Below are 243,504 nucleotides of genomic sequence, written 5' to 3'. Positions count from 1 at the left end.
TCTTTTTAAAATCGCCTGTTTGGTATTTGGTCATTTTCTCCAAAACCACCGGCCCGATTTCAACCAAACCTTCTGCGTTGGACTCCCCTCGGACCCCCAGATGATATATCCGAGTTTGGAGAAATTTTAATTTTTGGTCAAAAAAAAAAAAAAAAAATGTCAAAAGAAGACGACAGGTACGCGCCTGTCGTCTTTTTAAAATCGCCTGTTTGGTTTTTGGTCATTTTCTCCAAAACCACCGGCCCGATTTCAACCAAACCTTCTGCGTTGGACTCCCCTCGGACCCCCAGATGATATATCCGAGTTTGGAGAAATTTTAATTTTTGGTCAAAAAAAAAAAAAAAATTGGTCAAAAAAAGACGACAGGCGCGTACCTGTCGTCTTTTTAAAATCGCCTGTTTGGTTTTTGGTCATTTTCTCCAAAACCACCGGCCCGATTTCAACCAAACCTTCTGCGTTGGACTCCCCTCGGACCCCCAGATGATATATCCGAGTTTGGAGAAATTTTAATTTTTGGTCAAAAAAAAAAAAAAAAATTGTCAAAAAAAGACGACAGGTACGCGCCTGTCGTCTTTTTAAAATCGCCTGTTTGGTTTTTGGTCATTTTCTCCAAAACCACCGGCCCGATTTCAACCAAACCTTCTGCGTTGGACTCCCCTCGGACCCCCAGATGATATACAGTGGGTACTAGTTTCATTTGGACGGTTTCACGCGAGATTCACGCGTGAGTCACGGGAGGCTCACGCGGATTTTTTGTGGAGGAGTAATTGTGTTTTCACCAGAAGCTGCAATGTGCCCAAACAACCGCCAGGTGGCATCTGTGAGCAGCAGAGCGCCTCTATAAGAGAGCAGCACGGAGAAGTGAACACGAATGGGGAATGCAATATAATAATAATACAGTAGCCTATAGTTTTTCCATGAGAAAAATGTAACGACGGCAGCTATACGTCTCACTCTCTTTTATCGATCCTCTTGTCAGCTCCAAACACACCCATCTGCACCGCGATTACGGACCACAGCGTGGTTTTCTACACAGCAGTTAATTAACTCAGTGGGTGATGCTGCCGGTGTGTTTTTAAAATGAGCCAACTACTGTAGGCTACAGTAGTGTTCATTCCCCACCTTGTTTGACTGAGAGTGTAGCTGGATGATTTCTCATGAATGAACGGGCAATAGCCTACCGTAAAACACCAAATAAAGGCCCGGGCGTTTATTTGCTTAAATCGCTCAAATCAACAGGCGTTTATTAGGGACCTGCGTTTATTTGGGACCTGCGTTTATTAATTGTGTTCAACCTGGACCTCCTTCTGGGGAAAGAGGCTTCACTCTGTGGCGGCATGCGGCGGTGCCTACGTGCGTTCCTCAAGGCACTACAGCCGGGGCGGACTTGTTCTCTGTCTCGCTGACCTCCGCGGTCCTGGCCCGCACATGTATCAGGAGACTGAGACCCCCCGTCATGTCGGTCCTCCGCCCTTACTGATCCGCAAGTTGCAAAAACCCTGCGGACGCCCAGTCTCTCCACTCCTCTCCCCACTTCAGCAGCTGTGTTGGCTCGCTCCACCGTCCTTTTTTTTTTTTGATTGAATGAAGTAGGCCTATAACTAATAATAATGCAACGTATAGCCTAACTAAATATGCGTATGAGTAATCAGAGAACAGTAGGCTGTTTACGCTACTTTTAAAAGTCATTTAAAACGAGGAGCGAGCCGAGCCGACACTGTGCAGCCCAGGACAGGTGCTGAAGTGAGGATGAGAGGAGTGTACAGACCGGGCAGGAGCAACCAGCCCAGAGGCGATCACTGATATAGCCTATATGTGCGGCTATATATACCGTAGGCCTATGTGTGTGTTTGTGTAATGCAGGGGTGCTTTAAAAAAAACACAGTTGTCTGGACAGCAGGCATTTTTCTTACAACCAACCTCAAAAGCGAGGGCAGGTCCGCCGAAGCATCATTCCGCCCGTTGTCTTTGTTGTCACTTTGTTGTCGCTCCACAGAGAGCACATGGCTACTTAATTATGCACGTGCTGACCATATATGGTTGTGAGGCATTCTGGGGGTGGAATATGAGGTGTGTTCATGTCCGCACCATTCTTGGGTCCGGTGTGATGTATGGAATATTGCGGAGAGTTGTGCGTACGCACAGCTTGATCAGTGTTTCCCACAGAAAAAATAAATAAATAAATAAATAAATAAATAAATAAATAAATGTGTCCACGGCACGTGTGTTTACGTGCGGGCACCGCACGCGAGAGAGCAGGTTGAGAGGCTGACTGGCGGAGATGAGAGATGGTGCATGCAAAAAAAAACACCATCTCTGATCTCTGCCTGCACATAGACAGACACAGGTTCACATACAGACAGGGGCGCACGGCAAATGCAGCTGCAGCGCTATTAAACTAGAGCAACAGCAACTCTCATATTTAAATTGTGTTTTATATTGATTTCATATATTTCACTGATTGCAATTAGGCTATAGAATGCTGTGTGTTTTATTGAAAGCGAGGCTAGGTGAAAATCGCTACAGTGGGGTTTATATGCAGCGGTCTGTAGGACCATAGACACATCAGCGACACATTAGCACCTTCATTTATCTCTGATCAATAGGTGTGCTTGTGGATACTTCACTCAAGTAGGCTACAGCCCTTCCCCCCACAGAACTTCACACAGCTGTTCAGTCAGCTTAGAAAAACCGGTTCTTACAATAGCTACCTCTCCTCACACTTTTCATAAGCCGGAGGACAAAACTGTAGGCTTCATTGTTTCGTTTCATTTCGTTAAGTGAAAATCATCTCTGAATTATGGAACTAAAAATAAAATAGGCCTATCTTTAAAAAAAAGATCCTATGATATTTAGCCTAATTGCATTATTTTTATTCAAATGTGACTGAGACCTTTATCTACCTAAACAGAGGGTAACATGAATAAATATCCTGTTTTGTATTTTTCTGGAAACTGTTACATTATGTAACGTGACCGCGGCACTCTCTCCCCCCTCTCTCCCTCCCGAATTGGGCATATTATGATAAATATAACTGTAGATGAAAACAATAATTGAAGAAAAAAATAAGCTATTGTCGGCCCGAGGTATAAATGCCCAGAAATCGAATGTTTCATTTGTGTAAGTTGTAAGCTTCAGAAACCATCACACATGGAAAAGTCACGGACTGAGAGACCTGTAGTTTTAATGTATAAACAAAGTCATTTACGTAGCCTAAGAAAAACACAAACGTCTGTGTGAGACCATCTGGGTGGTTCTAGTGTTAACATTAGCCTAATGAAGAATGAAGAAAACACGTTACAAATGAACTATGACCGAATTGACAGCAGAAACAGTGTGCACTTATCTCAAGGAAATTTAAATCGAATGCAACTGTAACTTGTAATCCAAGATGCTTCAGCCTCTTGGATGAGAGGTGAAACCTAGACAAATAACCAAGTCCAGTTGCATTCGATTTAAATTTCCTTGAGATAACTATGACCGGGAGTCCGGGACAAATGAGAATATTCACAGGCTTAGTGCATGTGCACACGCCGGCCGGAGTCACTCGCAACAATGTAGCTTTCCCTCTATTAAAGTAGTTCTGTCATCTCCCACTTTGTACCGGATAAGAGACAGCACCCGACAGATGCTAAATGTTTGGATGCAACAAAGTCACTGTTAACAAAATCAGCATCTAATCTGTCCCTTCAAGAGAAGCTGCTGACAGATGTGCATTATTGCTCCGCTCGTGAGTCCAGCAGCATCGGGTCCAGGCTGCTGGCACTGACGTAGCGGTCGTGGGCTGTGAGTGGATTGTTACATTCACCAGAACTTGCAGAACTCAAACTACTCAAACTTGGAGCCACACAGCCAGGCTACAGGAGAGATCAAAAATATGCAGGGGACCCCCAAAAGGCTGAGAACCATTGATCCTGTTGAACGTAGGCTACTGTAACCACTGTGAAACAATAAAACAACAACATTGATCTGATTGACCGGCGTAGCGGTCCCTCTCTCCATCCACTCTCTAGCTCTCTCGACCACAGCTGCAAATTAGGTACCTATGGCATATGAACAGCGCCACTCTCCATTGCAGCTACGTTGTGGTCAAACGTGGAATTACCCCCAAATCTTTTGAGCTGCATCTCAGTACGATGCTTCCACCTAGTGGCTACAGTGTGACCTACAATTTCACGCAACGCGTGAATCACGCTTTCCGTGAGGGAAACGTCCAAATGAAACTAGTACCCACTGTATCCGAGTTTGGAGAAATTTTAATTTTTGGTCAAAAAAAAAAAAAAAATTGGTCAAAAAAAGACGACAGGCGCGTACCTGTCGTCTTTTTAAAATCGCCTGTTTGGTTTTTGGTCATTTTCTCCAAAACCACCGGCCCGATTTCAACCAAACCTTCTGCGTTGGACTCCCCTCGGACCCCCAGATGATATATCCGAGTTTGGAGAAATTTGAAGAAATTTTAATTTTTGGTCAAAAAAAAAAAATGTGGTCAAAAAAAGACGACAGGCGCGTACCTGTCGTCTTTTTAAAATCGCCTGTTTGGTTTTTGGTCATTTTCTCCAAAACCACCGGCCCGATTTCAACCAAACCTTCTGCGTTGGACTCCCCTCGGACCCCCAGATGATATATCCGAGTTTGGAGAAATTTTAATTTTAGGACAAAAAAAAAAAAAAAAATTGGTCAAAAAAAGACGACAGGTACGCGCCTGTCGTCTTTTTAAAATCGCCTGTTTGGTTTTTGGTCATTTTCTCCAAAACCACCGGCCCGATTTCAACCAAACCTTCTGCGTTGGACTCCCCTCGGACCCCCAGATGATATATCCGAGTTTGGAGAAATTTTAATTTTTGGTCAAAAAAAAAAAAAATTTGGTCAAAAAAAGACGACAGGCGCGTACCTGTCGTCTTTTTAAAATCGCCTGTTTGGTTTTTGGTCATTTTCTCCAAAACCACCGGCCCGATTTCAACCAAACCTTCTGCGTTGGACTCCCCTCGGACCCCCAGATGATATATCCGAGTTTGGAGAAATTTGGAGAAATTTTAATTTTTGGTCAAAAAAAAAAAATGTGGTCAAAAAAAGACGACAGGCGCGTACCTGTCGTCTTTTTAAAATCGCCTGTTTGGTTTTTGGTCATTTTCTCCAAAACCACCGGCCCGATTTCAACCAAACCTTCTGCGTTGGACTCCCCTCGGACCCCCAGATGATATATCCGAGTTTGGAGAAATTTTAATTTTAGGACAAAAAAAAAAAAAAAAATTGGTCATAAAAAGACGACAGGTACGCGCCTGTCGTCTTTTTAAAATCGCCTGTTTGGTTTTTGGTCATTTTCTCCAAAACCACCGGCCCGATTTCAACCAAACCTTCTGCGTTGGACTCCCCTCGGACCCCCAGATGATATATCCGAGTTTGGAGAAATTTTAATTTTTGGTCAAAAAAAAAAAAAATTTGGTCAAAAAAAGACGACAGGCGCGTACCTGTCGTCTTTTTAAAATCGCCTGTTTGGTTTTTGGTCATTTTCTCCAAAACCACCGGCCCGATTTCAACCAAACCTTCTGCGTTGGACTCCCCTCGGACCCCCAGATGATATATCCGAGTTTGGAGAAATTTTAATTTTTGGTCAAAAAAAAAAAAAAAAAATGTCAAAAAAAGACGACAGGTACGCGCCTGTCGTCTTTTTAAAATCGCCTGTTTGGTTTTTGGTCATTTTCTCCAAAACCACCGGCCCGATTTCAACCAAACCTTCTGCGTTGGACTCCCCTCGGACCCCCAGATGATATATCCGAGTTTGGAGAAATTTTAATTTTTGGTCAAAAAAAAATAAATAAAATTGTCAAAAAAAGACGACAGGTACGCGCCTGTCGTCTTTTTAAAATCGCCTGTTTGGTTTTTGGTCATTTTCTCCAAAACCACCGGCCCGATTTCAACCAAACCTTCTGCGTTGGACTCCCCTCGGACCCCCAGATGATATATCCGAGTTTGGAGAAATTTTAATTTTTGGTCAAAAAAAAAAAAAAAATTGGTCAAAAAAAGACGACAGGCGCGTACCTGTCGTCTTTTTAAAATCGCCTGTTTGGTTTTTGGTCATTTTCTCCAAAACCACCGGCCCGATTTCAACCAAACCTTCTGCGTTGGACTCCCCTCGGACCCCCAGATGATATATCCGAGTTTGGAGAAATTTTAATTTTTGGTCAAAAAAAAAAAAAAAAATTGTCAAAAAAAGACGACAGGTACGCGCCTGTCGTCTTTTTAAAATCGCCTGTTTGGTTTTTGGTCATTTTCTCCAAAACCACCGGCCCGATTTCAACCAAACCTTCTGCGTTGGACTCCCCTCGGACCCCCAGATGATATACAGTGGGTACTAGTTTCATTTGGACGGTTTCACGCGAGATTCACGCGTGAGTCACGGGAGGCTCACGCGGATTTTTTGTGGAGGAGTAATTGTGTTTTCACCAGAAGCTGCAATGTGCCCAAACAACCGCCAGGTGGCATCTGTGAGCAGCAGAGCGCCTCTATAAGAGAGCAGCACGGAGAAGTGAACACGAATGGGGAATGCAATATAATAATAATACAGTAGCCTATAGTTTTTCCATGAGAAAAATGTAACGACGGCAGCTATACGTCTCACTCTCTTTTATCGATCCTCTTGTCAGCTCCAAACACACCCATCTGCACCGCGATTACGGACCACAGCGTGGTTTTCTACACAGCAGTTAATTAACTCAGTGGGTGATGCTGCCGGTGTGTTTTTAAAATGAGCCAACTACTGTAGGCTACAGTAGTGTTCATTCCCCACCTTGTTTGACTGAGAGTGTAGCTGGATGATTTCTCATGAATGAACGGGCAATAGCCTACCGTAAAACACCAAATAAAGGCCCGGGCGTTTATTTGCTTAAATCGCTCAAATCAACAGGCGTTTATTAGGGACCTGCGTTTATTTGGGACCTGCGTTTATTAATTGTGTTCAACCTGGACCTCCTTCTGGGGAAAGAGGCTTCACTCTGTGGCGGCATGCGGCGGTGCCTACGTGCGTTCCTCAAGGCACTACAGCCGGGGCGGACTTGTTCTCTGTCTCGCTGACCTCCGCGGTCCTGGCCCGCACATGTATCAGGAGACTGAGACCCCCCGTCATGTCGGTCCTCCGCCCTTACTGATCCGCAAGTTGCAAAAACCCTGCGGACGCCCAGTCTCTCCACTCCTCTCCCCACTTCAGCAGCTGTGTTGGCTCGCTCCACCGTCCTTTTTTTTTTTTGATTGAATGAAGTAGGCCTATAACTAATAATAATGCAACGTATAGCCTAACTAAATATGCGTATGAGTAATCAGAGAACAGTAGGCTGTTTACGCTACTTTTAAAAGTCATTTAAAACGAGGAGCGAGCCGAGCCGACACTGTGCAGCCCAGGACAGGTGCTGAAGTGAGGATGAGAGGAGTGTACAGACCGGGCAGGAGCAACCAGCCCAGAGGCGATCACTGATATAGCCTATATGTGCGGCTATATATACCGTAGGCCTATGTGTGTGTTTGTGTAATGCAGGGGTGCTTTAAAAAAAACACAGTTGTCTGGACAGCAGGCATTTTTCTTACAACCAACCTCAAAAGCGAGGGCAGGTCCGCCGAAGCATCATTCCGCCCGTTGTCTTTGTTGTCACTTTGTTGTCGCTCCACAGAGAGCACATGGCTACTTAATTATGCACGTGCTGACCATATATGGTTGTGAGGCATTCTGGGGGTGGAATATGAGGTGTGTTCATGTCCGCACCATTCTTGGGTCCGGTGTGATGTATGGAATATTGCGGAGAGTTGTGCGTACGCACAGCTTGATCAGTGTTTCCCACAGAAAAAATAAATAAATAAATAAATAAATAAATAAATAAATAAATGTGTCCACGGCACGTGTGTTTACGTGCGGGCACCGCACGCGAGAGAGCAGGTTGAGAGGCTGACTGGCGGAGATGAGAGATGGTGCATGCAAAAAAAAACACCATCTCTGATCTCTGCCTGCACATAGACAGACACAGGTTCACATACAGACAGGGGCGCACGGCAAATGCAGCTGCAGCGCTATTAAACTAGAGCAACAGCAACTCTCATATTTAAATTGTGTTTTATATTGATTTCATATATTTCACTGATTGCAATTAGGCTATAGAATGCTGTGTGTTTTATTGAAAGCGAGGCTAGGTGAAAATCGCTACAGTGGGGTTTATATGCAGCGGTCTGTAGGACCATAGACACATCAGCGACACATTAGCACCTTCATTTATCTCTGATCAATAGGTGTGCTTGTGGATACTTCACTCAAGTAGGCTACAGCCCTTCCCCCCACAGAACTTCACACAGCTGTTCAGTCAGCTTAGAAAAACCGGTTCTTACAATAGCTACCTCTCCTCACACTTTTCATAAGCCGGAGGACAAAACTGTAGGCTTCATTGTTTCGTTTCATTTCGTTAAGTGAAAATCATCTCTGAATTATGGAACTAAAAATAAAATAGGCCTATCTTTAAAAAAAAGATCCTATGATATTTAGCCTAATTGCATTATTTTTATTCAAATGTGACTGAGACCTTTATCTACCTAAACAGAGGGTAACATGAATAAATATCCTGTTTTGTATTTTTCTGGAAACTGTTACATTATGTAACGTGACCGCGGCACTCTCTCCCCCCTCTCTCCCTCCCGAATTGGGCATATTATGATAAATATAACTGTAGATGAAAACAATAATTGAAGAAAAAAATAAGCTATTGTCGGCCCGAGGTATAAATGCCCAGAAATCGAATGTTTCATTTGTGTAAGTTGTAAGCTTCAGAAACCATCACACATGGAAAAGTCACGGACTGAGAGACCTGTAGTTTTAATGTATAAACAAAGTCATTTACGTAGCCTAAGAAAAACACAAACGTCTGTGTGAGACCATCTGGGTGGTTCTAGTGTTAACATTAGCCTAATGAAGAATGAAGAAAACACGTTACAAATGAACTATGACCGAATTGACAGCAGAAACAGTGTGCACTTATCTCAAGGAAATTTAAATCGAATGCAACTGTAACTTGTAATCCAAGATGCTTCAGCCTCTTGGATGAGAGGTGAAACCTAGACAAATAACCAAGTCCAGTTGCATTCGATTTAAATTTCCTTGAGATAACTATGACCGGGAGTCCGGGACAAATGAGAATATTCACAGGCTTAGTGCATGTGCACACGCCGGCCGGAGTCACTCGCAACAATGTAGCTTTCCCTCTATTAAAGTAGTTCTGTCATCTCCCACTTTGTACCGGATAAGAGACAGCACCCGACAGATGCTAAATGTTTGGATGCAACAAAGTCACTGTTAACAAAATCAGCATCTAATCTGTCCCTTCAAGAGAAGCTGCTGACAGATGTGCATTATTGCTCCGCTCGTGAGTCCAGCAGCATCGGGTCCAGGCTGCTGGCACTGACGTAGCGGTCGTGGGCTGTGAGTGGATTGTTACATTCACCAGAACTTGCAGAACTCAAACTACTCAAACTTGGAGCCACACAGCCAGGCTACAGGAGAGATCAAAAATATGCAGGGGACCCCCAAAAGGCTGAGAACCATTGATCCTGTTGAACGTAGGCTACTGTAACCACTGTGAAACAATAAAACAACAACATTGATCTGATTGACCGGCGTAGCGGTCCCTCTCTCCATCCACTCTCTAGCTCTCTCGACCACAGCTGCAAATTAGGTACCTATGGCATATGAACAGCGCCACTCTCCATTGCAGCTACGTTGTGGTCAAACGTGGAATTACCCCCAAATCTTTTGAGCTGCATCTCAGTACGATGCTTCCACCTAGTGGCTACAGTGTGACCTACAATTTCACGCAACGCGTGAATCACGCTTTCCGTGAGGGAAACGTCCAAATGAAACTAGTACCCACTGTATCCGAGTTTGGAGAAATTTTAATTTTTGGTCAAAAAAAAAAAAAAAATTGGTCAAAAAAAGACGACAGGCGCGTACCTGTCGTCTTTTTAAAATCGCCTGTTTGGTTTTTGGTCATTTTCTCCAAAACCACCGGCCCGATTTCAACCAAACCTTCTGCGTTGGACTCCCCTCGGACCCCCAGATGATATATCCGAGTTTGGAGAAATTTGAAGAAATTTTAATTTTTGGTCAAAAAAAAAAAATGTGGTCAAAAAAAGACGACAGGCGCGTACCTGTCGTCTTTTTAAAATCGCCTGTTTGGTTTTTGGTCATTTTCTCCAAAACCACCGGCCCGATTTCAACCAAACCTTCTGCGTTGGACTCCCCTCGGACCCCCAGATTATATATCCGAGTTTGGAGAAATTTTAATTTTTGGAAAAAAAAAAAAAAAAAAATTGGTCAAAAAAAGACGACAGGTACGCGCCTGTCGTCTTTTTAAAATCGCCTGTTTGGTTTTTGGTCATTTTCTCCAAAACCACCGGCCCGATTTCAACCAAACCTTCTGCGTTGGACTCCCCTCGGACCCCCAGATGATATATCCGAGTTTGGAGAAATTTTAATTTTTGGTCAAAAAAAAAAAAAATTTGGTCAAAAAAAGACGACAGGCGCGTACCTGTCGTCTTTTTAAAATCGCCTGTTTGGTTTTTGGTCATTTTCTCCAAAACCACCGGCCCGATTTCAACCAAACCTTCTGCGTTGGACTCCCCTCGGACCCCCAGATGATATATCCGAGTTTGGAGAAATTTGGAGAAATTTTAATTTTTGGTCAAAAAAAAAAAATGTGGTCAAAAAAAGACGACAGGCGCGTACCTGTCGTCTTTTTAAAATCGCCTGTTTGGTTTTTGGTCATTTTCTCCAAAACCACCGGCCCGATTTCAACCAAACCTTCTGCGTTGGACTCCCCTCGGACCCCCAGATGATATATCCGAGTTTGGAGAAATTTTAATTTTGATACAAAAAAAAAAAAAAAAATTGGTCAAAAAAAGACGACAGGTACGCGCCTGTCGTCTTTTTAAAATCGCCTGTTTGGTTTTTGGTCATTTTCTCCAAAACCACCGGCCCGATTTCAACCAAACCTTCTGCGTTGGACTCCCCTCGGACCCCCAGATGATATATCCGAGTTTGGAGAAATTTTAATTTTTGGTCAAAAAAAAAAAAAATTTGGTCAAAAAAAGACGACAGGCGCGTACCTGTCGTCTTTTTAAAATCGCCTGTTTGGTTTTTGGTCATTTTCTCCAAAACCACCGGCCCGATTTCAACCAAACCTTCTGCGTTGGACTCCCCTCGGACCCCCAGATGATATATCCGAGTTTGGAGAAATTTTAATTTTTGGTCAAAAAAAAAAAAAAAAAATGTCAAAAAAAGACGACAGGTACGCGCCTGTCGTCTTTTTAAAATCGCCTGTTTGGTTTTTGGTCATTTTCTCCAAAACCACCGGCCCGATTTCAACCAAACCTTCTGCGTTGGACTCCCCTCGGACCCCCAGATGATATATCCGAGTTTGGAGAAATTTTAATTTTTGGTCAAAAAAAAAAAAAAAATTGGTCAAAAAAAGACGACAGGCGCGTACCTGTCGTCTTTTTAAAATCGCCTGTTTGGTTTTTGGTCATTTTCTCCAAAACCACCGGCCCGATTTCAACCAAACCTTCTGCGTTGGACTCCCCTCGGACCCCCAGATGATATATCCGAGTTTGGAGAAATTTTAATTTTAGGACAAAAAAAAAAAAAAAAATTGGTCAAAAAAAGACGACAGGCGCGTACCTGTCGTCTTTTTAAAATCGCCTGTTTGGTTTTTGGTCATTTTCTCCAAAACCACCGGCCCGATTTCAACCAAACCTTCTGCGTTGGACTCCCCTCGGACCCCCAGATGATATATCCGAGTTTGGAGAAATTTTAATTTTTGGTCAAAAAAAAAAAAAAAAATTGTCAAAAAAAGACGACAGGTACGCGCCTGTCGTCTTTTTAAAATCGCCTGTTTGGTTTTTGGTCATTTTCTCCAAAACCACCGGCCCGATTTCAACCAAACCTTCTGCGTTGGACTCCCCTCGGACCCCCAGATGATATATCCGAGTTTGGAGAAATTTTAATTTTTGGTCAAAAAAAAAAAAAAAATTGGTCAAAAAAAGACGACAGGCGCGTACCTGTCGTCTTTTTAAAATCGTCTGTTTGGTTTTTGGTCATTTTCTCCAAAACCACCGGCCCGATTTCAACCAAACCTTCTGCGTTGGACTCCCCTCGGACCCCCAGATGATATATCCGAGTTTGGAGAAATTTTAATTTTTGGTCAAAAAAAAAAAAAAAAATTGTCAAAAGAAGACGACAGGTACGCGCATGTCGTCTTTTTAAAATCGCCTGTTTGGTATTTGGTCATTTTCTCCAAAACCACCGGCCCGATTTCAACCAAACCTTCTGCGTTGGACTCCCCTCGGACCCCCAGATGATATATCCGAGTTTGGAGAAATTTGGAGAAATTTGTATTTTTGGTAAAAAAAAAAAAAAAATTGGTCAAAAAAAGACCTCCTGTAGAGACACAGAGCTTTCATATAATTTGTTTCTAATTAATTTATTGATTAATGGTGGACATCTGCAAGTAACTGGCTCATAGGGATGGGTATCATTAGGATTTTATCAATATTACTTATCTATATAGCCCACTCTTTGCCAGTTTATTTGTCAATCAATACTCTCATCATTTGTTTTTCATTACTATATAATTGCTTTTAAAAATGTTTTTTCAAGAGAACAAGAGGATGAGATTTTTTAAATTTGGAATAAATGTTTATAGAGCAGCAACAGTAATATTACAGCAAAGGCATTATATAAACTCAATCCCTCACTGGAAACATTAAAAATGTCAATAAAATATCCTGACATCAAAATATTGGGTGAAGTTTAGAAAAAATGAGGAACACTGACATCAGTCTGTCCTCTGTTCCCCTGCTGTTACTGATTTGATTCACTGCCTGTTGGTGCCGCTACTAGCTAGGAGGCGGAGTGTCTGTGAGCGCTCGCAGCCCGACAGAGAGGAGGAGGAAGCTGACGCGGAAACCTCGGAAACTACCGGCAAAAGGACTCGTTACGTCGGAAATCAATACAGTCTTTAATGATTAATATCCCATCCCTAGGCCTACTCCTGGTTAGAAATGACGTAGGCTAATGTTGAAAACATACCTCACTCGTCTTCTGTGTAATAAATACGCAGAAAACATATCATAGGCACCCATAAGGGCCCGCCTCCTCCTTCGGTAACGTGTCCTCAGGATCATGTCATGGCCCACATATCTCCATCTATCCTGGTTGCAGCAGCATATCAATATAGCTATCAAAGCCAATGCTATACGCTGCTGCTGCTCCATTGTTGTTGTTGACCGAAAGTGATTTTCCCTGGCAAATCTTCTGACCAATAGCTGAACGACCTGTAGACCGCATGTCATTTGTTTACAAAAAAAGGTACGTTTTGACAAAGGACAGTGTGAACACAGACCGGACCAAAACTTAATTGCAACAATGTATCATTTCTTCCATCTGGTCCGGACCGTGGTCCGGACTTTCAGGTGTGAAAGCGACCTAACTCTGCTAAACACTTATAACGACATACTGGTTAGTATTAATGTAGGAAGAATGCTCTATGAATGATGAATAATTACATAGTTGTTTTAAAGCCTTGCTATTTTCCACCTCTCCCCAAAGACAGATCAAAATAAAAATTCACCAACAGTTTTCTAGTGGCTGCGGAAATAAAATTCAACAGATGTGAAAGTGAACTACACATTATACATTTGCATACATGTTCTTGAATTCAGCAACATCTACACACCACTAGAGGGCAGCATCAGGAAACGGCAGACAATGTGTTGAACACATACAATTGCGTTTATGCTCCCATAACCAGTCAGACCTGACAGAACAGTTCCCCCTACAAGCAAACTGAAAATGCCCCAGGTTGTTTTCTTGTCACAAAACATCGAAGTAATGTCATGATACCGACCCTGTGGGCCACTCATGGGTCACAATATGATGACTGATCATCAAGACAAATTGTTTTAGATGCAAAAGGCATACGTTTCTGAAAATTATAATAATTAACAGCTATGAGTTTGTAAGTTGACTTGCTTTACATTAAGTACAGCTGAAGTCCAAGTCTAAAATTGAAAGCCTATTGCCATACTTCTGTCTGGAGGTCGGTATCAACCAATCAGAAGAGAGGAGACTCTGAGCTTCTCCTCTGATTGGGTTACTGTTTTCTGAATGATAACCAATAAAAATAGAGCAGATTTCAGCTGGCCTGCTCTCCCTGCCTTTCCTGCCCACCAGAAGCTGCATTCATAAGCTTTTGTTAACAATGTCCATGTTTTTTCCATATTATGTGCTGCAAACTGTTTTCTTGTCTGTATGTTTTCCCTGTTAAATGTTTTTTTTGCTTTTCTTTAGCAACTGGTGTAATTCCCAGTATCTGGACGTCAGCTCATGTAATTCCTTTGTACAAGAGAGGAGAAAACAGTGATCTCAATAATTGACGGACAATAGATATCTAAACTTTCTTGTCAGAGAAAAATCCTGGAATCACTGGTGAATGACCAACTGAAATTATTTATATTCTGTTCTGAGCCCTTACCGATGCAAGCATGTCCAAACCATTCCTCAAAGGGCTGTTTGCCTAGTCTATGGGCAGAGGATGTTGTCATGATGCTGCGTAAAGCCCTTTAAGACAAACTGCCCAAAAATGGGCTATGCAAATAAAATTGCCTTGCCTTGCCTTGCCATTTCAGGTAAAATCCTGACTGCTTTGTTGTGACATCACAAAGTGACAGGAAGTCCTGACTATTTATAATTATTAAGTATTTTGTAAAAACTAAAACAAAGATCACATGAAAATACTGTAGTGTGCCAACAGAAAGTTAATTGTTGCATTTAGAGGTAAAAATGACTCAACACAGAAACTGATTTACTTTGGTTTATTAGATTTTTTTCTCAATCATTCTAAATAAGTATAAATAAAGTTAATAATCTAAGACATTTAAGAAACTATACTTTAATATTCATCATCATTACAAGCATTTGGTAGTGAGGGAACATCGTTTTACTCGAGGTCATCAGTTCATCAAGTCCGATTTAATTTTTTTTAAATTCCCAGATTTAAGACTTTAACCGATTTGCTTGATTAAAACATAGATCTACCAAATATAAAACTACCCCAACTTCATTTGTTCCTCCTCACTTCAGTGCATTAAATATGGAAGCAGCAATTCTGACAGTGTGACACGACACAGCAGATCATTAAAGTCCAGTGTGTAATAATTGGCAATGACCTGGACAAATGAGAATATGCACCGGCTTAATAATTGGCAAGGTTTATTGGCAAAATCTGAATATACTACCCATGAATGTATTTGCATTATTGTATAATCGCTATTAAATAAAATTTGTTTGGTTTTCGTAGACTTATAATTATTCTTTTAGTACATATAGCAAGGGTCTTGCTTTAGAGAGTGTCGGCATCTTGCTCCACCATGTTTGTACAGCAGCCCGAACGGAAGCCAGCCAGAGAGCACATTTTGTGAGTTTTGCGTTCATAAATAAACCAACAAAGAAGGCGGAAGGAAAGAAGAAGGAGTAGGAAACAGCAGACATATAGTAAAATGATTTAGATCTTCACCTCATCCCTCCATGCTCCTGAAATACTCCCAGTCGTCCCAGCCACCGTCACTTTGCCAATTGACCATATTCACAGTGTCGCCATCTTTCCTTACTTCATCACTTGGGGTGGTAAAGAACCATGTAACTGCTGCGTCCCTGGCTGTTGAATCTTCCCACCGCGAGTGACGACGTAAGCAAAGATGGCGACGCTGTGAATATGGCTAATGAGTGCGAGCAGGTGAGCGAGCGCTGCAATCTAGAATCTGAACGCTGGATGTCATGGTTTTCCCCCAATTTTACACACTGGACCTTTAAATAAATAACATTCACAATATAACGTTCATCCACATGATGTTGTTGGTCCTTTCACTTGCACACAACACACACATGCATATGTATAACAATTGTTTTTCTCTTGTTCTGTCTCTAAATTGTTTTAAATTTCTCTTGAAAGATGTTAAACAAGTAATACACACAATAAAAAGAGAGTATGTATGACAACCCACCCCCATTGTCTTGGAGGTTGTCCCTGCACAATTTTGGCAGCAAATTGATTCATATTTGAGGGTCATCAGCTGATGCTAATGCTTTCGCATTATAAAAGTTAGGCGACATTTGCTCTCTCTCCCTTCCACTTGGTGACATCCTATGGACTTTGCTTTTGGACATCCAGCCCCTCCACTGCACATATGCCACTCATCCATGCACCACATCAATGACTGAAATTGTTCTTAGTTTAACTTTGCGTGGTCTCCCTCCTTGTCACATTCACTGAGCCAGTTTGTGATAATGTGTGTTTACACCATCGTCCCTCCATGTGGATTCATGTTGGAATATATGAAGTCATACTCATCATCGCTGTCAGACATAGAGCTCAACTGGGACAAGGACATGGAGCTGGAGTCGGAGATAGAGTCAGAGTTGGAGTCGGAGTTGCCCTGAGGGGAGTCAACATGACCATCAGTGCACATTAAGCCACCACATCTGGAACACTTAAAGGACAATTGTATTGTAAATACCTTTTTGCCTGGCAGATATAAGTCTTGCTGATTGGATTTTTTCTCCTGAGGCACAGTGTCCAAAAAGGCTATATAATGGATGAGGGTGTAGATTCTGGATAAACACAAGATGTTTTGGTCAGAATAAGTGAACACCATGAGCTTCAGAAAACTGGGGAGAAAAACATCAAGGTATAAGTCAAGATGTTACCTGTGGTAGAACATGGCAAAGAACTGGATCCCCACCGACACCGCAAACCCCAGGATGAACATGAAGGCAATGGGATCAATCTCTGCATCTTCTCCAGTAGTTTCAAAGTTAAAGTCAACCTTTGGTATCCTGATCGAAAATGTGGCATTGTATATCTGAAGGGTGAAGGTCGCCACCAACCACATAGCATTCACCATGAAGAAGGCAAAGTTGATCTGTTTAACATGATAACAATATGATTAGTTTAAGATCAATGGCACAGCAGGTTTCTGTTAGACGTGAAGCACAATTCAAGTTCCTCATGGCTACCTTGTTTCTCAGCTCCTTCAGATCGTTGGTGATCTTTTTCTGTTTCTCTTTGTCATTGGGTAGAGGTTTCAGGTACTTCTCCTGAAGATCGTTCCAGAACTCTGTCTCCTCCTGCAGAGAAACACAGAAAACCCTCTAAGTTTTTATTGTCTCTGGTGCAGGACACTAGGACAGCCCTCTGCTCCTTATTCTTAAAGGGATAGTTCAACATTTTTGCAAATTGACCCATTGCCATAATCCCTATAGTTTTAGGAGTAGGTTCGATGCAAGCTATTTTTAGAACGACGGAGCAGAGCCACGAGCTGCTCAGAGCTACGGTACAGAGGCTCGTGGAATTTCTTGGTTTCCCTCATCAAACTCATCAAATACACAATCCAATTATACGTATGTAGATCCAGTAACTAATTCTACTACAAACTCCTAACATGTCATGTGAATTTCATATTCTGACTGGGAGCAATAAACACCTGGTCAAGTGAGGCTTCTTGCAGTTGCATGTCATTGGACAAATCCTGTAGCTCTGTGACCCAACCTGGAAAAGAGAGCAGGAGTAAGGAACATCAATTGTGCTGTGGAATTTTTACAGATAAAAAACTTTTTTAGTTTAATTTAATTTAATTTATTTTTGGTAAATTGTTAGTACTTACTTTGAGCGTCAAAAACAGGGGACACGTGACTGAAAGACAGACAGAAAAAATTTAAATATCATCATTCACTCTATTGTGACAGATGTATTTAAGTCAGTGTTCAGCCTTTAGAGCTTACCCCTGCTCTTCTGCTGTGATCCTGTCATCCTCTACAATTGTGTTTTGAGGTTCAGGCTGTTCGGGATCTGGAATCATGTTCTCCTGGCCAACACTGGGACTCTGAGGACTGGATCTTTTACATTTACAGCACGCAAAGTACCGCTGGAAGACGTTTCTGGCTGCAAAAGTGATAAAAAAATTAACTTTGGTGCTACACAGACAGTGCTAGTGTTTCACTGTAAGCTATACCAAGAGTTTGCCACCTACCTTTCTGCACTGTTGTCTGTGGGGTGGTCACTGGCGCTGCACGTGGCCCACCAGCAGGTTTGGTCTCCCGAGTGCCCCAGGACACGTTGTTCATATTGACCATTGAGTAAATGGTGAGGAGGAGATAGGCGCTGGGGATGCAGATGATGTAGAGAAAGCCATAGAACACAAGGGACAATTCCTGAGGATGCATTATAGCAGTGATGATATAAATTGAGGCCATGACGATGACAAACATGCTGCTCGGTGTCAGGATGGTTTTGTCTCTCACCATTGAACCTGAAAGAGAGTCAGATTTTAGGATCAGAGCAGTATTAAGCAGGATGTGATGAAGTTGGACCTGTTTGAATATTACTCACCAATAATGGACAATGACACTATCAACATGAGGAATGCATATATGATGCTCATGACTCCTGCAATAGTGATCTGAGTGTCCGACTTGAGTTTAAAGCAAAGGATAAGGTAGATGAACGGGGGTATCACTGCTAAAACCAGAGCTCCAGCAGCATGAATGTCCAAGACAAAGTTCAAACTACCTGGAGGACACAACAGAAGAGGAAAACACACACGGCTGAGCTTCACATGTTGTTCTTGACTTTAATATTCATTTTACATGCATTCTATACTTTCAGTAAACATTTAAAACAATTACAGGGTCAGGGAACACTTTTATAGATTAATTCTCAACAGTGACACCAACCTGCAATCAAAAGGCAGATAGTAGCCGGTCCCAGAATGCCTGAGAACAAAGCAAAGAGCTGGTAGAACATGAAAGCTTTGGACATGGATGGGTTCCTCTTGGAAATCATTGTTGTGGAGCCCAGTAAATCCACAATATTGGCCATCGTTGATGGTCCCCATCGACGACGCTATGAATGGCAGATAGCCGTTAGCATGCCTAAATGGCTACATGACAACTTATGAGAGCAGCATGTAGATTTCATTTTGTCAAATCTTAGTGGGTTTTTAATTGACTTCTGATCGACCACTACTCTCACCTGGTTGTAGAGTTCTTTGAAGTCTTCAGGTGCATTGGTGTAGGCATCAGATGCAGCATTGTATTCCACTCTCCATCCTTGCTTTAGTAGTAGAGTGCAGAGCCAGCGATCCTCACCTGAGCAAATGGGTTTAAAAGTTAATGGGGAAAGTTTTCCCAAACGGATCAGAGTGTGGTACATGAAGTTCTACCAACATCTGCTACCTTGGTCGTATTGGATGTAGTGGCTTGCCTCCATGGATTTGGTGGAGTATCTCTTCATCACGTTGTTGTCCATCAGCGCCTCTGCTCTGAACAGACTGAAGCAGCCAGGACTGCAAAGCACGGAGCCAATCACATGCTCCGCTGTCTTCTGCAGCCAGTGGCCGATGGCATACTCAAACTTCTGGAACCACACTACAGGACCTGCGGAGGAAACACAGAGGTACTCTACTCCCTGCATTTTCTATTTTGTCAAATGTTTGTTGCCTGTTTTTGTACTTGGTGCCAACCTGATCCAGTGGGGTGAATCCTTCCACATGCTGCTCCAACACGTGGGTACATTTTCAGCCGATCAATGAGTAGCATCACAGCAGCTGGCTGGAAGTCTGTGTCACCATCTAAAGCCAAGAGGTAGGTGTTGTGCTTCTCTTTCTGAAGGAAGACAAACAACTGGTTCAGTTTTGAGAAACTGGATGATTGCACATTCAAGATCATCATAATATTTTTCTCTTATCTCACCTGGATCTCTGCTCTCAGAGCCTTCTCATCCTCTTTTCCCTGCCAGCGTTTGTAATATTTGGTCATGAGTTTCCAGCCCAGAAGATAGTAAAGGTACATGATCTGCAAAATGAGAATCACCAAAATGTATATCTCTCACAATGCATATGTCCAAATGCTCCTTTGAACTAAGAATGGACTATACATGTGAGTTGAGATTTTCTTACTTGAGACCATCTTTTTTTGTGGCGGATGAGCTCTTTGTCCTTGAAGTGAACTGTGATGGAGTTCCCATAAGGCATTTTGATGATGAGGCGACCTCCGTACGGTGTCCTGATGACTGTCTGTTCTGGGATCTGCTCCTTCTTTGCGAAAAACTTCTCATCCATGTTTTTGAAGATCCTGATGACATAAAGCAACATTTTAATAGAAATTCATTTTCTTATGACTCTAGACTCTCTCTTAGTTGAAGTTCTTACCCATAAGCTTTTGTGATGACCTCCACAAGGTCCTTTGCGTAACTGTTGAGGATACGCTTCCGACTCCCACATGTATCTTCAAACGCGTCATCAAAGTAGATATGAGCTTCAAAGGAGAAATCTTGGTTCTGTGAGTCGTCCTTGACTTCCTTTGGTCTGAACCTGTCCATTCTGCAGAGAGCATGAAAACATAAAGAAGGGTAATTAGTATGGTCAAGGAAGAATAAACTTCTGGTTGGGCTGAGGAAACCACCTTAGTTTTAATGGTATCATGGGTTTGATACACCTTCTACTATTGTCTGATAGCCACAAGATTTGTGCATGTGTGCATCAGAACTGTTCCTGTCTAGTGTCAATGTGGTAAGTATGTTTGCTGTATTTATTTCACTATTGAGTCAGAGGCCGAAAGATTATATATTTAAGGATGTTCTTAGAAAACTCACCTGAATATTGACAGAATGATGCTCATCATCTCATCATACGTCTCGTGCCACATTGTTGCACAAAGATACACCATGGACGTATCCAATACTCTGAAGGTTTACATGAGAATGATTTGTAAATTTGAGAAACAGACTTGTTTAGAGCTTAGATAGATATCCACACCCAATCTCAACCCTAAGTTTCAAGTCCAAACAGACCATGACAAACTGATAGAACAGAATGGCAGACTCACACCAGTATTAAACACACTTACTTCTTTGTCTTCTTTCTTGTCTGGATGTCGAAGCGGATGTTAAGTAGCAGGGACTGTTCGATAAAGGCTCCTTCATACAGCCTCCTGGCAAACAGGTCTTGTGTTCTCTGGATACGATATAAATTGAAGGACCAGATGTAGAGAGTGGCCAACACAAGCCCGAGACACCAGGCCACTGCTAAACCTGAGGGAAGATTAGCAGATGAAGTTCATGAAAAGCTTTAGACACTGCAAAGTACTTTTGTCTAAAATAGATTTTTCTTCAGCACACAACACAGCACTGTGACAGGTATAAAAGTCAGCATGTGGTGCTTTTTAGTAGTTTGCCTATGTCCATATGTAAAATTAGCTTATGCCTTGCTACATTTCATTACCTGTCAGCATTCCAATGTCTGCTATGTTGGACATGTCCAGAAAGCAAAGAGTCCGTGTAACATCCATAACCAGTTGTAGGAACACGCTGTCATTCACACTATGGTTTCTTCCATCCACAACCACACCGCAGTAACCTTTGAAGTTGGTGCTTTCAGTCCCGGTCACACTGTTTTTGTAGTCCTGATAGTAAACAATGACAGGGACGACCAGCAGAGCCATGACACCCAGATAGGCCAGGTACAGAGGCAGGATGAAGCAGCGTCGCATGGCGTGCATCTTGCAGGCTGCAACAACGAACCAGTGGCAGAGAGCTGAGGAGATTAGCTGCACCCCAACAGTGATGGCTATAATCCTTGTCTCACGACTGGGGATGGATTTCACCACCTCCCAGTCCATTTCTGACAGAGGGACGTAGGCTCCCAGCACACAGGCGGTCACCCCGATCCTGAGCAGGCTGGAGAGGATGTGCAGGATGTTCTGGCCTCTCCTCATGTCTATTGAAAGGTTTTTGAGGAAGATGGAGCTGCTGTTCTCACCTATCAATCTGAAGTAGTTCTCCCACCAGTTGAAGGACACCAAGAAGGACCCACCAACAGCCAGACCCACCCAAATGTTCATCTTGATATCAGTGGGATCTTTCATGATGTATAAGGCGAGGAATATGCAATGACCGATCAAAAGGAGGATGAAGGCGGTGATGGATGGAATGAGGAAGCGGTTCATCTCCTTGGCACTGCACTGAGAGATCACCTGTAGCAGGGAAGAGAGGATGGCTACGCTGCTCAGGATTGACACGTTGGTCACAATGTCGAAGTGTGGCATTGCTACAATGATGAGGATTGCTGCACCCGCAGACGCCACAAACTCAAAGAACAGAACCTGAGGGAGAAGCAGAGGAAATCATTTTTGAATAAAAATGGGGCATATTACCTGTCAGGATCACATTTGCATCACTCAAAGATGAGATGAGCGCTTTGGTTTTCAGGTATCGATCGAAAAAAGTGCTATGCAAACCATTATTATTATTAAAGGTCAGAGATGTTGACATGTCTTACAAGAGCAACTGTCGTTATCCTCGGCAGCTTTGATGTTTTGTGACATGACTTCCAAATGCTTTTCAAAAACAGCAGGGCACTGGAGGCGATAAGAGAGCAGCCGATACAAAGCAGAACCACGGGTTTTTGCTCTACTGGGATGGTCGTTGTTCCTTCATTGGCCATTGTGATGAGGATGAGGAAAGATGTCTGTGACAAAAAAATGCGATAATTGGTTAATGCAGCTGCAACACAGACATCAAGTGAGCCTCAGACATAAGCTGTTACACCAAAAGTATTGAGGATTGTTAGCAGGGATTTACCAAAAAGGACAAGAGATTTTACATGTCAAGAAGCAGAAACTGTTCAAAATGACATCCTGAGTGTAAGGGTCTTTCTGCAGTGTCCATCTTCAGTAATATTTCTAATATTAATATAATTTACAAGATGTATAAAAATAACCAACCTTGCTACAGAGAGCCAAACCAAACACAATGATAGCAACTATAATGAGAGAGACGATCCTCAGTAGTTTGATCATTTTCCATGGTGTTTGTTCATCCTCGATGAGCGGGACCTCTCGGCCGGCGTCCCACGGCCTTGTATAGAAAGACCACAAAAGTAATTCACTGACACCGATAATAACACTAACAAGTTAGAAAGGTGACTGCTAAAAGTATCAAATTCAGATGTAGTTATTAATAATGATACATGGTAGGGTAGAGATCTGATTTGATAAAATAAAAAGAACAATTAAATTTAGCTAATAATTATTTGTTTTGCTAATAAAGATTGTAGAAGCTGCAAAGAGTAACAGATGTAGAATAAATGTTACCGTAATTTTCAGTGACATTAAATGAATTTGGAGTTTACTTTCATAACATACTGAAGAACATACTATAAAGGTTAAACTAATACTGTTAATAAAGTAAATAATCATTGTACTTACACAACATGTCTTTAACTTTCAATAATTTGTACACAAAAAAATGTGTAACGTGTTCAGCATAATTATCCGAAACCATTTTTAGGTCACTCATTTAAATACTTAAAAAAAAAAATTCAACCTCAAACCGTCATTAGATATTAGAAGAGTGTTTTTCATTCATTTATTTATTTTAATTCTTTCAAAATGTGTAATTTTTTTCACTGCAAATCAAGGTCAATGAAGTTGCCATGTATGGCTCTTCACTCCTTAAAGTTTTTTTAAACGTATGAAAATATTTTTAAAAAATAAGAGAAAAACATAAAATTGCAGGAACAGTTATAAATACATAAACATGTGTGGAAAAAAACAAAATTCTAAACTGAAGTACCGTAGCTTACACTTAAATAACTTATTTTATTTGTCAAACATAAGTTTGCTGATGTGGTTACTTGCCCAATAAAGGGTTACATTTATTTCTAACCGATTCATAATGTGGTATGAAATTATAAGGTATTCACTTATAGACTCATAATTATAGAAATAATACATTGGAATTCATTGGAGAAACTGATTTTTCAACAGAAACAAATTACAAACAAAACAAATAACTTAGACACTAGTTCTACTATCATGAATATATTTCTGAAATCACTGACAATTAATTTGTATTACGCTACTAGAAAATAAAAATCTAATGTCATATGCGTATATATGATATCAGTTAACTTACTTAATTGTGTCTTTGTCTTCATCCATGGTGATGATTGAGGAAGTGACTCCTGTGATACTGAAAGACTGATCGAGCATCTATAGTACTTATGTGACTGAGGTGTGTCGTTGGGCAGTACCCGAGGTGTGTGCAGCACCAATCAATTCAAGGAAGTCAGATCACACAGTCAAGATCAATAAAACTTCATTGCAATTGCACTAATGTAGTTTATATATACAGTAGCTGTAAGTACAATATGAAATTGGCAGAGGAATAAACAAAATAAAGGTGTTAAATGTGTTAATTCTGTATTTGTATTGCTTTTTGTTGCTGATGAGATGCAAATAACTGGAGGTGAGTATCGCTGATGACAACTTTAGAAGTGTGTGGTTGTAGTAAGTGAGAGTATTGGCTGAATATTGACATTCACAACTACAGCCATGAACAGGCATGAGTAGAAATACATGTAACAGTAAACCACTGTAATGTGAAAACATTCAGTGTCTCGAGTTGGCCATCCAGCGTTTTTTGCCTGTTAAAACAACTGTGACCATTACAGGCTTCCTGCTAAAGATCTCTGGGGTAGTGTTATGGAAAGCATGCTGGCAAACTGATGAGGGCATTTAGGTCAAGTGCAGCCTCACATAACTACTGTATTTGCCAGTGGTTGTCCAGAGGACAAAGGGTCAGGAGGTCATCAGCATTAAAATCTGATTGAATATCCATAGAAACAACAGTTAATAGTTACTGAAGGGAAAGGACGTCATCAGGAATTATCCCATGCAAACCATGAATATCAACATCGACATCAACAGCAGGAGTATGGATAACACTTTTTCAGCATCATTTCAGCAACATTGAGGTAGAAAGATGACACAATGTTACACATCCTAATACCAAACTTTCATTTTCATTTGCAATCGTCACGCTCACCTGAGTGAACAAGTAAACATGTTTAATAAGTAGAGGTAACATTCCTTTGGCTGGTTTCCCATAAGAGGAAATTATGGGCCTCTGACAAGGAACTTTTTTTCAATGTAATAATTAATACATTTCTCTGACCTAAATAAAACAGCACGTGAGAGATGGTAGTACACGTGCTCAGTTTAAAGCTCAGTCGATGTGAGGGTCTAAGCGCAGAGGATGTTGTTATGATGCCATGCAAAGCCCTTTGAGACAAACTGTTTGTAAAAAAAACGGGCTGTACAAATAAAATTGCCTTGCCTTGCCTTGCCTAATATAATACACAAATCCAAAATCTAGATAGATGTAGTTGAATAGCTTTCTGGAGATGCAGTACTTATTTGTTTGTGCCCCTTTAAGGTTTCAATCTGCAATACACGGATATGTTTGATAGGGCTAATTAACTTATTAAAGCGACCGCCTGGCTCAAGGAGGAAAGTATTAGAGTCATAAGAATGTGTCACACCTTATTCACATGCTCTTTGGAAGTTAGGTCTTTGTATCACGCCCTTGAAATGGGAAAAACCCTTTTTCTGTGTTTCTTCCTCCTTCCTATTTATATTTCTTCAAATTATTTAGGTCATTGAGGGAAACTTCAATGTTCAATATTGATACTTTATACTGATCTGTTTAGACAAACATTTGGTTAATGTCCACTACCCTTCCATGGTCCCCCCTTTTTTTTTTCTTCCTGTGATTGTGTCCTTGTATGAACTGTTGAATTGTGAAAAGTGCTATATAAATAAACTGTAGTATTATTATTATTATACACTATTTTTTTTTTAAACAATTTATTTATTGACATTTTTTTCATACAGTTTACAGCATCAGTAACAGCAGTATAACTTCAAATGCCACCCAAACCCACCCCCCTCCCAAATCAGGCCCATGGGCCAACTCTTGCCTTAATCCCTAATAATAAAAATAATGAAAAATAAATAAATAAAATAATAACAGTAATAATAAAGTAGATGATAGATAAATATAGTACTTAAGTAAATAATAGAAAAATAAATTAAAACCATAAAAAATATAAAGAAAGTACAAAGCACAGTAAATTACATTCAACAAAGGTCATGATATTGGCTTGGACTTACAGGTGTGATAACAACCAACAGCAGCCAACAACTACCACTACACCATTGACAGTACTCAACTAGTTAACTGTGAGAAGTTATCCAGATATGTTTTAAAGTCACTCCAGCTTTTTTCAAAAAGATGGGGTTTCTTTTTCACATTGAACATAATTTTTTCAGAGGCCATGTATGATGCAACTTCCTTAAGCCACATTGAGACAGTGGGTGGGTTTTCACTTTTCCACAGTATGGCAATACATTTATTTCCAGCAATTAGGGATAGCCTAATAAAACGTGTTTTCCTTACCCTGTTAGCAGGTAAAACAGATAAATCCCCTAGCAAAATCAATCTTGGTGAGTGAGGAATCTCAATCCCTGTGATGCCCTTGAGTGCATCCAGAATATGATCCCAAAATTGTTTCAAATTTACACAGTCCCAGAACATATGAATAAGACTTCCTGTTGCGACCTTACACCTAGGACAAAGTTCAGAAATAGTACCGTACATTTTATGGAGTCTCTCTGGTGTGAAATAAATTCTATGAATGAGATTAATCTGTAGAAGCCTATGGCGGCTATTATACGAAAACTTCTGAGCTGAGCTACACAGCGCTTCCCAATCACAGTCTTTAAAGGTGAAACCAAGATCTTGCTCCCATTTAGCCCTAGATTTCAGAGTTTTATTTGTCAGGAGATCTAGTATTCTGCTGTATATCACGGACACCATGCCCTTAGAGTGTTGAATGCCCTTCAGAATGTTATCAGTTACAGGAGATTCTAGAGGGGTTGGATGCCCACCCTGTTGAGAGCAAATAAAGTGCCTGACCTGCAGATATTTAAAGAAATGCGCAGCAGGAAGATTGAAGGATTCTTTTAATTGTACAAAGGATTTGAGTATATTATTATCATAGAGGTCGCCAAATGTTTTAATCCCCATGCTGTGCCATCTCTTAGTGAGACCATCTCTTAGTACAGGTGGGAGTGCTGGGTTATTATGAAAGGGGGTGTTACTATGCAGTAGTTTCACACTACGGGTACGTAATTGTATAATTGACCATAATTTTGACGTATGGTTGATAAATGGATTAGCTGTGCCATCCTTCAAAGTATAATAGGATTTAATAAAGGGGATACCAGCCAGTGGCACATCCGCTGCATGGAATTGCTCTATTTGCCTCCAAGCTGGAGGGTTGGGCATCTCTGTCTGCCAGAACCAGATAGCTCTTAGCTGAGCAGCCCAGTAAAAAAAATCAAAATTGGGGAGTTTCAAACCACCGTAATGGGAGGTGTTATACAGCGTTTTGATTTTAATTCTGGGTACTTTCCCCCTCCATATAAACCTGGATATCGCACCTTCTAGTTTCTTGAAAAATTTTGTTGGGATTAATATGGGAAGGGTTTGAAACAGGTAGAGAAATCGCGGCAGCAGGTTCATCTTTATACAATTCACACGCCCTATCAGAGAGATTGGTAGTTGCATCCATCTGTCCAGGTCCTTCTCCACCTTCCTTAACAGTGTGTCATAGTTAAGTGAGAAAGCCTTATCTAACTGGGTAGGAATCTCTAAGCCCAGATATGTGACACTCTGAGTATTCCATTGAAAAGGGAAATTTTCCCGTGGAATTTGTTCAGCTGGCAGGTTAAGGGGTAAGGCCACACTTTTTTGCATATTCACTTTATATCCTGATATTCCACTATATGTATCGAGCAGATCTATAAGGGCCGGCAGGGTGGTGGATAAATTCGTTAAAAATAGGATTATATCGTCTGCATATAAAGAGATTACATGGTTTGTATCGGCAACCGTGACCCCTGAGATCGAGGGGTGGGTCCTTATTGCAATGGCTAAGGGCTCCACTGCTAGCGCGAAAAGCAGGGGTGATAGTGGGCACCCCTGCCGGGTACCTCTTGAGAGAGAAAATGGAGGCGACACGTCTGAGTTTGTCTGTATCATGGCTGTGGGGTTAAGGTATAACAATTGAATCATACTTAACATATTTGGGCCAAGGTTCATTTTATGTAAAACCGCAAAGAGAAAATGCCACTCGACGCGGTCGAAAGCTTTCTCCGCGTCGAGTGAGATTGCCAGAACTGGGTCATTCAGGGACTTGGCACAGTGCACTATGTTAAGGAACCTCCTGACATTGTCTATTGATGATCGATTTTGAATAAATCCAGTCTGGTCCATATTAACCAGCTGGGGAACTATTTTTTCAAGTCGAGTGGCTATAACTTTAGTAAGCAGTTTATATTCAGTTGACAAAAGAGAAATTGGTCTGTATGATCCGCACAGCCTAGGATCTTTACCTGGTTTTAACAGAACAATGATAAGGGCTCGTTCCAGTGTTTGAGGCAATTGGTTATTTTCGATTGCATGGTTAAACATCTCTAATAGGGGATCAATTAATTTTTCTGCAAATTTTTTAAAAAAGTCAATAGTAAAGCCATCGGGGCCAGGTGCCTTCCCCCCTGGTAATCTGGTCAGAGCATCCAGCAATTCTTGTTTGGATATTTTTTTCTCAAGGTTAATCTGAGCTCCTTCCGGTACCTTCGGAATATCCAAAAAGTCCAGAAAGCTGTGCATGTCACGGCTGTTCTCACCCTGTGAAGTGTACAGTGTTTTATAGAATTCTGTGAAGGCCTGGTTAATGTGTTGTGGATTACGGACCACGTCATCTCCACTTGGCGATTTAATAGCTGAGATGTATCTGGCGGCCTCCTCTCTTCTAATCTGCCAGGCCAGTAACTTCCCTGATTTGTCGCCTTGTTCGTAATACCTCTGTTTCAGCCTAGCCATGGCATTTTCTACCTCACGTGTTGTAAGCACGTCATATTCCGCTCTTTTGGCGATTAGTTTGTCTAATATTGCCTGTGTTTTAGAGTGGGAGTGTTCATTTTCAAGGGTTTTAATATCAGTTTCCAGGGACAAAATTTGGGCTCGATATTGTTTCTTTTTCCATGAGGAGTAGCTAATTGTGGAACCCCTGATGAAAGCCATCATGGACTCCCAGATTATGGATGGGGAGGCCGAGCCTTTATTTACAGTGAGAAAAAAATCTATCTGCTCATTAATTAGTTTGACAAAATTCTCGTCATTAACCAAATGCGCAGGGAACCTCCAGCGTTTAGGTCTATTGCTTTGGTCTTGGTTATTCAGGTCAAGTAGGAGAGGGGCGTGGTCTGAGTGTGTCTTAGCTAAGTATTCACAGGACGTAACAAGGTGCTCCATCCCTGCATGGATGAAAAAGATGTCAATTCGGGAATAGCTGTTATGTACGTGTGAATAAAAAGAGTACTCGCGAAGGTGAATGTGTTTCGCCCTCCATACATCAATCATATTGAGATCCGTCAACTCTTTTTTAAGGACCTTGGCTGCTGATGATAAAGGTTTAGAAGATAATGAGGACCTATCCATGTTTGGGTCCAATACCAAGTTAAAGTCACCGCCGATGATTAGTTCGGTGGGGGAGCAAGTTATTTTGAAAAAGAGATTCACAAAGAAATCAGCGTCATCTTGATTTGGCCCATAAACGTTGAGCATGGTGACTGGTGTATTGGCTAAAAAGCCTCTAACCAAGACATATCGGCCCATTTTATCCTTCTCTAAGTATTCCAGTTGGAAGGGTACCCCTTTTCTAAGCAGAATAGCTACTCCCCGTGCTTGAGAAGTAAATGAGGAGTAGTAAATTTGGCCTTGCCATTGTTTACCCAGTTTACAGTGTTCTGCATCAGTTAAATGAGATTCCTGCAGAAATGCAATGTCAACCTTGTGCTTTCTGATGAAGTTGAGGACTTTTCGGCGTTTGGTAGGTTGATTAATGCCATTGGTATTCCAGCTCAAAAATCTATATATCATATCTGGCCATGTATGTTAAACTGGTAGAGAGTAAACACAGATATGGTGGTGCAGCAGTCATAACAGTATAGTAAGCCAAGCAATTAGTGTCATTGGTTAATGTAAAAAACAAAATAATATCCTGTGCCTTAAAAAACAAATGGTCTAGAGAGGTCAAAGCTGAAACTAAAATAATCAGAGAAGCTACTACACCCATAGCCCCTCCGCCCACCCTCAAAAACCTCCCACCCCCCCAAAAAAAGAGTTGGCATATACTTCTTCCTGTCGACAAGCGTATTAGCATACTCAACCCTGACAGGTAAAACCAGGCTACCTAATCTAAAGTAAAGTGCCAAGGATTCAAATAGAAACAACCCCATTGCAAGATGCCACCCAAATAGCCCAGATAGTGGCGGGCAAGGAACTAATGAACATATTATTCAAAAAACTCAGAGCCGAAAAAGCTCTATAATTAACATCTGAGGAGGCTAAATATCGTAGCCAAGTTAGAGGTAACGAGTTTAATAGTTAGATCCAACCAAGGGGCGGACTTTAAGTACCACACGCACTGGGCGTTGAGAGACCAGAGTATCCTGCCAAGATTCATCCCACACAAAAAAAATGAGAAAGAGGGGAAAAAAAAAAAAAAAAAAAAATAATAATAATAATAATAATAAAGTGTTGGGAGAAAAGATCTAAGGTAGATAAACAAGGGCGGAAATCTACTGGATTTACAAAAGATAAAATCATACATTTTTTTAGGCAGTACTCTTATTGCTATGGGCCCCCCAGATAGGTTGCCCACATGATCAGTCCGGCCCTGCCAGTGCGCTCAGCTAGTTTGTACAAAAGATAGTCCAAAAAAAAACAAAAACAAAAAACATCCACTTTACTTGGATTTCCATGCAGTCTTATTTCGCACAAGAAGCCTCGGTGTGGTGCGTTACCTCAGATGATTAGAGTCACGGGCTCAAGTCAGCACGTCAGGGTGATGCTTCCCCAGGTAGTTCTCAGCTGACACCGGGGAGGTGAAGGTGCGTCTGCCCTCCGGAAGATCCATCACCAAGTTAGTAGGGTGGAGGAGCCTGAAGGATATATTGCGGTCGTGTAGCTTCTTCTTCAGTGGTGCGAAGGCTTTCCTCTTTCTGTAGAGAGTTGTGGACATGTCCCGGAAAATCATTATATTGGAGTTGCCGTACAGGAGCGATCTTTTCTTCCGTGCCGCGTCCAGGATCCTCGTCACATCTGTGAAGCGGAGCAGCCTGATCACCATGGCCCGGGGGCGGCCACCCTCATCAGGTCGGCGCTGGAGCGTACGGTGAGCCCGCTCGATCTCGATAGGGGTCCCGGACTCAAGTGCTAGTATTTTCGGGAGCCACTCTTCTAAGAAAGTGATGGCGTTGCTCCCCTCTACACCCTCTGGGAAGCCAACCAGTCGCAGATTCTGCCTTCTGGCTCTGTTTTCCAGGTCATCGAGTTTATCTTTAAGGTCGCTAATTTCTTCCTCCGTCTTCTTTTTGTGATCTCCGAGGTCATTGTGTAGGAAGTCGAGACTTTCAGTGTGGTCGGCCTGCTTGCCTTCAATCTCTTTAACACGGAGACCTAGTGCGCGGTTGTCGCTGATGAGTGTTTCCACTGAGGTGGCCAGAGAGTTCAGCTTTCGGTCCAGCAGGCTTTGAATTTTGTCGAACCCCTTTGCAAATTCTTCATGAAACCATGTCGGCGGCTTTTCAGCGTTGGTTTTGTTCGGGCTAACGCTAGCAGGCTTAGCTGCGTTAGCTACGAATGTTGTTGCTGAGGTGGGCTTTCCACCTTTGTCTTCCTTCGCCCCTACATCAGCTTTTTTCGGCGGCATCCTGGGTTGTTAGTTTAGTTATAAGAGGGTAATGTAGTCGTTTCTATGGCAAATTAGTGCGGGTCAATAGCGAAAAGTAGGATTAAGTACAGGAGCTGGTTTTACTGCGTCCGTCCTCTACGCCGCCATCTTGGAACCTATTATACACTATTTACACGCTGTGATAGTTTCCAAAGGGGGGCTACTAGGTACTAATATGCAGGGGGCCCAAACCTATATCTATTGTATGTTTTTTTTTCTTTAGATATTTTCATCTTCCACTTGCTTAACTGTTCGCATTAACAGAAATTTTGGCCAGGGTTGCCCAAACTTTTGCATGTCACTGTACTGTGTCCATTAGAAATCTGAAGTTGGGGTCGTTGTTTAGCTCAGTTGGTGCAGAGATTGTAGTCGTCGCTGCAGCCGGCCCTGTATCAAATCCTGACTCAGGTAGCCTTTTGCTGCATGTCATATACTATCGGCTAAAGGTGAAAAAGCCCCAAAATATACTATTATGTATATAGTATTGGGCTGTATTTATAGTATTATATACTGTATATATACTATATACTGTATATATCCTACTATATAGCCTATACAGTCAGCTCCATCATCAGACACACAACTTGGAAACTCAGAGGCACTTCAGTAACCCTGAGGTCACAATCTAAGATGGCTTATCATCACACTGCCTATCCACCATTTAGTCTAGATGTTGTGACATTAAAGCAGTTCTAACAGTATTGTGTTGTGCTTCTTAACTGCAAACATGTTGCTTTTAATGCACAAACTATCACATGGTGTGTTGTTATCAGCTGCTATTAGCTAATAATGCTAATTACAGTAATGGCTAACAAAAGGGTAACATGGACATTGATCCTGAAAATGAACTGGAACCTGGTCAACAACATGTGACGTCATTCCCCACTTCATTCAAATTTTCAGGGAAAGAGATTTATTTTCAATTGTTGTATTTGTTGTTGTTGTTAGTTTCATTCATTTGCTTCAAAAGATTTAATGAAAATATTCCGTCTAGTTTTTGGTGCATTTGACCATTGTGTAAAATATAGCGACTGCATCTTTTGGTTGTAAATCTATGATTCAGAAAAGCAGCAAGTGAGGTGACGAACATCACACAAACATGACTGGAATGGTATGATGAATGATGGCGGCCGAAACATACTGGTTCCTCATGTTTTCTTTATAGCGTACCGTAAGGACTACAACAACAAAATAATTAAGGAGGAAAGAAAATAAAACAGATAAGTAATGAAGCAAAATGAAATAGAAACAGAAAGACAAAATTTGTAAAAAAAAAAACAACAATAAGAAATCCAACAGAGACTTCCTTGAAAGATGAGAGGGTTTTTTTTAAAAGATGCAGTTTGCATTATGTCACATTTCAAAGGTCCGTCACACCTGAAAAACGTCCCTTGGTTTAAGTGAAACAAGGAAATTGACCTCACTAAGAGGAGAGCATGAAGTCAAACAAACAACATAATCTGGAGACAATCTCCACAGAGAAGTCATGTCAATTTTTATATCCAACAAGGCACACAAAGAAAGAAGATGAAGACTCGCTGGAGGTTGCATGAAAATAAGCAAAGCCTGAACTTCAGAAACACGTGCTGCGTTCATAACAACTCGGAGGTCGGGATTCCCAACTCGGAAATTTCCGACTTCCGACATCATTGCGTTCACGCTGCAGGAACTCGGGAGAAAAAAAACATGGATACCTGAAGGAAGTTTGGCATATTGTGGCTCATAGCTGAATACGAAAAATAAATGCAGCAGTAAATTATGTTTATTTTGGAGGAGAGGAGAGGAGACGCCGCAGATGAGTGCACATATAACGTTATAGCCTTGATAACAGTTAAACGTTATTTCCGTCACATACGAGGACCACAATTTCACACCATACAACAATCACAGCTTAATATAAACGTATTTCATATAGGCTACTGCAATAATACACAAAAATATGCATTAAAACCTCAACAAATAACTTAAAATTTCTAAATTCTAACTGTTTAAGACGAGGGCTGCCATGTTTTCATGTTGTCGTGACGTCAAGTCGGAAAGTCGGAGCTCTGATATGATACCCGAGTTCCCGACCTGTAATTTCCGAGTTCGACGCCGTTCAATTCATTTTTTACAACTCGGAGCTCGTTTTTTTCCAACTTCCGAGTTGTCTTGAACGCAGCATAAGTGCCACAGGGATATCCCTTTGGTCGAATGGTCAGCGCACATGACTCTTACCCGAGAGACTGGGGTTCAAACCTGCCCATGGACCTCCTTCGTCCCTGCCACATTTGCTACATACATAAATAAGTGCCTGAGGTGATGTGTACATTGTGCAATAGAGGAAAAGAAGAGCTCTGATCGGAAGCTCAGGGTGAGCTGGTTCAGTAATTAGCAGCTGCAGTTCGTTGGAGTTATGGAAAATGTCACTTATGGAACGCAGCACGAGAGTGACGTTAACTGTTAATCATCTCAAAGAGGAAGAAGTTTCAGTAGGCACGTTTCCACGGCACGTTTCCACGGCACGTTTCCACTGCAGGATAATTTTACGGGGCCAGCCCCGATGGTGTGTGTCTCCACTGCAGGAACCTCCCCCACAGGGCCGCTTACAGGAACCTTTACGGGGCCGAACGTCCCTGTTTGGGGGTAGGTACCCAGATCGGCCCTGAAAAAGTCCTGGTGGGGCTGGAAATTTACTCTGTGCTGATTGGTCAGACTCAAAGCAGGATGTGATGCTAAGACAAAGCCCCAAAATAAACCCCATCTTTTTTTTTTTGAAAGCGTCTATACTGCCATAAAAAAACGACCTCACGATGATCAAAACTGTCGCACAGCACCATACGTAAGAGCCCGGTGGGTCTTGTCTGCAGTGGAGACACGGCCACCGAGAGGGCCGAGTGAGAGGACGGTTCAGTTCCCTCTCCTTTTACCAGAAACTCCTGCAGTGGAAACGCGGCTATTGAGAAACTGTGAAGTCCCCTCAGGTGAATGTGACATGTTTTAGTCAAAAAAAAAACAACATAAAAACCCAGCAGCTTCTTCTTGCCACAAACTAATGAACACAGCCTGAGCATCTACACACACACCTATACACACTCACTGACCATCACACAAATCCACTTACACATATATTGACTCATAATGACTCACATCCACACACATGCATATTCACACACACTCACACACATCCACTCACACAGACACTCACGCAAACTCACACACTCACACACCCTCTCTCTGCTGACAGACTGTAAATAAGTAATAAGTAAGTAATAAGTAATAAAAAAAACCCATGAGCCTTAGAACTGATTTGTTTACATTTGGCCGAATGTCACACAGTTTTGCTGCTTTTTCTTACATTTTATTGCCTTCATTGATTACTCTTGTGTTTCATTTTCTTAAATGATGTTATTACCTCTTTTATATCTATGCAGATATTATTATCTGGCCTCTCATTTTTTATTGTTATAATGGCTGCTAACTTTGTACACTACCTTTGTTACCACTGTGGTTATTACTATTATTATTATTATTATTTTTTTCTTTCTCTGCAAGTGGCAATGCGTCGCCTAGCATTGTCCCCTGCACTATTATTATTATTTATTTTCTTCTTCTTCTTTTTTTTCTCTCTCTATTATTATTATTGTTTCTTGTTCATTATTTATTTTTCTTTCTCTGCAAGTGGCAATGCATTGCCTAGCATTGTCACCTGCTGAGTAATTTGCAACATTGTAATTGTAATTGCTGCTAAACACCCTATGGAGGTTATTGTCTATCGTTTTAAATGTCTGAGTGTAATTGTATTTATTTGTGTACCATGGGACCGCGGATGGAAATTAGCTTTCCAGCTAAATCCGACATATTTACAGCAATTAATTGTTTTTTTTTGTATGTTCATGAATATGTGAGGTCCCATTCCAAATAAACCAATAAAATAAAAAAAATAAAATAAAATGCCTCTAGATTGTGACACATTAAACTCTGACCCCAATACTATGTTCAAGGAGCTGGTTGGATTAAAAATAATACCTGTAGTTTCCTGGTGAAACTCCATCGTGTGGGACTTTCGCTCAGTTTGATTCCAGAAAAGTGACATGTTTCTGTTGTTACCTATTATTACTCATCGTCGTTACCTATTATTACCCTTCACACCCTCATGCTTCATTTATTAACTTTTTTAATTTCCTCCCAGGCCCTGCGCAAGGCATCCTCTGATGGGTTTTTTTTATAATCTACCTGCTCTCAGCCTGTTACTGTAACAGAAACTATTGGTACAGACAGTCCTAAAGTAAAGTGGGTAAGAAGAGAAATTTAGTTTCCTAAGAATCAAAAAAGTGTTTTTTTGTGACTGCAGTACAACTGTGGCCAAAAGTTTTGAGAATGACACAAATATTAATTTCCTGCTGCCTCAGTTTTTATGATGGCAATTTGCATAACTTGCAAATTACTCAAGAATGTTATGAATGCATGACCTGGATGTAATTGCACAGTCCCTCCTTGTCAAAAAAATGAACTCAAAAAAGAGAGAGGCTCAATTGTTGTGAAGAAGAAAGTCCTGCAAGCACTAGCGGTCTCATTTATAACCACTGCGTAGGCTACTTGCAAAACGGGGCCTGAAAGTGGCGCACGTCACTTTACACGCAAAGGTTGTGATCTATAAAAAAATTTAAAAAAAACTTGACGGGAGAATGTGCGCACTCCGAAGCAAACTCTGACCCATACACATAGTTTGGAGGAAAAGGGGAATTGGCGACAGACGGTGTGGTGGTGAACTGAAGTCAGATTGAAGAAATGTGGAGTGAGATTTAATTTAATTTCACACACACATTTAATTTCAACCTCTATCATGTGTTAGATTCATGTTATGCTATGGTGATTTAATTCAAGAGTGTTATTTTGCATTGGACAGATGTTTCAGAAACATCTTCTTAGAATCTAATTGAAAATTTAAAATCAAAATTCCTTCTCTATATTTAATCACCACCGTCTCTCCGCCATAGTGTCCACTCCCGGAGCGCATGAGGAGTAGAGGACGGCGCGGCTGCATGGGATAAAGCATCCAGTCCTAACATGGTGTGAATAACTAGATATTTTCCTATGATCAGTGTGCGAGCCTTTTCCTACTGTGAACATGATTAAGAGTCAATTACATCTCAAAGCCTGGAAATAAGCCAGTAATCGTTCGCACAGACGATGTTCTGTTTTCTTGTTATCAGTCCTACTTATAACAAAAAACGGGATAAAGAAATGTTTGTTCATTCATCAGAATTTAACTGATTCTGCTAATTATTCAACGTTTCATCGATCAGTCTAATTACTGTAAATATATAAATACAGCGGCGAGCCCCGTGCGTAATGCATCATGACGCTGCTGGAGGAGAATGAGGATGATCTTCAGGGAGCGGCGACTTTTTGGCCCATGATGATGACGACTGGTTAATAACTTGTTTCAGATCCCCTAGAGCTGTTGTCATTGTTGTAACTATGTGCCAAGGCGGGTTCAGCATTTGAGAGGGCAGTGACCCAAACCACAGCACGACGCGCTCTGAGCCACTGGCGCCGCTGGCAGCCGCCGGCAGCAACATGTCACGTTGCTACTTTAACATCTGCCGCCAATTCACAACAAAAACAGAACAATAGCATGTCAGGCTCATTTGTGTGGTGGTTTGCATTGACCGTAAAAAAAAAGGGCGTGTACAGGGTGGGTCGTGAAGCCGAATCACTTGTTGGCACTCTGTGATTTATAAAGGGAAGTTTGCTTAAAAGTGTGCGTACACAGGGTTTTATAAATCTTAATATTTTTTGCGTACGTCCAAAAGCCAAAGTTTGTGTGCACCAAAAAATATTCAGATTTATAAAACCATGCGTATGCACACTTCTAGTAATGATCCTACGCACAATTTTAATAAATAAGACCCTAGGACTGTCTCCTAAAGGGGATTCAGCTGCAGGATCCGGACACCACCAGAGCAGAGTTTAAGGGCATATTTCCACCAGGCTTGTTTAGTTCACTTGAAATTGACTTTTTCCTTGGTGCAGACCATTTGGGGAGGTGTGAATACAAACTACCGGACTCTGGTGCGGACCAAACAAGTGAACCAAGACCACCTCTGCAGCTGGGACTCGGTTCACTTGTTTGGTCCGCACCAGAGTCTGAAAAGAACCCTGATGCGATTCGTGTATGTTGTGAATGCAAACCGAACCTTTTACGAAACCAAATGCAAAATCCAAGCGCCTTTTTGGATTCAACAGGCTTCTGTTGTTGTCAGAAAATGTGGAAATGATCAACAATGAGCCGTGGGTCAACATGGAGCACAGATAGACACGCTGCCTCCTTGATATTTGGTCAGAGGAAAACATTTATCAGATGCTGGAGAGGACGCACCCGTAGCCGTTATGGATGCACATTCGTAATTGTTTTTTTTAACTGATAACAGAAGCTCGTTATCCCATTAATAACCGTTAACTGATAGGAAATAAATGTGACTAGGCTTATGCTGATCGGCAACGCGATCATCCATCCTGAGAGATTGGTTAACAATGTTTTTTTTGGCTGCTATAATAGGCCCTACAGGCAAGCTGCTAAAGCTGTGCCGTCCTCTTTTTTGTTTGTTTGTTTAGCGCACCATCCTTCAGACGTCTGTGTGTTTGCTGTCTGACTTTCCTTCACGGGGACTGCTGCATAACGGGCACATGGCCTACTGTAGGCTAAGTAGCCTAATCCCATGTCAATTTTTGCTGCGAAATATGACTGAAGGCAAAGTTCTCCTGCAGTGGAAAATGCGGCTTTTGTATAAAAAAAAAAAACATCCTGCAAGAGCAACATTTCCCAACCATCCAAGAAACTTGATACACTTGATTAAACTGTCAATAAAAGCCTTTGACACTTATGAAATGCTTGTAATCGTGTTTCAGTAACATCTGACAAAAAGATCTAAAAACACTTAAAAAAAAAAGTGAGGCAGCAAACTTTGTGAAACCCAATACGTGTCATTCTCAAAACCTTTGGCCACAGCTGTAGAAAGTTGCACTTGTTCAGCTGCTGCAGCAACGAGAACCAGCACATCAGCGCTCATTATCTTCATGCCATCGATGTGACACGTGATTAACTGTACGTCAGGTCAGATAGTCTCATACTTGCTGCCTGTCTGAGCAAAACACCCATCTCTGCAGTGCTTTAAAAGAAAAGTCACATTTACCAATTGTGGCCCTCTTACTCCCTCTTGTGGTCAATGTCATGTTTGGTTAAATTCAACTTTCAAATTGAAAGCAGCAGTTATGTGTGTCTGTATGTTGAAAAGTAATAATCACTTTGAAGATTATCAACCTTTATTGGGAATGTTCATCACAGCCGTCTGCGTTTTTATCATCCAACAGGTGGGGAAAAGTGTGTTGTAGGTTAAAGGTCCCATATTTTACACTTATTCTCCTGGGTTTTATTTTAAAGTGTTGATACATAACATGAATCATGATATACATTTGTTGTGTCAAAAACCAAAAAAAGCATGTCACGTGTGGTTTTACATCTGGAGCTCTGGCTGGTTTCAACCAATCAGAGGAGAGGAGGCTCTGAGCCTGTCTTCTGATTGGCTGGTTTCTGAGCGATCAAATGAAAACAAAGCAGATCGAAGGTTAAAAAAAAGAAAAAAGAAAGCCTGGCCGTGGTGACTGCTTTGTTGCGACATCATAAAGTTACAGAAAACCTTATGGGTCATTTTATTATGACACTGTGTAATTAATTTCTCTACAATATGGGACCTCTAAGTTTTCCTGTTATGAACATGATGCCATATTGAGCACATCTAGAAGCCTCAAGATTTTATTTTATTTTGCGGAATGTAAAAATATTAACATTCATTCAGTTCCCATTATCCAACATCGGATCCAGACCCACAGAGCTGGTTCTGCTGCTCCTCTGACCCGACTCTGAAATGTGTGATTGAAAGGACCGGCCACCAGAGGACCACCCGCCGCTCTGACGACACAAACATGGATGGCGACGAATCTGATTTACTTGAAGCCACTTTTGGAGGGAAGCAACTGTCAGTTAATTAAAGCTGCAGTCATTCAAAGTGCAGGTGGTGATCCGTGTAGTGGAGGTGGTCGAGGGAATTACTGGGACCTGACGAAAGGCCTTCGGTCCTCAGAGACGCCATCTCCATCTCTTTTGTTTCCCTCTCTCTCTGTCCCGAGTCTCCGCCGCTCCACCGAGCCGACACTTCGCCTCTCAACAACAAAATAGTAACACAAATCAGGGATGTGACCGTGAACTGCTAAAACACACAAGACAACAAAAAAAAAAAACATCCATTGGCCATAAGTGGGTGCTGTTTGTCCCAAAATAGAACACAATAAAAAACAAGAGGACACACCCCTGATAAAGAAAAAATCCACTTGAACTCTACTTAAAAACCTCCTTTTTTAACCTTTAGTTGACCTTTGCCCTCTCTTGTCTCTCTCTGTCTGACCGCGGCGTCTCACTCGTACTCGGCGATCAGCACCATCATGCCGACTCCGAACAGCAGCGCCAGGATCTCCATCAGGGACTGGCCGAAGCTGGAGCGGCCCGCCAGCAGCTCCGGGAGCACCGTCACCGTGGCGATGTAAACGAACCCGCCGGCGGTGAAGGGCAGGATCCAGGCGGTCGCCGCGGCGCCCACGCCCTCCGCCAACAGGGAGCACGCCGTGCCGGCCAGAGCGCCCAACGCCGTCAGCAGCTGCAGACACATGGCCTGATGGGAGAGGAGCGACAGCGTCAACACACCGGACACAGACTTAGATGGTTCAGGTGTCGTCAACATCAGCAGCATCGCTCTGTCTTTTAAAAGTCCTGCTAAACATTATCTATTATTTTAATAAACTCTGCTGCTTCAGAGCAGGGTTATTCTAGTTCATTAAAACTAAAACAAGCAGTGAAAATATAATTTAGTTACCGTATAATAATAATAATAACAATAATAATAATAATAATAAGAAGAAGAAGCAGAATTTTTATAATTTAAAAAATTTAAAAAAAGCTAAAATCTTCTATTATTTGGCAGGTGCGTCGGAGGGTGACAATTAAGTCCAAATGAGAAAAGAAGAGTTCCCACACACATGGCCAACTTGCAAAATTTATTGCATTGCAACGTTTCGGTGCTAGACCTTTTTCTAATAAGGAGAAGAAGCAGCTCTGGGAGCACCGTCACCGTTGCTTGAAAAAGGTCTTGCACCGAAACGTTGCAATGCAATAAATTCTGCAAGTTGGCCATGTGTGCGGGAACTCTTCTTTTCTATAATTTCTGAATAAAAGCTGAATAAAAACTACAAGGAACAATGCAAAACTAACTAAAACTATGGTGAATGTCAGATAACATCAGCTTAGTTTTAGTTTTCTTAGAGATCCTGAAGTTTCAGGAAGAAAACGCCACAGCTCAAATATGGGACGACTTGGAGCACGACCCACAGGTAGATAAGGACTGATGGGAACATTATGGGTGCAACTAAAAGGGAAAAATACCACAAACGTGGAAGTTCATCTTCAGAGGCTTTCTCCTAAAACCTGAAAAATTAAAACTAAGATAGATAGATACATTTTATTACAGAGTCTAAGTCCAGTTAAGAACAAATACAAAAAGATAGAGAAGGAAAAAAAACAAAACAATACAAACAGCGACAACAACAACATCATACGGGGTTGTCTAGCAACCCCTTATTAAAAAACACTTGTACCAGTGTTTCCAGAGCAGTGACGTGTAACGTGAGGCACTAAATAAAAACTAGGCAATTCCTCAAATATAAAAACTAAACTAAATCTGCTTAATGACTTGTTGAACTAATTTAAACAAAACTGAAATAAAAAAGCACTGAAAAACTAAAAACTAATCAAAATTTGAAAACTATACAGGGTATAGTTAGTTATATACATTTAGTTGTGGTGATCCGCCACTCCAATTATCGGGTCAAGACAGATGCACAATAATAATCTACCAGTTACTGTTACTTTGAAAACTTCCTCAAGTGTCTTGATCCACTGGACGGCGCTCGGTTTGTCAATGAACAACGCCAACGAGGTTATTATAGCCCAAACAGTTTCTGTTTATAATCTTGCCACATCTTAAAAAACCCTAGAGGAAACAGTTCTATAATAACCTTGAGAGCTTCAGAGCTCATGTACCTTTTTCTTGGTGCAGCCCGACTGGACCAGGATGGCGAAGTCTCCAATCTCGTGCGGGACCTCGTGCAGCAAGATGGTGAGGGTGGTGATGGCGCCCACCGCCGGACCCACCAGAAAGGAGGCGCCGATCGCCAAACCGTCGGTGAAGTTGTGCGTGAAGTCGGCCGCCAGGTTCAGGTAACCCGACACTTTGATGTCTGCACCAGTAGAGACAGAGAGAGAGAGGGAGAGGGTGGAGAAGTGTCAGAAACAGACCAGCAGGGGGCGGCGTTCATCTGTGAAAAGAAAACCCACTCCTTTGTTCACCTGTGACCTGCGTCTCCTCTTTCTTTGGTGCTTTGCCTCCTTTCTCCTCTTTCTTCTTGTTTTCCTTCTCCTCCTCTCCATCGCTGTCTTTTTCCTTGGCAGCACCTGAAAATGTTGCATCAGATTAGCCACAACCTCCAGATCAAGCACTCACATCTGCACCTACAACGCCTAAAACGATAACCACAACACCAACAAACATTATGAAACCTTCCCAGTTATTTCCTGAGACGATGCGAGGCAGAGGGGAGTGTAGTCGCCAAAATGTAGTATGGACTAATAAATAAGCACCGCAAATGACTGAAGAAAAAAAAAGTTTTCTCCTCCGAAGCAGCATAAATGCGGCATAAAGATGCACATACTGTATACTATATGTGTGTCATCTTAAAGGTTCATGAGGCAAGAAATGCACATGCGTTTTAAGTTTTTTACTGCTAATGGGCGATGAAGCGTTTCAAAACCAAAAAGAATGAGCCCACTCGCGTATCTCTCCGTTGCCTTGAACAGGCTGTGTGCTGCATAATGCGCTGCAATTCTGGGTCCGAATTTCCCGCGCTGTCCGCGGATGTGACGTCAAATGACGCTGCATGCGCGTCCTCGACAGCTTCGGCTTTCCTCCGCTTGCGCCCAGCGGTCGGCGGATGTCTTGCAGCCTGAACAGTTATGTGAGCAGCGAGTAGAGAAATAACGTCACTTTCTTACATTCTTTCTTCTTCTTACGTCACTTTATTATTTTATTGCATGCGGTGTGTGCGGTGTGTGTGTGTCGTGAGAGAGACAGCAGGTAGAGGGGCTGACTGGCAGAGATGAGATAGTGAAAGCTGTTCTTTTTTTCTGTGAGAGACTGCTGCGGCGGACCCAAACCAAACTGTGGCGGCTGATTAATAGAAAACACTGGTATAGTAACGTTACGCCGTTTCCAATTCAGCCACAGTGTCACTGTCACAGCATCAGCTGCTGCTGTGGAGAGTTGATGCGCGCTCCCGCACCAGCTTGGCTGATGGCTGCAGTAACCCCGACGGCCGCTACGGCCGTTGTATCGCTAATGAGTTTTATTCCTTGATCTTGCCTCAAGCTCCTTTAAACTCCAGTCTCTACTCTTATTATCCACCTGATATTATATTGACACTCTGTGTCAGTGATGCGGACTGTCTGACGGACAGAGTGCATTTATGCCCCGGCTGCGCTCTGTCCTTCAGACATGACGTCATTTTATTTTTATTAAAGTAATCGGTTACCCGGGTAACACCAGGTTAGGTTACTCGGTTTGAAAATTACTCAAAATGCCCATCCCTAGTTTTAGACAGAAGAAATATAAATTGTACAAATAAAGATTATTTGTGAGAGTATTTGTGTTAGTTTGACGCACCGTGTGAGTGGCCGTGGGAATGTCCATGTCCGTGTCCTCCCTTCAGCAGACGCACAAATTTCTCTACGACCAGGAAGGCGATGATCCCACCGAGCACCCACAGACCCACGGACATCATGTGACCGTGGGCAGCACCTGTGCAGGAGGAAGAGGAGGAGGAGGAGGAAGAGGAGGAGGGACACAGGTTAATGTCAACAAAGAAAAGTAGATGCAAGAGATTTTTAGACATTGCTGCTGAATGAAAACTGTAACTGCTGCTGCTTCGTACCGTGGGAGTGGCCGTGGTCGTTTGACTCTTCACTTGCATGCGAGTGTCCGTGATCCTCCTCCTCCTCCTCTCCATGATGAGAGTGCGGCTCTGTGAGGAAGAACACATGAAACAAAACAGACGTTAAACTGACGAAGCCGAGTCTGTGTTTACGAGTCTGTGTCTGACTCAACATGTTGTGTTTGTATTTACTGATGTTAAAAGGAGTCACACACGCTGAGGTTTTCATTTATATGTTTTAACAAATGTTGATGTGGCAGCTGTGATTAACTGAGGCCATGGACACACAGCTGGATATTTATAAAGATGAATATTTTTCCCTCTCAGTTTTCAATAATAAGATCGTACACTGATAGTTCTCATAAACATCTTTATATACACAAACCAGGTTAAATAAATACACTGTCGAGTGTGTTTATTTTTCTCTGTTTAGAGTGAAAGTTGGAGTTAAACAAGTGAACAAGAGCTCTTCCTCCTCCTCGTCGCTCCTCAGTGTAATGGAGAAAAAGTAAAAAGTCACTTTGAGACTAAAAATGGAAGAAAATTTGTGCAAAGAAGCAAAAAGTGTTTGGATGAACGGTGATCAGAGCTCTGCTTTCACAGCATCACGATCTCACTGTGGATGGAAGGAACCTAAAACTCCTGTTGTCCCACATCTCCACTCTAAGTTTTCAGCAATAATCATTTTCAATGACCTAAAACAGAGTTGTGTGTGTATGAAACACATTTAATGATATCGTTTTTTTTAAAAGGGATAGTTCAACATTTTGGCAAATTGGCCCATTGCCATAATCCCTATAGTCATAGCAGTAAGTTTGTTACCTTTATTTGTCCGAGCAAGCTATTTTTAGAACGGCGGAGCAAAGTTGTGAGCTGCTCAGAGCTACGCTACGGAGGCTCATGGGATTTCTTGGTTTCCCTCATCAAACTAATCAGATACACACCTGCACATTCACCACGCTATGAGTTAATAACACAACGTTACCAGACAAGAGTTGTTTTAGAGGGAAATACAGAGACTGCCTGCAGAAAAACTGTCCCTGAAGGCAACGCGCATCAGTGGTTTTGCATGAATTTGTCTCTAAAACAACTCTGTCTGGTAACGTTGTGTTATTATCTCATAGCGTGGTGAATGTGCAGGTCACAACTTGTCCACCAGAGCGTTGTGGAGTTGTTGGATTGTGTATTTGATGAGTTTGATGAGGGAAACCAAGAAATCCCATTAGCCTCCGTAGCGTAGCTCTGAGCAGCTCGCGGCTCTGCTCCGCCGTTCTAAAAACAGCTTGCACCGACAATTAAAGGTAACGAATCTACTGTAGTATGACTATAGGGATTATGGCAATGGGCCAATTCGCCAAAATGTTGAACTATCCCTTTAAGATAGCCAGCTAAAATAAAAAAAATAAAAGAGTAAAATCAGAGTAATGGGGATGGACTTTCTACCGAGAGCGTGGGGGATGAGGTGGAGGAAGGCGTCGCCTAGGAGACCTCCAGAGGCGAAGCTGAGCAGAACCTTGAGCAGGTTCTGGTGCTGGTCGCTGTTGGACTGAACCGGGATCAGAAACAGGATGAGGAACGGAGCCGCGCTGATCAACAGCGTCGCTCCGATGGCCTGCACAGAGAGACAGAGAGAAAGAGAGGTTGACTTTTCATTAACATCCTCAAAATGCAACATCATCATCATCATAAAGAGGAAACAAAGACGACTGATGACTAATGAAAAGTGACACAGGAAAAAGGAAAAAGTCACTTTGAGACTAAAAATGGAAGAAAATCTGTTTTCTGTGGAGCTGAAAAAAAAACTGCATCCACATGTTGTCAAATAGAAAACAACAAACTAACATCTGGATAGTGATCACAGCTCCAGATGTGTGCGTCGTTTGTTCAGTGGCTTGACCAGCTATGAAACAAAACTCTTTTTAGATTTACAAGAATAAGTGAAACAAGCTTCTTCTTTTTCTTCTCGGTGCCAAGTTGACATTTTTCTCACAGAGTCTGTTCTGTCTCCACAGTTTCTCACGGTCGTCACCGGTTCACCCTGTTTCTTGGCCGGATGCAGCGGCAGCAAAGGAAATAAGTGGGGTTTTTTTTTCCCGGAGACTTATTAGGTCCCTGAACGCATCAGGACTTCCTGGGTGAAGTGTCTTATCGAGCAGCTTGAGGCCGATTCAATACGTTCTTACTTGGAAATGTGAAGCTGGAACACAGACAGGGGTTCCTACACACTTTTTCCAGACCATAATTTCCAGACTTCTCGGTACAAAAAATTAAAATAATTTGTGACATTTGAGTAATTAGATGTGTATCATGTAAATAAATCATTTGTTTTCATTATTGTAAATCTGTATGCCATTATGTCACCTAATAATTCCCAGGAGATTGTAGCTAAATAACACATTATCTGCCGCGAAACTCCTTCATTTCACCAATATTTAGTTCTGATAGGCTAGTGCTATTCCCCTCTGAGTCCGGGGTTAGCTGTTATCAACATCCGGGGTCTGTAGGTTGACCTACTGACCTCTGACCTGGATGATGTCATCTCCGACCGCCGCACGGTGCGGCTTGTTGCTACCGCTAATGCTACGGTTCGTTTCTGCGTGTTTCCGACTTGTCAGAACAAAATGAGCAGCTGGATGAAGTTCAGCTTCCACAGGCTTCCTCTCCTCAACCTGGACTCACTAAAGCTCCGGCTAGTTGAGATAAAAATGGATCTGAATGCCGAAGCGGAATGATTATTATCAGAATGAGCCGCGCGGCGCTCAGAGATGACATCATCCAGGTCAGAGGTCAGTAGGTCAACCTACAGACCCTGGATGTTGATAACAGCTAACCCCGGACTCAGAGGGGAATAGCACTAGCGTATCATAACTAAATATTGGTGAAATTAACGAGTTTTGCGGCAGATAATGTGTTATTTAGAGGCTGCATTGCGCTGCCCCGTGTACTCGCATTATACAGATACGCGGCTCTCGGCTGGATCTAATTGCGTCGGAACGACTTGTAATGACACCAAAGTTATCTGGGTGAGTAAATGACGTATTTTATGCTAGAAATAAGGTCCAGATTGTAAAAAAACTGCAATTGCCCTTTAAGATAAGATAAGATTTTCATACAATAGTTTCCATTTTCCAGACCTGGAAATGTATAAAATTCCGTACAAATTCCATACTTTTCGTACTTGCGTAGGAACCCTGCACAGAGTTTTACACCAAGAGCTGCTGTGCACTGTATTCCCACATTTCAAAAGGTTAACACATGGATCCCATTACAACCCATGACTCTACACACACACACACACACACACACCTGCATCCAGAGCTCCAACGTGTCCCTCTTCTCTCCGTTCACCTCCCTCTTCACTCTCTCTCCTCCGTGACCGCTCTCCTCCTTGTGCACGCGAACTATATCCTCATGATGGTCGTGAGCGTGCCCGTGGCCGTGATCATGAGCGTGCCCGTGCCCGTGGTCATGAGCGTGCCCGTGGCCGTGATCGTGAGCATGCCCGTGGCCGTGATCATGAGCGTGCCCGTGCCCGTGGTCATGAGCGTGCCCGTGCCCGTGGTCATGAGCGTGCCCGTGGTCATGAGCGTGCCCGTGGCCGTGATCATGAGCGTGCCCGTGGCCGTGGTCATGAGCGTGCCCGTGCCCGTGGTCATGGAGCTCCTCCTCCTCCGTCGGGAGGTTGGCCTCTGCGCTCCACTTGCTCGCCCCGTGGAACATCTTCACCTGAGAGCCGTCGTCCTCCCCGTGAGAGTGGCCGTGGTGATCGTGGCCGTGGTGATCGTGGCCATGGTGATGGTGGCCGTGGCCGTGGCCGTGCCCGTGGTCGCCGTGCGAGTGGCTGTGAGCGAAGGCTGAACGGGAGGCGAACAGCAGCAGAGCAGAGGAGGCCAGAGTCAGCGCCAGCAGACGTCCACAGCCCATATTCACCCTCTGGCGGAGAGAAACAGACACAGGCTCATCGTTACTCATGAACATTAAAGCAGAAGTAAGCAGAATATTTGTGTTAATATAAGTCTTAAATAGTTGTATCTTCCGACAGCAATCACTTCTATAGAGTGTTTGGTGTGAAACACGGGTCTGTCAGTCACTCTGCTCTGCTGTAAGCCGAGGAGAAAACTTTCCTTGTATCCTACAACCTTTATCCAATGAGGAGAGAGAACGGCATAAAGGGGCGGTCCTCTCTGTGTGTGCAGCCAAGGGATGCACGTGAATGTGGTGACGTAGGGACGAGGGCGGGGACTGCTAACTCCATCGGCTGACAGGAAGTTAGCCAAAACGACCGGCGACCGGATTGCTTACTTCTGCTTTAATAACTTTCAGTTTAACACACTTCATGTCTCTGTTTGCGTTATGGGCGTATTGATGCCAGATAACAGAAGAATAATTATTTAATTTATGCGTCTCTGCATCATAAAGATTTCAGCCCTGCAAACAAACCTGTCTGCATGCTGCTACTTTTTCAAAAACTGTCATGTTCAACAGTCTTGTGTCTAATTTTCCTTTTAAGGAATGTATTTTCCCCAATTTACTTCTTTATTTTACCAGTTCTTTTAGGACACTTTATTTAATTAATTCTTGCATCAATCTGAATTGCAACCACATTCAGCAGCTCTAACCACATATTTCAGTCTATTCTATTTCTCTGATGGTTTTTAAAATTACTAAATGTGCAATGTGGTTGAAATAAAAGCTACATTTATATTAAACCCTTCTATGCTCACACCTGGAAACAGAAGACACCAAATCTATTTCATGACATATGTTAGGCTAACTGTTGTCAAACATGATCAGTATTGGGAGAGACGCCGATTTAGAGGAATGTTTTTAAGGAATCAAACAGAAACACAACAACTTATTGGAGCATTTATCTCAGTCATGATCAGAGCAATTAACTGAGTTTTATTGCAAATGGGAAACAGAAGCAGCTGAGAGACAGAGACAAATAAAGCCATAAAGCAGCCCAGTAGAGAGCAGTAGATTTCTTTTATGTGTGCTATCCTGTGTGAACACAGTGAAACTTGCTTTAACATCTTCAGTATCAGATTTTGTTGTGTTTGTTGTTATTTTTTTCCATTCATATTGCATTGCAGCCAGTGAGTAGTAGCCAGATGTGTTCTAGATTACCAACACATCTGGTTTAAGCACCAGGACGATGGTTGCAGCTTCAGTGACACAGCCTCCGTCAGATCAGATCAGTTGCTGCAGGTCATCAACCTGCACTGATTTGCACTGGACTTTTTAAAATATATATTACCTATTATTCCTCTCTGTATAGCACAGTTAGCATCTGAGTTAGCACTGGGTTTAACTTCTGCTGCTGCTACTACTTCTCACTGGCTGCTATGTCCTCATTTAGCCCAGTAACGTTATCAAGTATTTAATATATGTGCAACAACAGATGATCCCTGCTGATGTGTGCACACACTCTTTTATAACAATAACTCCGGATTTTTTGTTGTGCTAACTCGATTAGCATCCTGACTCAGTCTGAGTTAGCTTTGTCCTGTGATTGTTTGTTTGCTAACCACTTGTAAAGCGGATAATCTCTGCATGTCGCAAACAGAAGTGTCTCTTTTAATCCCACAGTAAACACAAGACGCCGGGTCATCAAATAACAACAACAACGACCACCACTACTGTCTCCATTAGTTGTGAATGGAGCCTGCTAACTAGCTAGCTGCTAGCCGCCGGCTTGCTAACATGTTGCTGCAGCAGGAGAAACGTCACTAAGAGGGAAACGCAGTAAACAAAACAAACAAAAACAAAACAAACGGCGGACTCTCACCGATTGTTTCTCCGGTCTCGGTGCCGGTCGGATAAGTCCGTGTCCTGCCCACAGTGTGTGTGCGATAAAGTGCTGATAGTGGGACGAGGCTGATGCTGCTGGTATCTTGTGTGTGTGAATAAGACGTGGCATTTACTCAACTCAACTCATTGAAATCTCGCGAGAACTCGTCTCATTCCAAATGCCGCGCTCCCGGCGTTTAGACTTTATGATCCAACTAAAAACATGTCCTTTTTTCCATGAGACTGTTTTAAGTGTTACAAAAATGTGTTTTACAACGTATGATACATTTTGCCCATTCATTAATGACACCGGTCATTTATCTGTGATGATGCAAAGGAGACTGGAGAGGGATACACATTACACAAGGCTCAACGGAAATATCGCGAGATTCATTAGAAAGTATTGCAGGAGAGCAGGATGCAGGTCCGTATGACTTGTCTGCAACTTCTGCAGCTGTTTGCAGCCCGGTTTGCACAGGCGTGTCTATCCGTGCGTGTATGCGTGCGCTGCTTGTGTCACACCTGAGAGGACACGCCTCACATTTGACTCCACCTCCTGATTGTTAGGGTGTGCTTATGAAAACAAAATGAAGGAAGTATTTATTTTGCTCCTGTTGAGCAATGTTGCAACTCCAGGTAAGAGGATGTTGTAATCCATAGACGAGACTTAACCGTTATGTTCTGTTACTGTGGTGCAGTGAAGGATGTTTGAGTTGTTATTTGTAGATTTGTTGTTGGGGAACTACAGTTTTACTTTCACTTTTAAACTACGATGAAGTTGATTTAGTGTCACCACCTTACATGACATAAATTAAGATGATCGACATTATTACTCTTATTGTGTACACACATTAGACCTTTATAAAAATGAGATAGACTATGTTTATATAGCCTATATAATACATTTTAATACTACAATACATTGGAGATGTGCCACGTGATTGTGATTGCAAATATAACAGTTTAAAAAAGGTCTATAACATTATTTTGTAGCTACTATAATTATCTGTTCTGAATATCTTGGCAACCAATTTATCATTTTCCCTGAAAAAAAGCCATTCAAACCTTTTTTTTAAAAAATATATCCAACAGTAAGACACTCCCTGAAGTATCTCCTTACTGCAACCTCTGGAATACCAAACGTTCCTGAGTTCATTGGTGCTGCAGTGGTTAATGAAGTTCAGATGGGTTACTGTGACAGCAACACCAAGGCAGCAGAACCAAAACAGGAGTGGATGAAAAAGATCATAAAGGACGACCCGCAGCACCTGGACTGGTACGCACAGAAGTGTTTTGGAAATCAGCAAGTCTTCAGAGCCAACATCCACAGTTTGAAACAGCGATTAAACCAAACTGAAGGTACAGTAGTCTATGTTTGTGTTCAGTTATTAATGCTGATCAGTCACTCAGATATATTGACCAACCATGGTGCATAATAATATGTGAATTTCCTATCAGATAGCTTGGTGGTGGTGCTAGGTCTGCTGTTTGATAGAAGCAAATTGATTAATAAAATCAGTCTATGATAAAAACTTGTAGCTGGTCACCAGATCTGATCTGATGTTCTTACTCTTGTTGCTCTTAGGTGTCCACATTTTACAGAGGATGAATGGATGTGAATGGGACGACGAGACTGGAGAGGTTACTGGCTTTAATCAGTATGGATATGACGGAGAAGACTTCATAGCACTGGACCTGCACACACTGACATGGGTCGCTCCAAAACCACAGTCTGTTATCACCAAACTGAGTTGGGACGCTGACAAAGCGAGATTAGAGCACAATAAAAACTACTACATCCACAAGTGTCCGGACTGGCTGAAGAAGTATGTGAAGTATGGGCAGAGTTTTCTTCAGAGAACAGGTAGAATAACCAGAAACACCCATCTTTACTTTACTTAACTTTATTGGTTTATTTGGGTGGGACAATGCACATTAATGGACATATAAAAACCTGTAAATGTGCCGGATTGTAGCAACATCCGGAGTCCCAAAACATAAAAACGGTACAGTGTCAGAACAACATAGTATTATAAAAGACGTAATGCAGACAACAACAAACGACTTTAACGAAATAAAACATTGACATTTTAACAACACTTCCATTGGTAGGGGGACCAAAAGAGTCTGCCTGGACCAATGGATAAACACAGTCTACCACCACATCGTCAAATATTATACCTCAATATAAACTCATCTGTTTGTCCTCCAGTCCGTCCCTCAGTGTGTCTCCTCCAGAAGACTCCCTCCTCTCCAGTCAGCTGCCACGCTACAGGTTTCTACCCTCACAGAGCCCTGATGTTCTGGACCAAAGATGGAGAGGAGCTTCATGAGGACGTGGACCAAGGAGAGATCCTCCCCAACCATGATGGATCCTTCCAGATGAGTGTTGACCTGGACGTCTCATCAGTCAAAGCTGAAGACTGGAGGAGGTACGACTGTGTGTTTCAGCTCTCTGGAGTGAAGGACGACATCGTCACCAAACTGGACAAAGCTCACATCAGGACCAACATGGGTAAGAGAGACATCAGCCGATCTTCCTTTCTTCTGAGCCTTTTTTCCCATAGGTTCCTTAGTTTCTTTATGCCAAATTTTAAGACAAGTCTCTTCAGATATCACTTAGACAACTTGGTTTTGTTAAGCTGCAACAATGTGAATATTATTGTTCTGGCTCCAGTTCCTCCCTCAGAGTTTCCTGTCGGTCCTGTCAGTGGAGCTGCTGTTGTTGTGTTGCTGCTGCTGATTCTCTGCATCTGTGGACTGATGTGCAGAGAGAACATACAAGGTCAGCAACATCCTCCAGTGATGAAGTTAGGATAAACCTGTAATAGTCTTGTCCTTCATATTATGGGCTGTACTCTGTGAAAGTCACTTACTTTATTTGACATCATATCTCTTATTTGTATTTCAGGGTTTCAGCTTGTTAACAGTAAGTATTCTGCCTGCTGTCTTTTCTCTCAGTGTATATAATAAGTAAGGGTTTCATCTTCACCCTTTATTTCCTGTTTGTCTTTGACTGAAGGACGGTGAGGAAGAGAAGAGGATGCTGCACTGACATCATGTAGCTACCTGAAGCAGCTCCAGGATCAGCTCTCTGGACAGTGATCAGGAGATTCTGCCATTTTGAAACTCCTCTGCTGTCTTTAAGGAGAAAGAACTGTGACACTATGTTATGACCATTATTAATGTAAAAGATGTTGTTGCACTGTGATTGGATGATGAAGGATGAAAGAGTGACAGTGTCTAAAATTGTGATATTTTCAGCAATATTCAATATGTTTCGTGACACTGAGAAAAAAATATAATGTAATGTAGATATAATGTAGTTTTTATGTTTGACCACTAGATGGGGCAGTAGGACAGGAAACGAGCTGCAGGCGCAAGATGGGAAGCAAACAGTTTCTGACTGTGTGGCAGCTTTTAAAGACGTTGAATGTAAACTTACCTGTAAGGAACTGTGTTTTAGATAGATAGATAGATAGATAGATAGATAGATAGATAGATAGATAGATAGATAGATAGATAGATAGATAGATAGATAGATAGATAGATAGATAGATAGATAGATAGATAGATAGATAGATAGATAGATAGATAGATAGATAGATAGATAGATAAATAGATAGAACTTTATTCATCCCAAAGAAAATTATTCGGCCAGGCCGCTCCAGAGGAAAATAACTTAGTTAAAGAAAATAAATAGGATACAAAGAGGAAAATATATGATAAAAATATATCCTGCAATGTCTAGACAATATACACAACAAAGGAGCAACCTAGATATAAGTTAAAAGTTAAAATACAGTGCAACATTCATTTAAAAAGTGCTGTAATACAAAAGTCCGAAAAACACAATCTAAGAATTAGATATGTTATGTTACCTGCACTAAGATGAGTGGCGGCCTTGATCCAGCTCAGTCAGTTGGAGTTTGGCTGCAGAGGAGGAACCATGTTGTTGTTGTTGTTGTCTGTTGGTGGCTTTAGCACCTTGTGAGACAATAAATCACAACAAAAATATGTTACTATCTTCCCGCCTACACCACTGACTTCTTTATTTCTCACACTTTGGAGCTGAAACATATTTTAAAGACCCTGTGAGCTGCACAGGTGTGAATTTTGTGGGCACTGGTGTTGTTCCTTTCGTGCAGCCACATTCAGACCTCTCTCCTCCCCTCGGCTGTCACTGTTTCCTTTCTCTGTCGACATGTGAGCAGCTGTGTCAGTGTGAGGTTTGAACAAGTAGCTCCCATACAACATGATGGAAACGATATTTGTGTTGCTCCTCTGCTGTCACGCAGCATCTCCAGGTAAGATCACATTTTATTGTAACTTTTTTTGTTTTAACATCTCAGGAACTTTTACACTGAGGTTGATGCCTCTTTGGACTTTTTATCAAAACTACAACTCAAGGCTGTGCTGCTGAATCTGTGACATCTCTGATGTACAGTACAGACCACCAAGCAGCAGCAACAATGCGCAAGTGTGGAGGAAAATTTTAAATAATAAAGAGAAAAGTGATAAGTGTAACATTTAAGAAAAAGGTGCATGCTCCAAATAAAACCAGATTATTGATCTTATAGTATCCACTTCTACAAATTAACTTTTATCACATGCGGTTGCAAATATTTATCATTTTATTGTATCTGTTTAATCATGTGACTCTGCTTTAGAGCAGCTTGTGCTTTAATTTCTGTAACATGGGGCATCGTTTCTGGTAATCTGAGGTGGGGTGCACAAGAAAATGGATGAATGATAATTTGTTCAAAAATTCATCTTATTTTGTTAATTTTATGTATTTATTATTTATTTGTCAAAATTTGCTGCAGTGACCTACTCCCTGAAGTTTTTATTCACTGGAGTTTCTGGAATCCAAACCTGGCTGGAGTTTGTTGCTGTGACGACGGTTGATGATGTTGAGGTGATTTACTGTGACAGTAACAGCAGAAGAGCTGAACCCAAACAGGACTGGATGACAAAACTACTGGAACAGGATCCAACACACATGGACACACTCACTGAGGAGTGTCGTGTTGGTCAAAGTTCCTTCAACTCCAGCATGAAGGAGTGGATGCAGCTCTTCAACCACACTGAAGGTAAATTCATGTCTCACTATATTTATGCAAAGAAATCTAGAGTTCAAACATGATCATTGTGATTGTCAATTTGTGTTTTGTCAGTTCATTCAGTTTGTAGTTGACAGTTGTCTCTGTCTCTGTCTCAGGCATCCACATTTACCAGAGGATGTTTGGATGTGAATTGGACGATGAGACTGGAGAGGTTCTTGGCTATAATCACTATGGTTACGATGGAGAAGACTTCATAGCATTTGATTTAAAGACAGAGACATGGATCGCTCCAACACCACAGGCCTTATTCATTAAACAGAGGTGGGACAATGACAGAGCTTCATTATTTCAATTGAAGAACTTCCTCACCCAGCAGTGTCCTCAGAGGCTGAAGAACTATGTGAACTATGGAAGGAGCTCTCTGATGAGAACAGGTAGAGTCACATGACCTGATGTAGATTTAAACAAATCATTTAACATCATAGTGAATATGGAGTAAAACACATTTTTCTTTCTCCAGTCCCCCCCTCAGTGTCTCTCCTCCAGAAGAACTCCTCCTCTCCAGTCAGCTGCCACGCTACAGGTTTCTACCCAAACAAAGCTGTGATGTTCTGGACCAAAGATGGAGAGGAGCTTCATGAGGACGTGGACCAAGGAGAGATCCTCCCCAACCATGATGGATCCTTCCAGATGAGTGTTGACCTGGACGTCTCATCAGTCAAAGCTGAAGACTGGAGGAGGTACGACTGTGTGTTTCAGCTCTCTGGAGTGAAGGACGACATCGTCACCAAACTGGACAAAGCTCACATCAGGACCAACTCAGGTAAACCTGCAATCAGACACATTGGTTGTTTTACTGGTTTATTTTATGAGATATTCTGCAGGTGATTTTTTGTTGTGCTGATTTTGATTGTCTTCAATATGGATCATAAACCATCAGCAACACTGCAGCATGTGTTCATATCATTCTTTATAATGGGCTTTAATGTTAAATCAACTCAGTGAAGTGACATGTGAATACGCTATAGTTTCCCTGATCAACCAACCAACATGACTCTGAGTGATGTGTTTACTGCTGGTGCGATTTCCTGTGAACTGTGGTTAACAGATTGGTTGTTTGATACGTGGGAAGATCTGTTCCTCTGTAGCAACAACGTGGTAACAAGTCGAGCACAGTTTCACCACGTACAGACAGAAAAACACCAAAACTTAATAAGTCTCTAAGGACACAGTTACCACGATTAAACCCCTTAACACGCACTTGCCTATGGGCCATGTTATAGGAAGGAAATTCAGAAAAAAGAGAAAAAAAGATATTAGAGTAAATGCACAACCAAACATTTAATTTACAATTTACCAATTAATGCTGCTTTAAAAAACAACCAGTGAGTCAATTGGTGTTTGCAGAGGAGGAACCATGTTGTTGTCGGCTTTGTTTCTTTTCTCAATCTTGTATATATTTTTAGCACCTTAGTACAATTAATCTCAACAAAAAGATTTTACCACCTACACCACTGACTTCTTTATTCCTCACAGTTTGGAAATTAAACATAATTTTAAGACCCAAGCTGCACAGGTGTGAATTGTGCAAACACTCATGGTGTTCCTGTCATGCATTATGATGAATGGAAATCATTAATTAAAAAATCTGCATATTTATTTATTTATCTATTTATTTAATTGGTGAAAATGTGCTGCAGAGATTCACTCCCTGAAGTTTTTCTTCACTGGAACGTCTGGAATCCAAACCTGGCCGGAGTTTGTTGCTGTGACGATGGTTGATGATGTTGAGGTGATTTACTGTGACAGTAACAGAAGAGGAGCTGAACTCAAACAGGACTGGATGACAAAACTACTGGAAGAGGATCCAACACACATGGACACACTCACTGAGGAGTGTCATGTTGGTCAAAGCTCCTTTAACTCCAGCATGAGGGAGTGGATGCAGCTCTTCAACCACACTGAAGGTAAATCCATGTCTGATCACGTACATGAACACTGTGTTCATCAATTGGTGATTTGTCATTTCATTCTAGTATTTGTTCAAATAAATAGTTTTTGTGAGTGTTTGTCTGTTTCATGTCGTATGAAAGTGAATGTTTCCAACCTCTACGCTGTAGAACGAGTGATTGAAATCATGAACTGGTTAACAAAATTTGAGTAACAATATGCTATTTTTCCTAAAACAGTTTCAGTTCGTAGTTGACAGTTGTCTCTGTCTCTGTCTCTGTCTCAGATGTCCACGTTTACCAGAGGATGTTTGGATGTGAATGGAACAATGACACTGGGGAAGTTCTTGGCTTTAATCATTATGGTTACGATGGAGAAGACTTCTTAGCATTTGATTTGAAGACAGAGACACGGATCACTTCCAAACAACAGGGTGTTATCATTAAACAGAGGTGGGACAATGACAGAGCTTCATCAATTCAATTGCAGAACTTCCTCACCCAGCAGTGTCCTGAGAGGCTGAAGAACTATGTGAACTATGGAAGGAGCTCTCTGATGAGAACAGGTAGAGTCACATGACCTGATGTAGATTTAAACTTTACTTTACTTTACTTTATTTGTTTATTTGGTCGGGAAAATGCATATTAATGGACAGTGAGTGCTAGAGTACCCACAGTAAATACACCGGATTTAGCACATGTGCTAATTTACATCCGTAGTCCCCAAAACAATACAACAAATTAACATAAAAAGTCCAAAAGGACAGAGGACCATTAGATAACAGGAAAAGTACATTTACATGGTTACAGGGTTAGACATGAATGAACATGATTCATTGAAATATAAAAATATATGTCTATACAGTTGTGCTTGACATGGTTCATTTTAAATATAAAAATATGAATCTATACAGTTGAGCTTGACATGATTCATTTTTAATAAAATTAAAAATATATATATCTATACAGATGTGTATACATGGTTCGTTGAATTATAAAAAATATATATTACTTACTTACTTTACTTTATTTGTTTATTTGGGTGGGACAGTGCACATCAATCTACATATAAAAACATGTAAATGTGCCGGATTATAGCAGCAATGCTAAGTTCCATCCGGATCTATGTAGTTGTGACTGACATGATTAATTGAAAAAACATAATTACACATGCTCGGGCTAGATTTACTTTCACCAGACCGAGCATGCTTACATGATTGCACCCTGACTGATTATTGCACATGAACCGGCCATAAACATTCACACATAGTAACTATACCTCCATTATTGCACACATACCGGTCATAAACATTCGCACATAATTACATATGCTTGACTATTGCACACGCACTGGCCATAGCCATACAACTGCAATCATGTTTAACCCGGGTTAAACATGATTAGAGGTGCTCACAAGTTTGTTTGTCTAATATCCAGTCTGTAAGTTGTGCTTTAAAGGTCTTAAAAGTCGGAACCTCTCTAATATTGATGGGTAACTTGTTCCATTCTAAACATCCTTGGACTGATAACACATTTTGAGAAAATGTTGTGCGTCTAAATTGTACCTCACAGTCCCCACTTGTGGTGGCTCTGGTCCCTATACTCCTTTCTGGTTGTTTTTTTAAAAACAAAAAACAAATAATTTAACATCACAGTGAATATGACGTATAACACATTTCTCCGTCTTAAGTTCCTCCCTCAGTGTCTCTCCTCCAGAACACTCCCTTATCTCCAGTCAGCTGCCACGCTACAGGTTTCTACCCTCACAGAGCCCTGATGTTCTGGACCAAAGATGGAGAGGAGCTTCATGAGGACGTGGACCAAGGAGAGATCCTCCCCAACCATGATGGATCCTTCCAGATGAGTGTTGACCTGGACGTCTCATCAGTCAAAGCTGAAGACTGGAGGAGGTACGACTGTGTGTTTCAGCTCTCTGGACTGAAGGACGACATTGTCACCAAACTGGACAAAGCTCACATCAGGACCAATTCACCCAACTCAGGTAAAGCTGGAATCAGACACATTGGTTGTTTTATTGGTTTATTTTGTCAGATTTCATGCACATACATTTTTATTTGTGAGTGTCAGTGGCGTGCACAGGGGGGGGGCAGGGGGGGCGACCGCCCCCCCCTCGTGGCCCAATTGTTGAAAAACGCGTGCTAAAGTGCCCCCTGGGAGCCAAAACGCGCGTTAAAGTGCCCTCTTGGAAGCCAAAACACGTGCTAAAGTGTCCTCATGGGGGCCAAAACGTGTGCTAAAGTGCCCTCTAGGAGCTAAAACGTGTGCTCAAGTGCCCTCATGGGGGCCAAAACGTGTGCTAAAGTGCCCTCTAGGAGCCAAAACGTGTGCTCAAGTGCCCTCATGGGGGCCAAAACGTGTGCTAAAGTGCCCTCATGGGGGCCAAAACGTGTGCTAAAGTGCCCTCATGGGGGCCAAAACGTGTGCTAAAGGGCCCTCTAGGAGCCAAAACGTGTGCTAAAGTGCCCTCTAGGAGCCACAACGTGTGCTTAAGTGCCCTCTAGGAGCTGCACGCGTGCTTAAGTGCCCTCTAGGAGCCAAAACGTGTGCTAAAGTGCCCTCATGGTAGCCAAAACGTGTACTAAAGTGCCCTCTAGGAGCCAAAACACATGTTAAAGTGCCCTCTTGGAAGCCAAAACACATGTTGAAGTGCCCTCTTGGGAGCCAAAACACGTGTTAAAACAGGCCACATCGACGTTTTTTTAGTCTTAAGGTATCGATATTAAAGCAGAAGTGAGTGATATATTTGTGTTAATATAAGTCTTAAATAGTTATATCTTCCGACAGCAATCACTTACATAGAGTGTTTGGACCGAAACACGGGTCTCTCAGTCCCTCTGCTCTGCTCTGAGCCGAGGAGAAAACATTTATCGTATCCTACAGTTTTTATCCAATGAGGAGAGAGAACGGCATGCAGGGCTGTGTGTGCAGCCAAGGCACGCCGTGAATGTGGCGACGTAGCGACGAGGACTGTTACGGTGCGTTCATGAAACTCATATTTTTCCGACCGTGAAGTCGTACCAGTTCGATCTGGTACGAGTTCACCGGTCGGAAGTTACGAGTGGCCATTATAGTGACTTTCACCAGTAAAACAGGTCGGAAAAACACGAGTGGGTTGCCTGAAACGCTACAAAGTCGTAAGTTGTGACTTGAAGCTGTAATTTACGATTTCAAAAGCCTGCCTGGAACGCAGCATTAGCGAAAACAACGGACCACTCACTTCTGCTTTAAAACAGGCCAAATCGATGTTAAAAAAGGCCAAAAAATTTTCGCCGCCGACCTATGGTCGCCACCCAAACGCACCATGTCGCTACAGTCTCACTCTTGTCATTTTCTGAAACTTGGCAGCCCTGAAAGTGCCCTCTAGGAGCCACATCTAGGAGCCAAAACGTGTGCTAAAGTGGCCTCTTGGGAGCTAAAACACATGTTAAAGTGCCCCCTTGGAAGCCAAAATGCATGCTAAAGTGCTCTCTAGGAGCCAAAACGTGTGCTAAAGTGACCTCTTGGGGGCCAAAACACGTGTTAAAACAGGCCAAATCTGCGTTTTTTTAGTCTTATGGTATCGATATTAAAACAGGCCAAATCGATGTTAAAAAAGGTCGCTCTTGCTCTTGTCATTTTCCAATCTCCCCTTCCTGTCAAAAATCCTGGAACGTGCTGTCGCCTCACAACTCACAACCCACCTCTGCTGCAATAACCTGTTTGAATCATTCCAATCTGGTTTCCGTACAAAACACAGCACCGAGACAGCCCTCCTGAAAGTCACCAAAGACCTCCTCCTCTCCTCAGACTCCGGACACCTCACCATCCTCATCCTCCTCGACCTCACAGCAGCCTTCGACACCATCAAAACGTGTGCTAAAGTGACCTCTTGGGGGCCAAAACACCAAGGCCAAATCGATGTTAAAATTTTTTGCTACAGTCGCTACAGTCTCACTCTTGTCATTTTCTGAAACTTGGCAGCCCTGAAAGTGCCCTCTAGGAGCCACATCTAGGAGCCAAAACATGTGCTAAAGTGGCCTCTTGGGAGCTAAAACACGTGTTAAAGTGCCCTCAGGGAAGCCAAGACGCGTGCTAAAGTGCCCTCTTCAGTGGCGAGGACACGCTATTATGTGCCCTTTTTTTTCCTTTTCGCCCCTGCCCTTCAAAAAGTCTGTGCACACCACTGGTGAGTGTTTTATATTTTCGACATTCATTCATTGACTCTAATATCAGTGAGGTAAACCATTAGCAACACTGCAGCAGTGTGTGTTGATATGATGCTTTATAATGGGCTGTAATGTTAAATCCACTCAGTGAAGTGACATGTGAATGCTGTAGTTTCCCTGATCAACCAACCAACATGACTCTGACTGATGTGTTTACTGCTGGTGTGATTTCCTGTTAACTGTGGTTAACAACACTGTCTTCTGTCAAATCTCTTCCTGTTCCTGTTCGGCAGAAGGTCTGTTTGCGAAGAAAGAGACAAACGGTAGCGGTGGGGAAGGGAGGGGCGGGTTACACCGGGCCATATGCCATGAGGTGCCGGCCGTATCGTTGTAGTAACCCAGAAATCCTCTCGGGGGCGATAGAAGTTACGCACTATAGCTTTAAAGACTTAAAGACTTAAAGCAGAAGTAAGTGGTCCGGTCGTTTTCGCTAATGCTGTGTTCCAGGCAGGCTTTTGAAACCGTAAATTACAGCTTCAAGTCACAACTTACGACTTTGTAGCGTTCCAGGCAACCCACTCGTGTTTTTCCGACCTGTTTTACCGGTGAAAGTCACTATAACGGCCACTCGTAACTTCCGACCGGTGAACTCGTACCAGATTGAACTGGTACCACTTCACGGTCGGAAAAATACGAGTTTCCTTGAACGCACCATAACAGTTCTCGTCCCTACGTCGCCACATTCACGGCGTCCCTTGGCTGCACACACAGCCCTGCATGCCGTTCTCTCTCCTCATTGGATAAAAACTGTAGGATACGATAAATGTTTTCTCCTCGGCTCAGAGCAGAGCAGAGGGACTGACAGACCCGTGTTTCAGTCCAAACACTCTATGTAAGTGATTGCTGTCGGAAGATATAACTATTTAAGACTTATATTAACACAAATATATCACTTACTTCTGCTTTAAAGACTAAAGACAAATAAAAGCCGAGCAGCAGCAGCAATGTGAGCAAGTGAGGGGGAAAATTGAAGTAATAAGAAGAAAAGTGATGAGTGTAACATTTAGGAATTACTGGGAAAAAGGTGCATTCTCAAAATATAACCAGATTATTGATGTTATAGTAACTACTTCTACAAATGAACCTTTATCACATGCAGTTGCAAGTATATTTATCATTTTATTGTATCTGTTTAATCACGTGACTCTGCTTTAGAGCAGCTTGTGCTTTAATTTCTGTAACATGGGCCATTGTTTATTTAATCTGAGGTAGGGTGCACAAGAAAATGGATGAATGATAATAATTTGTTCAAAAATTCATCTTATTTTATTATTTATGTTTATGTATTTATTATTTATTTGTGAAAATGTGCTGCAGTGATCCACTCCCTGAAGTTTTTCTTCACTGGAGTTTCTGGAATCCAAACCTGGCCGGAGTTTGTTGCCGTGACGACAGTTGATGATGTTGAGGTGATTTACTGTGACAGTAACAGCAGAGGAGTTGAACCCAAACAGGACTGGATGGAACAGGATCCAACACACATGGACACACTCACTGAGGAGTGTCGTGTTGGTCAAAGCTCCTTCAACTCCAACATGAAGGAGTGGATGCAGCTCTTCAACCACACTGAAGGTAAATTCATGTCTCACTACTAAAATATTGTAATTCTAGTGTGTTGTGCAAACACATTTAGAGATCGCACATATGAACATTGTGTTTGTCAATTTGTGATTTGTCATATCATTCTAGTATTTGTTCAAATAAATAGTTTTTGTTTCTGTTTTATGTTGTATAAAAGTGAATGTTTCTAACCTATACTGCAGAGCAAGTAATTGAATTGAAATACTGTTTGACTAAATGTTATTGAATGAATGAATGAATGAATGAATGAATGAATGAATGAATGAATGAATGAATGAATGAATGAATGAAGGAATGAAGGAATGAATGAATGAATGAAGGAATGAATGAATGAGTGTTTATTTCGATCACAGCATCAAAATTTCAACAAATTCAAGGTAGTAACAAATACTATACAGCTGGTCGAAAAGGGTTGCGGCTGAAGCAAAGCTTATAGCTGCCGCACCCTCTAATTTCTAATTATTGTTAAACTAAACTGACTAAATGTTATTTCACAGAAAACAGTTTCAGTTTGTAGTTGACAGTAGTTTCTGTCTCTGTCTCTGTCTCAGGCGTCCACATTTACCAGAGGATGTTTGGATGTGAATGGGATAATGAGACTCAAGAGGTTTCTGCCTATAACCAGTATGGTTACGATGGAGAAGACTTCTTAGCATTTAATTTAAAGACACAGACATGGATCGCTCCCAAATGGCAGAGTGTTGTCATTAACCAGAGATGGGACGAGGACAGAGCTTCATCAATTCAATTGCAGAACTTCCTCACCCAGCAGTGTCTTGAGAGGCTGAAGAACTATGTGAACTATGGAAGGAGCTCTCTGATGAGAACAGGTAGAGTCACATGACCTGATGTAGATTTAAACAAGTCATTTAACATCACAGTGAATATGGAGTAAAACACATTTCTCCGTCTTAAGTTCCTCCCTCAGTGTCTCTCCTCCAGAAGACTCCCTCCTCTCCAGTCAGCTGCCACGCTACAGGTTTCTACCCAAACAAAGCTGTGATGTTCTGGAGGAAAAATGGAGAGGAGCTTCATGAGGACGTGGACCAAGGAGAGATCCTCCCCAACCACGATGGATCCTTCCAGAAGAGCATTTACCTCTCATCTGTCAAAGCTGAAGACTGGGGGAACTGTGAGTGTGTGTTTCAGCTCGATGGAGTGAAGGACGACATCGTCACCAAACTGAACAAAGCTCAGATCAGGACCAACTCAGGTAAACCTGGAATCAGACACATTGGTTGTTTTATTGATTCATTTCATCAGATTTTCTGCATGTGATTTTTTGTTGTGCTGATTTGTGGGTGTTTTATATTTTTGACATTGATTCATTGCCTCTTCTATCACTGAGGTAAACCATCACCACCAGCAACACTACAGCAGTGTGTGTTCACTGCAAGCATCGATAATGGGCTGTAATGTTAAATCAACTCAATGAAGTGACATGTAACAATATGATCGAGTTTCCCCGATCAACCTACCAACATGACTCTGAGTGATGTGTTTACTGGTGGTGTGGTGTTCTGTAAACTGTGGTGAACACACTGGTTGTTTGATATGTGTTTGTCTGTACAGTGGGTAACAAATGTAGCACAGACAGTTTCACCACGTACAGACAGGAAAACAACAAAGCTTCAACAGTCTCAATCTAAATTTAATCCATTAGCATGGACTGAGCTGCTGGGGCCTGGATAGACCAGTGGGCAGAAAATGCATTTCAGGCCCTTTTAAAAGACGCTGGCTGCAGCTGACACAGTCCATTGTCCAATTGAATGTTCACTTCATGTAGAATATTTTCAGCACTTCATCTTCAACCAGTCTGAATAATTATTCTGTTGTTTCAGTTGATCTTTCAGTTCTCTACATCGGTATCCTGAGAGCCGTTGGGATAGTTCTCCTGCTGGCCGGGTGTGTTACCGGAATGATCCTCTGTGCGAGAAAACGGAAGTGAGAATCAACTCTTTTCAGTGACCCACAGATGTTGGCGTTTTGAAAATTTGATACACATAAGGACTAATTTCTGTATTACATTTTTTCATCTTGGACCATCGCCAGGTCCAAACTTTAATGAGAGAAACTTTAGTTCATAAACAAACACAAAACAAATGCTGCAGCCACAATTGCTAATTATCATGCAACACATTGAATTAATATGGATAAATATGCTAATATTGCTAAATATAAATATTAGCATATGAGCACTGTACTTAGCCAGGAAAGAAAAACTTTCTAACTCCTCTTGTCCTGTACATAGTGTGTTTCTTTTTCTTGTCAATTGATGTAATTTGTGTGTTTAATAAAAACAAAAGGCATTTTAGACCAATTAGATTTAAGGGTGTGCTTCAGTACATCACCACTAGATGGCAGCACCACTTTCTCACCATGTTTTGATCTTCAGCTGTAATTTATTCAGTGTGGCTGTGAAGACTTTTATAATGAAAAAAAGTTGTATTTTTTTGTGTGTTTTTTAATAAGATGTTATCTGTTCTTAACTTTCCATTTTGTTGCATTAAATCTGTAGTTATGGAGGAAGAGAACCACAGACGTTGTGACTTGTGTTTTAATGAACTGAGTGAAGGAGTGAGTTGATAACGATCACAAAGAAGAAAAGTGAAATCAAACTTGAGCCTCATACTCAACATTGTTGACATTGACCCTGTTGATGTGGATTAAAAACAGAAAGTCAGTCAGTTCTTTTTGAGGAAACAGTCACAGTTTGAACCCACTGGCCTGTCCAGGACCCAGCAGTAATTAGAAGCAACACGACCTACAGGCCAATCCAGTCAAGTAGGCTACACAAAAACAAAATGTTTTGATTATTGAACGAGTTCTTCTGCGCAACTGTAGCTACAGATATTATCATCACTTGTGTCAGGAAAACTATTCTACTGCTGCAAACTTCATTATCATCAGCATTTGATGAGTGCAAAGTTGATCATTTTTGAGGCGAGGACGGATCATATTCACCGAAACAAGCTGAGACAGAGAGTGACTTGAACTTTGCACAAAGTGGGATGTTCCATCCTTGATCACCTGCAGTGAATCACTCACAGGTGAGCGCGTCTAAAATATACACTGACTTATTTATCAAAACCAGTAGCCTGTTGTTCGAAACCTATAGGATTAAGCCGGGATATGTTGGTTATTCTGGCTGAATTTAGTCGGTTGTTCAAAAACAAGTTAAATTTATCCTGGTCAAGTTACTATGGTGATTTATTCTCAGCAGCCAGGCTTAGTTGATTCTGTTGTCTTATTTGTGAAGTCAGCAGACACTCTGATCAGAAATAATTGTGTTTCATACAATTATTCCATGTTCTTATGTACACATTGGCCTGATTTTTAAACAAACTAAATACTGTACATTCACAATAATCAAAAAACATGAAACATTATTTTTTCATAATTAGGCCTATTCATGTGCTTCTTGATTTCCAGTTCCAGTTTTCTGAAGGTTTTTTTTTTTTTTGTAATTCTCTATCAAGCTCCATATCCTGCAACTTTCTCTTCTCACACTGAATCTTTGCATCTGCCAGCGCTGCCTGCTTCTTCAGATTCAGGGCATACAGATGTCTGACGGTTTGTGAATTCTGTAAAACACATATTAGCACAGTATTGTGGACACTGCAGATGTCAGGCAATCCTCACAATTAGCAGGCAGGCTGTCAGGGTGTTCAGCATCTGTGTCCATATGATATTTTCTATGACCACTGGCTTCTCATAAAAAGCAATAGAGCAAAAAGAGCTACAGATTTATTTTTATTCTTTTACAAAATATATAGGCCTCAGAAAATAAGAATAAAGTTAAATGTGTGAGCAGACACCTTCCAAATAATTTATACACCTCATTTGAACATTGTTATCAGCAATTTATTGAAGCACCAGACTGCATAATGTTCTTATATTTAATTAATTTTCACCAGTTGCACTTTTGGCCGCTTGTAGTATTTGTGCTGTATGAACTTTACTTTAGATTATAAGAAATTTGTGCAATGAATCAACTTCCACTGCTCATCATTAAGGGAAAGTGCACACTTGTTTGTGAAAGGAGTTTAGTTATGACGGATTATAGTTTTGGATTACTTTCACATTCAATCAGTCAGCAGTTCTCTCTGCTCAGCGGTGGTGTTTCCTTTTTTCTTTTTCTTTTTAAAAAAAGGGGTGTGTCACTTTACGTCAGGATTAAGATCCGCTGTTCATTGGAGGAAAGTACGCCAGACCTTATCGGTGAATCTGTGGTCAATCTCTGTGGTCGACTGAAGAAAACTGTGGCCGCGCACTGACTGGAAGTGACAAAGCCGCCCCTCCTCAGCCAGTTTCGGAGTGCAAACAACCATGAGACTGTCTAACCGGCCTTTCCTGGATTTCTTTATTCTACTTTCGAACAACAGGCCCCGGGAATCATCTGTGATATAAACAAGGAAAACCAACTGGTTCTTGTCGGTACTTCAGGCGAGCTCAGTCTGTCAGAGCAACATGGAGAAGCTCCTGATACTGCTGCTCTTCTGCCACGTAGCACCCGCAGGTAACATCATCATATACATAATGTATATTGTTTGTTGGTAAGGATGTAATAAGATCCATAATCTGTTATCTTTTTTAAACACAAGCTAGACGTTCACATGTGCCAGCCCTCAGATGAACTGAATAAACATGCAAACTCCACCCAGAAAGGCTCCAGGCCAAGGAACCAAGGGGCTGACCACTGTCTCACTGTGCAGTGCAGTGTTACAGTAATTCATTTATTGGTTATTTAGCTCGTTAACAAACTAATCTGACAAGCCATGTATGGTGAACACAGGCCACACACCATCATATTATTCCTTAAAATAAACTCATTGTCCAAAAATAAATTATATAAATTATATGTAACCCCAGACCTTAACAACATTTAAACAGGTCAAGACAAAACAAAGTTTATTAATGTGCACACCAGTTAAGGGAATATTAAAGGTGCAAATAAAAACCTTGTCTGTTCTACAGTGAAACACACCCTGACATTTTTCTGCACTGTATCTTCTGGACTCACAAACTTTCCTGAGGCTGTGGCTGTCGCGTTGATTAATGACATTGAGTTTGGCCACTGTGACGACAACTCAAACACAGTGGAACCAAAACAGGCCTGGGCAAAAAGAGCACTGGATGAGCACCCTGAGCACCTGCAGCGCTACAATAGAGACTGTCTCGAGATTCTGCCTCATTTCAGATTCACGATTCACCAGGTCAAGCAACGTTTCAACAACAGTGGAGGTAGGTACAGTCTCTGTTTAACAGCAACAACATTTTCTGGAGTGATAGTAGAGGGTACCAATGTCACCCTTTGCACTCCTGAGTTACTAGGCAGTCACTTTCTGGCAAAGCCTTGCCAAAAAGTGACTGCCCCTGTAATAATAATATTTGTTTTCAGCAGAAAAAAGTGGTTTAGGGGTTTAGTTACTATTCTTTAAGTCATCCACTCACCATCTACATTAATATGACCCAACTTTCTACTGTCATCACTGTGACTGTTCAATAATAATGACATTCATAAATGGTCACAACATATACAATTGTGACAAATACAAATAACAATATATAGACCATAACCAACCAAAATATAAATCATTCATGGCTCCAACAGATATAGCCTATAAAAATGACTAATTATCTGCTTTTGAATCCTGAGCAGCAGAGGACTGTGAGAATGAGAAAGGTCTAAAACTGATCATCTGACAAGAGGTAACGTCATCTGTCCTTTAACTGTCTCTGTCTCAGGTGTCCACGTCTTACAGAGGTTGAGTGGATGTGAATGGGACGATGAGACTGGAGAAGTTACTGGTTTTCATCAGTATGGTTATGATGGAGAAGACTTCATATCATTTGACATGAAGACACAGACATGGATCGCTGCCAAACCACAGGCTGTCGTCATCAAACTGAGATGGGATGCTGAGAAAGTAAGAATGAAACGCAACGAGTACTTCTACACTCAGATTTGTCCTGAGTGGCTGAAGACGTACTTGAACTATGGGAAGGACTTTCTGCTGAGAACAGGTAGAGTCACATGACCTGATGTAGTTTGATGATCACAACAATATTGATATCGACCAATCAGACTGAATCACCACTGTATCATAACTCTCCAGTCGGTCCCTCAGTGTCTCTCCTCCAGAAGACTCCCTCCTCTCCAGTCAGCTGCCACGCTACAGGTTTCTACCCTCACAGAGCCCTGATGTTCTGGACCAAAGATGGAGAGGAGCTTCATGAGGACGTGGACCAAGGAGAGATCCTCCCCAACCATGACGGATCCTTCCAGATGAGTGTTGACCTGGACGTCTCATCAGTCAAAGCTGAAGACTGGAGGAGGTACGACTGTGTGTTTCAGCTCTCTGGAGTGAAGGACGACATCGTCACCAAACTGGACAAAGCTCAGATCAGGACCAACATGGGTAAGAGAGACATCAGCTGGTCTTCTTGTCTCCTGAGCCTCTTTTCCCCCAGGTTCCTTAGTTTCTTTAAGCCAAAGACAAGTATCTTTAGATAGCACTTAGGCAACAGGAAATGAGCAACAGAGAAACTGAAAACTGAAGCTGTCGTTGTGCACTTACTGGAACAAACGATTGCAACAGTTGCCAACGTCTCCTTCTTTTTTTGGACTGCTACAGTCGCCCTTGAACACATCTACCGGCTTGTTTGGTTTGTTATTTAAATTGCCAATAATTAAGGCCTTACTCATAGACTTTTTGTTTTTGCTTGTGTGGGACAACTGTTTAATATGAGTTGGAGATTATGCCACCGCCGCCGCGTCAGCCGACTCCTCTTACTGGCGGAAAACATTGGCCTGCTAGTATGTTGATTTACATAGGCCTATGTTATGTTCTGCTATGAAGCCAAGACGGCGATCATTGAGGGTGGTGAGTGTCCATCTTTCCACACTCAACTTTTTGACCGTTATGAGTGCAGAATCCGGGTACTTACATCACACTGCATTTTGCCATACTAGTCAATGTGAACGCACTTACTTACTCCAAATAGTTAGTGTGAGTATGGAAGTATTCAAATTGAGACACAACAATGAACGCTTGGTTTTGTTAAGCTGCAACAATGTTGATATAAAGTGTAAATATTATTGTTCTGGCTCCAGTTCCTCCCTCAGAGTTTCCTGTCGGTCCTGTCAGTGGAGCTGTTGTTGTTGTGTTGCTGCTGATTCTCTGCATCTGTGGACTGATGTGGAGAAAGAAGATACAAGGTCAGCAACAATGTTGTTATCCTCCAGTGATGAAGTCAGGATGAACCTGTGACAGTCCTGTCCTTCATATTATGGGCTGTTCTCTGTGAAAGTCACTTACTTTCTTTGACATCATATCTCTTATTTGTATTTCAGGGTTTCAGCTTGTTAACAGTAAGTATTCTACCTGCTGTTGTTACTCTCAGTGTATATAATAAGTAAGGGTTTCATCTTCACCCTTTATTTCCTGTTTGTCTTTGACTGAAGGACGGTGAGGAGGAGAAGAGGATGCTGCACCGACATCATGTAGCTGAAGCAGCTCCAGGATCAGCACTCTGGACAGTGATCAGGAGATTCTGCCATTTTGAAACTCATCTAAAGAACTGTGACACTATGTTATGAACATTATTAATGTAAAAGATGTTGTTGCACTGTGATTGGATGATGAAGGATGAAAGAGTGACAGTGTCTAAAATTGTGATATTTTCAGCAATATTCAATATGTTTCATAACACTGAGAAAATAAATGTAGTTATAATGTTACTGTAAAATGTAGATATAATGTAGTTTTTATGTTTGACCACTAGATGGGGCAGTAGGACAGGAAACGAGCTGCAGGTGCAGATGGGAAGCAAACAGTTTCTGACCATGTGGCAGCTTTTAAAGACATTGGGTCTCATTCATGAAACGTGAGTAAATCTGTGTGTAGATTTGCACATAAAAGCTCACTCTACTAAAACTCTACTCCGGATTCATGAACGGTGCGGGAAACTCAGATTTGGTCGTAAACACGTGTGTAAGATGATGAATGCCAACCCATCGTAAACTAACAACACGCCCCCGGTGATCAGCAATTAGCATAGATCTCCATACATGAATAGCCATATAAGGAGATCCTGACCACCATATTAGGAGGTAGGTGCATCCTGCTCACCTACACCTGTGGCCATGACGCAAACGAGGAAAGAGGGAGAGAGAGAGAGATAAAAGAGAGATCACGGATCAAAGTCATTTTGGGTGAAGTGGAGTCCAGAAAAAATATTTAATTCTCTTCTGTTAGTAGTGGTGTGACTGGGACAGGTCAAAGGCTGGAGGGAAGAAACAGATGTAGTGAAATAAGTGTCCTTGGTTTGTTAAAGAACCGTTTTTAAGAAGTAAAGCCAGAATAGTTCGATATGAAACATAAAAAAAAAAAAAAAAAAAAAACACAACTACAGAGCTACAGCAGCGACGGGAGGAGGAGGCTCTTCACAGCCTCAGCTGTAGAGGAACATGGTTGTATCAACACATGAAGTTATATAGGCAGGTTATATTGTTACAGAAGCACCAGCCGTCTGTCACAGCTCCATCCAAACCGGTGCCGACTGCGCTGCTGCGCAGGGTAATGTGTGCGCCCGCCCACCAAGCGTGTTGCAACACAGAAAAAGTTTTTTCCGGTTTTATATTAGATTATTATCATCATAAGATGGAGCCTTGACGTGTTTGTGCGTGTCCGATCCCTAAAACGCCTCTCTCTCCAAATATTTCTAATTGTTTGTCATGTTTAAATTACGTGTTTCAAAGGCATCGGCGTATTTTAACCATGAGAGAGAGTAATACGGATTAAAATTGTAATTTTCAACAGTAACAAGCAGTATTTATTTGCATTCCTACATTTACACAAGCGCTACACACAGTCCGGAGCAGGTGTAGATTTTGTGAGTAGCTACGAAAAAATCAGCACTACTAAAAGATTGATGAATGCGGAAATCCACGTAAATTTGCGCTGCTCAGGGTTTACACGCAAATCCGTGCTGCTCACGTTTCATGAATGAGACCCATTGAATGTAAACTTACCTGTAAGGAACTGTGTTTTACCTGCACTAAGGTGAGTGGCGGCCTTGGTCCAGCTCAGTCAGTTGGAGTTTGGCTGCAGAGGAGGAGCCATGTTGTTGTTGTTGTTGTTGTTGTTGTCTGTTGGTGGCTTTAGCACCTTGTGAGACAATAAATCACAACAAAAAGATGTTACTATTTTCCCGCCTACACCACTGTCCTCTTTATTTCTCACACTTTGGAGCTGAAACATATTTTAAAGACCCTGTGAGCTGCACAGGTGTGAATTTCGTGGGCACTGGTGTTGTTCCTTCTGTGCAGCCACATTCAGACCTCTCTGCTCCCCTCGGCTGTCACTGTTTCCTTTCTCTGTCGACATGTGAGCAGCTGTGTGAGTGTGAGGTTTGAACAAGTAGCTCCCATACAACATGATGGAAACGATATTTGTGTTGCTCCTCTGCTGTCACGCAGCATCTCCAGGTAAAATCACATTTTCTTAGAACTTTTTTTGTTTTAACATCTCAGGAACTTTTACACTGAAGTCGATGCCTCTCTAGACCTTTGTCAAAATTACAACTCAAAGGCTGTGCTGCTTGGGGCGTCGCGTGGCGTAGTGGTTAGAGCGGGCGCCCCCATGTATAGAGGCACAGTCCTCGCTGCAGTCGGCCCTGGTTCGAGTCCCGCGTCGGGCGCCATTTACTGCATGTCATTCCCCCTCTCTCTGCCTCCCCATTTCCTGTCTGTCTCAACTGTACTATCTATAAAGGCATAAATGCCCAAAAATATACTTTAAAAAAAAAAGGCTGTGCTGCTGAATCTGTGACATCCCTGATGTACAGACCAGAAACGGCAAATAAAAACCGAGCAGCAGCAGCAGCAATGTGAGCAAGTGAGGGGGAAATTATTAAATAATAAGGAGAAAAGTGATGAGTGTAACATTTAGGAATTACTGGGAATAAGGTGCATGCTCCAAATAAAACCAGATTATTGATCTTATAGTATCCACTTCTACAAATGAACTTTTATCACCTGCGGTTGCAAGTATATTTATCATTTTATTGTGTCTGTTTAATCATGTGACTCTGCTTTAGTGCCTGTGCTTTAATTGTTGTTTTTTGGTGTGTCTTTTTGGACGAAGAAAGTTGGTATCCATTGACAACCATTATATGGACAAATTCTGCTGCGCGGATCCCCCCGTAACTCAGAGAAGCCACGGAGGACTCTGAAAATTCTCACAGCTCTTAGTCGACATGAGGGTGAACTATCCCTTTAAGTGAAACAGATACGGTTGATGTGACTGTGGGTGTGTATCCTTCTGTCAGAGTAAGAAAAGTAAAATCACCTAGAACCTGTTCAACCTGCAGCAACATGAACATTTAGGGGAGGTATATCAACATAAACTAGAAAAAGCATTTCCAAGAATGGAAATGGTGTGAATGCTGAAAGCAGCTGAACGCTGTTGCAGAATTAGCAAATAGTGCAAGCAGTGATCACCATACAAATGTTTGACTGAGGTAGGAATCGAACCCACAACCTCATGGTCAGTAGACTTTCACTCTGCCTCGAAGCCACAGTGTACACACAGTTACAGAGACTGTTGTCTGTTGATGAGCTGCACTCTGTCTCACTCTGAAGTTAACGAGCCCAAAGCTGCACCTGTTGGAAACACACTGTGTCAACACCAAGAAAGCTTGAGAGTCAAGCTTGAATGACTTAGAATGAAAATTTCTGTGAATTTCAGGCTGAGAGCAGCAGTTTCAACATGAAGCAAGTTATCAGAAGTCAACAGAGGACGACTGGGAAAATAATTCACTATAATTGTTGTTGAGGCAAGATTTGAACTGGGAATCGAACCCACAACCTCATGATCACTAATCTTTACTCTGCCGCTTCGCCACAGAGAGCACAGACATAAGCCTGTTGCCATTGTAATGTGATGATGTGCTGCAAACGGTGGCAGTAGCAATTAATGCGTCTCTTAACGAACACCTGTAACCAATTGAGGGTGGGGGAGGGGAGCAGAATTCAACATCACATAACAAGATTGCTCAGCCTGGATTCGAACTAGTGACCTTGGGGTTGGCAAGCTGCCACCTTACCAACTGGACTACAGACAGAGTTGTGGAGAAGAGAGGTTGAGACTTTGATGAATGTGAGATTTTTCAATGATGCTTAAAAAAAAAGAAGAAAATAGTATAAATGAGCCACAACAAGTAAGTAGAGGACTTTTTTGTGACCTGTGACTATTTTTTGGTGAATTAAAATGAATTAAAAAGCACTTAACAGCAAGTTACAAAGTTGAGCTCCTTCTCCTGCTGCTGTGAAAAAAATGCATTGGGCTGAATGAGAGCAGAGAGCTCCCTGGCTGCATTTAAAAATTATTTTAAATTATTATCTAAGTCTCTTTGCATTTTTTACCAGAATTTTAGCCAGAAGACAAGTGTGGCTACAAAACTGGAGAAAATAATTTGTCTAGAGTTTAATTTGTGGCCGTGCTGACAGTTAGCCAGAAAAACTCTAGAATGTTTTTTTGCCTCTCTCCACTCTGGCACCACTCTAGCTCTGCTCGTTAGACGCAACACACACCCATTATAAAGCTGAAAAAAATCAGAAAAAGTTAAATATTTGAAAAAGTATAAAAAGTATGAAAAATTTGAATACATCCGATAAAGTCCAGAAAAAGCTGCACGTTTTGATATGAATTGTTGAAATAGCACAAAGTATGAAGGACTAGAAGAAGACCGTAAAAAGGCGGAAGAAAATGGCCGAATAGGATAACATGGAGCTGCTGCTTTATCATATTACAGAGAAGCAAGTGTAGCCGATGTCATATCTGGCCCTCTGCGTTGTGTTTCTCACGGCCTGCCCTAGGTGGAGTTCGATCCCACGACCCCCCGCACTGGAAGCGACAATGCTAACCTCTTCGCCAAGAGGTTGACAACCACTTGGCAGGTTGGTTAGCAGGTCTTTTATGGGTGGAGTGAGTGCACATCCGTTACACAAGGTCAGCCTAAATTGAAATAAATAAAAAGACTACAGCCTTATCTACTTAAATTGTATCTTTATTTATATGTATTATATACTATATACATATATATATATATTCTACAACCACTTAAGTGTAGGCTACACACTTATCAGTGGTTGTAGAGCCAGTTGTAGGATGCTGCCAGTTCGAGGAGCATCCTGACTGAATCAGTTGGTCAAACAGGTTGAACAAAATCTAATACATATAAATAAATAAAGATACAATGTAGTCTTTTTTATTTATGTCAATTTATAGTAGACTGGCCCTGCTTCTCTGCAGCTCCATGTCTGTTATCATATAGGCTACCTCCCCTAAATGTTCATGTTGCTGCAGATTGAACCGGTTCTAGGGGATTTTACTTCTCTTACTCTGACAGAAGGATACACACTCACAGTCACGTCAACTCGGTATCTGTTTCACTTCAGTGCTCAGACGTGACAGCAACCACATATGAGTCTTAGTAGGCTACGTGTTCTTCACTCCACAACTTTTCAGAAACTTACATATCAGCAACTTGTCTTGAACATTTTTTGACACACATTCAACAGGAAGGATTAATTTCGTGAACCGCTCCACCCCTCATGATCTCCACCACTTTAGTAGCCATCGACTCATGTCCTTCCTCTTTTCTCTTTCACTTTATGTTTCTTCCTTTGGCTGTGTGCAATTCAAACCACTCATCAGTGAGTGAGCATATACAGTACATGCAGCCAGAGAGGGCAGACTGGCAAGATGTTGTAGAACTTATCATCAGTGTAGCTACATGTACAAGCCTATCTCATATAAAGTTGACCTCAGACTTATTGATCTCGAAAGTTTGAATGCGTGAATATCTTTCCAACTTTACTGAAGTATAGGACTTTTGGAAAACCTACAGTCTGATCATCAGTCCTTTGTTCGTCTGGAAAAACAAAATGAAGACTTTACTGTTGTTTCTTCTTCTCTGTCACAGTTCATCAGCAGGTAGGATCACATTTAAATATTTAACTCTTCTCTTTACTTTACTTTCTACTCAGCTCTGGATTTTGCTCCTGTGTTACACTGCTGCATGGTTTGTTTTCACTTTTTTTCTAAAGGATTTTCAGCTGAATCTGACTGAATATATCACATTTATGATGAGTGTAGGTTTATATTATAATAATAAATGTGTCTGTTCTACAGTGAAACACACCATAGCGTTTTTCTCCACTGTATCTTCTGGAGTCACAAACCTCCCTGAGTTTGTTGGTGTTGCACTGGTTGACGACACTGAGGCTGCTCAGTGCAACAGCAACACAAACACAGTTGAACCAAAGCACACCTTGGCGAAACGAGCGCTGGATGAGAACCCTGAACACCTGCATTGGTACAAAAGAGAGTGTTTTGAAGAGCTGCCTTTCTCTAGAGCCACGATGGACCAAATCAAGCAGCGTCTTAACCACAGCGGAGGTAGGTACAGTCTGTATTATGTCATTAATATTTTTTGCTGTTAAACAATGGTCAATCTACAGATTATCAACATAATCATCAGTAAACATTAAGTAGGGTGAAGTTCACCTGAAACTTCTCATAACCAACTGAATCAGTGACAGACTCTTTAAAGTAAAACAGCTTTGTGTTGTTTGTTCCCTGTGTCACTTTGTTGATGTTACAAACTAAACACACCAGAGCTCTTCTTATGTTATGTCACCCCGTTCACTCCGTTCCCCATCTGCCGCACTGCTTTCCACCCCCTCCTTCTCACTTACCACACTTGGTGCTCGGGCTTTTAGCTGTTCTGCACCTAGACTCTGGAATTCACTCCCACTACACATATGCACTCTGGACTCCATCGACACCTTCAAATCCCACCTCAAGACACACCTTTTTAAGTTATCCTACTCCCTATAACACTCTGTCCCCTAACCATTTTATCCACCTTATCTATGTTTCTAGCCACACTGTATTTTTTTTGTATGTATTCATGTATGTGCTATTGTATTTATACCTGTTTTGTTTCTTCTTACATGTAAGGTGACCTTGGGTTTTTGAAAGGCGCCAACAAATACTGTAAAATGTATTATTATTATTATTATTATTATTATTATTATTATTATTATTATTATTATTATTATTATTATTATTATGTGTGTGTTTGTGCTGTTATGTGTTTGTGCTATGAGCATGTGGTGTGCGAGCCACCAAATGGAATTGCCCTTTAAGGGATTAATAAAGTAGTCTTGAGTCTTGAAAATGAAACCTTTTATTATTTTATGATGCAAACACTGAATAGAAGTGAAAAAAGCACGCACATCCCCGTAGCCCAATGTTGGGGGGGTTGCTGGACCAAAAAAATGAACTGAAGGTGAAAAAAAACACTGACCAACATAATAACCACAGTGATCAAATATAAAGTGTTAGTCAAAAAAGAAAGAAAAGAAAAAATGGCCCACTCTCCGCCTCCCCACACAGATGAACAGGGGTTAAACTAAGACATTACCCACATTAATATGACCCAATTCTCTATAATCACTGTGGCTGTTGAAAAATAATGATATTCTTTAATTATATCACAAATACTAAAAACAAAACCATAACCAACCAAAATATAAATAACAAATCCACTCCCCAAATAATTTAGGGATCCTATGGATATAAGGTCTAACAATGATCATCTGACCAGAGGTGACATCATCTGTCCTTTAACTGTCTCTGTCTCAGGTGTCCACATCTTACAGAGGTTGAATGGATGTGAATGGGACGATGAGACTGGAGAAGTTGATGGATTTAGCCAGTTTGGTTATGATGGAGAAGACTTCCTGTCACTGGACCTGAAGACAGAGACATGGGTCGCTCCAAAACCACAGGCTGTCGTCACCAAACTGAGATGGGATGCTGAGAAATGGAGAACCCACTACACTGTGGACTTCATAACTCAGATTTGTCCTGAGTGGCTGAAGATGTACATGAACTATGGGAAGGACTTTCTGTTGAGAAAAGGTAGAGTCACATGACCTGATGTAGTTTGGGTCCATGGCACTGGTCCAACCTCCCATTAGTCCGACCTCCCATTGGTTCGAACTCCCATTGGTCCGACAATCGGAGTAATGAGAGTTCGAACTAATGGGAGGTCCTCATTAGTTCGAACTGGGCTAGTTAACATTAGTCCAACTCTCCATTCTTACCGTTCACTATGCATTTATATAATTATTCATATAGGCTCCACCTGTCAATAAGACACACGTGGAAGAAGACGTGCAGTTTATTGTGTTTTACCAACGAGGAGCTGTCATTACGCACGACTTTTACGCACTGCTGCGCGCTCATTAGTGTCCATAATTAAACCTTGACATTCATATCAAATCAAACTTACATTACAGACAGGTATACAGACAGGTGGATTGGGTTCTCTCTCTCTCTCCCACTCCGAACAGACAGGCGGACGCAATCAGAAAGGAAACGGAGGCTGCACATTGATCCTTTTTTCCTTTCTGGGATCAAACGGATCATGTGCAAAACAAGCACTTCATATTAATAACATATAACGCTCATTATGCTTCCAGCCTGTCTAGCCTCTACCTGGTGTTTTTACTAAACTTAACCAACTCCTTTCTCCATTGCCTGAACCTAACCAAAGCGAAATTTACCTTTTTTCCTAACTCAGTCTGCTGTCAGCAGGAGCGGCGGCTGCAGCAGGCTCGCGCCCGTGAAGTGAGCTTGTCACAAAGTAGCGATGACAGTTCGAACTAACGGGACCACCCATTGGTTCGACCTCCTATTGGTCCGACTTGGTTGATTTTGTCGGAGTAACGGGAGGTCGAACCAATGGGAGGTCGGACCAGTGGGTATTTTGTCGGAGTAATGGGAGGTCGAATCAATGGGAGGTCGGACCAATGGGCAGTTCCCATGTAGTTTGATGATCACAACAATATTGATATCGACCAGTCAGAATGAATCACCACTGTATCATCACTCCTCAGTCTGACATCACCTTGTTTTAAGACCTGAGTTGGTCCTGACCAATCAGGAGAGACTGACCTGTTTGGTGTTCTGACATCACTCTCAGTCGACTGGTGATAGTCAGTGAACAGTTAGTTTGAGTGAAGTCACTTTCACTTCTTCACTGTTAGAAGAGAGAGATGCTGTTGTTGTTATGTGGAGCTGTCAGAAGATGAATGTGTGAGTCTGAACATGTAGTGGAGACCAACGACCACCAGTCTAACTTACCTGTTGTCTCTCTCTCTCTCCAGTCCCCCCCTCAGTGTCTCTCCTCCAGAAGACTCCCTCCTCTCCAGTCAGCTGCCACGCTACAGGTTTCTACCCTCACAGAGCCCTGATGTTCTGGACCAAAGATGGAGAAGATCTTTATGAGGACGTGGACCAAGGAGAGATCCTCCCCAACCATGATGGATCCTTCCAGATGAGTGTTGACCTGGACGTCTCATCAGTCAAAGCTGAAGACTGGAGGAGGTACGACTGTGTGTTTCATCTCTCTGGAGTGAAGGACGACATCGTCACCAAACTGGACAAAGCTCACATCAGGACCAACATGGGTAAGAGTGACATCAGCAGCTCCTGGATGTGATGTCATCATGCCTGTGGTTTGTTGGGTATTTTAGTCTTTGTTCTACAGTTGAGTTGTGAATTCATCTTCAACAACAGTTGTGAACATAGATACAGTGGTTTAAAAGCTGAGCAGCTCATCTCTTGGTTAATAAACCTCATCAACTAAGTGCAGCAGGGCAGCACTGTGCACAAACTAGAGATGGTTGACAAGTTTCCAGAGACAATAACCTGCTGCCTCCACAAGGGGGCAGTAAATTACCAGATTAATGTAAACAGACATCAGCTCCTACACTCTTGTGTTCTGACCTGTTTATCTGTTCTGGTCTTAAAATGTGATATTTTATATTGACCAGAGAAGCCCAGTAACACCACCGTCCCTATCATCTCTGCACTGGTTCCTCTGGCTCTCATCCTCATCGCTGTCACTGGATTCATGGTTTATAAACAGAAGAAAGGTGAGAGAGAAAAATAGACAAATGATTTTAGTCTTTGAGTTTAGATCAATCAACCACATCCTGTTATTTACAACTAATTTGTCTTTTCTCTCATTTTCAGCCAAAGACCGTCCATCCTGTACGTAAAAATATATATTTCAAATTACCTTGTACAGTAACTTAGATTTTTGGATAATTGTGTTGATTTTCTACATTTAAGACTGTTGTATCTAAAAGTTGAGTGCTGGTTAAATGGACTTCCCACAGTTTGACACAACCAGTGTGTTTCTGATCTTACAGCTCCTGAAAACAGCTCTGAACTCTCTGAGCGTCTGAATCCAGAAACCTGACTGACAAACACTCAATAAGTGACCTCACATGGGATGGAAGAAGTCAACACTTTAACATTAACTAACCCTGTCATATTATCCAGCTAAAAGAGTCTCAGTGTTCAGCAGCTTTATTGATTCCTTTTAACATAAGTAGGATGTTTTTATTCTGTTTTTTAATCATGGTTCTTGTTTTATCATTAATCTTGTGTTGATTATACTCTAGTGTTTTACAATGACTCATGAATCACATGTGCACATAAACACTGAATACAGTGTTGAAATCTTCTTTCTTGATGTTTTATTATGAAGACGAAGATCATTGGAGAACATTCATGACATTTTTAGTAAAATTGGTGGAAACCAGATAATCAGTGATGCTGGTTGGACTGATAAGTGGGACATGAAGTTTTATATCAAACCAGTTGGACCAGTCCATGTGGTTTAGTCTAACCAGATAATAAGGCCGAGGAAGCGGCTGCAGAGTGGCTGCTCTTTGACTGAGTGAGAGGAAGAATTAAAAGCTGCTTGTAGCAACATTAACTGAGGGTCAGTGAAGGCATCGTCTGTCTGTCAGAGGCTCAGTAGATTCATGACGACACAAGCTGACACCCACTGCAGGTCTGATGACAGGCCCAAAGCCATCTGACTGGAGAACTGGTCGTTACAGGATCATCAGAGATCACATGTATTGTTCTGTCTTTTCTCTCTGATGTTTCACTTTTCAATAAAAACCTCCAACAGTCAAAGTCCTCATGTTGTGTCTGTTGTTCCAGGGACATGGATGTTAGCTGAGCAGTCAGTCTCCTCACAGATCAGTGTCCACTGAGTTCAACAGGGTCTTGATTCATGTTTCTGCAGGCCCGTGCAGAGACCTTTGGAGGGCCAGGTGCTCAAAAGAAAAAAAAGGCATAAAAACTATATAGGAGCCATTTTTTATGTTGTGTAGGTATTTACTTTTCCACAAGGGTGCAGTATTGTTTCTGTTGCTTTCTTTTACCCCAGCATCTGCCCCAGCTGTTTGAGACCAGAAGAGCTGATTAGTTTGAGTTGAGTGGTGGTGGGAGAAACACAGTTTTTACACGACAGCCAGAGAATCAATAGAAAACTTTTTGTTTGTCAACTTACCTTATCTTTTTTGTTGAAATAAACGGGAACCTCACCCAAAGAGATCACCTTTGCAACCTTTCTTTTTTATTCACTCTGGCATCGAGTCAAGAACCATCCCAAACCACCAGGTGACAGATTTTGTTTTTTTTTAAATAGTCACCACATATATATATATATATATATATATATATATATATATATATATATATATATATATATATATATATATATATATATATAGCAGTGATCATAATAATGATGAAAAAAGAAAGTACATTAAAGTATATAATATATATATATATAGAGCAATAATGCTCAGAACACCACCAAACATCATCAACAGTACAAACACGGTCCCAGCCCATAATACGAGGCACCAAACATCTTGTCACCGGCCAGCCCTGTCCCTTTAAGACCGTGGCCGGTGTGTGTGTGTGACGTAGTGGTGCAGGAAGGTAAACAGAAACGAAAAAGACATCTACAGTGATAGAGGCACAAAAAGAGAGCTAGGTGCTGTTAATGCTATAGTGTTTAGTCTGCAACAGTGTCCAGAGTTTGACCAGGCCCAGTATTGTGTTCTGCTCTTGATACACTGAGGAATTAAATGTGCGGTTCTGCACGAACGGTTCGACTTCGTCCTCCTTCCTTCCTACACTTTGGCCCGGACTCCAAGACGCCAGTTACCAGCAACGAGCCAAATATAATAACCAGCTCCCAACTACGGTTCGGACAGAGAGAGAGGGTTAAAAAGGTAACACTGGGGGCTCGCCCGGGGTACAAAGTTTGCCCAAGAAAGAGGAGAAAAGATAAGAAGAAATAAAAAGAGCCGCGAATGCGAGAAAATGGCGGCGGTACGCGCTAATGTTGATGTTGTGAGACACGGGAAGCTAACGTTAAGCAGCCCAAACGTTAGCACCAATCCGTTTTTAACGGACATAAGAGACATTGTTCGAGCTGATGTGGACTCGGTTGACCCAACGGGTGGCAGATGTGTCGGCGGCGGGGAGAGCTGCAACCCATTTTGCGTTAGCATGGAGCTAACCACCGGAGCAGCGGAGCTAACCACCGGAGCAACGGAGCTAACCACGGGCGGAGCGGCGGTGCGTCCAGGGACAGCGCTGCTCGGCGGTGCATGGTTACCGACCCCCCCGCCTTCAGTACTGACTAATCCTTTCCGTACGCCGGCAAAGCAGGAGACCGCAGCGGACAGTGAGTCTATGTTTCCCCCTCAATATTGTTATGATGGCCCCCGAAATATGGTTGCTACCCCAGCCGCGGCCGTACATTATGGCACAAACAATGACTTTTATCAGACTTTTGACAGCCGGCCGGCAAACCCCTTTCCCCCCGTGAACAATGTTGACAGCCGGCCGGCAAACCCCTTTTCCCCCGTGAACAATGTGTATGCCGCGGAAAACGCCCCATCCGCTCTGGCCCGTCCACCCGCTCCCCAGCCTGCTGTGTCCCCCTTCACGCCATGTATGTCCCAGTCTGTGAGACGCGGTTATGCAGAACGGACTCATGATTATTACTCTCCCCCCCACTGTGATGCACCACTCCACCACTCCACCCCCTGGGGTAGAGAGCCTGACTCCAGTGGACAGCCCAGCTGGAGAAGAGCCAAGTCCGCACCACAACGTCTTTCCTCCCGCATGGTGCGTGGCGGTGATTGTGTGGACAGTAGCGATGAGGAACAGTATGAGAGAAGAGAGAGAATCCCCACTTTACAACCGGGTCGTTTTGATGGATCAGGCTCATGGAAAGACTTTCTTTACCTGTTTGAAAGCTGTGCCCAGGCTAACCACTGGTCGGAGAAGACCATGGCTGTCCAGCTCAGATTCAGCCTGACCGGTGCTGCTGGTGCTATTGTCCATAAGAACCCCAGATCTACTCGATGGAGTTACCAGCGGATTGTGGATGAAGTGGACGCTGCCTACGGGCCATGTTCAGAGCATGCAGCAGCCATAGGCATTGAACTGAGACAGAGAGTGAGAGGGCCGAGTGAAGCTCTGCACAGTCTGAGGGATGATATCTACGAGAAAGTTTCCATCGTGTATGCTGATCGTACAGAGCGGGAACAGGACGCCATCAGCGTGGAGGTCTTCACCAACGCCTTGGCTGATGCTGAGGTGGTTCAAAGGTTGCTGGAGGAGCAGCCTCGCACCCTGGCCAGAGCATACGAAGTAGCACACAGGTACGAGACAACCAGAAGGGCTGCCAGAGCGGTTACCCAGCTGATGCAGCCAGGTCAACGGAGTTTGGCAGAGCGGAGAGCCAGGGCGGCGACGGTAAGAGAAGAGACAAGTGTGATGCTGTGTGATGAGCCAGTAGGGGTAGCTGCTGGGTCCACCAACCCACCAGACAGAAAAGCAAGATTTCACCAGCGGTGGCCGCCAAAGAGACACAGAAATGTTGAACTTACCTCAGCGGAGATCATCTGCCACAACTGCTCTGGTGTAGGGCATCTGCAGAGGAACTGCCCTTCTCCTCGTCGACCCAAACAGCTCACCTCGAGTGTCAACCTGACCCCAGCTCCCCACCCAGGCACAGTGGTTACCTGCACCAGCGGCCTGGAAGGTGAGATGAGTGTTAAAATACTGGTGCATGGACTGGAAATGTGTGCTCTGCTAGACTCCGCTGCTCAGAGAAATGTGCTACCTCTCCGCCACTTTGACTCTATTCCTGTCGAGTTCAGACCTCAGATCCAGCCCTCCACCGCAGAGGTCTTGCAGGGCATCGGACCCAAGGGTTTGACAGTCATGGGGGAAGTCAATCTGCCAGTGCACGCGGGGAGCAGGATAACCAATGTGAATTTCATCATCGCCGACACCGCTGAGGGCACCGAGATTATCCTGGGGCACCCTTTTCTGCGGCAGGCACGTGCGCACCTGGACTATGGGCGCAGAGAGATAACCCTCTTCGGCGAAAAGGTTCCCCGCTTCAACCCAAACCACCAGCCCGAGGTACATATCGTCCGAGTGGCCCGCACAACCGTGCTGGCGTCGGGTTGTGAATATGTAGTGCCCGGCACTGCCCGCCTCCGCCACGCTGCTGAGGGAGACATGATGTTGAGCCCCACCAAAGGTTTCATCGAAAAGCACCATGTGTTAGTGGCCCGCATTGTTGTTCAGATGCAGCAATCTACCAACGTCCCCATCAGAGTCTTCAACCCTGGCACTGCACCTGTCACCCTAAGGAAGGGGGCCGTGGCCGGGCTCCTTCAGCCAGCGAAAGTTATGGGAGAGGTAGAGCTCCAGCCAATGGAGGCCTCAACAGTGTCTGAGCCTGTTAATTCTGTCTCTGCTTCTGTCCCCAGTCACCTGCAGTCTCTGTACGCCGAGAGTTGTGCCAGCCTGTCGGAGGATGACCGCAGTAGGGTGGCCCGCCTGCTGCAATCGTACAGCAACGTCTTCTCCACGGGGCCCACAGACCTCGGCCGCACTAACCTCGTACAGCATGATATCCTGACCATCCCTGGGCCACCTGTAAAACACCCCCCACGCAGGATGGCCAGCGACAAACAGCTTGCAGCCGACCAACAGGTGCAGCAGAGCCTGGAGAGCGGTGTAGCACAACCCAGCAACAGCAGCTGGGCTGCACCGATCGTGATGGTAAGAAAAAAAGATCAGAGCCTACGGTTATGTGTGGATTACCGACCCTTAAACGAACGGACCATCAAGGACGCCTATCCCCTGCCACGCATCCAGGATACTCTGGATACACTCTCCACTGCCAAGTACTTCAGCACCTTGGACTTAACATCCGGCTACTGGCAGGTGGAAATGACGCCAAGGGCCCGCAAAGCTGCAGCTTTCTGCACACGGAAAGGACTCTTTGAATGGAACGTGATGCCGTTCGGGCTTTGTAACGCGCCGGCCACGTTTCAACGCCTCATGGATCGTGTCCTGGCTGGGCTGCAGTGGGAGACGTGCTTGGTGTACCTCGATGATATTATTGTTCTGGGGCGGGATGCTACTGAAATGCTGGAGCGCCTCAGCCAAGTGTTCACCAGGCTACGGGAAGCCAACCTCAAGCTGAAGCCTTCCAAGTGCTGCCTGTTCCGGGAGGAAGTGTCCTATCTGGGGCACATCGTCTCTGCCAGAGGTGTCGCCACTGACCCCCAAAAGATCCAGAAAGTGGTTGAGTGGCCGACGCCCCGAAACATCTCAGAGGTACGTCAGTTCGTCGGCTTGGCTTCTTATTACAGACGTTTCGTGCAGGATTTTGCCACGCTTGCCAAGCCGCTCCATGAACTCACCAAAAAGTATGCCCGCTTCGACTGGACAACGGAATGCCAGGAAGCATTCGAGGCGCTGAAAAGCCAGCTGACATCTGCGCCTGTGCTAGGCTACCCCCTCGACGACGGTGAGTTGTTTCTCGACACCGACGCCAGTGATTGGGGAATCGGGGCAGTCCTCTCCCAAACACAAAGGGGTGAGGAGAGGGTCCTAGCCTATGGGAGCAGGCGGCTGTCGGCTACGGAGCAAAATTACTGCACCACCAGACGCGAGCTCCTGGCAGCGGTGGAGTTCGCCTCCCATTTCAGGCAATACCTGCTAGGACGGCCGTTTACCCTCCGGACAGACCACAGCAGCCTGCGCTGGTTGACGAGACTGAGAGAGCCAGAGGGCCAGCTTGCCCGCTGGTTAGAGAAACTGGCAGAGTACGATTTCCAGGTGATCCATCGCCCCGGGAGACACCACCAAAATGCGGACGCACTCTCCAGGAGGCCGTGCCGTGAGTCATGTCCATGTACGGTGCCAGAGCCTAATCTAAGTGCCCAGCGTCAGCATAAGGCGGTGCAGTGCAGCCTAGATGACTTTTCGGCTGAGGAAGTTGCCACGGAAACATTCACAGAGCAACCGCCAGTGGGGGTAGTGGAGCTTGACTACTGTGGGGGCCGTTTAACATCTAAGCCAGAGTTTCCGCCAGTGGGGGTAGAGGTCACCTCCAGCGACGACAGCTATGGCAGTGCTCCCACCCGTCCAAGCATCCACAAGGTGAGTGAGCCAGCTCACACTAACCTGTTCTGCGGCTGGACCCAGGAACAGTTGAACCACGCCCAACTAACTGACCCGGATATATCGCCAGTAAGGGAGTGGATGGACGCAGGAGACCGACCATCGTGGACTGACGTGGCCCCCTGCAGTCCAGCTGCCAAAGCCTACTGGGCGCAATGGAAACGACTCTATCGGAAGGATGGAGTCTTGCTGAGGAAATTCTACTGCACAGAAGGTCAAGTGTTCTACCCCCAGATCCTGTTGCCCCGCCTGTACCGTGCCTCCGTGTTGGAACAGATGCATGATGGGCCAGTGGGCGGTCACTTCGGGGTGGAGAGAACCCTTGCACGCCTTAAGACCAGGTACTTCTGGTATAATATGAAAGATGATGTCACACTCTGGTGCCGCACCTGCACAAGCTGCGCTTCGAAGGCTCGCCCGAAGAAAACCCCTCAGGCTGCTATGGGTACAGTGCGGGTTGGTGCTCCCATGGAGCGGATAGCAGTCGATTTGATGGGACCCCTGAACGAAACAGAGAGGTGTAACCGCTACATACTTGTAGTACAGGACTACTTCAGCAAATGGGTGGAGGCCTACCCTGTCCCCAACGAGCAGGCAGTGACGGTGGCAGAAAAGATCACCTCCGAGTGGGTGTGTAGATTTGGAGCCCCTCAGTGCCTGCACAGTGACCAGGGCACCAACTTTGAATCAGCCGTGTTCCAGGAGATGTGCGCACTACTGGGAATTGACAAGACACGAACAACACCATTTCATCCTCAGTCTGACGGCCAAGTGGAGCGCTTTAATGCCACCTTGCAGAAAATATTAGCCACCACTGCTGAGCGCTGCCATTGGGACTGGGATGTCATGATTCCATATGCAGTGATGGCTTATAGAGCAACCAAACACAGTTCCACAGGCCTGACGCCCAACATGATGCTCTTTGGAAGAGAGATAACTGAGCCAATTGACCTGGTTGCTGGTCTGCCCCCGGATACTGACAACTTGAACACACCTCCACAGTATGTCCAGCAGCTCAGACAAAAGATTGGAGCTCTCACACCAGCTGGCACGGGAAGTGCTGGGAAAATCTGTTGAACGGGCCAAACGACAGTACGACAAAAACATCTGTCAGGTGCAACACAAAGTTGGTGATGCAGTCTGGTACCTGATAAAAGGGACAAAGAGGGTGAAAGACAGGGTACGGAAATTCTTACCTTCCTACGAGGGCCCTTATTTCGTTGTGGGACAGCTGGACGACTTGGTCTACCGGATCAAAAAGAGCCCAAGAGCAAAGACCAAAGTAGTCCACCACGACAGGCTCAAGCCCTACCACTCCAGGGCCCCGCTGGACACTACCTGGGTCCTCCAAGATGCTGGCACCTGGGCACCAGTGGAGGTGTTGCCGCCTTCACCAGACTCCAGCTCCCTCACTCCAGACATCGACAGTCGTAACCGGGACAACGCTTCATCAGACACAGAGGATGGAGCCCTGGAGGCCCTTCCGGGTCTCTACTCCTCATCTCCAGACCAGCCTAGCTGCAGCCAGCTCCCTGTTCTTCCTGCTCAGCCCCAACTGGATGGGGCTGGCACTCAGTCGGCTGCCGGGGGACAGGATCATCGTCCTCTGTTGAACTCTATGCCTCTCCAGAGACCCCAGAGGGGTCGCCGACCACCAGACATGTTTGGTGACTGGGTAAGTCACTAAACCCAGTTTGAAGGAAAGAGAAGAACTTATATTGACCTGAGGTAGGGTGTAGGCGGATCGCTGCCCTCCTCAGAGAGAAAAAAAAAGAAAAAAAAAGTTCCATAAATGTTTGAAGCTGTAACTGTTCTATAACGTTTGTACATTTTTGCATACTTTTATGGGCCTATTTAGTAGTTAACTGACTAATTTGAGTGATCTGGACACTGTTTAGCTGCATTTATTGGTTTTAACACCCTGCACCTTTGAGTTAACTTGAGAATACAATAGAAACCTGCACAAACAAAAGAGACTTTGATTTGTTATATGTAATTAAGGTGTAATAGCTAATTCACTTCACTTGTGTCTTAAAGTAACAGAAGACTCGTTTACAGTAGATAGTTTAATGGACGACATTACTTCCTTTCAGTATGGACTGTGAATGTTATTTTGCTGCTCGGTTACAGCTCTATGGGAAGGATATGCAGCACGCTTCCATGGACGTTATATCAACATTGTCCTTCACCTGAAGTTGTTTTGCCACAAGAGGAAGGCTCATTCAAAGACTGTGGGAAACAAGGGTTGCTATGGGAAATGTTTGAATTTCTAATGTCTCATGTTTCTTTTCCTTAGTTGTAACATGCTGGAGTGATGTTAAAGTGTGAATCATCATCCAGAGTGGGGGTAGTGTCACCGGCCAGCCCTGTCCCTTTAAGACCGTGGCCGGTGTGTGTGTGTGACGTAGTGGTGCAGGAAGGTAAACAGAAACGAAAAAGACATCTACAGTGATAGAGGCACAAAAAGAGAGCTAGGTGCTGTTAATGCTATAGTGTTTAGTCTGCAACAGTGTCCAGAGTTTGACCAGGCCCAGTATTGTGTTCTGCTCTTGATACACTGAGGAATTAAATGTGCGGTTCTGCACGAACGGTTCGACTTCGTCCTCCTTCCTTCCTACACTTTGGCCCGGACTCCAAGACGCCAGTTACCAGCAACGAGCCAAATATAATAACCAGCTCCCAACTACGGTTCGGACAGAGAGAGAGGGTTAAAAAGGTAACAATCTGTTAGCTTAGCCTGCTTTCTATTGAAACAATATGAAAACAACTCACCCGCTCTCCTCCAGTTATACGCTATGCAGCAACTTTCCGTGTCCAGCATAGAGTCCAGGCACTGACAACACACGTCCGAGTCCGACTGGCAGCACAAACATCTGGTTTCAGTGGCCACCGACAGGCAGTGACCACCAGACTGACCACTTGATTCCCCCATATCCTATCTGTGATGTCTGCTTGTTACAGCCATGGTTACAGTACAGGTCAGCTGGCGTGTGTAACAATGGGAATTTTTGTTAGGAACCTTTATTCAGTTCAGTGTTACACACGGACATGTTTGTAGTGACACCACTGGAGTTACCGGACCGAGCTGAATGTAGAACCTGACGTGCTGAAGTTTAATAAAGTTTGTAACCCAGCAGGGTTAAGCAGTAAGAAAGTGTACGCTTCGTGTGATGAAGTAACAGACTTTAACAGCGTGGAGGCGATTACAGAGTGAAGTAGAGTCCCGCGCTCAAGGATGAATGTGTGTGTATTACTCCATGTAATGCAGCCAAGTTCCTATGTATCTTGCTTATCATTTTATAAAAGTTATTATCGAGTGTTCACAGGGAAATGAATGGAGAGAATTACGTAAACAAGCCGAAGATTGGACGCAACGTCACACGCGCGATTAGGACCATAGACTGATCAGGATGCCGTTCGTTGCCGGAAGAGACTGTCTGTAACATAGTGAAGCAGACATAAGGGACAACACGGCTGAGTTTATGGAGTTTGAGAACAACAACAACTGGTTTCATTTTGATGGGCGCCACTACCAGTTTGAGACCGAGTTTACTGAAGACAAGCTGAAGGAAATGGAGGCGTAAAGTCAAAGAGGGGCAGCTGCGGTGAAGACTATGTTCTGGAAATGGAGGCTAAAAGTGACAGAGGGAGAGAGCTGGTGGAGGATATGTGCTGGACCGGGGGGATTCAAGTGGTCAGTGTGGTCACTGCCTGCCAGTGGCCGCTGAAACCAGATGATTGTGCTGCCAGTTGGACTCGGACGTGTGTTGTCAGTGCCTGGACTCTGTGCTGGGCACGGAAAGTTGCTGCATAGCGTATAACTGGAGCAGGGTGGGTGAGTTGTTTTCATCTCTTTTCAATAGAAACCAGGCTAAGCTAACAGATGTTTGATGCCTCGTATTATGGGCTGGGACCCTGATTGTACTGTTGATGACATTTGGTGCTGTTTTGAGCCTTATTTGTGGCTATAAGTGGCTTTTTGATTGGTGGCTAGTGGATCCGTATACTGCGCTGTTTGTTATGGTGCGGCCATTGCTAAAGTTGCTACAACTAGAGAAGCTAGCGGTTAGCAGACTTCATCTCTCGAGGGGGGTCTAACTCGGTGTTACGGTGCGTTGGACCATGGGTTAAACTTACGCCGGAATATCCCTTTAAAGTAACATGAAGAACATGGTAAACATGATACAGTGCCTACCTGCTAAATATTAACATAGCACCGTACTTAATTCCTCTTGTCCTGTACATAGTGTGTTTCTTTTTCTTTTCAAATGATGTAATTTGTATGTTTATATATGTTTTCCACCAATTAGATGTAAGGGTGTGTTTCAGTACTTCGCCACTAGATTGCAACACCACTTTCCCACCATTCTGTAATCCAGTTTATCAATCATACGTCTAGAACGAATCAGTTTTTAGACCGAGATAGGACCGCCCGCCTGAGTAACATATGACCACAGAAATGAATACTGCAGATAGCCTAAAGAAATACAGTATAACTAAAATAACTAAATAAAAAGTAAAAGTACTTTGTCATTATCATCATGTGAGAAAGTGATCTGAGTTTACTTTAGTAGCAGACAAGCTGAGACAGAGAGCTCTGAAGAAACAGAACAGAAAAAACTGGTGTGAAACTTGTACAGAATAATCTTTGACACGAGTCACAGATTCAGGAGGCCCAGTTCATCGCTATGGAAACACATTTTTGATAAGAATTATGTCATGTCCTTTTGCACTACATGTGGTGACGATGACATCACGTGCCAAAACACCACACCTGAACGTCAACGCCTCAACCTTCCTCATTGTGGAAACAGCAGAGAGAAGTTAAAGCGTCTGTATCATCGGTCCTTTGTTCGTCTGGAAAAACAAAATGAAGACTTCACTGTTGTTTCTTCTTATCTGTCACAGTTCATCAGCAGGTAGGATCACAATCAAATATTGAACTCTTCTCTTTACTTTCTGCTCAGCTCTGGATTTTGCTCCTGTGTTACACTGCTGCATGGTTTGTTTTCACTTTTTTCTAAAGGATTTTTAGCTGAATCTGACAGAATATGTTACATTTATGATGAGTGGAGGTTTATATTATAATTAAAAAAATGTGTCTGTTCTACAGTGAAACACACCATAGCGTTTTTCTCCACTGTATCTTCTGGAGTCACAAACCTCCCTGAGTTTGTTGCTGTTGCGCTGGTTGACGACACTGAGGCTGCTCAGTGCAACAGCAACACAAACACAGTTGAACCAAAGCAGACCTTGGCAAAACAAGCGCTGGATGAGAACCCTGAACACCTGCAGTGGTACAAAACAGAGTGTTTTGAAGAGCTGCCTTTCTCTAGAGCCAGGATGGACCAAATCAAGCAGCGTTTTAACCACAGTGGAGGTAGGTACAGTCTGTATTATGTCATTAATGTTTTTGCTGTTAAACAATGGTCAATCTACAGATCATCAACATAATCATCAGTGAACATTAAGGAGGGTGAAGTTCAGCTGAAACTTCTAATAAACCTCTGAATCAGTGACAGACTCTTCAAAGTAAAACAGCTTTGTGTTGTTTGTTTCCTGTGTCACTTTGTTGATGTTACTACACACACTAAACTACTAAACACATCAGAGTCCTGAAGTTCTGCATTTTCACACTCTGGAAACAGACTCTACACATGAGGAAGTTCATAGACTCTGTCCTCTCCTATGTCCTTCTGACACCAAACTGAGACGAGGCCACTGCTATTTATCAGATTATAATGAGTCTCTGACACTGAGGGAGTCTTCATGACTGGACAGTCTGATGTCAAAGGTTTTCAGTCATTACAAAAGTCAAAGTTGAAACACTGATTCATCATGTATTCCAGTAAATTCTACAACATTTTAGAAAGCCCACATTGTTTACGTGATATTTGCCTGTTTATACTCTGTTTGCATTGTAGGTTTAATTTGTCCTATGCTATGTTATTGAGCGCAGTGGAGTCTAAACGCACCACACCTGTGTGTGCAATCTGTGTTTTTCCTTTACCCTTCTCCATACGGCCGAGAGGTGACATTTTTTCCTTTGCTCTTTTTCATCATTCTTCTGTATTCTTCTGGTGTGACGGAGCGCCGTCACGGTCCGTGCCCAGGGCATGGCGCATGGCTCACGTGAACAGCGCATGGCGCTGAGAGATGCTTATGCTTGCGCGCGCACACACACACACACACACATATGAGGGGCCGTACAAGCCATAATTCATTCTTTCACTCTCACACACATACATTCTCCACATACTGTATATTTTCACTCACACATACATTCTCCTTACACATACATATATTTTCACTGTCACATACATACATTCTCCTTACACATACATATATTTTCACTCACACATACATACATTCTCCTTACATATACATATATTTTCACTCTCACACACATACATTCTCCTTACACATACATATATTTTCACTCTCACACACATACATTCTCCTTTCACATAGATATATTTTCACTCTCACACATACATTCTCCATACACATATTTTCACTCACACATACATATATTTTCACTCTCATATTTATACATTTTCATACTAGAAGTAATATATGTATGTAAAATGAAAATTAAATTATTAAAGAAATTATCTTATTCTTCCTCTTCCTTCGGGTTGCAACCATTGCTTATTAGGTGTATACCGCCACCTACTGTACCGGAGTATGTAGACGATAAATGCTGCCTTCCGTTTCCACTATACTTTCACTCACACATACATTCTCCTTTCACATACATATATTTTCACTCTCACATACATACATTTTCGTTTTACATACATATATTACTTCTAGTATGAAAATGTATAAATATGAGAGTGAAAGTATATGTATGTGTGAGTGAAAATATATGTATGTGTATGTGTAAGAAGAATGTATGTGTGTGAGAGTGAAAATATATCTATGTGAAAGGAGAATGTATGTGTGAGAGTGAAAATATATGTATGTGTAAGGAGAATGTATGTGTGTGACAGTGAAAATATATGTATGTGTAAGGAGAATGTATGTATGTGTGAGTGAAAATATATGTATGTGTAAGGAGAATGTATGTGTGTGACAGTGAAAATATATGTATGTGTAAGGAGAATGTATGTGTGAGTGAAAATATATGTATGTGTAAGGAGAATGTATGTGTGTGAGAGTGAAAGAATGAATTATGGCTTGTACGGCCCCTCATACACTCTCCACCTCCCCACACAGATGAACAGGAGTTAGACTAAGACACTACCCACATTAATATGACCCAATTCTCTATAATCACTGTGGCTGTTGAAAAATAATGATATTCATTAATTATATCACAAATACTAAAAACAGAACCATAACCAACCAAAATATAAATAACAAATCCACTCCCCAAATCATTGAGGGCTCCTATGGATACAGAAAAAATCGCTGATTATCTGATTTTGAATCCTGACTGAGCAACAGAGAAAGGTCTAACACTGATCATCTGACCAGAGGTGACATCATCTGTCCTTTAACTGTCTCTGTCTCAGGTGTCCACGTCTTACAGAGGTTGAGTGGCTGTAAATGGGACGATGAGACTGGAGAAGTTGATGGATTTATCCAGTTTGGTTATGATGGAGAAGACTTCATATCACTGGACCTGAAGACACTGACATGGGTCGCTCCAAAACCACAGGCTGTCGTCACCAAACTGAGATGGGATGCTGAGAAATGGAGAACCCAGTACACTGTGAACTTCATAACTCAAATTTGTCCTGAGTGGCTGAAGACGTACATGAACTATGGGAAGGACTTTCTGCTGAAAAAAGGTAGAGTCACATGACCTGATGTAGTTTGATGATCACAACAATGTTGATATTGACCAATCAGACTGAATCACCACTGTATCATCACTCCTCAGTCTGACATCACCTTGTTTTTAAGATCTGAGTTGGTCCTGACCAATCAGGAGAGACTGACCTGTTTGGTGCTCTGACATCACTCTCAGTTGACGGGTGATAGTCAGTGAACAGTTAGTGTGAGTGAAGTCACTTTCACTTCTTCACTGTTAGAAGAGAGAGATGCTGTGGAGCTGTCAGAAGATGAATGTGTGAGTCTGAACATGTAGTGGAGACCAACGACCACCAGTCTAACTTACCTGTTGTCTCTCTCCCTCTCTCTCCAGTCCGTCCCTCAGTGTCTCTCCTCCAGAAGACTCCCTCCTCTCCAGTCAGCTGCCACACTACAGGTTTCTACCCTCACAGAGCCCTGATGTTCTGGACCAAAGATGGAGAGGAGCTTCATGAGGACGTGGACCAAGGAGAGATCCTCCCCAACCATGATGGATCCTTCCAGATGAGTGTTGACCTGGACGTCTCATCAGTCAAAGCTGAAGACTGGAGGAGGTACGACTGTGTGTTTCAGCTCTCTGGAGTGAAGGACGACATCGTCACCAAACTGGACAAAGCTCACATCAGGACCAACATGGGTAAGAGTGACATCAGCAGATGTTCCTTTCTTCTGAGCCTTTTTTCCCGTAGGTTCCTTAGTTTCTTTACGCCAAATTTTAAAGGGATACGCCAATATTTTTTTTCTGTGTCTTGCCTCACTCCCGAGTCTATGACAAGCAGATAGACACCATCCTTTCGACTGTGCGTGCAGCAACAAGGGAGATAGAGCCGTATCGCCCGTAATTAGCTTAGCTCAAACGCTGGAAGTGTATAGGTAGTGTTAACCTGCCTCCTACCTGAGCCGAAATCAGCAGTCAGAAGCTGATTTAATTTTGGCTCTAAACTCTTTATCACTTTAACATTTCAAACATTTTTAGGCGAGAAAGTAGCCGTTTAGATTAGCAGTGTGTCGTTAATTTGTCTAAATACCAACTGTTTACAATTTTGTTCGGACGAATTTGGCGCTATTCAAGCTAGCTGTTGTGACCAACGCACTTCCGGTTACTTCTGGTTATACTTTTGTAGGGGTTTAGCCCAACTTATAGAAAATGTATTTAAGATTTATTATGATGCCTCACAAAGGGGGCACCATTATGTTGTGCTTTAACACAACTTATAAGAAAAGGATTAAGAAATATTATGATGCCTCACAACGGAAGCACCATTTATGTTGGGGTTATACCAACTATAAGTAAAGTTACTATTAAGAGGGTTATTGGCTATCAAATTAGTAAAATATCAATACCAAAATATTAATAATTACTATAAAAATTATTAATGGGATTTAATTTTATTAAATCCACCTCGGGGCACCAGACAGCCAATGTACCAAAGTCAGTCTCATAAGGGTGTGCTAACTATTAATATAGAACCTTGTTTAATGATTAAATTAATAATTATAAACAAATTAACATTATCAATAGCTGCAAAGTTGAAGGATTTAGAAGTTCTACTGCGTAGAGGTTGGCATACTCACTATTGTACAACATTAACAGACAAGTAAAGTTTCAAGGAAGTTTATTGGACACATCTAGAAAATGGAATAACAAAACATGAAACTAAGACAAGCTCCATACACTATGTACACGTGTGTGTGTGTGTGTGTGTTGGTGAGAGTGTATGTCTATGTGTCGGTGACCATGTGTCTGTGAGGTGTGAAGTGTGATCTCAGACAATGGAAAAGATGGAGGGGCCAGTCCTGAGACTTCTAAGGCCAGTCACATGTGATGTGGGGGAGGTGAACAGAGGTGTCCCTTTGTTCAACGATCAGGTCACAAACTAAACATACAGCTTAAGTGAAGATCAGGCTCTAACTGACAACAACAAATAACAACAACAAAGCTCAAGTATTTAAACTGATTCCAATCAATACATACATTAGCAAGGTAGAGGTATTCTATGCTTAGTCAAGGTGCAAGGTAATCCTAACTAGGCCCAGTTACGTTACCAAGTCACGTGAAGGTGAGAAGTCCCGGTGCTGGCGGGGATTCCTGCGGTTGCAGGGTTTTGCCGGTCCTGTTGTGGAAGTTAAGTCCAGTGATTGTGTCTTTGTCCAGTGAACTACAGCCGTCCTGGCTGTGTAGTTGAGTTCCGTTGAGGAGAGTCCTTCTCCTTGCAGAGTTGTTGGTTGTTCTGCTTGGCGTTGTGGCTCCGTTGACTCAACTAGCAGACCTTTGTGTCGTGTTAGTTGGTTCTGTTCTTTAATCCGTTGGTAGGCACTCGCGTCGCTGCCAAGGGTTGCTCCAGTGTAGGCCTCATGGAGGTGGGAGAGCTGTAGCAGTAGCTCCAGGTAAGGAGCTGAGAGCGAAGAGAGGGAACTCAGAGGAGCGGCAGCTCCTTCTGAGAACCACTGAGAAGAGAGAAGAGAGGGTAGAGAAGAGAGCGAAGAGAGCGAAGAGAGAAGGGAACTTCTCCTTTTATATGGCCTGTGACCTCACAGGTCCTGGGGCCATACCTGACCAATGGGGGGTCAGTAGTGGAGGTTTCACACCTAGGTGCGAAGAGGTGAAGGATGCTGGGAGGCTGAGTTCAATGGTTTTCCTTTGTCTGGGAGACAAAGAAGCCATGCAGTCTTATCCTCCATTTTGACTGGGCTGAGTCCCTACATCCCCCCTTTGGTCTCAGGATCCCACGTGATGTGTGATCCTGTGAGCACCATACATAGTCCATAGTCCATTCAAAATGATATCTGGGCAGTTCACAAACCAACTGGGCATTTGGTTTCTATCTATCTTGACTAAGCATAGACAGACTACAGAACAAAATCCACTTACATACAGAATGAAACATAACACACAACAAATAACATCTTCTAGTTATTCATAAGTGTAAGTGATGCTATGGTGAGAAAGGGTGTGGCACCTGGAATGACATGTCATTATAGGTGTCTAACAGTGAATACAATGCCATTAATAAGATACTGCAGAGGAGTCGATCCAAGATTACTTGCAGAAATCACAGTGATGGCTGAATCAAATCAGAATTTGCTGCCGTTGCTAACAAAACCATGCTGAGCTCGAACTGTAAGAAAATCAAGGAATCCTGCACTAGTACTTGTTTGATTGTCTGTGGTGTGAGGAGGAAGCTCTGGAGCTTTTGTGTCTTTGGTGTTTCCTCACACATGGCTCAGGGCTGTAACACTCCGGGTAGCTGGAGACAGAGAGGCATTCAGAAGCACTGTCACTATCTGAAAGGTGCTGACCATGTTTTACACTGTGGTCAGAGATGATGGGGCTATCATCTGATTGCTCATAGTTTTGGGCCACAATTTGAGCATAAGGCTTCCTACAGCTTCTACCGTGTGAATGCTTATCTCTATGCAGCTGGTGGACACGGCGGTTGCGCTCAGTGTCTGGACGTGGCCGACTGTCACCCCCCTTTGGCGTGTTGAGAGGGAGACGTCTTGAGCTTGCAGGTCTGTGTGACACATGGGTGTTGGAGCTGCTGGGCTCAGTTGTTTTCCCCTGTGTCTTGAAAGAGACTAGAGTTTCCCAGGTCACATATGTCATCTTCCGAACTTCATGCATTGAGAGCTCACCCTTCCTTGTCATGAGTGCAACCTGCATGTATATTGATGGGTGAAGATTTTTAACAAACATAGACTTAAAAAGGGGGCTTTCCTCCATGCCTGGTGCATTCTTTCCCTGAAAATATGCATGTCTGAAACGTTTGTAAAAGTTTCTGGGGTGCTCAAGACGGGAGTGTTTAATTTGAGAAGCTGCAATTCTTCCTGAGACCTCATCAACAGGGGAAGAAAACTCATCTAACAGTGCTTGACAAAGATCATGGTAGTTGTCTCTGACTCTGGGAGGAAGTGACTGCATGAACTTGTGAACAGCTTTTGAGCTGGTTTTCCACACAAGTTTGACTTTCTCCCTGTGGGTAGCACTTGGTAAGTCAACTAGGCTGTGGTCTAGTTCACTGAGGTAATCATCAATGTTATGATTACCATTGTCAGGATCAAAGAATTGTAAGTCCTTAGCTAGGAACTCAAGCACTTCAAGGCGGGGATACTGGGTGGTCCTGTCAGATGAAGGCGAGACTAAGCTATCCTGGACATCTACCGCCTGTGCTCTGGGTCTTTCAGGTGGGAAGACAGGGACTGAACACCTGTCATCACTCTCCTGGTGTTGCAGGGAAGAGGATGGACAGTTCTGAGATGTTCTAGTCCCCCCTCTGGAGGGATGAGCACAGGTGAAAGCTTGATTAACTGGCTGAGGAGAACAAGATGCACTATACACGCTAGATACTACACTACATGTCTCCTCACTATCTACATCAGGAAGATGGGAAGTCAGGTGGCTGTTACCTCGACACCTTAGTGGAGGTTGGGGAGCTGACTTAGTTCCCAAGGACTTAAGGTCAGGTGGGGAATGTTCCCATCTGCATGGAGAATGAGTTAACCTTTCTCCAAGGGAGGAGGGTGAATCAGAGTAACCTGAATCACTTTGTCTGAAAGACTGTGGAGAGTCAGAGCGTTCTGACCTAAGTTTAAACAACTCCTCCTTCTGTGAGCAGAGATCTAACTCTGCTGAGTGCAAATGTTCTAGGTAACGTAAAGCTTTCTGGTTTGCTGTCTTCACTTCTTGAAGTAGACTAGCATTTTGCACTCTTAGGGACTCTACCTCTTGTTCCAGAGTTGCTTTGGTCTGAGCTGAAAGACTGGCCTGTCTGTGGCAGATCAGAAGCATGCATCGTAACAACGGGCCCTTGGATGCTCTCTGAGCATCCCATTTGTCATTAAGTAGCAAGTCCAATTCTTTCCTACACTCACTGAGATTCGACTTGTTGATGAGTTCAGAGTAGCCGGGGTTTAGGCTCTCAGCCAGGGCAAACATGAACTGCTCTACAGAGGGGTTCTCCATTGTTACTCTGGGAGGTGAGATTAAGCAAATATGAGAAACCTATAAAGCAAAGCAAATTGGTTTGCAGTGGTGTTGCGTGGCAGACACCTTGTAGTGTAGCTTTAGCTATGCACTACTCGAGTGGTTTCTTACAGTAACTCAAGCTGGGAGTGACAGCAAGGTACACAACTTCACAGGGCTGGCAGCACACTGTGGCTCTATCTTCAAGCTCTATTCTTAATCAGGTTGAAATGCATGGCAGTAACAACCGGTACAAGCTCTCAAGGTTACACAGGGCCGGCGGCACGCTGTGTCTTAAAGTTAAGGGTAAGGGGAGCACTTAGCTAAACAACCAATTTTGACAGAACAAAGTAGCATTGAATACGTGGTATTCAAATGCGGGACAGGAATTCTTAAAGTTCCTACAGAGAAGACTCAACTGGAAAGACTAGCAACAGTCGCAAATTCTTGATGCAGCACAATGGGCTTAATTCTCATGGAGTTTTAGCAAAACTCAGGAATAAATCAAAATTCAGCACAATTCACTTTCTGCATGTAAAGTCAGATGTCTACTCGTGTAGCAGACTCTGTTTTTAGGCAACATTTGGGTTAGTTCGGTTTTGGATTTCACTTTCAGTAATGTCCAAACTTTTGCTCAAAATTAATATTGTACAAATGTGAATAAATGCCAACAGTACACAGCCTCACACGGGGCACCATTTATGTAGGGGTTTAGCCCAACTTATAGAAAATGTATTTAAGATTTATTATGATGCCTCACAAAGGGGGCACCATTATGTTGTGCTTTAACACAACTTATAAGAAAAGGATTAAGAAATATTATGATGCCTCACAACGGAAGCACCATTTATGTTGGGGTTATACCAACTATAAGTAAAGTTACTATTAAGAGGGTTATTGGCTATCAAATTAGTAAAATATCAATACCAAAATATTAATAATTACTATAAAAATTATTAATGGGATTTAATTTTATTAAATCCACCTCGGGGCACCAGACAGCCAATGTACCAAAGTCAGTCTCATAAGGGTGTGCTAACTATTAATATAGAACCTTGTTTAATGATTAAATTAATAATTATAAACAAATTAACATTATCAATAGCTGCAAAGTTGAAGGATTTAGAAGTTCTACTGCGTAGAGGTTGGCATACTCACTATTGTACAACATTAACAGACAAGTAAAGTTTCAAGGAAGTTTATTGGACACATCTAGAAAATGGAATAACAAAACATGAAACTAAGACAAGCTCCATACACTATGTACACGTGTGTGTGTGTGTGTGTGTTGGTGAGAGTGTATGTCTATGTGTCGGTGACCATGTGTCTGTGAGGTGTGAAGTGTGATCTCAGACAATGGAAAAGATGGAGGGGCCAGTCCTGAGACTTCTAAGGCCAGTCACATGTGATGTGGGGGAGGTGAACAGAGGTGTCCCTTTGTTCAACGATCAGGTCACAAACTAAACATACAGCTTAAGTGAAGATCAGGCTCTAACTGACAACAACAAATAACAACAACAAAGCTCAAGTATTTAAACTGATTCCAATCAATACATACATTAGCAAGGTAGAGGTATTCTATGCTTAGTCAAGGTGCAAGGTAATCCTAACTAGGCCCAGTTACGTTACCAAGTCACGTGAAGGTGAGAAGTCCCGGTGCTGGCGGGGATTCCTGCGGTTGCAGGGTTTTGCCGGTCCTGTTGTGGAAGTTAAGTCCAGTGATTGTGTCTTTGTCCAGTGAACTACAGCCGTCCTGGCTGTGTAGTTGAGTTCCGTTGAGGAGAGTCCTTCTCCTTGCAGAGTTGTTGGTTGTTCTGCTTGGCGTTGTGGCTCCGTTGACTCAACTAGCAGACCTTTGTGTCGTGTTAGTTGGTTCTGTTCTTTAATCCGTTGGTAGGCACTCGCGTCGCTGCCAAGGGTTGCTCCAGTGTAGGCCTCATGGAGGTGGGAGAGCTGTAGCAGTAGCTCCAGGTAAGGAGCTGAGAGCGAAGAGAGGGAACTCAGAGGAGCGGCAGCTCCTTCTGAGAACCACTGAGAAGAGAGAAGAGAGGGTAGAGAAGAGAGCGAAGAGAGCGAAGAGAGAAGGGAACTTCTCCTTTTATATGGCCTGTGACCTCACAGGTCCTGGGGCCATACCTGACCAATGGGGGGTCAGTAGTGGAGGTTTCACACCTAGGTGCGAAGAGGTGAAGGATGCTGGGAGGCTGAGTTCAATGGTTTTCCTTTGTCTGGGAGACAAAGAAGCCATGCAGTCTTATCCTCCATTTTGACTGGGCTGAGTCCCTACACTTTCATAAAACAAAACACCCGTTGCTCTTTACATACAGAAAACCATGACGATAGAATTTGTGCTTTTACTTTGAAACAGGAAGCTGACCTACCCTCGATGTAGCTCGCTTGAACCGAAATAAACCATCTTTGCTTGAACCCTCCGTTTTGACCGATCTCGTCCCGTTACCGGCATTTGACCGCTCAAGATGCCTTACCGGAGAGATTTGTCAGCTCTGAGACGAAGATCGGCCCACCGGTTTCCGTTTAGAGTTGCTGAAGAGTTTCTCTGATGACTTTAGGTGGAGGCAGGCTAACACTACCTATACACTTCAAGCATTTGAGCTAAGCTAATTACGGGCGATACGGCTCTATCTCCCTTGTTAGCTACTGCATGCACAGTTGAAAGGATGGTGTCTATCTGCTTGTCATGGACTCGGGAGTGAGGCAAGACACGTAAAAAATAAAAATTTGGCGTATCCTTTAAGACAAGAATCTTCAGATAGCACTTAGACAACTTGGTTTTGTTAAGCTGCAACAATGTGAATATTTTGTTCTGGCTCCAGTTCCTCCCTCAGAGTTTCCTGTCGGTCCTGTCAGTGGAGCTGCTGTTGTTGTGTTGCTGCTGATTCTCTGCATCTGTGGACTGATTTGGAAAAAGAAGATACAAGGTCAGCAACAATGTTTTTTTCCTCCAGTGATGAAGTTAGGATGAACCTGTGACAGTCCTGTCCTTCATATTATGGGCTGTACTCTGTGAAAGTCACTTATTTTCTTTGACATCATATCTCTCATTTGTATTTCAGGGTTTCAGCTTGTTAACCGTAAGTATTCTATCTGCTGTCTTTTCTCTCAGCGTATAAGCAAGGGTTTCATCTCCACCCTTTATTTCCTGTTTGTCTTGAAGGACGGTGAGGAAGAGAAGAGGATGCTGCACCAACATCATGTACCAGGAGCAGCTCCAGGATCAGCACTCTGGACAGTGATCAGGAGATTCTGCCATTTTGAAACTCCTCTGCTGTCTTTAAGGAGAAAGAACTGTGACACTATGTTATGAACATTATTAATGTAAAAGATGTTGCACTGTGATTGGATGATGAAGGATGAAACATACAATTGTGATATTTCAGCAATATTCAATATGTTTCGTGACACTGAGAAAAAAATATAATGTAATGTAGATATAATGTAGTTTTTATGTCTGACCACTAGATGGGGCAGTAGGACAGGAAACGAGCTGCAGGTGCGAGATGGAGAGCAAACCGTTTCTGACTGTGTGGCAGCTTTTGATGTAAACTTACCTGTAAGGAACTTTGTTTTAGATAGATAGATAGATAGATAGATAGATAGATAGATAGATAGATAGATAGATAGATAGATAGATAGATAGATAGATAGATAGATAGATAGATAGATAGATAGATAGATAGATAGATAGATAGATAGATAGATATACGTTAAAAGTTAAAATACAGTGCAACATTAATTAAAAAAGTGCTGTAATACAAAAGTCCGAAAAACACAATCTAAGAATTAGATATGTTATGTTACCTGCACTAAGGTGAGTGGCGGCCTTGGTCCAGCTCAGTCAGTTGGAGTTTGGCTGCAGAGGAGGAACCATGTTGTTGTTGTTGTTGTTGTTGTTGTCTGTTGGGATACAATAAATCACAACAAAAAGATGTTACTATCTTCCCGCCTACACCACTGACTTCTTTATTTCTCACACTGTGGAGCTGAAACATATTTTAAAGACCCTGTGAGCTGCACAGGTGTCAATTTTGTGGGCACTGGTGTTGTTCCTTTTGTGCAGCCACATTTAGACCTCTCTGCTCCCCTCGGCTGTCACTGTTTCCTTTCTCTGTCGACATGTGAGCTGCTGTGTCAGTGTGAGGTTTGAACAAGTAGCTCCCATACAACATGATGGGAATGATATTTGTGTTTGTGGCAAGGTGAAGAGGGCCCGGGCGGGGATTGAACCCACACCTCCCGGGTAAGAGTCATGCGCGCTTGCCAGTCACCCAAAGGGACATCCCTTTGGCCAAGTAGCCAGGGCACATGATCAATTGGAGGCATAGTGACAGGAACCTCAACTGTCACATCTCTCCCCCTCTTTCCACAAGCACGTCCTCGTGCTTCCGCGCAGGCTGCCACACATTAGGAATCCACGGACCCACCCCTAGTGCTACATGGATCCTGCCAACAACGCCAGAATGTGGCAAGGTGAAGAGGGCCCGGGCGGGGATTGAACCCACACCTCCCAGGTAAGAGTCATGCGCGCTTGCCAGTCACCCAAAGGGACATCCCTTTGGCCAAGTAGCCAGGGCACATGATCAATTGGAGGCATAGTGACAGGAACCTCAACTGTCACATGTTGCTCCTCTGCTGTCACGCAGCATCTCCAGGTAAGATCACATTTTATTGTAACTTTTTTTGTTTTAACATCTCAGGAACTTTTACACTGAGGTCGATGCCTCTTTAGACCTTTTGTCAAAACTACAACTCAAGGCTGTGCTGCTGAATCTGTGACATCCCTAATGTACAGACCAGAAAAGGTGCATGCTTCAAATTATTGATCTTATAGTAACCACTTCTACAAATGAACTTTTATCACCTGCAGTTGCAGGTATCTGTTTAATCATGTGACTGCTTTAGAGCAACTTGTGCATTAATTTCTATAACAATGGGGCATAATTTATTTAATCTGAGGTGGTGTGCACAAGAAAATGGATGAATGATAATAATTTGTTCAAAAATTCATCTTATTCTGTTATTTCTGTTTATGTATGTATTATTCATTTGTGAAAATGTGTTTCAGTGATCCACTCCCTGAGGTTTTTCTTCACTGGAGTTTCTGGAATCCAAACCTGGCCGGAGTTTGTTGCTGTGACAACGGTTGATGATGTTGAGGTGATTTACTGTGACAGTAACAGCAGAGGAGCTGAACCCAAACAGGACTGGATGAATCAGGATCCAACACAGATGGACACACTCACTGAGGAGTGTCGTGTTGGTCAAAGCTCCTTTAACTCCAACATGAAGGAGTGGATGCAGCTCTTCAACCACACTGAAGGTAAATTCATGTCTCACTGCTGAAATATTTTCTGTTCAAGTTTGTTATGCAAAAGAATATAGAGATCAAACATGGGAACATTAATGTGTTTTTCAATTTTTGTTTTGTCATTTCATTCTATTCGTTAAAATTCTGAGTCTGTTTCATGTCTTATAAAAGTGAATATTTCCAACCTCTTTGCTATAGAATTAGTGATTGAAATCATCAATCATGTACTGTAAAACTTGAGTAGCCTAACAACATGTTATTTCACATTAAACAGTTTCAGTTTGTTGTTGACAGTAGTTTCTGTCTCTGTCTCTGTCTCAGGCGTCCACATTTACCAGAGGATGTTTGGATGTGAATTGGACGATGAGACTCAAGAGGTTTCTGCCTATAACCAGTATGGTTACGATGGAGAAGACTTCATAGTATTTTATTTAAAGACAGAGACATGGATCGCTCCCAAATGGCAGGCCGTCGTCATTAAACAGAGGTGGGACAATGACAGAGCTTCATCAATTCAAATGAGGAACTTCCTCACCCAGCAGTGTCCTGAGAGGCTGAAGAACTATGTGAACTATGGAAGGAGCTCTCTGATGAGAACAGGTAGAGTCACATGACCTGATGTAGATTTAAACATTATGAATATGGAGTAAAACACATTTCCCTCTCTCCAGATCCCCCCTCAGTGTCTCTCCTCCAGAAGACTCCCTCCTCTCCAGTCAGCTGCCACGCTACAGGTTTCTACCCAAACAAAGCTGTGATGTTCTGGAGGAAAAATGGAGAGGAGCTTCATGAGGACGTGGACCAAAGAGAGATCATCCCCAACCATGATGGAACCTTCCAGAAGATCATTTACCTCTCATCAGTCAAAGCTGAAGACTGGGGGAACTGTGAGTGTGTGTTTCAGCTCTCTGGAATGAGGGACGACATTGTCACCAAACTGGACAAAGCTCAGATCAGGACCAACTCAGGTAAACCTGCAATCAGACACATTGGTTGTTTTATTGATTCATTTCATGCTGTGCTGATTTGAGTTTTTGATTGAGTGTTTTATATTTTTTACATTGATTCATTGCCTCTTACATCACTGAGGTAAACCATCAGCAACACTGCAGCAATGTTTGTTCATTATAATGGGCTGTAATGTTAAATCCACTCAGTGAAGTGACATGTGAATGCTCTATAGTTTCCCTGATCAACCAACCAACATGACTTCCTGTGAACTGTGGTGAACACACCGGTTGTTTGATACGTGTTCTTCTGTACCGTGGGTAACAAATCGAGAACAGTTTCACCACTTACAGACAGAAAAACACCAAAGCTTCAACAGTCTCTCTTTGCCAGATGACCTCACTTCTGCTAGTGTGGTTTAGCCGATGTGTGGTTGTGTGAGGTTGTCATGCAAACTCAATACATTTGGAAATATACCTGCTGTATAACTGAATCAATGTGTCAACTAGTTGTGAGGAGCAGCAGGGAGCACTGGTGCAGTAAAATGCATTTCAGACCCTTTTAAAAGATGCTAGCTGACACAGTCCATCAGCTGCTTAAATGTTCACTTCATGAAGAATATTCTCAGCACTTCGTCTTCAACCAGTGTGAATAAATATTCTGTTGTTTTAGTTGATCTCACAGTTCTCTACATCGGTATCCTGAGAGCTGTTGGGATAGTTCTCCTGCTGGCAGGGTGTGTTACTGGAATAATCCTCTGCACGAGAAAACAGAAGTGAGAAACAACTCTTGTTCTCTTTTCAGTGACCCACAGATGTTGGCATTAACAGATGCTTGGGACTCATTTCTGTATCACATTTTTCATCGTGCACCATCGCAAGGTCCAAACTTTAATGAGAAAAACTTTGGTTCATGATCAAACACAAAACAAATGCTGCAGCCACACTTTGTGTTTATTGCCAATTATCATGTCAACACATCAAAGTAACATGGAGAACATGGTAAACATTATACAGTATACCTGCTAAATATTTACATAGCACTGTACTTACGTAATTCCTTTTCCACCAATTAGTTTAAGGATGTTCCATCTAGTGGCAAAGTACTGCCACTAGATGGCAACACCACTTTCCCACCATTCTGTAATATAGCTGTTTATTCAGTGTGGCTGTGAAGACTTTTATAATTAAAAAAAAAAGTGAATGAAGAAAATGTTTGACAAGTGAACTTACTCTTCTCTTCTGTTTTCAGCTGAACTCCCTGCACCTCGTAAGTACAACTTGTTTTTCCTCTACTGCCTCTGAACACATGAACGTTACAGTGGGTTAAAGAGCTTTAACTAAACTGTCCAGACAGGAAGTTCAGTGTGTGATGATGAGTGGACTAACAACATGTTTGTGACTTTTACAGCTCCGGGTGACTCTGAACTCACTGAGAACCTGAATCCAACCTGAAGCTCTGGGATTATTTTCTGTAAACAGAGTCTGAGTGACAGCTGGTTTTCTACTCTGAAGCTCTGAGAGTGTCATCTGTATATTTAGATCTGTACATACATTTGAAATAAATATATTTTGGTTATGAAAAATGTTTTTTCTGTATTTTCCACATGATTTCTCATAAAATCAATCATACGTTGAGAACCAATCAGCCTTTAGACTGGGATAGGACTGCCCACCTAATTAACATATGGCCACAGAAATGAATACCGCAGAAATAAAGAAATGCAGAATAACATAAATATAAGCTCATGTATTCAAATGAATGGTAAATCAGTTTAAATGATCAGGTACGGAGGCGTCTTCCACTGGTTCTCTGTCCTGTGTTTATTCTATTATGTCAAATTAAACACATATTTTTCTATCACTTTGACAGCAGATGACGCTGCAAACTTTTGGACTTTTGAGACATTATCATTGCTCAGTGTTTTTGATCTTTAATTGTTCTGAATGTAAGTTAAAAACAAAAACAGGTTAAACAGGATTTACAACAACAAGATAAGATGTTGAAGGTTGAGTTGAGCAAAGGCGATCAGGTAAAATCCTGCAGCTGCTGCACTACAGAAATGATTGTGTGACCACTATGTGATTCTCTGATGTTACTTTCTCATTGTTATCATTATATGTGATGAAGTGATTTGAGTTTAACATGTTTTGGACTTTAGCAGCAAACAAGCTGAGACAGAAACAGGTAGAAACAGAGGATCACAGGAGTTAAGGGCTTAAAGGGATAGTAGCATTTTTTTTAAGTGGGGTTGTATGATCTACAAATAGCCCCTAAGTACTTTAATTGCAGTAGAAGACTCTCTACACTCCTCCCGTTAGCAACGCCAGCCCATAGCCCTGCCCAGAGATTTACAACACTACAGTGTTGTGAATGGACCCAAAGAAATGGCCTATCTTCACGGCCTAAAAGAGGTTTTACGTGAAAAAAATTACACTGTTCCATTGTTCGCTATAATATGATTTTTGCCAGCCCTTCAAAGTGCAGGAAAAACACAGTTTTTATTTGGACCTAACCAACTCACGTATCCCTCCGGCCCAGGGTTAGCGCCCGCCGATCAGCAGTTAGCTCCAAATAAAAACTGCGTTTTTCCTGCACTTTGAGGGGCTGGAATAAATTATATTATAGCGAAAAATGGAACTGTGTATTTTTTTTCAGGTAAAACCTCTTTTAGGCCACGAAAATAGGCCGTTTCTTTGGGTCCATACACAACAATGTATGTTGTAAATCTCTGGGCAGGGCTATGGGCTGGTGTTGCTAATGGGAGGAGTGCAGAGAGTCTTCTACTGCAATTAAAGTACTTAGGGGCTATTTGTAGATCATACAACCCCACTTTAAAAAAAATGCTACTATCCCTTTAATGTTCTTATAAAATGGTGTGAAACTTCTTAGGTAATTAGTCACAGATTTTAGGAGACTTAATCTACATGGAAAGACATTTTTGATAAGAATGATGTCACAGCGCATTTCATGCCATTGTGCCCTTCACATGATGATGATGACATCACGTGCCAAAACACCATACCTTAACGCCAACACCTCAACATTCCGAGGAAACAGCAGAGAGAAGTTAAAGCGTCTCTATCATCGGTGCTATGTTGGTCTGTGGGAAAACAAAATGGAGAAGTTACTTTTGTTACTTCTTCTCTGTTACAGTTCATCAGCAGGTAGGATCACATTTAAATATTTATTCAACTCTTCACTTTACGTTGTGCTCAACTCTGGATTATGATCCTGCGTCACACTGCTGCATTATTTGGTTTCAGTTTTATCTCAACAGGATTTTCAAGTGTAGGCTAGGTGAAGAGGGCCCAGGTGGGCTTCAAACCCCAGACAGTCATGCACGCTAGCCATCCGGCCAAAGAGACATCCCTGACATCCCAAAATATAGGTGACGTTCCAAAATGGATGTTATGTGGCCTAGATTTCCGAAGGAAAAGCCCACTATTTTTAATTATTTCCACTAGGCTATATTCCCTGTAAGTTCAGATTGATATTGAAAGGAGACTGCCTGCTATTATAGAACACCACCTCAGAGAGTGTCACTCAGAAAATATCAGAGCAGTCTGATGTAGCACCTTTTTGTTGGAAATCAGTCCTTGCGTTACTTGCAGGTGCAAGCTTCTCGCAAGATTTTTAAATCTTGTTAAGTCAGAAAAAAAATAATCAGATCAGGATAAAAATTTGCCCAAAAAACAGAAAAAATGACTCTGAAAAACAGAGCTTTTTTCCCCAAGTGAATGTAATACACTTTCGTATTTCCCACAGTGAAACACACCCTGGTGTATGTCAACACTGTATCTACTGGAGTCACAAACCTCCCTGAGTATGTCGGTGTTGCACTGCTTGATGACATTCAGACTGCTCACTGTGACAGCAACATTAACAGAGTAGAACTAAAGCAGACCTGGATGAAAACAGCTTTGGATGAGAACCCTGAACATCTACAGTCCTACAATGACGACTGTTTGGCGAGAGTACCCAATTTCTTCAAGGCCAGTATTCAGAGTTTGAAGCAGCGCCTCAATCAAAGTGAAGGTATGTACAGTCTGCATTATCTTAAATTTCACTTTTCACAGTTTCTATTTTTCTGTAACTCCATGAAACCTCAACACCATCAACAGGTAGACAGTAGACCAGTCAATACAGTATGAGAGAAAGATTCAGAACAATCAAAACCGATCAGTAGTTTTCCTCAGTGGGTCAGTGGTTGATTTATGAACCTTGAGCTCTCAGGATCCCTGATTTTCTGCATCTTGTCACATTTGACCAGTTGGGAATTTAATCAGTACATTAAAAGTGATGTGGCCCAGTGTTAACTTCAGTCTCTGTCTCTGTCTCAGGTGTCCACGTTTTACAGAGGATGAGTGGATGTGAATGGGACGATGAGACTGATGAGTTTACTGGTTTTAATCAGTATGGTTATGATGGAGAAGACTTTATGTCATTTGACCTGAAGACTCTGACATGGATCGCTGCAAATACACAGGCTGTCGTCACCAAACTGAGTTGGGATGCTGACAAAGGGAGAATAAAACACAATGAGAACGTCTTAACTCAGATTTGTCCTGAGTGGCTGAAGACATACTTGAAATATGGGAAGAAGTTTCTGATGAGAACAGGTAGAGTCACATGACGTCATGACCTGATGTAGTTTGATGATCACAACAATATTGATATCGACCAGTCAGACATCACCTTGTTTTAAGACCTGAGTTGGTCCTGACCAATCAGGAGAGACTGACCTGTTTGGTGCTCTGACATCATCTCAGTCGACTGGTGATAGTCGGTGAACAGTTAGTGTGAGTGAAGTCACTTTCACTTCTTCACTGTTAGAAGAGAGAGATGCTGTTGTTGTTATGTGGAGCTGTCAGAAGATGAATGTGTGAGTCTGAACATGTAGTGGAGACCAACGACCACCAGTGTAACTTACCTGTTGTCTCTCTCTCTCTCTATTTGAACTATGGAAGGAGCTCTCTGATGATAGCAGGTATAGAGTCACATGACCTGATACAGATTTAAACATGTCATTTAACATCACAGTGAATATGGAGTAAAACACATTTTTCTCTCTCCAGTCCGTCCCTCAGTGTGTCTCCTCCAGAAGACTCCCTCCTCTCCAGTCAGCTGCCACGCTACAGGTTTCTACCCTCACAGAGCCCTGATGTTCTGGACCAAAGATGGAGAGGAGCTTCATGAGGACGTGGACCAAGGAGAGATCCTCCCCAACCATGATGGATCCTTCCAGATGAGTGTTGACCTGGACGTCTCATCAGTCAAAGCTGAAGACTGGAGGAGGTACGACTGTGTGTTTCAGCTCTCTGGAGTGAAGGACGACATCGTCACCAAACTGGACAAAGCTCACACCAGGACCAACATGGGTAAGAGTGACATCAGCCGATCTTCCTTTCTTCTGAGCCTTTTTTCCCATAGGTCCCTTAGTTTCTTTACGCCAAATTTTAAGACAAGTATCTTCAGATAGCACTTAGACAACTTGGTTTTGTTAAGCTGCAACAATGTGAATATTTTGTTCTGGCTCCAGTTCCTCCCTCAGAGTTTCCTGTCGGTCCTGTCAGTGGAGCTGCTGTTGTTGTGTTGCTGCTGATTCTCTGCATCTGTGGACTGATTTGGAAAAAGAAGATACAAGGTCAGCAACAATGTTTTTTTCCTCCAGTGATGAAGTTAGGATAAACCTGTAATAGTCTTGTCCTTCATATTATGGGCTGTACTCTGTGAAAGTCACTTATTTTCTTTGACATCATATCTCTCATTTGTATTTCAGGGTTTCAGCTTGTTAACCGTAAGTATTCTACCTGCTGTTGTTTCTCTCATCGTATAAGCAAGGGTTTCATCTCCACCCTTTATTTCCTGTTTGTCTTTGACTGAAGGACGGTGAGGAAGAGAAGAGGATGCTGCACCAACATCATGTACCAGGAGCAGCTCCAGGATCAGCACTCTGGACAGTGATCAGGAGATTCTGCCATTTTGAAACTCCTCTGCTGTCTTTAAGGAGAAAGAACTGTGACACTATGTTATGAACATTATTAATGTAAAAGATGTTGCACTGTGATTGGATGATGAAGGATGATGTGTACAATTGTGATATTTCAGCAATATTCAATATGTTTCGTGACACTGAGAAAAAAATATAATGTAATGTAGATATAATGTAGTTTTTATGTTTGACCACTAGATGGGGCAGTAGGACAGGAAACGAGCTGCAGGTGCGAGATGGGAAGCAAACAGTTTCTGACTGTGTGGCAGCTTTTGAATGTAAACTTACCTGTAAGGAACTGTGTTTTAGATAGATAGATAGATAGATAGATAGATAGATAGATAGATAGATAGATAGATAGATAGATAGATAGATAGATAGATAGATAGATAGATAGATAGATAGATAGATAGATAGATAGATAGATAGATAGATAGATAGATAGATAGATAGATAGATAGATAACTTTATTCATCCCGAAGGAAATTATTCGGTCAGGCCGCTCCAGAGGAAAATAACTTAGTTAAAGAAAATAAATAGGATACAAAGAGGAAAATATATGATAAAATATATCCTGCAATGTCTAAACAATATACACAACAAAGGAGCAACCTAGATATAAGTTAAAAGTTAAAATACAGTGCAACATTAATTAAAAAAGTGCTGTAATACAAAAGTCCGAAAAACACAATCTAAGAATTAGATATGTTATGTTACCTGCACTAAGGTGAGTGGCGGCCTTGGTCCAGCTCAGTCAGTTGGAGTTTGGCTGCAGTGGAGGAACCATGTTGTTGTTGTTGTTGTTGTTGTTGTTGTTGTTGTCTGTTGGGAGACAATAAATCACAACAAAAAGATGTTACTATCTTCCCGCCTACACCACTGACTTCTTTATTTCTCACACTGTGGAGCTGAAACATATTTTAAAGACCCTGTGAGCTGTACAGGTGTGAATTTTGTGGGCACTGGTGTTGTTCCTTTTGTGCAGCCACATTTAGACCTCTCTGCTCCCCTCGGCTGTCACTGTTTCCTTTCTCTGTCGACATGTGAGCAGCTGTGTCAGTGTGAGGTTTGAACAAGTAGCTCCCATACAACATGATGGAAACGATATTTGTGTTGCTCCTCTGCTGTCACGCAGCATCTCCAGGTAAGATCACATTTTATTGTAACTTTTTTTGTTTTCAAAGAGTAGATACGGTCGCGCACATCCAGTTCAATAGGTGCTGGCCTCAAAAATGTGGACATGAAAAGCGAAAAAAGGAGACCGCACACATCAGCTCCCTTATGTGCAGATTTATTAGCACATCAGTCGTAGTAACGTTTCGAGCTCATAGCTCTTCATCCTGATGTTTCGTTTCGAGCTCATAGCTCTTCATCCTGATGAAGAGCTATGAGCTCGAAACGTTACTACTACTGATGTGCTAATAAATCTGCACATAAGGGAGCTGATGTGTGCGGTCTCCTTTTTTCGCTTTTCAACTTTTTTTGTTTTAACATCTCAGGAACTTTTACACTGAAGTCGATGCCTCTTTAAACCTTTTGTCAAAACTACAAATCAAGGCTGTGCTGTGACATCCCTGATGTACTGACCAGAAACGGCAAATAAAAACCGAGCAGCAGCAGCAGCAGCAGCAATGTGAGCAAGTGAGGGGGAAAATTTTGAATAATAAGGAGAAAAGTGATCCATTTAGGAATTACTAGGAAAAAGGTGCATGCTCCAAATAAAACCATATTATTGATCTTATAGTAACCACTTCTACACATGAACTTTTATCACATGCAGTTGCAAGTATATTGATCATTTTATTGTATCTGTTTAATCATGTGACTCTGTTTAGAGCAGCCTGTGCTTAAATTTCTGTAACATGGGGCTTCGTTTCTGGTAATCTGAGATGGGGTGCACAAGAAAATGGATGAATGTTAATGATTTGTTCAAAAATTCATCTTATTTTATTATTAATGTTTATGTATTTATTATTTATTTGTGAAAATGTGTTTCAGTGACTCACTCCCTTAAGTTTTTCTTCACCGGAGCGTCTGGAATCCAAACCTGGCCGGAGTTTGTTGCTGTGACGACGGTTGATGATGTTGAGGTGATTTACTGTGACAGTAACAGCAGAAGAGCTGAACCCAAACAGGACTGGATGGAACAGGATCCAACACACATGGACACACTCACTGAGGAGTGTCGTGTTGGTCAAAGCTCCTTCAACTCCAACATGAAGGAGTGGATGCAGCTCTTCAACCACACTGAAGGTAAATTCATGTCTCACTGCTGAAATATTTTCTGTTAAAGTTTGTTATGCAAAAGAATATAGAGATCAAACATGGGAAAATTAATGTGTTTTTCAATTTTTGTTTTGTCATTTCATTCTATTCGTTAAAATTCTGAGTCTGTTTCATGTCGTATAAAAGTGAATATTTCCAACCTCTTTGCTATAGAATTAGTGATTGAAATCATCAGTCATGTACTGTTAAACTTGAGTAGCCTAACAGGTTATTTCACATTAAACAGTTTCAGTTTGTTGTTGACAGTGGTTTCTGTCTCTGTCTCTGTCTCAGGTGTCCACATTTACCAGAGGATGTTTGGATGTGAATGGGACGATGAGACTCAAGAGGTTTCTGTCAACAACCAGTATGGTTACGATGGAGAAGACTTCATAGTATTTGATTTGAAGACACAAACATGGATCGCACCAAAACCACAGGCCGTCGTCATTAAACGGGGATTGGACGAGGACAGAGTTTCATTATCTCAATTGCAGAACTTCCTCACCCAGGAGTGTCCTGAGAGACTGAAGAACTATTTGAACTATGGAAGGAGCTCTCTGATGATAGCAGGTATAGAGTCACATGACCTGATACAGATTTAAACATGTCATTTAACATCACAGTGAATATGGAGTAAAACACATTTTTCTCTCTCCAGTCCGTCCCTCAGTGTCTGTCCTCCAGAAGACTCCCTCCTCTCCAGTCAGCTGCCACGCTACAGGTTTCTACCCAAACAAAGCTGTGATGTTCTGGACCAAAGATGGAGAGGAGCTTCATGAGGACGTGGACCAAGGAGAGATCCTCCCCAACCATGATGGATCCTTCCAGAAGAGTGTTGACCTGTACGTCTCATCAGTCAAAGCTGAAGACTGGAGGAGGTACGACTGTGTGTTTCAGCTCTCTGGAGTGAAGGACGACATCGTCACCAAACTGGACAAAGCTCAGATCAGGACCAACTCAGGTAAAGCTGGAATCAGACTCATTGGTTGTTTTATTGATTCATTTCATCAGATTTTCTGAACGTGAATCTTTGATGAGCTGATTTGTGAGTGTTTAATATTTTTTACATTGTTCACTGCTACTGTGAGCACATATGATGATCTATAATGGGCTGTATCCTCTCAGTGAAGTGACATTTGAATGCTCTGTAGTTTCCCTGATCAACCAACCAACATGACCCTCAGTGATGTGTTTACTGCTGGTTTTATTTCCTGTGAACTGTGGTTAACACACCGGTTGTTTGATATGTGGCAACATCTGTTTGTCTGTACAGTGGGTAACAAATCGAGAACAGTTTCACCACTTACAGACAGAAAAACACCAAAGCTTCAACAGTCTCTCTCACCTCTGCTAGTGTGGTTTAGCCAATGTGTGGTTGTGTGAGGTCGTCATGCAAACTCAGTAGATTTGGAATATAAATTTGCAAACATACCTGCTGTATAACTGAATCAATGTGTCAACCAGTTGTGAGGAGCAGCAGGGAGCACTGGTGCAGAAAACAAAATGCATTTCTGACCCTTTTAAAAGACGCCAGCTGACACAGTCCATCAGCTGCTTGAATGTTCACTTCATGAAGAATATTTTCAGCACTTCATTTTCAATGAATACATATTCTGTTGTTTCAGTTGATCTTTCAGTTCTCTACATTACCATTCTGAAAGTCGCTGGGATAGGTCTCCTGCTGGCAGGGTGCATTACTGGAATAATCTACCGCACGAGAAAATGGAAGTGAGAACCAACTCTTTTACTCATTTCAGTGACCCACAGATGTTGCCGTTAACAGATGCTTGGGACTCATTTCTGTATTACATTTTTTCATCTTGCACTTTTATAATAAAAAAAAGTTGTGTTTTTTGTGTGATTTTCACTTCATTATGAAAATGTTTGACAAATGAACTTCTTCTGTTTTCAGTTCATCTCCCTGCACCTCGTAAGTACAACTTGTTTTTCCTCTACTGCCTCTGAACACATGAACGTTACAGTGGGTTAAAGAGCTTTAAAGGTACGATATGTAAGAATGTGGCCAAAATTGTTGCTGCAGTCAAATTCAAAACACAGCAGCGCGTTGTCCCCCCTCCCCTACCCACCAGACTCCAGGTTGCCAGACAGCGACGCGCTAACCTCCTCTGCTCACTCAGTCAGTCTCAAAGCAGAGTAAAAAGCTCAATATTCATCAACAACCTCACTGTTTTATTGCTCTGACTCATAGTAACTACGAGCGGAGTTCACGTCACTCAGGTGATCTGCAAGTTATTGTTACATTCACGCTCCAACGCTGTGTCTGCAGCGCTGACACACACACACACGCACGCACAGACACGCACACACAGACACACACACTGTAACCCCGCATCTACCGGAGCCGTAGTGCGTGTTAATCACGCCGTAGATGAGCCAACATATGAGACGTCTTACCGCAGAATAAACGACGCGAGCCGCTCCGGTTCTCCTCCACTTTCTGACGTCGGATCATAAACATGAGGACCGGACAGGCAGACAGACTCCTCTCATGAACCGCTCCACACGTTCACAATCACTTCATTTACCATCGGCTCCATTTCGCCACATTTCCTCCCTCTTTTCTAACTTTCACTTTGTAATTCTTCCCTTTAGCTTTAGCGTTAGCAGCAGCTCAAACTAACTAGGCTTAATGCTCACAACAGCAAGCTGTGTAGCCTATTAAACGACAGAGCAACAAGCCGCTTCTACCGTGTGATATCAAGCAAATACGACCAATAACCGATAATAGAACACAATCTTTTTTTTCATGATCTCGTTTTATCTCCCAGCCGTATTTGCAGCTCAGTGGAAGCTAACTGGCAACCCGGAGGCTGAAATGCCACAGACGCTGTGACAGGGAGAGAGCGCTGGGTGGCGACACAAGCCAACCATAGAAATTCAAAACATAAACATGATTTGCGGTCCGCAAAAAAATTTTTTTAATGCGAATATCTTGGCTGTAGGATTGTTGTTGGTGAGTTCAGTATGTTATATGAACATTATTCCTGAGTCTCTGTTACATATTAGGACGATTTTACAGCTAGATTTCTTACATACTGTACCTTTAACTAAACTGTCCAGACAGGAAGTTCAGTGTGTGATGATGAGTGGACTAACAACATGTTTGTGCCTTCTACAGCTCCTGGTGACTCTGAACTCACTGAGAACCTGAATCCAACCTGAAGCTCTGGGATTATTTTCTGTAAACAGTCTGAGTGTGTTACGGCCTCCTCTCTCCTTCCTCTGCTCCTCTCTCCCCGCTCCGCTCCTGTGTTTCTCTCTCCCCGTTCCAGTGCTGCTGCGTGTCCAGGTGTTCGAGACCAGCAATCACCACACAGTGCTGGGGGCGGAGTCATGGCTTTGAGAGGGGACCGGTGCAAACTAGAGCACTGGAATAAGAGAGTAACAACACCACTATTGACTCCCGTGGTAAGGGTTTTGCACCCCGAGTGGCAGGATATGGGTATTGCAAAAGAGCCCAGAAAACCCATTCACTCCAATGTATGTGTGTTGCCGGCAGCATGCTTGTAAATTGATGAAAACAGACGTGTTTTTGTTTTTAGGTGTCTTGGTCTTGGTCATATCAAATTACACTTATTTGTTTATTATAAAATGTAGATTGAAAAATTCATGTAGAAAACTGTTTGTTTGTTTTTACTAGCCTATGTGTTAATTTTTATCTGTAAGGGGTCCTCAATGATGCTATCAACAGGTGATCTAGAAATGTCCTTAAAGGGATAGTTCAACATTTTGGCAAATTGGCCCATTGCCATAATCCCTATAGTCATATCAGTATGTTCGTTACCTGGGGAAGGGAAGGGAGGGAGGGAAACCAAGAAATTCCCTGCCTCCATAGCGTAGCTCTGAGCAGCCTGCTGCTCCGCCCCGCCGTTCTAAAAATAGCTTGCACCGACAATTAAAGGTAACGAACCTACTGCTATGACTATAGGGATTATGGCAATGGGCCAATTTGCCAAAATGTTGAGCTATCCCTTTAAATTAGCACTTGCTCATTCACCAACAATGCAGAGTTAGTTCTTGGGCACTTTTGCAATACCCATATTCCGCCATCAGGAGGCGCTTCCATTGGACCAATGCGTGTCGTTACTCTCTTTTCCAGTGGTCTAGTGCCTGGCAGTCAGTCTCTCTCGCTCTCTCTGGATGCAGTCCTGTATCTGGCTGCGTGCTGCACTCGGTTGCGGTGGGCCAGGGTCAGGTTCAATATTGATACCGTTGGTGCACACATTCGAGGATTTACACATTGTATTAGTTCACTAGGCACAGTGGGAGGCTGTCATTCTGTATTTTGGTTTGGATAGCTTAGCCTTATCTGCAGAGCTCTCTTTTGTTTCATTGTCTTCTTTTATTGCCTTTGACCGTTTTGCGCAGAGAGGTTAGTTTAGTTAACCCTTTTGGTTTCATTCTTTTCTTTACGTTGACAGACAGCTCCCTCCTGGTCCCCGTCTACCAAGGTGCTACCCTTTGTTCATTCTTTTGTTGAAGAACTTGTTACAATAAACGTCAATTGACTAACACCAATTAAATCTGGCTATTTTATGTACGTCCTTTTCCCACACACAAGCTGGGAAGTAACACTGTGTCATCTGTATATTTAGGTCTGTACACAAATGTGAAATAAATATATCACACTTCTATAACCAATCCGTCTTTAGACTGAGGTAGAATCACCCACCTAATTAAACACACTGTCAATCAGCTTCACTGAGTTCATCGCAGTTGTTTCTGTGTAAAGTTCAGTGTGATCCTCTGTTTCCTGTTTCTATACCTGCATCGACTAAAACTCTGTCTCAGACTTGGGATCTGATTGTTCAGTGGGAAAATAAAGTGGTGTTTCAGAATTTCCACATCTAAATGTAAATTAATGATATCTGGATGTAAGAGGAAAATTCCTGTGTTGCATATTTATTTCCCTTTAGAAAACGTCAAGATTTTCGGGGCAGCGGTGTTTTGACAAATAGCCTAAGTCGCCAAGAGGATTTGGAAAGTCGACACCCGACTGATGTAGGGAGAAAGTCGCCAAGTTGGCAACACAAAGTGAAAATTGGCTGCAACCTGCAAGGCAGGAGGGTGGCACCATAGGCATGTCAGGACAACGATGCCACATTCCAGTTTTTTTTTTTTTCAACTAAGCAGCAGCAAAACAGACTTGATTCATTTAATCAACTGATCTCAGTCTACAGACAGTTGATTGGTCAGACTGTGTTCTGCTGCCTGTTGGAACAAGAACCTGCAGTCACACAGCCCTCTGTGGAATAGTGTAGACAACTAGACATGCCTATAGTGTAACCATGTGCTGAGCTCAAACACTTCAACCTTCCTTCTGAGGACACAGCGATGTTAGAAAAACAAAATGGATACATTACTTTTGTTTCTTCTTCTCTGTCACAGTTCATCACCAGGTAGGATCACATTTAAATATTTATTCAACTCTTCACTTTACTTTCTGCTCAGCTTTGGATTTTACTCACTGCTTCACGATTTGGTTTCACTTTTACTGTAGGGGAGAGTGGGGTAATGTGAGACATCGGGTAATGTGAGACACCCCCTGTATCTAGAAAACGGAACACATTTATGGTCATCTGACCATTATGTTTTCAAGCCCCTTCCATTTCCCCATGGCCATGAAGGAGAGGACCTCATGATGCTGTGGAAAGCATGTTTTTTTCACAAAAATATAATTTTTGCATGTAAAAGTAAATTTTCTTGCTGTCAACTTAATCAACTGTTGTGCCAAAGCAAATTGATTCAGGTAGAAAAACTTATAAGATACACGATGATTAACTCCCAACACATAAAACCATGTGATGACGCTGGCTGAAAATAAGCCTGAATTTCTAAGAGAGGTCATTTTTTTCTAAAATGGGGGTGTGTAAAGTGAGACAAATGCTGCAGGGTAAAGTGAGACCATGGATGTATTATAATAAATCCATGAGTGAGACACCGTGAGCACACCACACACAAAGATTTACACTAGAATCTCGTCCCCCAAGCCAGAAATCTTGCGTGATCGAACATGATCTGTAGCCACACTACTTTGTTATGCTATGTGCTCTCAGTCAGCTCACTTCTTTATTGGTTATTAACAAAATTTTAGCCACATTCCACTTTGTCGGCTCCCCCCACACACAAGAGGACTTTTGATCAAAATGGTCACGATTGTCGGGGCCTGACCCCCAGACAATCTAACTGGTTCTATCTGTCATTTGAATGTTAATTAAAACATTTTGTGTTGTATTTGATTTTGTTCTTGAGTCACTTTGTGTTTAGAAAAAAAAGTGCTTAATTGACCAATCCCCATGATTCTGCTACTAGTCCGACATTAGTTCTGGGATGTGTGGTTGTCAAGCTAGCTGTCAGGACTCTAACTGTTACAACATGTGTTGTTATGGTAGTTTCAGAGTGGAAAAAGTAAGTGGATCAGTTTACCCCATTGATTTCTCTGGTTTGTCTCAGTTTACCCCTGAGCTGGGGTAAAGTGAGACACGAGACCACTTTTTTTAAAAACAATCATATTTTCACTGCCCTTCTTTCTAAATACATTCTGATAATTTCCATTGCTAGGAAACATCCTGAATTAATGGGAAATGTGTAAATTTTTACGGATAAATCATTTTAGCTCGCTTAGAGGGGAGCAAATGTAAAAAATGTCTCACTTGTTACCCCACTCTCCCCTATCTCCACTGGATTTTCAACTGAATCTGACTGAATATATCACATTTATGAGGAGTGAAGGTTTATATTTATAATAAAAAACCTTGTCTGTTCTACAGTGAAACACAGCCTGAAGTTTTTCTCCACTCTGTCTTCTGGAGTCACAACCCTCGCTGAGTTTGTGTCTGTTGGATTAATTAATGACATTGAGGCCGGATACTGTGACACCAACACAAACACACTGCAACCAAAACAGAACTGGTCGAAAACAGCATTGGATGATCACCCTAAACATGGGCAGTGGTACAACATAGAGTGTTTTGGGGTTCTGCCTCGTTTAAGATCCAGGATTCAACAGGTCAAGCAGTATTTTAATCAAAGTGAAGGTAGGTATAGTCTGAATTATGTTATATTTAATACTGAACAATGATAACCAACTGAATCAGTGTAGTGTCAATGACTCTACAAAGTGAAACTACAAATGTGTTTTATCACTGATATTGTTGAGGCCAGAGAAAATAAACTGACACTGAAAAACTGAGGTTGGGCCTAATAATACTGTATATAAACCATTACAAACCAAAATATAAACCACAAATCCAGTCCACGATTATTCATAGCTCCATCTGTCCTTTAACTGTCTCTGTCTCAGGTGTCCACATCTTACAGAGGATGAATGGATGTGAATGGGACGATGAGTCTGGAAAAATTAATGGTTTTAGTCAGTATGGTTATGATGGAGAAGACTTCCTGTCACTGGACCTGAAGACACTGACATGGATCGCTGCAAAACCACAGGCTGTCGTCATCAAACGGAGTTGGGATGCTGAGAAAGGGAGAATAAAATACAATGAGAACTTCTTAACTCAGATGTGTCCTGCGTGGCTGAAGACGTACTTGAACTATGGGAGGAACTTTCTGCTGAGAACAGGTAGAGTCACATGATCTGATGTAGTTTGATGATCAGAACAGTATTGATATCGACCAATCAGACTCTTATCACTTTTACTTTGTGGCTGTTGTAGTCATGAAGGCAGAACTGAAATGAGACAGTGTGACCTACTGGGAATTGTCTTCTCAGCTCTACCTGCCCTTACCATTGTATTACAACGTGTGGCTCTTGTAACTTAGCAACCTTGACAAATACCTAACTCTAACCCTAAACCTAATTTTGTCATGATTTTGGATGTTGCTCTTTGATCCTCTGGATATGGACATCGAGTTTATGAAGGTAGATAATGTGAGGGTTGCTGTCCACCAGCTGAAGCTCAAAAGAAGCTGGGTGATGACCCTAAATATTAAAGCAAATCTACAACAGACAAAGAAAATCCACCTTCCAGACCTTAATACAGCAGATATTGTGTGTGGCATGATCTGAAAAGACATCCCAAAGCCAGACATCCTGAGAAAAAGTCTGAGCTGAGGTAGCTCTGTAAGTAAGATAGAGATGTCCTCCTGAACCTGCAGCAGCAGGTCTGATATCAGCTACTAGAAGACCTCATCTGACATCACCTTGTTTTAAGATCTGAGTTGGTCCTGACCAATTAGGAGAGACTGACCTGTTTGGTACTCTGACATCATCTCAGTCGACTGGTGATAGTCAGTGAACAGTTAGTGTGAGTGAAGTCACTTTCACTTCTTCACTGTTAGAAGAGAGAGATGCTGTTGTTGTTACAGTATGTGGAGCTGTCAGAAGATGAATGTGTGAGTCTGAACATGTAGTGGAGACCAACGACCACCAGTCTAACTTACCTGTTGTCTCTCTCCCTCTCCAGTCCTTCCCTCAGTGTCTCTCCTCCAGAAGACTCCCTCCTCTCCAGTCAGCTGCCACGCTACAGGTTTCTACCCTCACAGAGCCCTGATGTTCTGGACCAAAGATGGAGAGGAGCTTCATGAGGACGTGGACCAAGGAGAGATCCTCCCCAACCATGATGGATCCTTCCAGATGAGTGTTGACCTGGACGTCTCATCAGTCAAAGCTGAAGACTGGAGGAGGTACGACTGTGTGTTTCAGCTCTCTGGAGTGAAGGACGACATCGTCACCAAACTGGACAAAGCTCAGATCAGGACCAACATGGGGGTCGGTCATGGAAGCAAAAACATTGGAAAAACTGGAATTAAAAATTATCAAGGTGATAAAACATTTTATTTGTGCTTTTTTCCCCCACATTCATACAGAGATAATCTACAACAAAAATTACATTGCACAACAAAGGAGGAGACCTCAAAGAAAACGATGTGTTCAGCTTTTCAGTTTCATTCTAGCCAAGAAAATCCTGCACATTTGTTGTGTCTCTTCCTGGTCTGCAGCGCCTCACTGTGGAGAAAAGCTCGAAGTGCAAAGAGTGAAAAGACTCACTGACAATCTGCAAAGCTTCATCTTTATGTTTATTCATGTTTCTGTCAGAAAACTGATGAGTGGATGAATGTGACACATGATGAACACATGAGTCTCTGCTCTAACCTGCTTCACCTGCACATTGTGTGATGATGGTTTTGTTTCTTTGTGTTTCTGTGTGTGTTGTGTTCGTTGCTGCAGTGGTTGCTGCTACAGTGGTTGTTGTTGTCGTCGTCCTCATTTGTTCTGTCGTTGGATTTCTGGTCTACAAAAAGAAGACAGGTGAGAGAGTCCAGCAGCTGAGTGGATGTTTGTTTCCAGGCTGCAACACTGAGTCAAAATGTGATAAAGCAACAAGTGACAAGACTCAGAGTCTGATGAAACTCTACACTTCAATATGAAAATGTTTGACAAGTCAACCTCTTCTTCTGTTTTCATAAGTACAACTTGTTTTTACTCTGCTGCCTCTGAAGAAGCGTTTAGGTTTTTATCCAGATTGTGAAACTGAAACAAGCTTCAGTTTTCTGTTAAAAAAATAACTTCACTAAGTCTGAGTGAGTAGAGGAGAGGATCATATTCAGTGGTGATGAGCTGCTCAAACACATCCTGTCATTTACAACTGATTTGTCTTTTCTCTTGGTTTCAGCCACAGACCAACCATCCCGTAAGTAAAACTGATTTGATCTTGTCTAAAATGCCGGTTAAATGGATTTTCCACAGTTTAACACTAACAGTGTGTTTCTGATCTTACAGCTTCTGAAGACAATGCTGAACCCCCTGAAACAGAGTCCTGCATCAGGTCGGATCCCCACGGGTATTCGACGGGTTACCCCGCAAAAACGGTGTTGTCTTGTGTAAATTCACGGGTCGGGCACGGGCGGAACTCAAATGAACGCGGGTGGGTACGCGGGTGTATGTGTGAGGAGCATCTTGATGTAAATAAACAATCTTTGGCCGCTCGTGTGACCGCTCACAGCTTTCCCGTTGGAGTTTATCCTGTTATGGCTTGACTGCTCAGCTTCTGGGTAAGCTACAAACACACCGATGGGATTAATGTGAAGGCTGAAGTTTCCTGCTTTCATTAAAAAAGAATTACGTCGCTATCATTCTCCGTTCCGGAAATAGCCGCGAAAGAGTACTGCTTTTTTTCCCCTCTCTCTCTCTTTTTTTCTTTTTTCTAAAGAGTACGGATACCCCCGTTAACGCCGGTGATGACGGCGATCTCACGGGCAGCGGGTCTTAATATTGATGGGCGGGTCGGATCTGGGTTGAAGTCAGAAATAATCATGGGTGACGGGTCGGGACACGGGCTTAAAAACCTACGGGTGGGGCGGGCGCGGGTTTCCAAAATTGGACCCGTGTAGGACTCTGCTCTGAAACCACAAACCTGAAACCTGACTGACAAACACTCATCAGGGACCTCACATGGGATGGAAGAAGTCAATTCTTTGATATGTGTCACGTTGCCCAGCAGCTAATAATGTTTTCCCCATAATTCTAATTTTATCATTCATGTTGTGTTGATTGTACTTTCCTGTTTTACGATGACTCCATAAAATTACATGTAAACACTGAAAACATTGTTAAAATCTTCTTTTTTTATTTGTTTGTTTTTTCCTGTGCAGACATCTTAACTTTCTATTTTTGTTGCATTAAAGAAAGCCAAAGACATTGTGACTTGTGTTTTTAATGAACTGAGTGAGTTTATAATGATCACAAAGAAGACAAGTGGAGTCGAGCTTGAGCTTCATACTCAACTGTTGTTGACCCTGATCATATGAGTTAAAAACAGAAACAAGTCAAGCAGGTTTTTGTTCCTAAAGAAACAGTTAGACTGTGATCAGTGTGGATTTAGATCATGTCCAAGGTGTTAAAGTTTCTTTGTGGTAAATGTGATTTGGACTTAAGCCGCAGACAAGCTGTGACAGACAGTGACCTGAACTTTACACATGGATGTTGACTCCTTGATCAGCTGCAGGGAGCTACTCACAGATGAGCATGTCTAAAATATGCACTGACTTTATCACAACCAGGAAATACAGTAAATGTGAAATGAACCAACAGATTTTTGGCTGTACTTCAGTCCAGCTCCGTCTGTCAGAGCAACATGAAGAAGCTCCTGATACTGCTGCTCTTCTGCCACGTAGCTCCCACAGGTAACATCATTACATTTACTTATGTACTGTATATTCTAATATGATTTGTTGGTAAGACCATATAAGGATATCCTTTTTTAAACCCAAGATACCGTCTGTGTTCACTGACTGCAGAGTTTCAGCTATCAGAAGGTGAATCTATGTCACACTAGGTGTCCTGCTAATGTTACAACTGAGTTCAGTGCTGTGTTTGTTGTTTAGATAAGAAATGTATTAGGTAGCCTATTATAGTTAAAAGAGGCATCATCAGCACAGGTATAGCCTCAGGTGTTTGGATGCAACAGCTTAGCAAGATGTTACAACAACAACAACAACAACTGGCATTAACTTTGAATCCAACTCAAAACTTATTATAACACTTTACTCCTGGGGCAATAATAAAGTATATATTGTCTTCTTATTAATTGTTATTTATGAAAAAACTGATCACATTCAAGTTGAATCCTCTTTATCCAACAGTCCAACACTCACTGAGGTTTTACGCCATGATCTCCTCTGGACACCCAAACATCCCTGATTATGTGACTGCAACAAACATTGAGGAGGTTGAGTTGGCGTACTATGACAGTAGCATGAAAAGAGTCGAGCCCAGACAGGACTGGCTGAGAAATTTAATTGAGGATGATCGAGAAGACTGGGAAAAACTTACTGGGGACGGCATAAATTATGAGAAGCTGCTCAGAGTCGACACTGACGGTTTCAAGCAGCAGTCAAACCAAACTGACGGTATGTTTCTGATCAAATGTTCACTACCTCATTTATTGGTTTCTTCCTGTATTTCACTTTACATAATAGAACAGAATAAGTTCTATATGATAAATGTAACAGGGAAAGAAATAATTTCATTTGTGGTCAGAACCTGGTTCTGTTGTCCATCCTATTCCACTGCTGTGTAGACTGTAAATTCCTTTGATGAACATCTATGATTTGTGATATTAGACAACAACTTGACTTGAACACATCTTAACTTCTCTAGAATCTGTTGTTGTCTAAAAACAAATGTCTCCAGTTGTAGTGAAATGATTTATCAGTGTGATGAATGACAATCTGTCTCTTCATCTCACTCCGTCTCTGTCTCAGGTCTTCACATCATCCAGCAGATGTTGGGCTGTGAATGGGATGATGAGACTGAAAAGGTTGATGGTTTTTTACGATACGGTTATAATGGAGACGACTTCCTCACATTTGACCTGCAGACTCTGACGTGGATCGCTGCAAACCCCTGGGCTGAAACCATTAAACAGGAGTGGGATGGAGATACAGATAAAAGTCAGATGTGGAAGAACTTCATCAACAACATTTATCCTACCATGCTGAAGAAATATTTGAAATATGGGAGTAGTTTTCTGCAAAGAACAGGTACAGTAGAGAATTCATTTACAGAGAATTTATTCTTTATCTGGACTTTTTAAGTGTTCATTTTTGTTATTTTAGCCACAATTGGATATCACATTACTTTCTGCTCAGCTCTGGATGTTGCTCCAGTGTCACACTGCTGCATGATTTTCACTTTTATCTTAAGAGGATTTTTAATAATAATAATCATTTTTAAAAACGTGTCTGTCCCACAGAGAAACACACCATGAAGTTTCTTTTTACTCTGTCTTCTGAACCCACAAACCTCCCTGAGTTTGTGGCTGATGTGCTGGTTGATGACATTCATGTAGGTCACTGTGACACCAACACAAAGAAAATAGATCTAAAACAGGCCTGGGTGAGATTAGCACTACACGAGAACTCGGACCACATGCAGTGGTACAAGAGAGAATGTTTCCAGAGTCTGCCTATCTTTAGAGGCACGATGGACCAGGTCAAGCAGCGCTTTAACCACAGTGAAGGTAGGTACAGTCTCTCTGTATATTGTCATATTTAATGTTTTGCTGTCAAACAATGGTCAATCTACTGAGCATCAACATTAAATCATTAAGGAGGGTGAAGTTCAGCTAAAGCTTCTCATAACCAACTGAATCAGTGTCAGTGACTCTTCAGAGTAAACCAGTCACTTTGTGTTCATCTTTGTTGATGCATGTTACAAACTAAACACATCAGAGTCCTGAAGTTCTGCATCTTCACACTCTGGAAACAGACTCTACACATGAGGAACTTCATAGACTCTGTCCTCTCCTACGTCCTTTTTCTGACACCAAACTGAGACGAGGCCACTGCTCTTCTGTAACTAACACATTATAACGAATCTGTCTCTGACACTGAAGAGGTCGAGTTTCGTTTACTTGGTCTAGAAGGTCTAAAACTGATCATCTTCCCAGAGGAGACATCATCTGTACATTAACTGTCTCTGCCTCAGGTGCCCACATCTTACAGTGGATAAGTGGATGTGGATGGGACGATGAGACTGGAAAAGTGACTGCATTCAATCAGTTTGGTTATGATGGAGAAGACTTCATATCAATGGACATGAAGACTCTGACATGGATCCCTCTGAAAGAAGAGGCTGTCGTCACCAAAAAGGAATGGGATGCTGACAAAGGGAGAATCAAACACGTTGAGAACCTCATAGTTAATATTTGTCCTGAGTGGCTGCAGAAGTATGTGAAGTATGCAAAATACTCTGTCATGAGAACAGGTATAGACTAACATGAATTGATTAGTTTGATGATCACAATATTGACATAGACCAATCAGACTGAATCACCACTGTATTACCTCACCCCGTCTCTTTCCCTAGTCCGTCCCTCAGTGTCTCTCCTCCAGAAGACTCCCTCCTCTCCAGTCAGCTGCCACGCTACAGGTTTCTACCCTCACAGAGCCCTGATGTTCTGGACCAAGGATGGAGAGGAGCTTCATGAGGACGTGGACCAAGGAGAGATCATCCCCAACCATGATGGATCCTACCAGATGTGTGTTGACCTGAACGTCTCATCAGTCAAAGCTGAAGACTGGAGGAGGTACGACTGTGTGTTTCAGCTCTTTGGAGTGAAGAACGACATCGTCACCAAACTGAAAAAAGCATGGATCAGGAACAACATGGGTAAGAGTGTGGAATAATTTAGTAGAAGACATGCAATTCTCTGGTCATTGGAGGATCTTGGTCCTCAGTGAGTTCATAACACCTTGGAAGTCTGATCGAGGCCAAATGTGGAAGTTACTTCTCCCATAATGTCCAATCCTTCACAAAGGCATCGGGAAGCCGGGGGTAATTCCTGTCCTGCTCTTTAGACCACAGTTTCTGTAGAAGAACTTTTCCATGGGTGGTAAATGGGATGATGAATTCCAGGGGGTGATAGCACATGGCCAGTATCCTCTACACATTCTTGTGGATAAGGGTCTGGTCTTTTTTGCACCCCAAGTTGTCCAGAGACCAATACTATATCAATCCCAGTTGGTCAGTGCAATTTTGGATAAGCCACAGTTCAGTGGTCTCTATGATGGAGCCTCTTTGGGAAGGTGTTGAACCACTGAAGGGAGGTTACTGATCTATTGTCAGCTTTCAAAGTCACCGGTCAAGGAGACTTCTAGCCTGCAATAAAGCAGACAATGCTCTCTGACCACCAAGAAATACAGGATTAAAGGAAGCTTGGTGCAAATGTGGGTTTGGTCTTAAAGGGATATCACTGGTTTGTCTATTACAGTTTTTTCCCAATTGCTAACACACAATTTTGCAAACTATGCTGGTTTTATCAAAACAATTAGCAAAACCCAAACTGCAAATACCCCATACTGTATATCCTGCAAAATGAAGCACTGCAACCAAAACTGCGTTATTCAAATCAACTTTTGCACCAAATGGCACACACTTCATTCATATTACCAGATGTTTGTCTAACCAACTACACACTGTTGGGCATAATGAAAAGCACTCTCATCTTTAGATTGCTTTGCCAAAATACTAAAATAGTTCAAATTGTAGACAATTCTTCAGATTGTTCACCTGCACAGAAATATTTGCATCACATCAGCAGCCCCTGGATGTGACGTCATGTCATGTTCTACAGTTGAGCTGTGAATTCATCTTCAACAACAGTTGTGAACATAGATACAGTGGTTTACAGTAAAAGCTGACCAGTTTCTTGACAAGTTTCCAGAGACAATAACCTGCTGCCTCCACAAGGGGGCAGTAAATTACCAGATGAATGTAAACAGACATCAGCTCCTACACTCTTGTGTTCTGACCTGTTTATCTGTTCTGGTCTTAAAATGTGATATTTTATATTGACCAGAGAAGCCCAGTAACACCACTGTCCCCATCATCTCTGCACTGGTTCCTCTGGCTCTCGTCCTCATCGCTGTCACTGGATTCATGGTTTATAAACAGAAGAAAGGTGAGAGAGGAAAGTAGACAGATGATCTGATTTAATGACGCTTAAAATATTTAAGTTTCTATCCAGATTGTAAAACTGAAACAAGCTTTAGTTTCTTGTTCAAAAAGTTGAGTTCACTAGAGGAGAGGATCATATTCAGTCACACATCCTGTCATTTAACCGATTTGTCTTTTCCCTTGGTTTCAGCCAAAGAATGTGACCGTCCATCCTGTAAGTAAAACTTATTTTGTTCTGTTTCAAATGATCTTATAGATTTTTATTTGTTTTAATTATTATTGATGAACTTATTCAGTAGTTTTCTAGATTTACATTTTCTTAAGATTTCATTGCTGGTTAATTTGACTGACTGTTGATGATCTCTTTTACAGTTTTCTTCATTTACTGTTTCTAAAAGTTCAATGCTGCATAAATGGACTTTCTACAGTTTGTCACAAGTGTGTTTCTGTTCCTACAGCTCCTGAAAACAGCTTTGAACTCTCTGAGCGTCTGAGTCCAGAAACCTGACTGACAAACACTCGATCAGTGACCTCACATGGGATGGAAGAAGTCAACACTTTGACATGTGTCATATTATCCAGCTAAAAGAGTCTAGTGTTTAGCAGCTTTTCTCTGTTTTATAAGAACTCCATGAATCAAATGTGCATGTTGACACTACATACAGTGTTGAAATCTTATTTTCTTGATGTGTTATTAAAACCATGATTTTTTCTATGAAGACACAGATTTTTAATGCACAAAAATACCAAAAATTCTGTTTGCTGCACTTGTAATATACTTTCAGTTATTGCAAATGTGGCAAGGTGAGGAGGACCCGGGCGGGGATTGAACCCACACCTCCTCGGTAATAGTCATGCGTGCTTGCCAGTCACCCAAAGGGTCATCCCCTTGGCCATGTAGCCAGGGCACATGATCAGTTGGAGGCATAGTGACAGGAACCTCAACTGTCACACTAAGAAGCATGCTAATTGCTAACAAATTAAAGTAACATGGAGATCCACTGTACTTAGCCAGGAATTAAAATCTTGATAAACTCCTCTTGTCCTGTACATGGTGTTTCTTTTTGTCAAATAATGTAATTTGTGAGTTTATAAAAACAAAGAACATTTTACACAAATTTGATTTAACGATGTGTTTCAGTAATTTGCCACTAGATGGCAGCACCACATTCTCACCTTTCTGTGATCTTCAACTTTTTACTCATTCACTTGGGTTGTGAGGACCTTTGTAATGAAAATATTTTTCATAGTTTTTTAATGTTGTCTTTTCTAAACTTTCTACTTTTGTTGCATATAGGGTAGTTACAGAGGAAGAGAGTTCATAAAAACTTGTGTTTTTATGAATAAAAACTTGTGTGTTGTGTGTTTTTGTGAATAAAAACTTGTGTTTTTATGAACTGAGGTACCAGAAAGAAGAGAAGTGAAATCAAACTTGAGACTCATTCTCAACATTGTTGACATTGACCCTGTTGGTGTGGATTAAAAAGAGGAACAGCAGGTTCAAGCAGGTTCTTTTCGATGAAACAGTTACAGTGTGATGGAGTTAACCCTTTAACACCCACTGTCCAGGGTCTAGTAATTAGAAGCAACACAACCTCCAGTCAAATACTAAAAAAGACAAAAATATTTTGATTATTGAACGAGTTCATCTGTGCAGCTGTAATATGTAAAATGTTATTACCATATGTCATCACTGTCAGGAAAACTACTGCTGCTGCAAACTTCATTATCGTCAGTGTTTGATCTCTATAAATGAAGTTGATTATTCTTCAGGTGAGGACTTGGATCATGCTCACGGTGTCAGTTTCTCTGTGTTAAATGTGACTTGGATTTAAGCAGCAATGAGCTGAAACAGAGAGTGACAATGACCTTTACACACAAATATTAACAAAGTGGGATGTTAAATCCTTGATCACCTGCAGGGAGTCACTCACAGGTGAGCACGTATAAAATATGCACTAACTTTATCACAGCCAGGAAATAAAAAGGTAAAACCAACTGGTTTTTGTTGGTGTTTCAGACAAGCTCGGTCTGTCAGAGCAACATGGAGAAGCTCCTGATACTGCTGCTCTTCTTCCACATTGCATCTGCAGGTAACATCATTACATTTATTTATATATGTATTTAAATTTGATTTGTTGGTATAACGGAGGACCACGGGTTAGTCACAGTCACAAGGTACCAGTAAGGAGAAGTGACATGGTATGGCGATTAGCGGTACTGAAGTTTCTCATTCACCCATAAAAGACGTGCTAATTCACTTGGCAAGTGATCTTTAACCTCTTGGTGAAACGGTTAGCATCGAGGGCTCAAAACCCACTCAGGGCAGGCCAGAACAACATTGGACACATTGGTAAAGAATATAATAAGATAATAATATCATAATAATAATAATATCAATATAATAATATTACCTTTTTAAACCCAAGCCACTGTACATGTTTACTGATTATAATGTTTCAGCCGTCAGATGAACTGAATAACAGAATATAAATCACTTCTAACTGTTGCCCACCTTTATAAGATAATACTGTAGGTTGTTTACTGTTTAGCAAAACACCTGAAAGCATCTTTAAAACCTTTTAACAGGCAGAAGTCAGGCTGTAGACCTGGCCAGTTTAATGACTGTGGCAAGTATACATTCCTGTTAGCACCGTTAGCGCAGCTGGACGTTTTGGGTCACCACCACACTTGTACAGAGTTGCCAATCAATGTAGTGTGCATGTTGTTGGAACCTGGGTGGATCCTGTGTATCTACTTAATGAACACCTGTAAGCATTTGTCTTGATTGACCTGACGAAGAGCGCACTGCTCGAAACGTTGTCATTTTTAGTCCTCTAATAAATTTTTGTACTTTGGGGAGCTCATACAGTGTTGCGAGTCCTTTCCTGTTGTTGGAACCTGGAGAGAAGCCATGAAGTCACAGGGACAAGAATGTGCAAACTCCACCCAGACCGGCTCCAGGCCAAGGAACCAAAGCCAGACTCGTCTTGCTGGCAGGCAAAGGTGCAAACCACTGTGTCAGTGTGCAGCCCAGTGTTAATTCATTTTTTGGCATTTTTTTATTAGCTTGTGTGACCGATGTTGTTCTGTGACTCGCCCTGAGCGGGTTTCTAACCCAGGTCTCCCGCACCGCAGGCGACGATGCTAACCATTTCGCCAAGAGGCCAATGGCCACTTGGCAAGTGGGTTACACATCTTTTATGGGTGAGTTAGTTTAACTTCAGTACCGCTAACCGCCACACGCTGTCACTTCTCCTTACTGGTACTGTACCTCGTGACTGTCTGTGACTATACGGTACCGCGGACCTCCATTACACTTGTTTACAAATAAAGATGACAAGCCATGTATGGTGAACACAGGCCACACACCATAATATTAACAAACTCATCATCCAAAGGGCATGAACATGGCTGAGAAGTAATAATTTATGTCACCTAGCTCGCTTTGAAATAGGTGTAACTCCAGACCTTAAAAACATTTAAACAGGTGAGTTGTAAACAAATTTAAAAACAAAGGTAAAAAGGCACGGACAAGTTCAAATTTTAGGAATATAAAGGTGCAGGGGCTACTGTATTCACTACTGTTGTTATTACAGTTAAAGGAATATCTCACCAAAAAATGAACGCATCAGGCAAATTCAATACAGGACTGTTTAGGCTGTAAAAATGTCCTAAATGACGTCGGTTAAACTCTGGACTATATCCCTTAAGGACATTGGATTGCAGTGGATGAGCAGTGTGGAGGAATATTAAATGGTTTTTGTGTAGTTTTATGGACGTTTTTGTGTCAGGACCCATTACTCTCATATAAAGTTTTGGTTGGACTATAGGAACCGGCCTCCCGGGTCTCCAGATGCACTTTGAGGAATAAAAAACTACTCCGGAGTATTCATCAGCATGAGGGAGAGTCACTGAGTTTCATTTTTTGGTGAACTATTCCTTTAAGTTATTTCAACTGATTTACAAGAAAACTAATTCATAACAATGGGGCTATGTCTTATTCTTGCAAATGATCAAATGTAAAAATCGAACACATTCATTTTGAAACTTCTTTGTCCAACAGTCGAACACTCCCTGATGTTCTATGTGATGATCTCCTCTGGACACCCAAACATCCCTGATTACATGGTTACTGAAAGTGTTGATGAAGTTGAAATGGCGTACTATGACAGCAACATGGAAACACCAGAACCCAGACAGGACTGGGTGAGAAAATTAATAGAGGATGATCCACAAGACTGGGAAAAATTTACTGGGGATGGCATAAAATATGAGCAGCTGGTCAGAGTCGACACAGATGGTTTCAAGCAGCAGTCAAACCAAACTGATGGTATGTTTCTGATAAAACGTTTACTACCTCATTTATTGGTTTATTTCTCTCTCTCCCTTTTTTTTTTTTTTTTACTTACCTCCTAGATATTTCTAGTATTCCTGGTAGTTACAATTAGTCTCTATCATGTGTCATCTGGACCTGTTGAGAACCTGGTTCTTTTGTCCGTCCTACTCCACTGCTGTGTAGACTGTAAAGGCCTTTGATGAACATCTGTGATTTGTGATATTAGACAACAACTTGACTTAAACACACCTCAACTTCTCTGTAAATCTGCTGCAGTCTAAGAATGAATCAGGGCCCCAGATGAGTTGTAGCGACATTATGAATTAGTCTTTATCTCTCTGTCTCTGTCTCAGGTCTTCACATCATCCAGAAGCATTGGGGCTCTGAATGGGATGATGAGACTGAAAAGGTTGATGGTTTTTTAAAATACGGTTATAATGGAGACGACTTCCTCACATTGGACCTGCAGACTCTGATGTGGATCGCTGCAAACCCCTGGGCTGAAACCATCAAGCAAGAGTGGGATGCAGATACAGATAAAAGTCAGATGTGGAAGAACTTCATCAGCAACATTTATCCTACCATGCTGAAGAAATATTTGAAATATGGGAGTGGTTTTCTGCAAAGAACAGGTAGAGAATTCACTTACAGAGAATTTATTCTTTATGTGGACTTTTTAAAAGTGTTAATTTTTTGTTATTTTAGCCACAATTGGATATCAAACTACCAACCTTTATTTATAAAATAAATACTTTTTAAAGTATCATCAGTACCAACTGTGATTCCTCCTTGTCCTTCTATCCAACTACATTTTACTTTACTACGTTTTTGTTTTTATAGATAATAATGTGATACAGTAAACATTGAATAGAATAGAGTACAAAGCTGATAATTGAGTATTATTATCATCATGAAGGAGACACTTACACTCCCATTTTGATGATGATCTTGTCTTTAAAAACCTCCAGTCCGTCCCTCAGTGTCTCTCCTCCAGAAGACTCCCTCCTCTCCAGTCAGCTGCCACGCTACAGGTTTCTACCCTCACAGAGCCCTGATGTTCTGGACCAAAGATGGAGAGGAGCTTCATGAGGACGTGGACCAAGGAGAGATCCTCCCCAACCATGATGGATCCTTCCAGATGAGTGTTGACCTGGACGTCTCATCAGTCAAAGCTGAAGACTGGAGGAGGTACGACTGTGTGTTTCAGCTCTCTGGAGTGAAGGACGACATCGTCACCAAACTGGACAAAGCTCACATCAGGACCAACATGGGAAAAATTAGAATCAGAGAAAATCAAGGTGATAAACAATTTAAACTTTTTTTCAACATTCATACAGAAATAATCTACAACATAAATCACATTACCTTAGGATACCTAAAAGAAAACGATGTGTTCAGCTCTTCAGTTTCATTATAGCCAAGAAAATCCTGCACATTTGTTGTGTCTCTTCCTGGTCTGCAGCGCCTCACTGTGGAGAAAAGCTCAAAGTGCAAAGAGTGAAAAGACTCAATAACAATCTGCAAAGCTTCATCTTTATGTTTAATTCATGTTTCTCTCAGAAATCTGATGAGGTGATGAGTGGATGAATGTGACACATGATGAACACATGAGTCTCTGCTCTAACCTGCTTCACCTGCACATTGTGTGATGATGGTTTTGTTTCTTTGTGTTTTGTTGAACAGAGAAGTCCAGTGACACGACTATGGAGCTATTATTGTTGCAATATTATTTGCAAATGCGTATCTCAATCTGTGTGTGCGTATTCAGATCTGTGTGTGTGTAATATGATCTGTGTGTGTGTATTCAGATCTGTGTGTGTGTAATATGATCTGTGTGTCTGTATTCAGATTTGCAAGTGAAGACAAATCTGCAAGTGCATGCAAAGATCTGTGAATGTGAACACAGATCTGTAAGTGTACATAGATCTGTAAATGTGTAAACCGATCTGTAAATGTGTACATAGATCTGTAAATGTCTGTCATCACTTACAACTCAGGCAGGAGCTCTCCATTGGCTGTGTTTTTACACGTGAATTTTGCAACACTTCTGCCGCGGCAGATCTGTGATCTGAAAATGTGTAGAAATGAGATTTGTCTGTGACCTCAGTGTTCCTTTGCCCTGAGCTCAGGCTCACAGGCTCACGCTGCCTGGCTGCAGTAGCAGTACCGACCCGGTCCGTGTACGAAGTATAATTCAATTACGTCGTTCACTTTGTACCATGAGAAATGTCGTTTTTACTGGGGTAAATGGTAATCGTTTAGGCGATTTGTTGTGAATTAAGTATTTAATTCGTTTCGGAGTTTTTCTTCTTCTTTCTTTTAAATTGTCCGTTGCTGTAGCCATCAAAACGCGGAGCTTTTACTTTGAAGGCTGGTTCCGGCTCTCGACTTCCTTTTTCAATTTTCATTGTACAAATTGGAGAAAGGAACAAGCGGGCACTTCGGTGCGCTGAATTGCGTTGTACGTCTCACGTCAATCAAACAGGAAATACCGGTAAAAACGACATTTCTCATGGTACAAAGTGAACAACGTAATTGAATTATACTAGCCAGGCAGCGTGAGCCTGTGAGCCTGAGCTCAGGGCAAAGGAACACTGAGGTCACAGACAAATCTCATTTCTACACATTTTCAGATCACAGATCTGCCGCGGCAGAAGTGTTGCAAAATTCACGTGTAAAAACACAGCCAATGGAGAGCTCCTGCCTGAGTTGTAAGTGATGACAGACATTTACAGATCTAAGTACGCATTTACAGATCGGTTTACACATTTACAGATCTATGTACACTTACAGATCTGTGTTCACATTCACAGATCTTTGCATGCACTTGCAGATTTGTCTTCACTTGCAAATCTGAATACAGACACAGATTTTTTTTACACACACACAGGTCTGAATACACACACACAGATCTGAATACGCACACACAGATCTGAATACACACACACAGATCATATTACACACACACAGATCTGAATACACACACACAGATCATATTACACACACACAGATCTGAATACGCACACACAGATTGAGATACGCATTTGCAAATAATATTGCAACAATAATAGCTCCATACACGACCATCACCGTCGTTGTTGCAGTGGTTGTTCTTGTCGTCGTCCTCATTTGTTCTGTCGTTGGATTTCTGGTCTACAAAAAGAAGACAGGTGAGAGAGTCCAGCAGCTGAGTGGATGTTTGTGTCCAGGCTGCAACACTGAGTCACAATGTGATAAAGCAACAAGTGACAAGACTCAGAGTCTGATGAAACTCTACACTTCAATATGAAAATGTTTGACAAGTCAACTTCTTCTTCTGTTTTCAGCTGAACTCCCTGCACCTCGTAAGTACAACTTGTTTTTCCTCTACTGCCTCTGAACACATGAACGTTACAGTGGGTTAAAGAGCTTTAACTAAACTGTCCAGACAGGAAGTTCAGTGTGTGATGATGAGTGGACTAACAACATGTTTGTGTCTTTTACAGCTCCTGGTGACTGTGAACTCACTGAGAACCTGAATCCAACCTGAAGCTCTGGGATTATTTTCTGTAACCAGAGTCAGAGTGACAGCTGGTTTTCTACTCTGAAGCTCTGACAGTGTCATCTGTATAAATTTGAAATAAATATATTTTCGTTATGAAAAATGTTTTTTCTGTATTTTCCACATGATTTCTCATAAAATCAATCATACGTCTAGAACCAATCAGTTTTTAGACCGAGATAGGACCGCCCATCTAATTAACATATGGCCACAGAAATGAATACTGCAGAAATAAAGAAATACAGAATAACTAAAATTACTAAATAAAAGCTCATGTGTATAAATGAATAAATCAGTTAAAATGATCAGGTAGTGACGGAGGCGTCTTCCACTCGTTCTCTGTGCCTCGTTTATTATATTGTGTCAAATTAAACACGTTTTTAGCACCTGACAACACGGACTTTTGGACTTTGGAGATATTATTGAAAAGTGAATCACTGCTCAGTGTTGTTGGTTTTTAATTGTTCTAAATGTGAGTTAAAAATAGAAACAGACCAAACAGGATTTACAACAAGGTACTGTAAGTTGTGTGGTTGAGATGAGATAAGTCACGTCAGGTAAAATCCTGCAGCTGCTGCAATAGAGACGTTATTATCTGACCACTGTGTGATTCACTGATTTTAAAAGTACTTTGTCATTATTATCGTTATATGTGAGAAAGTGATCTGAGTTGAATATTTTCTGGACTTTAGTAGCAGACAAGCTGAGACAGAGAGCTCTGAAGAAACAGAACAGAAAGAATTGTGTCAAACTTGTATAATCTTTGACACGAGTCACAGATTCAGGAGGCCCAGTTCATCGCTATGGAAACACATTTTTGATAAGAATCATGTCATTTCCTTTTTCACTTCATGTGATGATGATGGCATCACGTGCCAAAACACCACACCTGAACGTCAATGCCTGAACCTTCCTCCCTGAGGAAAAAGAGAGAAGTTAAAGCGTCTGTATCATCGGTCCTTTGTTCGTCTGGAAAAACAAAATGAAGACTTCACTGTTGTTTCTTCTTCTCTGTCACAGTTCATCAGCAGGTAGGATCACATTTAAATATTTAACCCTTCTCTTCACTTTACTTTCTGCTCAGCTCTGGATTTTGTTCCTGCATCACGCTGCTGCATGGTTTGGTTTCACTTTTATCTCGACAGGATATATTTTTTGGGCTTTGCCTTTAATTGACAGCATTGACATCTGACTGGATATATCACATTTATGATGAGTCTAGGTTTGTATTATAATCAAAGTCTTGTTTTTCCCCACAGTGAAACACACCATGATGTATGTCACCACTGTATCTACTGGAGTCACAAACTTCTCTGAGGTTGTGGTTGTTGCGATGCTTGATGACATTCAGATAGGTCACTGTGACAGCAACATAAACAGAGTAGAACCAAAGCAGATGTGGGCGAAAACAGCTTTAGCTGAGAACCCTGAACATCTACGGCTGTACGCTGGAGAGTGTTTTGAGGACACACCCAATTTCTTCAAGGCCAATATTCAGAGTTTGAAGCAGCGCCTCAATCAGAGTGAAGGTATGTACAGTCTGCATTATCTTAAATTTCACTTTTCACAGTTTCTATTTTCTATGACTCCACAAAACCTCAACACCATGAACAAGTAGACAGTAGACCAGTCAATACAGTATGATAGAGAACGGTCCAGATCAATCAAAACCCATCAGTTCTTGTGGAGTTGTAGTAAAAAGCAACTGGAGTTCTTTCTTTTTACTACAACTCCACAAGAATAAGATGACCTGGATGACTGAGAACCTTCACGGACAAAACCCATCAGTAGTTTTGCTCATCAGGTCAGGACCCTGATATTTTGTAACTTCTCACATTTTACAAGTTGGAAATTAATCAATACAGTAAAAATTAAGTGCCTTTTTAATGTACTGTCTTCATTGAGAGTTTATTTTATTAAGTTAGGAGACAAGAGAAAATTAATGGGAGGAAGATAAATCAATGTCTCCACCTGAACTCAGAGTCCAGTGTTAACTTAAGTCTCTGTCTCTGTCTCAGGTGTTCACATCTTACAGAGGTTGAGTGGATGTGAATGGGACGATGAGACTGGAGAAGTTGATGGGTTTATGCAGTTTGGTTATGATGGAGAAGACTTCCTGTCATTTGACCTGAAGACACAGACATGGATCGCTCCAAAACCACAGGCTGTCGTCACCAAACTGAGATGGGATGCTGAGAAATGGAGAATAAAATACAATGAGAATTTCGTTACTCAGGTTTGTCCTGAGTGGCTGAAGACGTACTTGAACTATGGGAAGAACTTTCTGCTGAGAACAGGTAGATTCACATGACCTGATGTAGTTTGATGATAATATTGATATAAACTGATCATTCTGAATCACCAATCACCTGGTGGTGATTAACTATATGAACGTGGCAGTTTGCCAAATTAATCTTAAATGCTTTTAACAACACCCCCTAGAGATTTAACTCAGCTGTAGGAAGACCCTGACGTTTATGCAGGTTCCTCACATAAAACAGTTGAAATGAGGATAAAAAAAAAAAATGTTCAGAATGTCTTTTTAGTGAGCTGCAATCTCTTCACATCACTGGAAATGTTTCCCTTCAGTGGCAACGACTCCCAACCCATTTCCTTTGCCAGAAGTGGCTTTACTAGAGAAGCCAACAGCAACAGCGTCGACTCTGTCCTACAATCCGCGTTGCAAACTCGCACGCCCATTACACTCATTAGCTATTGGGCATGTATCAGGCATTCACCATCCGTGTCCTTCAGGGGCCTTAGGGGATAAAATCCCAGTGCTGGCCACACACACTAAAAACTTAGCCTACAAAATGTTAATGAAAACAGAATCAAAACACACAATAAAACACACTTATCTGTGTCCAGGTTCCTCTTTGTCTTGACGCCTCCACGTTGAATTTCTTCATCCTTTCTCCTTGTTTCTTTTCATTATTGCTGTTTTTCATCTTTCTTCACCCTGTTTGCCCTTCCTCTCTCCAGTCCGTCCCTCAGTGTGTCTCCTCCAGAAGACTCCCTCCTCTCCAGTCAGCTGCCACGCTACAGGTTTCTACCCTCACAGAGCCCTGATGTTCTGGACCAAAGATGGAGAAGATCTTTATGAGGACGTGGACCAAGGAGAGATCCTCCCCAACCATGATGGATCCTTCCAGATGAGTGTTGACCTGGACGTCTCATCAGTCAAAGCTGAAGACTGGAGGAGGTACGACTGTGTGTTTCATCTCTCTGGAGTGAAGGACGACATCGTCACCAAACTGGACAAAGCTCAGATCAGGACCAACATGGGTAAGAGTGACATCAGCAGCTCCTGAATGTGACGTCATGTCTGTGGTTTGTTGGGTATTTAAGTCTTTGTTCTACAGTTGAGCTGTGAATTCATCTCCAACAACAGTTGTGAACATAGATACAGTGGTTTAAAAGCTGAGCAGCTCATCTCTTGGTTAATAAACCTCATCAACTAAGTGCAGCAGGGCAGCACTGTGCACAAACTAGAGATGGTTGACAAGTTTCCAGAGACAATAACCTGCTGCCTCCACAAGGGGGCAGTAAATTACCAGATGAATGTAAACAGACATCAGCTCCTACACTCTTGTGTTCTGACCTGTTTATCTGTTCTGGTCTTAAAATGTGATATTTTATATTGACCAGAGAAGCCCAGTAACACCACCGTCCCCATCATCTCTGCACTGGTTCCTCTGGCTCTCGTCCTCATCGCTGTCACTGGATTCATGGTTTATAAACAGAAGAAAGGTGAGAGAGAAAAGTAGACAGATTTAATGACTCTTATAATATTTAGATATTAGTCTTTGAGTTTAAGTTTTTATCTAGATTGTAGATAAAAAATTTAAAAAATAACTTCACTAAGTCTGAGTGAGAAGAGGAGAGGATCATATTCAGTGGTGATGAGCTGATCAAACACATCCTGTCATTTACAACTGATTTGTCTTTGGTTTGTTTCAGGCAAAGACCGTCCATCCTGTAAGTAAAACTGATTTAATTTTGTCTGAAATGATCTTTTACACTGAAATTGATTCCAAATAATTTGATTGATGGTCTACTTTAAGACAGTTTTCTTCATTTACTGTTTGTTTCTAAAAGTTCAGTGGTTAAATGGACTTTGTACAGTTTGACACAAACAGTGTTTTTCTGATCTTACAGCTCCTGAAACCATCTCTGAACTCTCTGAGCGTCTGAATCCAGAAACCTGACTGACAAACACTGGATCAGTGACCTCACATGGGATGGAAGAAGTCAACACTTTGGCATAGTGTCACGTTATGCAGCTGAAAGAGTCTAGTGTTGTTTTTACGTTACACATGCAATAGCTTCACATGAAGAGTGGGATTTTTTTTCACCCCACAATTCCTTATTTTGTCATTCATCTTGTGTTATCTATGGTTACAAGTTACTTTATCATTTCACAATAAATCAATCACAATTTCACATATTATCAATACTTAGAATGATAACTGAGCCTGTTTATTAAGAAAGACAAAAATAAATATTTCAAGGTTCACAATTTAACAGTTTTTTCTAGAGATTATTTTCCAGTACATTTTCTGTGATGATGGCTAGCTCATATGACAAAGGTGTTTTTCTACCTTTTCAATCACATCCTACATATAATTATGACAAATTGGTAATAAAATGTACCTTTATTTGATAGTGATGACAGTAGAGATAGACAGGAAAGGGGGAGGCAGAGAAAGCGGGAATAACATGCAGGAAAGGTCTGCCCGACGCGGGATTCGAACCATAGCCTCTACATAGGGCGGCCGCCTTAACCACTGCACCACACACCGCCCCCCCTCACTCACTTTTTTGAATTGGATTAACATTGATGCCTGATAACACAAGTAGCAGTTAGCCTACAATTTCCCTCCTGACAAAGCTGCATTTATTATTATAAAAATTCAGAACATATTGGGTAAGATAATGTCATGCGTCTGTGTCTTATTACTTTAACAATTTAATTGTTAATAATTTATTAGCTAATAATCCATTGTTAGCAACAGAAAAAGTTTGACATTGCCTTGTTATTTTCTGTTTTACCTAAACAACTTTCAGTTTAAGAGCCAACAGCTATATTAGCAATAATTTAGACAGTGTTTGAATAGCATTGGCTTCCATTTATTTTTGTGACCCTGGCCTCACATTTATTATCAACCAAATCTCTGCAATGAACCAACACATATTCTAAACATTTTTTTCACCAGAGCTGAATGACAAACCTTAAACTTTTACAATGAGCAAAAACAAGCTATAAGCAACAGAACCAGACATGCTTCATTTTTTGTGCTGTTGGTTTGTTTTTCAATAAAATCTTCTTTCTGCATTTTGTAGTTTTAATGTGATACATTCTGGGGTTAAATAGTCTCGAGATCATTTTAGAGTAGGTGATAAGGATCAATCAGCACAGACCGTTTAACAGGGAAACACGATTAGTGTTAAACGTGTGCAATACCGTGGTTTGGCCAGGAGGTGTCACTGTTTCGCACGTTTTAAAACTGCAATTTAACAGACCTGCTTCTGGTCAGGTGGAGTATGACGACCTGTACGAAGCATGAGACTGATTCGGGTAACAGAAGTACACAAACAACTTACAGTAATTACACCTCAACATTTATTTTATCACAAACAAGATGTAACAATCCAGAGGGACCAGAGGGAGGAAGTCATCTTCACCATGGCAGCAAGATGAAGACAGATTTAAAACACAGCACTGCCGCCATACGTTTGACTGAATGGACGGGTAATTGCAAGAAAAATATCGATGTCACATATGAACAGAGAAGAACAAAGTTTTTAAAAAAGTGGAGACTTTATTGAAATGTGAAACAACAACAAAGACAGAAAACCCCATTTCATTTGACACTTGATGGCTCCTATAGGTGACAAGTCATTAGACCCTGCAGGTGTCAGTCTGTTGTCACAGATAGGCCTACTATTTATGAATGAATGAATTTATATTTATTTACGTGTCGTGCACCAATTAAGGCGCCCAGCCTATAAGGGCTTACAAGACACATTATCATCATATTTAGACACCAAACAAAATCATCAGAGCACAGACAAAACCAAACAAAAACAGAAACCACATGGAATTCACATAAATAATTCACTTCTTCTCTTTGACCAGGCACTTTTTATGAAAGTAGCTATAGTAAAGACTTATTTTCTGAAGAACCATTCCAACTTTACCTCATCATCAACCCAAAACAACTCAGGTTTCACATTTTGCATTTTCTGAAACAAAAACTGCCTGGCTTCATCATATAACGGACAATGAAACACAAAATGCAGTTCATCCTCAATTACATTTAAATTACATAATGTGCATAGTCTTTCATCCTCAGGTACTGAGTTAAACCTACCAACTTCTATTGCCAGAGGGAGAATCCCAGCCCTCAACTGGGCATAAAGATCTCTTGGATCTATCCAATGGCAAAGTCACATAGGGTTCTGAACAATATACATTTTACTACTACTAGTTTCTGCCTAAACCACACATCTGCTTACAAGTTAATATCTTCATATAAACACAAATATATAGGCTATAGCACATATGTACACATGGCACACTCACAAAGTGCCACCACTGTTTATCTGGTTCCACCAATCACCAGTCACCAATATACAGTATATACAGTATATATATTACACACACACACACACACACACACACACACACACACACACACACACACACACACACACACACACACACACACACACACACACACACACACACACACACACACACACTATATACACACAGCATAGCTCACTCGTTAAAGCAGATATCAGCTTCACGGCCGTTTCGGCTAATGCTGCGTTCAAGGCAGGCTTTTGAAACCGTAAGTTACAGCTTCAAGTCACAACTACGACTTGGTAGCGTTCCAGGTAACCCGTAGCTCGTGTTTTTACCATCCTGTTGTCTGTGAAAGTTCCCTATAACGGCCACTCGTAACTTCCGACCCGTGAACTCGTACCAGATCGAACTGGTATGACTTCACAGGAAGGAAAAACACAAAGTACGAGTTTCTTTGAACGCACCATGAGTTAGCAGCCCCCGCCCTTGTCAGGCATCAATTGGTCCTCGTGCTACGTCACCACATTCACGCGCATCCCTTGGCTGCACACACAGCCCTTCATGCCGTTCTCTCTCCTCATTGGATAACACTTGTATCCCACAAGGAAAATTTTCTCCTCGGGTTACAGCAGAGCAGAGTGACGGAGAGACTCGTGTTTAGGCTGAAATACTTCATGTAAGTGATTGCTGACGGAAAATAGGACTATTTAGGACTTATATTAACAAAAACATTCCACTGATATCTGCTTTAACTCAGCTATAGCACACAACCTGATTAAGATGTTAAATGTTTCAAGTTAATCGCAAAATTAATGCATTTATTTTGACTTTTCCCTCCCATCTGAGATTGTTTGTCTGTCAGGTTGTTGGATTCAAACTTTCAGAGAGTTCAGAGCTGCTGTCAGGAGCTGTAAGATCAGAAATATGGTTTAAGTGACACTTTTGTTCAGCATTACATGTTGAAAACAATCTGAAAAGGTTGAAATTACGACCAACATCATTTTAAGTAGAGTAAGATACGTTTCACTTACAGGGTGGAGGCTGTTTGGCTAAAATGAGAAGAAGAGACAAAATGTCAGTCACGAGTTAAGGACTCATCTGTTTCCTTATTCCTTTTTTGTAAATCTGTGAACATGGTCTTTAAGTATTGTACTGTAAAAGGCTTTATTAAATCAGATAATCTTTCTGTTTTTCTCTCTCACCTTTCCTCCATTTATAAACCATGAATCCAGGGACAGTGATGAGGACGAGAGTGAGAAGAACCAGTGCAGAGATGATGGTGATGGTCGTGTCACTGGGCTTTTCTGGTGAATATAAACAATAACACATCACTACCTTGTAGTTGGACGTCTGCACCAACCAGCCAAGGTAAAAAATAGTTACAATCTGTCAGTTTATGATTGTAGGAGCCATTTCCACCTACTGGCTCCTTCCTTACCCATTGTACCACACTGTGACATCATTGTAGCGGCTAAGCCTAAACTTAAAGTCACTGATGGGCTGCTTAGACGAGATGAACCAATCCACGTGCTTGCTACTACAGGTCTGCAGGTTGACCTTTGACCATTTGGATACAAAATGTGTAAAATAATCATATTTTATCATAGTTAGCAAACAAATCCATGACATGTTTTGTGACATCATAGTGACCTCTACACTCAGCATTTTGGCAACTTTGGTTATTTTAAATGTGTCTTATGAATGAAGTTTGACTTGACTTGACATATGAGCACAAAATTTAACAAATGCAAAGGACTCTTCTCTCAACTTCTCTCAAGGTGTTACAGTGATTTGTAGCTTTCAGCTCTGACTGTCCAGTGAAGCATGGAGCAGCAAGTGACCACAATTAGTCTTCTAATGTTGAGAAGCATATAGGCCATGATGGTGAATATCTTGTATACTTAAAAGGCCTTCTGCACAGGATTAACCCCAGGTTACCCCGGCCAGAAGGAAGCATGATGTATTGTTTATGATGAGTTTTAATGAAGATAAATTAGTTACTAAACTAGAAAAAAGCTAAAATACCCAACAAACCACAGACATGACGTCACATTCAGGAGCTGCTGATGTCTCTCTTACCCATGTTGGTCCTGATGTGAGCTTTGTCCAGTTTGGTGACGATGTCGTCCTTCACTCCAAAGAGCTGAAACACACAGTCGTACCTCCTCCAGTCTTCAGCTTTGACTGATGAGACGTCCAGGTCAACACTCATCTGGAAGGATCCATCATGGTTGGGGAGGATCTCTCCTTGGTCCACGTCCTCATGAAGCTCCTCTCCATCTTTGGTCCAGAACATCAGGGCCACTGTTCCCTCTAAGGTGTTTTACTGTGCAATTGCACACTGCTCCCCACCTCTTTGCTCAGAAGACAAAAAAAGTTGCACACTCAAATGTACCCGACTAGTTTACTGTTTATTTCAGAGGGGAAAGTGTGGAGTGGACAATGTTTCCTTCCCTCTCTTTCATTGTTTGGAGCCCATTGGCAAAACATAAGAGTTACAATTTTGCAAGCTCTCTCTCACACTCACACTCACACTCACACACACACACACACACACACACACACACACACACACACACACACACACACACACACACACACACACACACACACACACACACACACACACACACACACACACTGTGGTCTGTAGTGCAACTATGATTTAAGTTTTTGCTCGAGAATTATTATTACTGTTCATATCAAGAATGCTTCAGTGCCAAGAGTTGATGACACCAACTTGATGTTAGTTATTTTTTGACATAATTGTTCATATGGCAATAAATGCTAAATCTATTTTGCCAAAACAATATTGTATTTTGTTATCATTAACTGTAACTGACCTAGATATGGAGTAGCCTTTAATGTTGTCAAAATAATCTGTTATTAATCATTACAGTAATAGCCAATTGTATTGATATTTGGAGTTGGAGAGGTGAGGTCATAGCACCAGCATGTGGATGTACTGTGTACGCTTAAGCTGTCGCTCACAGTCGCTCAAGCAGGTCATCAGGGGAGTTGAATTTCTGCTCAGGAGTTTTGAAAATTAGAGGGAACATTGATCAGGGCTCTGTGAGGGTAGAAACCTGTAGCGTGGCAGCTGACTGGAGAGGAGGGAGTCTTCTGGAGGAGAGACACTGAGGGACGGACTGGAGGCGGGGGGAACAAAGCGATTCAAAAGATTAAGAAAATTCAACATGGAGGCGAGAGGAAACTGGACAAAAAGTAGAGTGTGTGTTTGCTCAGTAACTTTGGAAAACTTCAATCAATGTGACTGTTGTTGAGATGTTTTACTCTGAACCAAAATGTACTGATAAACGTTATGATCCTTAGACCCATGTCCCTAATGATAGACTAATAATCAAAATTAGGGTTTGGTTTAAATCAAAGCAAAAGGTTTGTTTCCTCTGAAGGTCAGTCTATACATGTGTTCACTGAAGTCAACTCATTCCCACATCAGGTCATGTGACTCTACCTGTTCTCAGCAGAAAGTTCTTTCCATGGTTCAAGTACGTCTTCAACCACTCAGGACAAGTCTGAGTGACAAGATCCTCAATAACTTTTCTTCTCCATTTATCAGCATCCCATCTCAGTTTGGTGACGACAGCCTGTGGTTTTGGAGCGATCCATGTCTGTGTCTTGATGTCCAGTGATATCAAGTCTTCTCCATCATAACCATACTGAACAAAACCAGTAACTTCTCCAGTCTCATCGTCCCATTCACATCCACTCATCCTCTGTAAGATGTGGACACCTGAGACAGAGACTGACGTTAACAGTGATGTACAGAATAGATTATGTCTCCACTAGACTCTGAGTTCAGATGGAGACACTGATGCATCTTCCTCCCTTTAATTATCCCTTGTCTCCTAAATGGTCTTAATAGAGACAGTGCATTGAAAAGGCCACATCACTTTTACTGTATTGATTCATTAACTGGTTAAATGTGAGAAGTTACAGAACATCAGGGATGGGACACTGAGAGCTCGAAGTTCACTGTGACGTCTAGTTTGTTCTAATTTAACTGAGGATGTGGGATGTTTAGAGAAAAAAAAGGAAAAATAAATCAACCACTGATCTGATGAGGAGATAACATTTTATATAACATAATTATTTTTTTTTAAAAGGTTTTGTTTTTTCATCCAAATGATTGCAATAAGTCCATCTGAACTTTACCCTACTTTACTGTATTCCAATGTAGGGGTGGGTATTGCCAAGGACCTCACGATACGATACGCATCACGATACTTGAGTCACGATACGATACGATATTGTGATATCCAAATTTTTGCGATATATCGCGATATATTGCGATATTCTACGATATTCTACATAGTTCACTGAAAAATTTAAAAGGCATTATGCATCTTAAAATCCGAGTTGTATGTACATCAGTTGATAATGATAATTCATGGGACAAACTGAGTCAAAACAATGTAATTCAAATTATCCATGCCATTTTATACAAGTGCAAGTTACAACAACATATTTCAATTGGATTTACGTCTGAAACATGATTTATTATTTGAAAAAAGAAAATTGAAAAAAAATTTTTTTTTGAAAAATAAATATCGATATTTAAATATCAAATATCGATATCGTATCGCAATACAACACCAATGTAGAGATGACTGACTGATAATTGTGTTGATGCTCTAAAGAGTCACTGAACTTTACATTAAAGCAGTAAAGCAATAAGACAATGCAGACTCTACTCACCTCCACTCTGGTTGAAGCGCTGTTTCAAACTGTGAATATTTGCTTTGAAGAAATTGGGCGTATACTCAAAACACTCTCCAGTGTACCACCGTAGATGTTCAGGATTCTCATCTAAAGCTGTTTTCATCCACGTCTGTTTTAGTTCTACTCTGTTTGTGTTGCTGTCACAGTGACCAGCCTGAATGTCGTCAACGAGTCCGACAACCACGACCTCAGGGAAGTTTGTGACTCCAGTAGATACAGTGGAGACAAACTTAAGGGAGTGTTTCACTGTGGGAAAAACAAGGATTTTTTAAATTATAGATATAAAACTATAATCCTCATAATTGTGATACATTCAGTTAGAGTCTGTTGAAAATTCTGCAATGTGAAACCAAATCATGCAGCAGTGTGACATATGAGCAAAATCCAGAGCTGAGTAGAAAGTAAAGTGAAGAGTGGGAATAAATGTAAACAAATTTCAATATAAATGTGATCTTACCTGCTGATGAACTGTGACAGAGAAGAAAAAACAAAAGTATTTTCTTCATTTTGTTTAGTTAAAATCATTGTGTCTTCACGAGCGCAGGTGTTTGTGCTTGGTCTTGTCACAGGCACAAGCAACGGTAATGATTTACAGACTCTCTGATAACAAACCTTCTTATATTAATGAACAGGACAAGTTAAGGTCAGAGTCCTCTCTGCTGTTTCATTTATATTAACAGATCAATCAGCTCTGTGATCAGTCAGTTCAGTTCCAGTCACCAACTGTGTGAACAGCAGCTTTGTGGCTCCTGATGAACCTGATGTTAACTGGCCCCAGTTCAGTGATTATAAAGACAATACTGCTGCTGCTGCTTCAAGTACAACTACTGCTGCAGACACTGTTGCCTTTAAAGACAGTGTGTGTTCAAATGCTTCACTGTGTAAATTAAGTTCATCATTATCATTATATAAAGATCTTCATGTGAGAAACTATATATGTTTTTGGACTTAAGCAGCAGACAAGCTGAGACGGAGAGGTCTGCAGAAACAGATCACACTGAACCTTACACAGAAACATGAATCATAAACTCAGTGACATGACTGAAATAAGATGGAAATAAAACATAATTCCAGTGGTTATTTGGTATCCATGTCAAATTAAATACACAGCAAATTAAGAAGCATTTTACCAACATATGGCGACACAAACCTTTAAAAAATTAGAGACTTTATTGAAAATAGAAAAAACAGTATTTGATATTTGTTTTTTTCTCTGTTGAGAAACAAACTGATACATAGTACATAGTAAATAACAAAAATCTGTTTTTTTGTTTGTTTTTTCTGAAAGGTCTGGTAAAAGTCTCTGAAACTAGAGGCAGGTTCAGATTAAGCTGTTTTTATTATTTATTTTCTTTTTTGTTGTAAGAAAGTTGCATATGAAAAACGGCTTATTATAATGTGGTAAGAGGAGAAAATGTGTAATACAGTATAATGCCATCCAACAGTTGTTGGTACGTAGGTTCAAGAGCTGTATGAATGTATGTGAATGGGACTAACGGTGTAAAGGAGTATGAACACTGTCAGTCTACAAGTAGGCTACACACCCAAAGGTTAAACATTCATGTGCTGCCAGGTGGGCGTCCGACTGCCAACAGGAAGTGTGAAGAGTCCATGTCAGGTTGACTTGTTCCACATGAAGTGTCCCGGTCTTCATCAGCTCTCTGGACTCAGTCTCTCATGGAGCTCAGAGCTGTTGACAGGAGCTGGAAGAGCAGAGTGAACACACTCTCAGTCCCTCCTCCACTTTTAATCACAGCAGATAAAACACAATCACAGGAAGTTTTACTGAGGAAGCCGAGAGCGTTTGGCTCAAATAATAAACTACAACTCAAACTGACTAATGAATCTTCTTCATGTTCTGAGGCTGATTGTGTTCATAGAGCTGATCACATGGTCTATTAAAATAATATAGATATGTGATTAATTTACACATTGGGCAAGTGGACACGTGAGAAACATCATGTAATCATCAAAATGTTCTGTTGGTATAAGTTTACGTTCTCATCCTGTTCTAAGCAGAAAGTTGAGAACTAAATGAAACTCCTTCTGCAGCAAAGAGATAAAAGTTTAACTTTTGTTAACATGGAGATGAAAAATGAGAGAAAAGTGTTTACACTGATTCATGGAGTTAAGAATCTTTGATAATTTAAAATGAAATTAAATAAGTTTTACTCACGAGCTGCAGGTGTTTGCTGCTTGGCTAAGAACAGAGGAAACATTATTTCAGTTACAGTTGAATATGACTGAAGGAGTGATGCAGAGCAGAGAACTGATGCAACTAATGGATAAAAGCATCAACTGTAACAATCATTAGATCAAGTATCTCTTTCACCTTTCTTGTAAATCATGAATCCACAGAAGATGAAGACCAGAGTGAGGAGAACAACCACTGCAGAGATGATGATGACGGACAAGTTACTGGGCTTCTCTGGTGAACAAAAATAAATAAATAAGATATTAAGACTGGCACAGATAAATGAAACTAGTGTCATTATCTTATTGGATCCTCATGTCACTCTTACCCATGTTGGTCCTGATGTGAGCTTTGTCCAGTGTGGTGACGATGTCGTCCTTCACTCCAGAGAGATGAAACACACAGTCGTACCTCCTCCAGTCTTCAGCTTTGACTGATGAGACGTCCAGGTCAACACTCATCTGGAAGGATCCATCATGGTTGGGGAGGATCTCTCCTTGGTCCACGTCCTCATGAAGCTCCTCTCCATCTTTGGTCCAGAACATCAGGGCTCTGTGAGGGTAGAAACCTGTAGCGTGGCAGCTGACTGGAGAGGAGGGAGTCTTCTGGAGGAGAGACACTGAGGGAAGGACTGGAGAGGGAGGGAGGGAGAGAGACATTATTCAGTCTGATTGGTCGATATCAATATTGTTGTGATCGTCAAACTACATCAGGTCATGTGACTCTACCTGTTCTCAGCAGAACGTCCTTCCCATAGTCCAAGTACATCTTCAACCACTCAGGACAAATCTGAGTTAAGAAGTTCTCATTGTATTTTATTCTCCCTTTCTCAGCAACCCAACTCAGTTTGATGTCAGCCTGAGGTTTGGCAGCGATCCATGTCAGAGTCTTCAGGTCCATTGATATGAAGTCTTCTCCATCATAACCATACTGATGAAAACCAACAACTTCTCCAGTCTCATCGTCCCATTCACATCCACCCATCCTCTGTAAGACGTGGACACCTGAGACAGAGACAGTTAAAGGACAGATGTCTCCTCTTATCTGGTCAGATGATCAGTTTTAGACCTTTTATCACAGTCCTCTGCTGCTCAAAAACAGATCATTAATATATCTGTAGGAGCCACAAACAATCGGAGGATTAGATTTTGTGGTTTATACATTGTTAGGCTCAACCTCAGTTTCTCAGTGACACAGCTTTTCCTGAGGTCTCAACAATGTCAGTGATGAAACACATTTGTAGTTTTACTTTGAAGAGTCACTGACACTGAATCAGTTGGTTATCATTGTTTAGCAGCAAAACAACATTAAATATAACATAATCCAGACTGTACCTACCTCCACTGTGGTTAAAACTCTGCTTGACCTGTTGAATCCTGGATCTTAAAAGAGGCAGAACCTCAAAACACTCTGTGTTGTACCACAGCAGATGAACAGTGTTATTATCCAATGCTATTTTCATCCAGTTCTGTTTTGGTTGCAGTGTGTTTGTGTTGCTGTCACAGTATCCGGCCTCAACGTCATCAATTAATCCAAGACCAACAAACTCAGGGAGGGTTGTTGGTCCAGAAGACAGAGTGGAGACAAACTTCAGGCTGTGTTTCACTGTAGAACAGACAAAGTTTTTATTATAAATATAAACCTTCACTCATCATAAATGTGATATATTCAGTCAGATTCAACTGAAAATCCAGTTGAGATAAAAGTGAAACCAATTTATGCAGCAGTGACACAGGAGTAAAAATCCAGAGCTGAGCAGAATGAAGAGTTGAATAAATATTTAAATGTGATCCTACCTGCTGATGAACTGTGACAGAGAAGAAGAAACAAAAGTAACGTCTTCATTCTGCTTTTCTAACATCGTTGTGTCCTCAGGTTGAAGTGTTTGAGCTCAGTAGTAGGTATAAGCCTACATGGTTACATTAGGACAACCTGGCGACTTTCTTAATCTCTCGACTTTCCAAATCCTCTTCTTGGCGACTTATTTTGTCAAAAGCCACTAGCGACAAATCTAGCGACTTTCTGGTGTTTCTGAGACTGTGACGTGAGAGCACGTAGCGTAACCTACTGTCCTCAACGAGCACCGGGAGCTGCTGTGAGTCGCTCCAAAGTAGCCTACTGACAGGCGGAGAGAGAGGAGACCCACTTCACTCCGTGTCCCACTGCAGGAGGAGGTTCTGCAGGTTTGTGCTTCGTTGACCCTATGAAGATGTTCCGATGGCGCCGAATAATAATAATAATTGATTGATTGGCTATCTATCGGGTGACGCGTGTAAGGTGGTGTGTGTCAGTCGCCCTGGAGAGGAATTTAATTGTGACCCATGTGGCTCTCCATATCGGGCCAGAAGCTGACCGGACGTGATGACGTAGCAGGATCCTTCAAGGAAATACCTAGGCGGAGCGGACCGGGCTCGCTGGAGCAGAAACCATCTGTCAGGAACAGCAACAGCAACAGCAGCAGCAGCAACAGCAGCACCAACAGACTCCTCGTTGTTTTCAACCGTCTTCACCGAAACACGATGCAGAAGTTGTTTTTGTTGCTTCTCTTCTCTCACGTTTCAGCAGCAGGTTGGTTCGCGTTTGAAATATCGAACTTTTCTTTTCTCCTCCTGCTTCACTTTCACTTCAAGTTGATGAATAAGTTTGAACTGACTCATACTGAATAGAAAGAGTCTATTCACTATATGTGAGGGGTATTTACTTTCAACAGTAGCCTACATGGACAAGTGGAGGCTTCAGATGATGGGATGTTGTCAGAGGGAAGTGTCCACTGTCTGAGCTCAGAGTTTCATCAGCAGCTTGGACACTAGAGTCACAGAAAGACAGAGAAGTGGACGTCCTCTGGTGACATGATGACACATGGACATGTTTAGTTGTGGTATACCCACCACACACAACTTTTGTTTCAATACATTGTTGGAGATGAAGAAATGACCATTGATCCACACTACTTAAACGCTCTACATTCATGATATAATATCACTGTAGCATCAACATCTTACACACACACACTCACACACATACTGTATGTACGTATGTGTGTGTATATACAGCGTCAACATTTTTCTCAGAAAATATATTTCTAATCGAGCTATTGACTTGAAATTTTCACCAGATGTTGACAACAACCAAAGTAATAGACACATACAAAGGAATCCAAACATTTATTTCCATAAATTAAGTAATGTATAATAAAGTGAAACGACACAGGGAATAAGTATTGAACACATGAAGAAAAGGAGGAGGTGCAAAGAGGTAAAGAAGGAAATCCAAGAAAGCAGCTGGAGTCTGTCAGGCTGGTTTAGTCCACATTGACGCCTATGAACAGGCTTCTCATCACCAAGGTGTCACACAAGAGGCGTCTCATGATGGGGAAAAGCAGAGAGCTTCTCAAGACCTCCAGAAACTGATGTTGCAGAACATCCTGATGGCATCGGTTACAGACGTTTCTGAATGCACCGTTTTGTCCGTTAGTGCCGTTAATCTGGAACTAAAAAGAACATTTTACTATTAACTGGCCACGACCAGCTCCTCGCAAGATTTTTGACAGATTCAAAAAGCTTTAGAGAGACTTGCAACTAGCAAGTACAGTTATAAAAAAAGAAACAATCAGTAATGCATTTAACCACCATGGCCTCTATGCTGCTCACCAATGTTCCCTCTAATTTTCAAAACTCCTGAGCAGAAATTCAACTCCCCTGATGACCTGCTTGAGCGACTGTGAGCGACAGCTTAAGCGTACACAGTACATCCACATGCTGGTGCTATGACCTCACCTCTCCAACTCCAAATATCAATACAATTGGCTATTACTGTAATGATTAATAACAGATTATTTTGACAACATTAAAGGCTACTCCATATCTAGGTCAGTTACAGTTAATGATAACAAAATACAATATTGTTTTGGCAAAATAGATTTAGCATTTATTGCCATATGAACAATTATGTCAAAAAATAACTAACATCAAGTTGGTGTCATCAACTCTTGGCACTGAAGCATTCTTGATATGAACAGTAATAATAATTCTCGAGCAAAAACTTAAATCATAGTTGCACTACAGACCACAGTGTGTGTGTGTGTGTGTGTGTGTGTGTGTGTGTGTGTGTGTGTGTGTGTGTGTGTGTGTGTGTGTGTGTGTGTGTGTGTGTGTGTGTGTGTGTGTGTGTGTGTGTGTGAGTGTGAGTGTGAGTGTGAGAGAGAGCTTGCAAAATTGTAACTCTTATGTTTTGCCAATGGGCTCCAAACAATGAAAGAGAGGGAAGGAAACATTGTCCACTCCACACTTTCCCCTCTGAAATAAACAGTAAACTAGTCGGGTACATTTGAGTGTGCAACTTTTTTTGTCTTCTGAGCAAAGAGGTGGGGAGCAGTGTGCAATTGCACAGTAAAACACCTTAGAGGGAACAGTGCTGCTCACCATGCAAGTCTATTGACACGTTCAATTATATAGTCTAGGCCAGCTTTATTATGATGAAATATGTAATGAAAACCTGTTTGTCCTGTTTGTCCCACAGTGAAACACTCCCTCAAGTATGTCCTCACTGCGTCCAGTGGGCTCCCGAACGCACCACCGGTTGTGTCTGCTGCCCTGGTTGACAACAGTCAGGTCGGTTACTGTGACAGCGACAAACGGTTGGTGGAAATACGGGACTGGATGAAAAGCTACTTGGACACCGACCCCTGGCAGATGGCCTGGTACAACGCAGAGTGTCTCGAGACTCTGCCAAACCTCTACAAAGACAGGATTTCCAATTTGAAGGAGCGCATGAACCAAAGTGAAGGTACAGCAGCCTCTGGTTTACTGCTTCACTGGTAAAAGAGAGAGAGAGAGAGAGCGAAAACATGTATTCATTTCTGAAATAGGGATATTCACATATCTTAGCAGCTGAAACATACAGTTAGAAAAAAAGATCAAGGACAAGTAGGTAGCCTTTTGAAAATAAGACCACAAAAATCTACAGGGAAAATAAGAAAAAAAAAATAGACTATATCAAGTAGACAATGACAATACAATCAATATATATCTCTTTTAATATCTTGGTTGCCCTATATTTATAGATGTCTATATTTATATTTTTTTTATCAGTCCACCACAGTGTGCACGGCATGTGTGAATGTGTTTTGTTTGTATGTACAGTACTGCTGCTGTAACTTTGCGAATTTCCCCGTTGTGGGATGAATAAAGGCATACTTCACTTAACTTTACAAATTTCTAGCATAACACAATATACATTATTAAGCTCTTTCCAGTGGAGATACCATCTGTACGTCTATGATTTGTTTTGTCTGTCTCTGTCTCAGGTGTCCACATTTTACAGAAGATAAGTGGATGTGAATGGGACGACGTGACAGGAGAGGTTACTGGTTTTCATCAGTTTGGTTATGATGGAGAAGACTTCCTGTCACTGGACATGAGGACACTGACATGGACGGCTCCGAAAACACAGGCTGTCGTCACCAAACTGAGTTGGGATGCTGACAGAGGGAGAATGAAATATGATAAGAACTTCTTAACTCAGATTTGTCCTCAGTGGCTGAAGACGTATGTTAACTATGGGAAGGACTTTCTGATGAGAACAGGTAGAGTCACATGACATGACCTGATGTAGGACTGAGTTGACTTCAGTAAACACATGGATGATGATGTCCATCAGTTCTACACTCTGGTTCAGAGTTAAACATCTCAACAACAGCCACATTGATTGACATGAGGTTTTCCACTGTTACTGAGCAAACACATTCTTTTTTTGTTTGTTTCTCTTCCTGGTTCGCTGTCTGTCTCTCATCTTCCCCCCCCCCCCCCCCCCCCCCCCCCCCCCCCTTCTCTCCCTCTCCAGATCTCCCCTCAGTGTCTGTCCTCCAGAAGACTCCCTCCTCTCCAGTCAGCTGCCACGCTACAGGTTTCTACCCTCACAGAGCCCTGATGTTCTGGACCAAAGATGGAGAGGAGCTTCATGAGGACGTGGACCAAGGAGAGATCCTCCCCAACCATGATGGATCCTTCCAGATGAGTGTTGACCTGGACGTCTCATCAGTCAAAGCTGAAGACTGGAGGAGGTACGACTGTGTGTTTCAGCTCTCTGGAGTGAAGGACGACATCGTCACCAAACTGGACAAAGCTCACATCAGGACCAACATGGGTAAGAGAGACATCAGCAGCTCCTGAATGTGACGTCATGTCTGTGGTTTGTTGGTTATTTTAGCTTTTTCCAGTTTAGTAAGTAAATCATCTTAATTAAAACTCACAATAATTAACCTTTTACATCATTAGAAGAAACTAAATGATGTCACTTGCTCCATGCTTCACTGGACAGTCAGAGCTGAAAGCTACAAATCACTGTAACACCTTGAGAGAAGTTGAGAGAAGAGTCCTCTGCATTTTTAAATGTTGTGCTAAAAGGTGGAGATCACTTGAATCTCACAAAACATGTCTTTGGCCATAAGTCATGGATTTGTTTGCTGCTGACTATGATGTGACTTAACACTTATTCATTGTATTTCCAAATGGTCAAAGGTCAACTTCACTGTGACATCTTTGTAGCGGCTAAGCCTAAACTTAAAACCACTAAGGGGCTGCATAGATGAGATGAACTAATCCACATGCTTGCTACTGGAGGTCTAGAGTGTGTGGCTAGTGAAAACAAATTACTTCTAGTTTCACTTCTTCATTGCATGCTCTTTTCTCACCGTATCAATTATCTTCACCCAACATGCAAAAATCCATTACCGGTGTGAATAAGGTTCATTGTTTGATACACTTGCAACACCTGACACCTGATAGAAAATTCCTATGTAGAGCTTTACACCTGGTACAGTGAGGACATGAGGACACCTAGCCCAATTCATACACACAAACATGACAAAATGGCTCCATAAACTGACAGATTGTAACTATATTTTCACCTTGGCTGGTTGGTGCAGACGTCCAATTACAAGGTAGTGATGTGTTATTGTTTATATTCACCAGAAAAGCCCAGTAACACGACCGTCCCCATCATCTCTGCACTGGTTCCTCTCGCTCTCGTCCTCATGGCTGCCACTGGATTCATGGTTTATAAACAGAAGAAAGGTGAGAGAGAGAAAAGATTACCTGATTTAATGACTTTTACAATACTTTACAATCATGTTCACAGGTTTACAAAAAAAGGCATAAATGAGGGAAACAGGTGAGTCCTGTTGCATCCTGTCATAAACAACTGTGACTGAAGCATTTTATCTTTTCTTCTCATTTTAGCCAAACAGCCTCCACCCTGTAAGTGAAACTTATCTTACTCTACTTAAAATGATCTTTTCAACCTTTTGAGATTGTTTTCAACATGAAATGCTGAAAAGTTTCACATAAACTGTGTTTCTGATCTTACAGCTCCTGACAGCAGCTCTGAACTCTCTGAGAGTTTGAATCCAACAACCTGACAGACAAACAATCTCAGATGGGAGGGAAAAGTCAAAATTAATTAATTTTAGATAGATGAATTTGAATTAGTTAACGAGTGAGTTGTGTATATATAGTGTGTGTCATTTTTTTTTTTTTTAATCAGCATCTAGGCTAGTCAATTCAATGGCCTTGGTAGTTTTGAGATTTTACTGGCATTTTACCAGAGGTCTGTGTTTTGTTAAATACTTTTACTGGATATAAAAAACAAGGTCTTTAAATAGTGACAATTCAAATATGAAACCATATAAATTATAAAGGTACTTTGAGCTGATCTCACATTTCTTTGTGTGATTCTATCTTAAGAAGGAAACAAAAGAGTAGAAAAGCTTAAAGTAAAATAAATTGTATGATTACAATGTGTGGTAAATAATATTAATATTTGATATTTTGTGGTTTTTGAAATACGTTAAAGAATTATGCGTCAGTTAGCATGATTTCTTTGGTAAGATAGGTCAAGTGACAGTATTTAAGTTTATGATAACAGGTTTTGGTGGAACCAGATAAACAGTGATGGCACCTTATGAGTGTGCCATGTGTTTATATGAAAATGAACTTGTAAGCAGATGGATCACCCACGTGATTTAGGCAGGAGCTTCATACTATGTGGCAACACAGACTGACACCTATAGGCTACTGAAGGGTCTAATGACTGGTCACCTTTGTCGAATGGGGTTTTCTGTCTTTGTTGTTGTTATTGTTCACATTTTAATAAAGTCTCCACGTTTCCAAACTTAATTCTTCTCTGTTCATATGTGACTCCAGTTACAGTGATATTTTTCTTGCAATTACCCGTCCATTCAGCCAAACGTTTGGCGGCATGTTTTAAATCCATCTTCATCTTGTGCTGCCATGGTGACTGATGACTTCCTCCCTCTGGTCCCTCTGGATGATCGGTTAGTTACCATCTTGTGTGTGAGAAATGTTGAGGTTTAATTAAGATTTCTCACTGCTTCTGTTGTCTGAAAGAAACAGTCTCATCTGCTTCATGCAGGTCGTCATACTTCACCTGACCAGGAGCAGGTCTGGTAGAAATGGCTCTATGCTGTTAACGTTGGAAACAGTGACACCTCCTGGCCAAACCAGAGTATTGCAGGAGTATGTAGGCCTACTGTAAGTAGGAAAATGTATCACATTATTAAAACTGCAAAACACAGACGATTTTATTGAAAAATAAATCAATGACACGAATAATAAAACATGTCTGGCTTGTTCTCCTAATTGTTAAAGGTTTAAAGGGACAACGAGGAGTTTTGGAAAAGCGAAGTGTTTTCACTACATTTATGAGCCTCCGCACCGTAAAATTCTTTTGACCGGCGCAAGACAGACTCATGTTTTCATTCATCAATAATTAGAGTCAGAGGTTCAAAGAGGTTCACATACTGTCGTAGTTCCCACCATAAACGGCGATTCAGCTGCGTTATTCTCATGACTCGTTGCGAAACCGAAAGTAAAAAACGCTGGTCTGCTCGACCAGCATCTCCGCCACCACTAATAATAACAAAATAACGATAGAGACAGAACGATATATTTATCAAAAATGGGCCCATTAACAAGTGTGGGTAGCGGAGATTCATCCACATTAACGTGAGACTTTTTTTATAACCGAATAGAAACTCCTCGTTGTCCCTTTAAGGTTTGTCATTCAGCTCTGGTGCAAGAAAAAAATAAAATGTGTGTTGGTTGATTGCTGAGAGTTAGTTGATAATACATGTGAAGCCAGGGTCACAACAATAAATTCAGCCAACTATGCTATTCAAACGCTGTCTTACTTATATGTTTTTTTTTTCCCTGAATATTTTATTTGATTGTATTCTTATTTTTAATACTGTTTTAATACTGTCTGTGTGCTTCAAAAACTTCCTGTTTGTCCAGTTTCTATTTTTTATTTTCAGGCCCATAGTGACAAATATTGGGATTTTGTCACTTCTCCTTTTTTGTTATTCATGGACAGGATGTTAAAGTGTCTGTATCATCGATCCGTTGATCGTCTTTGGCAAAACAAAGTGAAAATGTTGATTTTGTTTCTTCTTCTCTGTCACAGTTCATCAGCAGGTAGGATCACATCTAAATATTTATTCAACTCTTCACTTTACTTTCTGCTCAGCTCTGGGTTTTACTCTTACTGCGTCACACTGCTGCATGACCTGGTTTCACTTTCACCTCAACTACTGTAGAGTTTCAACTGACTCTGGCTGAATATATCACAATTATGAGGAGTGGTAGAAGGTTTACATTTAAAATAAAAATCATGTCTGTCCCTCAGTGATACACGCTGTAAAGTTTCTCTCCACTCTGTCTTCTGGAGTCACAAACCTCCCTGAGTTTGTGGGCGTGGCGCTGCTTGATGACGTTGAGACTGTTCAGTGTGACAGCAACACAACCACAGTAGAAATAAAACAGACCTGGATGAAAAGAGGACTGGATGAGCACCCTGAACATCTACAGTGGTACGCTGGTCAGTGTCTTGAGTTTCTGCCTGTCCACAGAGCCACCATTCAACATGTCAACCAGCAATTTAACCACAGTGAAGGTAGGTACGGTCTGTTTTATATTATATTTAATGTTTTGGCTGTTAAACAATGGTCCATCTACTGAGCATCAACATAATAACCAGTCAACATTAGTAGTAGGGTCTAAAAGAGGAGACGTCATCTGTCTGTCTGGGGAACTAAACCCCTCAGTTTTGGATGACGTGCTCTAAGCTTGAAATTCAAAAAATGCCTTGATTATGGGCGGGACTCAGGAGCACTCTCCGATCCCCCCTCCCCCGCGCCCCATTCACACCCGCGAAATCACACAAAAGAGAAAAAAAAGTAATAAACACACATCAACACTTCTGCTAGCGCTAACGAGCTACTAACGAGCGACTCTAACAGCACTAGTAGCGCAACGCTACTAGGAGAGGACGCCAGAGCCGTGACACAGCATCTACAGCTGATCCGCCGGCTCGTTAGCTCGTTAACGGCTCGTTAGCGCCGGCGGCGGCCGCACTAACGATTCCCGTTCAGGCAGCTGTTAGCAGCCGTTAGCTGCAGCAGAGCAGCTAGAGTGCCTAGCAACCGTTAGCGGCAGGCAGCAGCCGGTGCTGATTGGTCGGGGAGCTGGTGGCCGGTGACGAAAGCTGCCTCCAAAACGTCATCTGCCTCCATCTCAGCCAATAGAAAAATTCGATTGTAATAGCCGTGTTTCAACCCATAGAGGGCAGTCACTCTACATTTTTACTACAAAATACACCAAATTGAAATATTTTGACTAAAATGTCAAAAGTTGGACCAGAATCAACTGACAACACTACCTTATACCCAAATATATTTGTTTTCAGCAGAAAAAAGTGGTTTGGGGGTTTAGTTCCTCTTTAACTGTCTCTGTCTCAGGTGTCCACATCTTACAGTCGTTCAGTGGATGTGAATGGGACGATGAGACTGGAGAAGTTGATGTTTTTTTTCAGTTTGGTTATGATGGAGAAGACTTCATATCACTGGACATGAAGACACTGACATGGATCGCTCCAAAACCACAGGCTGTCGTCACCAAACAGATTTGGGATGCTGAGAAAGGTGGAAGCCGCTATACTGCAGTCTTCTTAACTCAGATTTGTCCTGAGTGGCTGAAGATGTACATGAACTATGGGAAGAACTTTCTGCTGAGAACAGGTAGAGTCACATGACCTGATGTAGTTTGATGATCACGATTCATCAGCTTGATTCACCACTGTATCATAACTCCTCGTCTCCTCTCTCCAGTCCGTCCCTCAGTGTCTCTCCTCCAGAAGACTCCCTCCTCTCCAGTCAGCTGCCACGCTACAGGTTTCTACCCTCACAGAGCCCTGATGTTCTGGACCAAAGATGGAGAGGAGCTTCATGAGGACGTGGACCAAGGAGAGATCCTCCCCAACCATGATGGATCCTTCCAGATGAGTGTTGACCTGGACGTCTCATCTGTCAAAGCTGAAGACTGGAGGAGGTACGACTGTGTGTTTCAGCTCTCTGGAGTGAAGGACGACATCGTCACCAAACTGGACAAAGCTCACATCAGGACCAACATGGGTAAGAGTGACATCAGCAGCTCCTGAATGTGACGTCATGTCTGTGGTTTGTTGGGTATTTGAGATTTTTCCAGTTTAGTAACTTATTCATCTTCACTAAAACTCAATAATAAACCAGTTACCATTAGAACAAACTAACTGATGTCACTTGCTCCACGCTTCACTGGACAGGCCAGACCTGAAAGATAGAAAACATTGTATCACCTTGAGAGCATTCCTTTGAATTTGTTCAATTATATGCTCAATTGTAGAGGCAAGGCAAGACAAGGCAATTTTACTTGTATAGCCTTTACAAACAGTTTGTCTGAAAGGGTTTTACACAACATCATGACCTCTGCCCTTAGACCCGACTGAGGAAAAACTCCTAAGAAAACCCCTTTAAAAGGGAAAAAAAATGGAGAAACCTCAGGGTGAGCAACAGACGAAGGATCCCTCACCTTGGGTGTGCAGATGTGCAATAGATGTTGTATACAGATAAGAAAACAGTTTACAACATCATGGAATATGGGAAAACATGGAAGTGGTTAACAAGAGCTGATGAAGGCAGCTTCTGGTGGGAGGGAGAGCAGGCCAGGGTAATGGGAGTGGGCTGGTTCTGTTTGTTAACTATGATGTAACTTTACACTTATTTTACACATTTTATATCCAAATGGTCAAAGGTCAACTTCGCTGTGACATCATAGCAGCTAAGCCTAAACTTAAAGCCACTAATGGGCTGCATAGACAAGATAAACGTGCTTGCTAGTGCAGGTCTGCAGCGCGTGCCTAGTAAAAACAATGTGTAGAGCTTTACACCTGGTACAATGAGGATATTGGCCCATAGCCAGTAGGTGGAAATGGCTCCTACAATCATAAACTGACAGATTGTAACGATATTTTCACCTCGGTTGGTTGGTGCAGACGTCCAAAAGGTAGTAATGTGTTATTGTTTAGATTTTTTTATTTATTTTTTACTTTATTTTAAAAGTCACTATTGTTTATATTCACAAGAGAAGCTCAGTGACACGACCGTCCCCATCATCTCTGCTCTGGTTCCTCTCGCTCTCGTCCTCATCTCTGTCACTGGATTCCTGGTTTATAAAAAGAAGACAGGTAAGAGAAAAAACATAATAATTATCTGAGTTTTACAATACTTGACAATCATGTTCACAGATTTACAAAAAAAAATTATAAATGAGGGAAACAGATGAGTCCTGTTGCATCCTGTCATTAACAACTGTGACTGATACATTTTCTCTCTTCTTCTCATTTTAGCCAAACGGCCTTCATCCTGTAAGTGAAACTTCTATGACTTAAAATGATCTTGGTCATCATTTGTTTCTGATCTTACAGCTCCTGACAACAGCTGTGAAATCTCTCAGTTTGAATCCTGACAGGCAAACAATCGGCCAGTGACCTTAGATGGGAGGGACAAGTTCTCTGAGTTCTCCAGTGAGCCATGTTGTTCTGATTGTGATTAATGAGAAATAGTAGCTACCGGTATGCTATAAATGACACACTGTTTACACTGTTTAGGCACATTCGTTTAAGAATTTTAGTTCAGTTTAGTTAAACTGTATTGGTCACTTTAGTGGAAGTTTGTCTTCATTTTTCCCCACATTAAATTACATGACAAACAAAAAGACAAATCACAAGAGACGTCCCACCATACCAGACAGACAAATTATGCAAATGGATGAAAAAATAACAGCAGCAATACATCAGAATAAAGAGAAAAGAAAACCTTTAGAGCATATAGCCTTGGTGGTTTTGAGATTTGCCTGGCAGTTTTACACATAGGCCTGAGTTTTGTTATTAATACTGTTAGATATAAGAAATAAAATCACAGTTAAAAAAAAGACTATCAATATGAAACCATAGTGTCTTTCTTAGTGCTGATTTAACTCTTTTGTGTGATAAAAGGAAAAGAGTAGAAAAGACTGAAAGTAACAGAAAATTGTAAGACTAACATTTGTAAAAAAAACAAAAAACAAAAAAAAACAAAAAAAAACAGATCTATATTATCCTAATAGATCATCCGACCAGCTCTATGAACACCATCAGCCTGAGAACAGGAAGCTGAAGAAGATTCATTAGTCAGTTTGAGTAATAGTTTATTATTTGAGCCAAATGCTCTCTGCTTCCTCAGTAAAACTTCCTGTGGTTGTGTTTGATCTGCTGTGATTAAAAGTGGAGGAGGGACTGAGAGTGTGTTCACTCTGCTCTTCCAGCTCCTGTCAACAGCTCTGAGCTCCATGAGAGACTGAGTCCAGAGAGCTGATGAAGACCGGGACACTTCATGTGGAACAAGTCAACCTGACATGGACTCTTCACACTTCCTGTTGGCAGCACATGATGTTTAACCTTTGGGTGTGTTAGTCCCGTTAGTCCCATCCACATACATTCATACAGCTCTTGAACCTACATGCCAACAACTGTTGGATGTCATTATATTGTATTACACATTTTCTCCGTTTCCCACATTATAATAAGCCGTTTTTCATACACAACTTTCTTACAACAAAAAAGAACATAAATAATACAAACTGCTCAATCTGAACCTGCCTCTAGTTTCAGAGACTTTTACCAGACCTTTCAGAAAAAACAAACAAAAAAACAACACACAAAAAACAGAATGTTTGTTATTTACTTATGTATCAGTGTGTTTCTCAACGGAGATAAAAACATCCTCAGCTTAAATGTATTTAGTTAGCAGTATCCTTCAAATATCAAATGTACTGTTTTTTATATTTTCAATAAAGTCTCAATTTTTTAAGGTTTGTGGTGCCATATGTTGGTAAAATGCTTCATTATTTGCGGGGTATTTAATTTGACATGGATACCAAATGACCACTGGAATTATGTTTTATTTTTGTTATTCAGTCCTATTTCAATCACTGTGACTGAGTTTATGATTCATGTTTCTGTGTAAAGTTCAGTGTGATCCTCTGTTTCCTGTTTCTGCAGACCTCTCTGTCTCAGCTTGTCTGCTGCTAAAGTCTAAAACACACGTACAGTAGTTTCTCACATGAAGATATTTACATAATTATAATGATGAAATTTATTCATGAAGCATTTACCAAATCATTGAATGCACACTGTCTTTAAAGCGACACTAAGGAACTTTTCAACCTTCATAAAATATTTTCATAACTTTTGTGATGATACATCGACTTACAACAAGTTGAATGACACCTCTGTCATGGCCTGAGGGGGTCTGTATCTCTTTCTCTGGCACTAAGCAGCTTTGAGGAGCATGGTAGGAACCCTGCTCTCACGCTAGTGTTCATGGGAAATGGAATCTTCCTTCACTTTCACTTTTGCAAGTCACAACAAGGAGGGAACAGGCAAAATGGCACTTTAGCAATGGATTATGTTTGTGTTTTCACTTTGAAATGATCCACTGGAAACAGAAACTTAGTTTTGATGTCTTTTGTTAATTTTAATGCAGGATATTTACAGGGCTTCACGCTAGTGTTCATGGGAAATGGAGTCTTCCTTCAGGCAAAACACTACCGCTTTGGTCCACAGGCACCGCCAAACTCAACCAAAACTGAAAGTTTTTTAGTACTGCTTTAAAGGCAACAGTGTCTGCAGCAGTAGTTGTACTTGAAGCAGCAGCAGCAGTATTGTCTTTATAATCACTGAACTGGGGCCAGTTAACATCAGGTTCATCAGGAGCCACAAAGCTGCTGTTCACACAGTTGGTGACTGGAACTGAACTCATTGATCACACAGCTGATTGATCTGTTAATATTACAGCAATGAAAGAGGACTCAGACATTTGATTTGTCCTGTCACTTATTATAAAGTTTTTTTTTCATCAGAGAGTCTGTAAATCATTACATTAGATTGAACCTGTCACAAGACTCCACACCTGAGCACAAACACTTCAACCTCCGCTTGTGGAGACACAGCGATGTAAACAAAACAAAATGGAGAAGTTACTTTTGTTTTTTCTTCTCTGTCACAGTTCATCAGCAGGTAGGATCACACTTAAATATTGTTGAACTCTTCACTTTACTTTCTACTCAGCTCTGGATTTTGCTACTATGTCACAATGCTGCATGACTTGGTTTAACTTGTATCTCAACAGGATTTTACATTCAGTGTACATGTAGGTTTATTTCCAAATAAATAAAAAAAACTTTTTTTCCTACAGTGAAACACTCCCTGAAGTTTTTCTCCACTGTATCTGATGGAGTCACAAACTTCCCTGAGGTTGTGGCTGTCAAGCTGGTTGATGACATTGAGACTGGCCACTGTGACAGCAACACAAACACAGTAGAATCAAAACAGACCTGGATGAAAACAGCTATGGATGAGAATCCTGAACATCTACGGTGGTACACTGGACATTGTTTTGAAAATACTCCCAACTTCTTCAAAGCCAGTATTCACAGTCTGAAGCAGCGCTTCAACCAGAGTGGAGGTGAGTAGAGTCTGTCATGTTATTTTTACTGCTTAACTGCTCTGTTATAAAGAAACTTCAGAGCCTCAACACTAAAATATTACAGTGGGGTAGAGTGAAGTTCAGGTTAAGCTCATCACAAACAATTGAAAAATAATTTACACAAATTGGAATATATGATCATTTTCTTCATCAGTTCAGTTGGTAATGTTGACATATTTGTGTATATTCCCAAACTTCCCACATTCACTGTTATATCAGAACCCAGTCTCTGTCTCTGTCTCAGGTGTCCACATTTTACAGAGGTTGGGTGGATGTGAGTGGGACGATGAGACTGGAGACGTTACTGGTTTTCAACAGTATGGTTATGATGGAGAAGACTTCATATCAATGGACCTGAAGACTCTGACATGGATCGCTCCAAAACCACAGGCTGTCGTCACCAAACTGAGTTGGGATGCTGACAGAGGGAGAATAAGACAGAATGAGTACTTCTTCACTCAGATTTGTCCTGAGTGGCTCAAGATGTACTTGAGATATGGGAAGAACTCTCTGATGAGAACAGGTAGAGTCATGTGACCTGATGTGGGAATGAGTTGACTTCAGTGAGCACATGTATAGACTGACCTTAACAGGAAACAAACCTTTTGCTTTGATTTAAACCAAACCCTAATTTTGATTATTAGTCTATCATTAGGGACATGGCTCTACGTTGATCTGTCCTACATTTTGGTTCAGAGTAAAACATCTCAACAACAGTCACATTGATTGAAATTTTCCAAAATTACAGATCAAACACACACTCTTCTTTTTGTCCAGTTTCCTCTCGCCTCCATGTTGAATTTCTTAATCTTTTGAATGACTTTGTTCCCCCCACCTCCAGTCCGTCCCTCAGTGTCTCTCCTCCAGAAGACTCCCTCCTCTCCAGTCAGCTGCCACGCTACAGGTTTCTACCCTCACAGAGCCCTGATGTTCTGGACCAAAGATGGAGAGGAGCTTCATGAGGACGTGGACCAAGGAGAGATCCTCCCCAACCATGATGGATCCTTCCAGATGAGTGTTGACCTGGACGTCTCATCAGTCAAAGCTGAAGACTGGAGGAGGTACGACTGTGTGTTTAAGCTCTCTGGAGTGAAGGACGACATCGTCACCAAACTGGACAAAGCTCACATCAGGACCAACATGGGTAAGAGTGACATCAGCAGCTCCTGAATGTGACGTCATGTCTGTGGTTTGTTGGGTATTTTAGTCTTTGTTCTACAGTTGAGCTGTGAATCTCCAACAACAGTTGTGAACATAGATACAGTGGTTTAAAAGCTGACCAGCTCATCTCTTGGTTAATAAACCTCATCAACTAAGTGCAGCAGGGCAGCACTGTGCACAAACTAGAGATGGTTGACAAGTTTCCAGAGACAATAAGCTGCTGCCTCCACAAGGGGGCGGTAAATCACCAGATGAATGTAAACACACATCAGCTCCTACACTCTTGTGTTCTGACCTGTTTATCTGTTCTGGTCTTAAAATGTGATATTTTATATTGACCAGAGAAGCCCAGTAACACCACCGTCCCCATCATCTCTGCACTGGTTCCTCTGGCTCTCGTCCTCATCGCTGCCACTGGATTCATGGTTTATAAACAGAAGAAAGGTGAGAGAGAAAAGTAGACAGATGATCTGATTTAATGACTCTTATAATATTTTGATCTTAGTCTTTCACTAAGTCTGAGTGAGTAGAGGAGAGGATCATATTCAGTGGTGATGAGCTGATCAAACACATCCTGTTATTTCCAACTAATTTGTCTTTTCTCTTGGTTTCAGCCAAAGACCGTCCATCCTGTAAGTAAAACTGATTTTATTTTGCCTAAAGTGATCTTTTACATCAAATCATTCATAATCATTTGATTGATGATCTACTTCACACATACAAAAATATGTTTTATTGTATCTAAAACATTCAGTGCTGGTTAAATGGACTTTCCACAGTTTGACACAAACAATGTGATTCTGATCTTACAGCTCCTGAAAATAGCTCTGAACTCTCTGAGCGTCTGAATCCAGAAACCTGACTGACAAACACTTGATCAGTGACCTCACATGGGATGGAAGAAGTCAACACTTTAACATTAACTAACCCTGTCATATTATCCAGCTAAGAGAGTCTCAGTGTTCAGCAGATTTATTCATTCCTTTTAAGTTGGATGTTTTTTTCTCATAGTTCTTGTTTTATCAATAATCTTGTGTTGATTGTACTTTAGTGTTTTACAATGATTCATGAATCACATATACATGTAAACACTGAATACAGTGTTGAAATCTTCACTTGATGTGTCATTAAAACCACGTTTTTAACTATGAAGACGCAGATCATGGGAGAACATTCATGACATTTTTAATACGATTGTTGCACCAGATAATCAGTGATGCTGGTTGGACTGATAAGTAGGACATGGAGTTTTATATAAACCAGTTGGACCAGTCCATGTGGTTTAGTTTAACCAGATAATAAGGCCGAGGCAGCGGCTGCAGAGTGGCTGCTCTTTGACTGAGTGAGAGGAAGAATTAAAAGCTGCTTGTAGCAACATTAACTGAGGGTCAGTGAAGGCATCGTCTGTCTGTCAGAGGCTCAGTAGATTCATGACGACACAAGCTGACACCCACTGCAGGTCTGATGACAGGCCCAAAGCCATCTGACTGGAGAACTGGTCGTTACAGGATCATCAGAGATCACATGTATTGTTCTGTCTTTTCTCTCTGATGTTTCACTTTTCAATAAAAACCTCCAACAGTCAAAGTCCTCATGTTGTGTCTGTTGTTCCAGGGACATGGATGTTAGCTGAGCAGTCAGTCTCCTCACAGATCAGTGTCCACTGAGTTCATCAGGGTCTTGATTCATGTTTCTGTGTAAAGTTCAGAGTGATCCTCAGTCTGAACCTGTCTGCTGCTCAAGTCCAAAACACATGAACCACATGATGCAGTTCCTCGCCTGCAGAGCTGATAATACACATGATAATAAATCAACTTTATTTAGAAAGCTCTCATTACAAACAGTGAACACACTGTGCTTTATAAAAGACAATGTGAGCAGCGTTTTTCCTGACAGTGATGACTTTTTAATTTTCTCTTTATAACAGTGGATCATAAAAGTCTGGTTCATTTCTACTTGTTCTCTGAGAGCTGTGCAGATGAAGATGTTTAATGATCAAGGAAACACATATCAGAGATGTTTCAGTCAGTTGTACTCATCTGGGTTTAATCTACATCATTCAGCATCTCTCTGATTCCCTTGAACAATTTCCTGTTTGACCAGTATCTTAAATTCACAGGCTCAAAGTGACAAATGCTGAGTTTTGTCACTTCTCTTGTTTGTTACTCACAGGACATTAAAGCGTCTGTATCACCGGTCCTTTGTTCGTATGCAGCAAAACAAAATGAAGACATTACTTTTGTTTCTTCTTCTCTGTCACAGTTCATCAGCAGGTAGGATCACATTTAAATATTTATTCAACTCTTCACTTTACTTTCTGCTCAGCTCTGGATTTTTCTCCTGCGTCACACTGCAGTTATTTTTCTCTTTAATCTCAGCAGGATTTTCAACTGAATCTGACTGAATATATCACATTCATGAGGAGTAAAGGTTCATATTTTAAAAAAAAAGTCCTTATTTTTCCCACAGGGAAACACATCAAAAGGTTTATCTCCACTGTATCTTCTGGAGTCACAAACCTCCCTGAGTTTGTTGCTGTTGGAATGGTTGACGACACTGAGACTGGTCAGTGCAACAGCAACACAAACACAGTAGAAATAAAACAGACCTGGGCGAAACGAGCACTTGATGAGAATCCTGAGCACCTGCTGTGGTACAGTAAAGAGTGTTTTGAAGTTTTGCCTGAATTAAGAGCTAGGATGCACCATATCAAGCACCGTTTTAACCACAGTGGAGGTAGGTACAGTCTGTGTTATTAATGTTTTTGCTGTTAAACCATTGTCCATCTACAGACGATCAGTATAATCATCAGTAAACATTAAAGCAGAAGTAAGCGATCCAGTCGTTTTGGCTAACTTCCTGTCAGCCGATGGAGTTAGCAGTCCCCACCCTCGTCCCTACGTCACCACATTCACGTGCATCCCTTGGCTGCACACACAGAGAGGACCGCCCCTTTATGCCGTTCTCTCTCCTCATTGGATAAAGGTTGTAGGATACAAGGAAAGTTTTCTCCTCGGCTCAGAGCAGAGCAGAGTGACTGACAGACCCGTGTTTCAGACCAAACACTCTATATAAGTGATTGCTGTCGGAAGATATAACTATTTAAGACTTATATTAACACAAAAATTCTGCTTACTTCTGCTTTAAGGAGGGTGAAGTTCAGCTGAAGCTTCACATAACCAACTGAATCAGTATCAGACTCTTCAAAGTAAAATAGTGTGTTGTTTGTTCCCTGTGTCACTTTGTTGGTGCATGTTACAAACTAAACACATCTGAGTGCTAAAGTGCCCCCTGGGAGCCAAAACGCGTGTTAAAGTGCCCTCTTGGAAGCCAAAACACGTGCTAAAATGTCCTCATGGGGGCCAAAATGCATGCTAAAGTGCCGACATGGCAGCCCGAACGTGTGCTAAAGTGCCCTCTAGAATCCAAAATGCATGCTAAAGTGCCCTCTAGGAGCCGAAATGTGTGCTAAAGTGCCCTCTAGAATCCGAAACGCACATTAAAGGGCCTTCTTGGAAACCAAAATGCGTGCTAAATTGCCATCATGGGGGCCAAAACGTGTGCTAAAGTGCTCTCTAGGAGCCAAAATGTGTGCTGAAGTGCCCTAGGAGCCAAAACGCGTGCTAATGTGCCCTCTAAGAGCCAAAATGCATGCTAAAGTGCCCTCTAGGAGCAAAACGTGTGCTGAAGTGAACTCATGGCAGCCAAAACGTGTGCTAAAGTGCCCTCGAGGACCCAAATGTGTGCTAAAGTTCCCTGTAGGAGCCAAAACGCGTGCTAAAGTGCCCTCTAGGAGCCAGAACGTGTGCTAAAGTACCCTGTAGGAGCCAAAACGCGTGCTAAAGTGAACTCATGGCAGCAAAAACGTGTGCTTAAGTGCCCTCTAGGAACCAAAACATGTGCTAAAGTGCCCTCTAGGAGCCAAACGCGTGCTAAAGTGAATTCTTGGAAGCCAAAACGTGTGCTAAAGTGACAGTTGAGGGTCCTGTCACTATGCCTCCAATTGATCATGCGCCCTGGCTACTTGGCCAAGGGGATGTCCCTTTGGGTGACTGGCAAGCGCGCATGACTCTTACCCAGGAGGTGTGGGTTCAATCCCCCCCCACACTAAAGTGCCCTCTAGGAGCCAAAACGTGTGCTAAAGTGAACTCATGGCAACCAAAACGTATGCTTAAGTGCCCTCTAGGAGCCAAACCGGGTGCTCAAGTGAACTCATGGCAATCAAAATGTGTGCTGAAGTGCCCTCTAGGAGTCAAAACGCGTGTTAAAGTGCCCTCTTGGAAGCCAAAACACGTGCTAAAATGCCCTCATGGGGGCCAAAATGCATGCTAAAGTGCCGACATGGCAGCCCCAACGTGTGCTAAAGTGCCCTCTAGAATCCAAAATGCATGCTAAAGTGCCCTCTAGGAGCCGAAATGTGTGCTAAAGTGCCCTCTAGAATCCGAAACGCACATTAAAGGGCCTTCTTGGAAACCAAAATGCGTGCTAAATTGCCATCATGGGGGCCAAAACGTGTGCTAAAGTGCTCTCTAGGAGCCAAAATGTGTGCTGAAGTGCCCTAGGAGCCAAAACGCGTGCTAATGTGCCCTCTGAGAGCCAAAATGCATGCTAAAGTGCCCTCTAGGAGCAAAACGTGTGCTGAAGTGAACTCATGGCAGCCAAAACGTGTGCTAAAGTGCCCTCGAGGACCCAAACGTGTGCTAAAGTTCCCTGTAGGAGCCAAAACGCGTGCTAAAGTGCCCTCTAGGAGCCAGAACGTGTGCTAAAGTACCCTGTAGGAGCCAAAACGCGTGCTAAAGTGAACTCATGGCAGCAAAAACGTGTGCTTAAGTGCCCTCTAGGAACCAAAACATGTGCTAAAGTGCCCTCTAGGAGCCAAACGCGTGCTAAAGTGAATTCTTGGAAGCCAAAACGTGTGCTAAAGTGACAGTTGAGGGTCCTGTCACTATGCCTCCAATTGATCATGCGCCCTGGCTACTTGGCCAAGGGGATGTCCCTTTGGGTGACTGGCAAGCGCGCATGACTCTTACCCAGGAGGTGTGGGTTCAATCCCCCCCCACACTAAAGTGCCCTCTAGGAGCCAAAACGTGTGCTAAAGTGAACTCATGGCAACCAAAACGTATGCTTAAGTGCCCTCTAGGAGCCAAAACATGTGCTAAAGTGCCCTCTAGGACCCAAATGCCTGCTAAAGTGCCAAAAAAAAAAGCCCCCAAAAAAGCCAAAACGTGTGCTTAAGTGCCCTCTAGGAACCAAAACATGTGCTAAAGTGCCCTCTAGGCCCCATTGTGCTAAAGTGAACTCATGGAGGCCAAAATGTGTGCTAAAGTGACCTCTAGGAGCCAAAACGCGTGAAGTGCCCTCTAGAAGTCAAAACGTGTGCTAAAGTGCTCTCTAGGAGCCAAAATGCGTGCTAATGTGCCCTCTAAGAGCCAAAATGCATGCTAAAGTGCCCTCTAGGAGCCAAAACATGTGCTAAAGTGAACTCATGGCAGCCAAAACGTGTGCTAAAGTGCCCTCTAGGAGCCAGAATGTGTGCTTACGTGCCCTCTAGGAGCCAAAACGCGTGCTAAAGTGAACTCATGGCAACCAAAAAGTGTGCTAAAGTGCCCTCTAGGAGCCAAACCGGGTGCTAAAGTGAACTCATGGCAACCAAAACGTGTGCTAAAGTGCCCTCTAGGAGCCAAAACATGTGCTAAAGTGCCCTCTAGGAGCCAAAACGCGTGCTAAAGTGAACTCATGGCAACCAAAACGTGTGCTTACTGTAAGTGCCCTCTAGGAGCCAAAACGTGTGCTAAAGTGCCCTCTAGGAGCCAAAACATGTGCTAAAGTGCCCCCATGGAGGCCAAACGTGTGCTAAAATGAACTCATGGAAGCCTAAACGTGTGCTAAAGTGCCCTCTAGGAGCCAGAATGTGTGCTAAAGTGCCCCCATGGAGGCCAAACGCGTGCTAAAATGAACTCATGGAAGCCAAAACGTGTGCTAAAGTGCCCTCTAGGAGCCAAAACATGTGCTAAAGTGCCCTCTAGTAGCCAAAACATGTGCTCAAGTGCCCACTAGGAGCCAAACGCGTGCTAAAGTGAACTCATGGAAGTCAAAACGTGTGCTAAAGTGCTCTCTAGGAGCCAAAATGCGTGCTAATGTGCCCTCTAAGAGCCAAAATGCATGCTAAAGTGCCCTCTAGGAGCCAAAACGTGTGCTAAAGTGAACTCATGGCAGCCAAAACGTGTGCTAAAATGCCCTCTAGGAGCCAGAACGTGTGCTTACGTGCCCTCTAGGAGCCAAAACGCGTGCTAAAGTGAACTCATGGCAACCAAAAAGTGTGCTAAAGTGCCCTCTAGGAGCCAAACCGGGTGCTCAAGTGAACTCATGGCAATCAAAACGTGTGCTAAAGTGCCCTCTAGGAGTCAAAACGCGTGTTAACCCTTTAACACCTATAATATTAACCATTCCGCCTGGACTTATTTTGTTTTTTTAGCTGTAAAAGTGTCATACTGTCTGCTATGAGTATGTGCTTTTGTCCCTTTTTTCAGGACAACTTATTCTTTCAACATCTGGCAGTTGTTTTTCTCTACTTTATGATATAAGTGGTGTAACAGGGTGTAATAACAGGAAAAACACAAAAAACGGAATTGAATTTTTGTGGTTTTTACTCAATAAGGCACTGAGAATATACATGAACAAAATAATTTGAATGTACAAAATGAAATATAAAATATAATACACACAAAAAAACAATTGTGTCAACTTTGACCCAGTAGTTTTTTGTTTTAGGTCTCAGTTTTCCTAAGTGGGTCCAGGCGTTTTTGGCCCTGGTGGTACTGCAAACAGCAGTGCCTGTCCAGCTGTAGGCAGAGACCCACTGCTGACATTTCCATTGAGTGTTTTTGTTTTTGTTTTGTTTTGTTTTGTTTTTTTGTAGACAGTGTACTGCTTTCTCCATCTCTCCAGTACAAGTAGGGACAGGGAAACAGCTGGCAAAGACTTGTAGTGTTGTTGATGGCCGTTCTTCAGAAGACATCCTAAAAGTAAAAGAAAATCAGATCAGAAATCATCTCAAAGAACATTTTTGATATCAGCAATAGAATACAAAAACTACACATGGCAGCAGTGTCTAGAATCACAATAAAAGTAAGACACCTTATGTAAAATAAATAAAACAATAAGATGCTATTCCACATTACATTGTTTGAAACTAGCAGGATAATATTGAAACAGCCACTAAGAAGAATATTGAAATCAAGTGTTTAGTTTTAGTGAAGCAGCAGATACAGGTACACACAAGCAGATACAGGTACACACAAAAACAAAGAAAGAAACAGAAATTCAAACAGCAACAGTAAACAAACATGATCAATCTTTACTACTCACCCAGAATCAGATGAATTTCCTCTATCCCTGGGTGTTGTTTTCTTCCTGGACGACCTCCTCAAAATGTCCGGAGTGGAGAAAAAAAAAAAAAAACACGGCAAAAAACACGGCGAAAAAAACGGCGAAAAAAGGCAAACCCACGGGTAAATAACACAACAAAGAACACACGGATACAACACAGGTTGAAAAACACGCTAAAATATACTAAAAGTCCGATAAAATCTCACTTGTCAACACAGCTCCGTCACATTCTCTCCCCCTCTCCTTCCTCATTCAAAGCCCGGCTTTCCCGGGGCTGCTGTGACGCTGTGCCTGGGATTACCGTAATGACCAGTATATCACTGAAAAGCGCAAGATGTCTGCTTTCAGAAACCGTGTTCCTTTTTTCGATTGCGCGAACGGTGTGCTGAAGTGCCCTAGGAGCCAAAACGCGTGCTAATGTGCCCTCTGAGAGCCAAAATGCATGCTAAAGTGCCCTCTAGGAGCAAAACGTGTGCTGAAGTGAACTCATGGCAGCCAAAACGTGTGCTAAAGTGCCCTCGAGGACCCAAACGTGTGCTAAAGTTCCCTGTAGGAGCCAAAACGCGTGCTAAAGTGCCCTCTAGGAGCCAGAACGTGTGCTAAAGTACCCTGTAGGAGCCAAAACGCGTGCTAAAGTGAACTCATGGCAGCAAAAACGTGTGCTTAAGTGCCCTCTAGGAACCAAAACATGTGCTAAAGTGCCCTCTAGGAGCCAAACGCGTGCTAAAGTGAATTCTTGGAAGCCAAAACGTGTGCTAAAGTGACAGTTGAGGGTCCTGTCACTATGCCTCCAATTGATCATGCGCCCTGGCTACTTGGCCAAGGGGATGTCCCTTTGGGTGACTGGCAAGCGCGCATGACTCTTACCCAGGAGGTGTGGGTTCAATCCCCCCCCACACTAAAGTGCCCTCTAGGAGCCAAAACGTGTGCTAAAGTGAACTCATGGCAACCAAAACGTATGCTTAAGTGCCCTCTAGGAGCCAAACCGGGTGCTCAAGTGAACTCATGGCAATCAAAACGTGTGCTAAAGTGCCCTCTAGGAGTCAAAACGCGTGTTAAAGTGCCCTCTTGGAAGCCAAAACACGTGCTAAAATGCCCTCATGGGGGCCAAAATGCATGCTAAAGTGCCGACATGGCAGCCCGAACGTGTGCTAAAGTGCCCTCTAGAATCCAAAATGCATGCTAAAGTGCCCTCTAGGAGCCGAAATGTGTGCTAAAGTGCCCTCTAGAATCCGAAACGCACATTAAAGGGCCTTCTTGGAAACCAAAATGCGTGCTAAATTGCCATCATGGGGGCCAAAACGTGTGCTAAAGTGCTCTCTAGGAGCCAAAATGTGTGCTGAAGTGCCCTAGGAGCCAAAACGCGTGCTAATGTGCCCTCTAAGAGCCAAAATGCATGCTAAAGTGCCCTCTAGGAGCAAAACGTGTGCTGAAGTGAACTCATGGCAGCCAAAACGTGTGCTAAAGTGCCCTCGAGGACCCAAACGTGTGCTAAAGTTCCCTGTAGGAGCCAAAACGCGTGCTAAAGTGCCCTCTAGGAGCCAGAACGTGTGCTAAAGTACCCTGTAGGAGCCAAAACGCGTGCTAAAGTGAACTCATGGCAGCAAAAACGTGTGCTTAAGTGCCCTCTAGGAACCAAAACATGTGCTAAAGTGCCCTCTAGGAGCCAAACGCGTGCTAAAGTGAATTCTTGGAAGCCAAAACGTGTGCTAAAGTGACAGTTGAGGGTCCTGTCACTATGCCTCCAATTGATCATGCGCCCTGGCTACTTGGCCAAGGGGATGTCCCTTTGGGTGACTGGCAAGCGCGCATGACTCTTACCCAGGAGGTGTGGGTTCAATCCCCCCCCACACTAAAGTGCCCTCTAGGAGCCAAAACGTGTGCTAAAGTGAACTCATGGCAACCAAAACGTATGCTTAAGTGCCCTCTAGGAGCCAAACCGGGTGCTCAAGTGAACTCATGGCAATCAAAACGTGTGCTAAAGTGCCCTCTAGGAGTCAAAACGCGTGTTAAAGTGCCCTCTTGGAAGCCAAAACACGTGCTAAAATGCCCTCATGGGGGCCAAAATGCATGCTAAAGTGCCGACATGGCAGCCCGAACGTGTGCTAAAGTGCCCTCTAGAATCCAAAATGCATGCTAAAGTGCCCTCTAGGAGCCGAAATGTGTGCTAAAGTGCCCTCTAGAATCCGAAACGCACATTAAAGGGCCTTCTTGGAAACCAAAATGCGTGCTAAATTGCCATCATGGGGGCCAAAACGTGTGCTAAAGTGCTCTCTAGGAGCCAAAATGTGTGCTGAAGTGCCCTAGGAGCCAAAACGCGTGCTAATGTGCCCTCTGAGAGCCAAAATGCATGCTAAAGTGCCCTCTAGGAGCAAAACGTGTGCTGAAGTGAACTCATGGCAGCCAAAACGTGTGCTAAAGTGCCCTCGAGGACCCAAACGTGTGCTAAAGTTCCCTGTAGGAGCCAAAACGCGTGCTAAAGTGCCCTCTAGGAGCCAGAACGTGTGCTAAAGTACCCTGTAGGAGCCAAAACGCGTGCTAAAGTGAACTCATGGCAGCCAAAACGTGTGCTTAAGTGCCCTCTAGGAGCCAAAACATGTGCTAAAGTGCCCTCTAGGACCCAAACGCGTGCTAAAGTGAATTCTTGGAAGCCAAAACGTGTGCTAAAGTGACAGTTGAGGGTCCTGTCACTATGCCTCCAATTGATCATGCGCCCTGGCTACTTGGCCAAGGGGATGTCCCTTTGGGTGACTGGCAAGCGCGCATGACTCTTACCCAGGAGGTGTGGGTTCAATCCCCCCCCACACTAAAGTGCCCTCTAGGAGCCAAAACGTGTGCTAAAGTGAACTCATGGCAACCAAAACGTATGCTTAAGTGCCCTCTAGGAGCCAAAACATGTGCTAAAGTGCCCTCTAGGACCCAAATGCCTGCTAAAGTGCCAAAAAAAAAAGCCCCCAAAAAAGCCAAAACGTGTGCTTAAGTGCCCTCTAGGAACCAAAACATGTGCTAAAGTGCCCTCTAGGCCCCATTGTGCTAAAGTGAACTCATGGAGGCCAAAATGTGTGCTAAAGTGACCTCTAGGAGCCAAAACGCGTGAAGTGCCCTCTAGAAGTCAAAACGTGTGCTAAAGTGCTCTCTAGGAGCCAAAATGCGTGCTAATGTGCCCTCTAAGAGCCAAAATGCATGCTAAAGTGCCCTCTAGGAGCCAAAACATGTGCTAAAGTGAACTCATGGCAGCCAAAACGTGTGCTAAAGTGCCCTCTAGGAGCCAGAACGTGTGCTTACGTGCCCTCTAGGAGCCAAAACGCGTGCTAAAGTGAACTCATGGCAACCAAAACGTGTGCTAAAGTGCCCTCTAGGAGCCAAACCGGGTGCTAAAGTGAACTCATGGCAACCAAAACGTGTGCTAAAGTGCCCTCTAGGAGCCAAAACATGTGCTAAAGTGCCCTCTAGGAGCCAAAACGCGTGCTAAAGTGAACTCATGGCAACCAAAACGTGTGCTTACTGTAAGTGCCCTCTAGGAGCCAAAACGTGTGCTAAAGTGCCCTCTAGGAGCCAAAACATGTGCTAAAGTGCCCCCATGGAGGCCAAACGTGTGCTAAAATGAACTCATGGAAGCCTAAACGTGTGCTAAAGTGCCCTCTAGGAGCCAGAATGTGTGCTAAAGTGCCCCCATGGAGGCCAAACGCGTGCTAAAATGAACTCATGGAAGCCAAAACGTGTGCTAAAGTGCCCTCTAGGAGCCAAAACATGTGCTAAAGTGCCCTCTAGTAGCCAAAACATGTGCTCAAGTGCCCACTAGGAGCCAAACGCGTGCTAAAGTGAACTCATGGAAGCCAAAACGTGTGCTTAAGTGCCCCTAGGAGCCAAAACATGTGCTAAAGTGCCCTCTAGGACCCAAACGCGTGCTAAAGTGCCAAAAAAAAAAAAAAAAAAAAAAGCCAAAACGTGTGCTTAAGTGCCCTCTAGGAGCCAAAACATGTGCTAAAGTGCCCTCTAGGCCCCATCGTGCTTAAGTGAACTCATGGAAGCCAAAATGTGTGCTAAAGAGACCTCTAGGAGCCAAAATGCGTGAAGTGCCCTCTAGGAGCCAAAATGTGTGCTAAAGTGCCCTCTAGGAGCCAAAATGCATGCTAAAGTGCCCTCTAGGAGCCAAAACGTGTGCTAAAGTGAACTCATGGCAGCCAAAACGTGTGCTAAAGTGCCCTCTAGGAGCCAGAACGTGTGCTTCCGTGCCCTCTAGGAGCCAAAACGCGTGCTAAAGTGAACTCATGGCAACCAAAAAGTGTGCTTAAGTGCCCTCTAGGAGCCAAAACGTGTGCTAAAGTGCCCTCTAGGAGCCAAAACATGTGCTAAAGTGCCCCCTAGGAGCCAAATGCATGCTAAAGTGAACTCCTGGAAGCCAAAACGTGTGCTAAAGTGCCCTCTAGGAGCCAAAACGGGTGCTAAAGTGAACTCATGGCAACCAAAACGTGTGCTTAAGTGACCTCTAGGAGCCAAAACGTGTGCTAAAGTGCCCTCTAGGAGCCAAAACGTGTGCTAAAGTGCCCTCTAGGAACCAAAACGCGTGCTAATGTGCCCTCTAAGAGCCAAAATGCATGCTAATGTGACAGTTGAGGGTCCTGTCACTATGCCTCCAATTGATCACGCGCCCTGGCTACTTGGCCAAGGGGATGTCCCTTTGGGTGACTGGCAAGGGCGCATGACTCTTACCCGGGAGGTGTTTCTTCACCTTGCCTCGCATGCTAATGTGATCTCTCTCTAACATGGACGAAATTTTGATTTTAGAAGTGGGGGGGACATATTTTTAATAAAACCCAAACTCTTTCAGTTTCTTACAGTTTTCTAGCAGTTCTTTTAGTTTTCTACTAGGGATGCACAGATACCATAAAACAATGACTGAACAATGACTATGGCTGTGACTATGAACACTAGAACCGCCAACTGCCGTTCATTGGACGACTTTGATTTTCATTTGTGCATAACTTTATTTAAAAAATACATTGAAGTCCACCAGTCTGTGACTTTTCCTAAAATGATGTTGGGCAGCACCCCGTTTTGTTAAATACAATCAATATTACTCACACAAAAAAATATCGATCATGTTTTCTCATTTTTACCTATAACCGCCACGTTCGTTCATTGGACGACCAGAGAATTCACCGATTTGCGCCGGCATTATTGGGCTTATGCGCTCTCTCTCCCCCCCTCTCTCTCTCTCTCTCTCTGTGTGTGTGTGTGATTGTGTGTGTGTGTGCGTGCGTGCGTGCGTGTTAATGTGTATCTCTGTGTGTACACGTGCGCAGGCTGCGCAGATGCACACTCACGTCCACACTTCACACACGCACGGTGCAGAAATTATTTTCCAGACTGGACAGACTGGTTGTACTGTAGAAGAGGTGTAGCCTACATTCAGGGGGGAAATACCAATATGATACCAAAAGAAAACGAAATTCGTTTTATAAAGCCAGTATTTAGGAGCAAACTAGTGTAAAAACAGAGTCGCTGTGCTCTTCATGTAAAGCGCCGACCTGAGCGCACGCGGGGGGGGGGGGGGGGGGGGGGGGGGGGGGGGGCAATCCTGCGTCGGTATGATGGGCAGCTCCACCTGACATATCAAACAAAGATCACTAAGGACTATGGATGTTGCTGTAAAAGAGAGAGAGAGAAAAAAAAGGTCGTTTATACGGTGGAAACCTGGCTTTACAGGCGGGGGCGGGGTTCCTACGGTATGCCCCCCCCCGCCCCCCCTGCCTCGCGGAGGCTGCGGGGTGCAGCCTACTTCATGGCCCAGAGTAGCTGTTAAAAGACTACGACAAATGTAACACCTATACAGCTCTAATTAACGCTTTGTTACAGTTCGTCCAATGAACGACTCATGGCGGTTATAGGTATATAGTGTGCAATGGCGGTGCTAGTGTTAATACAGTGTAACATTGTTTGTGGACGGTAAAAACAGCGGGGGACAAAAACGGCGTTTTGAAAAAGTGGGGGGGACATGTCCCCTGCGTCCCCCCCTAAAATTACGTCCGTGCTCTCTAAAGTGAACTCATGGCAGCCAAAATGTGTGCTAAAGTGCCCTCTAGGAGACAGAATGTATACTAACGTGCCCTCTAGGAGCCAGAACGCGTGCTAAAGTGAATTCATGGCAACCAAAACGTGTGCTTGAGTGCCCTCTAGGAGCCAAAGCGTGTGCTGAAGTGCCCTCTAGGAGCCAAAACGCAGAGTGCTCTCTAGGAGCCAAAACGTCTGCTAATGTGCCCTCTATAAATTGCCCACTAGGAGCCAAAACGCGTGCTAAAGTGAACTCATGGCAGCCAAAACGTGTGCTAAAGTGCCCTCTTGGAGCCAAAACGTGTGCTGAAGTGCCCTCTAGGAGCCAAAACGTGGAGTGCTCTCTAGGAGCCAAAACGTGTGCTAATGTGCCCTCTAAAAGCCGAAATGCATGCTAAATTGCCCTCTGGGAGCCAAAACGCGTGCTAAAGTGAACTCATGGCAGCCAAAACATGTGCTAACGTGCCCTCTTCAGTGGCAAGGACGCGCTATATGTGCCCTTTTCGCCCCTGCCCTTCAAAAAGTCTGTGTACGCCACTGTTACTGCCCTAAGTTAACCTCCCAAGACCCCCAGTATTTCCTTTTTAATAAATTTGTCACAGACTGTGACATATAAACAAAGTTTCATCCATGATATTGTAGAGACTTCAGGAAACAAACAAAAAGTAACTGAGAGTCTGAGGTCGGCCTTTATTTTTATCTGACAATTTACTCACATAATTTGATGCCAGTTCAAAATATGTGGAAAATGAAACCTTTATTATTTTATGATGCAAACACTGAATAGAAGTGAAAAAAAGCATGCACATCCTCGTAGCCCAATGTTGGGTGGGTGCTGGACCAAAAAAATGAAATGAAGGTGAAAAAAAAACACTGACCAACAAAATAACCACAGTAATCAAATATACAGTGTCAGTCAAAAAAGAAAAATTGACCCACTCTCCACCTCCCCACACAGATGAACAGGAGTTAAACTAAGACAATATGACCCAACTCTCTATAATCACTGTGGCTGTTCAAAAAATGGAATTCATTAATTATATCACAAATACTAAAAACAAAACCATAACCAACCAAGATATAAATAACAATTCCACTCCCCAAATCATTGAGGGCTCCTATGGATATATACAGAAAAAAAATCACTGATTATCTGTTTTTGAATCCTGACTGAGCAACATAGTTTTAGACAGAAAGATTATCTGACCAGAGGAGACATCATCTGTCTCTGTCTCAGGTGTCCACATCTTACAGAGGTTGAGTGGATGTGAATGGGACGATGAGACTGGAGAAGTTACTGGTTTTAATCAGTTTGGTTATGATGGAGAAGACTTCATATCACTGGACCTGAAGACACTGACATGGATCGCTCCAAAACCTCAGGCTGTCATCACCAAACTAAGATGGGATGCTGAGAAATGGAGAATAAAATTCAATGAGAATTTCTTTACTCAGATTTGTCCTGAGTGGCTGAAGACATATGTGAGGTATGGGAAGGACTTTCTGCTGAGAACAGGTAGAGTCACATGACCTGATGTAGTTTTATGATCACAACAATATTGATATTGACCAATCAGACTGAATCACCACTGTATCATCACTCTCCAGTCTGACATCACCCCCCACCCCCCTGTCTCCTCCAGTCCGTCCCTCAGTGTGTCTCCTCCAGAAGACTCCCTCCTCTCCAGTCAGCTGCCACGCTACAGGTTTCTACCCTCACAGAGCCCTGATGTTCTGGACCAAAGATGGAGAGGAGCTTCATGAGGACGTGGACCAAGGAGAGATCCTCCCCAACCATGATGGATCCTTCCAGATGAGTGTTGACCTGGACGTCTCATCAGTCAAAGCTGAAGACTGGAGGAGGTACGACTGTGTGTTTCAGCTCTCTGGAGTGAAGGACGACATCGTCACCAAACTGGACAAAGCTCACATCAGGACCAACATGGGTAAGAGTGACATCGGCTGCTCCTGAATGTGACGTCATGTCTGTGGTTTGTTGGGTATTTTAGTCTTTGTTCTACAGTTTAGCTGTGAATTCATCTTCAACAACAGTTGTGAACATAGATACAGTGGTTTAAAAGCTGAGCAGCTCATCTCTTGGTTAATAAACCTCATCAACTAAGTGCAGCAGGGCAGCACTGTGCACAAACTAGAGATGGTCGACAAGTTTCCAGAGACAATAACCTGCTGCCTCCACAAGGGGGCAGTAAATTACCAGATGAATGTAAACAGACATCAGCTCCTACACTCTTGTGTTCTGACCTGTTTATCTGTTCTGGTCTTAAAATGTGATATTTTATATTGACCAGAGAAGCCCAGTAACACCACCGTCCCCATCATCTCTGCACTGGTTCCTCTGGCTCTCGTCCTCATCGCTGTCACTGGATTCATGGTTTATAAACAGAAGAAAGGTGAGAGAGAAAAATAGACAGATGATCTGATTTAATGACTCTTATAATATTTAGATATTAGTCTTTGAGTTTAAGTTTTTATCCAGATTGTAAAACTGAAATGAGCTTGAGTTTAAAGAATGAGTTCACTAAGTCTGAGTGAGTAGAGGAGAGGATCATATTCAGTGGTGATGAGCTGATCAAACACATCCTGTCATTTACAACTGATTTGTCTTTGGTTTGTTTTTTATTTCAGGCAAAGACCATCCACCCTGTAAGTAAAACTGATTTAATTTTGTCTGAAATGATCTTTTACACTGAAATTGATTCTAAATAATTTGATCGATGATCTACTTTAATACAGTTTTCATCATTTACTGTTTCTAAAAGAGTCAGTGCTGGTTAAATGGACTTTCCACAGTTTGACACAAACAGTGTGTTTCTGATCTTACAGCTCCTGGAAACAGCTCTGAACTCTCTGAGCGTCTGAATCCAGAAACCTGACTGAAAAACACTCGATCAGTGACCTCATACTGTACGGGATGGAAGAAGTCAACACAAAAGTACATCAGCTTTATATAATGTTAAGTGGGATGTGTTTTTTTCCCATGGTTCTTATTTTATCCTTTATCTTGTGTTAACTTAAGTGTTCTTTATTGTTCTATTATTGAAGCCATGTTGTTTGTGACACAGGTCATGGGATATAGCCTAATTAATGAGGGGTTTCTAATTGCTGCCTTTGTTGAACAGATGGTGATGATAATGGGACAAGGTGTTGAAATTAAGTTTTATATCAAACCAGTTGGACCAGTCCATGTGGTTCAGTCTAACCAGATAATAAGGCCGAGGCAGCGGCTGCAGAGCGGCTGCTCTTTGACTGAGTGAGAGGAAGAATTAAAAGCTGCTTGTAGCAACATTAACTGAGGGTCAGTGAAGGCGTCGTCTGTCTGTCAGAGGCTCAGTAGATTCATGACGACACAAGCTGACACCCACTGCAGGTCTGATGACAGGCCCAAAGCCATCTGACTGGAGAACTGGTCGTTACAGGATCATCAGAGATCACATGTGTTCTGTCTTTTCTCTCTGATGTTTCACTTTTCAATAAAAACCTCCAACAGTCAAAGTCATCATGTTGTCTGTTGTTCCAGGGACATGGATGTTAGCTGAGCAGTCAGTCTCCCCACAGATCAGTATGGAGTTTTAACTCCAGCATCGGGTGAACAGGTTCATCAGGAGCCACAAAGCTGCTGTTCACACGGTTGTTGGCTGTAACAACAGTTTATTTAACTGATAAATTGAACTGACTGATCACAGAGCTGAAATGAAACAGCAGAGAGGACTCAGACCTTGGACGGATCCTGTTTCCTGTCTGTTGATGTAAAAAGGTTTTATTTTTGTCTGTGAATCGTTTGATTTGCAGCTCTGCAGCATTAATGATGATTAATCAGCTATCATCCAATCTGTGATGTGAGGATCCTCAGCTGATGGTTTAATGTTCTTATAAAAGTGTGTGAAACTTGCAGAAACGTCGAAATGAGTCACAGATTTAGGAAACGCACCAGCCTGATAAAACAAGACATTCCTTGATGATGATGACACCATTGTACCTGTGCCAAGACTCCATACCGGAGTTCACCTCCCCGAGGAAACAGTGGAATTACAGCGCCTGTATCATCGGTCCTTTGATCGTCCGTCCGTGGCAAAACCAAATGGAAAAGTTACTTTTGTTTCTTCTTCTCTGTCACAGTTCATCAACAGGTAGGAGGATCACATATTTACTGAACTCTTCACTTTACTTTCTGCTCAGCTCTGGACTTTTTGCTTCTGTGTCACACTGCTGCATGATTTGGTTTCACTTTTATCTCAACAGGATTTTAAAATGAATCTGACTGAGTGAAGGTTTATATTTATAATGAAAATCGTTTCTGTCCCACAGTGAAACACACCCTCAAGTATTTCTCCACCATATCTTCAGGAATCACAAACTTTCCTGTAGTTGCGGTCGTTGGACTGCTTGATGACGTTCAGATAGTGTACTGTGACAGCAACATAAACAGAGTAGAACTAAAACAGACCTGGATGAAAACAGCAGTAGATGAAAACCCTGAACATCTGGAGTGGTACAATGGAGAATGTCTCAAGCATATACCCGTCTCCTTCAAGGCCAGTATTGAGAGTTTGAAACAGCGCTTCAACCAAAGTGGAGGTAAGTACAGTCTGTATTCACTTGTTATTGCTTAACTGCTCTGATGTAAATTTAAATGACTATACAGGGCCTGAACACAAGAATCTGTTGGACTTTAGACCGTATATAAAAGCAGGATAGAGTGAAGTCAGATTGGCTTATTAAATCCGTGAAAAAACAAGGTCCATTTTGTGCAGTTTTCCTCATCAGGTCAATGGATATTGTGCTTTATTAAATTAAAATTTAAGATTTAAAAATTGGAAAAAACTAGACGACACAGTGAACAATGTTCTGTAACTTCTCACATTTGACCAGTTGGAAATAAATCAAAACAGTTAAAGGGATATTGCGGCCTAAGTTTAGCCCATGGTCCAATGCACTGTGACACCGAGTTAGACCCCCCCTCGAGAGATGAAGTCTGCTAACCGCTAGCTTCTCTAGTTGTAGCAACTTTAGCAATGGCCGCACCATAACGAACAGCGCAGTCTATTTATCCACGCGCAAACCGCAATCAAAAAGCCACTCATAGCCTCAAATAATGCTCAGAACAGCACCGAACGTCATCAACAGTACAAACAGGGTCCCAGCCCATAATACGAGGCATCAAACATCTGTTAGCTTAGCCTGGTTTCTATTGAAAAGGGACGAAAACAACTCACCCACTCTCTTCCAGTTATACGCTATGCAGCAACTTTCTGCGTCCAGCTTAGGGTCCAGGCACTGACAACACACGTCCGAGGCCGACTGGTAGCACAAACATCTGGTTTCAGCAGCCACTGGCAGGCAGTGGCCACACTGACCACTTGAATCCCCCAGGTCCAGCATTTAGCCTCCACCGGCAGCTGTCCCTCTTTCACTTTTCTCATCCATTTCCTTCAGCTTATCTTCAGTAAACTCGGTCTCAAACTGATAATGGCGCCCAACAAAATGAAACCAGTCGTCATTGTTCTCAAACTGCATAAACTCAGCCGTGTTGTCCCTTATGTCTGCTTCACTATGTTAAAGACAGTCTCTTCTCGTAACAAACGCCATCCTGATCTCGCGTGTGACGTTGCATCTAATTTTGCGCTTGTTTACATGATTATCTACCGCAAATATCTAAAGTTAGAATGACCCGATTCCGTTCATTTCCATGTGAACACTCGATAATAACTTTTATAAACTGATAGGCAAGATACATAGGAACTTTGGCTGCATTGTATGGAATAATCATAATTTTCATCCTTGAGCTGCGGGACTCTATTTCACTCGGTAATGTAATCGCCACCACGCCAGCTGACTACCTGTAACCATGGCTGTAACAAGCAGACATCACAGAAGGGACAACACGGCTGAGTTTATGCAGTTTGAGAACAACGACGACTGGTTTCATTTCGATGGGCGCCACTATTAGTTTCAGATCTAGTTTACTGAAGACGAGCTGAAGGAAATGGGGGAGAAAAGTGAAAGAGGGAGAGAGCCGGTGGAGTCTATGTGCTGGACCTGGGGGAATCAAGTGGTCAGTGTGGTGGTCAATGCCTGTCGGTGGCCGCTGAAACCAGATGTTTGTGCTGCCAGTCGGACTCGGACGTGTGTTGTCAGTGCCTGGGCTCTATGCTGGACACGGAAAGTTGCTGCATAGGGGAGAGTGGGGTAAGATGAGCCAGTGGGTAAGTTGACCCACCCCTTGTTTCTAGGAAACTATAGGAAAAAAATAGCATGTGACCAAATATTTGGGAGGCAGGCATCATTTCATGGAGTCTGTGAAGGTTAGAACCACGTGAGTAAAGTGGTTTAACATTTATGACCAAAAAATCATTGTTCACTCTCGAGAGTGAATTTTGTCGATCATAAGTTTCATGAGAATTGTGTTTAGACCAAAAGAGATGATTGCAAATTTGTTTTATACATGGGTTGTGGTATCTATGAGCTACAACATGAGGTAGTAAACCTAGCATGAAACTGCACCATTTTAGCTGTGAGAGAAATAAACCCAACCTAAGGTAGCTGTGGGGTAAGTTGATGCATTTGGCCAGGGGTAAGTTGAGCCACCTATCCTATACACTTAATGAATGTATTTTGGCTGTATATGTCCAAATGATTAAATCAAGATTCTGTATGTTTGTGATTACAGTAAGTATGTTCCTATAAACAGGAAAAGTTGTTTAAAGTGTGCCAAACTTTACTTTAAAAGAAAAATATCTGGGATTCTTCCCAAGATGCCACGTAATTGCAAAACTCCCCAAATCTCAGTGAGTTGGTGGCTCAGCAGGAAGTCCCTGCAGTTTGTGTTCACCTGTAACCTGGACAGATTAAATATTAAGTAAAGGAGGACGTAGGAGATGGATGGAAGGAAAGAAGGGGGGGTTGATCAATTTACCCCACTCCCATGGTCAACTTACCCCATTCATGGGGTAAGTTGAGTCACAAGACCACTTTTTTTGAACATGCTATATTTTAAAAACAGTTATATTTACACTCATTCTGTTAATTTGTAGGGATGCAAAACATCCTGAAATATATGCAGATGTGTTAGTTAGGAACAAAACTATAATTGTCTGGATGTAGTGATCCTGAATACAAAAAGTGGCTTACCCCATTCTCCCCTACCGTATAACTGGAAGAGAGTGGGTGAGTTGTTTTGGTCTCTTTTCAATAGAAACCAGGCAAAGCTAACAGATGTTTGATGCCTCATATTATGTGCTGGGACCCTGTTTGTACTGTTGATTACGTTTGGTGCTGTTCTGACCATTATTTGTGGCTATAAATGGCTTTTTGATTGCGGTTTGCGCGTGGAAAAATAGACTGCGCTGTTTGTTATGGTGCGGTCAATGCTAAAGTTGCTACAACTAGAGAAGCTAGTGGTTAGCAGACTTCATTTCTCAAGGGGGGGTCTAACTCAGTGTCACATTGAGTTGACCATGGGTTAAATTTACGCCGGAATATCCCTTCAAAGTGATGTGGCCTTTTTAATGCACTGTCTTTATTAAATCCAGTTAGGAGTGAAAATTAAATGGAGGAAGATGCACCATCTGAACTCAGAGTCCACAGTCCAGTGTTAACTTCAGTCTCTGTCTCAGGTGTCCACATCTTACAGAGGATGCATGGATGTGGATGGGACGATAAGAATGGAGACGTCACTGGTTTTAATCAGTATGGTTATGATGGAAAAGACTTCATATCTCTGGACCTAAAGACACAGGCATGGGTCGCTGCCAAACCACAGGCTGTCACCACCAAACTGAGTTGGGATGCTGACACAAAAAGAATAAAAGTCAATGAGTACTACTTAACTGGGCTTTGTCTTGACTGGCTGCAGAAGTACGTGAACTATAGGAAGAACTATCTGCTGAGAACAGGTAGAGTCACATGACCTGATTGTTTGATGATCACAACAATATTGATATCGACCAATCAGACTGAATCACCACTGTATCATTAATATCTGACCAATCAGGAGAGACTGACCTGTTTGGTGCTCTGACATCATCTCAGTCGACTGGTGATAGTCAGTGAACAGTTAGTGTGAGTGAAGTCACTTTCACTTCTTCACTGTTAGAAGAGAGAGATGCTGTTGTTGTTATGTGGAGCTGTCAGAAGATGAATGTGTGAGTCTGAACATGTAATGGAGACCAACGACCACCAGTCTAACTTACCTGTTGTCTCTCTCTCTCTCCAGTCCGTCCCTCAGTGTCTCTCCTCCAGAAGACTCCCTCCTCTCCAGTCAGCTGCCACGCTACAGGTTTCTACCCTCACAGAGCCCTGATGTTCTGGACCAAAGATGGAGAGGAGCTTCATGAGGACGTGGACCAAGGAGAGATCCTCCCCAACCATGATGGATCCTTCCAGATGAGTGTTGACCTGGATGTCTCATCAGTCAAAGCTGAAGACTGGAGGAGGTACGACTGTGTGTTTCAGCTCTCTGGAGTGAAGGACGACATCGTCACCAAACTGGACAAAGCTCAGATCAGGACCAACATGGGTAAGAGTGACATCAGCAGCTCCTGAATGTCACAGAATGTCACAGACTGTAACAAATTTATCTTCATTAAAACTCAAAATAATAAACCAGTTACATCATTAGAAAAAACAACAACACTTTACCAGTCAGTCATAGCTGAAAGCAAAAAAACATTGAGAGAATTCCTTTGAATTTGGTAAATTTTGTGCTCAAAGGTAGAGGTCACTGTGATGTCACGGAACATGTTTTTGCCCATAACTTATGAATTTATTTGCTAACTATGACGTGACTTAACACCAATTTTACATGTTTCATATCAAAATGGTCAGTTTTTCACCTTGGCTGTTTGGTGCAGACGTTCAACTACATGGTAATAATATATTATTGTTTATGTTCACCAGAGAAGCCCAGTGACACGACCATCACCATCATCTCTGCACTGGTTCCTCTGGCTCTCGTCCTCATCGCTGTCACTGGATTCATGGTTTATAAACAGAAGAAAGGTGAGAGAGAAAAGTAGAAAGATTATCTGATTATTTACAATACTTTTTGTGCTTCACTGAAATCTTCTGTCTTTTCTTCTTATTTCAGCCAAACCGCCTCCACTCTGTAAGTAAAACATATTACTATTTCTTGTACATGATTTGCACTTCCTCATCCCTTTTTAAAGATGTTTTTCCACATGTACTGTTGACAAAGTTTCACATAAACTGTGTTTCTGATCTTACAGCTCCTGACAGCAGCTCTGAACTCTCTGAGAGTTTGAATCCCAAACCTGACTGACATAAATGGATCATTGTTCCACAGATGGGATGGAAGTAGTTAAAATGAATGGATTCATTTTTGGGATTAATTTAAAATATAAAAAATTGGCAGAAGCAGTGTTGTTTACGTTGAATGCAGATTAACTACAGTATGCTGTTCTGATTCTGATGAATGAGAAAGTCCTATGTGACTTCACTCCTCAATGACTTTAAACTATAAATTAATGCTGGATGTTGTGTGTGTGCAAAATGATTTGAAGAAGTAGTTTTGATATTAATGACTGTGTGAACATATAGGCACATAATGTAGCAGTAGCAGCGTGCAGCTATGAATCACGGCGTATAGGGGAAACACTGTATAGGTTGTAGTATCCTTTATTTAGGCTGCAGTGCATCACTACACTTGATTACATTATTCATTCAAATCATTATTTTCTTATTTCTTCTTGGTCTTTTACGTATTTGCACAGACACTGGAACATGAAGCACATTTTTAAAAAATTAATATAATTTGTTTGATGCTTATCATAAAATATCACCATGCTGATCATTTTAATGGCCTCGGTTTTGAGATTCAACTAGCCAGATGGATCACCCATGTGGTTTAGGTCAAGGCAGACTCTACTCCTACTGCAGGGTCTAATGACTGGTCATTTACAGGAGCCAAAATGTCAGATGGGGTGTTCTGTCTTTGTTGTTGTTGTTTCACATTTCAATAAAGTCTCCACTTTTCAAAACTTTATTCTTCTCTGTTAATCTGTGCCTCCAGTTACAGTGATATTTTTCTTGCAATTACCCGTCCATTCAATGCTGTGTATAAAACACATGGCTGTATTATATTATAATAAAACAGTCTCATCTGCTTCATACTTCACCTGACCAGGAGCAGGTCTGGTAGAAATGGCTGTTTTAAAACATATGAAACAGTGACACCTCCTGGCCAAACCACGGTATTGCAGGAGTTTAACACTTAATACCGTATCTGTCTGTCTGTCTGTCTTATCCCTTAAATTATGTTTCCCTGTTCCCTGTTAAACGTTCCGTGCTGTTTGGTCCTGATCACTGATTAATTGCAACATAATAGCCTACTCTAAAATTAACTTGAGACCATTTAACCCCAAAGTGTATCACATTATTAAAACTGCAAAATCCAGAAAGAAGATAAGATTTTATTGAAAAACAAAGCAACATTACAAGCAATAAAACGTGTGGTTCTGTTCCTTGCTAGCTTGTTCAGGTAATTGTTAAAGTTTAAGGTTTGTCATTCAGAAGGGTTTAAAATATATGTTGGTTCATTGCTGAGTGTTTGTTGATAATAAATGTGAAGTTGTTGTTGTGTTGTAAACTAAGGACACTGCATCGCCGTCACCAGTACCTGCAGGAAAGGGGAGAAGGAGAGAGAGTGAGAGCAATCAGCAGGCCTGGCTTTATAACCTGGTGACACCAGGCCCAGGTGTCACCGGCAGGCCTTAACCAGGAGGGCGTGACCAGCGGTATGGCACCAGCCCACCACTGGGGACACCACATTTACATAAAACAGAACAGGAGAGGCATTGGCAAACCTTTTTTATACTCACAGTGTTAACTTTGTTAAAGTAATAAGACACAGAAGCAAGGAAATATCTTACCCAATATTATCTGAATCTATATAATAATAATAACATATAGTATGCAGGTTTGTCGGGAGGGAAAGGCTACTTGTGTTACTGGTCATCAGGCATCAATGTTAACCCAATTAATCCAAGAAAAAAAGTGAGGTACATTTTATTTAGTTAATAAGATAATACCCAACCAATTTGTCCTAATTATATGTGGGATAAGGTATGATTGAAAAGGTAAGTGCAGTAAAAGTTCCTGTCATGTGAGCTAGATCATCAAGAAGAAAATGTCCTGGAAAATAATTTCTAGAAAAGAGTGTGAACCCTGAATTATTCATCTTTGTGTTTCTCAATGAACAGTATTAGCTGTAGGTCTAGGTATTATTCTAAATATTGATAACTGAAGATGAAGAAGGGTTTTATAAACAGCACTGCTGCCATACGTTTGGCTGAAGGGACAGGTAATTGCAAGAAAAATATCACTGTAACTGGAGTCACAGATGAACGGAGAAGAATAAAGTTTTGAAAAGTGGAGACTTTATTGAAATGTGAAACAACAACAACAAAGACAGAAAACCCCGTTTGACACTTGACCCTGCAGTAGGTGTCAGTCTGTTGTCACAGATAGTATGAAGCTCCTGCCTAAACCACGTGGGTGATCCATCTTCTTACAAGTTAATATCTTCATATAAACACAAACATATAAACTATAACACATATCACGGCACACTCACAAAGTGCCACCACTGTTATCTGGTTCCACCAGTCACCAAAACCTCTGTTATCATAAACTCAATAAACTCAAATACTTGACCTGTCTTACCAAAAAAAAACATGTTAACAGACACATATAATTCTTTAACGTATTTCAAAAACCTCAAAATATCAGACACTCATTTACCACACATTGTAATCATACAGTTTTCTTTTACTTTTACTTTTAAAGTAAATGTAAAATATATATATTATATATATATACACAGTATACAGTACATATACACAAATCATAGCTCACTCGTTAACTCAGCTATAGCACACAACATTATTATTATTAATGTTAAGATTTTTAAGATGTTAAATGTTTCAAATTAATTGCAAAATGAATGCATTTATTTGGACTTTTCCCTCCCATCTGAGATTGTTTGTCTGTCAGGTTTTTGGATTCAAACTCTCAGAGAGTTCAGAGCTGCTGTCAGGAGCTGTGAGATCAGAAACACAGTTTATGTGAAACTCTTTTCAGCATTACATGTTGAAAACAATCTGAAAAGGTTGAAAAGATGACCAAGATCATTTTAAGTATAGTAAGATACGTTTCACTTACAGGGTGGAGGCTGTTTGGCTAAAATGAGAAGAGGAGACAAAATGTCAGTCACGAGTTAAGGATGAAACAGGACTGGTCTGTTTCCTTATTCTATTTTTTTTAGTAAATCTGTGAACATGGTCTTTAAGTATTGTGCTGTAAAAGGCTTTTTTTAAATCAGATAATCTTTCTGTCTTTTTCTCTCACCTTTCTTCTGTTTATAAACCATGAATCCAGGGACAGCCATGAGGACGAGAGCCAGAGGAACCAGTGCAGAGATGATGGGGACGGTCGTGTCACTGGGCCTTTCTGGTGAATATAAACAATAACACATCATTACCTTGTAGTTGGACGTCTGCACCAACCAGCCAAGGTGAAAATATAGTTACAATCTGTCAGTTTATGATTGTAGGAGCCATTTCCACCTACTGGCTCCTTCATTACCCATTGTACCACACTGTGACATCATTGTAGCGGCTAAACCTAAACTTAAAACACACAATTTAACAAATGCAACGGACTCCTCTCTCAACTTCTCTCAAGGTGTTACAGTGATTTGTAGCTTTCAGCTCTGACTGTCCAGTGAAGCATGGAGCAGCAAGTGACCTCAATTTGTTTCTTGTAATGTTGAGAAGCATATAGGCCATGATGGTGAATATCCTGTATACTTGAAAGGCCTTCTGCACAGGATTAACCCCAGTTTACCCGGCCAGTAGGAAGCATGATGTAACTGGTTTATTATGAGTTTTAATGAAGATAAATTAGTTACTAAACTGGAAAAAGCTAAAATACCCAACAAACCACAGACATGAGGTCACATTCAGGAGCTGCTGATGTCTCTCTTACCCATGTTGGTCCTGATGTGAGCTTTGTCCAGTTTGGTGACGATGTCGTCCTTCACTCCAGAGAGCTGAAACACACAGTCGTACCTCCTCCAGTCTTCAGCTTTGACTGATGAGACGTCCAGGTCAACACTCATCTGGAAGGATCCATCATGGTTGGGGAGGATCTCTCCTTGGTCCACGTCCTCATGAAGCTCCTCTCCATCTTTGGTCCAGAACATCAGGGCTCTGTGAGGGTAGAAACCTGTAGCGTGGCAGCTGACTGGAGAGGAGGGAGTCTTCTGGAGGAGAGACACTGAGGGGGGGGCTGGAGAGAGAGAGAGAGAGAGACAACAGGTAAGTTAGACTGGTGGTCGTTGGTCTCCACTACATGTTCAGACTCACACATTCATCTTCTGACAGCTCCACATAACAACAACAGACTGAGAGTGATGTCAGAGCACCAAACAGGTCAGGATCAACTCAGGTCTTAAAACAAGGTGATGTCAGACTGAGGAGTGATGATACAGTGGTGATTCAGTCTGATTGGTCGATATCAATATTGTTGTGATCATCAAACTACATCAGGTCATGTGACTCTACCTGTTCTCAGCAGAAAGTTCTTCCCATAGTTCACGTATGTCTTCAGCCACTCAGGACAAGTATGACTGTAGAAGTTCTCATTGTGTTTTATTCTCCCTCTGTCAGCATCCCATCTCAGTTTGGTGATGACAGCCTGTGGTTTTGGAGCGATCCATGTCAGTGTCTTCATGTCAAATGACAGGAAGTCTTCTCCATCATAACCATACTGAAGAAAACCATTAACTTCTCCAGTCTCATCGTCCCATTCACATCCATTCAACCACTGTAAGATGTGAACACCTGAGACAGAGACAGAGACAGATGATGTCTCCTCTGGTCAGATGATCAGTTTTAGACCTTTCTCACAGTCCTCTGCTGCTCAGGATTCAAAAACAGATCATAAGTGATCATTATTTAATATCTGTAGGAGCCACAAACAATCAGAGGACTGGATTTTTTGGTTTAAACATTGTCAGGCTCAACCTCAGTTTCTCAGTGACACAGTTTATTTCCTGAGGTCTCAACAACATCAGTGATGAAACACATTTGTAGTTTTACTTTGAAGAGTCACTGACACTGAATCAGTTGGTTATCATTGTTATATAGCAGCAAAACAACATTAAATATTATAGCTGCTGCGCAGCAATGGGTCGGGTCCGGGCTATTTTTGGCAAGTTTAGGCAAATTCTGAGCAACAAATAGGAGAATAGGAAGACAGGACAGTCGACCTTATAATGTTCATTTGCTTGAACCCACAATTTCTGGAACCAAACACCGTTGTCTATCGCACTGAGCTAATTGGCAAGTGGCAGTTCAACAGTGGCTTCACACATTGAGTAAGCCATTCACTGGCAGGCAGATTTTAAAGCAGAAGTAAGTGATATATTTGTGTTAATATAAGTCTTAAATAGTTGTATCTTCCGACAGCAATCACTTACATAGAGTGTTTGGTCTGAAACACGGGTCTGTCAGTCACTCTGCTCTGCTCTGAGCCGAGGAGAAAACATTTATCGTATCCTACAGTTTTTATCCAATGAGGAGAGAGAACGGCATGCAGGGCTGTGTGTGCAGCCAAGGGACGCCGTGAATGTGGCGACGTAGGGACGAGGACTGTTATGGTGCGTTCAAGGAAACTCGTATTTTTCCGACCGTGAAGTGGTACCAGTTCGATCTGGTACGAGTTCACAGGTCGGAAGTTACGAGTGGCCGTTATAGTGACTTTCACCGGTAAAACAGGTCGGAAAAACACGAGTGGGTTGCCTGAAACGCTACAAAGTCGTAAGTTGTGACTTGAAGCTGTAATTTACGATTTCAAAAGCCTGCCTGGAACGCAGCATTAGCGAAAACGACCGGACCACTTACTTCTGCTTTAAACCACTGTAGAATAAAATTAAAAAAAAAAATCTGTTTCTGAGGTAAAATTCTGATATGTTTCTGTCAAACATCATCTACCATGACTCTAAGATTTTGTACAAAGACTATCTGGTATATTGATGTAATATCCTTATCACCTTTGCTGGGGAGCGCCTAACTCACTGAGCTAATTGTCTGGAAGTGCAATGAGGTGTGTCTTCTCAAGTAGACTCAGGTAGTCAGTGCCCGGGCAGCAGGTGTCAAGGCAGATTTCAAAAATTGTCAGAATGTCAGAAATTCTGTTATCTAAACAAAAATCTGATAATACATGGGATCTGGCATGGGGTTGGACATTTCTGTAAGGTTTGGTGAGTTTTCACCCATGGGAAGTATGATTTCCTTGGAAGTAGAAAGAAGAAGATGACACTGGACCTTTGTGCAAAATTTAGTGAGCTTTCGCCCATGGTCCGGTCCAAGCTATTTGTTTTTAGTTTTTTTTATTTAGAGGCTTGCTGTCACCATGAGGATTCTGGCATTTTGATGTGTCATCATCATCACCCTTGTTGGGTCTTGTACCCACATCCCCTCGCACCAGAAACCAGCGCTTAACTCAGTGAGCTAATTATCTGGAAGTGAGAGATGGTGTGTGTCTTCTCAAATAGACTCAGGGAGTCAGTGTCCGGGCAGCTGTTGTAAAGGCAGATTTCAAAAATGGTCAAAATGTCAGAAATTCTGTTATCTAAACAAAAATTTGTTAATATATAAATTGCATCTAGACAGCATGGAAATGTTGGTGATTTGTTTTTAATGATAAGTGTTTTGCTTCATAAGAGAAAATCTGATGTTTAAAAATGTCACTCTTACATTGACTGCAGTTGTTCCCATGAGAGCAGAATTCAAAGTGTTCTAGAAAATTCAGTTTTTGAGATAAAATTCTGATATTTGCCAAACTTCATCAACCATGACTCAACAATATTTTTTTCAGGAAGATTGAAACTGTATTTATCAAGAATTTGATGGTATATGTTTACAGTACTGTTTACAGTCAAACGTTTTCATGCACTGTAGGCTCAATTTTTGCTTAATCAAAAATCCGAGAAACAAGTTTTGTGGAGGACAGTCTGGAGATGCTCTGTAGCAAGTTTGGTGACAATTGAGCAAAAATTGTGGGAGGAGATACATTTTAAAAGTTTTACAGTTATTGAAAAAAACAGAGTGATGGACTTCATCATTTGTATTGAGTCTAAATGAACAAAAGTTTCAGCAGTATCTGATCTACATTGTGGTGAAGTTTCAAAACTGTAGCATCTACTGTTGCTTTGGTAGGAATTTTTAAAGTTTTTAAATTTAAACTCAATGTCCTTGGAGTTGAGTAAATCTGGCATGGGGTCGGATGTTTCTGTAAAGTTTGGTGAGTTTTCGCCCATGGGAAGTATGATTTCCTTGGAAGAAGAAGAAGAAGAAGAAGAAGAAGAAGAAGAAGAAGAAGAAGAAGAAGAAGAAGTCCTAGGAATACAATCGTGTCCGACCCTAATAACATAATACAGACTGTACCTACCTCCACTGTGGTTAAAACTCTGCTTGACCTGTTGAATCCTGGATCTTAAAAGAGGCAGAAACTCAAAACATATTCTGTTGTACAACTGCAGATGATAAGGGTGATCTTCCAATGCTTTTTTCCACCAGGTCTTTTTTAGTTCCAGTGTGTTTGTGTTGCTGTCACAGGATCCTGCCTCTATGTCATCAATTAATGCAACAGCCTCAAACTCAGGGAGGTTTGTGACTCCAGAAGACAGAGTGGAGAAAAACTTCAGGCTGTGTTTCACTGTAGAACAGACAAGGTTTTTATTATAAATATAAACCTTCACTCCTCATAAATGTGATACATTCAGTCAGATTCAGTTCAGATAAAAGTGAAACCAATGTATCATCATGCAGCAGTGACGCAGGAGTAAAACCCAGAGCTGAGCAGAAAGTAAAGTGAAGAGTTGAATAAATATTTAAATGTGATCCTACCTGCTGATGAACTGTGACAGAGAAGAAGAAGAAACAGTAACGTCTTCATTTTATTTTATTTTTAAACGTCTCTGTGTCCTCAGGTTGAAGTGTTTGAGCTCACTACATGAAAACGGAGCAGCACACGGCGCCGCCCTTATGGCTTGCATCCAATTTCCGTTTTGTGTTGCTGACTTGGCGACTTTCTCCCAAAATCTGTCGACTTTCCAATTCCTCTTCTTGGCGACTTATTTTGTCAAAAGCCACTAGCGACAAATCTAGCGACTTTCTGGTGTTTCTGAGACTGTGACGTAGGAGCACGTAGCCTACCGTAACCTACTGTCCTCAACGAACACCTGCTGCTGCCGTGAGTCGCTCCAAAGTACTGACAGACGGACAGAGAGGAGACCCACTTCACTCCGTGTCCCGACTGCAAGGGAATCACGCGTGCGCAAAGAGCACACACACCTAATGTGTTGAAGGAAACTTCCTGTCTTTATCTACAAACTCCCTAGATTTCTCCACAAGGAACTGTACTTTACTTAATCCAGAAGTGGAGCCTCAGTTTGCATCTCCTGTTTCTCACTGAAGTCAAGCCAGCCCACACGTTGTTTTAAGGTGCGCGCATATACGGCACATTACGGCAAGAGCGAGAAACTGCCCGTAAAATGAAAGCAATGACCCCGAAACGTCTGATGTGGCATTTCAAAATAAAAGCCAGCCTTTCAAAATAAAAGCCTTGAACACTGCATTTATGTACATTTACAGTATCATTAAAAAAACTGCTTGTTATTACTGTACCATTTCACTTCAGACTGATTGTAGTCGACCTGAAGATGACACCCAGAAAAAATCAGACCAATCTGATGTAGAATTTCAGAATAAAAGCCCTCTGAACTTTAATATTTTGAAGTATTTTGTGTATATTTACAGTATCTTTTTTTTTTTTAAACTGCTAGTTATTACTGTACCATTCCACATCAGACTGATAGTACTCGACCTCAGGATGACGCCCAGAAAAAATCAGGGCGATCTGATGTGGAATTGAAATGATACTGTAAATGTACACAAAGCACTTAAAAATATAAAAGTTCAGAGGTCTTTTATTCTGAAATGCCACATCAGATTGGTCTGATTTTTTCTGGATGTCATCCTGAGGTCGAGTACTATCAGTCTGATGTGGAATGGTACAGTAATAACTAGCAGTTTTTTTTTTTTTAAAAATGATACTGTAAATGTTCACAAAATACTTCAAAATATTAAAGTTCAGAGGGCTTTTATTCTGAAATTCCACATCAGATTGGTCTGATTTTTTCTGGGTGTCATCTTCAGGTCGAGTACTATAAGTATGAAGTGGAATGGTACAGTAATAACTAGCAGTTTAAAAAAATTATACTGTAAATGTACAAAAAATACTTAAAAATATTAAAGTTCAGAGGGCTTTTATTCTGAAATTCCACATCAGATTGGTCTGATTTTTTCTGGATATCATCTTCAGGTCGAGTACTATCAGTCTGAAGTGGAATGGTACAGTAGCCTACTAACTAGCAGTTTTTTTAAATGATACTGTAAATGTACATAAATGCAGTGTTCAAGGCTTTTATTTTGAAAGGCTGGCTTTTATTTTTGAAATGCCACATCAGACGTTTCGGGGTCATTGCTTTCATTTTACGGGCACTTTCTCGCTCTTGCCGTAATGTGCCGTATATGCGCGCACCTTAAAACAACGTGTGGGCTGGCTTGACCAAGGATTTCAAAGTGTGGGCTGGCTTGATTTCAGTTGATTCTCTCTCATTTCACAAATAATGCAGGAGGAGGAGTTGTCCTGAATGATCCACAGCAGATTAGTTGGAACTCATCTGATTCACACCCGACAGACTGTAGCTAAGTCTGAATAGACCTGATCATTGCAACATGAATCAGAATCAGAGTCAGTCACTTCCTGTCAAACAAGGAAGGATATGACCATCCATGACTATAATGTGAGTCTTTCATCCATCCATATCCTCAGGAATTAAAAAATCTTGATGCTTTCTAAAGGGAAATAAATATGTAGCACAGGAATTTTCCTCTTACATCCAGATATCATTCATTTACATTTAGACGTGGAAATTCTGAAACACCACTTTATTTTCCCAATGAACAATCAGATCCCAAGTCTGAGACAGAGTTTTAGTCGATGCAGGTATAGAAACAGGAAACAGAGAATCACACTGAACTTTACACAGTGAAGCTGATTGACAGTGTGTTTAATTAGGTGGGTGATTCCACCTCAGTCTAAAGACGGATTGGTTATGTGTGATATATTTATTTCACATTTATGTACAGATCTAAATATACAGATGACACTCTCAGAGCTTTAGAGTAGAAAAGCAGCTGTCACTCAGACTCTGTTTACAGAAAATAATCCCAGAGCTTCAGGTTGGATTCAGGTTCTCAGTGAGTTCAGAGTCACCAGGAGCTGTAAAAGTCACAAACATGTTCTTAGTCCACTCATCATCACACACTGAACTTCCTGTCTGGACAGTTTAGTTAAAGCTCTTTAACCCACTGTAACGTTCATGTGTTCAGAGGCAGTAGAGGAAAAACAAGTTGTACTTACGAGGTGCAGGGAGTTCAGCTGAAAACAGAAGAAGAAGTTGACTTGTCAAACATTTTCATATTGAAGTGTAGAGTTTCATCAGACTCTGAGTCTTGTCACTTGTTGCTTTATCACATTTGACTCAGTGTTGCAGCCTGGACACAAACATCCACTCAGCTGCTGGACTCTCTCACCTGTCTTCTTTTTGTAGACCAGAAATCCAACGACAGAACAAATGAGGACGACGACAAGAACAACCACTGCAACAACGACGGTGATGGTCGAGTCACTGGACTTCTCTGTTCAACAAAACACAAAGAAACAAAACCATCATCACACAATGTGCAGGTGAAGCAGGTTAGAGCAGAGACTCATGAGTTCATCATGTGTCACTTACAGCTGTAAGGTGACATTTATACCAGAGTGAGTGATTTCTCTCCTTACTGTTCTCAGAACAGTGGGCCTCATTCACGAACCGTTCTTAAGAACAAATTTGTTCTTAAGTCCTACTTACGAAGTTTTTACGAAGATTGTGGCATTCATGAATGTTTTCTTATCCAGAATTTGTTCTTAACTAAGAACAAAATCTAAGAACAGTCAGGAGTATACTTACGCACTTTTAAGTGCTGAGACTTCTGCAAAAATAACCGATTATAGTGTTTTCTTTTGTTCTGCAGTTGTATGATATTATATGATTTGAATAAGAATTATTTTCTTATCTTTTATGATGTTTTTAATAATTATATATTAATAATAATTGACAAATCATTGCAGTTTCTTAAAAAAAACATTATAGACACTTAATTCATATCAGTTTTTTTTTAAGTGTTCACACTGCACACAACTGTTTTTATTTATTTTTTTAAATATATGATAATATGATGATATTTATGATGGCACACGTGAGAGTGTGGTCTCTCTGATAACCCGAAGAGCTGCATCCACTGCTGGCTACTAAATATAGCCTAAATATAAATATAAATATAAATATAAATATAAATATAAATATAAAAATATAAACTAAATATAAGCCTTTTGTTTGTTTCTTTGTTTCATTCCTGCCGCAGTAGCGCCACTTCACTACTTAAGTTCTTTTTACGTTTGGAGTCTGGTGCTCCCTCCCAGATTTTCATTTGAGCATTTCAACTTTCTTTCTCACTTCACCTTCTCTGCTCAGTGCCTGTGGGTGCTGTGTGCACACGGCCCTGCAGTCTCATGCCCTTTTACGGGCATTGATGGGGCCGTTACCTATGCTAATCATATGTTAATTAGACTCACCTGGCACACGCCCTCAACTTACGAGGAGATGGCATTCATCAAGTAGGAACACAGCTGCGAACAATTCTGAGGCTTACGAACGCGTTGATGAATCTGACGTAGGGTTTTCTTAAGGAACTTCTTAAGAACAACTTAAGAAAGAATCTAAGAAGGTTCTTAAGAAGATATTGGTGAATGAGGCCCAGTGTTCCCGAGCTGATGTGTGTTTACATTCATCTGGTAATTTACTGCCCCCTTGTGGAGGCAGCAGGTTATTGTCTCTGGAAACTTGTCGACCATCTCTAGTTTGTGCACAGTGCTGCCCTGCTGCACTTAAAGGGCATTTCCAGTCATAATCAATGTTTACCTCAGATATCAGGTCACCTATGATCAGTGCATTTCATACCATCCATACTCCCAACTGCAGCGTGTGGACTAGGGTTGTATATCTCCACCACCGAGGCCGATTCGATACGCATCTCGATACGCTGCCACCGATACGATACATTAACGATACACTGAAGGTCCTGTCGATACGATGCGATACGATTCACTCCTGTTCACGATGTGATGCGATTCAAATGCGATTTGATAACGATATGACTTAATTACAAAGAGATTCGGTTTGATATGATGTTTGATACAGTTGTGATATGAGAGTTTCTTCCCACATCAAGTTTATTACCTCAATACCATTCTGCTTTACTCTCTGTATCAATTTGAGGCATGTAGCCTATATTTGGTTAATTTTTACAGGGAAAACCAGTAAATCATATTTGAAAGGTACAGTCTAGAGGAAATAAATGGTGGAAATGAAATCCAGCTTAATTATATGGGCTAGTCTTGTGTGGTGGCACCTCTGCAGTTTGGTCTTTTCCTATAGCCTATTATAATAATAATAACTTTATTTATATAGCACCTTTAAAAACACAAGTTTACAAAGTGCTTCACAAAACAACTTAAAAGAGACAAGTCACAGATGTTTTGTTGTGCACAGGACATTTCTGGGTGGAGAGTCTGTGTTTTCTCTCCAGCCAGTGCTCACAGAGCTCAGGTGTAGCTGCGTGCAGCAGCAGAGTAGGAGAGCTACTGTACCAAAGACGGTTTGAATATCTTTGACTGTACTAGCCCTGCTAGCTGTCCCGGATGCTAACCGCTACCGCTAACTAGCGGTTAGCATCCGCGGCTACCACCGCTTCCCAGCTCACTACAACCAGAGTCACTACCACGGCCCTTCTCCTAGTTACAGCCGCTGACGGCCGAGTATTGACCCACCGCCTCACTCGGACTGTTTACTTTTCTTGGTGGCTCTGACTACAGCTGCTGCTACTGCTGCTGCCTGTCAGGGGCACGAGGCTGCACACGGCTTTTGCGGTGGTGCATTCAGGTTGCCTCGGAAAATGAAAGATCGATTTAACCATGGAATTTACCGATGTAGAAGGCTAGAAGAGATGCATCGCAAATTCAACCATAAATTATGTCCGATGTAGCCTGAATCTACCGGTGCAGTCGCATCGCATACGTTTATATCGGACCACCGATATGAATCGGTGAATCTCCACATCCCTAGTGTGGACGATTGTATTCGTTTTTGTTCAAGAATCTGTCGTTTTTTCAATGTTCATTGGCTACAGACTAATTATAAAATTGCTCTGTGGTCGCAAGTAACGTCCTTTTGACCATCATTAAAAAGTTTTAATTTGCTTTACAGTTAAATTAAATCAATAGACTTATCGCGGCTTCCGCTCTCATAAATCTATGAGGGACGTATTCTCTGAGCCGGAAAGAAACAAGGCCAAAGGCGTGGTAAGTCCGAATTTTAATTGACTTTAATTGTAAAGCTAATTTTAAAATTTAAATAATGGTCAAAAGTATGTTACTTGCGAACCAAAGAACAATTTTAAAATTAGTCCAGAGCCAATTAATATTGAAAAAAACGACAGATTCTTTAACAAAAACAAATATAAACGTCCACACGCGGCAATTGGGAGTATGGATGGTATGAAATAAACTGATAATAGCTGACCTGATATCTGAGGTAAACATTGATTACAACTGGAAATGCCCTTTAATTGATGAGGTTTATTAACCAAGAGATGAGCTGCTCAGCTTTTAAACCACTGTATCTATGTTCACAACTGTTGTTGAAGATGAATTCACAGCTCAACTGTAGAACAAAGACTAAAATACCCAACAAACCACAGACATGACGTCACATTCAGGAGCTGCTGATGTCACTCTTACCCATGTTGGTCCTGATGTGAGCTTTGTCCAGTTTGGTGACGATGTCGTCCTTCACTCCAGAGAGCTGAAACACACAGTCGTACCTCCTCCAGTCTTCAGCTTTGACTGATGAGACGTCCAGGTCAACACTCATCTGGAAGGATCCATCATGGTTGGGGAGGATCTCTCCTTGGTCCACGTCCTCATGAAGCTCCTCTCCATCTTTGGTCCAGAACATCAGGGCTCTGTGAGGGTAGAAACCTGTAGCGTGGCAGCTGACTGGAGAGGAGGGAGTCTTCTGGAGGAGACACACTGAGGGACGGACTGGAGAGAGGAGACGAGGGGTTATGATACAGTGGTGAATCAAGCTGATGAATCGTGATCATTAAACTACATCAGGTCATGTGACTCTACCTGTTCTCAGCAGAAAGTTCTTCCCATAGTTCAAGTACATCTTCAGCCACTCGGGACAAATCTGAGTCAAGAAGACTGCAGTATAGTGGCTTCCACCTTTCTCAGCATCCCAAATCTGTTTGGTGACGACAGCCTGTGGTTTTGCAGTGATCCATGACAGTGTCTTGAGGTCCAGAGATATGAAGTCTTCTCCATCATAACCAAACTGAAAAAAACCATCAACTTCTCCAGTCTCATCGTCCCATTCACATCCACTAAACGACTGTAAGATGTGGAAACCTGAGACAGAGACAGTTAAAGGACAGATGATGTCTCCTCTTTTAGACCTTTCTCACAGTCCTCTGCTGCTCAGGGTTCAAAAACAGATTATTTTTATTGACTACTACTAATGTTTACTGGTTATTATGTTGATGCTCAGTAGATGGACCATTGTTTAGCAGCCAAAACATTAAATATAATATAAAACAGATCGTACCTACCTTCACTGTGGTTAAATTGCTGGTTGACATGTTGAATGGTGGCTCTGTGGACAGGCAGAAACTCAAGACACTGACCAGCGTACCACTGTAGATGTTCAGGGTGCTCATCCAGTCCTCTTTTCATCCAGGTCTGTTTTATTTCTACTGTGGTTGTGTTGCTGTCACACTGACCAGCCTCAACGTCATCAAGCAGCGCCACGCCCACAAACTCAGGGAGGTTTGTGACTCCAGAAGACAGAGTGGAGAGAAACTTTACATTGTGTATCACTGAGGGACAGACAAGGTTTTTATTATAAATATAAACCTTCATAATTGTGATATATTCAATCATCAGAGTCAGTTGAAACTCTAGTTGAGGTGAAAGTGAAACCAGGTCATGCAGCAGTGTGACGCAGTGAGAGTAAAACCCAGAGCTGAGCAGAAAAAAGTAAGAAAAAAGAAAGTGAAGAGTTGAATAAATATTTAAATGTGATCCTACCAGCTGATGAACTGTGACAGAGAAGAAGAAACAAAATCCACGTTTTCACTTTGTTTTGCCACAGACGGTCGACGGATCGATGATACAGACACTTTAACATCCTGTCCATGAATAACAAAAAAGGAGAAGTGACAAAATCCCAATATTTGTCAATGTGGGCCTGAAAATAAAAAATAGAAACTGGACAAACAGGAAGTTTTTGAAGCACACAGTATTAGAAGAATAAAACGGTATTAATATACAGTATATGACAGCGTTTGAATAGCATAGTTGGCTGAATTTATTGTTGTGACCCTGGCTTCACATGTATTATCAACTAACTCTCAGCAATCAACCAACACACATTTTAAACTTTTCTTGAGCTGAATGACAAACCTTAAACCTTTAACAATTAGGAGAACAAACAGAGCCAGACATGTTTCATTATTTGTGTCATTGATTTATTTTTCAATAAAATCGTCTTTCTGTGTTTTGCAGTTTTAATGTGATACATTCTCCTACTGACACATACAGTACATACTCCTGCAATACCGTGGTTTGGCCAGGAGGTGTCACTGTTTCCAACGTTAACAGCATAGAGCCATTTCTAACAGAGCTGCTCCTGTTCAGGTGAAGTATGACGACCTGTACGAAGCAGATGAGACTGTTTCTTTTAGACAACAGAAGCAGTGAGAAAACTTAATTACACCTCAACATTTATTTTATCACACACAAGATGGTAACTAACCGATCATCCAGAGGAACCAGAGGGAGGAAGTCTTCAGTCACCATGGCAGCACATTTACTGAAGCTAAACAAGGATGTTATACACAGCATTGCCGCCATACGTTTGGCTGAATGGACGGGTAATTGCAAGAAAAATGTCACTGTAACTGGAGTCATAGATGAACAGGGTGGGATGAAGTTTTGAAAAGTGGGAACTTTATTGAAATGTGACAGAACAACAACAAAGACAGAAAACCCCATCTGACATTTGATGGCTCCTGTAGATGACCAGTCTTTAGACCCTGCAGTAGGGGTCAGTCTGTTGTCAAAGATAGTATGAAGCTTCTGCTTGAATCACGTGGGTGATCCGTCTGGTTTATGGCTTAATATCTTCATATAAACACATGGCACACTCACAAAGTGCCACCACTGTTTATCTGTTCCCACCAGTCATCAACAGCTCTGTTATCATAAACTTAAATACTACCACATGACCTGTCTCACAAAAGAAAACATGTTAACAGAATTTTATTATTTAAGGTATTTCAAAAACTAAAATAATAAAATATTTAGTTTAATAAATAATTTAATGAAATAAAATATCAGACACTCATTTACCACACATTATAATAATACACTTTTCTTTTACTTTTTCTTTTGTCTTCTTGTTTTTTTTTTTTTCTTAAACCAACACTAAGTAACTTTTCAACCTTCATATAATATTTTCAGAACTTTTGTGAACTGGGGGCTGGGGCTGAGGCCGACCTGAAGTCAACAGGTCAGAGGTTTTCATACTTCTCATTCATCACAATCAGAACAGCATAACTCACTCGTTAACTCAGCTATGGCACACGGCATGATCAATGTTAAATGTTTAAATGATGCCTTCATTTGAACTTTTCCCTCCAATCTGAGGTCACTGATTGATTGTTTGTCTGTCAGGTTTTTGGATCCAAACTCTCAGCGAGTTCAGAGCTGCTGTCAGGAGCTGTAGGATCAGAAATACAGTTTAAGTGAAACGTTTCTCAGCATTAGATGTAGAAAACAATCTAAAAAGGTAGAAAAGTGCAAATTATGACCAAGATCGTAGAGATCGAAGTAGAGTAAGATAAGTTTCACTTACAGGGTGGAGGCTGTTTGTCTAAAATGAGAAAAAAAACACAAATGTTTTAGTCACAGTTGTAAATGTCAGGATGCAACATCTGTTTCCTTCATTTGTTCCTTTTTTGTAAATCTTCGAACATGATTGTCAAGTATTGTAAAAGTCATTAAATCAGATAATTTTTCAGTTTTTCTCTCTCACCTTTCTTCTGTTTATAAACCATGAATCCAGTGACAGTGATGAGGACGAGAGCCAGAGGAACCAGAGCAGAGATGATGGGGACGGTGGTGTTACTGGGCTTTTCTGGTGAATAATGATAACAATGATTTATATTTTTCAGCTCTGACTATCTAGTGAAGTGTGGAGCAAGTGACATCAGTTAGTTTATTCTAATGATGTAACTGGTTTATTATTATGAGTTTTAAGTGAAGATTACTTACTAAATGGAAAAAAAAATCTAAATACCCAACAAACCACAGATATGACGTCACATCCAGGAGCTGCTGATGTCACTCTTACCCATGTTGGTCCTGATCTGAGCTTTGTCCAGTTTGGTGACGATGTCGTCCTTCACTCCAGAGAGCTGAAACACACAGTCGTACCTCCTCCAGTCTTCAGCTTTGACTGATGAGACGTCCAGGTCAACACTCATCTGGAAGGATCCATCATGGTTGGGGAGGATCTCTCCTTGGTCCACGTCCTCATGAAGCTCCTCTCCATCTTTGGTCCAGAACATCAGGGCTCTGTGAGGGTAGAAACCTGTAGCGTGGCAGCTGACTGGAGAGGAGGGAGTCTTCTGGAGGAGAGACACTGAGGGGGAGACTGGGGAGAAGGGGTTGAAGGGGCACAGGAGGGTAGAAAAGATGAGAAACAGCAATAAGGGAAAAGAAACATGAAGAAATTCAACATAGAGGTGTCAAAGGTAAAGAGAGGAAACTGGACAAGCATTTAAAGTGATTTTGGTGGAGTTTGGTTTAAATCATAGCAAATGGTTTGTTTTCGCCATGAAATGACGACTATTGGTTGACCACAACCAATAGCCATCTAAAAATGATTTTGGATGGGAAAAAAAGCATCAATATGAATATAACTACTCCCCCCCCCCCCCCCCGCCATCCAAAATCTTTTTTTTCCTCCAAAATCCATGTTTTCCTCGCGTTTTTGTCTTTGTTGATATGAAAACAGTCCCGAGCTCAACAGTCGACTGGTAAGGTCTACCCAGGAAGCTAGAGTAAACAGAGGTACGAGATAAAAACACACGTTAACACTGCTCTCTCATATTAACAGAGTTATGCACAATCAGAGTTGTGTGGTAAGGAACTGGTGGATGTTACAAAGCATTTGTAGTGATATTTTGAGCATTATATAGAGAGGCCAAAGAACTGCCCCCATTACTTTGCTGTTTAACTGCAGTGTAGCGCAGCTAGCAGGAGGAGAGCTAGGTCCGGTCTGCACATATTTTTCCCGGATTTTTTCCTATGGTCGCACTCGGGGACATAGAGCTGTAGAGCGTTACTTAGAAAATGACCGGAATTCTCCTTTAATTTTGACAAGACACGGCTCCAAATGTTTGGGTTTTTTTCCTACAACCAATCGGCCAATTAAATTTTACACGACTCTACCTGTTCTCATCAGAAAGTTCTTCCCATATCTCAAGTACATCTTCATCCACTCAGGACAAATCTGAGTGAAGAAGTACTCGTTCTCTTTTATTCTCCCTTTGTCAGCATCCCAACTCAGTTTGGTGACGACAGCCTGTGGTTTTGGAGCAACCCAAGTCAGTGTCTTCAGGTCCAGTGACAGAAAGTCTTCTCCATCATAACCATACTGTTGAAAACCAGTAACGTCTCCAGTCTCATCGTCCCATTCACATCCACCCAACCTCTGGAAAATGTGGACACCTGAGACAGACACAGAGACGGAAGTTAACACAGGACTCTGAGTTCAGATAGAGACATTCATGCATCCTCCTCCTATTAATTTTCACTTGTCTCCTAACTGGTCTTAATAAAGAAAAAGGCTGCATCACTTTTACTATATTGATTATTGATTAATTTCCAACTGGTCAAATGTGAGAAGTTACAGAACATCAGGGACCCTGAGATTTAACAGAGAATGTGGGAAGCTTGGGAATATTCATAAATACATCAACATTACCAACTGGCAGGATGTGGAAAATTATGATATATTCCAATTTCTCTTTTGGTTCAATTGTTTGTGATAAGCTTAACCTGAACTTCACTAATATTTTTGTGTTGAGGCTCTGAAATTGCTTTATAACAGAGCAGTTAAGCAGTAAAAATAACATGACAGACTCTACTCACCTCCACTCTGGTTGAAGCGCTGTTTCAAACTATGAATACTGGCTTTGAAGAAGTTGGGAGCATTTTCAAAACAATGTCCAGCGTACCACCGTAGATGTCCAGGATTCTCATCTAAAGCTGTTTTAATCCACGTCTGCTTCGGTTCTACTCTCTTTATGTTGGTGTCACAGTGGCCACCCTGAATGTCATCAAGCAGTGCAACAACCACAAGCTCAGGGAGGTTTGTGACTCCAGTAGATACGGTTGTGAAAAACTTCATGGTGTGTGTCACTGTGGGACAGACAAGTTTTTGTAATTGTGTAACGGGGTGTAGCCTAATGGCGCCTCTCATACTGAGAGCTGCCATAACAAAAATGGGTTATGACAATGTAAACATAGACTCCTCATAAATTTGATATATTCAGTCAGATTCTGTTGAAAATCTTGCTGAGATGAAAGTGAAACCAAAGCATGCAGCAGTGTGACGCAGGAGTAAAGTGGGGGGAGGAGATGTGAATAAATTTAAATGTGATCCTACCTGCTGATGAACTGTGACAGAGAAGAAGAAACAAACCCAACTTCTCCATGTTGTTGGTTTTGTAGCTGTCTTCACGTGCGAAGGTTGAAGTGTTTGAGCAAGCAGTAATCCTCCGTGACCTTCACCTTCTCTTCGCGTGGGGTTGTTTTGAAGTGCAGAGTTTGTTTGCGTTGGACGTCTTGAGTTTTGGGGGCTGAGAAGGGGGAGGGGCGAGTCGTGTTTCCTAGGCAACTCATTTGCCGAAAGCCTTTGACTAAAGAGATGATGATTTGCGTCCACAAAGGCCAAACTCTATTGGTCCAAAAGTTGTAAACAACAGCCACGTGGCCACAGATGCCGTTCGGTTGCCGAGTGTGCACGGAAAGGAAAGTCTATGCCTAGGACTCTGGACATCCTTTTGATAATACCATGAACAATCTTCAACACTGTTTGCAGATCTCAGTCGTTAATTTTGAAAAACTCTGAACACATTCTCATGCAACAAAATATAGTTTGATGCACTTTGCATAATGATAACATGTGGCAAACTACACGTAAGTAAGTAACATTCATTTACATGGCACTTCTCACAGAGAAAACTCACCAAGTGCTTTACAGGATTAAAATACATTAAATAAAACAGTGGCAGTTGTTGCAGAACTAAATTACAGAAGACAGTCAGAGAATACCTGCCTATACAGGTGCTTCTTGAAGCACGTTGACTTGACAGATGCAGCAGATCTCAAATTCTGTGGGAGAGCATTCCTCAGAACAGGTGCAGCAGACATGAAGGCTCGGTCACCTCCAGTTCTGAGTCGAGTGCGAGGAACTGCAAGCAGGCTGTGATCAGGCTGTGATCAGCGGACCAGAGTGTCCTAGGAGCATAGTTCAACGTGTTATCCATTTAATACAATGACTCAAAATTGAGTACACGTGTTCCTCATAATGAGACAATATAAGCTAATTTAAATTTAAAGAAGATGAAGAGTGGTCATTTCTGGTGACGTTCAGTCTTCTGTCAGAGAGATATGTCCTTGTGCATTGAATGACAATGAGGGAACATCAGTAGATTCTTTGTGTCCACCATAATCCAGAGATTTAGACAAGAGAACAGGTACAGTCTGCTTTACTGTAATTATCATTGACGGTTTGCAGTACTACTGTGTAATACATACTATATATTTCTAAATATAACTCTACAGAAGATTAGACCCTGCAGTCGGTGCCAGTCTCTTGTCACAGATACTACGTAGCTTCTGCCTAAACCACATGGGTGGTCCATCTGGTTTATTCTGGTTTAATATCTTCATATAAACACGTGGCACACTCACTCACACTCAGTGCCATCACTGTTTATCTGTTCCCAACAGTCACCAACAGCTCTGTTATCATAAACTTAAATACTGTCACATGACCTGTCTCACCAAAGAAAACATGTTAACAGAATGTTATTATTTAAGGTATTTCAAAAAGCATAAAATATCAGACACACTCATTTACCACACATTATAATAATACACTTTTTTTTTTTACCTTTTCTTTTGTCTTATCGGTTTTATTTTTTTAAACCAACTGTATCGCCTTCACTGGCACTAAGCAGCTTCGAGGTAGATGGTAGGTGACTGCCTTCAGTTTCAGTTTAATTTATTTGACAATAAAACATTGTAAAAAAAAAACAAATACAAATGCACCCGTGTTAGCTAAAAAAGCTAGTTTTCATCGCCAGTCCCTCTGCCTGATTGAAAAGGGCATCCTTTAAAAAGAGCAACAATTAAGTAAAATACCAAAGACATATTCGGTACACATTAATAAACATACATTTGGAAGACAATAACACACATTTGCGATGACACAAGGTAGTTTGTTCTCATAATATAATCAGTTCTTAGTGCTCACATCATAGGGCATCAGCAATACATAGTATTAAGGAACAGGATTCATTAAATGAATCACTATAACTAAATATCTGGTTACTACATATAGGAAAATACATGACAGAATACTCAATGCCTATACTGCATATGTAGTAACTATCTGGTTACTACATATAGGAAAATACATGACAGAATACTCAATGCCTATACTGCATATAGGAAAATACGGCAGACATCACTTCCCCCTTTCCCCATTCGTTAAAAACATGGAAGTCGATGCGAACGCCTATGTGGGATTATCATGGCAGAAGCAGCAAGAAAACCAAAGCAATTACAAGTATTTTCTGAGGAGACTAAAAAACTTAAGAAGGAGAGTTATGCGGAACGGCTGCAGCTCCGCTCCGGCACAGTGGCGGACACGATAAGTTTCTGTTCTAGCCAGTGTGTGTGCTTCTGCCGGCTGCTGCTCCGCTGCGTCACGGCTCTGGCACCTGGCAGCCCTCCACAACACACAGAGCTTCTATTATTCTATTCTATTCAGCTCTATTTCAAAATAAAATACACTGCGTTACGGCGGATCATATTTCCCACACTACACCTTGAAAATGTTGTCATGGGCTGAGGCTGACCTGAAGTCAACAGGTCAGAGGTTTTCACTACTTCTCATTCATCACAATCAGAACAGCATAACTCACTCGTTAACTCAGCTATGGCACACGGCATGATCAATGTTAAATGTTTAAATGATGCCTTCATTTGAACTTTTCCCTCCAATCTGAGGTCACTGATCGATTGTTTGTCTGTCAGGTTTTTGGATCCAAACTCTCAGCGAGTTCAGAGCTGCTGTCAGGAGCTGTAGGATCAGAAACACAGTTTAAGTGAAACGTTTCTCAGCATTAGATGTAGAAAACAATCTAAAAAGGTAGAAAAGTGCAAATTATGACCAAGATCGTAGAGATCGAAGTAGAGTAAGATAAGTTTCACTTACAGGGTGGAGGCTGTTTGTCTAAAATGAGAAAAAAAAACACAAATGTTTTAGTCACAATTGTAAATGTCAGGATGCAACAGGACTCATCTGTTTCCTTCATTTGTTCCTTTTTTGTAAATCTTCGAACATGATTGTCAAGTATTGTAAAAGTCATTAAATCAGATAATTTTTCAGTTTTTCTCTCTCACCTTTCTTCTGTTTATAAACCATGAATCCAGCGACAGCGATGAGGACGAGAGCGAGAGGAACCAGAGCAGAGATGATGGGGACGGTGGTGTTACCGGGCTTTTCTGGTGAATAATGATAACAATGATTTATATTTTTCAGCTCTGACTATCTGGTGAAGCGAGGAGCAAGTGACATCAGTTAGTTTATTCTAATGATGTAAGTGGTTTATTATTATGAGTTTTAAGTGAAGATCACTTACTAAATGGAAAAAAAATCGAAATACCCAACAAACCACAGATATGACGTCACATCCAGGAGCTGCTGATGTCACTCTTACCCATGTTGGTCCTGATGTGAGCTTTGTCCAGTTTGGTGACGATGTCGTCCTTCACTCCAGAGAGCTGAAACACACAGTCGTACCTCCTCCAGTCTTCAGCTTTGACTGATGAGACGTCCAGGTCAACACTCATCTGGAAGGATCCATCATGGTTGGGGAGGATCTCTCCTTGGTCCACGTCCTCATGAAGCTCCTCTCCATCTTTGGTCCAGAACATCAGGGCTCTGTGAGGGTAGAAACCTGTAGCGTGGCAGCTGACTGGAGAGGAGGGAGTCTTCTGGAGGAGAGACACTGAGGGGGGATCTGGAGAGAGGGACGAGGAGTTATGATACAGTGGTGATTCAGTCTGATTGGTCGATATCAATATTGTTGTGATCATCAAACTACATCAGGTCATGTGACTCTACCTGTTCTCAGCAGGACTTTCTTCCCATGCTTCACATACATCTTCAGCCACTCAGGACAAATCTGAGTGAAGAAGTTCTCATTGTGTTTTATTCTCCCTTTCTCAGTATCCCATCTCAGTTTGGTGACGACAGCCTGTGGCTTTGCAGCGATCCACGTCAGTGTCTTCAGGTCCAGTGATATGAAGTCTCCTCCATCATAACCATACTGAAGAAAACCAGTAACTTCTCCTGTCTCATCATTCCATTCACAGCCCATCAACAACTGTAAGATGTGGGCACCTGAGACAGAGACAGAGAAAAAGACAAAGACAGTTAAAGTATAGATGATGTTTCCTCTGGACATTTATATTTTGGCTGGTTATGGTTTGTATATTATTCTTAATATTTGTGATATACTTTATCATTGTAATTAGTTTTGAACAGTCACCATGAGTGATCATGGAGAGTTGGATCATGTGGGTGGTGTCTTTGATCATTTAACTCCTGTTCCCCTGTGCAGGGAGGTGGAGAGAGGGCAAATGACTGATTCCATGAATGGGTTCAGCCCACTTGAATATGAATGTGGTATGAATGAATAATGGTTACTGAACGCGCTTTGGGTATTGGGTAACGATAGAAAAGCGCTATATAAATGTAATCCATTACTTAGCATATGGTTCAGACAAAGGGGTTCAGTGTTTTAGTAATTGAGAAATACTATGTTGTTTTTGTTTTTGTTGTTTTTTGCTAAATGAATTTAGCCTACCTACGATAAACACTATTTCTACAGCTTCATGTCCTGAGATTGTGTCTGCCATTCCTTACATAGTGTGTTATGACTGCTCATGGTGTTTTAAACTTTGATCGACTCAGGGTATGATCTGACAGCATTGTTTGGGTTTCAACACAGATGGAACTGTTTTGGTGTGTGTTTAGTTTGCACAGTCAGATGTTTCCTGGTTTGTCTATTGCGCTTTAAGATCGGTAAATTTCGTTTGCAGTGAATTAGCCCTAACATTTACATTTACAACATTTACAAACAGCACAAGACATATAACAGGACATCCATATAAAGTGACAACAGTGCTCAGGGGTAAAAGACTAAAAGGAAACAAATAAAACCAACTTATGCAAGCAAGCCATCAACTCTCAAAGTTTCTTCCCCATGTTAGTTCAAAGATGGCTGCTAGAATAAAGCTATTTTGTACCGCTTAGTTTTGCAGGCTGGTACCATGAGCTTCTGGCCGGATGGGAGCAACTGAGACTCAGCGTTGAGAGGGTGGGAGACATTATTTAGGATAGAGCCAACCATCCTCTGTAACTGTTTTGTGTACAGGGATAGTGGATAAGGCTGAGCCTCTCCAATCAGCTTGACCATTTCACAATTTGGTTCATACAGTCTTTGTTTTTAGGGGATATGTTTCCAAACCATGAAACAAGACAGAAGGATAAAACAGATTCAGTAATAGCCTGATAAAACAAGGTCAACATGCTGTCGATGTAGGAAGAAAACACTTTTTTCAAACAGTAGCCTACAGGCGCTGGTCTCCCCTTTTTACAAACAGCTTCACAATTTGCCTCGAAGTTCAGTTTGGTGTCAGCTGGGTTTCCATCCAAATGTATCGAATTTAAGAGCGGATTTTGTGAAAATGTGCAAAAAGCAAATGCAAATTTATGACCGTTTCCATTCATTAGTGTTTTGCGATTAGGAGGAGTGCGCCGTGAGATTGTGTCATAAGAGAGCGTGAATGTATCCAACAGCTGACACTCAACTGACACTCAACATCATGAACAATTTACTTACTTTCCGGACTATAGACGCACCTGTATAAGCCGCACCAGCTAACTTTTAAAGGAGTCATCACCCGGAAATCGCATTTTTCCTTGTTAAAACATGTATGCTGGTGTTGGACCTCAGTGGAAACTTGCCTGAAAACCTGGGGTTTGAAAGTGGCTGAGTTTTTTCGTTTGGGCTCTTTGTTTAAGCCAGAGTAGTTCATGAGGCTGCACACCACAACATTACGAGATTTTGATTCTGCGCCTACGGTGACGTCACCGTGGCGCCTGCTTTCATAAACACACCTCTCTTCCACCCCGACTTCTGCCGCGCCGCCATTACGGGTTGTTTTATTTCCCACTGTAGCGCTGTTATTTCGTCACTTTATTAAGTTTTAATAATTTTTCATGCGAGAAAGTAAGGGTTTAGATCCCCAATGTGCGGTTAGTTTATCCAAATGACGGCTGTTTAGAAGTTTTCTCCGCGTTGGGAGAGAGGTGCAGCCAGCTGCAACCAGCACCAGAGGAGCGGAGGAGGAGTGACTCCTCAACCCGCCTGCAGCGCTCGTTTACCTGGCCGAACGACATCGTCATGCCGCCGAAAGAAACTATCGTTAATTTATTAAGTTTTAATATTTTTTCATGCGAGAAAGTAAGGGTTTAGATCCCCAATGTACGGTTAGTTTATCCGAATGACGGCTGTTTAGAAGTTAGCTCCGCGTTGGGAGAAGTGAGGTGCAGCCTGCTGAGAGCACCAGAGGAGCGGAGGAGGAGTGACTCCTCAACCCGCCTGCAGTGCTCGTTTAGCCGGCCGATAACAACGTCGTCGTGCCGCCGGAGGAAAGGGTCGTTAATTTATTAAATTTTAATATTTGTGTAGCCAAGTGAACAGGGGTTACTGTGTTTTTTGTGTTAGCTGAGCCCTAATAGAATGTGTACTGTCACTTTAAGGCCAGTCAGGTTGAGAATCCTGTGCGAACCAGGAAGTCACGCGAGACGTGAACACCCGCGAACCGTCGTCTTCCTAACGCAAACAATGGCGGAGATGTGTATTTCTGGTCTGTGTGAGTGTGTGAAGAGTTTGAACCGTGAAAACCGTGTATCACAGAGGAAACTAGAAAATTTCCTCTCGGGAAATTTTGAATGGGCCACGGGAGCTACTGCGGGTTGTGCCATCTCTGTCAACATGGGAATCAAACCCACGATCTTAAGGTCAAGGCAGAGCTGAACAGACAGACACATGATCATCTTTCTATAAGCACTGATATGGAGGAGCTGTAATCACATTATGTGTGTGTGTGTGTGTGTGTGTGTGTGTGTGTGTGTGTGTGTGTGTGTGTGTGTGTGTGTGTGTGTGTGTGTGTGTGTGTGTGTGTGTGTGTGTGTCTCACATGAAGTTACCTGTGTGTGTTAGAGTGTGGGAGAGGAGTGCGCGCTTCCGCGCGCATTTGTATGTTACCTGTGTGTTTTGATGTGTGTGTAACTGTAATCACATGAAGCTGGCTCTAGAGTCTGTGTGTGTGTGTGTGACTGACTTGACACATAGTTAGTTAGTAGCTGCATCCTGTGTCAGTCTGATTTAGCTGTGTCTCTGTTTATAAACATTTAAACGAGCGCCAGGTGGATTGTTTATGAAGTTAACAAGCTCTGGCCTGGTTACCACAGCAACTCCAGGTGGTTACCATGGCGATAGGGGCCCCCGCAGGCTGAGACAGACAGAAACGTGGAGAAAAAGAGCCATTTTCTGCCTCTGCATCGGTCTCACATTTAGGCTTAGCATGACAAAACGGTAACTCCTATCAGAACAAAACACAGATCAACGTTGCTCTAAGGACTTACTGAAAATTTTGGTACGATTTGGTGTTTCTACAGTAAATATTTTGGCGACGCTGGCAGTTTTAAAACATCAGGCCGTTCTGCTTCTCTCAGAAAATATTTGTATTGGACTCAATGAGGAGCAGAGACAGACGTGGCCGCACTTAGAGGCTCAGAGTTTAAATTCTGTAAGTCTCTCTGATATTTTGAGCAGATGATGAGTGACAGGACAAGTTTGTCTTACAAATTCTGAAAAAATTATGTGTGTAGAGTGTAAATTGTGGCCGGGCCGAGTTTGGAAAGAGAAAAAATCTGGAGTTTTTCTGGCATCTCTCCCACTCTAACCGACGATGTCACGCACTCTGACACGAACATTCCGTGCAATACACACCCATTATAATCTCATAATTTCTCCAAAAATGATCATGGTCATTGAACAGGGATTGATCAAAAACTATATGACCGATCAAAACGTGGAGTAATACGACAATACACAAGACTTGTGTCTACTGTTTAAAGTTTAAATGGAGTCTCTAGGTGAAAGTATGCCTGAGCAGTAGACGTTTGTTAAACTCCAATGATTGGTCTTTTTCGCTCTTTTTTTCCCGCCCGTCCCATTGACTTACATGCAAAATTTTGCGCAGTTTTTCGCGACTTACGTCGCGAAAAATTCGTACACTGTTGAAAAAAGTAATAGCATACCGATCCCGATCAGACCGCACGTTTTGATATATAATTTGGCCTGCAACTCTTCGAGTTGCAGGACTAGTAGCGAATCGAAAATCGTCCGGAAGAGGAAGGAGAACTAGAAAAAGAAAGCATTTCCTGCAGAAAATGCGTGTGAATGCTGTAAGCAGCTGAACACTATTGCTGAAGCAATGCTGAATAAGCTGAAGAAATCATTGAAACAAAGTTGAATTAGCTGAAGAACTGTTGAAAAAGTCTAACGTTGAAGCTGAAACATATAACTTGAAGATTAATGCCTTTTTAAGGACAAAAAGCAGTAGAAATGTAAAAAAAAAAAAAAAAAAAAAGGAGAAGAAAATGTTAAAATCCTGCATGTTGAAGATGTTTAACAGTTGAAGAGTTGAAATCTGCCGCTAGCCACAGAAAGGAAAACTGATGAACCAGCAGTAACATAGCTGAAGCAACAAGTGAGAATAGATTAAAAAGAAGGAACATGTAAGCAGGAAGCTGATTGACATGACGTGATGGAAAAAATCCTGAATTGTTTAGGTTTAAGTGTAATAAATGTGTGTTTAGTCTAAAAGCAGTAGAAATGTTGAAAAGGCAGAGGAATGTGTTGGAAAATCCTGCATTATTAAGTCTAACAGTTGAGGAGTCTGCAGTCAGCTGCAAAAAGCACTGCTACAGAAAACAGATAAACAAGTACTAACATGGCTAAAGTAATAAGTGAAAATAGATTAACAAATGGAACCTGTAAGAAGGAGGTTTATTTTGTATGAAATGATTGGAAATTATTTAAATTGTTGAAGATTAGCATAAAGAAATTGAAAAGCTGAAGTCTACTCAAATATATTTAAACATGACAGCATGAATACATTGTTGGACTATTACTAATATAGATTAAACAATATCTAGGTGGTTGGAAATTATTTGAATTGTTGAAGATTGTGGTGAAAGAAAAATTAACATTTTAAGTACACTCAAATTACTCTAATAAAAATGATATGTGTGTTGGATATGTGTGTATGGTCAGTGTGTGTCCATTTGTGTGTGTGACCGACAGACAGTCAAATAGAGAGAATGTGTGTGCGTTGCCATGGTGACGTTGCCATGGTGAGGTTACCATGGTGAGGTTGCCATGTTGAGGTTACCATGTAACTGTTGGCTGGTGGCTTTAAGGCATGGTGGCAGCTTTAACCATAGGCTTTAACTGCTCTGTGACACCCTCAAACAGATCTAATGTACGACAAATCTGTACTTAGTACGAGCAAAAGGTTTACATTTTCCGAACCATAAGACCTTGCTGAACGCGTCCATGTCACTTTGGTGTTTCTAGAGTAAAAATTGTTGATTGGGTCGCAGGTTGGAAACTTTGGGACGTTTAGAAAATCAGCGCCTACTTTTGAATGGGAGTCAATGAGAGGAGAGAGGGAACTGGCTGCACTCAGAGGCTCCCAGTTTAAATTGTGTTCGTCTCTCTGGTTTTTTGAGCACATGAAGAGATCGAGGATGAGCTTGTCTACAAGCATGCCCGAAATTATGTGTGTAGAGTGTAATCTGTGGCCGTGCTGACAGGATAGAGAGAAAAATGTGAGAGGATTTTTAGACCCTCTGTCACTCTACCAACTGCCAACGTCCGAACATTCCGTCCCATTGACTTTCATGTTAAATCTGAATTTTGTCAGAAATTTTAATGATTTTAAAACTATACATATATCTGAAACTGTTGAAGATATCAATAAGCTGAGATATAGCTGAATAGTTGAAAGGTTTGTGAACAGTTTAAAAGTTGAATGAAGTCTGTAGCTGAAAGTATGCTGAAGCTATTAGAGGCTGAATGAAGCAGAAGATTTGAAGAGTTTGAAGACTGTTTCAATGTATTCCTATGGGAAAAAAATTGCAGAAAAAGTTAAATATTTTAAAAAGTATAAATAGTTGAAAAGAGAAAAATAGTAGCATAAATGTCCTGAGAAAGCTGCACGTTTTGATATATGAATTGTTGAAATAGCACAAAGTATGAAGAAGGAGTTAAACGCAGAAAAAGGGTGAAAGACGTAAGAATAATAATAATAATAAGTATAAAGATTTGAATAACAATAGAAGATAGCATTTCCTGCAGAAAATGCGTGTGAATGCTGAAAGCAGCTGAACGCTATTGCTGAAGCAATGCTGAATGAGCTGAAGAAATTGTTGAATCAACGCTAAATTAGCTGAAGAAACTGCTAAAGCAATGGCAAAAAGGCATTATAGCTGAGAAATAGCAGAAATAGAATAGAAGAAAGAAGTTAAAATACAGATGAAGGGGTAGAAGAAAGAAAGACAGAAAGAAAGAAAAAGAGAGAAAAAAGAGACAGATGGTTTGAAAGAAAGAAAGAAATAGAGTAGGAGGTAGGAGATAGATAGATAGGACAGAGAGTGTGGAAGACAGAGAGAAGAGGGTAGACAGAGCAAGATAGACAGACAGATAGATAGATAGATAGATAGATAGATAGATAGATAGATAGATAGATAGATAGATAGATAGATAGATAGATAGATAGATAGATAGATAGATAGATAGATAGGTGTTTGTGTGTGTGTGTGTGTGTGTGGTAGTTAGTGTGTGTGTGTGTGTGTGTGTGCGTGTGTGTGTGTGTGTGTGGAAGATATACAAAAAGTTCTGACCTGACAACTGTATGAAATGTGTGTGTTGGACGTGTGTGTCTGTTTGTGTATGGTTAGTGTGTGTCCATTTGTGTGTGTGTTTGTTGTGTGTGCATGTGTGTCTGTTTGTGTGTAATTGTGTAAATTGTGTATGTGTTTGGTAAGTGGTTGTATGTTTGTTGGGTGTGTGTGTGTGTGTGTTTGTGTGTGTGTGGTAGTTAGTGTGTGTCCATTTGTGTGTGTGTGTGTTGGATGTGTGTGTATGGTGAGTGTGTGTCCATGTGTGTGTGTGTGTCCATTTGTGTGTGTGTGTGTTGGATGTGTGTGTATGGTGTGTGTGTGTGTGTGTGTGTGTGTAGTAGTTAGTGTGTGTCCATTTGTGTGTGTGTGTTGGATGTGTATGCATGGTGAGTGTGTGTCCATTTGTGTGTGTGTGTGTGTGTGTTGGATGTGTGTGTATGGTGAGTGTGTGTCCATTTGTGTGTGTGTGTGTGTGTGTGTGTGTGTGTGTGTATGGTGAGTGTGTGTCCATTTGTGTGTGTGTGTGTGTGTGTTGGATATGTGTGTATGGTCAGTGTGTGTCCATTTGTGTGTGTGTGTGTTGGATATGTGTGTATGGTCAGTGTGTGTCCATTTGTGTGTGTGACCGACAGACAGTCAAATAGAGAGAATGTGTGTGCGTTGCCATGGTGACGTTGCCATGGTGAGGTTGCCATGGTGACGTTGCCATGGTGAGGTTACCATGGTGAGGTTGCCATGTTGAGGTTACCATGTAACTGGTGGCTGGTGGCTTTAAGGCTTGGTGGCAGCTTTAACCATAGGCTTTAACTGCTCTGTGACACCCTCAAACAGATCTAATGTACGACAAATCTGTACTTAGTACGAGCAAAAGGTTTACATTTTCCGAACCATAAGACCTTGCTGAACGCGTCCATGTCACTTTGGTATTTCTAGAGTAAAAATTGTTGATTGTGACGCAGGTTGGAAACTTTGGGACGTTTAGAAAATCAGCGCCTACTTTTGAATGGGAGTCAATGAGAGGAGAGAGGGAACTGGCTGCACTCGGAGGCTCCCAGTTTAAATTGTGTAAGTCTCTCTGGTTTTTTGAGCACATGAAGAGATCGAGGATGAGCTTGTCTACAAACGTGGCCGAAATTATGTGTGTAGAGTGTAATCTGTGGCCGTGCTGACAGGATAGAGAGAAAAATGTGAGAGGATTTTTAGACCCTCTGTCACTCTGCCAACTGCCAACGTCCGAACATTCCGTCCCATTGACTTTCATGTTAAATCTGAATTTTGTCAGAAATTTTAATGATTTTAAAACTATACATATATCTGAAACTGTTGAAGATATCAATAAGCTGAGATATAGCTCAATAGTTGAAAGGTTTGTGAACAGTTTAAAAGTTGAATGAAGTCTGTAGCTGAAAGTATGCTGAAGCTATTAGAGGCTGAATGAAGCAGAAGATTTGAAGAGTTTGAAGACTGTTTCAATGTATTCCTATGGGAAAAAAATTGCAGAAAAAGTTAAATATTTTAAAAAGTATAAATAGTTGAAAAGAGAAAAATAGTAGCATAAATGTCCTGAGAAAGCTGCACGTTTTGATATATGAATTGTTGAAATAGCACAAAGTATGAAGAAGGAGTTAAACGCAGAAAAAGGGTGAAAGAAGTAAGAATAACTAGAAAAAGATAGCATTTCCTGCAGAAAATGCGTGTGAATGCTGAAAGCAGCTGAACGCTGTTGCTGAAGCAATGCTGAATGAGCTGAAGAAATTGTTGAATCAATGCTAAATTAGTTGACGAAACTGCTAAAGCAATGTTGAAAAGACTAATGCTAGAGTAGAGTAGAGTAGAGTAGAGTAGAGGAATACTTTATTCATCCCTAGGAGGGAAAAAGCTGAAACATGTAACTTGTAGTGTGAGATGAATGCCTTTTTAAAGGTAAAAAGCAGTAGAAATGCTAAAGGGAGACGAAAACATTGAAATTCTGCATGTTTAAATGTAATGGTTAAATAGTTGAAATCTGCAGCTAACCTGACAGGAAGGACAACTGATGAACCAGCACTAACATAGCCGAAGCAATGGCTGAGAATATATTTAAAAGTAGAAGATGTGAGACTTTGTATGAAATGGCTGGAAATTACTTGAATTGTCAAAGAAGAGTTTGAAAAATTCCTGAATTAGGAAAAAAGTTAATGCCTACTGAAATACATTGTAAACTGACAGCAGAAGAACATTGTTGAAGAATATAGATGGAGCATTAGCTGAGGAGTAGAACATGTAAACAGCGGGTTTAATGGTGTGAAATGGTTGAGAAGAGCCTCAGTAGTTTAGGATACGTGTAAAACAATGTGTTCAACATGACCAAAATGGGGAAATGTGTATTTTCAGTTTAAATAGCTAAAGAACAAAATTAACAGCAACGAGTCCATTAACTACAACAGGAAGATAGAGAGGTACATACAAAACAGTCAGACAACTGTAGGAAAAGTGTGTGTGTGTGTGTGTGTGTGTGTGTGTGTGTGTGTGTGTGTGTGTGTGTGTGTGTGTGTGTGTGTGTGGAAGATATACAAAAAGTTCTGACCTGACAACTGTATGAAATGTGTGTGTGTTGGACGTGTGTGTCTGTTTGTGTATGGTTAGTGTGTGTCCATTTGTGTGTGTGTTTGTTGTGTGTGCATGTGTGTCTGTTTGTGTGTAATTGTGTAAATTGTGTATGTGTTTGGTAAGTGGTTGTATGTTTGTTGGGTGTGTGTGTGTGTGTGTGTGTGTTTGTGTGTGTGTGGTAGTTAGTGTGTGTCCATTTGTGTGTGTGTGTGTGTGTGTGTTGGATGTGTGTGTATGGTGAGTGTGTGTCCATTTGTGTGTGTGCGTGTGTGTGTATGGTGTGTGTGTGTGTGTGTGTGTGTGTGTGTGTGTGTGTAGTAGTTAGTGTGTGTCCATTTGTGTGTGTGTGTTGGATGTGTATGCATGGTGAGTGTGTGTCCATTTGTGTGTGTGTGTGTGTGTGTGCGTGTGTTGGATGTGTGTGTATGGTGAGTGTGTGTCCATTTGTGTGTTTGTGTGTGTGTGTGTGTCCATTTGTGTATGTGTGTGTGTGTGTGTGTGTGTGTGTGTGTGTGTGTGTGTGTGTGTGTGTGGTAGTTAGTGTGTGTCCATTTGTGTGTGTGTGTGTGTATGACCGACAGACAGTCAGACAGAGAGAATGTGTGCGTTGCCATGGTGACGTTGCCATGGTGAGGTTACCATGGTGACGTTGCCATGGTGAGGTTACCATGGTGACGTTGCCATGGTGAGGTTACCATGTTGAGGTTGCCATGTTGAGGTTACCATGTAACTGGTGGCTGGTGGCTTTAAGGCATGGTGGCAGCTTTAACCATAGGCTTTAACTGCTCTGTGACACCCTCAAACAGATCTAATGTACGACAAATCTGTACTTAGTACGAGCAAAAGGTTTACATTTTCCGAACCATAAGACCTTGCTGAACGCGTCCGTGTCACTTTGGTGTTTCTAGAGTAAAAATTGTTGATTGTGTCGCAGGTTGGAAACTTTGGGACGTTTAGAAAATCAGCGCCTACTTTTGAATGGGAGTCAATGAGAGGAGAGAGGGAACTGGCCACACTCAGAGGCTCCGAGTTTAAATTGTGTTCGTCTCTCTGGTTTTTTGAGCACATGAAGAGATCGAGGATGAGCTTGTCTACAAACGTGGCCGAAATTATGTGTGTAGAGTGTAATCTGTGGCCGTGCTGACAGGTTAGAGAGAAAAATGTGAGAGGATTTTTAGACCCTCTGTCACTCTGCCAACTGCCAACGTCCGAACATTCCGTCCCATTGACTTTCATGTTAAATCTGAATTTTGTCAGAAATTTTAATGATTTTAAAACTATACATATATCTGAAACTGTTGAAGATATCAATAAGCTGAGATATAGCTGAATAGTTGAAAGGTTTGTGAACAGTTTAAAAGTTGAATGAAGTCTGTAGCTGAAAGTATGCTGAAGCTATTAGAGGCTGAATGAAGCAGAAGATTTGAAGAGTTTGAAGACTGTTTCAATGTATTTCCTATGAGAGAAAAATTGCACAAAAAGTTAAATATTTTAAAAAGTATAAATAGTATGAAAGAGAAAAATAATAGCATAAATGTCCTGAAAAAGCTGCACGTTTTGATATATTAATTGTTGAAATAGCACAAAGTATGAAGAAGGAGTTAAACGCAGAAAAAGGGTGAAAGAAGTAAGAATAATAAGTATAAAGATTTGAATAACAATAGTGTGAATGCTTCCAGCATTCACACTAACTAGAAAAAGCATTTCCAAGAATGGAAATGGTGTGACTGCTGATAGCAACTGAACGCTGTTGCAGAATTAGCAAATAGTGCAAGCAGTGATCACCATACAAATTTTTTACCAAGGTCGGAATCGAACCCACAACCTCATGGTCATTAGACTTCCACTCTGCCTCTAGGCCACGGTGCACACACAGTTAACACCAAGAAAGCTTGAGAGTCAAGCTTGAATGACTTAGAATGAAAATTTCTGTGAATTTCAGGCTGAGAGCAGCAGTTTCAACATGAAGCAAGTTATCAGAAGTCAACAGAGGACAACTGGGAAAATAATGCACTATAATTGTTGTTGAGGCAAGATTTGAACCAGCAACCTTCAGGTCTCCAGACCAACAAGCTAACCACTAGGCTACAGACAGAGACAGTATTTGAGGGGTAAAGAAAACCTTTGATAAGAGGATCACTGGCTTCTGCTTAAAAAAAAAAGTAAGGAATCGTGGCAGAAAAAGTTAAATATTTTAAAAAGTATAAATAGTTAAAAAGAGAAAAGTAATGCCGATAAAGTTTAAAAAAAGCTGCACGTTTTGATATATGAATTGTTGAAATAGCACAACACCTAACACACTAACCATATGGCCACAGAGAACCTGAGTTACAATGAGCTTTATACTATGAGGAATCAAAGACTGTCCAATGACAGCTGAATAATTGGAATCAAAAGTCAAGCAATGATGTGAAATGACTGAGGCAGGAATCGAACCCATGACCATATGATCACTAAACCTTTACTCTGCCACTCGGCTACAGAGAGCACACTGCTTTCAAGACTGTTGTCATTCATTGTAATGTGATGATGTGCTGCAAACTGGTATGAGTAATCAAGGAGATAACAAACACCTTTAACCAATTGAAGGCGGTGGAGGAGAGCAGAATTCAACATAACATAACAAGAGTTCTTCCCTTGGATTCGAACCAGTGACCTTGGGTTTGGGAAGCAGCCACCCTACCCCCTACACTACAGTGGAGTTGTGTTGAAGAGAGGTTGAGACTTTGATGAATGTGAGATTTTTCAATGATTCTTAAAATAAAGAGAAATTAGTATAAATTAGCCACACCAAGCAAGAAGAGGACTTTTTTGTGACCTGTGACTATTTTTTGGTGAATTAAAATGAATTAAAAAGCACTTAACAGCAAGTTACAAAGTTGAGCTCCTTCTCCTGCTGCTGTGAAAAAAATACATTGAGCTGAATGAGAGCAGAGAGCTCCCTGGCTGCATTTAAAAAATATTTAAAATTATTATCTAAGTCTCTTTGCATTTTTGACCAGAATTTTAGCCAGAAGACAAGTGTGGCTACAAAACTGGAGAAAATAATTTGTCTAGAGTTTAATTTGTGGCCGTGCTGACAGTTTAGCCAGAAAAACTCTAGAATGTTTTTCTGCCTCTCTCCACTCTGACACCACTCTGGCTCTGCTCGTTAGACGCAATACACACCCATTATAAAGCTGAAAAAAATCAGAAAAAGTTAAATATTTGAAAAAGTATAAAGAGTTAAAAAGAGAAAAGTAATGCCAATAAAGTCCAGAAAAAGCTGCACGTTTTGATATATGAATTGTTGAAATAGCACAAAGTATGAAGGACTAGAAGAAGACCGTAAAAAGGCGGAAGAAAATGGCCAAACAGAAGAACAATAGTGTGACTGCTCAGCAGTCACACTAATAACTAGAAAAAGATAGCATTTCCTGCAGAAAATGCGTGTGAATGCTGAAAGCAGCTGAACGCTATTGCTGAAGCAATGCTGAATGAGCTGAAGAAATTGTTGAATCAACGCTAAATTAGCTGAAGAAACTGCTAAAGCAATGGCAAAAGGGCATTATAGCTGAAAAATAGCAGAAATAGAATAGAAGAAAGAAGTTAAAATACAGATGAAGGGGTAGAAGAAAGAAAGACAGAAAGAAAGAAAAAGAGAGAAAAAAGAGACAGAGGGTTTGAAAGAAAGAAAGAAATAGAGTAGGAGGTAGGAGATAGATAGATAGATAGATAGATAGATAGATAGATAGATAGATAGATAGATAGATAGATAGATAGATAGATAGATAGATAGATAGATAGATAGACAGATAGATAGATAGATAGATAGATAGATAGATAGATAGATAGATAGATAGGACAGAGAGTGAGGAAGACAGAGAGAAGATGATATAGAGCAAGATAGATTGATAGATAGGTGTTTGTGTGTGTGATAGTTAGTGTGTGTCCATTTGTGTGTGTGTGTGTGTGTGTGTTGGATGTGTGTGTGTGTGTGTGTGTGTGGTAGTTAGTGTGTGTCCATTTGTGTGTGTGTGTGTGTGTTGGATGTGTGTATGGTGGGTGTGTGTCCATGTGTGTGTGTGTGTGTGTGTGTATATGGTGAGTGTGTGTCCATTTGTGTGTGTGTGTGTCCATTTGTGTGTGTGTGTGTGTTTGTGTGTGTGTATCTGGTAGTTAGTGTGTGTCCATTTGTGTGTGTGTGTGTGTGTGTGTGTGTGTTGGATGTGTGTGTATGGTGAGTGTGTGTCCATTTGTGTGTGTGTGTGTGTGTGTGTGTGTGTTGGGTGTGTGTGTGTGTGTGTGTGTGTGTGTGTGTGTAGTAGTTAGTGTGTCCATTTGTGTGTGTGTGTTGGATGTGTATGCATGGTGAGTGTGTGTCCATTTGTGTGTGTGTGTGTGTGTGTGTGTGTGTGTGTGTGTGTGTGTGTGTGTGTGTGTGTTGGATGTGTGTGTATGGTGAGTGTGTGTCCATTTGTGTGTGTGTGTGTGTGTGTATGACCGACAGACAGTCAGACAGAGAGAATGTGTGTGCGTTGCCATGGTGACGTTGCCATGGTGAGGTTACCATGGTGAGGTTACCATGTAACTGGTGGCTGGTGGCTTTAAGGCATGGTGGCAGCTTTAACCATAGGCTTTAACTGCTCTGTGACACCCTCAAACAGATCTAATATACGACAAATCTGTACTTAGTACGAGCAAAAGGTTTACATTTTCCGAACCATAAGACCTTGCTGAACGCGTCCGTGTCACTTTGGTGTTTCTAGAGTAAAAATTGTTGATTGTGTCGCAGGATGGAAACTTTGGGACGTTTAGAAAATCGGCGCCTACTTTTGAATGGGAGTCAATGAGAGGAAGAGAGGGAACTGGCCGCACTCAGAGGCTCCGAGTTTAAATTGTGTTTGTCTCTCTGGTTTTTTGAGCACATGAAGAGATCGAGGATGAGCGTGTCTACAAACGTGGCGGAAATTATGTGTGTAGAGTGTAATCTGTGGCCGTGCTGACAGGATAGAGAGAAAAATGTGAGAGGATTTTTAGACCCTCTGTCACTCTGCCAACTGCCAACGTCCGAACATTCCGTCCCATTGACTTACATGTTAAATTGGAATTTTGTCAGAAATTTTAATGATTTTAAAACTATATATATATCTGAAACTGTTGAAGATATCAATAAGCTGAAATATAGCTGAATAGTTGAAAGGTTTGTGAACAGTTTAAAAGTTGAATGAAGTCTGTAGCTGAAAGTAGGCTGAAGCTATTAGAGGCTGAATGAAGCAGAAAATTTGAAGAGTTTGAAGACTGTTTCAATGTATTCCTATGGGAGAAAAATTGCACAAAAAGTTAAATATTTTAAAAAGTATAAATAGTTGAAAAGAGTAAAATAATAGCAGAATTGTCCAGAAAAAGCTGCACGTTTTGATATATGAATTGTTGAAATAGCACAAAGTATGAAGGAGCAGAAAACTGCTGAAAAAGGGAAGAAGAAGTAAGAATAATAATAATAACTAGAAAAAGCATTTCCAAGAATGGAAATGGTGTGACTGCTGATAGCAACTGAACGCTGTTGCAGAATTAGCAAATAGTGCAAGCAGTGATCACCATACAAATTTTTTACCAAGGTCGGAATCGAACCCACAACCTCATGGTCATTAGACTTCCACTCTGCCTCTAGGCCACGGTGCACACACAGTTAACACCAAGAAAGCTTGAGAGTCAAGCTTGAATGACTTAGAATGAAAATTTCTGTGAATTTCAGGCTGAGAGCAGCAGTTTCAACATGAAGCAAGAGGACAACTGGGAAAATAATTCACTATAATTGTTGTTGAGGCAAGATTTGAACCAGCAACCTTCAGGTCTCCAGACCAGCAAGCTAACCACTAGGCTACAGACAGAGACAGTATGTGAGGGGTAAAGAAAACCTTTGATAAGAGGATCACTGGCTTCTGCTTTAAAAAAAAAAAGTAAGGAATCGTGGCAGAAAAAGTTAAATATTTTAAAAAGTATAAATAGTTAAAAAGAGAAAAGTAATGCCGATAAAGTTAAAAAAAAAAAGCTGCACGTTTTGATATATGAATTGTTGAAATAGCACAACACCTAACACACTAACCATATGGCCACAGAGAACCTGAGTTACAATGAGCTTTATACTATGAGGAATCAAAGACTGTCCAATGACAGCTGAATAATTGGAATGAAAAGTGTCATTGTCATTCATTGTAATGTGATGATGTGCTGCAAACTGGTATGAGTAATCAAGGAGATAACAAACACCTGTAACCAATTGAAGGCGGTGGAGGAGAGCAGAATTCAACATAACATAACAAGAGTTCTTCCCTTAGATTCGAACCAGTGACCTTGGGGTTGGGAAGAAGCCACCCTACCCCCTACACTACAGTGGAGTTGTGGTGAAGAGAGGTTGAGACTTTGATGAATGTGAGATTTTTCAATGATTCTTAAAATAAAGAGAAATTTGTATAAATTAGCCACACCAAGCAAGAAGAGGACTTTTTTGTGACCTGTGACTATTTTTTGGTGAATTAAAATGAATTAAAAAGCACTTAACAGCAAGTTACAAAGTTGAGCTCCTTCTCCTGCTGATGTGAAAAAAATACATTGAGCTGAATGAGAGCAGAGAGCTCCCTGGCTGCATTTAAAAAATATTTAAAATTATTATCTAAGTCTCTTTGCATTTTTGACCAGAATTTTAGCCAGAAGACAAGTGTGGCTACAAAACTGGAGAAAATAATTTGTCTAGAGTTTAATTTGTGGCCGTGCTGACAGTTTAGCCAGAAAAACTCTAGAATGTTTTTTTGCCTCTATCCACTCTGACACCACTCTGGCTCTGCTCGTTAGACGCAATACACACCCATTATAAAGCTGAAAAAAATCAGAAAAAGTTAAATATTTGAAAAAGCAGATGTTTGACCAAGGTCGGAATCGAACCCACAACACCATGGTCAGCAGACTTTCACTCTGCCTCTAGGCCACAGTGTACACACAGTTGCAGAGACTGTTGTCTGTTGATGAACTGCACTCTGTCACACTCTGAAGTTAACAAGCCCAAAGCTGTAGTTCCAGTGCAAATCAATCTTAGTGCAGTGGTATAAACAAGAAACACAAACCAAGATTAGGTGGGGGTGCATATGCATTATCAAGTTTGATCTTGTGACCAGACCAAGTGGTATTGGTTAAAGGTCAAAGTGGCTGACACACTAACAAGACTGCTCAGGTGGGATTTGAACCTGTGACCTTGTGATTGGATGGCAGGAACCTTATCCACTAGGCCATTCCAACACTTCTGATGAAATAGAGGTTGAGACTTTGATGAATGTGAAATTTTTCAATGATGCTTAAAGTCCCACTCCCGCGACCCTTTTCGGCCATTTTAAAACCAGCTCATTAGCCATGCATATTAGCAATTCACCTCTGGGGGGTGGGCGGAGACTGCGCTGTTTTGCACCCGCCCAGCCACCTCCTCGCACCCCACCCCCCGGTTGCTGACAGCTGGACATTGTATAATTACAGATTCAGCGCATTTAGACTGGAGCATAGTCCTTGCTCACAGTGCAAGCTGCTCTACCAGGTGAGCTAAACCTATTATACCTTGACAGCTACACCGAGATGCCAAGCCTTTCACCTCTGAGCCAGATGAAGAACGGGGCGGGAGCTTGTAGCACTAGTGCCCTCCCCTGGAGCTGTGACACGTCAGCTCCAGTCTCCCTGAAACTGCCAGTTTGAGTCTGCCATTGGTTCACAGCAGTTTGAAGGCAGAAAAACTCAGAAATGCAATTTTGCACTTCCTTTTCTGCTGATATGTGCTCTAACACAAGAAAAATGCCACAGGAACATGTGAAAAGCTCAAAAAACACGATTTTCACGGGAGTGGGTCTTTATAAAAGCATCATAAATGAGCCATTAGAAGTTTGTCTACAAATCAGAATTTGAATGAAGTCTCTAGCAGAAAGTACAACATGAATGAGGCAGGAATCAAACCCATGACCTCATGATCAGTAAACCTTTACTCTGCCACTTCGCCACAGAGAGCACAAACATAAGCATGTTGCCATTGTAATGTGATGATGTGCTGCAAACGGTGGCACTAGCAATTAATGCGTCTCTTAACGACCACCTGTAACCAATTGAGGGTGATGGAGGGGAGCAGAATTCAACATAACATAACAAGAGTGCTGAACCTGGATTTGAACCAGTGACCTTGGGGTTGGCAAGCAAGCACCTTACCAACTGGACTACAGACAGAGTTGTGAAGATGAGAGGTTGAGACTTTGATGAATGTGAGATTTTTCAATGATGCTTAAAATAAAGAGAAATGAGTATAGATTAGCCACACCAAGTAAGAAGAGGACTTTTTTGTGACCTGTGACTATTTTTTGGTGAATTAAAATGATTTAAAAAGCACTTAACAGCAAGTTACAAAGTTGAGCTCCTTCTCTTGCTGATGTGAAAAAAAATACATTGAGCTGAATGAGAGCAGAGAGCTCCCTGGCTGCATTTAAAAAATATTTAAAATTATTATCTAAGTCTCTTTGCATTTTTGACCAGAATTTTAGCCAGAAGACAAGTGTGGCTACAAAACTGGAGAAAATAATTTGTCTAGAGTTTAATTTGTGGCCGTGCTGACAGTTTAGCCAGAAAAACTCTAGAATGTTTTTTTGCCTCTATCCACTCTGACACCACTCTGGCTCTGCTCGTTAGACGCAATACACACCCATTATAAAGCTGAAAAAAATCAGAAAAAGTTAAATATTTTAAAAAGTATAAAGAGTTAAAAAGAGAAAAGTAATGCCAATAAAGTCCAGAAAAAGCTGCACGTTTTGATATATGAATTGTTGAAATAGCACAAAGTATGAAGGACTAGAAGAAGACCGTAAAAAGGCGGAAGAAAATGGCCAAACAGAAGAACAATAGTGTGACTGCTCAGCAGTCACACTAACTAGAAAAAGATAGCATTTCCTGCAGAAAATGCGTGTGAATGCTGAAAGCAGCTGAACGCTGTTGCTGAAGCAATGCTGAATGAGCTGAAGAAATTGTTGAATCAATGCTAAATTAGTTGACGAAACTGCTAAAGCAATGTTGAAAAGACTAATGCTAGAGTAGAGTAGAGAGTAGAGGAATACTTTATTCATCCCTAGGAGGGAAAAAGCTGAAACATGTATCTTGTAGTGTGAGATGAATGCCTTTTTAAAGGTAAAAAGCAGTAGAAATGCTAAAGGGAGAAGAAAACATTGAAATTCTGCATGTTTAAATGTAATGGTTAAATAGTTGAAATCTGCAGCTAACCTGACAGGAAGGACAGCTGATGAACCAGCACTAACATAGCTGAAGCAATGGCTGAGAATATATTTAAAAGTAGAAGATGTGAGACTTTGTATGAAATGGCTGGAAATTACTTGAATTGTCAAAGAAGAGTTTGAAAAATTCCTGAATTAGGAAAAAAGTTAATGCCTACTGAAATACATTGTAAACTGACAGCAGAAGAACATTGTTGAAGAATATAGATCGAGCATTAGCTGAGGAGTAGAACATGTAAACAGCGGGTTTAATGGTGTGAAATGGTTGAGAAGAGCCTCAGTAGTTTAGGATACGTGTAAAACAATGTGTTCAACATGACCAAAATGGGGAAATGTGTATTTTCAGTTTAAATAGCTAAAGAACAAAATTAACAGCAACGAGTCCATTAACTACAACAGGAAGATAGAGAGGTACATACAAAACAGTCTGACAACTGTAGGGTGTGTGTGTGTGTGTGTGTGTGTGTGTGTGTGTGTGTGTGTGTGTGTGTGTGTGTGTGTGTGTGTGTGTGTGTGTGTGTGTGTGTAAGATATACAAAAAGTTCTGACCTGACAACTGTATGAAATGTGTGTGTGTTGGACGCGTGTGTCTGTTTGTGTATGGTTAGTGTGTGTCCATTTGTGTGTGTGTTTGTTGTGTGTGCATGTGTGGCTGTTTGTGTGTAATTGTGTATGTGTTTGGTAAGTGGTTGTATGTTTGTTGGGTGTGTGTAGTAGTTAGTGTGTATCCATTTGTGTGTGTGTGTGTTGGATGTGTATGCATGGTGAGTGTGTGTCCATTTGTGTGTGTGTGTGTATGGTGAGTGTGTGTCCATTTGTGTGTGTGTGTGTCCATTTGTGTGTGTGTGTGTGTGTGTGTGTGTGTGGTAGTTAGTGTGTGTCCATTTGTGTGTGTGTGTGTTGGATGTGTATGCATGGTGAGTGTGTGTCCATTTGTGTGTGTGTGTGTATGGTGAGTGTGTGTCCATTTGTGTGTGTGTGTGTCCATTTGTGTGTGTGTGTGTGTGTGTGTGTGTGTGGTAGTTAGTGTGTGTCCATTTGTGTGTGTGTGTGTGTGTGTATGACCGACAGACAGTCAGACAGAGAGAAAGTGTGTGCGTTGCCATGGTGACGTTGCCATGGTGAGGTTACCATGGTGACGTTGCCATGGTGAGGTTACCATGGTGAGGTTGCCATGTTGAGGTTACCATGTAACTGGTGGCTGGTGGCTTTAAGGCATGGTGGCAGCTTTAACCATAGGCTTTAACTGCTCTGTGACACCCTCAAACAGATCTAATGTACGACAAATCTGTACTTAGTACGAGCAAAAGGTTTACATTTTCCGAACCATACGACCTTGCTGAACGCGTCCATGTCACTTTGGTGTTTCTAGAGTAAAAATTGTTGATTGTGTCGCAGGTTGGAAACTTTGGGACGTTTAGAAAATCAACGCCTACTTTTGAATGGGAGTCAATGAGAGGAGAGAGGGAACTGGCTGCACTCAGAGGCTCCGAGTTTAAATTGTGTTCGTCTCTCTGATATTTTGAGCACATGAAGAGATCGAGGATGAGCTTGTCTACAAACGTGGCGGAAATTATGTGTGTAGAGTGTAATCTGTGGCCGTGCTGACAGGATAGAGAGAAAAATGTGAGAGGATTTTTAGACCCTCTGTCACTCTGCCAACTGCCAACGTCCGAACATTCCGTCCCATTGACTTTCATGTTAAATCTGAATTTTGTCAGAAATTTTAATGATTTTAAAACTATACATATATCTGAAACTGTTGAAGATATCAATAAGCTGAGATATAGCTGAATAGTTGAAAGGTTTGTGAACAGTTTAAAAGTTGAATGAAGTCTGTAGCTGAAAGTATGCTGAAGCTATTAGAGGCTGAATGAAGCAGAAGATTTTAAGAGTTTGAAGACTGTTTCAATTCATTTCCTATGAGAGAAAAATTGCAAAAAAAGTTAAATATTTTAAAAAGTATAAATAGTATGAAAGAGAAAAGTCATAGCACAAATGTCCTGAAAAAGCTGCACGTTTTGATATATGAATTGTTGAAATAGCACAAAGTATGAAGAAGGAGTTAGATCCTGAAAAAGAGCGGAAGAAGTAAGAATAACTAGAAAAAGATAGCATTTCCTGCAGAAAATGCGTGTGAATGCTGAAAGCAGCTGAACGCTGTTGCTGAATGAGCTGAAGAAATTGTTAAAACAATGCTGAGTTAGCTGAAGAAACTGCTTAGGCAATGTTGAAAAAGGCTAAAGCTAAAATATAAAAGTTGAAGACTGAGAGATGAATGTCTTTCTATGGGCGAAAGAAAGAAAGAAATGGGGTAGAAACAAAGAAGAAAGAAATAAAGAAAGAAGTTAAAATACAGATGAAGGGGTAGAAGAAAGAAAGACAGAAAGAAAGAAAAAGAGAGAAAAAAGAGACATAGGGTTTGAAAGAAAGAAAGAAATAGAGTAGGAGGTAGGAGATAGATAGGACAGAGAGTGTGGAAGACAGAGAGAAGAGGGTAGACAGAGCACGATAGATAGATAGATAGATAGATAGATAGATAGATAGATAGATAGATAGATAGATAGATAGATAGATAGATAGATAGATAGATAGATAGAGTTAGTGTGTGTCCATTTGTGTGTGTGTGTGTGTGTGTTGGATGTGTGTGTATGGTGAGTGTGTGTCCATGTGTGTGTGTGTGTGTGTGTCAATTTTTGTGTGTGTGTGTGTGCGTGTTGGATGTGTGTGTATGGTGAGTGTGTGTGTCCATTTGTGTGTGTGTGTGTGTGTGTGTTGGATGTGTATGCGTGGTGAGTGTGTGTCCATTTGTGTGTGTGTGTGTTGGATGTGTGTGTATGGTGTGTGTGTGTGTGTGTGTGTGTGTGTGTGTGTGTGTAGTAGTTAGTGTGTGTCCATTTGTGTGTGTGTGTTGGATGTGTATGCATGGTGAGTGTGCGTCCATTTGTGTGTGTGTGTGTGTGTGTGTGTGTTGGATGTGTATGCGTGGTGAGTGTGTGTCCATTTGTGTGTGTGTGTGTGTGTGTGTGGTAGTTAGTGTGTGTCCATGTGTGTGTGTGTGTGTGTGTGTGTGTGTGTCAATTTTTGTGTGTGTGTGTGTGCGTGTTGGATGTGTGTGTATGGTGAGTGTGTGTGTCCATTTGTGTGTGTGTGTGTGTGTGTGTGTGTGTTGGATGTGTATGCGTGGTGAGTGTGTGTCCATTTGTGTGTGTGTGTGTTGGATGTGTGTGTATGGTGTGTGTGTGTGTGTGTGTGTGTGTGTAGTAGTTAGTGTGTGTCCATTTGTGTGTGTGTGTTGGATGTGTATGCATGGTGAGTGTGCGTCCATTTGTGTGTGTGTGTGTGTGTGTGTTGGATGTGTATGCGTGGTGAGTGTGTGTCCATTTGTGTGTGTGTGTGTGTGTGTGTGTGGTAGTTAGTGTGTGTCCATTTGTGTGTGTGTGTGTGTGTGTGTGTGTGTTGGATGTGTGTGTGTGTCCATTTGTGTGTGTGTGTGTGTATGACCGACAGACAGTCAGACAGAGAGAATGTGTGTGCGTTGCCATGGTGAGGTTGCCATGGTGAGGTTACCATGGTGAGGTTGCCATGTTGAGGTTACCATGTAACTGGTGGCTGGTGGCTTTAAGGCATGATGGCAGCTTTAATCATAGGCTTTAACTGCTCTGTGACACCCTCAAACAGATCTAATGTACGACAAATCTGTACTTAGTACGAGCAAAAGGTTTACATTTTCCGAACCATAAGACCTTGCTGAACGCGTCCATGTCACTTTGGTGTTTCTAGAGTAAAAATTGTTGATTGTGACGCAGGTTGGAAACTTTGGGATGTTTAGAAAATCAGCGCCTACACTTGAATGGGAGTCAATGAGAGGAGGAGAGGGAACTGGCCGCACTCAGAGGCTCCGAGTTTAAATTGTGTTCGTCTCTCTGGTTTTTTGAGCACATGAAGAGATCGAGGATGAGCTTGTCTACAAACGTGGCGGAAATTATGTGTGTAGAGTGTAATCTGTGGCCGTGCTGACAGGATAGAGAGAAAAATGTGAGAGGATTTTTAGACCCTCTGTCACTCTACCAACTGCCAACGTCCGAACATTCCGTCCCATTGACTTTCATGTTAAATCTGAATTTTGTCAGAAATTTTAATGATTTTAAAACTATACATATATCTGAAACCGTTGAAGATATCAATAAGCTGAGATATAGCTGAATAGTTGAAAGGTTTGTGAACAGTTTAAAAGTTGAATGAAGTCTGTAGCTGAAAGTATGCTGAAGCTATTAGAGGCTGAATGAAGCAGAAGATTTGAAGAGTTTGAAGACTGTTTCAATTCATTTCCTATGAGAGAAAAATTGCAAAAAAAGTTAAATATTTTAAAAAGTATAAATAGTATGAAAGAGAAAAGTCATAGCACAAATGTCCTGAAAAAGCTGCACGTTTTGATATATGAATTGTTGAAATAGCACAAAGTATGAAGAAGGAGTTAGATCCTGAAAAAGAGCGGAAGAAGTAAGAATAACTAGAAAAAGATAGCATTTCCTGCAGAAAATGCGTGTGAATGCTGAAAGCAGCTGAACGCTGTTGCTGAAGCAATGCTGAATGAGCTGAATAAATTGTTGAATCAATGCTAAATTAGTTGACGAAACTGCTAAAGCAATGTTGAAAAGACTAATGCTAGAGTAGAGTAGAGTAGAGAGTAGAGGAATACTTTATTCATCCCTAGGAGGGAAAAAGCTTAAACATATAACTTGTAGAAAGGTAAAAAGCAGTAGAAATGCTAAAGGGAGAAGAAAACATTGAAATTCTGCATGTTTAAATGTAATGGTTAAATAGTTGAAATCTGCAGCTAACCTGACAGGAAGGACAACTGATGAACCAGCACTAACATAGCCGAAGCAATGGCTGAGAATATATTTAAAAGTAGAAGATGTGAGACTTTGTATGAAATGGCTGGAAATTACTTGAATTGTCAAAGAAGAGTTTGAAAAATTCCTGAATTAGGAAAAAAGTTAATGCCTACTGAAATACATTGTAAACTGACAGCAGAAGAACATTGTTGAAGAATATAGATCGAGCATTAGCTGAGGAGTAGAACATGTAAACAGCGGGTTTAATGGTGTGAAATGGTTGAGAAGAGCCTCAGTAGTTTAGGATACGTGTAAAACAATGTGTTCAACATGACCAAAATGGGGAAATGTGTATTTTCAGTTTAAATAGCTAAAGAACAAAATTAACAGCAACGAGTTCATTAACTACAACAGGAAGATAGAGAGGTACATACAAAACAGTCAGACAACTGTAGGAAAAGTGTGTGTGTGTGTGTGTGTGTGTGTGTGTGTGTGTGTGTGTGTGTGTGTGTGTGTGTGTGTGTTTATGGTGAGTGTGTGTCCATTTGTGTGTGTGTGTGGGTGTGTGTGTGTGTGTGTATGGTCAGTGTGTGTCCATTTGTGTGTGACCGACAGAGAGTCAGACAGAGAGAATGTGTGTGCGTTGCCATGGTGACGTTGCCATGGTGAGGTTGCCATGTTGAGGTTACCATGGTGAGGTTGCCATGTTGAGGTTACCATGTAACTGTTGGCTGGTGGCTTTAAGGTATGGTGGCAGCTTTAATCATAGGCTTTAACTGCTCTGTGACACCCTCAAACAGATCTAATGTACGACAAATCTGTACTTAGTACGAGCAAAAGGTTTACATTTTCCGAACCATAAGACCTTGCTGAACGCGTCCATGTCACTTTGGTGTTTCTAGAGTAAAAATTGTTGATTGTGACGCAGGTTGGAAACTTTGGGACGTTTAGAAAATCAGCGCCTACTTTTGAATGGGAGTTAATGAGAGGAGAGAGGGAACTGGCCACACTCAGAGGCTCCGAGTTTAAATTGTGTTCGTCTCTCTGGTTTTTTGAGCACATGAAGAGATCGAGGATGAGCTTGTCTACAAACGTGGCGGAAATTATGTGTGTAGAGTGTAATCTGTGGCCGTGCTGACAGGATAGAGAGAAAAATGTGAGAGGATTTTTAGACCCTCTGTCACTCTGCCAACTGCCAACGTCCGAACATTCCGTCCCATTGACTTTCATGTTAAATCTGAATTTTGTCAGAAATTTTAATGATTTTAAAACTATACATATATCTGAAACTGTTGAAGATATCAATAAGCTGAGATATAGCTGAATAGTTGAAAGGTTTGTGAACAGTTTAAAAGTTGAATGAAGTCTGTAGCTGAAAGTATGCTGAAGCTATTAGAGGCTGAATGAAGCAGACGATTTGAAGAGTTTGAAGACTGTTTCAATTCATTTCCTATGGGAGAAAAATTGCACAAAAAGTTAAATATTTTAAAAAGTATAAATAGTATGAAAGAGAAAAGTCATAGCATAAATGTCCTGAAAAAGCTGCACGTTTTGATATATGAATTGTTGAAATAGCACAAAGTATGAAGAAGGAGTTAGATCCTGAAAAAGAGCGGAAGAAGTAAGAATAATAAGTATAAAGATTTGAATAACAATAGTGTGAATGCTTCCAGCATTCACACTAATAATAAGTATAAAGATTTGAATAACAATAGTGTGAATGCTTCCAGCATTCACACTAATAACTAGAAAAAGATAGCATTTCCTGCAGAAAATGCGTGTGAATGCTGAAAGCAGCTGAACGCTGTTGCTGAAGCAATGCTGAATGAGCTGAAGAAATTGTTGAATCAACGCTAAATTAGCTGAAGAAACTGCTAAAGCAATGTTGAAAAGACTAATGCTAGAGTAGAGTAGAGTAGAGAGTAGATGAATACTTTATTCATCCCTAGGAGGGAAAAAGCTGAAACATGTAACTTGTAGTGTGAGATGAATGCCTTTTTAAAGGTAAAAAGCAGTAGAAATGCTAAAGGGAGAAGAAAACATTGAAATTCTGCATGTTTAATTGTAATGGTTAAATAGTTGAAATCTGCAGCTAACCTGACAGGAAGGACAACTGATGAACCAGCACTAACATAGCTGAAGCAATGGCTGAGAATATATTTAAAAGTAGAAGATGTGAGACTTTGTATGAAATGGCTGGAAATTACTTGAATTGTCAAAGAAGAGTTTGAAAAATTCCTGAATTAGGAAAAAAGTTCATGCCTACTGAAATACATTGTAAACTGACAGCAGAAGAACATTGTTGAAGAATATAGATGGAGCATTAGCTGAGGAGTAGAACATGTAAACAGCGGGTTTAATGGTGTGAAATGGTTGAGAAGAGCCTCAGTAGTTTAGGATACGTGTAAAACAATGTGTTCAACATGACCAAAATGGGGAAATGTGTATTTTCAGTTTAAATAGCTAAAGAACAAAATTAACAGCAACAGGAAGATAGAGAGGTACATACAAAACAGTCAGACAACTGTAGGAAAAGTGTGTGTGTGTGTGTGTGTGTGTGTGTGTGTGTGTGTGTGTGTGTGTGTGTGTGTGTGTGTGTGTGTGTGTGTGTGTGTGAGTGAGTGAGGAAGATATACAAAAAGTTCTGACCTGACAACTGTATGAAATGTGTGTGTGTTGGACGTGTGTGTCTGTTTGTGTATGGTTAGTGTGTGTCCATTTGTGTGTGTGTTTGTTGTGTGTGCATGTGTGTCTGTTTGTGTGTAGTTGTGTAAATTGTGTATGTGTTTGGTAAGTGGTTGTATGTTTGTTGGGTGTGTGTGTGTGTGTGTGTGTGTTTGTGTGTGTGTGGTAGTTAGTGTGTGTCCATTTGTGTGTGTGTGTGTGTGTGTTGGATGTGTGTGTATGGTGTGTGTGTCCATTTGTGTGTGTGTGTGTGTGTGTGTGTGTGTGTAGTATTACGTGTGTGTCCATTTGTGTGTGTGTGTATGATGTGTGTGTATGGTGAGTGTGTGTCCATTTGTGTGTGTGTGTGTTGGGTGTGTGTGTATGGTGAGTGTGTGTCCATTTGTGTGTGTGTGTGTGTGTTGGATGTGTATGCATGGTGAGTGTGTGTCCATTTGTGTGTGTGTGTGTGTGTGTGTGTGTGTGTGTGTGTGTGTGTGTGTGTGTGTGTGTGTGTTGGATGTGTGTGTATGGTGAGTGTGTGTCCATTTGTGTGTGTGTGTGTCCATTTGTGTGTGTGTGTGTTGGATGTGTGTGTGTGTGTGTGTGTGTGTGTGTGTGTGTGTGTGGTAGTTAGTGTGTGTCCATTTGTGTGTGTGTGTGTGTTGGATGTGTGTGTGTGTGTCCATTTGTGTGTGTGTGTGTGTGTGTGTGTGTGTTGGATGTGTGTGTGTGTGTGTGTGTTGGATGTGTGTGTGTGTGTGTGTAGTATTTAGTGTGTGTCCATTTGTGTGTGTGTGTGTGTGTGTTGGATGTGTGTGTATGGTGTGTGTGTGTGTGTGTGTGTGTGTGTGTGTGTGTAGTAGTTTATGTGTGTCCATTTGTGTGTGTGTGTGTGTGGTAGTTAGTGTGTGTCCATTTGTGTGTGTGTGTGTGTGTGTGTGTGACCGACAGACAGTCAAATAGAGAGAATGTGTGTGCGTTGCCATGGTGACGTTGCCATGGTGGGGTTACCATGGTGAGGTTGCCATGTTGAGGTTACCATGTAACTGTTGGCTGGTGGCTTTAAGGCATGGTGGCAGCTTTAACCATAGGCTTTAACTGCTCTGTGACACCCTCAAACAGATCTAATGTACGACAAATCTGTACTTAGTACGAGCAAAAGGTTTACATTTTCCGAACCATAAGACCTTGCTGAACGCGTTCATGTCACTTAGGTGTTTCTAGAGTAAAAATTGTTGATTGTGACGCAGGTTGGAAACTTTGGGATGTTTAGAAAATCAGCGCCTACTTTTGAATGGGAGTCAATGAGAGGAGAGAGGGAACTGGCCGCACTCAGAGGCTCCGAGTTTAAATTGTGTTCGTCTCTCTGGTTTTTTGAGCACATGAAGAGATCGAGGATGAGCTTGTCTACAAACGTGGCGGAAATTATGTGTGTAGAGTGTAATTTGTGGCCGTGCTGACAGGATAGAGAGAAAAATGTGAGAGGATTTTTAGACCCTCTGTCACTCTACCAACTGCCAACGTCCGAACATTCCGTCCCATTGACTTCCATGTTAAATCTGAATTTTGTCAGAAATTTTAATGATTTTAAAACTATACATATATCTGAAACTGTTGAAGATATCAATAAGCTGAGATATAGCTGAATAGTTGAAAGGTTTGTGAACAGTTTAAAAGTTGAATGAAGTCTGTAGCTGAAAGTATGCTGAAGCTATTAGAGGCTGAATGAAGCAGAAGATTTGAAGAGTTTGAAGACTGTTTCAATTCATTTCCTATGAGAGAAAAATTGCAGAAAAAGATAAATATTTTAAAAAGTATAAATAGTATGAAAGAGAAAAGTCATAGCAATATTGTCCTGAGAAAGCTGCACGTTTTGATATATGAATTGTTGAAATAGCACAAAGTATGAAGGAGCAGAAAACTGCTGAAAAAGGGTGGAAGAAGTAAGAATAATAAGTATAAAGATTTGAATAACAATAGTGTGAATGCTTCCAGCATTCACACTAATAAGTATAAAGATTTGAATAACAATAGTGTGAATGCTTCCAGCATTCACACTAATAAGTATAAAGATTTGAATAACAATAGTGTGAATGCTTCCAGCATTCACACTAATAATAATAATAACTAGAAAAAGATAGCATTTCCTGCAGAAAATGCGTGTGAATGCTGAAAGCAGCTGAACGCTGTTGCTGAAGCAATGCTGAATGAGCTGAAGAAATTGTTGAATCAATGCTAAATTAGTTGACGAAACTGCTAAAGCAATGTTGAAAAGACTAATGCTAGAGTAGAGTAGAGTAGAGTAGAGAGTAGAGTAGAGTAGAGTAGAGTAGAGTAGAGGAATACTTTATTCATCCCTAGGAGGGAAAAAGCTGAAACATGTAACTTGTAGTGTGAGATGAATGCCTTTTTAAAGGTAAAAAGCAGTAGAAATGCTAAAGGGAGAAGAAAACATTGAAATTCTGCATGTTTAAATGTAATGGTTAAATAGTTGAAATCTGCAGCTAACCTGACAGGAAGGACAACTGATGAACCAGCACTAACATAGCTGAAGCAATGGCTGAGAATATATTTCAAAGTAGAAGATGTGAGACTTTGTATGAAATGGCTGGAAATTACTTGAATTGTCAAAGAGAGTTTGAAAAATTCCTGAATTAGGAAAAAAGTTAATGCCTACTGAAATACATTGTAAACTGACAGCAGAAGAACATTGTTGAAGAATATAGATGGAGCATTAGCTGAGGAGTAGAACATGTAAACAGCGGGTTTAATGGTGTGAAATGGTTGAGAAGAGCCTCAGTAGTTTAGGATACGTGTAAAACAATGTGTTCAACATGACCTAAATGGGGAAATGTGTATTTTCAGTTTAAATAGCTAAAGAACAAAATTAACAGCAACGAGTCCATTAACTACAACAGGAAGATAGAGAGGTACACACAAAACAGTCAAACAACTGTAGGAAAAGTGTGTGTGTGTGTGTGTGTGTGTGTGTGTGTGTGTGTGTGTGTGTGTGTGTGTGTGTGTGTGTGTGTGTGTGTGTGTGTGTGTGTGTGTGTGTGTGTGTGTGAGGAAGATATACAAAAAGTTCTGACCTGACAACTGTATGAAATGTGTGTGTGTTGGACGTGTGTGTCTGTTTGTGTATGGTTAGTGTGTGTCCATTTGTGTGTGTGTTTGTTGTGTGTAATTGTGTGTCTGTTTGTGTGTAATTGTGTAAATTGTGTATGTGTGTGTGTGTTGGATGTGTGCGTATGGTGAGTGTGTGTCCATTTGTGTGTGTGTGTGTGTGTGTGTGTGTGTAGTAGTTAGTGTGTGTCCATTTGTGTGTGTGTGTGTGTTGGATGTGTATGCATGGTGAGTGTGTGTCCATTTGTGTGTGTGTGTGTGTTGGATGTGTATGCATGGTGAGTGTGTGTCCATTTGTGTGTGTGTGTGTGTGTGTGTTGGATGTGTGTGTGTCCATTTGTGTGTGTGTTGGATGTGTGTGTGTGTGTGTGTGTGTGTGTGTGTGTGTGTGTGTGTGTGTGTGTGTGTGTGTGTGTGTGTGTGTGTGTGTGTGTGTGTGTGTGTGTGTGTGTGTGGAAGATATACAAAAAGTTCTGACCTGACAACTGTATGAAATGTGTGTGTGTTGGACGTGTGTGTCTGTTTGTGTATGGTTAGTGTGTGTCCATTTGTGTGTGTGTTTGTTGTGTGTGCATGTGTGTCTGTTTGTGTGTAATTGTGTATGTGTTTGGTAAGTGGTTGTATGTTTGTTGGGTGTGTGTGTGTGTGTTTGTGTGTGTGTGTGTGGTAGTTAGTGTGTGTCCATT

At 41.7% G+C, this 243,504-nt stretch overlaps 13 protein-coding genes and 3 long non-coding RNA genes across 16 annotated transcripts; 8 read left to right on the top strand and 8 right to left on the bottom strand.

Annotated features, from left to right (window-relative positions):
• Window positions 1-16,377: 16,377 nt before the first annotated feature.
• Window positions 16,378-24,079, bottom strand: LOC310993868 (chitin synthase chs-2-like; the record flags this gene model as incomplete). Its single annotated transcript, XM_083982351.1, has 22 exons — window positions 16,378-16,518; window positions 16,600-16,693; window positions 16,790-17,004; window positions 17,099-17,209; window positions 17,566-17,630; window positions 17,746-17,774; window positions 17,864-18,023; window positions 18,112-18,390; window positions 18,471-18,646; window positions 18,811-18,983; window positions 19,113-19,228; window positions 19,316-19,516; window positions 19,603-19,744; window positions 19,832-19,933; window positions 20,038-20,212; window positions 20,290-20,460; window positions 20,733-20,828; window positions 20,987-21,170; window positions 21,361-22,240; window positions 22,417-22,605; window positions 22,862-22,994; window positions 24,054-24,079. 22 exons carry the CDS (start codon window positions 24,077-24,079, stop codon window positions 16,378-16,380), a joined length of 3,858 nt encoding a protein of 1,285 aa, XP_083838477.1.
• Window positions 24,080-39,102: 15,023 nt separating this feature from the next.
• slc39a7 (solute carrier family 39 member 7) lies at window positions 39,103-47,788 on the bottom strand. Its single transcript, XM_083982784.1, has 7 exons — window positions 47,167-47,788; window positions 45,304-45,472; window positions 43,861-43,950; window positions 43,593-43,727; window positions 42,224-42,328; window positions 41,918-42,114; window positions 39,103-40,493 (listed from the first exon to the last, which is right to left on the bottom strand). Exons 1-7 carry the CDS (start codon window positions 47,782-47,784, stop codon window positions 40,239-40,241), a joined length of 1,569 nt encoding a protein of 522 aa, XP_083838910.1. The 5' UTR covers window positions 47,785-47,788; the 3' UTR covers window positions 39,103-40,238.
• A 2,288-nt stretch (window positions 47,789-50,076) lies between these two features.
• On the top strand, window positions 50,077-70,200 carry LOC310993867 (uncharacterized protein). The gene is made up of 19 exons (XM_083982350.1): window positions 50,077-50,286; window positions 50,743-51,009; window positions 51,236-51,514; window positions 51,863-52,165; window positions 52,328-52,435; window positions 52,562-52,572; window positions 53,894-53,957; window positions 54,477-54,743; window positions 54,872-55,150; window positions 55,237-55,539; window positions 56,417-56,683; window positions 56,953-57,231; window positions 58,356-58,667; window positions 62,209-62,463; window positions 63,024-63,302; window positions 68,592-68,894; window positions 69,590-69,694; window positions 69,830-69,847; window positions 69,941-70,200. The coding sequence occupies exons 1-19, from the start codon at window positions 50,238-50,240 to the stop codon at window positions 69,946-69,948; spliced, it is 3,756 nt and encodes a 1,251-aa protein (XP_083838476.1). The 5' UTR covers window positions 50,077-50,237; the 3' UTR covers window positions 69,949-70,200.
• LOC310994103 (major histocompatibility complex class I-related gene protein-like) lies at window positions 66,606-68,564 on the top strand. Its single transcript, XM_083982668.1, has 3 exons — window positions 66,606-66,991; window positions 67,450-67,716; window positions 68,221-68,564. Exons 1-3 carry the CDS (start codon window positions 66,943-66,945, stop codon window positions 68,511-68,513), a joined length of 609 nt encoding a protein of 202 aa, XP_083838794.1. The 5' UTR covers window positions 66,606-66,942; the 3' UTR covers window positions 68,514-68,564.
• A 4,658-nt stretch (window positions 70,201-74,858) lies between the features above and the next one.
• Window positions 74,859-151,998, bottom strand: LOC310993866 (major histocompatibility complex class I-related gene protein-like; the record flags this gene model as incomplete). The annotated part of the gene is made up of 7 exons (XM_083982349.1): window positions 151,900-151,998; window positions 151,442-151,708; window positions 150,832-151,107; window positions 150,432-150,734; window positions 76,499-76,647; window positions 75,725-75,850; window positions 74,859-74,882 (listed from the first exon to the last, which is right to left on the bottom strand). Exons 1-7 carry the CDS (start codon window positions 151,946-151,948, stop codon window positions 74,859-74,861), a joined length of 1,194 nt encoding a protein of 397 aa, XP_083838475.1. The 5' UTR covers window positions 151,949-151,998.
• On the top strand, window positions 76,656-79,821 carry LOC310993794 (major histocompatibility complex class I-related gene protein-like; the record flags this gene model as incomplete). The annotated part of the gene is made up of 6 exons (XM_083982273.1): window positions 76,656-76,662; window positions 77,193-77,471; window positions 78,722-79,024; window positions 79,391-79,492; window positions 79,593-79,610; window positions 79,772-79,821. The coding sequence occupies 6 exons, from the start codon at window positions 76,656-76,658 to the stop codon at window positions 79,819-79,821; spliced, it is 759 nt and encodes a 252-aa protein (XP_083838399.1).
• Window positions 110,597-111,249, top strand: LOC310994107. The gene is made up of 3 exons (XR_014595780.1): window positions 110,597-110,636; window positions 110,772-110,789; window positions 110,878-111,249. It is a non-coding gene; the product is annotated as an uncharacterized lncRNA (long non-coding RNA).
• On the top strand, window positions 112,086-136,562 carry LOC310993793 (major histocompatibility complex class I-related gene protein-like; the record flags this gene model as incomplete). The annotated part of the gene is made up of 6 exons (XM_083982272.1): window positions 112,086-112,128; window positions 112,983-113,237; window positions 113,544-113,822; window positions 121,700-122,056; window positions 134,717-134,773; window positions 136,519-136,562. Exons 2-6 carry the CDS (start codon window positions 113,126-113,128, stop codon window positions 136,560-136,562), a joined length of 849 nt encoding a protein of 282 aa, XP_083838398.1. The 5' UTR covers window positions 112,086-112,128; window positions 112,983-113,125.
• On the top strand, window positions 137,908-140,782 carry LOC310993792 (major histocompatibility complex class I-related gene protein-like; the record flags this gene model as incomplete). The annotated part of the gene is made up of 5 exons (XM_083982271.1): window positions 137,908-138,103; window positions 138,593-138,871; window positions 139,557-139,859; window positions 140,223-140,324; window positions 140,733-140,782. The coding sequence occupies 5 exons, from the start codon at window positions 137,908-137,910 to the stop codon at window positions 140,780-140,782; spliced, it is 930 nt and encodes a 309-aa protein (XP_083838397.1).
• Window positions 143,328-148,485, bottom strand: LOC310993791 (major histocompatibility complex class I-related gene protein-like). The gene is made up of 9 exons (XM_083982270.1): window positions 148,367-148,485; window positions 147,886-148,155; window positions 146,642-146,920; window positions 146,239-146,315; window positions 145,246-145,477; window positions 144,369-144,470; window positions 144,198-144,215; window positions 143,919-144,074; window positions 143,328-143,369 (listed from the first exon to the last, which is right to left on the bottom strand). The coding sequence occupies exons 1-8, from the start codon at window positions 148,413-148,415 to the stop codon at window positions 144,025-144,027; spliced, it is 1,077 nt and encodes a 358-aa protein (XP_083838396.1). The 5' UTR covers window positions 148,416-148,485; the 3' UTR covers window positions 143,328-143,369; window positions 143,919-144,024.
• On the bottom strand, window positions 147,106-147,885 carry LOC310994108. The gene is made up of 2 exons (XR_014595781.1): window positions 147,782-147,885; window positions 147,106-147,346 (listed from the first exon to the last, which is right to left on the bottom strand). It is a non-coding gene; the product is annotated as an uncharacterized lncRNA (long non-coding RNA).
• A 426-nt stretch (window positions 151,999-152,424) lies between the features above and the next one.
• Window positions 152,425-157,520, top strand: LOC310993865 (major histocompatibility complex class I-related gene protein-like; the record flags this gene model as incomplete). Its single annotated transcript, XM_083982348.1, has 6 exons — window positions 152,425-152,671; window positions 154,622-154,888; window positions 155,409-155,687; window positions 155,945-156,247; window positions 157,075-157,176; window positions 157,471-157,520. The coding sequence occupies 6 exons, from the start codon at window positions 152,425-152,427 to the stop codon at window positions 157,518-157,520; spliced, it is 1,248 nt and encodes a 415-aa protein (XP_083838474.1).
• A 1,970-nt stretch (window positions 157,521-159,490) lies between these two features.
• On the top strand, window positions 159,491-161,614 carry LOC310993864 (major histocompatibility complex class I-related gene protein-like; the record flags this gene model as incomplete). The annotated part of the gene is made up of 4 exons (XM_083982347.1): window positions 159,491-159,594; window positions 159,806-160,072; window positions 160,917-161,195; window positions 161,286-161,614. Exons 1-4 carry the CDS (start codon window positions 159,495-159,497, stop codon window positions 161,612-161,614), a joined length of 975 nt encoding a protein of 324 aa, XP_083838473.1. The 5' UTR covers window positions 159,491-159,494.
• Window positions 161,615-192,566: 30,952 nt separating this feature from the next.
• Window positions 192,567-197,924, bottom strand: LOC310993863 (major histocompatibility complex class I-related gene protein-like). The gene is made up of 8 exons (XM_083982346.1): window positions 197,573-197,924; window positions 197,115-197,381; window positions 194,225-194,503; window positions 194,027-194,064; window positions 193,647-193,932; window positions 193,008-193,109; window positions 192,822-192,839; window positions 192,567-192,699 (listed from the first exon to the last, which is right to left on the bottom strand). Exons 1-8 carry the CDS (start codon window positions 197,619-197,621, stop codon window positions 192,650-192,652), a joined length of 1,089 nt encoding a protein of 362 aa, XP_083838472.1. The 5' UTR covers window positions 197,622-197,924; the 3' UTR covers window positions 192,567-192,649.
• A 1,921-nt stretch (window positions 197,925-199,845) lies between these two features.
• Window positions 199,846-200,432, bottom strand: LOC310994105. Its single transcript, XR_014595778.1, has 3 exons — window positions 200,327-200,432; window positions 200,154-200,171; window positions 199,846-200,012 (listed from the first exon to the last, which is right to left on the bottom strand). It is a non-coding gene; the product is annotated as an uncharacterized lncRNA (long non-coding RNA).
• A 3,175-nt stretch (window positions 200,433-203,607) lies between these two features.
• Window positions 203,608-204,629, bottom strand: LOC310993862 (major histocompatibility complex class I-related gene protein-like; the record flags this gene model as incomplete). Its single annotated transcript, XM_083982345.1, has 3 exons — window positions 203,608-203,936; window positions 204,027-204,305; window positions 204,506-204,629. 3 exons carry the CDS (start codon window positions 204,627-204,629, stop codon window positions 203,608-203,610), a joined length of 732 nt encoding a protein of 243 aa, XP_083838471.1.
• Between the last annotated feature and the right edge of the window lie 38,875 nt (window positions 204,630-243,504).

The sequence above is a fragment of the Trachurus trachurus genome (assembly GCF_905171665.1).
Source record: "Trachurus trachurus genome assembly, chromosome: 11".
Taxonomy (NCBI): domain Eukaryota; kingdom Metazoa; phylum Chordata; class Actinopteri; order Carangiformes; family Carangidae; genus Trachurus; species Trachurus trachurus.
The sequence above is the reverse complement of the archived record's forward strand: the minus strand, read 5'-3'. Positions and strand labels throughout refer to the sequence as shown.

Bases quoted from the DNA above. Each gene is read 5' to 3' on its own strand.
- LOC310993791 (XM_083982270.1), bottom strand. From the start codon at position 148,415: ATGAAGAAAATACTTTTGTTTTTTCTTCTCTGTCACAGTTCATCAGCA. The intron at 146,921-147,885 runs GTGAGTAGAGTC...TCTCTGTCTCAG, and splicing joins GCGCTTCAACCAGAGTGGAG to GTGTCCACATCTTACAGAGG. The intron at 145,478-146,238 runs AGAGCCCTGATC...AACACCTTAGAG, and splicing joins CTACAGGTTTCTACCCTCAC to GGAACAGTGGCCCTGATGTT.
- slc39a7 (XM_083982784.1), bottom strand. From the start codon at position 47,784: ATGGGCTGTGGACGTCTGCTGGCGCTGACTCTGGCCTCCTCTGCTCTG. The intron at 45,473-47,166 runs GTGTGTGTGTGT...CTCTCTGTGCAG, and splicing joins CGTTGGAGCTCTGGATGCAG to GCCATCGGAGCGACGCTGTT. The intron at 43,951-45,303 runs GTAGAAAGTCCA...TCTTCCTCACAG, and splicing joins CCTCATCCCCCACGCTCTCG to AGCCGCACTCTCATCATGGA.
- LOC310993867 (XM_083982350.1), top strand. From the start codon at position 50,238: ATGAAGGAAGTATTTATTTTGCTCCTGTTGAGCAATGTTGCAACTCCA. The intron at 54,744-54,871 runs GTAAATTCATGT...TCTCTGTCTCAG, and splicing joins GCTCTTCAACCACACTGAAG to GCATCCACATTTACCAGAGG. The intron at 68,895-69,589 runs GTAAGAGAGACA...TTCTGGCTCCAG, and splicing joins TCAGATCAGGACCAACATGG to TTCCTCCCTCAGAGTTTCCT.
- LOC310993863 (XM_083982346.1), bottom strand. From the start codon at position 197,621: ATGAAGACGTTACTGTTTCTTCTTCTTCTCTGTCACAGTTCATCAGCA. The intron at 194,504-197,114 runs GTAGGTACAGTC...TCTCTGTCTCAG, and splicing joins GAGTTTTAACCACAGTGGAG to GTGTTCACATCTTACAGTGG. The intron at 193,933-194,026 runs GTGAGTCTGAAC...CCCTCAGTGTCT, and splicing joins AGCTGTCAGAAGATGAATGT to CTCCTCCAGAAGACTCCCTC.
- LOC310994103 (XM_083982668.1), top strand. From the start codon at position 66,943: ATGGAGAAGCTCCTGATACTGCTGCTCTTCTGCCACGTAGCACCCGCA. The intron at 66,992-67,449 runs GTAACATCATCA...TCTGTTCTACAG, and splicing joins CTGCCACGTAGCACCCGCAG to TGAAACACACCCTGACATTT. The intron at 67,717-68,220 runs GTAGGTACAGTC...TCTCTGTCTCAG, and splicing joins ACGTTTCAACAACAGTGGAG to GTGTCCACGTCTTACAGAGG.